The following is a 213094-nucleotide window of genomic DNA, read 5'->3' as shown; positions in this document are numbered from 1 at the left end:
GGTTGTGGAGACGTTTCAAAAACCAGTTTTCAAGCTGTGGTCTTTTCAAACACATCTTCTGCACATAAGTCACACATTTCAATAAAGCATTTTCAAGACTGTTGACCACTTGAATTTCTTTGCTGTTGGTGAATTAGCCTAACCATTACGCAGAGATAGTATTGTATCTCTAATCCAGGAGATTTTTTTTTCCTTTTTATGTGAAACGTGGAGGTCCCGATTTTGGGTGAATGCATTGCTTTGGATGTGAGAAACAGGAATTGCCAATAATGTGCTTTCCCTTTTCTGCACAAGTTCTGGGAAAATGTAAGATCCTTCCTTTTTTCACATGGTTTGAGGGAACAACTGTAAGTCCATTCAGGGCAGTTTAATTTAGATGATCAGTTGAACACTTAAGCAGAACTAAAGGTTCATAAGATTCCATCTCATGTAGAATACTGTATATTAATTATTTTTTACCAGATATTTTACAAATACCTCACCTCGTCCTGTATGTAATCAATAATAATGTATTTTAGGCTAGAAAGACACAGACTATCAATATAAAAAATATATTTAAGCCCTTCAAATTCTTGTGTCCTTTTTCTTTAGTTTCTGAATTAACATCATGCTGTTGGATTTATTGAATGAAAATAATTACGAAGATTTTGAGATACAGAGGGAACAAAATTCAGTATACCATTGTTTGTTACTACTACACCCTCAAATTTCTAAGGACCAGATCCTGATTTTTGCAGGGGTTTTGTTGAGTTTTGAGTATTTAGGGCGTAAATTGGAAGTATCCTTTCTGTAGTGCTTGTCTCTACTTCCTGGTTGGATATAATTTAAGTCTTTCTGCTCAGCGTGTTCCAGGAGTTTAATGTCAAGACTCAGAAAACCCCAAAAAATTGATAGTGAAGAAGAAGACCTACGGAGAATGTTGGAAACTGTACTTCTATTTCTGTGTGAATTACGGAGTAGAAGATACAGTGTGTTTAAGAATCCCAAACTAATTCCTGCTAAACCATCATTGTGTGCAGGATAGCGATAGACATTACACTCCTGGATATTTCATCATGGAGAACAATGGAATTTGGAATTTGAGATGTAGAATCTACCTCATTACTTCCCCAGATTGTTTTTCATTCATATTTCAGCTATTTTGAACAAGTAGAAATACCTATGCTTTCATAGCTGCAGTCGTAAGATTCCATTTCTGTGGTTGGCTACAGTGAGATACGTGGATGTGTATTTAGTTTGTATTGTTATTTATTTAATAGAATTGGAGCCTAGGTTTGTTACTAAGGAATAGTCAATTCTTCCATTTACTGGACTCAGGTTATATAATAGCCCTTCTCCCTATGCCCCCCCCCCCCCCAAAGAAATGTAGCTTAGGATAGCAGATACCTTGTTACCGTAAGAGAAGTAACACAACATTCATCCCACTATCTACTTAAAGCAAATAAAAGGTGATCGAGAGGAAGGGTAGCAGAAGGAGGTGGTTGGAGGAAAAGGGTCTTCTGAATGGGATCCCTGCCCCTGAAAAAGATTGAGTAAAAGTCTAACCTAAGTGGAGGTTAATCTGGGGAGGACCGTCCTGTGGGGCCTGGACTGCGCGAGAACAGTGTACCAGAGGAGCTGGCACTAAGAACTCTTCAACAAATGCATCCGTCCTGTGGAGGAAAGCCTGCAGCGACATTTGTAGGAAATATCTTGGGTTTTCAAAGTCTATGCTCTCAGAGTTGCGGAGGCACATGCAAGCTTCACTCCATGTGCGGTAATAGGTAAACATTAACTCTTGGTTCTATTTTTCGGCCTATCTCTCTTCTTAAATATTTGCTCTAGAAATAAAATAGACGAGTGTGGGGAGTTCCTTGCGGAAGGATCCCCACAGCACATCTCAGATACAGACGTTCGTTGCCACTCCCTCAACTTCACTAACATTCAAATGTTCAAAGAGGACTGAAAACTCCACGAAGTGGGCCCAGATGAATCCCACATGGCATTTGAGGCCCCTGTTACCAGGTGGGTTGTGCCCTAGTCAGGGCCCTCAAATTACACGGTAGGGTGCTCCCTGCAAGCCCACAGGTTTTACAAAGTCAGCTGAACTATACAGCAACGGGTAAAAGGTCATTCAATCAAAAAGAAGCCCTGCAGTATGATTTTGTGTCCCCAAGGCTGCTCCTTGGCATGCAGCTCATGCACAGACCCTACTGAGTGTGCATGGGGATTTGAAAGGCCCGTGGGCCATGTGCACAAACCCCTCAAAGGGCTGCCTTCCTCAGGCCTAGCCTGACAGTTTCTCTCTTCTAGTCTAAGAGGCCTTTAGTAATCCTTTACAAAGCACCAAGGACCTGGTCTTCACTTTGTTTCTTGTGTAGACAGTTGGATGTGGCCTGTGGTTTGATGGCTGCTCTGTCTCCATAAACCAGGGGCACTGTCCTCCCGATCTACTTTTTGAGTTCTTGGCGGGTACAGAGTTTTGGGCTAAGCCTAACCATCATTGACAACTTGCGATTTTTACAGACATTTCCCCGCAAGAGAATTTTTCAGAAACAATTTCCTAAAAGAGCCCTTCTTCCTCTCCCAGCTGGGGGGTGTCTGAGGGTCACCAAGCCTGTTGGATTTGGTAGGTCAGGTGTCCAATCTGATCTGGTGTGTGAGCTACTGCTTTAAATCTTGCTGCCGGATTTGAGCACGTTCAGAATTCTGCTGCACACAGAAAAACATCAGTCCACATTTAATAGCAAAGCTGGCACAAAACAGATGGGATGTCCTCTTCTGTAAGTTGGATGGAATCCCAGCTCTCCCTTAAGATGTTAAGACTGCACCCCGCATTAAAGGTTTACTTGAGGTGGAAGCAACCATATTCCTAGGATAAGATTTTGTAAGCCTCCTAAATCAGCAAGTGGACCAGGTCATTGGGAAGCAGGCCTCAGCCACTATCTCTATGGACTGAAGACTTCATGGTTATACCCTAGTCCCATAAACTAGTCTGACCAAGACTTGAACGCCTTTAATCTTGCCTATGACAGACTCTCATGACAATTAACAAGACACTAGTTTTACCAATAAAGACCCATTGGGGGGGGGGGCATGTGGGTGGCTCAGTCAGTAGAGCACATGACTCCTGATCTTAGGGTTATAAGTTTGAGCCATGTTGGGTGTAGAGATTACTTAAAAATAAAATCTTCAAAAAAAAAAATTGGATATGCAGTATGCTAATTAAAGTCTGTTGAATTGCAAAAGAGCATGTTGGAGCTGCCATTGGAGTATGGCCCAGTTGGATGGCAGCCACCTTGTTAGCTGACTTCTCTTAGAATTAAAGCTACCTTGGAAAATATCACACTGAGTGTACAGTAGAAATTCAGAATAAATTACTGACATTACAACAGGCTCCCAGACTACACTGAACCCTTACATGGATTATCTTTTATAACGTCATCACTTGGCCACCCAGCTTTTCTGTGTTTTCTGATTTGAATACATTCTTGGGTACATATATAAATAAACGTCGTGCAATACGTATCACTTTCCATTTCATTCATGTGGATAACACAGCTTGACTTCAATGTCTAAATCATATCATCTTAACATATAAGTAGTGCCCAATAACAGACTAGGACATCTGTGTACAAGGGTCTTAGCTGTTCCACAAGGAATTTCTGTAGTTTGAACCACGCTCCCACCCATGAATATCTTATTTCTCCTCTTGTCCCTCCCTGCTTCCTCTCCTGTTTCCTTCTGTCTTCTGTCTGTGTGTGTGTGTGTTTCATTAATGCTGACATTTTTAGCTACATTTGCCCACAGAATTTTCAGGATCTGCCCAGGTTGTTTCCCACCCATTGCTGATGTCATCTGGGATGACCAGGAAGATTAGGCCGGGCCTGAGAGGTGGAGGTGTGGCCTCAGTCCCCAGTCCAGAAAAGGACTTTGAATTACTTATTACACTTACTTACTTACACTTACTTACAACTTCACAGGACAAGTTAGACTAGAAAGAGAAAATCAGGAAGAATCTTTAGAATTTCTTCATCTGCTTGGATAGAGTCCCATTCAGGACCAGAGGGGGTACAAGGCTTTTCTCCTTATTAATCTTTTTTTCCTCTTCAGGGTCCCTATTGGTGTCTTGGTTGTTGTCAGTTTTCCCTTTTTTTATTTTTTTAAAGATTTTATTTATTTACTTGACAGAAAGAGATCACAAATAGGGAGAGAGGCAGGCAGAGGGAGAGGGGCAAGCAGGCTCCCTGTTGAGCAGAGAGCCTGATGCAGGGCTCGATCCCAGGACCCTGAGATCATGACCTGAGCCAAAGGCAGAAGCAACCCACTGAGCCACCCAGGCACCCCAGGTTTTCCCTTTTTGAACACACAACTGCTTCCAAGTAATAACAGCATTAAAAGTGTTAGTGGAGGGACGTCTGGGTGACTCAGTCAGTTGAGCCTCCGACTCTTGATCTCAGCTCAGGTCTTGATCTCAAGGTCATGGGATGGAGCCCCATATCAGGCTCCCTGCTCAGGGGGAGTCTGCTTCTTTCTCACTCTCCCTCTGCTCCTCTTCCCAGTTCATGGTCTCTCTTTCTCTCTCTCAAATAAATAAATAAACCTTAAAAAACATTATGGCACAGGGGTGCTTGGCTGGCTCAGTTGGTAAGACATTTGACTCTTGATCTCATGGTTGTGAGTTTGAGCCCCACACTGGATATACTGATTACTTAAAAATAAAATCTTTAGGGGCACCTGGATCGCTTCATCAGTTGAGCGTCCCACTCTTGGGTTTCAGCTCAGGTAATGACCTCAGGGTCCTGGGATCAAGCCCTGAGTCAGGCTCTGGGCTTAACCAGGAGTCTGCTTGAGATGCTTTCCCCTTTCTCCCTTCCCGCTGCTCCAACCCTTGATCACACACACACACACACACACGCACACGCACTCTCTTTCCCTCTCTCTCTCTCTCATAAATAAAATCTTTAAAGAACAACATAAAATCTTTAAAAAAAAAAAAAAAAGACAGTGGCGGAAATTACAAAAGTTTGGCATCTAGCCTGAACAAGCTCTTTAACCTAGGGCTTATGAAGTGTGTCTGGGAAGGAAGGTGGTGTGTACATTTTAAAAGACTTTAAGCATATTTCAATGAGTCTTTTATTTATTTTTATTTCTTAGAGAGAGAACAGGACGGAGGTATCACCCTGGGTCTGGCGACACAGGTGTCAAAGAATCAACATTGATAAAGGCCTTCCTGAGGATCCCACCACCTTTCCATGTACTTAGTTGACTGAGCCCCATGCGGGGCTCTGCCTTGAACAAAGCAAGGACGCCCCTGCCCCTCTAAGTAACACGGCTGTCTGTCCTTGCAGCTGCTCCGGCCAGAATCTGTTGGGATCATTTTCTACTTTTCTTTTTCCTTGAACTTCACATCCATTTAATCAGCAAATCCAGCTGGCTCTCTTTCCACAACTTGTCCAGGCACTGGTCTCTTTCCACCACCTCCAGGGTTGCCCATGACCCAGGCCACCATCACCTGCCACCAAGCTCATCGTCACAGCTTCCCCGCCGCCCCTCGCCCCTACGTCTCCTCCCGCGCCCTCTCAACACAGCAGCTGGACGATCTCGCGAGAACCCAGGAAGATCCCGTCGCCCTGAGCCTCGGTGCCGCGCAATGGCCGCCGCGTCTCCCAGAGCGAAGCCAGAGTTCTCCCCGTGGCCTGAGGCCCTGCAGGTTGTGGTTTCTGTTACCCTGCTGGACTCGGCCCCTTCTGCTTTTTAATCCCTCCTCGCTGGCCTCGCCGCCGCCATGCTGCTCCTCGGACCCGCCACAGCTTGGGACCTCGGCCTTCGCAGCTGCCTTTTCTTGAAGGGCCACGTTCCCTCACCTCCTTCCCTTTGTCAGCGAGGTCTTTCTGACCCTACAAATCAAAACAGCCATCCCAGGCCCATCCGAGGTTCCCCAGCCCCTTTCCCGTTTACCGGTAATTCCATCAGCGTCACCTCCCCAACATACACACACGCCCACAGCACACACACAGACATGCAGACACGCAACAACACACACCCTTACATACACATAAAATCATACAGTATGCACGTATATATGCACGCACACACCGACGCCTGCTCTGTTTTTACCACTGTATCTACAACAGTGCTTAGCGCATAGGCGGTACCCCACAACTATCTAAGGGATGAAAGAATGAATATTGTGGACCAGGCTCTGTTAAAAGTGGTTTTATTATTTTCGAAGTACAGAAAAATATCAAATACACAGCCACTGTGGAAAAGAGTCTGGCTAGAATCTGGCTGTTCCTCAAAACATTAAGCATGGAGTCATCATTTCTTGACCCAATGATTCCACTGGGTGGAATGGTATGCACCCAAGAAACTTAAAAACATTGGTTCACACAAAAATTCCTACATGAATGTTCACAGGAACATTACTCATAATAGTCAAAGAGTGGAAACAACCCAAACGCCCTTCAAGTGATGGAGGGACAAACCAAACAGGATGTAGCCCCACAATGGAAGATCACGTGGCCACAGAGAGGAGAGGAGCACCCAGCCATGCTACAGCTTGGAAGGGCCTTGAAAACCTCTCACCAAGGGAAAGAAGCCAGACATGAACCATCTTTTACAGGATTCCATTCCTTTTTCTTATTTTTTTAAAAGATTTATTTATTTATTTTAGAAAGCATGAGAGAGAGAGCGCACACCCATGGTAGCATGAGAGAGACAGAGGGAGAGAGAATCCCAAGCCTCCCCACTGAGGGCAGAGCCCATTGCTGGGCTCCATCCCAGGACCTGAGATCATGACCTGAGCCTAAATGGAGAGCCAGACACTTAGTCCACTGAGGCGCCCCTGTCTATGATTCCATTTTAAATAAGTGATCAGAAGAGACAAATTGAGAGAGAACAAAAGTGGACTCGTGGTCCACAGGAGCTGGGGGAAGAAGAGTGCAGAGTGACTGACTGCTCATGGGTAAGGATTTCTTATTTGAATTGATAAAAATGTTCTAGAACAAATAGCAGTGAATATACCAAAACCCACAGAATTGTACACACTTTAAAATGGAGAATTCTATGTGAACTTTTTTTAAGGCTTATTTATTTAAGTAATCTCTACACCCAACATGGGGCTGAAACTCATTCTGACAGAGCCAGCCAGACACCCTTAGGGGAGCTTTATCTTAAAAAAGAAAAAAAGGAAAAAAAAAAGAAAAAGAAAAAGAAAAAAAGGTTGGAGATTCCTTTAAAAAAACAAAACAAAACAAAACAAACTTTTATTTATTTACTTTCTTTATATAAATTTAATTTTTTAAAATTAACACATAATGTATTATTAGCCCCAGGGGTACAGGTCTGTGAATCGCCAGGTTTACACACTTCACAGCACTCACCATAGCACATACCCTCCCCAATGTCCATAACCCCACCACCCTCTCCCTCCCCCCTCCCCCTAGGCCACCCTCAGTTTGTTTTGTGAGATTAAGAGTCTCATGGTTTGCCTCCCTCCTGATCCCATCTTGTTTCATTTTATTTATTTTTTAATAATTTCTACACCCAACATGGGGCTCAAATTCCTGACCCCAGATCAAGAGTCCCACACTCCTCCAGTCACACACCCCAAAATGTGAGATAGTCTGAATCTCTTCATCTTACAGTGGATGAAAGTAAGTTTCAGGAAACAGCTCTGCCCCAGGGGGCAGCAACCTTGCACGTCTTCCCCTGGGGAATGGGACCCAGATCCTGGTAGCCAGCCCTGTAATTCTCCTGGAGCAGCAGGAGGTAAGCAACCTTGGGAGTTGCTGCCCTGGGGCTGATTCACCCACCTCCCTGTTCTTTAAGGATCCTACCATGAGGCCTTCTCTTTCCTCTACCCAAGGGCAGCACTTGCCCCTTCTCCCTGCTTCCAAAGATGTCTGCAGGCCTCTGCCTTGCACATAAAGCCACTGGGCTAGAGGCGACAGCTGGCTTCTCCATACAGCAGGGCGGCTCACTGCCTGGGCCATCTGCTCTCGGGACCCCCAGCTCGGCGTCATCCCGGGGGACTCCGGACACAAGATGCTGACACCATGCTGACTTTGGCCGCCTGTGTGAGGACATCCTGTCTGTCTAAACCCATGGGCTCTCAGTGTGTGGAAGCGTGGACTGTCCTCACAGTCCCGTTGGCCACCACAGAGCTGCCTGGAGAACGTTTAACGCTAAGATATGGAAATAAAAATGGATTTTCCGGGTCTCGTCCCTGTCAAAGCCAAGCCCCTGACCCAGGTGGTCTGACTCAAATCGGACGGAATAAAATCCATCTGGCATGATATGTGATATGACAGTAAATCAAGATGAGGACACTCCTAGAAAACACAAGGTGACTTGTTCTTCGAATGTTCTTCTCAAACCCCGTCAAAATTTCTGCCTTATCTTTCCAGTGGGAAATTCAGAGGAGCCAAGAATTCAGAGAACTCTCTCTGGGAACATTTAGAAAGTCATCCTTGGGAAAATTTTTGGGTAGACACTTAAAGCCACTTAATAACTTTTACAAACTGGTCCAGCCATACACATAAACTTCTTTCTCAAGATTAGGAATTAAACTGGTGGCCTTTATGCTGTATTTGAACATTGTCTCCAGAATTGGAGCATTCCACAGGCTGGAGGTCATCACCCATCAAGAACATTTAAGTCATGGCACCTCACCTAGACCTTTGTCAATCACCAGCCCGATTTTCCAGCTGCCTCTTATGTCCTTCAGATGGACAAGCCTGGCTAATTGCTGGGAAGGAGAGGCCGTGGTTCCTGAACCATTTCTGCTTGTTTTTGTGGTTGAAAGGGATCCCTTCAGCAAGGATGGGTGCAGGGCTCCCTTTCTTGGTATGTGAGGCTGGCGATCAGTCTTCATGAATGGGCTCTATGTTGACTCAGAGGCCGGGAAGCGTTGCTCTAGTGACCCAGGGCCAAGCATGGGAAGAGCCAGATCTGGGACTCAATCCCAGCTCGGGCCCAGGCTGGCTCTGTGGGGCTGGAGCAGTTTCTCACCCCTGAGCCTGCCTCTCCTGCTCCGTGAGACAGAGGAGACAAGCAGCTTTCCCCCCAGGCTGCCTGTTTAAGGGCAGAAATCCTGTCCAGGAAGGCACCTGGCAGTCTGACCCCTGGGAAGCTCCAACGACTGGGGCAGGAAGGAGAGGCTTGAGGAAAACACATACTTCCCTAACCCCAGCCATGGGGATGAACGTCCTTTCCGCATTAAGAGCAGTAGACCGTTGGCTTGTGACGGACTTCTCTTCCTGAATCTCAGAATCAGGGGTCTAAGCCAGGCCTCCCATGATCTCAGCAACTTCTGTGCCTTTTATTCAACGGTGGTTTGGGTAAGCCAGCAACAACCAAACTAGTCTAGCGGAACGTTTCTCAAGGAACCTTGGAAAGGGGGTGGCGGGGCGCCTAGGTGGGTCAGTGGGTTAAAGCCTCTGCCTTTGGCTCAGGTCATGATCCCAGGGTCCGGGGATGGAGCCCCTCATCAGGCTCTCTGCTAAGCAGGGAGCCTGCTTCCTTCTCTCTCTCTGCCTACTTGTGATCTCTGTTAAATAAGTAAAAAATTTTTAAAAATCTAAAAAACAAAAAAGAAACAAACAAACCCCGAAAACGAGGTGGCCTCACATTGAACGCCACTTCCCAGCTTTGGCAGCTGACTTCGCAGCTCCCCCACTGCAGCACGGGTGTGAGGGTGACAGCTACCACCCCTGATTGATTGATGGATCGATCTATTATTCTTAAACTTTTGTTAGTAATCACTCTACCCAGCATGGGGCTCAAACTCGAGACCAGGTGATCAAGAGTCACATGGTCCACCGACGCAGCCGCCAGGTGCCCCCAACTGTGCCTGAGTTAGAAAAGAACAGCCTTACAGCACCAGAGTGATGTTTACTGGGCCTTACGGATCCAGGAATTTAGCTGTGTTATTTTATCTCATCATTCCATTCACTTTGCTATCATCACCCCATTTTATTTTTATTTTTTTTTAAGATCTTATTGATTTGAGAGAGAGCACGTGAGGGGGAGGGGCAGAGGGAGAAACAGACTCCCCAACCAGCTGGAGCCGGTTGCGGGGCTCAATCCCAGGACCCCAGGATCATGGCCCGAGTGGAAGGCAGACCCTGAGCCAATTGGGTCATTTAGGCGACCCTCATCACCCCATTTTAGAAAGGAGAGAACTGAGGTCCAGGAGGGTTAGTAACCAGTCCGAAGTCACACGGTGCTTTCTGAGGCCCGCGGGCGTGTGTTTCCCAGCAGGGTGAGGTTGGAGGGTCTTTACAGCAAGAACGGGGAACCTGGAGGGCAGGGTGTTGGGGGACAAATGAGGGTGAAGTTCGGGATGTGGCCACATGGGGGCAGTGCATCAACACGAAACGGAAAGGCAGCCCCTTGCCCAGCCCTCAGCCCTTGAAGGTCATTTTAACATTTATTTTTAAAGGTTTGGCAGGGGGTAGTGGGAACTGGGAAAAGTGTGGTGCCAGGCTGCCCGGTATCCAAACTGTCTCCATCGTTTACCTTTGCAGACCTGTTCTCCTCTGCAGTGGCTCACTCAGCAATGGCCAGAGAGGACTCCAAAGCAACAGGGGACAGGTGACGGTGCCTCACTAGTTGAAGCCAGGGGGCTGCAGTGATCACAGTGCGCGGCAGGACTGAAATGGCAGCCAACAGGGTCAGCACGGAGGAGAGTTAGAGAGGTTGTTAATAGAACTTGGCCCAATCACCAGCAAAATAGTTGGTTAGCCAACAAGGGTACTCTTCAAATTAAACCATCAAAAACAAAACAAAACAAACAAAATGAGGATGATGATGATGAAGAAAGAGCAGTTGCTTGAGTGAAAAGTCACACCTCCTTGCCCAGTGTCTACACAAAGTCACTTTTCAAACCCAGAACCCACTGATTGAAGAAGAGGCTGAACTCCACGATTGAAGGACCCTGCAACACATGGTAATTGAACTTGGTAAGGATTTCTTCTGGCCTTCTCCCAGAGGGACTTATGGTTATTTACTTGGGTAATTGGGCATTGGGAAAAGGAAAATACCTAAACATTTTGAGGACAATTGGCCACAGACTCCCAGCTGACTTTGATCACCTGAGACCAAAGTGTAATCAAAGGGTCCCTTGTTAGAATGGGAGCATGTAGGGGGCACCTGGCTGGTGCAGTTGGTGGAGTATCTGACTTAATCTTGAGGTTGTGGATTCAAGCCCCATATTGGGTGTAGAGACTCCTTAAAATTGAATCCTTTTGGGGCTCCTGGGTGGTTCAGTAGTTTAAGAGCCTGCCTTTGGCTCGGGTCATGATCCCAGGGTCCTGGGATTGAGCCCCGCATCAGCCTTCCTGCTTGGCGGAGAGCCTGCTTCTCCCTGTGCCTGCTGCTCCCCCTCTGTCAAATAAATAAATAAAACCGTAAAAAGAAGATGAGGAATAGGAGCATATAGGGGCCAGGTAATAAATGGCAATAAATGGAGCTCTGGCCAAAGCCCAGTTCAGAGTAGATGCGTTGAGGCTTGTGTTAGCCAGGGGTCATTTCCCCAGGCTCCCAGTGTGTATTAGTAATAGACATCCTTGAAAGTTGGCCTAATCCCTGCAGTTCTTTTCATTATAGCCATCTGGATAGGTCTGTAATGGTATCTCAATGTGGTTTTAATTTACTTTTCCAAATTGGCTAATACTATTCAGCATCTTCATATGCTTATTAAATATTGTTTATCTTCTTTGGTGACATGCCTATTTCGCTCATATTTTAATTCAGTTGATTGTTTCTTTTTTTTTTAATTAACGTATAATGTATTATTTGCTTCAGGGATACAGGTCTTTGACGGTTGTTTGTTTCTTGAGTTCAGTTCTTTATATATTCTGGATACAAGCCCTTATCATATATAGAACATGCAAATAATTTTTTCCAGTGGCTTATCTTTTCATTTTCTTAATTGTGTCTTTTACAGAGCAAAGGTTTTTAATCTTGATGAAGTTCAAAGTTTTTTTCCTTTTATGGATCATTCCTTCAGTATCATGCCTAAGAATTCTTTTCCTAACCCCAGGTCACAAAGATTGTCTCCAGCGTTCTCTTCTAAAAGTTTTATAGTTTTACTTTATATATTTATATCTATAATCAAATTTATTTTACCACCAAATTCTATTACATCATCCAAGAACTATACAATTAATTTTTATTGGGTTTAAATTCACATAACATAAAATTAACCATTTTAAAGTATACAGTTCAATGGCATTTAGTACGTTCATAATATTACAGAACCACAATCTCTATGTAGTTCCAAAACATTTCACTTCTCAAAACAAAACAAAACACAACCCTGTACCCATTTTTCCCTTCCTGCAACCCCTGGCAACCACCTACTTGGTTTCTGTTTCTGTTTCTGTGGATTTACCTATTCTGAACATTGCATGAAATGAAAACAAATAGTAAGTATTCTTTTTTTTTTTTTTAAGATTTTATTTATTTATTTGAGAGAGTGAGAGAAAGCACAAGCTGGGAGAGGGACAGATGGGGAGGCAGAAACAGGGAGCCAGATGTGGGGCTCCATCCCAGGAGCCTGAGATTATGACCTGAGTGGAAGACAGACGGTTAACTGACTGAGCCACGCAGGGGCTCAACACGTGTTCTTTTACTTAGCATGTTTTCAAAGTTTGTCCATGTTTTAGCAGTTGTCAATATTTCATTCCTTTCGAGGCGCCTGGCTGGCTCAGTCAATGGAGCGTGAGGCTCTTGATCTCAGAATTGAGAGTTCGAGGGGCACCTGGGTGGCTCAGTGGGTTAAGCCTCTGCCTTCAGCTCAGGTCATGATCTCAGGGTCCTGGGATCAAGCCCCGCATCGGGCTCTCTGCTCAGCAGGGAGTCCGCTTCCTCCTCTCTCTCTCTCTCTCTGCCTGCCTCTCTGCCTACCTGTGATCTCTGTCTGTCAAATAAATAAAATCTTAAAAAAAGAAAAGAAAAAAGACAGGGTCTAGCTAATCACCTGCTCTACAGATCCTCCGCATATCATACTACTTTAAAAAAAAAAAGAATTGAGAGTTCGAGTCTCACACTGGGGGTAGAATTTACTTTAAAAAATTTAAAAACATTTAATTCCTTTTTCTCACTCAATAATATCTTATCACTTATATATGCCGCAAGTTAGGAATCCGTTCATCCACTGAGGGTACTTGGTTTATTTCCATCTTTTTTGACTATTATGAGTAGTGCTGCTATGACTGCAGTATGTATGTACAAATATTTATTTGAGTACTTGTTTTCAATTCTTTTGTGTAAATAGCTAGTAATAGAAGTGCTGGGTCATGTGGTAATTCTGTTTAACTTTCTGAAGAACTGAAAAATTGTTTTTCCACAGTGGTTGCACCATTTTACATTTGTACCAGAAAAGTATAAGAATTCTAATTTCTCTGCATTCTCACCAACATTTGTTACTTTCTGTTTTTTTTTTTTAAGATTTTATTTATTTATTTGACAGAGAGAGAAAAATCACAAGTAGGCAGAGAGGCAGGCAGAGAGAGGGGGTGGAAATAGGCTCCCCGCTAAACGGAGAGCCCGATATGGGGCTCCATCCCAGGACCCTGAGATCATGACCTGAGCAGAAGGCAGAGGCTTAACTCACTGAGCCACCCACGTGCCCCTACTTTCTGTTTTTTAAATTATCTTCATCCTAATGGGTGTGTAGTGCTATCTCATTACGCTTTGGATTTGCATTTTCCTAATGACTAATGACTTTATCTTTTCTCGTCATTATTGGCAATTTGTCTGTCTTCTTGTCTTTTTTGGAGAAATAGCTGTTCACGTCCCTTGATGCACACATGTTTTTAATGTCTCTAGAATCATATTTGACTTAATTTTTTAAAGTAAGGCATAAAGAGGGTGCCTGGCTAGATCAGTCAGTGAAGATGCTACTCCTGATCTCAGGCTTATGAGTTCTAGCCCCAGTCTGGGTGTAGGGGTTACTTGAAAGATAAAATCTTTAAAATGAAGTAAATAAGGCATGCCCGAAGTGTGTGAGGGTGGGTGTTTTTATCATAATCACCTGTGACCAAGAAAGAATAACCAGCCCAGAAGAAGGAAGTAAGCCACTGAAGGTGTTATCAATAGAGATGTTAAAAGGATTTAAGTTCCCTGGTTAGCTTTCTGTAAAAAGACCAACCCTAAAGGCCCTTTTTGGCAACCCTGTCAGGACCCCTCTCACTTGTGACAGCTTTTTTTATATCCTTGCTTAATAAACTTCTATCACTTTACTCAAAAAAATAAAAAATAAAACAAAATCTTTAAAATAAAATAAAATAAGGCGTGAAGTTTAAGCCAAAGTGAGGGTTTTTTTGTATATGGATATAGAATTGTTCCAATATTATTGGTTGAAAAGATTATCCTTCCTCCATTGCACCAATGTCAAAAATCAAATCTCCATATTTCGTTGGTCTGCATATCTAAATAGTCACCAATAGCACATTGTCTCGATTACTTTAGCTTTAAAATGGGTTGTGTAGGGGCGCCTGGGTGGCTCAGTGGGTTAAAACCTTTGCCTTCAGCTCAGGTCATGATCTCAGCATCCTGGGATCGAGCTCTGCGTCTGGCTCTCTGCTCAGCAGGAAGCCTGCTTCCCTTCCTCTCTCTCTGCGTCTGGCTCTCTGCTCAGCAGGAAGCCTGCTTCCCTTCCTCTCTCTCGGCCTGCCTCTCTGCCTGCTTGTGATCTCTCTCTGCCCGTCAAATAAATTAAAAAAAAAAAAGGAAAAATGGGTTGTGTAATTACTTATGTTTCATTCCTCCTTTTCAAGATTGTGTTAGCTATTTGCCTTTTCTTATCAACTTCATTTATTTTACTATTTTTTTAAAGATTGTATTTTTAAGTAATCTCTACATCCAGTGTGGGGCTGAAACTCACAACCCCAAGATCAACAGTCACATGCTCAACCAACTGAGCCAGCCAGGCACCCCTTTTAGAGTCATTTTACCTATGTCTATAAAAAAATCTGGGGCACCTGGGTGGCTCAGTGTGTTAAAGCCTCTGCCTTCAGCTCAGATCATGATCCCGGGGTCCTGGGATTGAGCCCCACATTGAGCCCCACATCGGGCTCTCTGCTCTGCGGGGAGCCTGCTTCCTCCTCTCTCTCTGCCTGCCTCTCTGCCTAGTTGTGATTTCTCTCTGTCAAATAAATAAAATATTTAAAAAAAAATCCTTGCTTTTAAGATTTTATTTTAAATATTTTCAATTAGCAATAATCGCGCCTCGATAAACCTCATTGGCTATGATAGTGCCACTGCACAAAGCTTATTTTAGTTTATTTTTTATTAAGTTATGTTAGTCACAGGACAGTTAAGATTTTATTTTTAAAATGTGTAAACCTGATGAATCACAGACCTGCATCCCTGGGGCAAATAATACATTACATGTTAATAAAAATAATTAAATAAATAATAATAATAATAATAATAAATAACGATTTTATTTTTAAGTATTCTCTACTCCCAATGTGGGGCTCAAACTCACTGCCGCAAATTTAGAGTCAGATGCTCTACTGACTGAGCCAGCCAGCCAGAGGCCCCTATGCCTATAAACAATCTTTTCTTTTCTTTTTTTTTAAGATTTTATTTATTTATTTGACAGCAAGAGATAACAAGCAGGCATAGAGGCAGGCAGAGAGAGAGGGGGAATCAGGATCCCTGCTGAGCAGAGAGCCCAGTAAGGGGCTAGATCCCAGGACTCCGAGATCATGACCTGAGCGGAAGGAAGAGGCTTAACCCACTGAGCCACCCAGGTGCCCCATCTATAAACAATCTTGATGGGATTTTTGTTGTATTGAGTTTAATGAACTTAGGGAGAATTAACATCTTTACTATGTTAAGTGTGCCAATTCATGAACATGGTATGTTTCTCCATTTCTTTTTTAATTTTTTTATTATTTCTTAATTTATTTTTTAAAAAGATTATTTATTTATTTATTTGACAGACAGAGATCACAAGTAGGCAGAGAGGCAGGCAGAGAGAGTGGGGGAAGCAGGCTCCCTGCTGAGCAGAGATCCTGATGTGGGGCTTGATCCCAGGACCCTGGGATCATGACCTGAGCAGAAGGCAGAGGCTTTAACCCACTGAGCCACCCAGGCGCCCCAAAGATTTTATTTTATTTTATTTATTTATTTTTTAAAGATTTTATTTATTTATTTGACAGAGAGATCACAAGTAGGCAGAGAGGCAGGCAGAGAGAGAGAGAGAGAAGCAGGCTCCCTGCTGAGCAGAGAGCCCCATGCGGGACTCGATCCCAGGACCCCGAGATCATGACCTGAGCCGAAGGCAGCGGCTCAACCCACTGAGCCACCCAGGCGCCCCCAAAGATTTTATTTTTAAGTGATCTCTATATCCAGGGTGCCTGGGTGATCTCTATATCCAGGTGCCAGTCCCGCATCAGGCTCTCTGCTCATCAGGGAGCCTGCTTCTCCCCCTCCCCTCTCTGCCTGCCTCTGCCTACTTCTGATCTGTCTGTCAAATAAATAAATAAAAATCTTAAAAAAAAAAGTAATCTCTATATCCAGCATGGGGCTCGAACTCACAATCCCGAGACCAAGAGTCTTGTGCTCTGTCAGTTGAGTCAGTCAAGCACCCCTCTCCATTTATTTAGATCTTCCTTGATGACTTTCATCTGAGTGTCGTAGTTTTCCTGTGTGTATGTTATTAGGTTTATAACTAAGAATTTCATTTTTTGGTATCATAAATATTAATTTTTAAAAAATTTTGGTTTCCACTTGTACATTGTTAGCATATAAAAAGAAATATGTTTTCTTGGGGTGCCTGGGTGGCTCAGTGGGTTAAAGCCTCTGCCTTTGGTTCGGGTCATGATCTCAGGGTCCTGGGATCGAGCCCCACACTGGGCTCTCTGCTCAGCGTGGAGCCTGCTTCCTCCTCTCTCTCTGCCTGCCTCTCTGCCTATTTGTGATCTCTGTCTGTCAAAGAAATAAATAAAATCTTAAAAAAAAAATAAATACGTTTTCTTTTTGTGTGTTGGCCTTGTATCCTGTGACCTTGCTAAATTCACTTATTGGTTTAAGGAGTGTTTTTTGTGGAGACCTTGGGATTTCTATGCAGACAATCATTTTATCTGATAATAGGAACAGTTTTATCTCTTCCTTTCCGATATCTGTGCACTTTATTTCTTTTCCTTGCTACCAAGACTAGATTATGAGCCATTTTCACTCACAACATTTCTCACACCAAATGTGTGAGTTTTTTCCACACCAGCAATTGTTCTGACCAACTGGATATCCTAAAATTTAATTCAATTTTTTAAAAGATTTTATTTATTTATTTATTTATTTAAGAGAGCTAGCACACACAAGGAGGGCAGCAGTTCACAGAGGGAAGGGAGAGGGGGAAGGAGAGGGAGAGAATCCCAAGCACATTCCCCTCTGAGCACTGAACACAGAGCCAGATGGGGGCCTTGATCTCAGTACCCCAAGATCATGACCTGAGCCAAAACCTGGAGCCAGACGGCTGACTAAGCCACCAGGTGCCTCTAATTCCATTCTGACATTAAATACCCAGAGTTAGCACAGATTACACAGATTAAGGGCTCAGTCTCACAAAATTCACCCTCCCCCTGACCCCAGATTCTAGTCCCAAGTCCAAGTTGTCACCTGCCCTTCTGATAAACCAGCTTGTCAGTTTGGATAATTTATGAGAATAGCTCACAAGATTCACGAAAACACTTTACTCACTATTGCCGAATTATTATTAAGGATACAACTCAGGGGTGCCTGGGTGGCTTAGCTCATTGGGCATCTGCCTTTGGCTCAGGTCTTGATCCCAGAGTCCTGAGATCCTCGAGCCCCACGTCAGACTCCCTGCTCAGTGAGGAGTCTGCCTCTCCCTCTGCCCCCAACCTGTTCTCATGCTTGCTTTCACTCTCTGCCTCTCAAATAAATAAATAAAATATTTTAAAAACAACAACAAAAAACAAAACAACAACAACAAAGGATACGACTCAGAAACAGCCAACAGAAGAGATGCCCGAGGCAAGGTGTGGTGGAAGGTTCTCAGAGCTTCCATGCCTTCTCTGGCATGCAACCTTCCTGGCACCTCAATGTTTTCAGCAACCTAGAAGCTCTCTGAACTCTGTCATTTTGGAGGTTAGTGGGTGTTTCATCATGTAGGCATGGTTGATCAGATAATTGGCAGTTGGTGATTGACTTAACCCCTAGTCCCTTTCCCTTACCCAAAGGTTGGGGGGTGGTGACGGGGGTAGGGCCAAAAGTTCCAATCCCCTAATCATTCCTTTGTCTTTCTGGTGAAGAGCACCCATCCTGAAGCTAACTAGGGGCCTGCTAAGATAAGAATCACCTCATTAGAGGGGCTCCTGGGTGGCTTAGTTGGTTAAGCATCTGACTTTGATCTCAGATCTGATCTTGATCTCAGGGTTATGAATTCAAGCCCCACACTGGGTTCCATTTTAGGTGTGGAACTTATTTATTTATTCATTTATTTATTTTTAAAGATTTTATTTGCTTATTTGACAGAGAGAGAGTGTGTATGTGGGCACAAACAGGTGGAGCAGCAGAGGGAGAAGGAGAAGCAGGCTCCCCACTGAGCAGAGAGCCCCATGTGCGGTAGGGCTCGATCCCAGGACCCTGGGATCATGACCTGAGCTGAAGGCAGTTGCCTAATGACTGAGCCACCTAGGCGTCCCTGTGTGAAGCCTATTTAAAAAATAAATAAATAAAAATGCCTCCTTAGAACAAAAGATACTCTCATTTCTCCCACTAGGAAATTTCCTGAGATTTAGGAGCTCTGTGATTTAGGAGCTCTATGTCTGAATGGGGGTCAAAGACCAAATATGTATTTCTTACTGTATCACAGGTTACAGAACAGCTCTGACTTCCATCCTGGGGCTCCCTCTGGTGTTCTCACTTGCTTACTCTAGGGAAAGCCAGTTGCCATACTATGAGCAGCCCTGTGGAAAGGTCCACGTGGCAGAGAGCTATGGTATGTCGCTAGCCAACAGCCAGTGAAGAACTGAGACCCTCAGAACAACAGCCTGAATACAGCCACTTGCAAGAGCTCGGAAGAAGACCCTTCAGCTGCAGTCAAGTCCTGGGTGAGTCATCAAGTCTTTCTGTCCCAAGAGAAGCAGAGGCATGAGCGGGTGGGTGGGGTGGACAGGGCAGAGAGGAGTTGCTGAGAAATGGTGATGTCAGAGGTGGGCCCCCAGGAAGGAGCGGAAGCCTTCACCAGCAGGGAGGGGTGGCCTTCAAACTCAGCAAGGCAAGAAGGCTGGGACTGGGTCCTAGACTGTCGCGCTCCATGGTAAGTGGTCAGCATTGCTGGCTGGGCTTAAGGACTGGCGTGGTGCTGTAGGAGGATCAGGTGGTTCCATTGAGGCTTCAGGAGCAGAAGAGTCCTGTGGCCCTGGAGGGACAAGGAGGGATTCACCGACACTGGGAAATCAGGGAGTCGGGTGTGGCTGGCCAATTCACAGGCCCTGATGGTTATCAGGGCGGAATTCACGGGCAGAGGTGGACAAAGGTACACAGGACCTGCGGGGCCAAGGGACTGGCAGTGTCCTGGGCCAATAGCTTGGAGCAGGACCTATAGAGCTAGCATAAACTCTGACATCTAGACCCTGGGGAGAAGGAGCCAGAAGTGGATAGGGAGAGTCAGGAGCAGTGGCTGAGATGGGAGCCATCAAACCTATGACTAACCTACCTTTCATGGCAGTTGAGCTGAATTTCCTTTCCTTCACTTCCCTTCCTTTCCCTTCCCTTCCCTTTCCCTTTCCTTTCTTTTTCTTCCTTCCTTCCTCTCTCCCTCCTTCCTTCCCTCCTCCCTTATTTCCTTCCTCCCTCCCTCTCTTTCTCTCGTTCCCTTCCTTCCTTCCTTCCTTTCTTTCTTTATTTCTTTCAAGATTTCATTTTAAGTAATTTTTCCACCCAACATGGGGCTTGACCTTACAACCCTGGGATCAAGAACCACATATTGTACTAACTAAGCCAGCCAGGTGCCCCATGAATTTTCCTTTTTTTAAAAAATATTTTTATTTATTTATTTGACAGAGATCACAAGTAGGCAGAGAGGCAGGCAGAGAGAGAGAGGAGGAAGCAGGCTCCCCACAGAGCAGAGGGCCCGATGCGGGGCTGGATCCCAGGACCCTGGGATCATGACCTGAGCCGAAGGCAGAGGCTTTAACCCACTGAGCCATCCAGGCGCCCCTGAATTTTCCATTTTTATTTAACAATTATTTATTTAGGACTTTTTAATGTATCAATAAACACTTTCTACTCATTTCTACTCACGTCTTCACTCATTTGATCTTTCAACAACCCTGAGGGAGGAAAGGTCATTAATCCCATTTTACATGTGAAGATTCTAAAGCTCAGAGAGATTAAGTATCTTGGCCAAGGTTCCCCAAGACAGGGATCCAAATTCTGTCTGTCAGCCTCAGGAGTACTTGCCTTGATCATCAGGAGAGAAAATAATGATCTTCCAAATTGGAAATAGCTATTGTTTTCTGTGATTTTGAAAGTAACTGAAGAGACATAAAAGTATCTGAGCAGCATAAAAGGGTATAAACAGAAATGGAAAATTAACCCATGTTAAGAATAGAGATATAGGGGCATCTGGGTGGCTCAGTCATTAAGTATCTGCCTTTGGCTCAGGTCCTGATACCAGGGTCCTGGGATTGAGCCCCTCATCCAGCTCCTTGCTCAGCAAGAAGCCTGCTTCTCCCTCTCCCACTCCCCCTGCTTTTGTTCCCTCTCTCCATGTGTCTCTCTCTGTCAAATAAATAAATAAAACCTAGGGGCGCCTGGGTGGCTCAGTGGGTTAAAGCCTCTGTCTTCGGCTCAGGTCATGATCTCAGGGTCCTGGGATCGAGCCCCGCACCGGGCTCTCTGCTCTGCGGGGAGCCTGCTTCCTCCTCTCTCTCTGCCTGCTTGTGATTTCTCTCTGTCAAATAAATAAAATATTAAAAAAATAAAAAATAAATAAATAAAACCTTAAAAAAGAGATATAGACATAGAGTCTGTATCTAGTATTTTTTAAAGATTTTATATATTTATTTTATTTTATATTTATTTTAGAGAGAGAGAGTATGAGTCGGGGAAGAGGCAGAGGGAGAAGGAGAAAGAGTATCTCAAGCAGACTCTCTGCTGAATGTAGAGCCTGTTGGAGGGCTCGATCTCATGGCCCTGAGATCCTGGCCTGAGCTGAAACCAAGAGTTGGATGCTTAACCGACTGAGCCACCCAGGTGCCCCTACATCTAGTTTTTAACGCTACAGATCATAACCAGCTCTTTGGAGATTAAATCAACAAATCATAATGCTGAGAGCCAGGCCCACTGTGTCACAAGCCCAGGAAGCAGGGGAAAAAGAGGGTTTGGACCAGGAGGAGAAAGAGTTGACAGGGGTTCTGAGTAGCTTGTGGGGCTCCAGAATGGAAGGCAGTGACGGGCATATGCTGGGCTCTGAGGAGCCCCACAGGAGGAGGCATTGGCACTTCTGAATATTCCAGTCCAGCTGCTGGGCCCTTAGGAGTGGAGCCTCTCCTTTGGTCATGGGCGCAACTGGGCCCTGAGCTGGCAAGAAGCAGAGAACATCCAGCCCAGGGGGATCTGACCGCCTGTCCTCCCTGTTCTCAGCCTACTGCTGAGAGTCTGGGGTTGGCAGGGAACAACTTGCTCACCTGGATCCCCACCCAGCTTCCATTAATGAGCCCCAGAGGAGCTCTAGCTGTCAATCACTGCTCCCAGCAGGACCTTTGTATTAGGACAAGGTTATGGACAAAGATGCCAGGGACAGCAACAGCAGGTCTGGCCAGGAGGGCGGTGACTCTGGGGATGAGGATCCTGGGCTCTAACGAGGGCTAGGGCCCTGGGAAATCAGAATTTTTTTTTTTTTCCCTGGCACTTCCAAGATGGCCGAGACTGTTTTTCTCCTCAGGGTCCCTATGGAGTGTGAGGTTTCTGTGGGGAGAGCACCCAGCTTGCTGCTGAAAGAGGTAGTGTTCTCGCCGGATGAGCAGAGAGAACCTGGCAGGAGGCATGAAGCTGCAGACGGAGAGGCTGGGGGAAAGCCAGAGCAGAGCAGGGTCTCAGGAGCCACCCGTAGACCTCACGGCCCGCCCTCCATCAGCCCTTCTCAAGGAACCTGCTGCCACAGGTCTGGAGGGCCTTGTTTGAGTGCTCTTGGTTTCAGGAAGGGAATTAAGTTCTGCAATCCATTCAGTGAGGTAGACATGAATTCTTGTAGAGACTTTTTAGAAGCTGCGGACCACAGTCATGTTTGAACCCCACAAATTCATGTCCCTATCCCACGCAAAATACATTTGCTCTTTCCTGAGGTCCCCCAAAGTCTCCTTCCATCACAGCTCAAAGTCCAGAATTTCCTCACCCAAGTCAGTGCGGCTCCTCAGTTTGTAGTTCTGGTTCTTAAATGTAGTTCTACTCTGTGATTTTGTGAAATGAAAGAGAAAAGACATTTGCCCCCCATCACCCCCACATGCACAGGTGGACAGACCGGATAACTGCTGTAGACATCCCTGTTCAAAAACCAAAAAAAAAAAAAAAAAAAAAAAAGAAAGAAAAAGAAAGAAAGAAAAAAGAGAGAGAGAGAAAGAGGCAAAGGAAATTACTGTTCCACAGAAATCCTGAAATCCAGCTTGCTTGACATGCAAGTTCCTTGATTAGGTTTCAAGGCCTGGAAATAATTCTGCATGACTTTTGGCTTTGCCTTTTGGGCTCCTGGTTCTGCCTCTGAGCCCATCCTCCCTTAACCAGAAGAGGTAATACATATTTGCACCTGAATGGTTTTCTCAGCCTGCTTCCCCCAGTAAAATTTTAGAGATCTGAGAGCCTTTCTTCATTCTATGCATCTCTCTTTTTCAGTACGAGCTGGCAGTGTTTCTCCTTATATAGTTTAGTCAAGAACTTTGTGGGTCTTCTGAGATTCTCACTCAGATTCACTCCATCCCACCAAGGTCATTCCCACAGATCTCTAAGATAAGGCCTTCTCTACCTTGGGCTCCTGCTGGGGTCTGCGCTCTTAAACGTTCTAGAGCCCATGGTTTGGTTGGAGGAGAGGATGTATGATGGACAGCCTTAATCTACTGAAAGGTCTTTTCATGTGACTGAAAACTACTCTGATTGCTTGATTTTTCTGAGGTCTTAACAAACCATTGTATTATCATACCCTTGCCTTTAATGGCCAGGCTGTGTTTCTTTGTTTGTTTCCATAGTGCTCAGAAATAATTTCTTTTTTTAAAAACCATTATTTATTTATTTATATTTATCATATATATATATATATATATATATATATATTTAAATTTAACATATAATGAATTATTTGTTTCAGGGGTACAAGTCTATGAGTCATCAGCCTTACACAATTCACAGGACTCACCATGGCACATACCCTCCCCAATGTCCATCACCCAGCCACCCCATCTCTCCCACCCCTCCTCCCTTTCAGCAACCCTCAGTTTGTTCCTGACATTTAGAGTCTCCTACAGTTTGTCTCCCTCTCTGCTTTTGTCATTTCATTTTCCCCTCTCTTCCCCTATGATCCTCTCTTTTCTCAAATTCCTCATATCAGTGAAATCATATGATACTTGTCTTTCTCTGATTGACTTATTTCACTTAGTATAATATCCTCTAGTTCCATCCATGTCATTGTAAATGGCAAGATTTGGGGTTTTTTGATGGCTGCATAATATTCCATTGCATATATACACCACATCTTCTTTATCCATTCATCTGTTGATGGACATCTAGGCTGTTTCCATAGTTTGGCTATTGTGGACATTGCTGCTATAAACATTGAGTGTATGTGTCCCTTAGGATCACTACATTTGTATCTTTAGAGTAAATACCCAGTAGTATGATTGCTGGGTCATAGGGTAGCTCTATTTTCAACTTTTTGAGGAACCTCCATACTGTTTTCCAGAGTGGCTACACCAGCTTGCATTCCCACCAACAGTGTAGGAGAGTTCCCCTTCTCCTCATCCTTGCCAACATCTGTCATTTCCTGACTGGTTATTAGCCATTCTGACTGGTGTGAGGTGGTATCTCACTGTGGTTTGACTTGTATTTCTCTGATGCTGAGTGATGTTGAGCACTTTTCATCTGCCTGTTGACCATTTGGATATCTTCTTCACAGAAATGTCTGTTCATGTCTTTTGCCCATTTCTTGATTGGATTATTTGTTCTTTAGGTGTTGAGTTTGGGAAGTTCTTTATAGATTTTGGATACTAGCCCTTTATCTGATATGTCATTTGCAAATATCTTTTCCCATTCTGTTGATTGTCTTTTGGTTTTGTTGACTGTTTCCTTTGCTGTACAGAAGCTTTTGATCTTGATGAAGTCCCAATAGTTCATGTTTGCCCTGGCTTCCCTTGCCTTTGGCGACGTTTCTAGGAAGAAGTTGCTGCAGCTGAGGTCGAAGAGGTTGCTGCCTGTGTTCTCCTCAAGGATTTTGTTGGATTCCTGTCTCACATTGAGATATTTTCATCCATTTTCAGTCTGTTTTTGTGTGTGGTGTAAGGAAATGGTTCAGTTTCATTCTTCTGCATGTGGCTATCCAGTTTTCCCAACACCATTTTTGAAGACACTGTCTTTATTCCATTGGACATTTTTTCCTGCTTTCAGAAGTCATTTCTTAACATGAGCATGGTTTGCCATCTACAGAGACTGAAAACTTTCAAACCATCAACTCCTGACTCCTTTAACAGTCTTTCCTTCAATTGATCTCTCTCCTCTTGGGTTTTACTGTAAGCAGCAAGAAACTAGGAGGCACTGTCAACGCTTTGCTTAGAAATTCTCCTTGTCTAGACCTCCAAGTTCATCAGGTACATGTTTTGCCTTCCCTGTAGTTGCAGATGATAGTGTCATGAAGCTTTCTGTCATTATGTAACAACTCTACCCCACTTCCTCTAGTTTCTTCTTTTTTTTTAAGATTTTATTTATTAAAAAAAAAAAAAGATTTTATTTATTCATCTGAAAGAAAGAGAGAGGGCATGATTGGGGTGAAGGGCAGAGGGAAAGGGACAAGCAGACTTCCTGCTGATCACAGAGCTCAAGTCAGCAGTCGATGTGGGGTTCGATCCCAGGACCCCAAGACTATGACTTAAGCTGAAGTAACACAGTTTTTTTTTTTTTAAGATTTTATTTATTTATTTGACAGAGAGACACAGCAAAAGAGGGAACACAAGTAGGGGGAGTAGAAGGGGAAGAAGCAGGCTTTCCGCCAAGCAGGAAGCCCGATGTGGGGCTTGATCTCAGGAACCTGGGATCATGACCTTAGCATACGGCAGATGTTTAACAACTGAGCCACCCAGGTGTCCCACTTCCTCCAGTTTCTTTTCTTTCTTTCTTTTTGTTTAAAGATTTTATTTCTTTATTTGACACAAGGGAGAGATCACAAGTAGGCAGAGAGGCAGGCAGAGAGAGAGGAGGACCCTGGGATCATGACCCGAGCCGAAGGCAGAGGCTTTAACCCCCTGAGCCACTCAGGCACCCCTTCCTCCAGTTTCTAATAATATTTTCCCCTTTTCCTTTTGAAACTTTACTGACAGTCTCTTCAAAGTCCAGATTTCTCCTAACAGCCTGCTCAAAGCAAGTTAGGCTTTTTCTAATGTGCTCCTCAAAACCTTTCCAGACTTTGCTCACCACTATGATTCCAAAGCCTCTCTCATACCTTTAAATTATGCCCCTCCCCATTTCCAGGTACCCAAAATCTGTATTAGTTATTTATTTCTGCATAACAAATTACCTCAAAACATAGTGGCTTAAAACAAAATTTATTACTTTCTCTTTTGGTGGGGCAGGAACTCAGACATAGTTTTGTTGATCCCCTGGCTCAGGGCCTATTGCATGAGGCTATGTTCTCATCTGAAGGCTTGACAAAGGAAAGATCCACATCCAAGTTTATTCAAGTAGCTGTCGATGGGATTCAGTTCCTCATTGGTTGTTGGACTGAGGACCTCGGTTCATCTCCAGCTGTTGGCTGGCAGTCACCCCCAGTTCCTTGTCACGTGGGTCTCTGCATAGGACAACTCACAACATAACACCTCACATCATCAGAGCAGGCCAAGAGAGCAGGGCAAGAGAGAGAGTGAATTCGAGCAAGACAGAAGTTACATTCTTTTGTAACCTAAGCTGGGAAGTGACATTCTATCACTTTTGCTGTATTCTATTTGTTTTTTGTTTTGGTTTTTTTAGTAGGGGAGGGGAGAGAGAGAGAGAATCCCAAGCAGGCTCCATGCTGGGCACGGAGCCTAAGGCCAGGCTAGATCTCTCAACCCTGAGATTATGACCTGAGCCAAAATCAAGAGTCAGATGCTTAACCAACTGAGCCACCCAGGTGCCCCACTGTAGTCTAATTGTTAGAATCAAGTGATGGGTTTAGCCCATGGTCAGTGGGAGGTTAACACACAGGACATGAATACCAGGAGATGGGGATTGGGAGCCATGTCAGAAACTGCCAACTACACATTCTTGAAATTCTCTTCTGTGGATTTATAAGCACCATACCTGCTAAGTCCTCCATGTTTCAGCCTTCAGAGATGTTGCTGGATCTCAGCAAAACTTCTCTCTGACTGGGCTTAATCTTATTTCTACTGGTGACTCTGGGATTCACTCCATTAGAAGTATTTAAGGGGTAGCAATCTGGCTAGATGATGAGGCAAGATTTATGAAAGATACAAGAATAATATAGTGAAGGGACGCCTGGGTGGCTCAGTTGGTTGGACGACTGCCTTCGGCTCAGGTCATGATCCCGGAGTCTCGGTATCAAGTCCCGCATCGGGCTCCCAGTTCCACAGGGAGTCTGCTTCTCCCTCTGGCCTTCTCCTCGCTCATGCTCTCTGTCACTCTCTCTCAAATAAATAAATAAATAAAATCTTTTTAAAAAAAGAATAATATAGTGAATAACCATATAATCATTGCCCAGCTTAAGAAATAAAACAATATTAAAAAAAAAAAAAGAATGGGCCACTTGGGTGGCTCAGTCATTAAGCGTCTGCCTTCGGCTCAGGTCATGATCCCATGGTCCTGGGTTTGAGCCCCACATCAGGATTCCTGTTCAGCGGGGAGTCTGCTTCTCCCTCTCCCACTGCCCCTGCTTGTGTTCCCTCTCTTGCTGTCTCTCTCTCTCTCTGTGTCAAATAAATAAATAAAATATTAAAAAAAGAGAGAAAACAATGCTAATTGAGCTGAAGCCCCTGGGTCCACCTTAGGCCCACTTATATCCCTATTCTACTCTTTAGAGGCAACTGCTGCTCTGGGTTTGGTGTTGATTGCTATTATGCATTATATATATATATATCTTCCTAAGTCATATTTACTATTATTTTGCATGTTCAATCGCTATGCAAACATAATCATGTTATATGTATTTTTCTGCAACTTGCTTTTTTTTTAATATTTTATTTATTTGACAGAGAGAAATCACAACTCGGCAGAGAGGCAGGCAGAGAGAGAGGAGGAAGCAGGCTCCCCGCGGAGCAGAGAGCCCAATGTGGGGCTGGATCCCAGGACCCTGGGATCATGACCTGAGCCGAAGGCAGAGGCTTTAACCCACTGAGCCACCCAGGCGCCCCTGCAATTTGCTTTTTTGACTCACAATATGTTTGAGAGATTTATCTATATTAACACACAAGGCTCTGGTTGATTCCTTTCCACTGCTGCATGGTATTCCATTGTGTAAGTGTACCACAATGTATGCTCTGAAAGAACAGTTAGTCTGTTTCCAGTGAGTCCTCTCATAAACAATGCATGACGGATATTCTTGTATGTGCCTATCAGGACATGTGTGGCAGAGTTTCTCTAGAATATGTACCAGGAATAGAATGAAGAAGATGCACATCTTCAATTTTCCTGGATAATAACAACTAGCTCCTCAAAGTGGTTTATCCCAGTGTATGTTCCAGCCAACCATGCCTAAGGGTTTAATCTGCTCATGCCCTCAATGTTTGAGGTGTCGGGCATTGAACGGTTTGCTATTCTGAGAGATGTGAAATGAAATCTCATTCTGTTGCCAGAATGCATCATAGACTAGAGAGTCTTAAAGGACCTCCCACAAAAACCATTATATGTGTTGTTTTGCTGAGTTTGCCAGAAATAAGAGCAACCTTCAAAGGGGAAGAGTCCTATGAGGTAGAGTTGCTTGGACAGTAAATGCTTACAGAAGCCCGGAAGTTGGGAGATTGAGTCTTGGGCCCTCAGCGAAAAGGGTGGGGATAGGGAGCTAAGCCTGAAACTCTGGTGGGGAGGGGTGCAAAGGGGGCTGAGGTGGTCCCAGGCGACTGGCTCTGCAGAAAGATATGCAAATCTGTTTGGAGGAAACCATACCCAATGTAAAGTCTTGGGATTTCCCCAGATTAAGATAACCCGAACATAAGCTAATGATCTGTTATCACCATAGAAACACAAAAATGAGAAAGTGACAAGGGTTGGTCAATAACAAGGCAGTTTTTCAAGTAAACTAAGTAGAATGTTTAGAAATTAAAAATACAATTGTTGAAACAAAACATCAACAGACCAAGCTCTCTCATGAATAGAGACATAAAAATCCTTAGCAAATATTAGAATTTAGCAATATATAAAATTATATCCCATGAGCAAGTGGAGTTGCAGGGATGCAAGGCTGGTTCAATATTCAAAAATCAAACACTGGTATCCACCATATCCACAGACTAAAGAAGAAACATCATGTGGGCATATCAATTGATGCAGGAGATGTATTTAACAAAATTCAACACCTGTTCAGAAAACTAGAATAAGGCGGAGATGAATCTTTAGAGAACTATGATAGTGAAAAAACATTGATTCAAAAAGATTACACACTGTGTGATATCATTTATATAATCTTAAAATGACACAATTTTAGACATGGGGGATAGTGATTAGGAATTAGAGATTGTCAGGGGCTAAGGAGGGGGTAGAGGTGAGAGGGGAGTAGGTAGGGGTTTAATAGAGCCACCAAGGGGGGCGCCTGGGTGGCTCAGTGGGTTAAAGCCTCTGCCTTCGGCTCAGGTCATGATCCCAGGGTTCTGGGATCGAGCCCTGCGTCGGGCTCTCTGCTCTGCGGACAGCCTGCTTCCTCCTCTCTCTCTCTGCCTGCCTCTCTGCCTGCTTGTGATCTCTGTCTGTCAAATAAATAAATAAAATCTTAAAAAAGAAAAATTTTTTTTAAATAAAAAAAAAATAGAGCCACCAAGGGATCCTTGTGTCATGGAAATGTTCTATATCTTGACTGTATGGATGCCCATATCCTGGTTACGATACTGAACTCCAGGTTTTTTTGTGTTTTTTGTTTTTAAGATTTATTTATTTATTGGACAGTCAGAGATCACAAGTAGGCAGAGAGGCAGGCAGAGAGAGAGGGGGAAGCAGGCTCCCCACTGAGCAGAGAGCCCAATGCAGGGTTCCATCCCAGGACCCTGAGATCACAACCTGAGCTGAAGGCAGAGGCATAACCCACTGAGCCACCCAGGCGCCCCAAGGTTTGTTTTTTTTTTAATTGAAGTATAATTGATGCACAGTGTTACACTAGTTTCAAGTATACAACATAATAACAGAACAACTCCAGAGAAGTTTATACCTTATGCAACGCTCACCATGCGTGTGGCTACAGTCTGACACCATGCAATGCTGTTACATCAATGACTACATTCTCTGTGCTCCACCTTTCATCCTCACGACTTAATTCATTCCATAACTGGAAGCCTGTACCCTCGACACCCCTTCACCCATTTTACCCATCCCCCATCCCTTTCCCCTCTGGCAACCAGCAGTTTGTTCTCTTATTAATGGTCATGTTTAAGGGGGCGCCTGGGTGGCTCAGTGGGTTAAAGCCCCTGTCTTCAGCTCAGGTCATGACCCCAGGGTCCTGGGATCGAGCCCCGCATCGGGCTCTCCACTCAGCGGGGAGCCTGCTCCCTGCACCCCACCGCCTGCCTCTCTGCCTACTTGTGATCTCTGTCTGTCAAATAAATAAATAAAGTCTTTTTTTTAAAAAACGGTCATGTTTCTGGGGGCCCTAGGGTGGATCAGTTAGTTAGGCGTCCTACTCTTGATTTTGGTTCAGGTCATGATCTCAGGGTTGTGAGATGAAGCCTCATATAGGTGCTGTAGTGGGAGTGGAACCTGCTTAAGATTCTCTCTCTCCCTCTCCCTCTGCCCTGCCCCCTTAAAAAAATGGTGTTTCTGGATTTGTTTGTTCAGATTGCTCATTTGGTTGTTTCAGATTCCACATGTAAGTGAAATCATGGTATTTTTCTTTGACTTATTTCACTTAGCATAATTACCCTCTAGGTACATTCATGTTGTTGATACTATACTGTAGTTTTGCAAGATATTATCATTGGGGGAACTGGGTAAAGAGGACATGGGACCATTTCTTAAAACTACATGGGAATCGGGGCACCTGGGTGGCTCAGTGGGTTAAGGCCTCTGCCTTTGGCTCAGGTCATGATCTCAGGGTCCTGGGATCGAGTCCCACATCGGGCTCTCTGCTCAGCGGAGAGCCTGCTTCCCTTCCTCTCTCTCTGCCTGCCTCTCTTGTGATTTCTATCTGTCAAATAAATAAAATCTTTAAAAAAAAAAAAAAACTACATGGGAAGCTGCAATTGTCTCAAAATAAAAAGTGAAAAGAAAAAAAAAAAAACCCTAAGCTTTAACAAAAGGGCTAAACAGGTTACACAAAAATGAAGAGAAAAATGATCCAGAACGGAAAGAGAGAGGCAAGGAGGTGGAAAATACAAAGAGACAGTTACAAAACAAGAAGGATGGAATGGGAAGGTCCAGCATACGCCTGTCAGAACTCCAGGAGGAGAGACTGGAGAGTTAGGAAGGGAGGCATCTTTGAAGAATGGTTGAGAAGGTGCTAGCACTGACGACAGACCAGAGTCACAGCTGCGGGAAGTAAGACAAATGAAAAGAAGGCAACACCTAGACACAGTGCGGGGAAACCGCAGAAATCCTAAGACTGAGCTTATCTAAGATGATCTTTTTAAAGACCACAGAAAATAGGTTGCCTACAAAGAAACTACAATTAAACAGGCAGCAGATTTCTCAAAGCAATTTTGGAACCCAGAAGATGATCTAATATCTTTTCCTTAACAATGTAAGTGATTGCCACTTTCTTTTCTTTTCTTTTTTTATTTTTTTTAAAGATTTTATTTATTTATTTGACAGAGAGAGACGATGAGAGAGGGAACACAAGCAGGGCAAGTGGGAAAGGGAGAAGCAGGCTTCCCACAGAGCAGAGAGCCCGACATGGGGCTGGATCCCAGGACTCTGGGATCATGATCTGAGCCGAAGGCAGATGCTTAAGGACTGAGCCACCCAGGCGTCCCAGGGTTCACTCTTGATGGTGAATATTCTATTCGTTTTGACAAGTGCAATGACATGTATCCGCCATTGTCGTGTACAGAGTAGTTTCACTGCCCTAAAAATCCTCTGCTCCGCTGTTCATCTCTCTCTCCCCCAACCCCTAGCAACCACTGATTTCTTTATTGTCTTCATAGCTTTGCCTTTTTCAGAATGTCAGATAGCCGGAATCACACAGTATATGGCCTTTTCAGATTGGCTTCTTTCACTTAGGAATAAATGTTTCAGTTTCCCCTATGTCTTTTCATGGGTTGATAACTCATTTCTTTTTGGCACTGAATAATATTCTACTGTCTGGATGCACCACGGTTTGTTTGTCCATTCACTTACTAAAGGGCATCATCTTTGTTTCCCAGTTTGGACAATTATGAATAAAGCTGTTATATACATCCTTGTCCAGGTTCTTGTGGGGACACAAGTTTTGAATTCATTTGGGTAAATACGAAGGAATTCAATTGCTGGATTGATATCTTTTTGTAAGCAGCTTTATTGAAATATAATTCACATGCCATATGAGTCACCCATTTAAAGTACACAGTTTAATGTTGCTAAATAGTTATGGAGTTGTGCAACTATCAGCACGATTTTAGAACATTTTTGTCCCCCCAAAAAGGAACCCCATATCCAGTAGCTGTCACTCCCCATTCTTCCCTCTCCTCCCCCAGCCCTGAGTAATCACAAATCTGCTTCCTGTCTCTGTGGATTTTCCTCTTCTGATTATTTCATATAAATGGAATCATACTAGAATGTGGTCCTCAAGTCTGACTTCTTTCAGTTAGCCTGTTTTCGGGGTTTATCCGTGTTGCAGTAGGGATCAATACTTCACCCCTCACTTTCTTTGCTTCTGCTTTCTTTTCTGCTGAATGACATTCCATTGTATGGATATACCACATTTTGTTTATCCATTCAAAGGTTGATGAACACTTACCTTGTTTCCACTTTTTGGCTGTTTCTAATAATGGTACTATGAACATTCACATACAAGTTTTCATATGGACATGTTTTATTTTCTCCTGAATATATATCTAGGAGTGGAATTGCTGGCCTGTATAACTCTATGTTGAAATTTTTAAAATTTATTTTTTATTTTATTTATTTATTTGATAGAGTGAGAGCTCAGCAGGAGGGAGAGGGAGAAACAGGCTCCTCATTGAGCAGGGAGCCTGTTGCAGGACTTGATCTCGGGACCTTGGGATCATGACCTGAGCCAAAGGCAGGTGCTTAACTGACTGAGTCACCCAGGTGTCCTGGTATTTCGTTTTTATTAATGGTATTTTATTTTGTTTAATTTGTGTTTCTGATTTCTAGTGAGAAACTTTTCATAGATTTGTGAGTTATTCAGGATTCCTATTTATATATTTTGCCCATTCAGCATCCCCTTCCCCTTATTGATGGTTAAGAAAGAGTTCCTTACATGGTCTCCCTATAATCTTTTATTAGCATATGTGCTGTAAATATATCCTTCCTTTCTGATATTCAACCAAAGATGCTATTGGGTCAAATGTTTTTTAAAAAAAATTTTTTTTTTTTTTTATTTGACAGAGAGAGCGAGACAGCGAGAGAGGGAACACAAGCAGGGGGAGTGGGAGAGGGAGAAGGAGGCTTCCCACAGAGCAGAGAGCCTGATCCAAGACCCTGGGATCACGACCTGAGCCAAAGGCAGATGCTCAACAGCTGAGCCACCCAGGCACCCAAACATTTTTCTTTTTTAAGTCATCTCTGCACCCAACATGGGGCTCGAACTCACAACACGAAGATCAAGAGTCACATATTCATTCTACTGACTGAGCCAGCCGGGTGACCCAGGTCAGACATTTTTGGAATTACCTTTGGAGGTTATGGATTTTTTTTTTTAAGTTTTTATTTATTTATTTGAGAGAGAGAGCGAGTACCAGCACAAGCAGGGGAAGCAGCAGACAGAGGGAGAAGCAGTGTCCCTGCTGAGCAAGGAACCAAAGGTGGGACTCAATCCCAGGACCTTGAGATCATGACCTGAGCTGAAGGCGGTTGCTTTCCCAGCTGAACCGCCCAGGCGTCCCTAATATGCATTACCCTGCTATCTAACATTACTTTTTGTATTCGTCTCATTCTTTCTCTCTTTTTAAATTTATTTTTTAAGTTTTTTTTGTTTTTTGTTTTTTTTTTTAAAGATTTATTTATTTGACAGAGAGAGATCACGAGTAAGCAGAGAGGCAGGCAGAGAGAGAGAGGGGGAAACAGGCTCCCCGCTGAGCAGAGAGCCCGATGCGGGGCTTGATCCCAGGACCCTAGGACCATGACCTGAGCCGAAGGCAGAGGCTTTAACCCACAGAGCCACCCAGGTGCCCCAAGTTTTTTGTTGTTGTTGTTGTTTTTAAGTGATCTTTACACCCGACGTGGGGCTCGAACGCAGGACCCTAATGTCAAGAGTCACATGCTTCTTCAGCTGAGCCAGCCAGGAAACCCTGCTCATTCCTCCTCATTTGTTTTATTTTCTCTGACTCTCTGGCCAAGGTTTCCCCTACAGCTCCATACAATGCCTCTTATTAAGATTTTCCATAGGTTCACAAGCATCCTGTCCATTGTTTTCCTGGAGACCTCCATCCTACATTCCTCTGGCCTTTGTCCCCTTGCTCCGGTCTGAACTGGTTGGTTTCTAGGTGTGATGCACAGTACCTTTCTGAGAAAGGACACATTCCTTTGTGTGTTTATTTGCGGGTCAATTATTTTTTACTTTGAAAGTCTGAAAATGTCTTTATGTATATTTAATTGCCAGTGTGGCTAGGTCAAGATTTTGGGTTAAAAAGCACGGTCACTGAGAATTTTATTTTTCAATGTTCTCATTTCTTTAAAATTAAATACCATCGTATTCTAGTTTAATAAACATAGTATCCTATCTCTCTGAGAGTATTACAATTTTTTTGAGGTTTTCTCTTGTTCAGCCATCTTGAATGGAAAAGTCTGTGCCTCCCCATTAAGATTAAATTTTAAATAGGCATATTCTCTTGCTATTTAGCCTCAAGTCACCACAGTAGACACACTTGATATGATGCTCAGACTTTAGTCCCCTGAGGAGTTTCTGGAAACTGCACATAGTCTCTCTCACTCCCAGATGTGCTGATACCATGGGTCTGGAATGCAGCCCCCCAAGGCGTTCTCACCTGAGTGTCTCCCTCTGGAAGGAGTCCTGCCTCGGGGTGTCTCGGGCATTAAGTCAGACTATAGTTCTGACACCATCTCGGACTTGGAATCCACGCATCTGGGCCTCGGTTTCCTGGTCTTCAAAGCATCGGCCTTCTTTACCCCATGATATGTGCACTCACAGCGATGGTGTCTGAGGAAATCTCTGTGAACCACTCAAGCCTCTCACGACATGGGGAGGCTGGTGATGATGATCTGTCTGCATTACCAGGCTGAGGTGTGTGTGATAGCCCACCGTGGGCCACCTGATGCTACTTGGCTTCCCGGCCTCCGCTTCCCCGACAATGAAATGCAGAGTCTGCCCATCAGAATCACCCAGCCGAGGGCAGTGTCCACCGCTGGGGACTTGAAGAGTGGGGCTCGAGCATCCATTGTTTCAAGACGCTTCCTGAATGAGTCTCCCGTGGAGCCCAGGCAGAGCCACAGGCTAGGTGATCTGGAAGGCCTCTGTCAAGTCTAAAAATAATCCCAGGCCTGCTGGGGATTGCCAGGCCAGAAACACAGATGGTGGTACGGATGGGCTGGGGCTAACCCAGCCGTTTTTGGCTCCCTCTTCCCTGCTCAGCTCCAGCAGGACCCTCTCCCGGGCCAACCAGGCCCTCGATCTGCCGTGGCTGGAGCAGCTCAAGCTGCAAGGGGTCACAGCTGTGCCCCTGGCAGGAGGCCCCGAGACGCTGATCCTCGCAGCCTGCAGAGACTTGGGGCAGGCAGCTGCGGGTGGGGCGGGGGTCCACTGTCTGGCGGGCCTGCTCAGCACTGAAACAGTTTGCAAAACTTGGGGAGTGAGGCCTTGCGGCTGGGAGGAGCTGCATTTTTAAAAAAACAGGTTTTGAAAAAGTTTTTGAATGCATTAAAGGAACATGTGGTCAATATAAAAAAACTTGAAAAATACAAGCAAGGGAAGAAAAAAAAAAAATCACACAAAATACTACCACCCAGAAATAAACTCTGTTAACATTTTGGAATACCTCCAAATGTCCGTACTTGCCGTGACCCTGACAGGGCTGTGCTGAGTGTTTACTCCAGGGCAGGCAAAAGCTGAGCCATGGGTGGGTTGCCTCAGGAGATCTCCACAGGACACTAGGGAGGGAATGCTCCCGTGACTCCATTCCTCCAGATGCAGAAACAGACAAGAAACCTGCCCAGGGTCACTTCTGGAAGGTTCTAGATTTCAAGCCCAAGTCTGTCTGTCCCCAACATTCTACCATTCACTTCTACCAACTGCCAAAGTTGATATGACACACACATTCTTCAAAAGAGAGAGCTCATGTCCTTTTTCCCTTTCTTATCTCCTGAGCTTTCCCCAACATCATTAAAATGCTTCTTTATATTCAGTAATAATCAAAGAAGAACAAATCAAAGGAAGACACCATTTTTCATATAACATATTGACAACATTTAAAAATGTTTCACATGTGCGTATGAGGAGTTTTTAAATGTTCAAATGCTTTGATCCAGTAATCCCATTTCTGGAAACATATCCTAAGGAAATAAAGAGGTAGGGAAGGTTTATTTACAAAATCATCCATTGCAGCATTACTTAGAGCTGTGAAAAATGTTATGGAAGGGACCCCTGAGTGGCTGTTAATTAAGCATCTGCCTTTGGCTCTGGTCATAATCTCAGAGTTGCAGGATCGAGTCCCATATGCAGCTCCTTGCTCAGCGGGGAGCCCACTTCTCCCTCTGCCTGCTGCCCCCTCTGCTTGTGCCCTCTCTTTGTCTGATAAATGAATAAGTAAAACCTTTTTTATAACACACAGGCTTCAGAAAATGATGCCAGCACTAAAAATCATAGTATAAAGTATATTTCATGGCACGTGAACAAAGCAGGGTATGATCCTGATTTGACAAGTTTGCAAAATAAATCCGTATAAATTAAAAAATTTCAGTCTTCTTGTTACCCAGTAATATATAAAGGGGGGACAGAGTGTCTCCAAATGTATAAGATATGTTTAGGATGGACCGAATTTGAATATAGCTTTAGGGGGTGTCTGGCTAGCTTAGTCAGTAGATCTTGGGGTTGTGAGTTCAGGCCCATGTTGGGCATGAGCTTACATTAAGATATATTTATTAGTGTGTGTGTGTGTGTTTATGGCATATTCACAATTCCCTTTGTGGGTATGTGGCCTGAGAGACTGTGCAGATATCAGCAGCTAAGCAAGTTCAAGGAGACGCCTGTGTGAGGGCCAGAGGGACCTGCCCCAGTAAGACCCTGAGTCGGGGCAAAAAAACTGGTTTCAGGCGCGCCTGGGTGGCTCAGTGGCTTAAAGCCTCTGCCTTCCGCTCAGGTCATGATCTCAGGGTCCTAGGATCAAGCCCCACCATCGGGCTGTCTGCTCAGCGGGGAGCCTGCTTCCTCCTCTCTCTGTCTCTGCCTGCCTCTCTGCCTACTTGTGATCTCTGTCTGTCAAATAAATAAACAAAATCTTAAAAATAAATAAATAAATAAAGCTGTTTAAAAATTTTGTGTAGGGACCTCTGGCTGGCTCAGTTGGTAGTGTTTGTGACTCTTGATCTCTTAGTTATAAGTTTGAGCCTCAGACTGGGTGTCTGTAGAGATTGCTTTAAAATATGTGTGTGCTATTGGGCACCTGGATGCCTCAGTTGGTTAAGCATCTGACCATTGATTTTTGGCTCAGGTCACAATCTCAGGGGATCTCAGGGTTGTGGGATAGAGCCCCTTATCCAGCTCCCCACTAGGCAGGGAGTCTCCTTCTCCCTCTGCATGTGTACTCTCTCTCTCAAATAAATAAATACATCTTTTTAAAAAAACCAAATTATGTAAAAAAAAAACTTTTAAAAACTAAAAATAAAAATTTTGTATAAAGAAATCAGGTAAATATTAAGCTAAGTTAACTCCTTTTTTTAAAAAATTTTCAAGGAAGTTTGTCAAAAAATTTTCTTTTTTTTTTTTTTTTTTTTTTTTTTTTAATATTTTATTTATTTGACAGAGAGAAATTACAACTAGGCAGAGAGGCAGGCAGAGAGAGAGGAGGAAGCAGGCTCCCTGAAGAGCAGAGAGCCCGATGTGGGGCTCGATCCCAGGACCCCGGGATCACGACCTGAGCCGAAGGCAGAGGCTTTAACCCACTGAGCCACCCAGGCGCCCCTGTCAAAAAATTTTCAATGGGGAAAAGACACATATACCATTTATCACACTTCACTAACATCTTCTATAGTAGAAATTTGTACTAAGACTTTAGATCTTCTAGGATAATGTATTCAAGTAAGAATCTCTTTTAAAGGAAAGAATAAGTTTTCTTTACTTAGAGTAGTGACTTGCAATGGAATTAACATCCTTTGTGGATTGGAGGAATCACATACAAAAAAGTGTGTTAATCAGTTAAGCAAAATGCATACTTTGCTGGAAAAAAAAATTCTTTACTCAAAAGAGCATCAGTGATTATTATTGGATCATTATGTCTACATTTTCCTAATCATGCTAATGTACATGAATTGTATGTACACTTTTTTATGCGGGGATTCCCTAAGATTTTAAAATCATTCCAAGAGGTGCATGGCTGCCTCAGTCAGTAGAGCAGCTGACTCTCGGTCTCAGGGTTGTGAGTTCAAGCTCCATATTGCACACAGAGCTTCCTTAAAAAAAAAATTCCAGGAGTTCCTCTGGAGCAAAAAGATTGGGAAAGACTGCACTGTAGGTGACCATTTATGCTTTCATATTTTTCCTTATGAAAATATCAGCAAATATATTTGTATATTCATCTTTCTATACTTTCTTACCCAAAAGATAGCATATTAGGCACTATTCTATGTCTTGCTTTTTTTCCATTTAGCAGTATATCTTGGAATCACTCCACAGAGGTAGACAACACCTGAGGCATCTTTTGTTTCCATACAAAATACCACAGATTGGATAGCTTATGCAACAAAACTTAATTTTCTTCCAGTTCTGGGGGCTGGAAGTCCAAGATTAAGATGTCAGCATGGTTAATTTCTGGTGAGAGCTCTCTCTCTAGCAGGTAGGTGATCTCCTGCTCGCTGTGTCCTCACATGGCAGGGAAAGAGAATTAGCTCTCTGGTGTCTCTTCTTATAAGGACACTAGTGCCGGGGCACCTGGGTGGCTCAGTCAGTTAAGCGTCTGCCTTCGACTCACTTAAGGATCCCAGGGTCCTGGGATCAAGCCCCACATCAGGCTCTCTGCTCAGCAGGGAGCATGCTTCTCCCTCTCCCTCTGACAATTCCCCTGCTTGTGCTCTCTCTCTCAAATAAATAAATAAATAAATAAGGACACTAGTACTATTATCAGGGCCCTACCCTCATGACCTCATTTAAACCTACCTCCCAAAGGTCCCATCTCCAAAAATGATTACATTGGGAGTTAAGGCTTCAAGGGGTGGATTTTGAAGGGACACAATTCAGTCCATAGAAATAGAGAATCTCATTGCTTTTTATATCTATACAGTACTTGATTGCACGAATATAACGTTCAACCAGTTCCCTATTGATAGGCTTTTGCATTGTTTCCAGTTATTTTTATTAAATAGGGTTGAAAATGCTCCTTGTCTGCATGTTGGATCATAGTTCTACCTGTGAATCTTCGGTATGGATTCCTAGAAGTAGGATTGCTAAATTGAAGGGTAAATGCATATTTAATTTTGCTAGATTTTGCCAAATTGCCTTCCATAAAGATTGTATCATTTTGCATTCCATGAGAAACATATAAGAGAGCCCAGCTCCCTACATCTCACCATCAGAGTATGTTGTCAAACTTTTGGATTTTTGCCAATCTGATAGGGAAGAAATGTTATCTCAGGGTAATTTTAATATGCACTTCTTTTATTATAAAAAAGATCGAGCATCTTTGCCATTTGCATTTCTTTTTCTATGTTCATATATTTATCTTGTTTTAAAAATCAGGAGCACTTCTTATCATATATTAGAAGTATTAGCCCTTTGTGATATAAATTGTAAATACTATTCCCAGTTTGTCAGTTTCTCTTTTGAAAATTTATGTTCTCTCCCTCTCTCTCCTGCAAAAGCATATTTATATCTATGTAGTAAAGTTTCTCATCTTTTATGTGTTTCTTCTGATTTGTAAAATTATTAATGTTTCCCCACTCCCAGGTTATAAAGGAATGCATTCTGGTTCCTTTCTAGTATTTATACATTTTTGTTTTTCACATTTAGGTCTCCTACTCATGCATCGTTTATTTTTCCAGTACATGAGAAGAATGAATCTCATGTTATCTTTTTCCATATGGGTACACAGTTGTCTCAACACCACTTATTTAAAAGTTTGTCTTTTCCCCCACTGATTTGAGATATATCCTTTCTTGTATGCCAAATTTCCTTTTACACTTAGGTCTATTTCTGGATTTTCTATTCAATTCCATTGGTCTGTCTGTCTGTTCATGTGTCAATTCTATACTGTTTTAATTATAGAGACTTTAATGTTATAATGTCTTGGAGGCTAGCCTCTTCACGTTTCTCTTTCTTAAAGAAGTATACTAGTTTTATAATATAAATATATTATATAATAAACTTGTTCAGCTCTATAAAACAAGCAAAGCCCAATGGTAATTACCACTGAAGTCATGATTAATGTGTTACAGAAGTTAGGAAGAACTGACATCTTTATGATAATACCTCCTTCTATTCAAGAGGATGGTACATCTTTCCATTTGTTTAAGCCCACTTTTGTGGCTTTAATGTGTGTTTTGTAGTTTACACTAATACAGCTTTGCACATTTCCTTTAGGTGTACACCAGATAATTTAGTTTCTTTTTGCCTTTTTTTTTTAAAGATTTTATTTATTTATTTGACAGAGAGAGAGATCACAAGTAGGCAGAGAAGCAGGCAGAAAGAGAGGGGAGGAAGCAGGCTCCCTGCGGAGCAGAGAGCCCAATGTGGGGCTCGATCCCAGGACCCTGGGATCATGACCCGAGCCGAAGGCAGAAGCTTTAACCCACTGAGCCACACAGGCGCCCCTGCCTTTTTTTTTTTTTTTTTTTAAGATTTTTTATTTATTTGTTTGAGAGAGAGAGAAGAGCATTTGAGAACACAAGTTGGAGGGGAGGGGCAGAAGGAGAGGGAGAAGCAGACTCCCAGCTGAGCAGAAGCCGGATGGGATGCTGGCTGGATCCCAGGACCCTGAAAACATGACCTGAACAAAAGGCAGACGCTTAACCGAATGAGCCACCCTATCACCCCTTTCTGCTTTTTTTTTTTTTATTTTTTTTTAAAGATTTTATTTATTTATTTGACAGAGATCACAAGTAGGCAGAGAGGCAGGCAGAGAGAGAGAGGGGAGGAAGCAGGCTCCCTGCTGAGCAGAGAGCCTGATGTGGGACTCGATCCCAAGACCCTGAGATCATGACCTGAGCTGAAGGCAGCAGCTTTAACCCACTGAGCCACCCAGGCGCCCCTCTGCTTTTATTTTTAAAGATTTTTTAAAAAGTGGTACCTGGGTGGCTCAGTGGGCTAAGTGTCTGACTTCAGCTGAGGTGATGAGCTCACAGTCCAAGGATCAAGCCCCACGCTAGACTTGGTACTGGGCAGGGAGGTCTGTCCCTTTCTCTCTCCTTCTGCCCCTCCCCTGGCTTATGCGCTCTCTCTCAAACAGATAAATTAAAAAAATTTAAAAATAAAGATTAAAAAAAATTTTTTAAGTAAACTCTCTGTCCAATGTGGAACTCAAACTTACCACCCAGAGATCAAGAGTCTCATGTTCTACCGACTGAGCCAGCCAGACGCCCCTTTGCTATTTTTAAAAGGATCTTCTCTTTCCTTATATTTTCTAGTTGCTTACTGTTTGTATATATAAAGGTTATTGATTTCTACATGTTAATTTTATATCATGTTACTTTACTAAATTTTCTTATCCTTGTGATTATTTTCCTTTCAACCCTTTTGGATGTTCCAGCTGAATAATTATATTATCTAAAAACAGAGATAAGTTTTTGTTTGTTCTTGGTGTGTATGTGTGCTGGTGTTTTCTGCAAAAGGTGTTATTGTTTCCATTTGGTCCATGGCTTGGGCAGGACTACAGGAGGTTGAAAAGCCATCTTTTCAGGGAGAGGCTCAGGCAGAAGCTGGGACACGAGGGGCTTACCAGAGGGGCCCCTCAAAGGCTGCCGGGCTCTGCAGGTTCTTAGTCTTACTTGAGGGATGAGCCTTTTGAAGAGATTCTCGCCCAGCCTAGCGTCTGGCCAGCCTGTGGAGGTGAGACACGTGGTCGCCATCTTCCTGATGAGTTTCACCTCCTCATCTAGGAAGTGGTTCTCCAGGAAGTGGAGCTCTATGTGGGCAGAAGCCAGGGCTGGCAGATGCCAAAGAGCCTGGTTCAGCTTTCCTTCCCAGGGTCTGTTGTATTCTGTGTGTCCAGGGCTTTGCCTCACTCGTCTTGAGTTGGCTTCTGCATGTCTGAAAGAGGGCCACACCCTCCAGAGACATGTAAAGCTCAAAAGAGGAGCCCAGGAGAGACAGGTGGAGGCCAGCTGGTGTGGATTAACATAGTGGTTGACAGCGGCCTCCATGTTGGTGGAATAATTCTGAATTATGAGAATTATTCTGATTAACGCATATTTGGGAGCTCAGGTGTTGGCAATAAGTGTAGCTACGCACAAAAAAATGGTGTTAGCTGGTCTGGAAGGAAGGGGATGGATGAGGAAATGGTCCTGCCGCTGGGAATGGAAAAGATATTGAAGTGTTCCAAGGTAGGAAGAAGGGGATTCCCGGGATGTGTGCCATCCAAAGAGTGTCAGAGCAAAAGACAGATGTGCTGACTGCCAGGTAAACTGCTAAATAGAGAACCTTTTCTCTCTTCTTTTTCCATTATTATATTTCTTGTCTACAATGCTTTCTCTTATGTATGTGTTGGCTAATACTTCAAAATCCTGTTAAATCATAGGTGAAGTAGTAGCACTATTCCTGACCTCAGTATTTCTGTAGTTTTTTAGTTTTTTGTTGTTGTTGTTGTTGTTGTTGTTGTTTTTGGACACACAGAGAGTGTGAAGCGAGAGAGAGAGCACAAGCAGGGGGTGTGGGAGAGGGAGAAGCAGGCTTCCCACTGGGCAGGGAGCCCGATGCAGGGCTCAATCCCAAGACCCTGGGATCATGACCTGAACGGAAGGCAGGCACTTGACGACTGAGCCACTCAGGCGCCCCAATATTTCTATATTAAGTAAGATAAGGTGCCAACTGTTGGGCAGCTAAATAGGTAAAATTAGGTTTGAATTATGCCAAGTGCCTTTTTTATATTATCTTGTGGGTCTTCCTAAAAGCAGACAAAAGATTGTGTGCAGATAATTTTGGGGGGAAGGCAATCCCAGGGAGCAAGAGTGAGGAATAAGAAAGAGAAACAGGGGAGCGCTCGAGTGGCTCAGTCTTTAAGGATCTGCCTTTGGCTCAGGTCATGATTCCAGCACGGAGGGATGGAGTCCTGAATCTGGCTCCCTGCTCAGTGGGGAGTCTGCTTCTCCCTCTCCTTCTGCTGCTCCCCCTCTTATCTCCTCCCCTCAAATAAAAAAATAAAATCTTAAAAGGAAAGAAAGAAAGAGAAATAGGGAGGGGCACCAGGCTGACTCAGTCAGTAGAGCATGCAACTCTTGATCTCAGAGGTGTAGTTCAAGTCCCACATCGGGTAAAGAGCTTACAGAAAGGAAGGTGGGGAAGAAAGGAAGGAAAAGAAAGAAAAGAAAGAGGGAAAGCCAATACAAGGATGTATTGATGAATTGACCATCAATGATAGGTAACTAGTCCTTCCTTCTGTGGGACCATCAGAGAAGCCTTATGAACTGTACCCCAGAACCATTTGCCACGTAAGGAAAGAGAGAAGCTTTTAGGTAACTAGTGCTTCCTTCTGTGGGACCTTTTGAGAAGCCTTATGAACTGTGCCCCAGAGCTGTTTGCCAGATAAGGAAAGAGAGAAGTTTTTAACCATGGGCTATTAGTCTTCACTGATGAAGATATCTCCCTTCCACTTCAGGGTTGCACGTGTTTAAGTGTTGAGAAGCTGGGGTGCCTGGATGGCTCAGTCAGTTAAGCTTCCCACTACTTTTTTTTTTTTTTTAATTTTACTTATTTGAGAGAGAGAGAGCATGAGTAGGGCAGAGAGGAGCAGAGGGAGAGTAGAAGCAGGCTCCCCACTAAGCACAGAGCCTGATGCAGGGCTGGATCCCAGGTCCCTGGGATGGATGCAGAAGAATGGAGAAGGATCCCAGGTCTCTGGGATCATGACCTGAGCCCAAGCCAGACGCTCAGCCAACTGTGTCACCCAGGTGCCCGAGCCTCTGACTCTTGATTTCAGCTCCAGTCATGGTCTCCAGGTCATGGGATGGAGTCCTGAGTCAGGCTCTGTGCTCAGCTGGGAGCCTGCTTGAGATTTTTTTCTCTCCCTCTGCCCCTCCCCCTGCTCTCCCTCTCTATCTAAAATGAATAAGTCTTTTTTTTTTTTTTAAGATTTTATTTATTTATTTGACAGAGAGAGAGATCACAAGTAGGCAGGGAGGCAGAGCAGATAGAGAGAGGAAAGCAAGCTCCCTGCTGAGCAGAGAGCCCGATTCGGGCTCTATCCCAGGACGCTGAGATCATGACCTGAGCCGAAGGCAGAGGCTTAACCCACTGAGCCACCCAGGCGCCCCTAAATAAGTCTTTTTAAAAAACCAATATAAATATGGAGAAGCATCTCATGGCACCAAGTCACAGAAGCCCTGGAGCAGATAATAATACTTATTATCTCACCATTTCTCTGGGTCAGGAGTGCAGGAGTAAATAGCCAAGTGGTTGTGGCTCAGGATCCCTCCTGAGTGTCAAGGTGTCTACAGATTCTACAGTCATTTGAAGGCTTAATTGGGGCTGGAAGATTCACTTTCAAGATGACTCATTCACAGTGCTGTTGGCTGGAAGCCCCAATTCCTCACCAAATGGGCCTCTCCATCGGTTGTGTTCTCACAACATGGCAGCTAACTTCCCTGAGAACAGGTGACCTACAAGGGGAGACACATGAGGCTCTACCTCCTGAAGCAAGGAATATGAAGGACGAATTTTATTTTATTTATTTATTTTTTAAGATGGCACCTGGGTGGCTCAGTCCATTAAGAGTCTGTTGCCTTTGGCTCAGGTCATGATCCTACAGTCCTGGGATGGAGTCCCACATTGGGCTCCTTATTCAGTAGGGAGCCTGCTTCTTCCTCTCTCTCTGCCTGCTGCTCCCCCTGCTTGTGGACTCACAGTCAAATAAGTAAATAAAATAAAATAAAGAGAAGATTTGATTTTTGAGTAATCTCTACACCTAATGTGGAGCTCAAACTTACAACCTCCAGATCAAGAGTTGCATACTCTGTTGAATTTGTGGACATCTTTTAAATTCAGCACACCATCATAATATAGTCCCAATAGATTTGGATTACCTAAACAGCTGGAAGAACTTCGCCTTGTCCACTGTGACAACATATCAGGTTAATTGGACTGTGAGTGGAAGAAATGGCAAGTCTATTGTCCAGGCTTTCCAAAGAAGGGGGCTTAAATCCTTGGGAGATTCTGGGGCTGCCCACATTAGTATGGTGTTTAGGGATTCCCTGATAAGGAAGCACAAAACTTTGGTGGCCTCTCTGCGTTTTGAAGACGCAATGTGTCATACTGGGGAGAACTGCTCTGAACTGCTTCTTGGCTCCCATGGAAGACTGACATCAAGTAGGGCTCAGGGCAAGAAAAGGTTCTCCACCTGATTTCCATGACATCACAAGCAACCCTGCCCCTTGGATCATATAATCCAGGAGACTGTGTGACAGTAGAGGTTTCTATGGTGAAAAAAGACCTGTGAGGAGTGTATGGCCAGTCCAAGACCATAAACAGCTCCTGGAATGCTCCGGGGCTACGACAGACAGAGAAGGAGCATATGATAATGAGACATCAAGGGACCACGTGGCCAGAAGGAGCTGGTCTCTGTCAGACCTACCAAGTCATAAGGTTGAGTGAGCCCAGCAACAATCCGTTAATAATTGTAAATAGTAGGGGCACCTGGGTGGCTCAATGGGTTAAGCCTCTGCCTTCGGCTCAGGTCATGATCCCAGGGTCCTGGGATCGAGCCCCACATCGGGCTCTCTGCTCAGCGGGGAGCCTGCTTCTCTCTCTCTCTCTGTGCCTGACTCTCTGCCTACTTGTGATCTCTGTCTGTCAAATAAATAAATAAAAATCTTTAAAAAAAAATTGTAAATAGTACATATATCACGTGGGGCCAGAGGCCAAAGTCAGCTACCCCAGCAAGCAGACCACAGTGTCATCCTTCACTGATGACTGACACCTGTTCCTGAGATTATAAGCTGACAGAAGCACAAGATTAAGGCTGATTCTTGGGTGAATTGCCTTGATATGTGGGTATAAGCCAAAGTGGACTGCTGATATGGTGCGGTCTCACTCAGGAGTGACCCTGAAAAATATCTGGGGGAGATCCTTCCCTTGGTGAGAACTAGTCATCGGTTCGTGTGCAAAGAGAAGTGACCGAAGGTAAAAATGTACACAGAGTTGAGGGCAGGGTCAAAGGGCTTGCCTTGATCAGCATCCTGAAAAGAAACTGGGGACAAGGTCTTGGAAAGAAGTGAGTAGCTCGGTAGTCTGCGAACATTTTTTTTTTTTTAAAGATCTTATTTATTTACTTGACAGACAGAGATCACAAGTAGGCAGAAAGACAGGCAGAGAGAGAGGGGAAGCAGGCTCCCCACCGAGCAGAGAGCCGGATGCAGGGCTTGATCCCAGGACTCTGGGATCATGACCTGAGCCAAAGGCAAAGGCTTTAACCCACTGAGCCACCCAGGTGCCCCAGTCTGCAAACTTTTTAGGTCAAGAATCAGAGCAACTGTTTTAGACTTACAGGCCATATCGTTGCTGTTGTGAATACTCAGCTTGGCTGCTGTGCGAAAACAGCCATCAACAACACTACGTAAATAAATGACCATGGTTTTGTTCTCATAAAACTTAATTTGCAAACAGGCACTGGGGGGGATTTGGTCTGTGGGCGTTAAGTTTGCCAGCGCCTCCTATGGATGGACCCAAGGAAGTGGGTAAAAGTGTGAATATTTTTGTATTGTGTTTATTTCGTAGACCACAAAAGAGCATCTACCCACAGAAGAGCCACCAGACAACCAAACAGACAAGTGACTCAGGCAGGTTGATGTCAGCCAACCCGTGTCATCATCCACCGCAGTGCTGACACTGTGGGCTCAGGAACGGAATGGTCATTGTGGCAGGTTTGGAGACTAGGAATGGGCCCCAGGGCAGGAGCGCCCACCCACCAGGTCTGCTCTAGCTGCTGCTGCTGTGCAGTGCCCAGCCTGCCAGCGACAGAGGCCCATGCTGGGTCCCGCATAGAGGGCCATTCCTCAAGGAAGCCAGACAGCCACTTGGTGCCAAGCTGAGTACTGAGCCCCTCTGAAAGGACTCTTGCTTGCTCTTGGCTGGAAGTAATACACGTTGTGGATATAGTCTTGCTGGCTTTTCTGCCTGCAGTGCCCTAGGGAACACCCTGTCTCAGGACTTATGCAATGATCTACCGGTAGGGAATTAATTCTGCATAACAAGAAACCCGATTTACCGCAAGGAAGATACGGCAAGGACCACCTGATCAGGAGATCTACTGATCCTATCACATACCAGTTCGCTCAAAAGCTTCTGGACTAATAAAGTGATGGAAGAGCCTTTTGAAGGTTTAGCTGAGGAACTAATTTAGCGGTGATACTCAGTAAGAATGGGACGCCATCCTCCCGCCATCCTCCCGGATGCAATATACACCTTGAGTCAATGACCATTATATGGTATAGTGTCCAAAGAGATAGACTACATGAGTTAGGAAGCCAAGGAAGAGAAGTAGGAGTGGCTCCACTTCCATCATTTCCACTGACCCACCTGGGAAATTTGAGCGTCCTAGCTCCACAATTTTAAGTTCTGGAGCTCCTGGTTCCCAGAGTAGAATGCTTCCTCTACAGTTCAGAGTGTCCCCTAAAGCTACTGCCGGGCACTTTGGGTTTCTGGTGACAAGACTAGCAAGAAAGGAAAGAAAGAACCCTATTGTCATGGGTAATTAATTGACTGTGATCCTCAGGAGATAGAATTGCTGTTACTCAATCCAGGTAGGAAAGAATGCACTTTGCACCCAAGTGATTCACTGAAAAATCTTTTGCTACATCCTGCTCCATATTTAGGGTAAATGGACAAAGGGAGCAGCTGCAGTGTAAGAAAAGTGTGGTGATTGTGGGCTCAGACTGCTCCAGTGCTGAGGGTGTGGGCCATCCATCAGAGAAGCCACCTAGATGGAAGGTGAGAGAAATCTGGAACTCTCCACCAGAATGTGTGTCGGGGAGGGACATTGCAACGTGAAATGAGCTGAAGTAGTGAGCGCTGAAGTTTACCCTGCTACCCTTTCTCACAAAAGTTTTCCCAGGAAATGAGATCATTCCGAACCCTCGAGCTGTTCCCAGATGAAGTGAACAGACTATAGAAAGGAAGCAGATCCAAATGGTGCAAGGGACAGATGGTCGTGGCCGCTGTGGTGAGCCGCAGAGAATTCCCCTTTAGCACCGAGATCCTCATTTCCTCAGCCACCAGGACTCTTGGTGGCCAATGGCTCACCACTGAATCTTTCCCTAGAAACCGTTTTGGGCAAAGGAGAGTTGGCTTGCCCAAGAGTATGCCCCGACCTCTGGTGGCAGCCCTTATCCAAGGACTAGTCAGTGTATGAGAACAAAGGTCTGGCCCATTGCCTCCATTTGGGGCAAATCGAAAGGACTATTCCAGCTCTAGAGCTCTCTGTGGGATTGACTGAGTCGTCCGTTGCAACTGCTTTGCAGTTCAACTCTTCCATCGAACTTAACCTTGCCTCCCTCCCTTATTTGCAGATGTTGGTCCTGAGATGATTCCCTAATAAACCTGCACACAAATCTCATCAGATTCCGTGTCTTCTCTTCTAGCTCTCATTTTCCCACTCTTCCCTTACAGCTGTGATACAGGGCATGTGACCTAGACTTTGACAAACGGACACAGTCACCTTGGACTTTGAATCAGGGGTTAATAATGCTAAGAAGTGGGCCCCTGGGCAGCTCAGTCGGTTCAATGTCAGCCTTCGGCTCAGGTCATGATCCCAGGGTCCTGGGATCGAGCCCCACATTGGGCTCCCTGCTCAGTGGAGAGCCTGCTTCTCCCTCTCCTTCTGCTGCTCCCCCTGCTTGTGCTCTCTCTCTCTCTGCCGAATAAATAAATAAATAAAATATTAAAGAATAATAATAATAATGCAAAGAAGCAGAGTCATGGCACGTGCTTTTTGGTGCGTTGGTAGCTGCAGCTTGGCGGCGCACCCAGGGGGAACAGGGAAGGAGGGCAGCAGCACCAACCAGTGCGTGAGACCAGCAACGTGCAAGGTGGAAACTGGGGTACAGTGCCAGCCATGGCAAGTGGGTCTTGCCCACATCAATTCTGCAACATGCATTTGCGTCCTTTTATATTTCACTGTGTTATCAGCATTTTATGAATTGTCTGTTTTCTATAACAAGGCACAAATTTTTTCAATATATATATTTTATGAACCTAATACACGTATACACACACGTGCACATACACACATGCAAAACGTAGCAGGTAAAAAGTTCCCTATTAGCTTATCTCCAGAAAATAGCACTGTTTACTGCTTGGTAGGTATTGCTTCAGATTTTTTATGGGACCAATATTCTTTCCATGATTTGGAAAACTGATAATAAATACCATTTAAAAACCCAAAAGATGGGGTACCTGGCTGGCTTAGTCAGTAGAGCATGTGGCCCTTGATCTCAGGATCATGAGTTCAAGCCCCATGTTGGGTGTGGAACCTTCTTTAAAAATATAAATAAGAGCGCCTGGGTGGCTCAGTGGGTTAAAGCCTCTGCCTTCGGCTCGGGTCATGATCCCGGGGTCCTGGGATCGAGCCCCGCATCCGGCTCTCTGCTCCGCAGGGAGCCTGCTTCCTCCTCTCTCTCTGCCTGCCTCTCTGCCTAGTTGTGATTTCTCTCTGTCAAATTAATAAAATATTTAAAAAAAATATATAAATAAAAGAAAAACCCAAAAGATGACAAGAGTTGGAACTGGAAAGTTTATGCCAGAATTTGGCTAATCATAGGGCTCTGGCAGGAAAAATTAACTCTCTTTACCAAAACAAGATATGCCTCACTTCAAGATACTGGAATACTTTTTCCTTTTTTTTTTTTTAAATATTTTGTTTATTAGACAGAGAGAAATCACAACTAGGCAGAGAAGCAGGCAGAGAGGGAGGAGGAAGCAGGCTCTCTGCGGAGCAGAGAGCCCGATGTAGGGCTGGATCCCAGGACCCTGGGATCATGACCCGAGCCGAAGGCAGAGGCTTTAACCCACTGAGCCACCCAGGCGCCTCACTTTTTCCTTTTTTTAAACAATTTTGTTTTGGGGATGCCTGGGTGGCACAGTCGATTAAGCATCTGACTCTTGATTTCAGCTCAGGTTGTGATCTTGGTGTGGTGAGATCAAGACCCACATTGGGCTCCATGCTCAGCACGGAGTCTGCTTGAGACACTCTCTCCTTTCTCTCTGGCCCTCCCTGCTGCTCTTTCTCAAAAATAAATAAATCTTTAAAAAGAGAAAGAAAGAAAGAAAGAGTTCTTAAGTAATCTCTACACCAGGGAGGGACTGAAACTCACAACCCTGAGATCAAGTGTGGCTTGCTCTGCCCACAGCCAGGTGCCCCAATACTGGAATAATTTTGAAGCTATATTAGAGGAAAATACTAGAGTGCTACCTCCTCTTTCAAAATCAGAGAGAAAAAGAGAACAAAGTATATGTAATTTTGCTGGGAACAATAACACAAAATGATCAGAAGTTGGAAAGTCTGTAGTAAATTGAGAAAGGAAAGTGAACTTATTAGAAGAAAACACAGAAACATAAAATTTATGCTGAAAAATTGTCACCCCCCCATACCTCATCTTTCATATTTCCCCAATTGGAAATGAGGCCAAAAGTGTCCTTGATAGCTGATTTGGCTGTATAATCAGGAGCAGATAGAGCAACCCATGGCTCTGTTTCCTTGTTTCATAGATGAGGAAACCAAAGCTTCAGGATGTGAACTTGACCTTTCCAGAGTCCCATTGTAATGATCAGAACCCTAATGCAAACCAAAATACTCATGACTTTGGCTTTTGCATGGTTCTTCATCTTGGGAACAGCAGAAAAGATGGGTTTCTTGCACAACTTTATTTATTACATCCAAAGAATGCTTAATAATCATTTATTGGGATGATTCAGTGGGATTTTTACACATGGGAAAATTCTTAGAACTCATGGAATGAGTAGGCTGTGTCCTCTCGCTCAAATCTTAGCTCTCCCAGAAAATGATTTAATTCCATATTTACAAAAAGACTAAATGACAGAGCTGGGAAAATTCATTATAAACCACAGCAGATCCATCATGAACACCCTATAGCAATATAGCAACGTGAACAGTGCTTCAAACACATACTTCTTTTTTTTTTTTTTAAAGATTTTATTTATTTATTAGAGAGAGAGAGAGAGCACACACAAGCAGGCAGAGTGGGAGAGAGAAGCAGGCTCCCTGCCGAGCAAGGAGCCTGATGCGGGACTCCACCCCAGGACCCTGGGATCATGACCTGAGCAGAAGGCAGTGGCTTAACTGACTGAGCCACACAGGTGTCCCTCAAACACATACTTTTTTTTTTTTAAAGATATTATTTATTTATTTGACAGAGAGAGATCACAAGTAGGCAGAGAGGCAGGCAGAGAGAGAGAAGGAAGCAGGCTCCCCGCCGAGCAGAGAGCTCGATGTGGGGCTTGATCCCAGGACCCTGGGATCATGACCTGAGCGGAAGGCAGAGGCTTAACCCACTGAGCCACCCAGGCGCCCTCAAACACATACTTCTATATTAAGCTGGTGCTACATGCCAGGCAACTTTTGGACCACCTGCAAGGAATAATCATTCCTTCAGAAATAGTAAACCAAAAAATACAATCAGGGGAAAAATGTGTTCAGGTAATGAATGGTTTGTAAAAAGAATCCAAAAACAGAAAGTAAATATTTTTTGCCAAGTACTTGCTGGTCAATAATATAATGAGTACTACAGGCTATAAACACCTCATTCTTTCCACAAGCTTTGTGAATTTGTCTGAGTGATATACATGGCACTTGAAACACTCATCTCTGCTTTGTACGGTAGAGAGTAGTGGTGTGAAGCCATGAGAACACCACATATAATCTTTGCCACAAGTACTAAATTCTGACATTGTAGCTTAAAGCAGCCATAGGCGATACGGTACTTAGCATGACTATGTTCCATTAAAACTTTATTTATCAACACTGAGATTTGAATTTGGTATAATTTTCATGTCACAAACTGTTACCCTTCTTTGATTTATTTGGGGAACCATTTAAAAAAATGTAAGAAATATTCTTAGTTCACAAGCCCTATGGGAACAGGGAAGAGGCTTGAGTTTGTCTGCTCTAGATAGTCGCTTCTTGTTTGCCCTCTTTGCCCAATGTTGCAAATCACCAAATGCTCTGAGGAGATCAAATAGGAGTCAGTATAAATCTCAGTGAACTTCCCTTCTCTTTGGTATCTTGACTTCTTAAGTCCTGGCTGATTTGATGCACTCTGATGCCTTCAAATCAGCTGGGTTTTGTTGTCATTTTATTTTAGTATTTTACCCAACATTTATAGTGGTTCTTGATGGAAAAGTCAACCTGACATTAATATTCCATTAGAATGGGAAGCAGAAGTCTATATGCATTTTATTTATTTATTTACTTATTATTTTTTTAATAGGCTCCATGCTGGGCATGGAGTCCAACTCTGGGCTTGAACTCAGGACCCTGAGATCAAGATTTGGTACACTTAACCCACTGAGCCACCCAAGCCCTCCGGAAGTCTAGATACATTAATTTTAATCTGCTACTTTCACTATCATGGGCCTCTTTTCACACGGACAAACATATTTTCACAACGTCATAGCATTCCATCCAATGAATGCATCATGATTTTATTTAACGATTCCATATCTGGAGACAATGAGATTGTTTCCAGCTTTTCACTGTAATGAACACACTTGTACAGATTTAATTGCGTGCCTGGTTATTTTCTTGGTATAAAATCCTAAAAGTGTATAGGTGAGTCAAAGGTGTATACATTTCAAGGTTTTTCATAGCTATTGCCAAACTTCCTTTCAGAAATGTTACACATAGCCATGCCCAGCAGCTCTATGTTTCCCAGCAGGGGGACTAGTGCTGGGTGTAATTTTTTCTGCCTTTGCCAATCTGATAGGTGAAAAATGGCACCTCTGTGCTGTTTTCAGTTTGCATTTCTTCCAGGGCAGTAGGTGTGGCTGGCAGATAATGGCTTCCTCCCAAAGATATGTCCCTGTACTAATCCCTGGAACCTGTGGATGTTACCTTATAAGGAAAAGGGGTCTTTGCAGATGTGATTAAGTTAAGGAAGTTGAGTGGGGGGAGATTATCCAAGATTATCTTGGTGGGCTCTAAATGACATCACATGTGTCCTTCCTTCTAAGAAAGAAGCAGAGAGAGAGATGGGACAGGCAGAGAAGGAGGCCGTGTGACCACAGAGGCAGATACCAGAGTGACGAGATCTCATAGAAGGCAGGCAGCCGCCAGAAGCTAGAAGAGGCAAGGACTATATTCTCCCTACAGCCTCAGGAGGGAATTTGGCCCTGCCAACACATTGATTTTGATTTAGTGAAACTCATTTTGGACTTCCGGCCTCCCCATCAGTGAGAAAATGCCTTTCCAGTGTTTTAAGCCACCAAGTTTGGGATAATTTGTTACAGTAACCATGGGAAACTAACACAACAGGGTTTTCATATGTCTGTGGGCCACATAAAAAAATTTCTTTCAGAAACTTATAAAAATGAAGTATCACCCAACAATATGAACGGTATAATTCTGTTTATGTGGAGGTAAATCTGAACTTTGTATATGTGTTTACACATGCCTGGGAAAATGTGTGGAAGGATACACCCGACCACTAAGAGTGTCTCACTGGAGTGAGGTGTGACAAGTGGGAAGGACTTTTACCTTTTACTCAAGATGCTATTCCAGGGATGCCTGGGTGGCTCAGTCTGTTAAGTGGCTGCCTTTGGCTCAGGTCATGATCTCAGGGTCCTGGGATGGAGCCTTGCATGGGGCTCCCTGCTCAGCAGAGAGCCTGCTTCTCCCTCTCCCTCCGCCTGCTGCTCTGCCTGCTTGTGCTCTCTCTCTACATCTCTGTCAAATAAATAAATAAAATCTTTATATATATATATATATATATATATATATATATGTAAAAGAAAGATGTTATTCCAGATCCATGGATATTGTTTGAAAAAGGTTTGAGGCTGTATTCATGTATTAATTGTGTGAAAAAGAGATAAGGCATCTTCGGTTGTGATAAACAGTAAAATATGTAGAAAGCAGAACAAAACAGGCTCTCTCCTCTCCCCTTCCTCAGATGTATTTATTGATAACTTGGTGAGTATCTTCACAGACTCTTCTATGCAGAAACAAATATATATATTTAAATTTTTTTTTTGGAGCGCGGGGGGGGGGGGGGGGGCGAAGAGCAGGCTTCCTGCTGAGCAGAGAGCCCAGATGGGAGGCTTGATCCCAGGACCCTGGGATCATGACTCGCTCCAAAGGCAGACGCTAAAGCACCGAGCCACCCAGGCACCCCTATGTATTTAATTTTTAAGAAACAAAATGAAAATGAAAGACTGAGGGCCGTATATACTTTCTTTAATTTAATGTTTCTCTAAAGTCATTCTAGGATCCATATGTGCTGGGGCCTTATTCTGTTGAGCTGGTCGCTGCATTAGACCCTCACTGTGAGACCCAGAACCCCTCTTCCCAACCTCCCTTCAGCTTTGAACTTCCTCGCATCTGTGACTTTGTCCGTGTGTGGGGGAATCGCTGTAGAAAACTCCCTGCCACTTGCGATGAAAATAGTTTTTAGGTATTCCCATACTGCCTTTCAGTCGCTTTTCAGATGGATGCTCTCGCCAACACTTTCCCGGTGTGGATGGCACCAGATCCACTTTTTTAAACTTTCCCGAACTGGCTGGAGAGGGATGCTATCTTAACGTAATACAAAGAGGCATTTCTTTGAGCACGAGGATGTTGGGTTATTTTTTATAGGCTCTTTGGCTTCCGAGGCAGCTCTGTGGACGGCTTCAGGGGTCACAGGCACACAATTTTCCTTCGCAACGAACCCAATCCGAATCCTTTCTGAAACGAGGACTGTGCATTATTCGTTGACTGACCTGGTCTGGAACTCTGCGGCGAAGGTGATCTTTGGGATTTCAGCGGCGGCCGACGTTGGCCACCTGAATGTGGTAAAAAGCCTCGGCTAGGGGCGGGGGGCGTTGGAACCCCGCAGGAAGGAGGAGAGGAAGGGCGCCCGGGATATTCCGGGGTGCCATAAATTTGCGCGATCCTCTGTCCTAGCATCCGGCGAGGGCAAGCCGACCGGCGGGATCCGTGCTCCGAACTCCAGGCTGCGAGTGTCCGCGGCCGGTCTGTGTGTCCGAAGCTTGCCCGCAGGGGGCAGTACCGCCCGCCAGCGCGCGGCTGCGGTGGGAGCGGGTGTGGAAGCGGTGCGGAGTTCTCGGGGTTCTTTGGAAGAAAGTTAGGGGATGCCTGGCGGTGGGGGCGGTGGGCTGGAGGGTGCAGGCGGGCCGCCGGGGGCGCAGGGGAGGGGGCCAAGGTGAGGAGGGGGGACGGAGGGCGAGGACGGTGCGCGCGGCGGGGAGGCGCAGCCCCCGGAAGGTGTGAGTGAGCGGTGTGCGAGTGTGAATGCAAGGGAGTGTGTGCGCGCCGGAGCTCTCCGGGTTCCGCGAGGCGCGCGGGTGTCAGCTTGCAGCCGGGGCTCCTCCCTCCGGCCCCCCTGCCCAGGCCGGCGATCCCTCCTTCCTCCGCCGCTCGCCCCTCCCCGGCGGGCCAGGCGCTGGGACGCCCCGGCGGAGCAGGCGGCGGCGGCGCGAGTTGGGGAGCGCTGGGCTGGGCGCTGCCTGAGGGGCCCGAGCCGAGCCGCCCCCGCCCCGGCCCCGCCGCGCCGGCCCGCTTCCCGCAGGGCCACGCCCTGTCAAACTTTGCTGCTGCGGCCGCCGCGGCGGCGAGCAGACCGGGCCGGCGAGCGGGAGGGAGAGAGGGAGGGGCGGGCGCCGGGCCGGGCCGGGCCGGGCGCGGGCGGCGAGGGGCTCGGAGAGCGGCGGCCCCGGCCCGCGCGGCCCCACCATGCCCCAGCTCGGCGGCGGCGGCGGGGGCGGCGGGGGCGGCGGCGGCGGCTCGGGCGCCGGGGCGGCCGGCGGAGGGGACGACCTCGGGGCGAACGACGAGCTGATCCCCTTCCAAGACGAGGGGGGCGAGGAACAGGAGCCGAGCAGCGACAGTGCCTCTGCGCAGCGGGACTTGGACGAGGTCAAGTCGTCCCTGGTCAACGAGTCGGAGAACCAGAGCAGCAGCTCGGACTCAGAGGTAAGGAGGCTTCCGCGGCCGACCCCCGGGGGACCCCGGCCCCGCGCCCGCTCACCCGCCCTCGCCTTTGTGTCTCCTCCGCAGGCGGAGAGGCGCCCGCAGCCCGCCCGGGACGCCTTCCAGAAGCCGCGGGACTATTTCGCCGAAGGTACGTGTGGGTCGCTGCAGCCCCCAGTCCCGGGCCCAGTTGCGCCCAGCGCCGCAGCTCAGGCCGCCCACGGTTCCCCCGGCCCTGCTGCCGTGCCCCTGCTTTCCACCCCCCGCGGCCACAACCGTCCTGGAGCGCGGTCCCCGCCCCGGGTCCCCTGCCGCCTCACCGTCCCGGGGGCCTGGGCCTCATCCCCGCCTCGGTCTTGTCCGCAGTGAGAAGGCCCCAGGACGGCGCGTTCTTTAAGGGCCCCCCGTACCCTGGGTACCCGTTCCTGATGATCCCGGACTTGAGCAGTCCGTACCTCTCCAATGGACCCTTGTCTCCCGGAGGAGCGCGCACGGTGAGTGCCTGTCCGGCCGCGCCTGGGCGGGTGGGAGGCCGGGACGGCGGGATGCGCCCCCTGGCTCGGCGATGGTGTGGGGGATGGGGCCGGCCCGGGAGGATCCCAGGCAGAACATGTTTCGGAGCTGAACTATTCTGTGGCGGCCGAGCGGTAGGCTGCGCTGGGCAGTGTCTGGATGAAAGTAAAGTTCCATTACATTTTCCCCTTCTGTTGGGGAGAGGCTTTGGGGTCCACCTCTGGGGGTCTTTCCTGGCCTCCAAAATTTCGTTGCTGGCGGTAAAGGAAAACTTGGATTTGTGCCGGCTTTTTTTGGCGCGGGGGGCGGGGGGGGCCTCGCTTTCCTTCCTGGAAATCCGTCAGCTTTCCCTGGCGGTTGGGCAGTGGGCCGGGGGAGCTGGGTTGGCGACGTTGCCCCCGATTTCAGTTTCACTGAGCGGCTGCGAGTTGGTTCCTAAGAAACCCAGGATTCGCGGCGGATTATTCACACCCCAGCCCCCCACCCCCAGCCGTGGAGCGGGGGCCTCAACTGTTCTGTGGAGCTTGGGATTTTAAACTCGCCTAGATGATTTGGAGGGTGACCCGAGGCATTCTTCAAGTTGAGGAACTTGGCTTTTTCCCTCTTTGTTGCCGGCTTTTCTCATTTAAAGCGAGCGCTGCGACACTTTAAACCTGTTAATGGGCGCGCATTGTGTGCTGCGCGCTGGCATTTAGAGCCGTGATTAAGCAAATTGACCGGGCCCCAGACGGCGTGCAAATGAGGGAGGATTCCATCGCCCCCTCCCTGGCCCTACACTCGCGCCCCCCGCGTCGCGAGGGGCGCAGCGCTGGCCTGGCAAAGGCTTTTGTGTCCCCCGAGCCGCCAACTCACCCCACTCCGGGGCCGACTGCCCAGGTGCTAGGTCCGATGGCGGATATTCGGTGAGAGCCTACCTCCTGTGACTGTGTGCCAGGCTCTTGCGCGCTGTCCCTTGGGCGCCACGCGCGCCGTGGTGGTTCTCTTTGCGTACCAGTGCCCGCCAGTTAATTCTTGATTCGGGGGCGGGAGGTGTTGGCGCCTCAGGAGCAGGTCCGACAAATTAACTTTTCGCTTAAGCTGTCCTTAAATAGTGATCGTAACTAAAGGGCCGTCTGAGAAATGCCTGGTGGGGAATGGGCGCTGCTTGCTGGCGTAGTACAGAGTCGGTAGAGAGCGGAGGCACCGTGGGCTTGGTGGAGGAGCTCTCCTGGCCGGAAGGGTTGTGGGAGTGGAGGTGGGGGGACTCTGACCTGGGGAGAGGGGCGTGGGACCACACACCTTCACCTTTCAAGCCGGGAAGCCCCCGCAGCTTTGTCCCCGCTTTGGAGCACCCCAGGAAGTCCTGAATCTAAGATGGATATGGGCATGTGACTGGTGCCTTTTCTCATTCATATTGAAAGTGGGTAAAGTAAAAGTTGAGCAAAACAAGCTGCATTCACTTTGTAGGTTTCCATTGATTCCTTTCTCTGTGCGCAGGTGTAGCTCGTTTCTGCAAGCTTTGAAAGCTCACTTTTGCTGGTGTCCCTGTCACTTTGTGAGAGGGTGATGCTCGCAAAGTTCCATTTTTCCATTTACCTTTAGATGTCTGGGAAGTAGAGTCTGGGAGGCATTAAGGTCCATGAGTCAGCACTGATCCAGGTCCTAGTGCAGATAAAGTCACCAGAAATGTCCCAAATATGACCAATCATTTCCCTGGAGCAGGCTATTCCCTTCCACCCACCTGATTCTCCTTAGGGTGTTTTATTCTTCCTTTTTGAACGGTGGCCCTGACAACTGCCTGTCTTCCTCTGTTGCTCCCCACCCCCACCCCGAGAGCCCCAGGGGGACGGTTTTTCTGATTGTGTCCATTCCCTTCTTTCTGTCAGCATCTTCTACTGTCCTTTCTTCCTTCTTCCACCTTCCATGTTCTTTTGCCTAAGGACTTCCACAGGCTGATTCTCGCTGGTACCGGGGATTCCTGATGACTAAATCCAAGCCTGCTGGGGAATTTTGGAGCCCTCCTTGGAGAAGCCAACCTTTCTCTGCCTGTCGCTGACTGTCCCTGCTCTTTCCTGCAGCTGTTCCCTGCCCAGGCCTGTGTCACTGTCTTCCTTTTAACCCTCCAGGGATGCTCACATCTCTTGCTGTCAATCTTTCCTAAGGAACTTAGGGTGCCCTGTCCCACTCCCAAACATAGGCCTGTCCCCCTGGTGAACTGCCCCGACAGAACTAAGTTCAGTTTCCCCGTAGTTCCTGTGCCCCTTCTGTGCCCGTAATTGTGTTAGGCCCGCCTGGTTACGAAGTTCGTTGGGAATGTTTCCTGACATTAGATGAGCGCCAGAACCTGCTTCTTTTGACCCTCTCCTTGAACATCATGGGCTTTTAGGAAAGCGAGTGAGGAAACACTTAAGCACTTGATTGTCTGGACAGTAAGGTTGAGATGATGCTTTTCCTGTGGGTGATTATATTGTAATTAAAGGGATTCTCGCAATGGGCAAACTGTAGGTGCAGACAAAGTGGCCCTCAGTTGGGGTCCAGGCCTGGTAAAATGAATGCAGGTAGAGAGGGGATAGGGGAGGGGTGGGGCAGGGCAGGGGTGCCTGGAATATATGATCTGTTCTCTCTTGGCATTCCAGGTCTTTTTTTTGTTGTTGTTTTACTACTGCATTTCACGACCTTAGGCGTTGGTCCTCTAAAGTCTATGAGTAGTATAAAATTAGGTGACTTCAGTTCTCTGCTGCTCTCTCGCTTTCTGGAAAAACCAAGCCACAAGGAAAAGTCGGGATTGGCTGGGATGTTCTCAGGGTGTTAATTGACCCTAGGAATTGCAAGCAGCAGGGCTGCAACACCCTCATCCCCTGGCGTAATTCCTGCTGGGCTGACTGGGAGGCGGGGGCGGGGGTGGGGTGGGGAGGCAGCTGGCCCGTCTGTCGGGCAATTTGGGCATCTCTTCCCCATGCCTTACCTTTGCCCTGCATTCTGGCTTGGCTGGGAGGCTGGGAAGTGGCCTCTTCCTGAGGCTCTTTAGAGAAGAGGTCCCCTTAGCCTGGGGTGTGTGCCAAGCTTCCCGCCCATGATTCATTCTCCTCTGGAGCCCTGGGGACCCCGTGGCCTGTGAAGGGATGAATAAGAGCCACAAACCGTCTTTCGCTCCTTCAGAGCGAAAAGGCTTCACGGGTTTACTAAACCACGTTGGTGTCGTTGACCGGTTTTTCGTTAGGAAAACGTAAGCCAGCGCAGGAGAAAGTGGATGTTGAAAATAGTGTTAAGACTAATAAGGGCCCAGACGAAATGGTTCGGTGACTTAGCTAGGAGCTGGTAGAGAGGCGGTGGACCACGCGTGAGTGCTGATTACATTTTGGAAAAGAACAGTTCTAGGTAGAGTTGCCAAGGGAGTCTCTAGTTTTGGGGTCCAGTTTCTACATTTAAGAGCTACTATCATGTAGGTCAAGCGTCATCCGCGGGTACCTTCCTCATACCAGCTCCACTCAGGTTTCTGTAGGAAACAGTTCTGTTCTCCAGATGTGTCCCTGCTTCCAGTCCTTCGTATCCCACCCCTGCCATGGCCAGTCTGGCTAGCATCCTGGATGCACCTGGTTCCTTCTGACACCAAGGAACCCCAGCAGACATCTTTGTGTACAGAGGGAGTAGTGGTCTGTCTTTAGGACTTGTATGTAGGAGTGAATAAGTAAATCCTTTTCTTTTGGAAGATCAGTATATAAACATGCTGCTTTTGGTAAAATTCTTTAAAGCCATCTCATCTAAATATAACTTCTGTCTGCTCCCCCTGCCCTAAATATAACTCAGTGTTTAATGAGAGTTTTTTACATGGAATGAGCTTTTGCAGGGGCCCTACCTGGGGCTGCAGTTTTGGCCTTGGATTTCTAAGGTGGTGGGATGACAACGGGTGAAAGTCTGTGGAGGGAGCTTGAATGCTCTGTCTTTTTCCTTTGAGTAGTTGGGTGGATCTAGTGGGGAATCCCTGACTTGCTTTACTTTTGGAAAGTTACAGGTTGAACTACTACTCATTGGTCTCATTTGGGATTCTGGAGTAGAAAGTAGGCTAGGATACAAACAGAAATCTAACGTTGAACAGAGTGTTCCTGCCTTTTCAGTGATGTGCAGTGTTACCCCAAAAATTGTGACCTGAAAAATAATTTAAATGGGTTAAGTCATTGGAAGCTGCAATGAATCCAGATCTGTACAGTACAGCTTCCTACTTGCATTCCAGTTTAAAGTCAACTTTACGTGCCAAACTGGGGAACTTTAGATCAGCACCCTCAAGATTAATTTGGAGCTCCTCAAGTTCATCTGATATTTACTGAGGACCTGTCATGGACAGCAGGACATAGGATGAAGTAGGCCCAGCTTTGCCCTACAGGGCTTAAAAATGGAAGCAGTATTGGGGTGCCTGGGTGGCTCAGTGGGTTAAGCCGCTGCCTTCGGCTCAGATCATGATCTTGGGGTCCTGGGATCGAGTCCCGCATGGGGCTCTCTGCTCAGCAGGGAGCCTACTTCCCTCTTTCTCTCTGCCTGCCTCTCTGCCTACTTGTGATCTCTCTCTGTCAAATAAATAAATAAAAATCTTAAAAAAAAAATGGAAGCAGTATGAACATAGACCACTCTATGGTGTTGAGTCCACAAGATATGGGGAAGAATTTTCAGAGGAAAGAGAATAGAAAAGTTGTTTTGGGCTAGCATGATCAAGGAACATAGGGAGAGGAAGTTGTTTTGAACTAGTCCCTGAGGTGCCTGGCTGTCTCATTCTGTGGTGCATGTGACTCTTGATCTGGAGGTTGTGAGTTTGAGTCCCACAGTGGGTGTAGAGATTACTTAAAAATAAAATCTAGAAACAACAAACAAACCACCCCTCCCCCACCAAAACGTAGACTAGTCCTTGAAACTCAGTCATTCTTTAAGTCAAAGTGATCCTTGTTAATTAAAAAAAAAAAAAAAATGAAACAAACAGTACACTCTTCTCCCACCCCAATTAGGAGGTAGAAGCCAGCAGCACTGGGAGAGGAAAGGCCAAAAGTTCAGGGCTGTTTGGGGTAATACAAGTTATTCCATTTGCCTGGAAAGGATGAGGGGCAGGGGAAGCCTTGAATGCCAGTGAAAGAATCGGTCTTAGTCAAAAGCAGCAGGGAAGTGATGCGACTGGTTTGTGTGCTTAGATCATAGTGATTGGAGGGAGGGGACCTGGAAGGAGCTACAAGGGTTAGGAAACTCCTGGGAGTCCGGGCAGAGGTGATAAGTGTCCCAGAGTATCTGAATGGAGAGGAAGGATAGGAAGGGAGAGACTGGAATGGTTGCTTGAATTTCTGCAGAAGGGGGTAGGAAGTGGAGGCAGAAGGTGGCTGATGTCACAGTTAACTCTGTCTAAGCCTCTGTGACCTGGGGAAATGCCTTCTCGGTGGGGCCCTGGTACACCATCTTTGCCTGCAACATGCTGGACAGATGCCCACTGGCCATTTTGGCAGTAACAGAGCTCACACAGGCTGTGGGGGGCTTTCGTCTGAAGGAAGTGCTGAGTTTCATCGGACATGCATGGGGTCTGGGGATGATGAGTGGATAGTTGATAGCGCAGCAACTGGGTGACGCAAGAAGGGACAGAATGCGCAGAGCAGAGAATGAAGTCGCTGAGGCAGCATGGAAAGGAGTCTCACCAAGGTAAGAGGCACGTACCTAGATCCTGTGACAGCCTAGAAGCTGGTCCTCCGTGTCAGATGCCATGAAGAAAAGACAAGAAGATGGCGGCGTGAAGAGGAGCTTTGGGAATGTAGCAATTAGGAAGTTATTGGTGCCCAGTGAGACAAGTAATCCAGGCAAGTGGGGGTGATAAAGATAGGGAGAGATATTGGCTCAGCACTTCCCAGCTGCGTGCCCGGGTGCTATGCTGTGGATTGGTCCCAGGGAGTGGCCCATCCCTCCTGCAGCCAGAACCCCAGCCCAGATTGGCAGGCAGCCTCCCCTCGTGCCCACTGTGTACCTTAACATTTCCTGTCGACCGTAACCCAGAAGATGTTGAAAACCAGAGTCCGGACTACCTGTTGAAGTTTGGCTGCGGTAAGAGGAGGGAAAGAGGAGCCAGGGACTGTGGAGAAGAGTCTGTCTGGGATGCTGGAGTGGGAGCTTGTTTGTAGGGCAGTAGTGTGGGATGGAAGATGAATGGGGGAGAAGACGGAGGAAGAGGGGATGGGACTAGAAATGGGAAGAAGTCAGTCTTGTTTCAGTGATGGAGGACGCTCAGTGATAGACACTCTCCTGGTTGTGCAGACTGGCCCTAGAGGTGCAGATGAAGGTGTGGAAGGAAGAGGGGGGCGGGGTTGGCAGAAAGTGAGGGGCAGTCTTTCTGGTGGCTGGATAGTTTTGGTGTTCTCAAACCAAGGGCCAGTTGGCTAGGGTGAGGGTCCTGGATGTTTTGGCAGTACAAGCCCTTCCTCTGCATCCCATGAGAAAACCCAAACCCTTTGGGAACCTTTTAGCTCCATTATTTGTTAATGTTAATATATAATGTTAATGTTGTTAAAGTTGTTAATTGAGAGCTAGGACACACCTGGGACATGTTTCCTCATTTTAATGTCTGCAGCTGGCTGATTTTGAAGGAGGGTAAAGATGGGAATCAAAATACAACTCCTTTGGGGGCGCCTGGGTGGCTCAGTGGGTTAAGCCTCTGCCTTCGGCTCAGGTCATGATCTCAGGGACCTGGGATCGAGCCCAGCGTCGAGCCCTGCATCGGGCTTTCTGCTCAGCAGGGAACCTGCTTCCTCCTCTCTCTCTGCCTGCCTCTCTGCCTACCTGTGATCTCTATCAAATAAATAAATAAAAATCTTAAAAAAAAAAAAAAGAAATACATTTCAGAGTTTAAGAGTAAACCATAAGAATGTTTTCCTAAACACGGCCCTTTTCAGAAGCTTTTGTGGAAGTGGTAAGGGGTGATAACTAGTTACCTGGAGTCCTCAGGACAGGAAATGAATTCACACTCATATTCCCAGACTGTGCTATAGCATTTTAGAAATCTCAGTGGGGAGTTGGCTTCCAGAATCTCTGCCTCTTCCCCTCCCCCCATACACATGCTCTCTCTCGTTCACTTGCTCTCTCTCTCTCTCAAATAAACACTTTTTTTTTGTTTTTTGTTTATTTTTTTAAAAGATTTTATTTATTTGACAGATCACAAGTAGGCAGAGAGGCAGGCATAGAGAGAGAGGGGGAAGCAGACTCCCTGCTGAGCAGAGAGCCCGATGTGGGGCTCCATCCCAGGATCCCGGGATGATGACCTGAGCTGAAGGCAGAGGCTTTAACCCACTGAGCCACCCAGGTGCCCCTCAAATAAACAAATCTTAAAAAAAAGAGGAAAAGAAATCTGTTTCATTCAGGAGGAATAAGGCCCCAAGTTTTCACCATAATTGTAGAAAGTAACCATAAAATAAACAGAAACAAAAAATTCCTCAAAGAAGAAACTACAAGTAACAACCACATATGTGAAACTAATGTCCAGCCTCCTAGGTAGTTGAAATGTGCTAATAAAGAAAAGGATCTCTTTTTTCCCCTACCAAATTACCAGAGATTTTGCCTTAATATGACTTTTAACTGCTGGCGCATGTATGGTAAAGTGGGTGCTCTCGTTTGCTGTTCCTGAAGGGTGTTAGTAACTCCACCCCAGGCACCCCTGGCTCAGTCTTTTGGTGTATGCCTTTGGCTCAGGACATGATCCCAGGGTCCTGGGATCAAGCCCCGCATCCGGCTCCCTGCTAGTGGGAAGCCTGCTTCTCCCACTCCCCCTGCTTGTGTTCTCTCTCTTGTTGTGACTCTCTCTGTCAAATAAATAAATAAGATCTTAAAAAAACAACAACAACAACAACAAAAAACCTCCACCCCATTTGGAAAGCACCTGGCAGTAGCTCTTAAAACCTTAATATTTCTTATAGCTTCTAATCTGCTAGGAAGTAGGTACTTGTTATTCCCATTTTGCTGCTGTGCAGGCAGACTAGTAGGGGTCAAGTATCTTGTTCAAGGTCACACCAGTGGTAATTGATGGTGCAAAGATTTCAACTTGGTTGTGAGTTTAAAGTCTAGGTCTTCCCATTCTACCCTTGTGACTGCTCATGTGCCTGACGTAACTAAGTCCTCCTCCCATGGTGAGGACAGCTGACCTTTGTTTCTCAGTTCAGAAATCCCGATGGGAGTTATCAGTGGTGGTGGGGGATGCGTAGATTTGTCCTGACTTAACAAATTGGACCTGGGAACACACCTTCCCGAATAAACAGCTGTCGAAGTGAGTGGCTGGGGTTTAAGTTGTTCTACGAGGACTGTACTCTGGAGGACTTAAATAACCTCTCATGGGTGGCCCCCAGAAGTTCACCACTGCACGTTACCCTCTTTGGAGAAAAAAGTGGTTGTCTACTAACATTAGAACTTTTTTGAACTTGGGGACAGTTTTTCCTTGTTGAAATCTCTGAGGCCTGGGGGGAATACACAAGTGGGTCTCTGGTGTAGAAGAAGGTGGGAGGAGCCGACTTGCTTGCTACCCCTGCAATTTGTATTACAACATCGTTTGGTTAATAAACCAAGCTCTGGTGAACCAGGCGTGCAAATATTATTCCCTTATTGTTTATTTTATAAAATATCGGGTAAATTCGTTGCCTTTTTAAAGCTCTCTAAGTTAAAAATCAGTCGCGGTCATTTATAACTATTTCAGTAAATTGACTATTAAATAAATACCAAACATTTACACAGAGAATTATTTTAAGGATTGCAGAGAATTGGGTGCCTGGGTGGCTCAGTGGGTTAAAGCCTCTGCCTTTGGCTCGGGTCATGATCCCAGGGTCCTGGGATCGAGCCCCACATCCAGCTCTCTGCTCAGCAGGGAGCCTGCTTCCCTTCCTCTCTTTTTGCCTTCCTCTGTGCCTACTTGTGATCTCTGTCAAATAAATAAATAAAATCTTAAAAAAAAAAAAAAAAGAATTGCAGAGAATGTATCAGTCTCCTCTCTACTCCCCTTTCTGTGTGTGTGTGGGGGGCAGTGTGGGTGTAAGATGACTTGAAATTAGGATTCAGGTCATTTGGTGCTTTTTCTTTCACTTCCCAGATTATCCTTCAGGTGGTCTCTTTCCGAAAACAATGGCATGGTGGAAAGATTAACAGGAGGGCCTTCTGAATATGGTTGATAGAAGTTGGGGAGACGCTTGGGGTCCTAGCTAAGCGCTTCTGGAGATCTGGGTATTACAAGACACTAAATCTTAGTGAGATAAATGTCTTATACCTCATACAGTGAATGGGGCCATTATTTGTAGGAACATCTGTCAAAAAACATGCAGAAAACAAACAAACAAACAAAAATAAATGAGAGATAGTAAAACTATGATTAAAAAGATAGCTGGACCTAGGGACATCTGGCTGGCTCAGTTAGTGGAGCATTTGACTCACGGTCTTGAGTTCAAGTCCCATGTTGGGCTTAGAGCTTTATTTATTTATTTGTTTAAGAGACAGACAGAACACAAGCAGGGGAGGGGCAGAGCGAGAGGGAGAAGCAGCTCTCCACTGAGCAGGGAACCTGTTGTGGGGCTTGATCCCAGGAAGCCAGGATCATGACCTGAACTGAAGGCAGAGGCTTAACCCGCTGAGCCAGCCAGGCATCCCTGGAGCTTACTTTAAAAAAAAAAAAAAAGACGGATCTGACAATGAGGAAGAAAAACAAAAGAAGTAGGAATAAGTGGTATGAAAAGCTGATCAGTTTACAAGTCCAGATTTGTTGGCAGTAGTGATTTCTGGTGTTTGGGACTATATTTTTCTTCATAAATTTCAAAAAGGCTAAATTGGGGTTGCTAAGGTCAGATGGATGTATACCACCTACCTGCTAGGGGTGGTCCTCCCTGAGATTCTTCTGCAAGGACCTTGCCTGGGTACCCTTGGAGCTCTCCGAGCTAGAAGGGAGCTTCCAGCCCACCCCACCCTTGAGCAGCAGAAGCTCAGGGAGATTGTGAGCTTGCCCTGGAGCCAACAGTTAGGAAGGATGGAAACAGGACTAGGGCTCAGTTCCATCATTGGGCTTTATTACTCTCTCCACTACTTGGGGGTCTACAGTGAGCCCCGTAGTGCCACAAAGGAAGTACGCCTCAAAATACTTCTTTATTTTATTAACCGTAACATCTGATGCATGATAAGTGACTTCCAGACATTTGTCAAGTGTTGACAGCATGAATATTTAAACATAGCATTTTAAAAAATAGCCTGTAGGCACCTGCAGTGTTCTTGGGGCACCGTGTGGTACTGTTTACAACTCTTACCACATTGGATGCCTGCACGTCTGGTCTCATAATCTGTCTTATCCCGGAGGAAGCTGAGACAGTGCGTAAGTGAGGGGCCCTCAGTTCCCTTTCTGGAAAGTGTTGGAGCCATCATTCCACACAGTGCTAGCCTGCCCCTCTACTGAGTGTTGACCACCAAATTCATGTGAAAATTGCCCTTTGGAACAAGGGACAAAGAAGTGATGTGTACAAGTTAAAGAGGAGTGAGGAGTAACATGTCTGCATTGATTCATTTTGGTGGCATTTCAAGTCCTTTCCCTCAGGGGCACCTTTAATCCCTGCTTCTTCCTGGGACAGTCATAGCTTCGGTGGCTGGTCTCTTTACGGTTTCAGAGATGGTGTTCTTTGTTGTCTCTTTCTTTGCTTTTCTGTGCTCTGTGGCTCCGTATAATCTGTTCCCTCCGATTTCCCTTGTGTTTTTCTTCCCACATGTTGAGGTGGTGAACTTGTTTCTTTAGATACCACGATGTAAAATACTGTCAGGTGCATCTGTTGACTTGGTCTGTTGTCTGCTTCCTACTCCCGGCCAAGTCCGACTTGCTTGTGCACATGTGAATATTCTTCTCTTTTCTTTGTTTTAAGATTTTATTTTCAAGCCATCTCTACATCCAACCTGGGGCTTGAACCCAGAAAGGAGTCATGTGCTCCACCAACCGAGTCAGCCAGGTGCCCCAGAATATTACTTTCTTTCTTTTTAAAAAAGATTTTATTTATTTATTTATTTATGGGGGAGAGAGCACAAGTGGGTGGAAGGGCAGAGGGAGAAACAGACTCCCCACTGAGCAGGGGGCTGCGGAGGCGGGGCTGGATCCCAGGACCACCTGAGCGGAAGGAAGATGCTTAACGGACTGAGCCACCCAGGAGCTCTGAATATTATTTTCTATGTAAATTGGATATAGTTTTTGCTTATCAATTATATTATCTATTTAACTATTTTCTAGGAGGGTCCCAGAGCAGGGAGGTGTAGAATATTGGAGTAGAAGTGTTAAAGATATGTGACATGAAAACACTTTTACAACATAATCTTTTCTGTGATAAAATGCTTGTTAGGGAGGGAGGCTCTGGTGCTGAATTCTGGAGTGGGAAGTGGATCATGATGGCAAGGCTCTCACAAGGAGAGTTAACACAGGGAGGCGCTAGGATGGTGAGAACAACTGGAGTTTGGGAGAGCCCCCCCCCCCCCATTAAAAATGCTTGTGTTTGCTTGGCATTGAAGGAGGAGAGAGGGGTTGGGTGTGGTGAGCATCCCAAGGCCTGAGGGATAGAGGAGCAGACCCTGCCGAGAGGCCACTCCTTTCCCTTGGGGAGGCAGTATGGCTAACGGGGTCTGGGACTTGAGTTTGGCCACAGTTGACCTCCCCTTGAAGCCCAGTCCAGCCCTGGTCTGGCTCTGTGCTCCTGTATCCTAGGGTGCTCTTTGGCAAAATGGGGATAATGGTGTATTTGAAGGTTATTGAATTAACATTTTGGCTGTGAATAGACTGCATTTCAAAACCAGGATTTGGGACACCTGGGTGGCTCATTTGGTTGGGCAACTGTCTTTGACTCAGGTCATGATCCCAGGGTCCTGGGATGGAGTCCCGCATTGGGCTCTGCTCAGCAGGGAGCCTGCTTCTCCCTCTGCCTCTGCCTGCCACTACCCTGCTTGTGCTCTCTCTCTCTGACAAATAAAGAAATAAAACTTAAAAAAACAAACCAGGATTTGCGCAAGACTAAAACTAAATGCATCATAGAATGAATCTCTGGGATATAAAAAGGAATGAGTAATGTCATCCAGATAATTTGTAGTATTATTACAACTTTATTAAGATGTTTGGTGACCAAAAATTTTAACCAATATCTTTTTTTTTTAAGATTTTATTTATTTATTTGACAGAGATCACAAGTAGGCAGAGAGGAAGGCAGAGAGAGAGGAAGGGAAGCAGGCTCCCTGCTGAGCAGAGAGCCTGATTTGGGGCTTGATCCCAGGACCCTGAGATAATGACCCAAGCCAAGGCAGAGGCTTAACCCACTGAGCCACCCAGCCGCCCCTTAACCAATATCTTATTAAGTGGATGTTTTCCTACAGTATTTTAAAATATCTTTATAAGAAATGATTAAATGGTATAGCACAGGGGGACTAGAAATGCTTCAACAAAAGTAATTAGCATATCACCTCTAAGTTCTTAGTGCAGATTATGAATTTATATGGTTATCAGTTAACCTTTGGAGTTACATATCACTATAACACAATTGCCAGTTTGTGTGAATTCTTAATCAAATAGCTCTCAACAGAATGACATATATACTGTTAGTTCATGTTAGTTTTAACTTTTTAAGATAATTTCAGATATAGAGAAAGTACAAAATAGTGCAAAGAATTCCCACATACTTTCCTCTAGATTTCCCCAAATGTTATTATTTGCTATATTCTTTTTATCTTTCTGTCTTTCTGTAACTTTTTTTCTGAGTCATTTGAAAGTAAGTTGCAAATACAGTGTTCCTTTACTCCTAGATAATTTCACAGGTATGTTCTAACACCAGAGACAATCATCTCACTGTGGTTATCAAATCAGGACATTAACATAGGCCTATTGTCTCATCATTGAAAGACCTTATCAGATGTTGCTACTTCTCTTTAAACTGTTTTTTGTAGCAGAAGAAAACATTTAAAAGAATTTGGGGGGCGCCTGGCTGGCTTAATTGAAGGAACATTTGACTCTTGATCTCAGGGCTGTGAATTCAAGCCCTACATTGGTTGTAGATATTACTTAAAAATAAAATCTTCAAAAAAAAAAAAAAGTGGGGGGAGGTGTCCAGGATGAGCCAAGTCATGTGTTACTCTTGGTTGTGTCTGTTTAGCCTCCTTGGGTCTAGAACAGCTCTTTTGTCTTGTGTCTCTTGAATTCCTCACTTTTGAAGACTCCAAGCCATTTATTTTGTAGACGAACTTTGAATTCTGCTTTTTTCCCCAAATGTTTCTTCATGAATAGATTCAGGTTCTATGTTGCTACTGGGTTCTCTGCTTCTCACCAGGCACCATCTATTTTTCCCCGCTATTTTCCCCCGCTACAGTTGATGTTAATTTTGATCACTTGGTAAAAATGGTGTCTGCCAGGTTCCTCCGAGGAAGTTACTATTTTTCCTCTTTGTAATTAGTAAGTGTCTTGTGGGAAGATACTTTGTGACTACATAAATAACCTGTTTCTCATCAAACTTTCATCCCTTGTTTAGTATCTACTGATGTTTCTTACCAGAAACAGTTATTACTCTGCAGTGGCCAAATTGATGGTCACATTTTGAAGAGTTTGACATTGTAGTGCAAGAATTGTAATTTCACAGCCCTGTAAGTGCCTAGATGGTTCCTGCGGTGCTCGACCACATCTTTGTGAAAACTAAGTAAGATGAAGAACAAGATCTTTTTGGTCCATGGGGGACGAAAAAAATGAGTATTGGGTTGTTGTTGTTGTTTTTTATGGCAGTTTTCCTCTTTTCATGGTTTTCTTCATCTTTATTATGCTTGGATCATAGGTGATTTATCAAGAAAGTGTGGTACATGATTTTGAAATCTTATGAAATATTGAGGTAGCAAATTTGGCATTCTGCTCTGTACTCTTCAGAGAATGTAAAGAACTTCCTACTTAAGTTTTTAGGTTTTTATCTGATGACTCCTGTGGAGTTTCTCAGTCTGGATTTTGTTAAATGCAACCCTATGATGTCCTGTAACATGCTTTTCTGTCCCTTGTAGTTCCTGACAATTGTTAGCTGGATTTAGATTCTTTTCTTTTTTTCTTTCTTTCTTTTTTTAATTTGAACATCTATTTGGCTTTATTTATTTATTTTTAAGATTTTATTTATTTGAGAGAGAACATGAGAGAACATTAGCAGGGGGAACAGCAGGGAGAGAGAGAAGCAGATTCCCTGCTGATCAGGGAGCCTGATGCAGGGCTTGATCCCGGGACTCTGAGATCATGACCTGAGCCCAAGGCAGATGCTTAACTGACTGAACCACCCAGGGATCCCTCTGTTTGGCTCTATTAAGTGACTTATGATTCAGGCAACATCCCATCCAGCAGGTAGGGGGAGTTCCCTGAATTTAGATTCATGATCAAGCTTCAGGGTTCTCTCTCTCTCTCTCTCTCTCTCTTTCTCTCTCCTTTTTAATTTATTTTTCAAAGTCTCTTTCATAGATGGGGTCCTTATTTTATGAAACACTTAAGGTCTGGTTGTCTGTGAAATTCGCAGCCACTGATGGCCATCACCTCATTAGCAGTTTCAAAATGGTGGTAGTCTATCTGTGTCATTCCTTCTTCATCTATCAGCTACATTTTTTTTTTAAGATTTTATTTATTTATTTGACAGAGAGAAATCACAAGAGAGGCAGGCAGAGAGAGAGGAAGGGAAGCAGGCTCTCCACTGAGCAGAGAGCCCGATGTGGGACTCGATCCCAGGACCTTGAGATCATGACCTGAGCTGAAGGCAGCAGCTTAACCCACTGAGCCACCCAGGCGCCCCAATCAGCTACATTTTTTTAAAAGATGCATTGATTTATTTTAGAAAGAGCATGAGTGTGCATGAGTGGGGAGAGGGGCAGAGGGAGAGGGAGACATTCCTCAGGCAGATTCCGCACTGAGTGCAGAGCCCAATGTGGGGCTGAGTCCTAGAGCTTGAGGCCCTGAGATCATGACCTGAGCTGAAATTCAGAGTCAGATGCTTAATTGACTTAACTAACTTAACTGACAGAGCCACCCAGGTGCCCCTCATCTATGCTACTTAAAAAAAAAAAAATGTATATATATATATATATATACATTTTTTTTTTTTTTTTGACAGAGTGAGAGATCACATACAAGCAGTGGGGAGGGGTAGAGGGGGAAGCAGATTCCCCCCAACCCCCTGGTCCCCAGCAGGGAGCCTGATGTGGGACCTGATCTCAGGACCCTGGGATCATGACCTGAGCAGAAGGCAGGCCCAATGGACTGAGCCACCCAGGTGTTCTAGCATTATTCTAATTGATACTCCCAGTTGTTCCATCTTTAGCTAGTGGAAGCCTCTTCCCTTTGGCTCCTTTGGACATGATCCCATTGGTCTTTGATGGTTCCCTGCTTCCTGTTATGGGAGGACATTCCAGGCTCATCTTATGCTTTCCCCCTTCCCAGATCAGCTATTTCTAGAAGGAGCTCTGATTCCTTTTAGTGAAAAATGTTATTTAGAGACCATAGACTGAATGCTGAGGGCTGCATATATAGTTTCTAAGGGTTACTCTATTTAATGTTATGAGCACACCACACATTTCTGTAGAGTTTAGAAGTAGAATATAGTATGCCTATTGTAATTTAAAAACATTGATAAATACTTGCTCAAAATGTACTGTTCTTTTTTTTTAAAGATTTTATTTATTTATTTGACAGAGATCACAATTAGGCAGACTCAGGCAGATAGAGAGGAAGGGAAGCAGGCTCCCTGCTGAGCAGAGAGCCTGACGCGGGGCTCGATCCCAGGACCCTGGGATCATGACCTGAGCAGAAGGCAGAGGCCTTAACCCGCTGAGCCACCCAGGCGTCCCACTGTTCTCCTTTTTAATGTACTCTTTTTTTTTGGTAATGTACTCTTAATATTAGTAACGCAGGTAATTAGTCCTATTTAAGAATTGTGGTTGTACATTGTAATTGTTTTCTGTATGAGATTAATGTTTCATGCTTATATTGTATTCTTCCAATAAAAAATAACATACTTCCGCCAACTGATAACATTTCAAGAAGTAAAGCTCGTAAGGAGATTTCCCCTAAACCTTACATGTAGAATGGTTCCCTGGGGACATCTGGGTGGCTCAGTTGCTTAAGCATCTACCTTTGGCTCAGGTCATGATCCCAGGGTTTTGGGATCGAGTCCCTCATCAGGTTCCTTGCTCAGTGGGGAACTCCCTGTCTGCTGCTCCCCCTGCTTGTGCTCACTCTTGCTTTCACTCTCTGTCTCTGACAAATAAATAAATCTTTTTTTAAAATATTTTATTTATTTATTTGACAGAGAGAAAGAGATCACAAGTAGGCGAGAGGCAGGCAGAGATAGAGGAGGAAGCAGGCTCCCCACGGAGCAGAGAGCCCGATGTGGGGCTCGATCCCAGGACCCTGGGATCATGACCTGAGCTGAAGGCAGAGGCTTAACCCACTGAGCCACCCAGGCGCCCCAATAAATAAATCTTTAAAGAAAAAGAATCCTTCCCTGTTTTTGAAGGGACATGTTCAGATAATGATGATGAATTCAGACAAACTTCATTTCCTTATTTCTTACATTGTTACATTAATTAAATATGTTGGTCATCCCTGTGGCTACATGATCATTAACCAAGCAGAAATCCAGGCCTTCTGAAGGTTGAAGCTGAAGCTGAAGGACGGATTTCCATTGACTCTTGAGACCAAGGCCGTATTTTGTTATATTCCTAGGACCTACCTCATAATTGCAAAGATGAAATAAGGTTGTATGCAAGCATGAAGAACATTGTCGGGGACCTACAGTAAGGGCTTTGTTAAGGCAAACTCATTATCAGCATTAGCAGTCCTGGGTTTTCAGGACCTCCCAGCCCCTGTAAAATTTAGTCTTCATACTGAACCATTCTTTGGGCACTTACTGATAATCAGTTTTGGATTGCAAGGACCCTGGCTGTCATCTGTCCCTTTTGATCACTGTCACCCCTAGCACAGTACTTTATACACAAAATCTGCACATGCGTATTTGTTATTTATTTACATTTCCTTTATGCATCTTATATAATAAACAGCAAAATCTGCCTTCCTTCTGGGCATTGTAGGATAACAAGGGGAGTCATAATTCACTTCTGGTATCTTTCAGGGTTTAATCTTTGATAACTTGATCATTGGTGGTTGATCTTTTTTTTTTCTTTTTTTTAACTTTTTTTTTTTTTTTTACAGGTTTTTTTCTCTCTCTTTTTTTGAAGAATTTGTTTGGGAGAGAGTGCGAGCACACAAGCAGGGGGCAGGGGGAGAGGGAGATGGAGACACCTTGCTGAACAGGGAGCCTGATGTGGGGTTCGATCCCAGGACCCTGATACCATGACTGAGCCAAAGGCAGATATTTAACTGACTAAGCCACTAGGTGCCCCTTTGGATGGTTTTCTCAGTTCATCCCAGTATTGATGCTGTGTGTACATCTTTTGCGCGGGAGGGGCAAAGGGAGAGGGAAGAGAGAAAAGTCTTCAGCAGGTTCCACGCCTAGCTCCAAGGCTAACACCGGCCTCTATTTCACAATCCTGAGATCATGACCTGAGCTGAGATCGAGTCAGACCCTTAACCAACTAAGCCACCCTGGTGCCCCTAGCTAGGCTCTACATACGTCTTTCCCAAAATGAAGCAGATGTCTGTGCTGGAGGTGGACCTTTGATTCTGGCCCACTGGTTTGTCGCTGTGGGTTTTTCCTCATCTGTGATACTGGGAGTTTGTCAGCAGTTGTGGAAGCCATATGTTTTTACAGGTCTGTGCCAAGGAAAATATTTGAGGATTACATTAGCAACCCCAAGGTATTTTGGCTGTTCTGAGAAGACGCATAGTTTTCCAGTAATACGAACAAGAGCTTTTGTTTCATACGGAAGGTTCTTGTAGGCTACAAGAACAATAATGCCTCTCTCAGCATTTCCCAGAGTAACATCCTTGGGATGTTATTGGGTGGGACAGGACTTCGGGGGTGGTTAACACACCAGTGTGTACCAGGAATCTCTTACAGGGGAGGGCACTGTGCAGGATTCCTCCGGCCCTGTGTTTGGAATACTACCCCCACTCTAAAACCTGCCCCCACTCCCCGCCCTCCACCCCCCACGCCCAGCTTACCACTCCCTTCCCACTCTCCGCCTCCCAGCCTCACATGTGGTTCCTTGTTCCCTGTATGTGAACTCCCTTTACTGTTGGGAAAGAGGTGGCCTGGTCTCTGGATACCTGTCCCTGGAGCCTCAACTTACTGAAGTCAGGGAGTGGGGCTCTTTTTTGCTCTGTATTGTCTTTATAGCACCGGCATCCAGAAGGACCTCGATAAGTATTTGTTGGAGGAATGAAGGAACCACAGAATGTTTTCTTTCTAAGTGGCATCTCATATCACTGGTGTTCCCCAAAACTCTTTGGGAACAGTGGTTGGTCTGGGCTACCATTCTGCTACTTGTCAGTGTGAGTGACTAGGACTCTGTAGCTCTTCTAAGTTCTATGTCATTTCCTCCATGCTTCCAGCTAGCAGGGAACTGTCCGTGTAGTTAATAACTTGTCTCCGTGGCACATAAGTAATCGGTCGGGATTAGAGCCTTGGTTTCCTGAGGCCTGTCTTAGGGCCCATTCGCCTAGTGCTAGGGACATACATAGGGACTAGTGTTGCAGATTGTTAGGGGAGGGAGAAATCAGATGCCCCTTTGTACACTAATTCATGCAAGCAGAACAAAGGTCCAGCTTGGTTTTCAAGTTCAAGCTGGCTTATACGTGGTCCTGGGTGAAGATTATGATCTTGGGCAAATTAAAAAACAAATAAATCATAATAAGGTAGAAAGGGAGTTCAGGATTCTTGTTGTTAAGCGCTCGGGGGTAAACAGACCTCTCCTCAAGGCAGACATTCACTCCCTCCTCCACTTAACCTCTGTCTTCCGTCTTTATGACTACTGTTCATTTTTACTTAGATTAGCAAGTGGGTAGGTGTGTACACATGGTCTTGTGTCCATGGATACGCAAGCCTTGGCTACCAAGCCCCTAGCTCTTCTGAATGGGGAAAATAGAAGTTTCCTCAAATCCGCTAACACATTAAGTCCAAGGCAAGCTACCCTCTTCCTTAAGAATAACCCACAGTGGCCCGCTGCCCCGAGGCGGCCTCTGTTTCCTCAGGGATCTCTCGAGGTGAGTGTGCAGGGAGGCAGCACACAGAACCCCCTGTGTTCTTCTCCCCCGGGCCGAGTTGCTGCGAACACTCTTGACTAGGCCTGGGGAGCTTGGCCTGGCAAGTTTTCGCACTAAATGGGACCCTGTATGTGCAGGCCAAAGTAAGTCTGCAGGCGGTTTTTACGAGCACAGTAACTGTTTTACAGATGGAAAGACGCTTCGGAGTACTGTGTGTGTTTGTGGTCTCGGTCCCTGCAGAGTTGCCTCGAGCACATGACAAGGACTGTACCTGGAGTGGTGGTTTTCCTCGGTTCTCACCCTGCTTAGCTCTTCCCTCTCAGAGTGGGCGGCCTGTTATTCCATGTGCATGTGTGTGTGTGTGTGCGCGTGCATGTGTGCGTGTGTGCGTGCATGTGTGTGTGCGTGCATGCGTGCGTGTGGTCTTGTGTGTGTGTAGGTGACTCGTTCTCAGCTGGGGCCATTTTGCCCCCCAGGGGACACCTGGCAGGATCTGGAGACATTTTCCATTGTTCCGACTTGGAGAACTATTACCATCTAGCAGGTAGAGTCTGGAGATGCTGCTAAACACGGCAAAACGTAGAGGATGGATGGTTCCTCACAACAGAAGATTCGGTCGCTCCAATGTCTGTTGTGCGGCAGTGGAGAAACCCCGGTGTGCAGACATGTTGTGTACACCCGTGAAATAAACTGTGTGGGTGTGTCTCGGTGTGCGTGTTTTAAGAAGGGACCTTGGAGAGGTAGTTTGGATTTTTTTTTTTAAGATTATATTTATTTATTTGACAGACAGAGATCAAAAGTAGGCAGAGAGGCAGGCAGAGAGAGAGGGGGAAGCAGGCTCCCTGCTGAGCAGAGAGCCCAATGCCGGACTCGATCTCAAGACACTGAGATCATGACCTGAGCCAAAGGCAGAAGCTTAACCCACTGAGCCACCCAGGCGCCCCGCAGTTTGGATTTTAGTTACGGTCGAAAGACACCGAGCCCAGAGGGGTGGAGAGAGCTGCTCGTTTCATGGAGCTAGCCAGAAACAGCAGGACTGGTCCTGGAGTCCCTCGTCTGTCTGAATAGCGCTTTGTGCAGTGATGACAATCTTATTCTTTGAGTGTTCTCTGTGTCCCAGAGAAGTATCGCATGCATTCACTCATTCAGTCCTCCGAAGGACCCGTGGGTACTGTGGTTTTTTCCGGTTTCGTTCTAGAGGGAGCCAGACTTGTCTGAGACCACGTAGCATTCCAGGGGCAGGGACTGGCAGAGAACCCACATTTGTCCCTCCGCTAGAAGTGGCACCACCTCCCTCCCGCTGGGCCACATGGAGGGCTTGCGTGAGCTTGAGGGACATGGCCTGAGCCGTGAAGACTGGGTGACCCAGGGAGTTCCTTCTAGGAGTTGCATTTTAAAGCTGCTTTTCGGGAAGGGTCAGTGGTGCCAGAGCTTTGTCTCTAAGAAACCCTGAGCTGTAGAACCTGCAGGCTGAGGAGGCCTCTGGCTGGAGAGCAGGAATGCGGGCCCCAGAGGGGGGCGGAGGAGGGCAGGATTGGAGAGACCCTGACCAGTTTTCCCACCTTCCCCTCCTTTCTCCCTGCGTCCCTGTTCAGGGGAGGTCCTGGGGTTAGTGGGCCGTGAGGGGCAGTTAGTGGTATATTCCTCATCATTTGTGTAGACAAGGACCATGGCTTTGGAAGTGTCTCTTGGGATGAGAGAGACTGGGGGACTCTTGTCAGAGTGCTGCATGGAGGACCAACAGGAAAGCAGGCATTTTGTGGGGAGAAAGGAGGGTACGGAGCCGGCCTCCTAGGGAGGTCAGCGTCAGCCACTCCCCAGTATCCGTGAGGCACCGGCTGCGTGGCCAGGTAACATGCTGGGACAGGAGATGGGGCGGGAGATGGGACAGCGGCTGGGAGCAGCCACCCAGGAACTGACCAGTAGACAGACTTCCTTCTCCTTTGTCCCCTCTGCCATGGGTGCTCTAGACCTAGGCCACTGCTCCCTTCTGGGACCCCTCTATTCTCTGGGTTTGGTGTCCGGAAGATCGTCCAAGCAGAAACCTGGTCAGAGTGTCAAGATCCAAACTTTCGCATGGGCTGTTTTCACACTTCCTAGATGTATTTTGTTGTGAGGAGGTGAGAACCTGTTTAAAAATAATTTCTGACCAAACCTTTTGCTGAGAGAGGTTTGGGGGCAGAGAGAAAACCCACCTTGGAGGCCTTAAGAAAAATCACTGTGTTTTAAGTTGCCAAAAGTATTGTTGCTTGGGCCAGAATAGTTCTCGGGGGACCATAGTTTTTCTATCTCCTTTTGGGGGAAAAAAAAATTCCAGGGCTTTGTCTTACCGCTGTATCTTTCCTCTGCATGTGGTGCTTTAATAAAATGTCGCTGTGCCTCTCTCTGTAAGTGGATAATTGAGCAGAATCGCATGCTAATTTATCTCTCAGCCAGCCCCGCGGTGAGGCTCTTTGGAGGTGGTCCAAAACCAGACAGCCGCAGCTCACCTGCTGCAGGGCCCCCGGCACCAAGGTAGGCCCGAACCCCTGGCCCGCTTCTCTGTCAGGAGGGTGTTCTCCATCCTAACAAAGCTCTCTGTTGCTGGAGAACGGCGCCTTTAAACCTGACTGCGTTTCCATCCCTGCTACAGACCGTCTTCCCTCAGGCCAGTTTCTGTCTCGGCCTTGGCTCTGAGGATGTGGGAGCACAATCGGGCTTTGTGGCAGGAGGCTTCGTGGCAGGAGGCTTCGTGGCAGGAGGCTTCGCGGAGCTGGGGAAAGTGGGATTCAGCCTTGTATAAATAAAGAACAGCAAGGAGCTTCAGGAAGAGGGGATTCCTGGAATGAGAGAGACTGGCGCTCGAGACAGGAAACTCTTCCTGGGGTTTCTGCAGCCTCTGCAGCTTCTCTGAGGCTTGTCCTGCCTGTGGCTTCTGGGCAGCCCTGGAGCGTGGTGTCCTCCTCCTGGAGCCGCTGGGACTCCCTAAGTCCCCTGGACCACCCGCTGACCTCCAGGAACCTGGCTTGTGCCCCTTTTGTCGTCCAAAGAGATGTGCTTGGCCCTCTGTGAGGCTCAGCTGTGTGCTTGGTGTTGGTTGGCCATCGGCTGCCCTGTCTTTCTCAGGAACCAGCTGGGCAGACAGATGCCTGCCCTGCTTGGCTTTTCTTCACTCCATGCATTTTGGTCAGTGATGTCCTCTCCAGAAGGAGCCCTGGAGACACATACCTGGCTGCCTGTGCTCAGGGACACCTGGTACCGTAGGAAGGGAGGCTTAAGCATTCCTTCTGTTTGCCATAGCACTGCCTGAATTCTGGCTGGTTTCTTTTTTTCCTTTTAGTTAAAAAGAATTTTTTTTCTTTTTTTTTTAGTAGTTGCTACACCCAATGTGGGGCTAGAACCCACAACCCCAAGATCAAGAGTTTCACATTCTTCTGACTGAGGCAGCCAGGAACCCCTGTCTGGCTGGTTTGAGTGTAGGCGTTTTGACATCAGAGATGGGCAAAGCCCAGAAGAAATTAAAGCTCATATTTAGGCCTTCTTGGCCCAAGGCCTTGGTAAAGGGGATGCTTCAGGAGAAGGGCAACATCTGGTCTCCCCTGTTGTGGCAGGTCTGGTCTTAGAACGTCCTGCTGGCCGTGTGGCCTCAACAGCCTCCTGCCATGCCCCTACCAGTTTCCTTCTGCCCCTCACCAGGTCCTTCCTGGCTCAGTTTCTCCATCTGCTGCTTAGGGGCCCAGTTTCCTCCCAAAGTGTCTCTCCTCCCTGGTGGGCTCAGCTCACTCCTCTTCCCATGTGCTTGGACTGACGGTCACTTGGTTCTTCGAGTATCAGAGCCCGCTGCCCGCAGAGTTCTCTGGAACGTGCACACATGCCCAGCTGGAGCCCTGGGACACTGTCACATGAGGGAGGAAGGGCGCCAGCTGCATGTCCTATCTACTGCCAACTCCTTCCTACCTCTGCCGAAAGTTTGTGTTTTGTTTTATTTTCAAATGGAAAAAAAATAATATAAGGAAGAGTGACTCTGGTATATAGTTGTATGAATTTTGTTGAAAGATTTTATTTATGTGTTTGAGAGGGAGGGAGAGAGTGCGTGTGCGCACACGGGATGTGCAAGCACAGGGAGGAGCAGAGGGAGAGGAAGAGAGAATCCCAAGCAGAGTTCCCACTGAGCATGGGCACGGAGCCCAGCTCGCTTGATCTCCTGACCCTGAGATCATGACCGGAGCCGAGATCGAGAGTCAGACACTTACAGACTGAGCCACCCAAGTGCCCACCGTCTTATGCGCTGTAACATACATAGACTAATGCAGCCGCCGCTACAGCTGCAAACCGCTGAAAACTACTCATCCCTCTGGCCCTGGCAACCCCTGTCTGTCTCTACCACTTTCTCCAAGATGCGTTGGCCATGTTATGGGCATCTTACCAGGAATTTCACTGGTTCCTGCTGGTGTAAGAGAAAAACATGAAAATCAAGTCCGCTCTCTGGAAAGCTTCTCATCTTTCTCTGTCCTTTATTCTGACTGCACTGAACTCTGCCACCTGCCACCGCTCCTTCCGTGGGGACAAGCCAGCGTTAACCCAGCCTTCCTCATTCTCACCTGCCTCAGCCATGTCTACTGCATGACGTTTTTTATCTGTTCCATCCCTGTCTTCTGGCTTATGGTGAAAACACTTCTCTTAGCCCGGGGCTTCAAAACTATGTGTGATAAGAAGACACAGATGAATTGTAAGTGTAAAGGAATGCTGTCAATAATAATAACCCTAAGCTAGAGACTGCCCAAGAAAGAAAGAGGAGTTTGAAAAAACATGCGCAGGAAACTCTAAACAGTGGATTTGAACCCGCCTTTTATTTTTGAATTCTTGGTACATGTTAAGAAAGTTAAGAGTTAATTTTGTTCCGGAAGATCATTTGCAGACATCATCAAGAACCCACAGCTCATTGCTGTTGAATCAGTGTAGGACAGGGGTGGTTGTCGAGGTTTGTCTGGCCTCCCCTTGCTGGTGTGGGAGAATTAGGACGACATGTCCATCAGCACCCAGACAAGAGTGCCCCTGCTGGGCGTGCTTTGGGGAATGTGCCCTTGTCCTTCTAGCAAAGGCTTTACCATCCACTTTGCTCAGAAAAAATCTGCTTCCCCAGCCTGCCTGTCCCCCTGAGCACTGTAACAGCTTCACCCCATGAGAGATTTTTTTTCCCGTTAAATCAAGTGTTGACTTCAGACTGTCCGGAATACGTTGTAGGTGCCCAACATCCTGGTAAATTTTTCTTAGTTGGGAGGCTTCAGTGAACTCTGGGTATTTTTTACCAAACAAAGTCTGTGGAATGGGATTTGGGTGTTTGGTTTCTGGTGCCAGAACTTAAAGTGATTGGCCCTTGTGGGAGGGGCACAGATGTGGGTCTTCTGGTGGGAAGAAGCTGAGCTGTTAGCTAGGGGAGGTGCCCCTCGGTGGGGAGGGGGCGTCCCCTGAGCTCCAGGCCCTTAGGCCTGGGGGCTCGCCCTTCCTGCCTCCTGGCAGCAGATGGTTCCCATCAGAGGAAGGGATTGACTTCTGTGTGCAGCGGATGGCCGCCTGTGGTGGTGGTCTTAGGTCTGGGGAGCCAGGTTAGCATGTGGGCCATAACAGGAAGTCCCTGTTTGTGCTCTTGAGCATATTGTGTCCCTGTGCAAGGGTGAGAACGTGGGCTGAGGGTTGTCGGCTCTTCAGCCAGGTTGGTGTCAAGGCCTTGGCCTGAGACTAGGAGCCGGAGCTGGAAGGGAGCTGGGCCTGGCTGCATCTTTACAGAAACTCAAGCTCCCAATGGCCGGACTGAGCCTGGGTTGGGAGCCAGGGGCCGAGGGTCCTAGGAGGCAGGCCTCACCAGGCAAGCCAGTGGTGGGCCACAGGCCTGGCGGACTGCCCTCAGAAACAGAAATTTGAAGATCACAGCTATGAGATGCCCCTGAAGGTTGAGAATTCCTGGCTCATCAGAATTCCCTGGAGGCTGCCTTCACCCCCCCCAAATTTTTTTTTTTTTTTTGAAATGCCTGACCCCTGTGCCCAGAATCTCTCGGTCATGGGACCCTGGCACTTACCTTTAAATGTTGGTGGGTGGCTGGGTTGAGACCCTTCTGCCTTGGGCAGTGGTGGCATCTGCGGGCTGCTCTGTGGCTGCAGATGGAACCCAGTCCCAAGAGGAGGGTGGGAGAGGTCAGAGGAAAGTCAGGCACTGCCGTACCTCAACCAGGCCACCCCTTGTTATGTACCAGATCCCCAAACCAGTGCTTGTCATGTGTGCTTGGTCTCTGCGGAGGTATGGTCTCCTCTGTTCCTAGCCAGACAAAATCATTTCAGTCCATGGATCAAGCCATCCCATGCTCTTTTGTTCTCACAGAAGACATTTCTGGTTTCTTCTTTAACATGATCTCTGAGGGCACTTTCTGTTGCCATGGGGGTGGCTTGCCCCCCCTCCCCCATCCCTGTTTGTCCCTCAGTTGTGGCACTCTTCACTTTAATAGCTGTCAGCTTGTTTTCTGGATCGTTTTTTTGAGTTCCTGGCACGTAGGAACTTACTAACCAAATCTTATTAAATTGATGTTTTAATGAAAGGCATTTTTAACTCCCTTCCCTCCTGCCACCATCCCCCCTGTTTATCAGGATTTCTCCTCCTCTCAGACCCAATAAAGGCCGCCACAGACCGGACCTGTAAGAAACCAGACCCGAGGCCAGCCCCAGCACGCTCCTGAGAACCACTAAGATAAACACAAAATGCACTCTCGCCGAATTCTGAGAAAGAAAGGCCCTCAAAGGTCACAGGGTCCAGTGGCTCTCAACCCTGGCTGCACATTAGAATCATCTGGGGAGCTTTTTAAAAATGTTCCTGCCCAGTCCCTCCGCCCCTGAGATTTTGATTCATTTGGTCTGGGGTGGGGCTCAAGCTTGCGTGGAATTTTCTTAAAGCTCCCCAGGGGCTTCTAATATGCAGCCAAGTTTGTAAACCACTGCCCTAGGCCAAAACTCCTCACAGAATATTTGAATGAAAGGATTACAAAGATCCCTGCCTGCTGAGGGGATGGCCTCCCAGAAAGTCCAGGGTGGGTGGCAGAGTCCCCAGCGGTGCACTCCTGGGTTCCCTAAGCCCCTTCCGTCTTCCAGTCTTACCCTCTGAAAGCCTTGGCCTTGGACCATCCCTCCTGCCCAGGGACCAGAAACAGACTCTGAAGAGAATCTAATTTTAAACTTTTTTTTTTTAAGATTTTATTTATTTATTTGACAGACAGAGATCACAAGTAGGCAGAGAGGCAGGCAGAGAGAGAGAGGAGGAAGCAGGCTCCCTGCCGAGCAGAGAGCCTGATGTTGGGCTCAGTCCCAGGACCCTGGGATCATGACCTGAGCTGAAGGCAGAGGCTTTAACCCACAGAGCCACCCAGGTGCCCCGAGAGTCTAATTTTAAACCGATGAGTGGCACCAGAAGGAGACAGGCTCCGAATTAAGATCTCTTTTTGGGGGCGCCTGGGTGGCTCAGTGGGTTAAAGCCTCTGCCTTCGGCTCAGGTCATGATCTCAGGGTCCTGGGATCGAGCCCCACATCGGGCTCTCTGCTCGGCAGGGAGCCTGCTTCCTCCTCTCTCTCTGCCTGCCTCTCTGCCTAGTTGTGATTTCTCTCTATCAAATAAATAAAATATTTAAAAAAAAAAAGATCTCTTTTCCCAGTCCATACATTTGACTTCATATATTTCACATGTTGTGTTAATTTGTGAGGGCTGCCATGACAAAGTGCCACACACTGGGTGACTCACCAACAGAAACGTACTCTCTCCCAGTTCTGGAGCCTTGGAGTCTGAAACCAAGGTGTGTGCAGGGTCATTTCCCTCTGGGGGGCGTGAGGGCAGGCTGTGCTGCGGCCTCTCTCCTTGGCTCTCAGAGGGCCGTCTCCTCCCTTCGTCCCTTCACATTGTCTTCCCTGTGGGTGTCTCTGTCCAGATTTCTCCCTTTTATAAGGACCTATTTATATCGGGGCCCACCCTACTGACTTCATTTTAACTTGATTCCCTCAATGAAGACCCATCAAAGGTTACATTCTGAGGTAACCGTGGGGGGTAGATGGGGGAGTGAGGGCTTCGGCATAGCCCTTTGGACACCTGTGCAATTCACCCCTACCTATTATCATCCAAGTTTCCTCCCTTAACTACAGCTTTTAATGGGCAGAGCTGCGCACTTTTCTTTCCACCATCACGCTCAGAGCGCAGAGCCCGGGCCTGGTAGATGGTCAGCATTCAGCACTAACTTGCTGACAGACTGACGTCTGTTTTCCCGGTTCTGGGTACACTTGGAGGGTGATGGCTTACGGTCAGGCTTCCCCGGAGGTGGGTCGGATTCCTCTAATTTCCTCACTGCAGCAGGAGCAGCTGAGGGCCTGAAAGGAGAGGTGACCGTGAGGGGTGGGCCTCACCTGCCCCAGATAAAGGCCGGAGTCAGGTGCTGGTGGTCCCCCACGGCTCGAATGGATGCATTTGGACTCTGGAGGAGAGGCCCCTGTGGGGCGATGGTGGTTCTTCGGAAGGTATAGACGTTATCACTGGTAACCAGGTTAGGGGAGTAGTGACCAGGGTGCTTCCCATGGAAGTTACACATCAGCTGCTCACTCTAGAGGTTGTTCTTCGCACGATTCTACCCCTGACAGAGTTCTGGAGGCTCCAAACGCTTGGCTGGAGGAAAAGCACACTTCTTTCTCACCAACTGAAAACTTGCATTTCCTTCAGTTATAAGTGGAGACAATCAACCATAGTGACATTAGCAGCACCTGTGACTACGGCCAGTAGGAACTGTAGGGATTTTCCCCCCAACCTGTTGGAGTCCTTGTCGTCATCTCTAAGTATCGTTAGCCTTATCACTACTTCAGAATTAAGATGGTTAGGAGACTCAAGGCTAGGTCATATTTAATATGGTAATTAAATATTACCCTACAAAAATTCGAAAATATTTTGATAACTGCAATTTGCTCTAATTGGCTGCCTTTGGAATGCTATGTATTTAATTGGTGCATTTAATGCCGTTCTAGGGAAGGTTTGCAGGCTTCCCCAGGCTGCCAAGGGGGCGGGGGTGGGTTGAGGTGTGTATCTGTGGCGTTAAAGAGGTTAAGAAGCCTTGGTTTGTGTTTGTAATAACCCCTTCCTGTCCCCAGCGGGTGGGTAAATCCTATCAGTGGAGATAATTCTAGATTGCAGTCTTAACAATCACTGGTTTAGTTGATATTTGTATCCTTTATTTTTGGCTCCTTGGGGCTAAGCGTGTGTGTGTGCGTGCGCGCCCGCCTGTGCGCTGACCTGGACTTGGATTTGTCTTCTTTTCAGAGATGACAGCGTTAGGGAAACATTTTAGAACCAGCCCAGCTTTAAATATGGCCTCCAGTTCTGTCTCTGCCAGTCTCCTTGGGGCTGAGCGGGACTTTTGGCAAAATAACCACGTACTCCTTGCAGAGCCCAGTGCACTGGGACATGTTCTTCTTGGTCACTCTGGAACCGTGCAAGCCTCTCACCAGTGCCTGAGCTGCCCATGCTGGACGTGAAAGCTGGGCTCACAGGACTGGTTCCAGGTGGCCTGGGAAAATGTTGAGGGTGCCAGCTCCCAGGTCCTTGTGGGTGTGAAAATGAGCTGATTGTAGATGATTAGATTTAGCGTTTTTTTTTTTTTCTTGTGGGGTTTTGTTTTTTACTTTCCTTTTGAAATAATTAGAATCAGGATAGTTGTAAACATAGTACATAAGAGTTGTGGGATCCCTCCCCCCAAGGTTCCGCCAGTGGAGGCATTGCCTGTAGCTCAAGCTCAAGATCTCAACCAGGTCATGGACAGTGGTATGTTACTGTTACCGCTAACTGGTTCACAGGCTGTAATCAGTTCTGACCGTTTTTCTCACGCCTTCGCTTACGTGTGTGTTTGTACAGTTCCGTGCTGTTTTATCCCATGCGTGGGTTTGTGTAAACACTACCACAATCACATTACAAAACCCATACACAGTATAGCGAGTTATTACCAGTTTTGTTAATCAAAGCACTGCCCACCCGCCTTGAGGCTGGAAATAGTGATTTCATGCGTCCTCAGGCCTGGGTAGCATTTGGACCCTGTGCCAGGTGGGTCTGCCATCTCCAAGGTCCGATCTAGACCTGGACCCCACACAGCAGGAGTCTTGGGTGGCGATGGTGCTCGTGATCCGTAGGCATGGCATTCTGGGCCCAGGTTTGGGATCATGGTGTTTCTCTGAGCCGGAGAGTGGGTGTAAAGCAAGAGAGTGCCAGGGAACGAGGGCAATGCTCAACTCTTGGGGATCCAGAGCCTCACGGGGTGAGAGGACAGTTAGGGAATAAGGAGGTGCCCTGGGCAGACATGGTGGGGAATGTAAGGAAAGGTCATACTCTGGTGGGCCTGGAGATGCCTGGTGGCCCTGCTCGTCCTTCCCCGAGTCACTGAGTGGATTGCATTGCTGGGCTGACTTCCAGATGCAAGATAGGCCTCCCTCATGACTTCTGTGTTTTTGTCTATATGTGACACGTGAACAAGACAAAGCCTGTGGTGGTGTTCTCCGTCGGTCTGTGTGCTGAGGCTCTCTCTCTGACTAGGGGAGGGCAGGGCCCCGTGGGATAGTTTTGGTCCACCCCCGGCCCCCATCATCACATACCAGATGACTCCTGGCTGGGTCCTTATTCCTCGGGCTCTTTGGCAGTGGACTGGGGTCTGTAACTTCAGGCTCTCTGATGGGTAATTGTTAGGGTGGAATGCAGTCAGAATGTTTTAGGGAATTGCTTGGTTTTATTGGAGCCTGATAATTTGAGATAATTGTGCAAGATGAGAATGGAGAAAAAGGAACAATATTTTCTTGTCATTAAAAGTTGAGGTAGGTGCACCTGGGTGGCTCAGTCGGTAAAGCGTCTGCCTTCGGCTCAAGTCGTTATCCCAGGGTCCTGAGATTGCGTCCCGCATTGGGCTCCTTGCTCAGTGGGGAGCCCACTTCTCTGGCTCCCTCTGCCTGCTGCTCCCCGTGCCTGTGCGGTCTCCCCGAGCTCGCTCTCTTTCTCTCTGACAAATAAATAAGTAAAATCTTAACAACAACAACAAGTTGAGGTAGCTGAAACCTTTCTGCACGCTTGAGCTAGAGCATGGCAAGGTCAATTTGAAAGGTAAGCATCTCAGAGGGAGGAAGATGAGATCTCTAACTCTCGCGGAGGGCTCCCATAGCCCGACTTGCGGAGATGCTCCGACCGCCTTCCTGTAGTGTGGAGACAGAGCTGGCTTTCCTCTCTCCCGCATCATCTTAGGGTTGGGGTGGGGACTGTTAGTTTCCTAGGTAGGCCTCATTTTCAGAAGCATCCAGCCTGGTGTTTTCAACAAAGTGAGCATTCTCTGCCTGGAGGGTTAAGCCAGCTTGGGCAGGAGGGGGCATGTCCTATATTTTCATTGAAAGACAGTTGAGCAGTATAGAAAACAGAGATACAGACATTTGAAGGAGCAAATGACCCTGCTCATGATGCAGAGTACTACATCACGGGGCACCCCCCACCGCCATAATAAGCCAGAATTTCCAGTTATATTCCGTAGCGCCTTCGTGGTCAGTTTTTGCCCCTGCCTTCCTGCTGCTATTCAAAGACTTCCCTTATTGTGAAAGGGAGAGTTCTCTCTGATTCTTAACCTCTCTGCTAACTCGAGCAGGTTCTCTCTCCTACAAATCTTGGTACTGAACATCTCAAGACAGAAAAACAGACCCCAGACCCCAGGAAACTCACCCAGAGTAGAGTTCTGATCATTGGTTTTTCCCACCTGCTCAGGAAGGCCGCACCGTAGGAGGTGTGAAAGGACTCTCTTCTCTCCCCTGTAGTCACTCCCAGCCTGGAGGCTCAGTGGAAGGCACAGAAAGCCTGTGGACAGAATGCCCTTGGATTTTCCTGCCTAGGAACATCTTAGGAAGATGCACTCATTGAAATTTTTTATTTGCACCTGCCAAAAAAAAAAATAGCAAGGCAGTGGGTTTTCACACTTTGGGAAAGGATTGTGTCAGAATGATGTGGGGTGGGGTTGGGGGGAATTCTTTTTGAAAATGCAGATTCCTGGACTTCATCCTTGATGTTCTGATCCAGACAGGCCAGGACTGCGGATCTCTAAGGATTCCTAGGGGCGATTCTGACAGCAAGGAGGCTTGCAAATCTTGGGATGTGTGCTCTCAATGCACTGGGCCCAACAGTGGATTTACGTGAAGTTCTGCCCCTGTCAGGAACCTTCAGAGCTTCTGTTGTGGGTAAATGCTGGGAGGGCCAGGCCTCTCCATATGGTCTGAGGAAACAGTCATTCTTGTAATTCAGAAATTGTTGATGAACGGCAGTTGCCCGTGTGCTAGGACTGATAGAAAGTCCTATGTCATGGGATTGATCTGGGCCATGGTGGAGCTCTCCTGTCTGCTGACTTCGCAGCGTTGGCCAAGCCATTTGGCCTTTCCAAGTTTCCATCTTGTCATCTGTAGGATTATCATAAAGCATGGTGAGGACGCATGTCGAGTGTCTCTAGTACTGAGTAGCTACTGTTTTGGTCCTATTTAAATAACCTTCCCCAGCTCCCTCCACCCCTACTTCTGGCTCTAAAACATCCTTTGTTACTGCTTGCGTCCTTGTGGAGACTAGTTTCTCCGTCTTCCTTGCTCTTGCATCTTCTGGACCATCCAGTGAGGTGGGCAGTGCTATCCCTCAAGGCCTGTTTGAAACGTCTCCTTGATATTGCCTCTGGAAGGCAGATTTTAGTCACATGCCCACCGTGAGGCCTGCCTGGTACTTCCACCTCTAGTCGTGTTCTGCTGTCTGTCCAGCTAAGCACCCCCGGCAGGACTCTGACAGGTTCCAGGTGGTGATGTTCTGGTAGTGCAGCGACGTTCAGATAGCAGTGAGACCACCCTCACATACTTCGTTCCACCCACACTCCTCGTTCCTGAACCCGCGTGGCCCTTTCTTGTCTCAGGGCCTCTGTGCTGTGTTCCCTTCACTGAGAACATTGTTCGCCCTAACTGTATGGCTCTGGTTTAATAGTTGCCCCCTCAGTTCCCTGACCACCTCTTCCAGACTGCAGTGCCCCTCCCCCAACCTCCTCCTCTTCCTCCCCTGTCTTATCTTACTCCATAACACCTACCACCGATGGGCCTTGTTCACCCTGAACAGTTCCAGGTACATAGTAGGTGCCCCCAAAACAATTTTTAGTAGGTGGCAGCGGGATTTAAAAAAGATTCAAATGTGCCTACTTTTCTCACACAAACCTTGTTTCCAGAGAAAAATTAAACTCATCACATCAATTGCCCCCCCCTTTTGTTAAGATTTTTTTAATTTATTCGAGAGAGTGCGTGAAAGAGAGAAGAGTGAGTGGGAATGGGGGGCAGGTAGGGTGAAGGCAGTGCGGGGCTCAATCCCAGGACCCTGGGAACATGACCTGAGCCAAAGGCAGACGCTTAACCAACTGAGTCACCCAGGCGCCCTGTCAATCGCCCTTTCAAAAGGAGAATGAAGATAATGAGGGGATCTTCTTGGCACCTTTTCCTGCTCAGTCTCAGCAGAGGGGGCCTCACCCAGGTGCCTGATTGAAATGATCTGTTCTGAGCACTGACATAAGTACCAGCCTGCACTTGCACGGCTGAGGAGCAGGGGGCCGAGGGGTCCCGGCAGCACTCAGGTGTTGGCTGACAGCCTGACAGTGAGCTCCAGAGGCAGGAGGCAGAGACCAAAAAGGGGCATCATACAGGGATACTGAGAAGCACTTTGGGGAGGGCATAGTCTTTTTATTATAGCACGGGGTTCCTGTTGATTGATCATTGAAACAATGACCTTGAATTACTAATAAAGATTAAGTCAGATCAACTATGCCTATAAAGGAAGATAGGGGATTAGCACATGTATTCAGAAAGACTCCCATCCAGCCGGTTTTTAAAATAACAGCTTTATTGAGATTTAAATCCCATACCATAAAATTCATCCCTACAGAGTTGGGCGACCATCACCACTAAGTGTAGGACATTTTCATCACCCTTCCTCTTTCTCCCACTGCCCCAGCCCTTGGCAACCTCTAATCTGCTTGCTTGCTTGCTTGCTTGCTTGCTTTCTTTCTTTCTTTCTTTGATATTTTATTTATTTACTTGACAGAGATCACAAGTAGGCAGACAGCAGAGAGAGAGGAGGAAGCAGGCTCCCTGCAGAGCAAAGAGCCCGACGCGGGGCTCAATCCCAGGACCCTGGGATCATGACCTGAGCCGAAGGCAGAGGCTCTAACCCACTGAGCCACCCAGGCATCCCTCTAATCTGCTTTTTTTCTCTGTGTTCTGACATTTTACGTAAGTGGGATAATTCCACAGGCAGTCATCGTGCCGGCCTGCTTTCACTTAGCATATGCCTTCGAGGTTCATCTGTGTAGTTACAGGTCAGTGTTTCATTCCTTTTTATGGCCGAATAGTACTCCATGGTATGGCTAGGCCTCATCTTGCTTATCCACCCATCCGTTGATGAACATTTGAGTTCTTTCTAGTGTTGGGCTACCATTGAGCCATGGTGAAATGTAATGAAAGGCTTGAAGGGGATAGAGCTTCCTGGCTTCTGACACCAGGTTGTTGTTGCCCAGATGGGTATGAGATCTGCCGTGGTGCACACATCTCATCTAGCTAGTTGTCAACTCCGGAAGTGGACCTTCCCCACTTCCGGTGGCCTTTCAGAGCCAGTGTGCCATGCTTGTGATTACCGCCGGAGTGTTCCTCTCCTCTGGCCCGTCAGCCACATCTGAACTCTGTAGCCTCCCCAATGTCTCTCCATCCTCCCCTCTTGCCCCACTGGTCTCTCTCTCCACAGCCTCCTGTCGGGTGCCCCTGGTTTCCCCCAGCTTCCGTGTGTTCTCCCTTGCTGGGGCACAGGATTCTGCCTCAGTGACTTCAGGTCCCTGTCCTGATCCCAGCTGTCCTCCTCAGGAAACTTAGATCAGACCAGCTCCTCAGGCCTTTTCGACATTACCTTGAACTGTTAGCTATATTTAACTGGGTGTTTTCTCATTTCTAAGTGAGACTGTCTTCTCCTTTGATGTTGTTGTCTTCCCTTTGGGCCTCACCTGAGCCATAACTGCAGCATGGCACAGACATCAGGGGACCCCTTGGGCTCGCCCAGGGCAGCTCACAGCGGGCGCTCTGTGAATGCTGCATGGTGTGGTGTCTGGGAGTCACGAGCCCTTTGCCGTGTAACTGGAGAGGTGGGAGGTATGAATGGAGGCACCTGCCCAGCTGTATAATGGTCTCTGGAGCAGGGATCAGGTTTAAATCACTTCGAATCCTGCTTTAACCTCTCATTGTTAATTCCTGACAGTGCGTGGCTGAACTAGCGGGAAACTAACCTGAATTTTGGTCAAAACTTGAACTATGGTTTTTCTTTCTGATCATGTGTATCTGAAGGGACCTTTGCTGACTCTCTCCCATTCCCGTTCCTGTCAGCTATGGATCCCAGACTGGATTAAGGATTTGCAGTTAGGATTGGCCAGCGGGAGCGGGGGGCGGGGGAGCAGGGGGTGCTCCCTCAAGATAATGAAATCAGGAACAATGAGGTGGGGCCCCATTCTTACTGGACTCGCCATTCTCTGTTTTCCCAGTGGATCAGGTAATCTGACATTAGCAGGTAACTCGGTTGAGTTTTTCCACTGCTTCTCAGTGGTCTGTATTCATTGTCTGCTGAGATAACAGTAAGCAGAGAAAGAAGAAAATTAAAATAGGAAGCTGGGAAGGCCAGGAAGATAATCTGTAAGCCTGGTAAACAAAAGTTGGCTGTAACACAAGCCAGGATGTGACGAGGTACTTCTGACCACCTCTGCGCCGGCCCCCACATTTTCCTACCTGTTGGCCTGTCTCCCTGCCTCAGGGAGGTCAGTCTTCTTTTTCCTTTCTTCTTTGGCTGTTGTTCCTGAAGAAAAAGGACCAGATGGATCTCTTAGAATCAGAGTTAGAGACCGGAAGGGACAGTGTCAACTTCCTTCCGATAAAAAATTCAGTAGCTTTTGTAGGAAGCCATCGCTTCCTCTTGGCTGTGGTAAGAGGTGCTGTCACCTTTCCCTCTTAAAACAAGGGGGTGAAACAGTGTGAAATCTGTCAGGCATTTTAGGGTGAGTGAAAACACTGGCGGCAGCCAGCCTTGGAGGCGCCAGAGGTAGGGTCTCCCTGATTGCCTCAGGTGTATCCTACCTCTGTGGGGCCGAGAAGCACCAAGGGGATGGGAAGCTGTGGGGTAGCAGTCTGGGTTTTGAGATCTGGGTCCGAGGCTCCCATCCTCTCTTGACCATGTGCTTACCTGCCTCGCAGCAGTGCTAAGAAGTGACATCTGGAAGCACCTGAGCCCACCCATTCCTGCAGATGGCTGATGGCTCAGCACCTCCCTCTCCCACATCTGCATGGTCAGGGGACGTGGGGATGGGCAGTGTCTTCCCATGGTGGACAGTTCTACTTGTGGGAGGATTTCTTCCTTCCATTCACCTATTTTCTTCTCCGTTCCCCACCCCGCCGGAGTCCCCCACAGTCGGTCTCACGTCTTCCATATCCTTGGCTGTCAAGCCTTCCTGTCTCGGGATAACTTGTCCTTATGTGGGCTGTGGCCTTTTTAACCTTTATACATGCTGGCAAAAATAGTGGCTTTCTACAAGTTACTTGTTCCAAAGGAAGAACAGTGGGTCCTGGAAACCTGATATGTTTACCATGTATTTTTTTTTTAAATGTGAAATTCCAAAGTCAATATCCACCACGTTTTATAAGAAGGAAAAATGATGATAATCCTGTCACCTAACAAACCTGTCCTCATTTGAGTGTTCCCTTTATCTCCGTTCTGACGAGTCCATATTAATGCTTATACTCAGGGTATCTACCCAAGAATATCGGTGGTTTATCCATTCACTGCAACAGTTTCACCCCTGGTCGTAGGCACAGCACAATGAAGAATGAAGAACACTAACATCTTGTGGTCACAGTCAGCACTGGGACGACGGCACCTCGTTCTATGGAACAGATAGAGAATCGCTTATTAACTGGTGACACGAACTAGTTCTGACTGGACAGATCAATGATGTCGTGGCCCCCTACCCCTGAGAGAAAGCAGGGGACCTTGGGGGGGAAGGGAAGAAATCCGCGGGAGGTGGTGCCCCATTCTGGTGTCCCAGGAACATCTTCATGTGTAGGACAGTGAGCTCTTTAGAGTGGAAAGGAATATGTTTTTAAACTGTTTTAATCTTTCCGAAGAAAAAAGAAAACAGTACTCTTTTTACATACTTTCCAGAATTTCCTGTGTTTCATATTAGCTGGTTACTGTTTTGGCTTCCTTTCGTGGTAGTAAACATAGTTTGTTTTGTTTAGCAATTTCCTTCCCCCTCAAATACCATCACTGATCAATCCTGCCTTTGCCTGAGTCATAAATTCACAGTTCTCTTTCCTTCCACCTCTCACCCCTCCATTTATTCCATTTTTTTTGAGCTCCTGCTATGCACTACAGATTCCAGAAGGGGCTGGGGAGAGGGGGTTGTAGGAAGGCAGTGGGTGCTGGAATCCTAGCATGTAGATGCTTCCACCCACCCTCTCTGAGGGCTCACGCTCTTCAGGCCAGGAATGCTGACATTTAATGAGCACTTACTAGATAGTTACTTGTCTGTTTTATATATAGGGAAATCGAAGTCTCGTTGAGTCTCTAGGATCAGAGAGTGCTGTGGCCTCAAGTAAAGGTCTGGTTTAGCTGTGGTTGTCGCCTCTCCTGTTTGAACTTTGAGAAGCATGGAAACAGTCAGTACTGCGTTTTAAAACATGATTGTCTTAGGTGTCTCAAGTGAGGGGTCACAGTAGAGCCTCAGGCAGCCCTGGTGGGGTGTGGACCTCCTGACTGCAGCCTGTTGTGGGTGAGTGGAGTTCGGGTGGAAGAGACAGTCAAGAAGAGGGTGCAGAGGAGAAGAAAGGAGCTATTAACCCAAGATGGGGAAAAGTGGCCACCAGTGGTGGGGGGCCCTTTCAGAGTCCCCTCCTGGGAAAAGTACGGGTCCTGGAAGGTTGAGCTGATGTCAGACATTTTGGGTCTGCATTCCCCCCAAAGCCGCCCCTGTTCTGCAGACATTGTCTTCTTTTGCTGTATAACAGTAGTTGCCTAGTACCGTTAAAATCAAGAGCCACTTACCTTGAACTCAACCTGATGTTGACCTTTCCAGTGAAATTGGGAACACCTGGAGTTTGTTTCCTCCCAGTTGGGCACGGAACAGTTTCTGGTTTCCCGTGGAATGAAACAGGGTCTAAATGTTGGAGTAATGGTTCTCGAATGCCTCCAAATCACCTGCGGGCCTCGTCACACATGGCCGGGCACTGCCCCCAGAGTGTGTGCTTCTGTAGGTCTGGAGCGGGGCCCTGCGAGGCTGCATTTCTAACAAGTTCTCCCATGATGGTGTTGCTGGTCTGGGACCGCACTTTGAGAACCACTCTACCAGAGCATCTCTCAGATTTGGGTCTTTGTTCCCCTCTTTGCCCCATAAAACCAATACCATGAGTGTGGTAGAGAGCCGTAGTCTAAAAGAGGATTTATTTGGTTTTCGGCACAGAGTAGTCAAGAGACTCAGGCTAAGTCCCAGAGCTAAACTGTCCTCTGGCCCTGTTTCCACCCCCCACCCCCCATCCCGCTGAACCCCTCCCTCACCTGCCCCGCCTTGCAGGGGTTAGGGCAGGGCTGAGTGAGCTGCCTGGTGTGGCGAGGGCCTGGGGGCACTGCTGCTTTCCTCCTTTCAGCATGTGGAATTTGACAAGCTAAGCATTTTCCACGGTAAGTGCTTAAAAAAGATTTCTTACCCTTTTTCCGAAAGAAAGAAATAAAACCTTTCTCTTGAGTCATGACTATTGTTAGAAGTGGAATGAGGAAAAAAAAAAAAGTTAATGTTCTTTTCTTCTAAACAAATTCTCTGACTCTCTTTAGCTGCAGAAGACCCCTGGAGTTAATTTTTAGTGGTTTCAGGGATTGGGGGGAGTCTGATTCTCCTGCTCAGGACCCAGATCAGCGAGGCCCCGGGCACAGCTTCAAACCCAAGTGACTGGCCAGATGGGGCAGAGGGACTACCACTGGAGAGAAGGTCAAGGAGACCGACCCTCTCTGGGGCAGGGGAGGGGAAATGTGGGCTGGGAATCCGATGTTGAGTCTCGAGGCTTTCCATCCTCAAGGTGCTCTTTTTGGTTAACTTTGGACCAGCAAGGGGTTAGCCAAGGAGCCTGTTGCATGTTGTGTCTGCCTGCGGGACCCGTGGCCATCTCAGCCTCCTGTGGCAGTCCTGGCTTGTTACCGTCCCCCCTCAAGTGCACCTTGTAATCCCCATCCTGGCGAATCCTCGGTTCTCCACGCTGCAGTCCCTCTTGGCCCTCATACCAGTGACTCCCCACCCTCTGGAGGTCACTGTTTCTGTTCCTGCCTCTGCCACCACCTTGGGTTGCTCTTTTTTCTCACTGAGTCTATTACAGTGGGTCCCAGCCAGTTTCCAATCTATCCCCTTCCCAGTCCGTCCTTCCTACCATCGCCTTATCGCCATGCTAGCACCTCCTGGGCCCTGGCTGCTCCCCAAAACCCTTGACAGTTTCCCATGGCCCAGGAGAAAAATTTTGTTTTCTTGGCTTCCAAGCTTTCCCATCTGGGCCCATCGTGTCTGGCCGGGGTACCAGCGGGGATGCTGGTGAGGGCCTGGACAATCATGACAGCTTCTGAAAGGAGTGCGTTTGGCAAACTGATGACTTGCCAAAGGACAGGCTGCGGTGAGAGGATTTGCTGTTCTGGCCCCAAGTAGGAAGGGGGAAGAGGATATTGGCGAAGTGGGGGAAAAGGCTGTATCATAGGCAGGGGGAGAAAGCCAGGGAGAAGAACCCAGACATAAGGGGCCTGGCTAAGAAAGGCCCCATTCCGTGCAGTTGGCTCTCCCAGGGGACAGCTAAAGAGGCCTGGGTAGCTTCTAATGTCTGGTTTTGGTGGTGCTTGTTTGGGGCCCCATGGAACATTCTGGGATGCTAACTCTTAGAAGGGCAGGCCCAGACTGCTGATAGCCAGGTCCACAAGAGGAGGGCCAGAAGGAGTCGGTGCTTGAAAAACTTTGTTGAAGACAATAGATGGGCTTTTTAGTTTCATTTTGAGTAAGTAGAAAGTCAGCGTTCCTGATGCTTGGGATCCATTTTTTTTTTTTTTTAAGTTAACTCTGGTTTTTTTATGTTTTATTTTTTAAACTTTTTTAAAGTTTTTTTTTTTTGTTCTGTTTTTTGTTTTGTTTTGTTTTGTTTTGTAATCTCTACACCCAATGTCGGGCTTAAACTCATGACCCTGAGATCAAGAGCCTCAGCTCTTCTGATGAGCCAGCCAGGTGCCCCCATAACGTTATTTTGATAGAGAAAATGGGAGCTTCCCAAAGCCTATCTCACCTCTGTTAAGGAGGGAAATGGAAAACAACAGAGGGGTATATGGTCTGTGTCTAGGAGGACTGTTGGAGGGGCTGCCGAATGTTCTCCTGCCCCATCAGAGCACCAGAGCAAACACTGGGGGAGCCATGACTCAGGTGTTAAGAGGGAGCTGGAGCTATGGGAGCTTGTCCTGGGTGTGGTGAGGGGCAGGTGGTCCTGAGTCTTATCAGAGAAGGCACTTTGCTGAGCTCTGGAGGGAAAGAGGAGGGGGGAGGGGACAGGAGCTGCTTCCAACAGCTGAAGGGTGTCCCGGGCTGCAAATTCAGCTCTCTAGAAGGTCATATCTGTCCAAAGTTGGGATAATAACTGAGCATCAATCATAATAGCTTATTTTTTTATAGGACACTTTACAGTTTGATGACCCTCCTTCTCTGGAGGGAATTCAGGTCCAGGGAGGGGTGTTGTTAAAGGCATGTAGGCCCTCTTGAGAGTTTGGTGGGTCCCGATCGGTGTTCCCCAAATGTGTATCAGAATTAACGCTTTCAGAATCTCTGAAAATGGTTTGTTCTTCACTGGACCCAGAAAACCCTGCAAAAATCATGCAAATCAAGAGGTTCAGATCTTCGTGTTCACTTTAAGAACACATGTGAAGCTGCCCAGGCCGTCCAGGGCATGCATATCCGAGAAGCCACCAAGTATCTGAAAGATGTCACTTTGCGGAAGCAGTGCGTACCATTCCATCAGGGCAATGGTGGAGTTGGGAGGTGTGCCCAGGCCAGAGTGGGGCTGGATCCAGGGTTGACAGCCCAAGAAGTGTGCTGAATTTTTACTGCTTGAAGATGCAGAGACTCATGCAGAACTTAAGGGTTTAAAGGTCTATGCCCTCTCTGGTCATTGCACACAGCCAGGTGAGCAAAGCCCCCAAGATGGGGTGTAGAATTTGCAGGGCTCATGGACGGATTCACACATACCTGAGCTCTTCTCCCTTCCATGTTGAGATGATCTTTACCGAAAAAGAGCACATTGTTCCTGAACCAGAAGAGGAGGTTGGATAGAAGAAAAAGATCTCCCAGAAGAAACTGAAGAAGCAAAAACTTAGGCTTAGGAGCAGTAAGTTCTGCACAAAGAAATGCAAACCAAAGTAAAAACAGGCTAAAAAAAAAAAAATCATTCTCGGGGCGCCTGGGTGGCTCAGTGGGTTAAAGCCTCTGCCTTCGGCTCAGGTCATAATCCCAGGGTTCTGGGCTCAAGCCCTGTCCTGGGATCCTCATGGGATGGAGCCCTGTATCCAGCTCTTTGCTCAGCAGGAAGCCTGTTTCCCTTCCTCTCTCTCTGCCTGCCTCTCTGCCTACTTGTGATCTCTGTTGAATAAATAAATAAAATCTTAAAAAAAAAAATCAGTCTCTTGGGGCTTGCGAAAACCTGCTAAATCAGCATCTTGGGGGTGGGGCCCGGGAATCTGTATGGGGTTCAGGCAGCTGTTCTGCCCAGCATCCCTAGGAGAATGTCCATCCTACATGGCAGAGACCCCTGTCTGTTGTGTTCACTATTGGACCCCTAGTGACTGCCACACAGTAGGGGCTTGACAAATGTTTGCTGAATCGTGTGCTATTTGCCAACATAATTACGTTGATCCATCCTAATGCCGTCCTTATTGTCTGCAGTGTGGCCCTTCCAGACTCCTTCCTGCTCTTTAAACACGCGGCATGTCTTCACTCTGCCCAGCCTTTGCTCATACCACTTCCTCAGCCTGGATCACTCTCAGCCTGGATCACTCTCTTGCCTCTTCCCCTATGAAATCCCATGATGCCGTTGCCTGCCGACAGTGTGGTGGGTGCTGTGCCGGTTGTCGCTAACCCTGCAGCCAGCCCATTACATGCGCTGCGCCCCCCTTCAAGAGTTCCTCCCCAGCCTTTCCCCCTGTGTCTCCACAAAGGAGAGAGGGTCCTGTGAGTTTCTCTCTCTCTCTCTCTCTCTCTCTCTCTCTCTCGAGAGCATGCACACGAGTGCACATGCACCCAAGTAGGGGGATGGGCAGAGGGAGAAGCAGACTCTCTACTGAACAGGGAGACTGATGTGGGGCTCAATCCCAGGATCCTGAGACCATGACCTGAGCCGAAATCACTAGGATGCTTAACCGACTGAACCCCCAGGCACCCCCATAACATTCTTGACAGCATCTAGGTGCCCTCCCTGGTGCTTATCAGGGAAAAATATTTATAAGCTCAAAAATCTATGTATATGAATATATGTGTATACACACATGTACATACTTTTTTCAAAACATAGAAATCTGCAGAATTGAAATGAATGTGTTTTGTTTTTTTTTTTAATTTGTTTGATAGGGACACAGAGAGAGAATGGGAACACAAGCAGGGGGAGTGGGAGAGGGAGAAGCAGGCTTCCCGCTGAGCAGGGACCCCAATGCAGGGCTCGATCCCAGGACCCTGGGATCGTGACCTGAGCTGAAGGCTTAATGACTGAGCCACTGAGGTGCCCCGAGATGAAAGTGTTTAACTGAGTTTGTTTAGTTAAATGGTCTCTGTGTGTAGTCATCATTGCCCCCTTAGTCGTCACTCAGCTCCCAGGTGAGGGATTTGGAAGGCTTGAGCTCCATCTTGCATCATAATCCTGAAGGTTTTTGGATGCTCTTCTTTTTTTTTTTTTTTTTTTTTTTTTTAAATTTTTATTTGAGAGAGAGAGATCGTAAGTAGGCAGAGAGGAAGGCAGAGAGATAGGGGGAAGCAGACTCCCTGCTGAGCAGAGAACCCGATGCGGGGCTCGATCCCAGGACCTGAGATCATGACCTGGGCCGAAGGCAGAGGCTTAACCCACTGAGCCACCCAGGCGCCCCTGGATGCTCTTCTATGGAGGATATGTGTTCTGGAAGGTTCTGTGGTCGTGAGCACCTCTTTGCCTTTACCTTCTGGCTCTCTAGGGTCTCTCCTCCTTGCCTTTCACATTCTTCAGAGATTAGTGACCTCCTGAAGGGAGGCCTCAGGAAATAAGCATAGGAAGCTCTGACCTCTGGAGCATGCCCTCCACACCAGGTGCTGTTCCAAGTGTCTGTTCATTCCCTCACGTCATCTTTATAACAGCCCTGTCCGCCGTGTCACCCGGGTAGGGAGACTGAGGTGCTCTGAGGTTCTGTGATTTCTTTAATGCCACGTGGCCTCCTCCCTTGCGGGTCTGAAGCACATGCCTCCCAGGCCTGGTCCTGAGACCCACCTTGCTCAGGGCTCACTACAGATGTTCGCCTTCTGCTGGCGTGTGGGTTAGCGGCTCCTGGACTGGGGTAGTCAGCTACTTCTCCTGAGAAGAGAGAAAGGGGAACTTGGGAGAGTCATGTTTCTTCAATTTCTGAGGCTGCTCTGGGGTCCTGCCTGGCTTGGGATTCTTCTAGGGGATTGGGGAAGAGACTTCGAAAAGAGGGAAGTGTGAGCAGGGGGCACCTGCGAGAGGACTGGGGCACCTGGTGAGCAGACCTGCCAAACAGGAGTGGCCGGCACGCTTCGGGGGCGGGGAAAGCGTGGAGGGAATGCATTCCTCTTCCAGTTGGGTGTGTGGCCAGAAATGAAATGTAAGTCAGTCAGCCACGTCCTTTACAAGTGCCCAGGGAAAGGGCCTGCTTTGGAAGGCGGAAGGAGATCTAGGAGGCTTTCCCACGACCAAGGTGTGCTTCTGTGCTGAGCCCGGCCCCCACTTGTTGGGCAAGGCAGCCCAGGAAACACACAGCCCATGGCAACAAAGAATATGTGATTAGGGAGAGAATTGAGCACGGCAAGAGAAGTGAGAAAATCCAGAATACAGGGCAGCCCCTGGAGCCAAGGAGAAGCATTCTCTTTTGTGATGGGATAATCACAGAGGAGCCAGAGGCTGGCTGGAGGAGAGGGAAGGGGACACCCCTTGGAGGATTAAGTCTGAGGCCAACATGTGCCCCCAGCAAAGAAAACTGGTCTGCATCCTTTTTTTTTTTTTTTAAATTTAAATTCAACTTAGTTAACATGTAGTGTATTATTAGTTTCAGGGGTCAAATTTAGTGATTCACTGGTTGCATAGAACACCCAGTGCTCATTACATCAAGTGCCCTCCTTAGTGCCGGTCACCCAGTTCCCTTCCCCTCTCACTCACTGGTCTGCCTCTTAAATCTAGGTTTATTGGTCCTGTGGTTACATGTACAGTATCATCAGAGGACGCACCTGGGGGCCGCTGGTCTCCCCAGTACCTCACTCCATGAGCACTAAGCAGTGAGTGTAATGAGTACCCTTTGGTGCCCAGACCGGGGAGTGGGCTAAAGGAAAGGCATGCAATGTAGCCCCTGCCCTCAAGAACTGTCATTTAATGGGGAGACACAGAACTCTGTGTAACACAATTAAACCGCCTTTTTTTTGTTGTTGTTAAAGATTTTATTTATTTATTTGACAGACAGAAATCACAAGTAGGCAGAGAGGCAGGCACAGAGAGAGGGGGAGACAGGCTCCCTGCCGAGCAGAGAGCCCAATGCGGGACTCGATCCCAGGACCCTGGGATCATGACCTGAGCCGAAGGCAGAGACTTTAACCCACTGAGCCACCCAGGCGCCCCCAAAATTAAACCGCTTTGGGTGGGCCCAGGGGATGGCTGAGGCCACACCGAGAGTGTCAGATACAGAATGCCTAAGGACGCAGGAGAACAGAGCTGTCTATGGCCTTGTGGAGGAGGCAGGATGTGAAGCAGACCTTGAGGAGTAGGTGGGATTTCATTTGGAGTGGAGAGGCAACAACGGTCACAAGGAGAGACAGGGCCCTCAGAACTGAACTTGAACGTCGCAGGTGGAAAGGTGGACATTCAAGGCTCTCACGCCAGCCCCGGAGCTGCCAGCACAGTCTCCCTGATCCTGGCTGCCTGTGAATCGGGGCACAGCCTTGGGCTGTGCTGGCCTGGAGTGCCAGGCAGCCTGTGGCAGGCAGGAGGGCTGGAGGGGGGCAGGAATGTGTTAACACCAGCAGCTGGCCGCTATCTGATCCTGGCCCTGCCGTGACTTCCGCTTCCCCCATTGTTAACATACCAACCCGACTGGGAACGACTGAATGAGTGGGTAGAAAGGGTCCCTGTGTGGGCTATCAACAGCCGGGATAAAGTAACCCCAGCTCCATGCTCTCCAGAGAGCTTGTCTGGCCAGCTTTTGACATTGGGAAAACCCAGGTGGGTAATGGCCCTCATGCATAGAATCCCGGTGATCCTTGTTGGGACAGAACACCTCTTGTACAAAATGACCCCTTAGATGGCTTAGCCAGCGCAAGTTAATTTCTGTCTCCAGTGCAAGCCTATAGCACTGCACTTCCTTCTGGAACCTAGACCTTTCCATCCAGAAGTTCTGTCACCTTTCAGAGCTTTGGTTCCCAACTTGGAGTGTGCATCAGTCACCGTAGTAAGATTGCTAGGGCCCGTTCCCTCAGAGCCTGCGTTTCTAACAAGTCCTAGCTGCTGCTGCTGCTGCTGGTCCAGGGACCGCACATGGAAAAGCACCGTTCTAGGGCTCGTCCGCTCTCCACCGACGCCAGTCAGGGCAGGAGGGATGAGAGAGAGCAGAAGTCAGTCACAGTTCTCCCACTTAACTCCAAGGGCATCTGAGAAATGTAGTCTTTTCCTGGGCCCAGGAGGAAAATAAAATGGCATTGTCTTGGCCACAATTCAGAAGCATCCTGGGGGCACCTGGGTGGCTTAGTGGGTTAATAAGCATCTGACCTCAGCTCAGGTCATGATCTCGGGGTCCTGGGATCGAGCCTCAAGTCATACTCCCTGCTCAGTGGGGAGTCTGCTTGTCTCTCTGCCTACTCACCTCACTTGTGCTCTGTCTCACTCTCTCTCTCTCAAATAAATAAATAAATAAAAACATAAAAAAGCGTCCTGATTGCGCCTGATCCCTGCTTGAAATACTAGATTTCAAAAACCATTTCAAGTATGTGGAGAAAATCAAGATTCGCATTTACTCGTGGCACAGGTGCCTTTCAAGAAGGCAGGACGCAGTGGAGGTCATTATTGAATTTCCAACTTGTCCCCCCATGTTAGTGTAAACCTGAGTCACTTGAGCCTTAGGCCCCTTGATGGATGGTCCATGGTATCCCTAGTCCAACTTTTATGTCTTATATATAGGGAAGAATGTTGCAAACAGTAGTCAAGTAATTATTGTGCACGGTGGACTTTGTTTTGGATGTTCCTAGTTCCTTCTTGGTGTCTTTCTTCATGTCTGTCGCCTGCTGACTCAAACCTGTACTTGCCTAGGGCAGGAGGTGTTTTGTAGTCTGAATCTTAGCCATGGTGAATAGGCATGTCATTTGGACCAAACCTGTTGTGGGGTAAAATCAGTGGGTGAATTGATGGGTAGTTGTTACATGTGTTCCTGTGTTCAGCACCCCAGAGGATGCAAGAGGACACCCCTCCGGGCCATTTTCAGTGAACCTACTTAGTTCTCGAGGCCAAAGCAATCCAAATAAAAGACGCAAGGGCTCAGCAGGGATGGCAAGTGTGTTGGCCAATTGTTGAAGGAGAGAGGCCAGCTCAAGGTAGAGAATGGCCCTAATGAGTCTGTGCTGCTCAGGCCAGTTCTGGGGCTTCAGGGTTCGTTGTGGGAACTGCAGTTTTAGCAAGGCTTAGACAAACATGATAGTGAGACAGAAGCCCAGGGCTGGAGAAGGCAAAAGGTGATGGGCCATGCTGGCCACCATGATGTTGTAAAGTTGTGAGAAAGGGTGGCATAGAATGAGTAGTTCCAGGGAAGGACAAGGGGAAGATGAGACCAGAGCAGGAGCTAGACAGAGTGAGGTGGGTCTTTGACTCGGGGTAGAAGTGGAGCTTTTGAACTGCCGTGGCAGTGCAGGAGTATGGAGCCCTGCTGCATGACGCAGCACCGGGACTGTTCACGTGGAGCGTGGCAGGTTCCATCTTAAGGCCAGGTATTTGAGAGAGAAATTCGTTTAAAAGAAAAATGAAGTATCTGTGTAGGCTCGAAATCTGGAGGAATCTTTCTGTGGAGCGGCTCTGACAGCTGTAAATGCCAGGCAGGCCCCGGGTGGATAGAAGGCACCCTGGATTTCACAGCAGATACACAGTCAGATCAGTATGTTGTATACCTTAAACTTACCCAGTGTAATATGTCAGTTATATCTCAATAAATCTGGGGGGGGGGGGGGAAGGAGAAGGCATTCTAGTCAGCAAAGGGGCCCTGAGAGTAGGGCACCAAAAAAGGCCCGAGGAATGGCCTGAGCTACCTTGACAGTCAGGAAGAGGGGCTGGACCAGGCCTGTTAGAGGCAAAGTTATGGAAAGTAGAGTCTGGCTAAGGATTGTGGGATATCTCAGGGGGAAGGTGACCTGAAGGTGATTTTAGGAGTTTAGTGATGAGTGCCTAGATTGGGTGTTAGAGGGGAATGAAGGGACAACAGACACATTTAAGAGCCAGCTTGCAGGAAATGGGTCTTCTAGTCTTTGGTGGTTCTGGCATCTTCATGATGGTGATTGCAGAGACTTCCTCACAACTCCAGCCCTCAGAGTGTGACAGCCGGAGGCTGGCTTCCTTACCTGGAGAGCCCAGTGGAGGATGACATCATCCATCCACCTTTTCCTGGCCCACGCTTGCCAGGTGTAAGCACAAGGCTGCGGCACTGAATCCTCTTCCCATTGATGCCTCTGTGTGTGGACTGAGAGGGTGGTGTGACTGAGAGTGCCGCTGATGTCCCCTCCCTTAGTATGGAGGTAGGCTAGATCATGGCAGGCTCTCAGTGACTGTGTTTCCCTCAATCTGAGTGCCCACTCCTATGCTGCTCTGCCTGGGCCTACTCATGTCAGGAAGTGGGCCTTTGCCGGGTGACTTGGCCCAAGAGCTCCTGTTCTGGCCGGGTGTGAGGTCTCTCACATGAGCCCTGGTGATCCTCACAATGAGGGGAAGACTCTAGCATCTCAGAGAGGTCAAGGGCCTGCCCCAGGATGTCACAGCGAAGTTGAGTGACAGGGTCTGCCTGCCTGTATCTCAGTTCTCTGGCTACACATCTGGAGCTTGTTCCAGCACTCAGAAATGTTCTTAGTCTTGGGTGAAGAATTTCCCTTTCCTCAAGAATGTGATTGCCTAGGCAGGGACTGAGGAACGCCTGGGAAATCAGCTTTGGGTGCATGTGCGCTAGGAACAAGGAGTGAGGTCGTAATAAGCAGCCCGCACTGAGGATCTACTCTGCCAGGCCTGTGGATCAGCTGAGGAATCCACGCACAGTGTTTTACAGATGAGGCCGCTGAGGCACAGGAAGGCCAGGTGCGTTGCCCAGTCCTGGGCAGGAGTCAGACGTTACAGCCCTCACACTTAACCAGTGGCCTTTAGTCCTGAGAGCGTTGTCCAGTCTGTGCTCACGAGTTTTCTCAGGAAGCTGCCTTCAGTGAGAGAATGACTGTGTCCAAGCCTGAGGTGCCACACTGTACTACGACTGTGGCAGCTCATGGCCTGTGGTGGCTTTTTGTGGCTAGCTGGTAGAGAGGAACGTGGTCAGAACTGAGAGGGCCGTCATTGCCTGTTTGGCTCACGTTGAAGGCTCAGCCTCCCATTGTGTTTGTATGCGCTGCTGCCTCATTTTAACTTAAGTGCCATATTCTCTGAGCAGCCTGGCTAGGAGATAAGGATTGACTTCCCAGTCAGGAGAGAATACCCCGGGAATGTTTTCAGGGCCCCTTCAAAGTGACATGGAAGAGCTGAGAGCTTGCTGCAACCTGCTGTGACTCCTCCTTGCCCTAGGGGGCGCTGTGGAGACTTGATGCTGCCTCTCTGAACACTCTTCCTGCGTGGACACGGAAAAACAAGAAATGGTAGCCTGAGACCTCATGGGACTACACTTCCTGGATTTAAAATTTTCATTTCTGTTGTTTCTGTGACTCTTAGACCTCAGATTATATGACACAAATTCATGGTTTGCTAAATATGATTGCATGACCATATGGCATCCATTGTGCCTTCTGAACTAGCATAGGGGGAAATTTTGTTTTTACAGTTGTAGGGTTAAAAGCTCTTTGTTTTTGATTCTTTTGAAGTTGGTGGTATGTCCAATGTATCTGTAACTAGGATACTCTAAGAACAAGTCCCCCAAAAGGCATTTGCCTGAGTGATTCCATAAAACATCCACATAAAAGCAATAATAAACCCAGGAAGGAAGATGCTAGGTAGGTAATAAATATATCTTCCATACTGTTGCCCTGTTTAGAATAGAAATGATTTGTTTTGAGCTAGATCTGTACTCTACTGAGGAAATATCAACAACTCCTTATTCTCTTACCCTGTGTACACACTCTTCTTCGCGTATAAGCTGGTGCACACCTGGTATGAATGTCTGCTCGTGTTGGATGAATTTAGTTTGGTGAAAACTTATCACCAGCCTCACTACCACCAGTGATTGTGAACTAGATAGAGATTTTGGAAGAACTGACCTTGGCGTTATCAAGTAGGTGGAACTTGCCAGAAGGTCATCTTTTTCCTCCGACTCCTTTCTAATCTCCTGTTTTCTCCCAAGTATATAGTGCATGTTTTCATTTTATTTCATTTTAGAGTCCCTTCTTAGCTGTGAGCTGGAAAGTTCTTGAAATTTGATTTACCCCAGGATTTAAAGCTCATATCTTATCTCTCCCCAAGGAATTTTCTGGATGAGCCCCTAAGCCAAAGGTATGACTGTCTAATAGTGGAATTTCAGTCATCTGGGACACACCGGAGAAGTTGTATTAAGAGGCTCTTCCTGGTGTTCTGTGAATTACAGAACTTGTTATCTCCATGTGTCCTGTATTTTTTTTCCCCTAAAAGTTTTACAGTTTCATATTTTACATTTAAGTCTGTGATCCATTTTGAGTTACCCTATATATAAAGTGTGAAATTGAAGTTGAGGTCAATGTTATTTGATGTCTGGTTGCTCCAGCACTGTTTGTTGAAAAGGCTATATGTTCCCCATTGAATTCATTGCACTGTTACCAAAAATCACCCGGGCATATTAGTGTGGAGCTGATTGTGTGTTCTGTGTTTTGTTTCATTGATGTACATATCCCCCTACCACTACCACGGGGTCACAGTTATTGTAGCTATATAGTAATCATTCACTTTGGTGAAAAAGTTTCCTTTGTTCTTTTTCAAAATTACTTAGACTCTTTTTGGGCCTTTCTCTTATGTTCACAAAGAAGCTTATATGCCAGTGTTCATAACGTCATTACTCAAAATCGCCACAAACTGGAAACTACCAAGATGTCCTTCAATGATGAATGGTTCAAGGAACTGTGGTGCATCTACACCAGGGAACCCTACTCAGTAGTAGAAGGGAACGAGTGACTAGTACGTGCAACGGTGTGGATGGACCTTAGTGAAAAGATGCCATGTAAAACAGCCACCCTCCAAACCCTACATGCTACGCTGTCCCACTTACCTAATATTCTTGAAATAATACAGTCAGAGGTGGGAACAGGTTAGTGTTGTCAGGAGTTAGAGATGGAGTAGGTGATTGGCAGCCTCCCCGTGAACGGGTAGCACGAGGGAGTCTTGTAGGCATAGGACAGTTCCATGACTTGATTGTGGTGGTTATACAAAGGTACACATGTGATCAAGTTGCATGCATTCTCCTCCCTCCACTCCCACCCCCACCCCCACCAAAAAGTGCTTGTAAAACTGGTAAAATCTTGGGGCACCTGGGTGGCTTGGTTAAGTGACTTTGGCTCAGGTTATGATCTCGGGGTCCTGGGATTGGGTTTAGCAGGAAGTCTGCTTGTCCCTCTGCCCCTCCCTCTGCTCATGCTCTCTCTTGCTCTCTAATAAATAAATAAAATCTAAAAAAAACCACCAAAAAACCAAAAACCAAAAACAACAACAAAAAAACCCCAACATGGTAAAATCGGAATAAACTCTGTGGATTGGGCCAGTGTCACTGTGCTGGTTGCGGTGGTTGTACTGTAGTTCTGCATGCGGGGTGTTCACTTTGGGGGCGTCTGGATGAAGAGTGCGTGGGACCACCCTATTCCTTTCTTTTTCCGTCAGTGTATAATTATTTCGAACTAAAAAGTTAAAAAGAACTCAGAAAACAATGTTATGGTCTGTTTATGTTGCATCGATAATGGCAAACCTATAAAAATACAGAAGTGTTGCCTCTGTGGAGGGAGGGCAAGTGGCTTCTTCTGGTTCTATAACATTTTATTTCCTAAAAAAAATAAAAATAAAAAAACAAAACCCAGGAAAACAGCGACTGTGACAAAATGTTACCATTTGTGAATTTGGGCTGATGGGTTTATTTATTGGTTTTTATGTTGTTCTCTGTCCTTTTTATATATTTGAAGTATTCCGTTATTTTAAAAAATGTAACAAATGTAAGAAAACCGATAATTGTGCCAGGGTGCATACCTGTCTCCATGTTATCTTGATCTGTTCACAGAATTTATCTGAACATTTACTACTTCCTCAGTAAAACTGCTACTCACTCACAGACTTCTTGCTTCTCTCCATGAATTACTAACTCTGGGTCGGGAGGCCCAAGAATGTAATCCATCTTTTTTACTGTGACAAGCTAATTTAATTTTAATTGCGCTTTATAGTATTGCATTATGAGGAGGAACTATCTTTAATTATCTTTTGGGGGATTGTTTCTAAAATAATATGATCTGGGGAGCTGAGACTCATCCCTTCCAAGAGTGGCCACCTGCTTGTGAGCATATAATATTTGTATGCAACAGTGTAAATAGATTTCTCTGCTCTTCCCTGCCCTCCCCTTGAAGCAATTAAAAGAATTCCAGGTGGGTGGTTCTCCCCTTCCTGGTCCTGTTTAAAAATACAAATGTCAGTTCAGAGATTCCCCCCCAGCCGCCAGAAAACTCCCAAGTGAGTGGCACAAGAATGGGACCAGGTTTTTCCAATCCTCATTGAACTAGTGGCTGCGCCCTTTCGAGATCATTTTTCTTGGTGACGTGTTAAACAATCTCAGGTCAGCCGGAGTCCTTAAAGGTCACCGTGGGTGTCAGGAATGCAGCCCTGACCAGAGTACTTACTAGGCACACGGAGGCACCCTTCAGCTCCTCTGGCCCAGAGCCCCATCTTGCTATTAAAAAAAAAAAAAAAAGTATTCTGTTTATTCGTTGTTTGTTGGCTTCTCATTTCTACCTCTACCCCCTCAGCTCTCTCCATGCATTGCCACCGTGTGCTGCTGTTACCCACTTGGAGGTGGTGGGGGGGTATGTGTGCTTGGCGCCCAGAGATGCCATTGAAAATGTAGAGAAGTCTTCACACTGCTCTTTGTGGAGTGGTGGCCTCCCTTCCCGTGGGCAAACCCCGGGGCTGGAGCCCTCCCGGCTGCCCAGTGGCTTTTGTGTGTGTGCAGCTTTCAGCTCCTGTCCATCAGTCTGAATGGGCCCATTCAAGGGCATTCATGCGCCTCGGAGACCCCGGCCGCCTGGACACAATCAGCTGAGAAGGGCGCTGTGGGCCCTGCACATGAGAATGCGCCTGCTCGGCCTGCCTCCAGAAGCCCTGATTGTTCAGCGGAGCCCGGGGCCCAGGAGTGAGCCCAGAGGGGTGACGCTGGACAGCCATTTGGGGCTCATTCATTCCCTGGGCTTGGGGGCTCAGGAAGGGAGGGGTGGGAATACCTTGCAGCGAGGGAGGAATGTGCAAGCGTGGACCTGCTGGAGCTTATCTTTGGCTCTGACCTTCAGCTTTTATCTTTGTGGATCACCCATCTGATCCCCTGCTTAAGAATGGAGACCTTGCCTTTTTTGTCTCCGTAGTCCTACGTCTCCTAGGCTCTCAGTAAGTGATTGTTGAATGGGTGAACCGGGTTGATGCTCCTTTTATTTGGGTGGAGGGTTCATGGATGTAGATGCCCTTTACTGTTCTTTGAAGAGGCTACAGTGTCCTCTGTCCCTGGGGTACGGGCAACCTTCTGAAAGAACTGGGATTGCCTCATGTTTGAAGGGACAGTAGAATTGAGACCCTGAAGGGACAAAAGAACATTTTCAAGGCAGCAAGTGGCCATAGAGGATCTTGTGGGCTGTCTCTGGAATCTGCAAGATCAACCAGAGGCTAGTTTGCAGGAAGGGGCAGTACCTTGGGCTGGCTTGGAACCAGTTGGTGGTGGATGCGGATTTGGGGGCATGGACTTAATCGGCTCCCTGTGGCTTGTGCCATTTGGCAGCCAGCACCCTGGAAACCTCTGGCTCTCAGCTCTGGCTTGTGTCTTCACTGTGGCTCAGGCACCCTAGGACCACACTGAGAACAGTGGGGAGGGAAAAACACAGACCAGAATGCCAAGGGTGCCTGGTGTTCCCCAGCTTTGCGAAATTGCATTTGGTGATTGCAGTAGTAGTAGTGGTATTAGCTGAAGAAATAGAAACTTCCTTTCACTGGGAACTGACTGGATTAAGTGCTTTCTACATAATACTTCATTTGGCTTATGCTTTAAGCTGTTTTTACACACACACACACACACGTAAAACATATGTATTGTAAGTACTTTGAACACTTGAGGTAGGAAAGATTTACAGATGGAATAGCTGAGGCTCAGAAATAATTAAGTGGCCTCCTAAGACTTGTGGCTGAGATTTGTGGCGATAAGGGCTCAGGCTCTTTTGTGCTAAGGTGAGGGCGACTGCAAGCATTACTCTGGGGCAGAGAACCGAGTGATTGTCATAATTTCCACCTCAGTAGCAACTAAATGTACAAGTGGGGAAGGGGCTGAGGGAGAGGGGAAGCAGACTCCCCACTGAGCATGGAGCCCGATGCAGGGCTGGATCTGCGGACCCTGAGATCATGACCTGAGCAAAACCGAGAGTCGAGAGTCAGACTTTTAGCCGACTGAACCGCTCTAAGCTCCTGGCAGTAGAAACTGTTTTAAGAGAAAAGCAGAAGAGGAAACACACACCTTTATTGGGACCATGGTGTTAAAAAATAGGAACCTTAAGCAGACTTTCAGAGCCTCACAATTCAGCTGGGGAAATGAAACAACATAGATGCTTTGCAACTGCCCTTAGAGGGGTGGCGGCATCTGTGCTGAGGACAGCAGGGGAAGAGGTTTCCCCCACCACCTGGGGAGGCAGTCACCATCCCACTGGGACAGATGCGTGGCCTTCAGAGGTGTTGATTTGCTCCATGGCTCATGGAAGGATGGGGATCCACTTAACGTGTTGTCAGCTTCTGACATCACACCCCACTGCTTCTCTCGAAGGCACTGGCACAACGTAAGGACTTTGAGACGAATGTCCTGTGCTAGCTCAGATCGGGCCAAGTCACGGGACTGGCTGTGAAATGGCGTGGCCCGCGCAGAGGCGTGGCCTGCGTAGAGGCGTACACAACACATGAAGCAGTGTGTGCTTGGTCCCCTTCTGGGGCGAGCATCGGAAGTTGATCTCTGCCCTGGGTATGGCCAACTTCCTACAAAGGGACGCGGCTCCCGATTCAGCTGCAGAGAGCAAAGCTATACCTGGGGAGCAGACAAGAATTCAACTCCAGACCCCAAAGAGAAAGCATGTTGTAGTGTGGAACTTGGCGTAGTTTTGTTTTTACTGTGATTCCAGAATCCCTTTCTCCTCTGCCTTGGGGACCTGGTGCTGCGTGCGTGGACCAGTGTTCTTGCCGCCACAGGGCTATGTGGGTCCTGTGCCTGTGGCTGCTGCAGCCTCGGGGGTCTCTCTTCAGAGACTCTGCCTCCCTCACACCTGGAGGACTGTTTCAGTCTTGGGAAAATGGGTCAGACGGCCAGTGACAAGGTGTGTTTTCTGCCAGCGTCACTTATAATTCTGGGAACATTGGAAAGACCTTGAGCAAATGACTCAATCACTCCAGGCTTGGCTGTTTCAACTACAAAATGGGGATAACCGTAGACATGGCAGGGGAGGGGGGCTTGGCTGAGATGACACAAGTAAGACACGCAGACCTAGTAAGGACTCAGTGAAATGAGTTTCCGTTTTTTCAGTTGAATGGACTGGGTTTAGGGCTGGGAGAAGCTAAGGGTTATTATAGGGACCCTACTGGCTGACCGCTTTCAACATATCAAGCAGTCAGGCTAAGATGCCTTTGGCTTCTCTGCCCTTTTATCCTCATGGGTGATGGGGGGTGGAGCCCGGAGAGGACAGTGACTTGTCCAGTCTGGATGGACATGTCTAGAAACTGGGAAGTTCATTCCTAGCAGTGTTCAGCCTGGACTGAATCCCAGACCATGGGTTTGTTCTTTTTTCCCCTCTCTCTCTCTGTCTCCGAAGGACATCATTTGGACGGTTGGCAACAGTTGAATAAAGTCTGTAGATTGGATGATAGTATTGTGTCAATGTGAACTTCCTGATTAGGCCAATAACCTGGTAATGTAAGAGAATGCCTTTTTTTTAGGAGATGTATACTGAAGTATTTAGAGGTAAAAGGTATCATGTGTGCAACTTAGTCTCAGATGTTCCGAGAATAAACTATATGGAGAGAGAGAGAGATTAAATGTTAACATTTGGGGTGTTTAAGTAGATGGAACCCATTTTACTCTTGCTGCTTTCCAGTAGGACTGAAATTATTTAAAACAAACAACCTCCCCTCCCCCCCAAGAAAACCTCATCTGGGGGCACCTTGCTGGCTCAGTTGGTAGGGCATGTGACTCTTATCCCAGGGTCGTGAGTTCAAGTCCCATGTTGGGCATGGAGTCTGTGTCAAACCAATCAACCAACCAATCAACAGACCTTCATCTGGTTAGGGCCATTTGAAATAATAGCAGGAGGATGTCAGAGTCATTGGAGAGCAGACCTGTGATCAAGGTGGTGTTTCTAGCAACTTTTGCCCACGTGCGGTCATGGGGGGAGGTCCATGTGAAAGAGTGGGGTGCGGGCGGCTCTCAGGAGTGGAGTGAGATAGACCATCTGAGTGAAGAAGGGAGGAGGAGAGGGTGGGTAAACTGAGAAGAGGCCTGAGAAACAGGAAGGAGTACTCTGGCAATGGTGTGGGCAGACAACAGGAGAACCCAGGGGCTGCCTGCAGACTCTACTTGGCTCTAACTTGGGCCTTGGAGAGTGAAACTGTAGGAGAACCAGGCTGGGTTCTGATGGGCAGGGCAGTGGCCGGGTGGGTCAGAAGATCCTAAGAGGATGTATGGGACCCCAGGGTGCCTTAAGACCAGTCAAACTTGAAGAGTGGGGTACAGAATGTGAGCTTCCAGGTGCCCTTGAACCCAGGGCAAAGAGCCTGTGTGATTTACACAGCTAGCATCTGCTGGGGCCACATCACAGTGGATACCTTGGGAGTGCACTGTGTCGGGAGAGCCAGGAGGAAACCCCTGGCACAGGATCTGGGGCTGAATCCTCCTCAGGCCCTTGGGGGGTGGCAGCAGGAGGCTCCTGCTGGCAGTGGTCTCTGTTGCGAGGGCCTTCTGTGTTCAAGCACTCTAGTTCAAGTTTAGTCACTCCACTTTATCTGAAAGTAGCACATGAATGGTTCTTGTTTAAGATTCAAATCAAATAGAAGGAAGGGGCCAGCAGCCTCCTCCAGCCCCACCCCTCAGTCCCATCCCAGAGGTAACAGGTGTGGACAGCTCCCTACCGTCCCTCTTCAGATCTCTGCGGTTTCATGTTTGCAGAAGGGCTGGGCTTGTGGGCTCTGGACCCAGACTTCCTGGGCTCACGAGCCACCTCCATTGCCTACAAACTTTGTAACTTGGGCACTTGATCATCGAAGCCTGCATTCCCTCATCTGTAAAATGAGATTGATGAATCCTACAGACCTAATGGGAGTCTTATGGACACTGAGTTGGCACATGAAAAGTAATTAGAACAGGGACTGGCATGCAGTAACTGCTCAAGAAATGGTAGCTGTCCTTATTTATTGATATATAAGGACGTATTTTTGTTGTTGTTAAAAAACAAGTCCTACTCTGTTTTCATCAATAGGGTTCTCAGTTGCAAACAATAGCTCTCAACTGGCTGAGAGCCGCGGAGAAGGCATTTCTTGGAAGGACATCAGGGTGGTTCCCAGACTTGCTGAGGAAGCCGTAGGCTCAGTCTGTGGAGACCAGGCAGCAGCCCAGACCACAGCCACCACCACCGTTATGCCACAAAACCGGACTGATGCCCTGCTGCTGTTAATGTTGCCAGCATTTGTGGCCCCCAGCAGGAGAGGTGGACCCTGTCTCCCACCAGGACTTAAAAGGGGCAAGGATTCCTAGATATGGGGAGGAGTTCAGATGCCAGGGGCCAGTAGCTCCCTGAATAGTCTGTTATTTGCCTGAGCTGTTGTCTGCCGACACACTAGCCCAGTCTTTTTCATGGTTGCATGATATTCCTAAGAGGATCTTGACTTACACGCACTTAGTGATGAACTTGTCAGTTGTTTATGGTTCTTGCCCTGTTGCTGCTTGCCCCATTGAACACACTTGTACATGTATCTTGACAGCAAAGTGGCTTTTCTGTTGGGTGGATTCTTAGAGATGGAAGAGTATACGTGTATTCTTTTCATTATTGTTCAGGGTGATATTTCTTATATTCTATGGACATTGAAAGACATTTTGAATATAAGTAAGCACCACTTTAAGGAGTTTTTAAGAAATCATGATAAAATACACATAACATACTATTTTACTATCTTAAACTTTCCTGTGTGTATAGTTTGGTTACATACCTTTGCACCATGGGCAGCTATCTGTCTGCACCCTCTGTCTCCAGGACTTTTTTCATCTTCCCACACTGAAATTCTGTCCCCACTGAATAGCTCCCTCTTCCTCCTTCCCCTGGCAACTCCCTTGCTACTTTGTGTCGTTATGAATTTGACCGGCAAGCAGTGGTTAGAGTTTCCTCCCCAAAGTCATCCACACAGGAGTGATTGCGGGAGGGTTGAGGGATGATTTCGATTGGGAACTTGAACATCTCTGAAGCGGGGGGTGGGGGGGCTCGGGGGGAGTGAGGAGTGGAGACACCACTGTAGGTGACCACAGGGTTTTTTTGAGCATCTGCCACGTGCCCGGTGCCCTGCCCTGCTTTGTGCAGTCCTTCCTGCAGCAGCTGGTGCCTCACCGTCACCACGAGAACTCTGACAACTCGGGATGCTGGGGCCAGGCCCGGAGTGGGCCCCACTCATCGGGACTTTATAAGACTCCAGGTCATTGCAGTGTGCCGGCCAGGTGAGGAACCCCTGCTCTGGAGGCCAGATGCCCTTAGTTGCCACCTCCCATGCGGTTTAGGGATTAGGATCATTTCTAATTTCAGGCCTGAGAAAGTGTGACTCAGCCGGTGTCCCACCACCTGGCCCAGACCTCTACTGCAGTGATTTCACGGCTGCCCCCCTGGATGGAGAGGGGAAGCAGCACCCCCCCCCCCCCCGCCCACACACACACATACACCAACGCACACACAAAGGAGGCTTCTCTGTCTTCCTTGGTCCCCTCGAGCCTCCTGGTCTCATCCACCTGCTTTCAGATTACCCAAAGACCACCTCTCTCGTCTCCCTGCGGGCTTTGCTCTCCCTAGAATGTTATTACCTTCACTCCTCAAGATAATTTCCACTCACCTGCCCCCATTCTAAATTAGGCCCTCTGTTCTTTTTCCTTCATACTTCTGGAAACGCTATGCAATGGTAATTTGTCTGTTTTGATTCCCCAGTGACTTGCGTGCAGTAAGTTAGAGATGAATGAATGGGAAGAAGGCAGTAAGGAGCAGGAGCACACACACAGTTGGGAAGTCCGGAGAACTCCTTGCTCCCACAGATGGGCCTTAAGAACAGACATGAAAGTGGCCTGTCTTTCTAGAGGCAGATGAGGGGCTTGGAGCTAGGATTGTGACTCTCAGGCCTCTTCATGTCAGAGTCCCCTGGAGAGCCTGACCCCTAGTGCTGCTGGGCCCCGCCCAGACTTGGATCGAACTGGTGCCAGCCATGGCGGGCAGGTGGGAAGATGAGGCTGTAGCCGACTGACCTGGGCTGGGAGCTCAGAGGGGGATGGAGCTGGGATGCCTTAGCAGGGGCTGGGTTGAATCTGCTGTGGCTTGTGCAGCTGGGCACCCTCAGCCAGACCACAGAGCCCTCCCTGGACAACGAGCAGGTGACGTCAGAGTCTCTGCTATGGGTCAGTGCTTTGGGAGTTTCTCGAATGTTGGACTTGATTTTTTTTTTTTTTAAAAATACTCTTTTCACTATGTAAAAATGTGCAACCAAAATAAAATATGTCTGATTAAATACTCCACCTTTCAACATACTGGAGACCAGTTTTGCATTGTGTGGAGCCACCACACAGCTCACACTGGGACAGCCAAGTCCCCTCCCCGCTTCCATCTAGGCTGGAATTCTTACAATAAGGTCAGTATTGATTAGGAAGCTTGTAGCCACACCCCCGGCTTGTTAAATATTCAGGCATGCTTAGTCTGCTCTCCTGCCACCACACAGACCCATCGTGCAGACCTGCGCCCGTGCTCTCGGCGGGCCTGGCTTGGGGTGTCTTCCTAGCTTGGTGGCCAGTTTAGTAGTGTGTGAATTGTCCCTTTGTGGAAGTGTCTTGCGATGGGTGGTTCCATTGCAGGGTTTGGATGGTTTGGTTTCTGTGTGATAAAGAGACAAGCAGTTGTGTGGTCATGTGGGAAGGGCAGTGTTGCCTAGTGGTGGTTCAGGGTGTGGAGACTGGGCGTGACTCCCAGCTACCACATGCTACCTTTGTGGCCTTGGGTATGTCACCTTACCTCTCTGCGCCTCCTTTTCTTCATTTATTAAATGTAATAGCATTGTGAGTTTACATAAGTACAGATAACATGCTTAGAACAGAGTCTAGCAAGTAACTATTACTAAGAATTTTCCATTGTTGTTTCTAGTGTTGCTGTCATTGTAGTGATTGCAATTTGAAACAAAATTGTGTTTGTGCATTCTCAGAGTATATCGCCTCCAAGGGGACCAAGGGGACCCAAAAAAAAAAAAAATCTAGCTATGACAATGGGGCATGGCCCTCCATAGGGTCACTGTACTTGAAGAGAGACACAGCGTATCTATGGTATTAAGATTTCATCGAGTGGGGAGAGCACAAGTAGGCAGAAAAGTCTATTAAATTGCTCCTTAAGGGGGGCAATAATGAAAGAAAGGCCGAGAAACCCTGATTTAATGAAAGACTATCCTGAGATCAAAAGGCAGGCAGTCTCTTGAGGAGGCACCTGGGTGGCTCAGTGGGTTAAGCCACTGCCTTCGGCTCGGGTCATGATCTCGGGGTCCTGGGGTTGAGACCCGCATCAGGCTTTCTGCTCAGCGGGGCCCTGCCTCTCTGCCTACTTGTGATCTCTCTCTCTCTCTCTCTGTCAAATAAATAAATAAAATCTTTAAATAAAAAACAAACAAAAACAAACAAAAGGCAGTCTCCTGAAAGCCTGTTAGTATTTGCTATCACTTCCTGTGGAAATCAAGATTTTCTCCAGTCCTCTGCAATTAAAAACAAAATTCAATACATCACAATACGAGGTGGCTGTTACAAGACAGCTCTCGGCTACAACCGGGGAATTCAGGGTGCTGCGAAACACCTTTGTTCTTCTCATTGATTTACCTCATTTTTAGGTCAAGGATTTGCATGCTCCTAACAGAAAAAGTGTGGCTAGCCTCCCGGGTGTGCTGGGCGGCCAGCGCTTTGTCTCCTGGCAGGTATGGGCTCTGGAGACGCAGCTGCCTGCGTGAGCACTGGACAGGGTAGCAGAGGTGGAGAGCGGTATGCGGGGGTCCTGCAGGGCTGTGAGGAGGTTGATGGCACTCCTCAGCAAAGGTTCAGGCCTCCCCACGTTCAGCGTGACAAAAGACAAAGACCCTCTTGATGGCCACAAAGGCGGGTGGAGGGACCGAAGCCTCCAGATGGGGTACGAGCTTGAAAACCAAAGCAAGTTGACCAGCAACCTTAGTTATAGTCACGTGGCCTCTCCATTACTCCTGAATTTCCCGTTTGGGGTTTTATTAGCTCGTAGTCAAAGGCGACATTGTGAAGAAACCCAGATTAGAATTCCTCTTATAAAACAGCTGAGAGAGGGAGAGAGGGTTGGAGAAGCCAGGGAACTGCCCTAAAAGTCGTTGAGAGGTTACTCCAGAGAATCAGAACCCAAACGAGCCGTCTCTGTGTGTTCCTGTGTTCTGTGCGAGTGCGAGTGGGGAAGGGGCTGTGAGTGGGACCCCGGGAAGAGGTGGAGGTCGCTCCCTCCTTTCTGGTCTCGAGCCTGGAGAGTCCTCTGATCTGGGAAGAATTTCCCACGGCCAGTGGCTAGGTGGAGGCCCGGACAGCCTCCCACAAACATACTAATGAACAACACGCACTGGCCATGACTTTGCCAATTGGAAACAGCTTTGGGGCCCCAACATGAACGGGGAGCCTAATGCAGACCTGACGGGGGTTTCACCAGCTTATGGGAAAATAATGAATATCAGATCAGCTTGTTCCACATAAGCGAGCGCTTTGGGGTAGCTTACCTGAGACAAGGAGGTGGAATAAACCTCTTCTTCCCAGCCCTGGAAGGAGAACGGGTTAGTTTGGGGGAGGCCGGGTGGGGTGCGGTAGAGGGGTGGTTCCATTTTACCAGATCGGAAAGTAAAGACCTTGTGCCTGAGAGTTTGCAGGGTCCCCTGGCTGAGGCTGCAGCCGGCCTTCCTGTCCCTGACACCCGTGGCGGGTGGCTGTTCCTGCTGGTTCAAGTTGGAGTCCTAGGTTCCCAAGGACGACATCGTAATCTGATCCCCACCCCCACTCACTCTGGTGACCTCAGTGTGCGTCTTAGCCATTTTGTACTCCAGATTCTTGGTCTATAAAATGGCAACCTGCTGATCTTTTTGCTGACCTCCCCCCTTTTTTTTAACGTGGAAGAGACAATAAAATGAAATTCCAGTTCTAACAGCCAGAGACGGCGAGCCATCTAAAATTTTGTCTGTCTCATGTTTATGAGAAAGGATAAAATAACAGATATCTAAACCAACACCAGGGACTCTTTTAAAAGCTCAAATTCTAGGGCAGCGGTTCTCAGTTCTGGCCGCACGTTAGCATCAACTCTGTTTTTTTGAAAGTTCTCCCTGGGTGATTCTGATGGGCAGCCAGGGCTGGGAATTGTCGTTCGGGGTATGCCAGTTGGATGTAAAGATTTCAGGCCTTATTCCCAGAAATACTGGGCCAGAGCGTTTTTCCTTTTCTCGCTTTCTGTCACGGCTTAAAAATACATCCGATGTATTTATTTAATTGAGATCTAATTCATGTCTATAAACTTCACACCTTTATGAAAGCGAACCCGGGGTTTGAGTACACTCGCAGAATGACGCAGCGGTCACCGTCAGTCACCTCACCCCAGAATACTTTTATCACCCCCAGAAGAAACTCATCTCTGCTAGCATGCCCTCTCTCTTACCTTCTTCCTCCAACCCCAGTGACTGCTAATTTACTTTTTGTCTCTGTGGCGTTGCTAGTTCTGGACATTTCATATAAGCGGAGTCACAGAACCGTGCCCTTTTGTGATCGTCTTCTTTCACTTAGCACCATTTTTCCAAGGTTTCTTCGTGTTACAGGGATAATCAGGATTAAATAATTTTCTGTGGCTGAGTACTAGTCCATCGCATGGATGTACATCTTATCTGCTCATCTGTCTATGGACATTGGCGGTGTTCCCACTTTCTTACTGTTACGAATGGTCTTGTTCTGAGCATCTGTGCACAAGTTTTTGTATGAAAATAGACCCATGTTTTCAGTTCTTGTGGGCCTGATAAGTGGAATTGTGGGGTCAGACGGGAAGGCTGTGTTTAAACATTTGAGGAACTGGCCGTCTTTTTTCCGGAGTCGTTCACCATGTTCTGTTGCTGCTAGCAGCGTGTGAAGGGGACATGGCTGTCACTCAGGCCTCCAGGTGGAGGCAGGAGGTAAAGCGTGTATTAAAGTCTTCGTTTTCCTGCCACGGAGGTACCACCACTCTGTTGGACCGACTGCCCACTAAAGGTGGAGTATTTCAGGTCTTGAGATGACAGATTCGTGAGCGGATAGATGTTATGCACATGCCCTCTGGGGGAATCAGTAGGTTCCAGAAGCCTTTGAGGGTGGCAGGTAGGAGAGCCTGTCTGCTCCTGTCCTTTCTTCTGGTTTGTTCATACCAGGTTTTCTAAGTGATTTTCTTCACTCATGTGCATTTTTAAAACTGGGTATTATGTAAAAATTAAATCACTACCTCAGTTGGATCCTGGGGATTGAGAAGCCATTGATACAGACTGTCATCTCGTGGGCTGCTTTCTTCAGAGTCCTGTTGCTAAGAACTGACCTGCAGTTCTTTTCTTGGCGTGATGTCCGTCTGTCATTCACAGCTGACCTTTTATTATTGACAAAGATAGACTGTTCCAAATTGATGGTACAGCTGCTTAGGGACATCACCTCTCAGTTGTTGGGCTCTGTATCCTGCCTGGAATGGCTCTGGGCAATGGCCTCGGGGGAATATGAGGTTATGTGGCCCCAGGACGGTCTCTGGGACTGGTCTGTTGGGATCCCATCCACCTTGCGGGGGAGTTAGTGGCTGTTCCTCTACCCACCCAACACTGATCTTGCCACGTTGGTGGCCCTTTTATCCCCGAGACCTTTTTGTGTTTGTTTTTGCCTAGAGAGGCTCTGCAGTCCTCCATGGCCCTGTGGACTGGGTGCCCTCAGAATGTGTCAGTGGGTTAATGGTTTTGTGCCAAGTTCAGATTCTGATAGAAGATGGTTAAGGTAATAATGCAAAAAGCTCTATGAACAATCTTGGTTTTGCCTGCATTTTAGGGACAAGACAATACTCCCTCTTACTGATTAACCCAGTTATGAACTGCCAAGTCCTGGCTACTGGAGGGGTCACTCTTTATCAGTTATTGCTGTACTTAATTTTCTGGAAAAAGTTAGTTCCAGAGCCTGTAATCCTTCAGCTAGCATCTGGCAGATTCTGGGTCGAGAGCGGGATCTACGCAAAACCAGACTATCAAAATCTTGGCTAACTGAGGCCCTTTCATCTCATTAAACTTGTTTTAAAGGATCTTTTATGGGCTGGGAACTGTTCTTGGTGCTGGGACTCTAGAGATAATGCCTCCCTTCAAGGATCTTACAGTTCAGTAAGGAGGCCCTCATATATTGAACTCAATTTTATGCGTGTATTATAATTTTAGCAGGAAAAAATAAACCCAGGACACAAAGTTCGATAAGCTATTTTGTTCTAGCAGAAAAGAAAACAGGGTTTTTAAAGATTTGCCTTTAAGGGGTGCCTGGGTAGCTCAGTGGGTTAAGCCTCTGCCTTCAGCTCAGGTCATGATCTCAGGGTCCCGGGATTGAGCCCTGCATTGAGCCCTGCATTGGGCTCTCTGTTTGGCAGGGAGCCTGCTTCCCTCTCTTTCTGCCTGCCTCTCTGCCTACTTGTGATCTCTGTGTCTCTGTCAAATAAATAAATATAATCTTTAAAAAAAAAAGAGAGAGATTTGCCTTTAAGACAATGTCCATAAATCCAGTCTCCTGACCGTGAACAATTACTCCACTCTACGGTCAGAAATGCCATTTGGAACGACAACGTGAAGGAGCTCCGTGGTATTCTGTCACCAGAAATGTTTAAGTTACATTGATTCCTCATACTAAGGTTTTCTCAGATATTTAAGAAGCATCCTCATTGATGCAGTACCAAAGGGGGATTTCAACCCATATTTAAAAATTAATTTTAGTGCTCTTTTATAACTGGTATGGGAAGAAACATTTCAGGATTATTTGTTCCCTGCTTCTATAAATCTTGTAAGCAGAGTTGATGCATGATCCTCACTATGATTTGGGTCTAGAATGTACCTCCTGACAGGCTCACAGCACCTTGGTGAAGAGGACAGGTGTGGTCCGACTCCTTGTCTTCAGTGTCATTTTCTTCCTTATTCACAGCCATCAAGCTCTTCCCACCTTGGACCTTCCCCTTGTGCTTCCCATTCACCCCATTCTTCATCTGGATAACCCCCTCTCAGCCTCCACGTCACTTTCTCTGGAAGACTTCCCTGGTCCCCTTATCTTAAAGAGCGCTCACCTCTTCCTGTTCTCATAGCTCCTGCCTTTTCTCCTCAGGCACTTGTCTCATATTCACACACATCTGGCTCTCCAGGAACAAACACCATGTCTAGTCTCTACCCCTGTTCACAGAACATCCGTCATGACATCTCGGTCATGGTTGGCATTTACTAAATGGATAGATACCCAGGTAAACGGGCAGACTGTTGGGCAGGTTGGCAGGTGGGTGGGTTCCTTGCTCGAACAGCTGCTTGAGCACAGTGACATGGCAGACACTTTCAAGGGACTGGGCATGTAGCAATGAATAAAATGTCACTTCTCCAGTTGCTTACCTTCTGGACGGGGGGAGAGACAGTGAACAAACACACAGTGTATCAGGTGGTGATAAAGAAAATAAAGCAGAGTGAGGCCCAGAGAGAGTAAAGGTCAGGATGCCTTACACGAGGGTGTCAGGAAAGGTCTCATGGAGGTGAGGTTGGAGCAGAGACCTGAAGGAAGGGAGGGAGTGAGCCATATCTAATTCATCACGGAAAGCTAAATTCCTACCATTCCTTGTTTTCAGAGTGATTTCTAGGTATGTGTTTATCTTGTCACATAAGCAGTGTTAGTTTTTGCCAGGAGTCTGGAACTGAATACCCCAGTCCGCTGGAGGCGGAGCCTCTGGAATGGTAGGAGCTGCCTTTTTACGGAAGAGACAGTTCCAGAAAGTGGGGGGGGGGGAGGGGGTTGTTTGTGGTCCACATTTTTTATCTTCAGTTCATTTTTTATTATCTTGAGGAAGTAATAGATCACAAAATTCTGATCTCCCCCCCACCTTAGGAGTCAATATGAAATTAATAAGAGCAAGGTGACTTTTCAGAATATTCTGGGCTCTGCAGGTCATTGATATCTTTCTCCTCCACATCTTTTATAGAATTTTACAGCCGTCATTGAGTAACAGGGACAAATATTTCTCTTAATCTAAAAATCGCCCCCATTAAAACACAGTGTCTGGTTATGTGAGTTTTCTCCAGGTGAGACAAATGAATATGTATGCGTCTAGTGGGAGAGCAGGGGAGCCATGCAGGAGGGGCCAGGATTGTGAATAAGGCCGCAAATCCCTGGACAGCAGCCCAAGGAGGAAGGCAGTTTGAGACTCTAATGTTGGGCCCACAGGGGCTTGGAAACCCAGGTGGCATCTTTACCTTCCTTCGCTTGAGGCTGTGGACTGGGTTACACAGGAGGCTACTGGCGCTTGTCCTGCGTGAGTACCTGAATGAGACCGGAGGGCTCAGTTGGATACTCTGTAACCCTTTCCATCTCCCATGGGGGGGGGGGCGGTGGCCATGCCAGGGGTTGCAAAGGCCTGCTTTTCTTCCTTTGATCTGCCCATTGCCTATGCTCCTAGGAGGATCTGCTCGAATATCTGGAGGAGCCTCTTGGGTCAGAGGAGGGAGTGGGGAAGTATGGTAAGGACACTCAGAGGCATCAAACGCTCAGAACCATCAGGACAGTGATTCTCAAAATGTGGTCTCTGGACCTTGGCTTCAGAGTCATTCTGGGTGCTTGCTGAAATCCACATTCCTGGGTCACCCCGGGGCACCCCATTGACACCCAGGGCTGACTTGGGGAGGAGGCCCAGGTAATGGGGAGCAACCCCTTTGCCTAGAAACCTGCTGCTACAGATACTGCAACTTCAGATTATAAGATGACTTCCCCCCACAAAATGGCCTGTATGCACGTTCCCAAGGAGACTAGTTGAGCAGACGGGGAGCTCAGTCAGAATGTTAATGAATGAGGAAACTGTCCACCTTCTTTGCAAGGATCTGTATTTGAGATATGGGTGTCTCTTAGTAAGCCAAGGCAGCATTTAGGTCTCCATAGACTTAAAATCCTGGAGAAGGGGGGATCTGGAAGGGCCTGTCCTACGTTGTGCCCATGGGGACAGGACATGATCTTCACAGGTCATGTTGATGCACCAGTACATTTTGAGCTCCAGCCCTGTATCAGGCCTCCTGGGGGGCACTCCCCAGGATCTGACCACTACTGGCTCATTTTAGTGACCTCAGCTCTGCCTCTTCCTTGCCTCCTGTCTTTCCTGCGCCTTCCCCATACATGCTGTGTGTCCCCATTGCCATTCCAGCTTCTCCTGGGAACTGTCTGCCCTGCTGGGGAGGCCTTGGGCCTAGCACAGCTGTAGTCCCTCTCTGGCACCCTAATATTTCTCCTGACAGCAGGGACCTCTAGCACTGCCTCAGGGTCACTGCCAGGTTGACAAGATAGACTAGAAGTGCAAAGGGCTAGGAAGGGAGAGAGCAGGGTCGCATTGGTACAGTAGCCAAGACAATAAAGATTGGAAAACAACCACCGTTTACCTGGAAAACCCTAGAGGATCAAGTGAAAACCCACCATAAACAATAAGACATAGTCAAGGCAGGAACAGTGTTCAGTAAGCCATTGAAGGAAGCATCAGATGACCGTGTGGAGGGCTGGGTTCATCCGGGCTGTTCCCAACCCCTTGTCCTTGGCGAGTGGGACCTCTCCCTTTCCTGGGGGATGACAAGGGAGCAGCAGGTTGGGGTTTTAAACAATAATCCCACTTCCGGAGTGCTTGCCTTGTGCCAGACCTGGTTCTAAGCATGTATTTCAACTAATACAATCCTCACACCAGCCCTGGGAGGCAGAGATTACTAGTGAGTACCAGGCTCATCTTCCTCATTTTTAAGTAGGGAAACAGAAGTGTGGAGAAGTCAGGAGACTGTCCTGAGGGAGGCATGGCTCAGGAATGGTAGAGTCTAGGATTCTGCACAAGGCTTCACCCGCACAGGACGGTCTCCTGCCACACAGCATGATGGGTTTACTCCCGGACACAGCTCTGCTCCTTCACTTTGAGGACAACCCTCACACATGAGAAGGGATTTGGTAAACATTGTCAGTTAAGCTTGTACTTCAAGCGCAGTGCTCAGGCTTCAAGACAGCCAACAAGAGAGCTCAGAGAATTCAGTTAGCCAAGGATCCAAGTACTTTATTATTTTCTGAGAGCCTTTGAAACATAAACAGTCCCCTCATTAATTACTGAGGAATTGGTTTTCCTGCCTGGAACCACCGAGAGAGCAGATCAACAGTTATTTCCATTCTGATCCACGAGCTGTGACTTTAGGTCAGAGACTAAACCCCTCTGAACGTCCCCATCCTCATTCGTTTAAAAAGAAGAGGCTAGATCACTATACCAGACTCAACGGGTCCTTGTGAGGACTAAACTAGCTTGTGCGTGGAAGGACCTGGCACATAGTAGGGTCTCTGTGAAGCTAAGTCTCTCCCCTGTTCTACCAGGACGACATGAGGCTGTGAAGGGTTTCACAAATCGTGATGACTCATAAGACCCGCTCCCTGCCCTCCATTAGCTTCTCATTTAGGTAGGAAGGGCTGTCTGAAACCACAAATATTTAAACCCTAATTCCAGGTCTGGAAGGAAAGCCCTCACCTAACAGTACCTGCTGAGATGCCTGAGGCTCTGTTGAGAGCGGGTGTGATCTGTGCCCGCTGTCCCAGTCTCCTTTCACATGTGGCTTGGGGCTGGAACAGTGATTTCACAAAGTTAAAAATTATCATGTAAAAATCTAGCACCTCTTAAGAAAAAAAAGAGGTATAGAGGTTCTCCGAGGTGTACCAGTGCTGGGCTTAAGTTCCTGGTGGTAACAGTCTGCAGCGTCCCCTCCGATGGGCTGGGCTGAAACCCTGGCCGTGCCCCTCAGCAGTGGGCAGACCTTGAGCCAGTCACCTGGCCTCTCTGTACCTCTGGGCTGTGCTGGTGCCTCTCGCATAGTTTTGCTGTGAGGATTCAATGGTTAGTCCAAGTGAAAGGCCCAGGCGCAGGGCCCCTTGCTAGGACACACGCGATAATTATTATTGCGGCTGCGGTTGTTATCATGACTGCATTTCTCCTGGCCCTGGGATGCCTTCCCATGTTTGACCTGTGGTTCTGAGGAAGGCTCATCGGAGCCTGGGGTCTTGACGGTGTTTTCTAAGGATCTATATATTGAAGAGCCTGAACTGGAAGAGGGAGAAGAGAAGACGGGGCCGAGGGACCTACAGGAGTAGATGTAGGGAGGTGGGAAAGTGGGGGAACTTCGAGCAGACGCATGCGGTCTTCTTGTTACTGTTGAGCGTTTTCTCACACGTTTCCATGTGAGCTGCAGATAGGCTTAGGCCTGGGTGCAGGTCAGTATCTTCAGCCCCTGAGGAAGGTTATGCTCATTCACAGACTGGGCATGCCCAGTCCTCGGCTGAGCAGGCTGTGGCAGGGTCACTGTGGGGTCCAGACAGAGTCGTGGGAAGGGTCAGAAGACCCTCCTGTGTCAGTTACAGGCTTAGGACGTCGACCAGCCTTTAGAAAACTGCCTCCCCCGCTCCCCCTGTATACTAGAACAAGACAGAACTTGAGCCCCGGCACAAGAGACTGTGTTTGAATGGAGGAGTCTTGGCAGTTGGTGGTAATACAGGGGTACACAGGCTTAGACAGGGGAAATGGAATGACCCAAGGGGAGCCCAGAAGATGGAAGAGGAGGAAGGAGAAATCTCCAGTTGTCCTGTGTGCCAGGGACAAGGGAGGACTTTTAGGGGCTGGATGTGGGGAATGGACTCCAGCTCTCTTTGGGACCCGAGCAGCTGCGATAGGAGACTGCTTTGGGCTTGAGCATGCTGAATTTGGGAGTGGCCTTTGTCTCCCTCAATTTCCAGTTCTGAAGTTGTCAAATAGTCCTCCTCACAGACAGTCAAATCCCCACAGTATTCCTACAAATCAAGAATATGCTGTGATTCCCCTGTTTCTCCACCCAAATGACACCTCCAAAAATATCCTCTGTGAAATCCCACGCCCCGATGTTTTATTTGGAAGGTAGGGTCACTGTATTTATGTGTCAGCCGTACATACTTGGACGAGAGTATGAATTCCTAAGGGTCTGCCACTTCCGGCTGATCATATTAGATCCTTTGGAAGTGTCCTGTGTCGTAATACGCCAGCAGATTTAGAATTTTAAACAGTCATGGAAACAAACAGGTGCTCAGTGCAGCTAAAAATATCTACTCTGGGAAGTGAAATTGGGGCCATGCCAAGAAGTTGAGGTGAGCAGCGCTGTGCTTCAGGAGGTGGTCAAGGCTGTGGGGAGAAAGCCAAGAAAAGAAAAGCCCGTTCCCTCCTAGCCCTCAGGGGTGTCTGCCTTTCTCAGAATCTCTTTCTGTGGCTGTTATATCCTCCAAACGGAAACTTCATGAATCCACCCCCTTGCCCCCCAAATCTAGCTTTTCTGCCTAGATTTCCCAGGGAAGGGCCGTTGCAATAAGGGCTCCTCCTGTGGGGGATGGATGACTGGGTGGATTGCTTCCCGCTCCGAGGGTCTCCTGGGGTGGTGTGGTGGGCAGTGCGCTGGTGACTGGGGAGCGAGCGCTTTGCCTCAGCAGCCCGACCCTGGAGAGCCCTCGGAGCCCAGGCATTCCAGACCATTTAATCCTTCCTCTCCCGGGAAGGGCCTCAGCCACATCCTCATGGCCTACTGCCCTTCCTGAGGAGTGAAAGGTGGTGGCTGTCAGCGCATAAAGGATAGAGGGTGACAAGTGGGGTAAACACAGCTTGTTACTACCAGATTCAGTTACTGACCGTGCTTGAAGCTCAGTGGCCAGGGGCTTGTCCAGCCCTCAAGGACATGGTGTCTTAGGCAGCAACAGGGTTCTGGGAAGAGGAGTTTCCAGTGTCGTGGGAGGGTCTCACAAAGCTGATGGAGCGGACAGAAGTAGTGATGTTATCGTAGGTTTTCATTGTCAGGAATGTTGCCCTGGGAACCTTGCTTTGACCCCCAGAATCACCAAAATGGCACAAAAGACCCGTTTTTACACCAAAGACGCAATGTGTGATTCTACTGGTTCAGAAACAAGCAAAATTCCATATGGTGATAAAGTTTAGGACAGCAGCTACTGTGGGGGCAGAGGAGTGTTGACTGGGAAGCGGACATGTGGGAACCTTGGAAAATGGATCCTGGAAGGTTCCCTCTCTTCATCTGGTGGTGGTTACATGGGTTGGTACATACAGAAACATAAATTGGGCTGTGTATTTAAGATGTGTGCATGTGATCTCAGTAAATAAGGAAATGAAGAACGTGTGCCTCAGAAGAAGGGCTATGAAGAGAAGCACCTTGGCGACATTTGAATAGTCCAGCTTTTATCGCACTTGGAGTTTGCTATTTCATGGCCCCAGGTCCTAAAAAAATCTGCCGTGGATCAGCCACGAAATTGAAAACCCCAGCCACCTATGGAGAAATACAGTAACAACAAGTTTCTTTCCAAGTTTGACGGTCAAAAGAGAGTAACTTGGAAACTGCCAGCCCCACATCCTGAATCGGTCTCTCCGTGGTTCCACAGTTTAATGAGGTTATTTAGGGCACCACGGACAAGCTGACCCAGCCTTAACTTGCTGCTCTGCCACTCAGGAGACCTGGGAAACTTCTAGAAAACTGTTGCCCTCTCGAAGGCTCTGTGTCTTCATCCGTGGACTGCGGTCCCCTTCAGCGAGGGAGTGGCTGTAAAGTGCTCAGTGCAGTACTTAGTATCTCGCAGGTGACTGGTGAGTGTTAATGCTGCCAGCGCCCCCGCTGCGGATTGCCACTATCGGCCCGTGCACCTCGGCAGCCGCTCGGCCATCCTGTCCCGCATGACCCGACTTTAACTGCCAGCGGGCCCGCTCCGGGATGCAGAGGCCCCCTCGGGCTTGGCAAGGAGTGTTGGCTGGAGCGTCTGCCGGTTCTCAGAGCAGGAGCCTGGTCGAGTTGGACGGTAGTGTACCCACGTTGCAGCAGCTGTGGTGAACATCTGGCTCTGATTATCTGCCTGGGAATGGCTGGGGGTGGGAGCTCCGTGATTTATAGATGGCTCCTCTGGCTGTAAATCCCATCTCTAATTGTGACTTCTCTGTCCCTAATTGTTTGCAGAGAAGAGAGGAGCTCAATGGCTTACAATCCCTGGCAGGGCCGGAGGCTGCTGGGGGGTGCGGTTTGTTGCTAGGACACCACCGTCTTTGTTTTGGTCCCTGCTCAGCAGTGTTTTTAAGGCCCTGTATACATTTCTCTGTATTGTTAATGTAATTTGTTCAGGCAGTGAACAGCCAAGTTCAGCCGAAGGAATCTGATACTCATAACAGAAACACCAGAGGCCAGGTTTTTGTGGTCAAATTAGGGTTTTGAGGCCTAGGAAGAGAATGAAATGTTTGAGCTGGGCCAGGGGGACAATCTCCCTTTCTCCTCTGTGTGGACGCTGGCCTGGGTTCAGCTGCCTCGCAGAGCTTGGCTTGGGGCACCCGATCCTCCACATTCAGGGCTGTTAGGTGGAGAGCAGGGCCGCCCTCCTCCGAGAAAAGGAATGCAGATTTTATTCAAAAGGGATGAAAGGAAGCTTACAGAATGTGGGCAAGTTTGGGCCCTCTCTGCCCAGCCTTCTCCTCGTCCTGTTGCAGACACCTTTTATCTACTCCCACTCCCGCCCCTGAATTACTGGACTGGTGCGGAAATAATAGCCGGGATCTGATGAGAAGGTACGTGACTGTGTGAAAGCAATTGCCCATTTCCGTTGCCCGTGAAGACCCGACACCCCTCTTGCCATCCTGGTAACTGCACACCCCACCTTACTCGGCGTTTTCCCAAATGATGGATTCCAAACAACTTTCAGTGAGTGGTTAGCGATGCTAACTCAGTTCATCCTCCCCTCTTCATTTTGCCTAAAAACAAAGCAAAACAAAACAAACATCACCAGTCCACATTTTCCATGCTTTCTTTTGCTTCTAGAATGTGTACATGCTGTGAAATTAATCAGGCCAACATTACCAGCCCCCTTCCTCCCTGCCGGCCTGCCTTGGAAGAATGCCTGGTGTGCACGCATCCGTCCATCCATTTAACAATTACTGAACACCTTCTGTGGTTACCAAGTAGAATATGATAGGGTCCTGGCCCTGGGGAGCTTAACATGCAGGGGAACAAACAGAAAAACCAGTCTTTACAGTCCATGTTACAAGTGGCTGGCAAAACAGAGCGGAACCTTACCTGAAGGACCTGAAAAAGGAGTACTCAAGCCTGGAGGCGTGAGGGGAGGACCTGGTGAGGAGATGTTCCAGCCAGGCCTTGCAAGCACTAGCACTTGGAGTAGCCTGGGGCCCACTAGCCTTCCTTCCGACTGCCCAGTGTCTGGAAGCCCCCTGGGGAGGGGAGAAAGAGATGTCATCATCTTCATGACCCCCCCCCTTTTTTTTAAAGATTTTATTTATTTATTTGACAGACAGAGATCACAAGTAGGCAAAGAGGCAGGCAGAGAGAGAGGAGGAAGCAGGCTCCCCGCTGAGCAGAGAGCCTGATGCGGGGCTGGATTCCAGGACCCTGGGACTGTGACCTGAGCTGAAGGCAGAGGCTTTAACCCACTGAGCCACCAAGGTGCTCCCATGGACCCTTTTGTCCCTAGACTGCTGGTGATTGACCAGGAGTTTTCAGAGGCTAACCATCCTCCATTCAGAAGGTGAATTGCAGGGTCACCTGGATGGCTTAGTCGGTTAAGTGTCTGCATTTGGGTCAGGTCTTTGACCCAGGGTCCTGGGATGGAGTCCCCCACATTGGGCTCTCTTCTCCACGGGAGCCTGCTTCTCCCTCTGCCTCCCTCTCTCTCTCATGAATAAATAAATAACATATAAAAAAAAAGGCAAGTTGCACGTGTGTTGAGCATGACACATGGGTCGGCCCCTCCTGCCTTTACTGTGTCTAGACACTAACTTCTCCAACATAGAACACGCTTCTTTCTGCATTATGGGCCTTTTTACTCATCCTAAGTGTTCATAAATGACTTCACCAAATCAACCGATGAACTAAGTATTCTTGATGATTACGAAGTCAGTGAGATTGAAAGAAACCAGGCAAATTATACTGACGTTCACCTGAAAAACTTAACCTGCTCTGTTAACCAGATATTTAATCTCCATGTAACTAATTGTTCACAGGAGAGGAAAATTAAGGTGTTCTACACTCTTCATCTCCAAGATCCTCCTTTGAAGTGAATGAGTCTGGAGGACGGAAGCCACTTTCTGTTCACCTATGATGTCACGACTGGTGTCAGAGCTTCCTAGCCTCTTGGCCTTGTGTCCCAGCTTGTTCCAGGGAGTGCCATGCTCTGAAGCCATATGGGGACTTGCAGTGTTCCACTCCTTACCTGTCTGTGCCAATGGGCTCACCACGGATTCCGTGGGCATCTTTTCTTCTTAGAAGTTTCTTTTTTTAAAAGATTTATTTATTTGACAGAGAGAGAGGAGGAAGCAGGCTCCCCGCGGAGCAGAGAGCCCAATGTGGGGCTCGATCCCAAGACCCTGAGATCATGACCTGAGCCGAAGGCAGAGGCTTAAACCACTGAGCCACCCAGGCGCCCCTTTTTAGAAGTTTCTTAACACCCCTGCCCACCATTGACTTAGAAATTCCTTGCCCGTGATTGACTTCTGTACCTTTTCCCCCAAATTAAAGTAGCACCAGCCAGTGTATATTAAAGCTGCTGTTTTCTTGTCTCCTCCATTAAATAATGAATTCCTTGGGATCGGAAATAGTGTTCCTCTCTCCCATGCCTATAAGACTATCTGAGAGGTGTTCATTGTGTATTCGTGTGGTACAATTTTCATGTATATGTCTTTTATCTCTTAAGAAGTTTCGCGTTCCAGGGGCACCTGGGTGGCTCAGTCAGTTAAGTGGCTGCCTTCTGCTCAGGTCATGATCTCGGGTCCCGGGATCCAGTCTCGCATCGGTCGCCCTTCTCAGCGGAGGGTAAGCTTCTCCCTGTGATCCTCCTGCTCATGCTCTCTCTCTCTCAAATTAATAAAATCTTAAAAAGAAAGAAAGAAATCTGGTTTTCCAGACAAATGGTCCCTTGTCAAAATGCTAAAATTTAAACTTTAACCATTTTGGTGAAAGTATTCTAAAATGTATCCTACACTTTTCTGACTTCTTGAAGGACGAAGAGAGACTCTTTTCTGGTGCATTTTGTTTTGTTTTCGATGACTCAGGATCTGCTTTATGAACCCCAGTTTTGTGGAGGACTGAAGTGAAATGAATTTTTCATGGGCTTTTTATGGTATTGTAAAACCATTAAATGTTTGAGTTGAAAGAATAGAAACTTGAAGCTGTCTAGTTTCTCTTCTTTTGCAGACAAGGAGAATGAGTGGGAGCCAGCAGCCAGGTCTTACTTCCTAGCGGGGTTTATTTCCCATCACCACACACCTCAGCCTGCCTCGACTTTCTGTCCAAGTCCCTCCCACTCCTGAGTAATTGAAATGAGGCAGATCTGTGTTATCTGCAGCCGACCGCCTCAGGCTGTGAGGCTGCACACCTTTGTGTTGAGGGGAGGCAAAAGATCTCTAACCTCTGCTTTTTGCTAATTCCCAGAGTGGGAGTTTGCGATACTGATCTAAATATTACACTTCTAGCGGATTAAACATATATTGTATAACCAAGAATTGAGAAGTGTTTAGTTTCACTGAAAAACTGGTCATAGTGTCCTTTACCTAGGGTTGACGGACTTGATTTAGGAACAGAGTACTTGGGTCTTAGACAGCTTGATAATTTGCAGCTGGCCATCTAGGCAAAGGGAAAAAACTGGAGTAATAATACAGAAGGGTATGTTGTAATGGAGGGTGTATAAGATGTTCAGAAAAGGTTAAATGTGTTTTTTGCTTTCTGTCTAAAAAAAGAGGCAGGATCAGGGAAAGGCAAATTAAAACCATAATGGGATGGCAAATATTAAAATATGAGAATACAGGTGTCTGTGAGGATATATGTTAATAAGTGATGCTTCAATTAGTATATAAATAGATTGAGGAATGATTTGGCAATATGTACTAAAATTGAAGATGTACATATCTTATGACCCAGTAGATCTCTCCCATGTGGCTTGAGACATGAACAAGAATAGCCATTGTTCATTGTATGTAGTAACATAAACTAGAACATAGTAGTCATCGATACATAAAATAAGTAGAGGAGGAAACACAGCCATATAGTAGAATGAAGAGAATTAACCAGACCTATGTGTACTAGCACGGACAGATTCTAAAAGTCTATTGTTAATTGGAAAAAGGCAAGTTGCTAAAGCATCCCTAAATTGTGGTGCCATTTATATGAATGTTTAAAACTCCCAAGAGAATGGTAATCATATCGTGGTTATGTAGGAGAGTGGCCTGGTGCTTAGGAGATCCATGCTGATGCATATTGGAGGTTAAGGTGTCATGATGTCTACAAATTACTTTCATGTGGCTCAGCAAAATAAAAGTGTGTGTATGTGTGTGTACACATATCTAGGGAAGAGAGGTAAACCTAAGGCAAATTTGGGAACGTGCTGATGATGGTTGAAGAAAGAAAGAAAAGATGGGTTTTCATTGTATTTCTACAACCTCCCTCTAAATGTGGAGTTTTAAAAAATAAATCATTGGAGAAAACATCCAAATTGAGCCTGTAAATTGTAGATAATTCACATGTAATGAAAGTATTAAAACAATGCAGAGGCATGCTAACCGGCATGTTTGGACAGTAGTTGCTTCTGGGAAAATGGATGGCTGAGTTTGGGGATCTAAGCTCTGTTAATATCCTCCCTCCCTCCCTCGCTCCCTCCCTCTCCTTCTTTCTTTCTTTCTTTCTTTCTTTCTTTCTTTCTTTCTAAATCAGGTGAGAATTCTAAGGTCAATATGGGAAAATGTGACACTGTTTAATATGGGTTATGGGTATGTTAATGTTACTTATTTGTTTCTTTGCATTAGATACAGTTTTATTTGTAGATAGATAGTTCCATAACTAAAAATATATTTTAATAGTTCCGTAACTAAAAATAATATTTTTTAGAACTACGGAGTAGTAGGTAAATAAGTTGGCTTCATTTTTTTTTTTAAAAAGGTTTTTATTTATTTATTTGTCAGACAGAGATCACAAGTAGGCAGAGAGGCAGGCAGAGAGAGAGGAGGAAGCAGGCCCCCTGCTGAGCAGAGAGTCCGGAGCGATCCCAGGACCCTGAGATCATGACCAGAGCCGAAGGCAGAGGCTTTAGCCTACCAAGCCACCCAGGCGCCCCTCCTTTTTTTTTTTTTTTTTAAGATTTTATTTATTTCTAGTGGTATTTTAGAAATAGATCAAATAATCCCTAAATTTGCATGGAACCACAATAAACACCAAATAGCCAAAGCAGTATTGAGAAAGAACAAAGAGAAAGATCTGGAGGCATCCTGCTCCCTGATTTCAAACAATATTACAAAACTATAATAATTGGGGCACCTGGGTGGTTCAGTCGTTGAGCATCTGCCTTTTGCTCAGATCATAATCCCAGGGTCCTAGGACTGATCCTTGCATAGGGTTCCCTGCTCAGCAGGAAGCTAGCTTCTCCCTCTCCCACTACCTCTGCTTGTGTTCCCTCTCTTGCTATGTCTGTCAAATAAATAAATAAAATCTTTAAACAGACAAACAAAAAATTGTAATAACTGACAGTATGGTATGGCATAGAAACAGAAACAGATCAGTGGAACAGAGTAAAGAGCCCTCAAATAAACCATTTATATATGGTCACCTTATGAAAAAGGATCCAAGAATTTACAGTGGGGAAAGGGCAGGCTCTTCGATAAATGATATTCAGAAAAGTGGACAGCCATATCCAAAAGAATGAAACTGGACCCCACTATCTTATACCATACCCAGAAATTAACTCAAAGTGGATCAAAGACTTGAATGTAAAACCTGAAACCAGAAAGTTTCTGGAAGAATATGTAGACTGTAAGCTCTTTGACACAGGTCTTGGTGATGACTTTTTGAATCTGACACCAAAAGGAAAAATAATCAATAAATAAAATACTACTAAAAATTTCTATACTGCAGAGGAAACCAACAAAATGAAAAGGCAACTTTCTAAATGGGAGAAAATACTTACAAATTGTCTATCTGATAATTCCTATGACTCAATAGCAAAAAGAAAAATCCAACTTAAAAATGGGCAGATATGAAAAACTTTGAATACATACTTCTCTGAATTAACATTTCTCTCTGATAGACACCTCTCAGGTGCATCCTGGGGGTTACTTGTTCCCAGAGTCAGATGGGAGGGAACAGGACTGCAGAGAGACCAGTTGGCTTTTAGACCTGGCCTGGATGGGGAACAGACTAACACCCAAATCAATGTCAAAAGAGCAGGGCACATTCAGGCTTCTTTGCAGCCTGGATCTAAGCCTGTCTGAGAGCATGGAGTTCCTGGAACAGCAAACACTAAAGTCAGACTTCTGCAGTGGTTTGGGCTTCTCTGGTTTGCACTAAGTCCAGCTTCTGGGGTAGAGTTGGCAAAGAGTAGGCAGGATATCACACCTCAGCTAAAAGCTGGGCAGGCTTAAGTCCCAAGGACAGAGCCAGACTGGAAATCAGCAGACCTAGGCAGAACCCAGTTATACAAATACAATTATTTGTCTTTCCCTAGTGGATGTAAAATAAAGACCAAAAGAAGGGCCAAGAAGCAAAAATCTCACCCTGTTTTCATCAACGGTGTTATTGAGTGTTGGTATTGTTATTCTGAATCTGTTGTGTCCTGTATGTATTGAATAAGGAGTATATATAAGGAGTAACGATGCTGTACTTACTCAGAGTAAGAATTTTCAGTGTGTAGGGAAGGAGGCTAAGGATAGATCTGAGTCCTGAATGCAAATTGGAAGGACCAGTATAAACCCGGATGCTTAGCGGCGCCTGGGTGATTCAGTCCTTAAGCGTCTGCCTTCGGCTTGGGTCATGATCCCAGGGTCCTAGGATTGAGCCCTGCATCAGGCTCCCTGCTCAGCGGGAAGCCTGCTTCTTTCTCTCCCACTCCCCCTTCTTGTGTTCCCTCTCTTGCTGTCTCTGTCAAATAAATCTTTAAAATAAATAAATAAATAATAAATATATTTCCCAACTCTGTCCACTGAAAAGGCCCAGAACAGTCATCTCAGCAGCAGTCGATAACTCTAATGCTCAGATTCTGTTCACTTATTATCATTTCCCCCTTAAAACAGGGCCCCTAGAAGAAAGAGATGATTTGTTGTATAAGGTGAACCCAGAACATAGTGTCAGGTAAGAAAGTAGAAAGCTGTCAAAGACCCAGTATCCTGGTCCACCATTAGGGATTCAGGTACTAGGACTGCTAGGTGAAAAAGACCCAGAAGCCAACCTGAAGAAGTCAAAGATGAAATAATTTGAGCATTAGTAACACATTATTTATTTAAACGTTTAAGTTCACAATGACGCTCAAAAAACCCCAAAAACCAAAAAACAAAACCCGAACCAAATGAACAGCAACATTGGTCTCTTGGAGGGCAACGGGGAGGTAGGTCATTATTTCAAAACTGATAGACACAGGGAAAGGACGAGACATCTGTGTTGCCTGGGTCACGTACTCTGTATCGCTGGACCACCAAATAGCAGCCAGCAAAGTTTCTCTTTACAGAAGTTTCCCAGCTAATAAATCAAGAAGAAATAGTCCCGTTTTCTTCTCCCCTCAATAAACTAAACTAACAGTCCACCTGAGTCTGATCAAGCTTCTCAGTCTGATTATTCGTTGTTAAGAAATACATGGTTCCGGGGGCGCCTGTGTGGCTCAGTGGGTTGAAGCCTCTGCCTTCGGCTCGGGTCATGATCCCAGGGTTCTGGGATCGAGCCCCACATCGGGCTCTCTGCTCAGTGGGGAGCCTGCTTCCTTCTTTCTCTCTGCCTGCCTCTCTGCTTACTTGTGATATCTGTCAAACAAATAAATAAAATCTTTAAAAAAAAATTAAAAAAAAATAAGAAATACATGGTTCCGAGAAACATGTTAAATGATAACATGAGGGTATGAGTAGCAAAGTTCAGACTGTAGAAAATGCTGCAGAACCAAGAACCTGGTTTCTTCTACAGATGATACAGAGAGAAAGAGGGAAAGTGAGACACACACCCCCACCTCCACCAAGGACTAAGGTCTAAAAAAGATTAAAGGCTAAAAAAAGAGCTGTCCTTAAGCTCTCGTGGTGCATGGACCACGTTTGGATTCTGAATGAAATAAACTGTAGGGGAAAAAATAATTTATAGGACAATCAGGAGAGTCTAAAAGCATAAGTAGATACTTCATAATATTAAAGAATTATTTCAAATCTTTAAACTTCATAATATTAAAGAATGATTTCAAATCTTTAAAACATGATAATTATCTTAGAGGAATTAAAATTTTCTGTCTCCTAGAGATACACATGTACCAATGAAATGGTATCCCATAGGTTGGGGCTCGGGGTGGGGTCTGCAGGAAGTGGATGGGGGGTAGATGACCCGAGGTTGGCCATGAGCTAGCCATGGAACACAAGTGATGCTTTAACCAGCTTCACTGAATTCTTCCACTTTTGCATATGTTTGAACATTACCAAAATGAAAAGTTTTAAATATTTCATTTGTATTCACCTGGAAGCATCCAAGATAGGATTGAAGAGCTTGCTGGAGAGTTGAGTGTCTGAGTAGGACCCCTCAGGACTAGCCAATGGGGAGGGAGGGCCGGGTCAGGAGAGCTACAGGAGGGTCTCTAAGAAGCAGATGTGAGGGTGTGGGCTTACTCCCAAGTGGATGTTGTTGTGCTGAGCACAGTAAGGAGGGAGAAGGGAGCCAAGCCCAGGAGATGACCATTGCCATTGAGGTAAGGCAGACTGCATTTTAACCCTGCATGGCCTGTGCTTTCTAATATCTTGCAACTAACATAGCTTTGAGTCCTCAAAGCAACGCCCTGTGAGGTGTGTGCTGGTCTATCTCTGTTTGACACTTGATGTTACCGGAGCACAGATCAATTACTCTCTGAAAGTTGCCTGTTTGTTAAGTGGCAAGGGCAGGATTTGAAGCCAGGCAGACCCGGAGTCAGGGTTTTTAACCTCTGTGCTCCGCTGCCTTTCTTCATGTCAGCGCCACTTCCAGACTTCGGCGGAAATCTAAACTCTAAGAGTTTGTCTTTCCATAAACTACCAGAGCCATTGGTCTCTTGGACCATTCAGATTTCAGAAGACGTGGGGGAAGAAGAGGCTTGGCAGAATGAGACCAGCGTGTATTTTTACTAAGTAAAGATATTAATAGAAATAAACTACCCTCAAAAAAAAAACCAAAAAACTACCCTCTACTATCGCCATAATTTCATTTTGAGAAGAACATCTTAATAACGATAATCAAAGGAGAGAGAAAATGAAGTCACTTAACATTACAGGTCAGTCCTTTACATTGTGTAAACTTAGCTTTAGGGGAAATTCCCCCCTTAGTCTTTACTGCTACCATTTTGATAGGTGCCACTGCTGTTCGCCGCAGCTTTCAGTGCCACTGGGCCTTATTTCCCATCCTCATTATAAGGTTTTGGGTTCTTGGAATTTGTCTTCATTGGGAAGTTTCTGAGCAAATAGATATATTTGATTGGCTTAGAATCAGTCATAAACAATTTGGTGGTGTTTGGGTATTTATTTTTTAATCCATAATCATTGAGCAGCTCCTAGGTGTTGGGGAATGTCGTAGGGACTGAGACATAAAACAAGATCGGGTCCCCAGCCTGGAGGGACTGCATTTCAAGTGAGGGATAGTGTCCAGTTGTGGGTGAGGACCTGGGGAAGGTGCCTAGGCAGGTGTGGAACATAACCTGGCCCCTAGGAAGGGAGGGGAAGAGGGGGTCTGGGCTCCCTTCAAGGTATGGAACTTGATGTGGGGTCTCCAAGGAATTCCTCATGGTTTGAATTAGTTAGAGGAAGCAAGGGGGGGATGTCATAATAAGGTCTGCTGAGGTAACAGTTCTTAGAAATTAGGGCCTTTTGTTTTGGAGGAAACTGAGGAGCTCTTGAAAAAGTGTAATACAATCCCAGTTTGGTAGAAGAAAGAAAGGAACAGAAAGATGTAAACATCTGCATGCATGTATGTTTATGTGGGGCTGTACATTATTGAAAGGAAAGGAAGATTTATCCCAGACCTGGAAGAAGCAGAATCAGAGAGAATATTCCCTTGTGTTCATTGACCTATTGGAAGAGAGAAAGGGAGGGAGAGGCATGTGTATTAAAGAAAACTTGGGGGTAGACGGAAGTTTGTTTTTTTTTTTAAAGATTTATTTATTTTAGAAAGAGAGAGAGTGGGGGGAGATGGGCAGAGGGAAAGAGAGTGAGTCACAAGCAGACTCTACACTGAGCCCAGAGACCCGGCGATCACGACCTCAGCTGAAACCAAGAGTTGGGCATTTAACTGACTCTGCCACCCAGGCACCACCACCCCCTCCTTTTAAAAAGTCACTTCGTGGGGCGCCTGGGTGGCTCAGTGGGTTAAAGCCTCTGCCTTCGGCTCAGGTCATGATCCCAGGGTTCTGGGATCGAGCCCCGCATCGGGCTCTCTGCTCTGCGGACAGCCTGCTTCCTCCTCTCTCTCTCTCTCTGCCTGCCTCTCTGCCTACTTGTGATCTCTGTCTGTCAAATAAATAAATAAAATCTTAAAAATAAATAAATAAATAAAAAGTCACTTTGTAATCCCGTCACCCAAATGTAACCACTCAAATATATTGGTCCGGTTTCTGGCCAACCTTTCCTGTGGTGTGTAAGGTTTATACTTTTCAAACATCAGTGTTTTCATCCGAGGTGTAATTTGGAGTTTTGCTTTTTTCACGTAAATTCTACCCTAAGTGTTACCCTCAATCGACACACTTAACCATTCCCCTATTTTTAGAAATTTTGTTTTTTTTCTGGTATTTCACTCTCACAAACAATAGTGCAGTATCAGTTATGCACAAAGCTTTTTCTGAGTTTAGGATTATTACCCTAGAGTAGGTTCCCAGACATAAGCTCTAAGTAAAAAGCTAGGAACATTTTAAAAACTCTTCGCTGCCAAATTTCTTTACAATGGGCTGAACCAGTTTACATGGAGGGCTACCGTAGAGCCCCCGTTCCTTCCGCACCCCATTTTATGGTACTCTCTTGTTTGTGGTGCAGAGTCGACAGGATTATGAGTCCTTAAAAAAAAAAAGGAATAGCTTCAAGTTTTCACCATTTTTCCTTGGCCCTACACGGTGTGCAGTTGGCCTGACTGTGTTGCCAGAGGAAAAGCCTGAGGGGATGGGTGGATATAGCCTTTTAATTAGCTGTTAGTTTGTGGTAAAGGAACAAATGTTTTAAGCTTTCCAAAACGTAGTCTAAGCTTGGACAGATCCCTTGATTTTTGAAATGTTGGTTCCCTCAGGATTAATGCTCTCTTTAGGGGGGAAGAACATATAAATGTTCCCAGAAACATTATAGGGTACGTTGAAAATACTTTGAAACTCTGCAGGAATCTTGTTGATGGCCGAGGTTGCTAAGCTAACTCTAAGGAACAGCTCTTGCTGATAACTGATGGTCGGTGCCCTGGGGAAGTCAGGTCTGTTAGGATGCCCTGGGCCCCAGGGTTGCGGTCCTGGCCCGGCCACAGAAGAGCATCTCTTCTCCGCTGGCGGATGCTTCCTCCCAGCAGCCTTGTTTGTATTTCTTCTTTGAGTTGGAAGTGGAGACCTGAGAATCCCTTCACATCTGAGAATAATTAATCACTGGCTGAGATCACAGGGCTATCTGGTCCAACAATTTGTTGTCTGGCCTCTCCCTGGACACCTGCAGTGATGGGGGCAGCCAGAGCAAATTGAATTCCTCCTCGTCCACGTGAAGAGTGCCTTTCACTCTTGAGAAGACAGCCTTCCCCTGTTGTCTTCTCGTCACAGTGAATGTCTCTAGACAACGTAGTTTTGAATGTCCTCAGCCTGCTGCTCCAATCTGGACCTCCTGGGAGGAGGTGTATCCAAGAGCAGAACCCCATTCCCTGGGCACCGCTGGAGGATGTCAGCCGTTGAAGGAGCTTCCTGTGTCCATCCCCGGTGGAGCAGAGTTGACCCCCCACCCCCAGTGTTTGGGTCACATGTAGCTGTCAGTTCAGTCCTGTCCCACTTCCACGCCCTCAGTGGTGGGATGTCTGTGGTTGTAGTCCTTCATCTCTCTGAACTCTTGTCTTCATGGGTTTGCCCCATCCTCCCAGAATAGTGCAGGGGTTATGTGTGCAGACCCTCAGGTCAGAAGAGGTTCAGACTAACCCTGAGCCAGTCAGTTAGCTTCGCCGTGCCTGTTCCCTCGTGTGTACAGTGGTACTCCGACAGCACCCCCCGTGGCGGTGCTTGTGAGGGTTAAAGTGAGGTACTATTAGCCTTGTACTTAGAACAGCGCCTGGGCATTGAAAGACAATGAAAAAGTTAGCTAGGTTAACTATCATCTGTTACTGTCGCCTGTTGAGATTCTTAGGTGTCCTCATTGTGTTCTCTCCAGAGCCAGCCAGGGAGCCTCCTAGAGCAGCAGCTGACGTGGCCGAGGCGCCTGGGCTGAGCAGCTCAGAGCTGGAGAATTGAGGCTCCCGCGCCATTCCTTCTGGCCTGCCCTCTTTTGTTTTGAGGCTTATTTTCTTTTTGTTTTTTGTTAGATGGGTTGGTTTTGTGTTATTTTTAAATCTCAGAATGCTTCATAATACTGAACTTGAGCAAATGATATGTATAAATCTTCCATTAATCTAAGCCATTTCTCTTGAACCAGATTTTCTCCTCTGAACTGCCTTCACGTGTTCATTACTCAGTCAGTACTGACCACGTACCTCCTGTGGGCGCCATATTGCTCTGGACACGGGCTGCAGGGGTGATCTGAGCGTCCTGGTGAATCTCTCATTCCAGGGAAGATAGGGGTAGACATCTGTATGTCTCTGCCTCCAGGTTTGGATGGCCTCTGTGGGGTTGCGTTCACCTTTAGCATGAAGACCTTGAATTTGCTGTTCAGTGTGGGGGCATGAACCCACTTGACCATAACTGCTGTCTTTTCAGCTTTCTTTCCACTGTTTCCTCTCCTACTCATTAAGGAACATCTCCACTGTTTTTTCCTCTGTTTTCATACTCAGAAAGAACAACATCTCAGAAAATACAAATATTGATGTTCCCCTCCCAGTCGTGGGTGTCATTAGAATAGTTGTTATCCATGCAGTGCTTCAGTTCTCGAATTTTTCATCTTTATCTCAACCTGGTTAGAGATCATAGCAACAGAGATTTAAAAGAGTGGGCTGCTTAGAGCTTGGCAGGTATAATGTAGGGGAATGAAGCAGATTCAGTATTTTATCCTGGCCTGCAGTGTCAGCTCACTGATTTCTTCCCTGTCATCTAAAGGACTAAATTTAGACACCCCTCCCCCCCGCCTTTTACATACCATAAAATTCATTTTTTGTGGAACACATTTCTGTAGGTTTTAACAAATTGTACCAGCACACTCATGATCTAGAACAAGTCCACCCCACCCCCTGAGTCCCCCTGTGACATCCCCATTCAGTCAATACCTTCCCTACAGTTAGTCTCAAACTCTGGCAACCACTGATTAGGTCTCTGGGTTTGTAGTTTTGCCTTTTCCAGAATGACATGTAAGTGGATTCATGCGTGCGTAGCCTTTTGAAATTGGCTTCATTCACATAGTAAAATGTATTTGAGGGGCACCCGGATGGTTCATTCAGTTAAGCATCCAACTTTTCACTTCATCTCAGGGTCGTGAGATCAAGCCTCACTCTGTGCTCAGCAGGGAGTCTGCTTGAGACACTCTGTCTCCCTCTCCCCGCCCCACCCTCCACCTCCCTTATACACACACACACACACACACACACACACACACACACACACACACTGTCTCAAATAATAGATAAAGAAAGATTTTATCTATTTGACACAGAGAGAGAGACAGGGAGACAGGGAACACAGGGGAAGTAGGAGAGGGAGAAGCAGGCTTCCCACTGAGCAGGGAGCTTGATGGGGGGCTCAATCCCAGGACCCTGGGATCAGGACCTGAGCTGAAGGCAGACGCTTAAGGACTGAACCACCCAGGCGCCTCAGATAAAATCTCTGAAAAATATAATAAAACGTATCTAAGATTCATTCATGTTGCTGCTCACATCAGTAGCTCCTGGTCATTACCCATTAGTAATTCCATCGTACGGATGAGCCAGTATCTGCGGATCCATTCACCTGTTGAAGGACATGGGATTCTTTCCAGTTTGGGCTGGTTATGTATAAACATTCATGTAACGCTTTCCTGTGAGAGAACAAACTTTTAATAGGACTTTTTGTTTCTCTATTGATTTTTACTTTTTACCTCTCATGTTCTGCCCTGATTTTAAAGGCTGCAGGAATTTCGGTAGGATGTCTGATCAATTACAGATGGCAATGCAACTTTGGAAGGAATGTTCCCCGTCTTTCAAAAAGAGATTTCAAGTATTCCCAAACAAATGCCAAAGACTCTCCCATCTCTAAGAAGTTCTGGTTTTAAACCACATTCACCATCCACTGGAATTTATTTTATGCCTGAAATAGATGGTCTGCTTAAATTTTCCTTCTTTGTTTTTGGGTTGATATCTTTTTAAGTCAAAAAGGCACCACAGTGCTCAGCAAATGATACAGATGCCAGAAGTCCAAGAATCTCAGAACAAGGGTTTATCCTCTCGACTTTGGACATGTGGGAAGAAGGGTGAGGTGAGCGACTGTGTGGACAACAGCATTATTCTAGTACGAGGGAGGAGTGTTGGGAATGGGATGAGACCTGGGGATTTAACTTGTTTCTGAGGGGGCATTCCCAAATCCTGCTTTGGAATAATTCCCCAACTGCCATTTAATCAGCTCCATTAAACCCTGCCCTGTCTAGTGCTCTGTGCTCCAGACACCGCTCTCCTGGGCTCTCAGTAATAGCTCAATTGTGTGTAAGTGACTGTGAAGAGGCTCTGTGTGCTGGATGAATAGCCCCCGTCTCCATGGAAACCGGTGCTGGCTGAGGGGCTGACCTTTGACCCACTTGTTGCCACCATACTGTTAACCACTGGTGCCTCTTGGGTGGAAAAAGAAAGCAAGGAAATGGCTGTCAAAGTTATTTTTATTTTCCTTTAGTTTAAGCCTGGATCCACACTAAGTAGGAATAACACACCAATATTAGTCCAAAGTGCTTGGATGTTATGACTTTAATTTGCTTATAGATTCTGCCTGTCCTCCCCAACTCTCCCCCATGCTTTTTCCTTATCCTACAGTGCAGAGCTCAGCCATGAGTGGCGGGATTGGTTTATCTTCACTCTCTGGAGATGCCCGGGAGTATAGTTCCTACGAGGCAGTGTGGAAAATGGGCAGGACCCTATACTGGGAGTCACTGTGGTGTGGGCATGGGCACATTTCTTCAACTGTACCATGGAACTAATGCCTCAAGTGCAACCATGACCCTTGAGTTGCTCAGCTGAGAAGACGTGTTCAAGCCTTACAACCGTAAGGCTCTCCTCTAGCCAAGACACTAGGATCTCAAGGGCAAGGGTAAATCATGCACCTTTTTGGTGATGATAAAAACAGGAACTCAGCTGCACAACAACCTGACAGGTTAGGCCAAAATGACTTTAGCAACCCCGAAGTGATTTGTCAGCTCAGGCCGGTCTGTATCAGCAACTATTTTAGTCCCTGTGACCCTCACTGCGTGTAAGACTTTTCCTGGGCTCCTCACTTTGCTCTGAGCTAACCTGGGTTAGTGTGGTTATCCGGGACCCCATGAAGACCTCACAGACAGAATTGGGTCTGTCATCCCCAGGTTTCCTTGCAGAGGGGCCTCTGACCCAGGTCAGACCCCGAGGGCTCCTCTCCTGGGTGTGTGTGTGTGGTTGGATGCCTCTGGCTGGGATGGAGTAAACATCTTGCTATCCCTGGAGCCCCGAGTCTAAGAGTGAGAGTTTTAATAGGAAGTGTGTCAAGAGACAGGCAAGTGGTAGGCCAGGGCCACCCCATTAGACAAGTCAGGTACTCTCTTGTAAAGGACACTTCTTCATTCTGTAAGTGGAAGAAGAAAGGGACCCTCAGAATTCCTATACTGGGAGCCTATACCGGGTGTGTTGGTGGTATATATCTATCCCTGGGTCGTGATGTCATTGGTGGGGGTCAGTGGGAACATATGAGGCAACAAGATCCCTAGTCTGAGTTCCTTGAAGAAAGCAAAAAGAGCAACAGTTCCTCCGTTAGAGACAGAAGCGCCAAAGGCTCCATGACTTTCCAGGAATCCTAGAGCAAGGGGGTTAGAAGGAGAAGAGGGACTGCAGGGGACAGCTGCAGTGACGTGACTTCCTTGTCCTTTACTCCCTAACTCTGTCTACCACCACGGGGGGCATCAGAGCATCAGCTTCATCCTCTGTGTCATTCTTCAGACCTCAAGTCACTGTCTTGATTCTTTTATAAGAACTCGGCTCTTGTGCAATCCACATTAGCTGGGGAAGCTGCCCTTACCGGCTTAGCCATAGGCTAGTAAGTGGTGTTTTTTGTGTCTGGTAGTTTCTCCCATCTCGCCTGAAGTGTGGTTCTTGCCTGGAGGAGGTAATTATTTGGGGGAAATTCTTAGGATGGAGAGGCCTAGAATACTTTCAGGGTCTTTACTTCTAGTTTCCAGGTATGTATTAACTGGCTAGCTTGTCTGGTGGGGATTTTATTTTTCTTGAAACTTTTGCATAGTTGGTCAAGCTTGGACTCTACCATCCCCAAAATCAAGGAAGCCTGTCCCTGGTTCCTGTTTGAACCTGGTACAATGGAGCTCTGCAGGATGGCCACCTCTCAGTTCCTCACGTCACAGGGTTTACCTGGAGTGGGGCAGCTGCTCTGCCTTGGGCTGCAGCAAGGCTCCAGGAGCCTGTGTCAGCGCCCACGAGATCGTTGGCTGTAAGGAAGCCCTTCCACACACTTTGCCATCCCCAGAAAGTACCATTATCAGCGTATGGACTGTTTACAGGAGGTTGGGTTGGGTTAGCATTCTCATTGCCCCAAGTTGTAGGGAGCCGGAAATACACATACATTAACCCTGAGCTGGGGGGTGGGGGGTGGGGGGAATGAAAGTCCCTTCCTTCTGCAGCTGTGTAAACAGTCCAGGGGGAGACAGCCTGCAGCTAGGGATAATGGGGGAGGAGGAGGGGTGCTGTGTGTGGGGGGCTGCCCAATCAGGGGGCCTCCGTGGGGGCCCTCCAGGACTCTGAGGAGGGTGGGGGAGGGGCGGGCACGAGCCGGAGGCATAGAGGGTGCACAGGCTCCCAGAGATTTCACATGCAGAGGGCACACTGTCACGAAAGTAGGGTTGATGCCAAGTGAGGAGCAGTGGGAATGGCCTGGGCCTACCTGACTGAAGGCAAGCAGAATGAGAAGAAGACGATGCCAGAAGGCTGGGAGGGGAGGTGGCATTCCAGATGAGAGCTGCTTCCCCCTGGATTGGCTGTGCAGCCCCTGGGGTCAGCATGAGGAGAGGCTGTCCTTGACTCAGGGTTAGAGACTCAATTGTCCAAGTGGGGCCCTAGTCACCAAGCCACTGAGCAGGTGGGGAGGAAAGGCCATCGTGCCGAGGACTCTGGCCCCCTGCCCTTTGTGTCCCATGAGGGCTAGTGGAGGAAGGTACACAGAGCACCTGCAGCGGGAGGAGGGCTGGGGAGCTGGGCTGCGCCTTCTAGGTCCTGAGGGAAGGGCCAGAACAAACCAGCTAGAAACGGTGACCCTGGAGGGAGGGGAGCTGCCTCCGAGCCAGACCCCGAGTTGAACCCCAGCCCTCACCAGGCCCTGTGTGCACTGGACTCCATTTCCTCTGAGATGCAGGTAACCTTGCCATCCCTCGTGCAGGGGCTTCTATGCAGCCCTCAGTGAGCTGCGCTGCATGCCCGCTGTTGGTCCCCGGTCACCCCGCACTGCTGGGGCCGTCAGTCGGGTTCTTCTCTCTCTTTGTTTAGCTCTCATCTAGATTGCCTTCTGGGGGCTGGCCACTGTCCTCGGATCTGAGGCCGGGCAGAAACCCAGATGGTCCAGGGGCTCCTGCCATGGATATCACTCTCTACTGGGGGGAGACAGTGAACAAATCAGACAGCCCCAGACAGTAATGACGTGCTAGGCAGATGACTGGGAGGTTGCGTGCTAGTGCCCAGGGCAACTCTAGGTGGGCAGACTCAGTGGCTCTTGAGCGGGAGGTGGGGTGACAGGGAACCAGGCTGGAGGAGATCAGAGTGAGGGTGTTCCTGGCCCAGGGAGCAGCTATAAAGGCTGTGCCATGGGGATGGGGATAGGGGATGGAGTCAGAAAGGAGGGTAGAACCCTTGGAGAGTTTGCATGTTATTCTAAGTGCAGAGGAGTTGATGGGAGGACTTTTTGCAGGGGGTATAACTTCATCTGATAAATTTTAAAATAATTCTCTACTGTGTGGAAAAGGGTTGAAAGGAAGGGATAGGACTTGGGTCCAGAGGGGGTACCTATTGGAGATGGGTGTACCCTGCCTCCATCACGGACCCAGCCACCAGGTGAGGACCCCAACCACTCCTGTGCAGGCTCCCATCCAGGCGCGGCCCTCCCTGGGGTCCTTGAACCCTCTCCTCCCTGCTGCCATGAGAACTGGAGCCCTGCTTGGCCATGTATACAGCTGGACAGGTGGCAGTCTTCCCCTCATTCCTGGGCACAGTGCAGACCATTTCTCATCTGTATGCAATGCTCTCCCCAATTTCTTAAGCCCTGAGAAACTCTGTGCCCCCCAAATGCAGTAGGAGCCCTGGATTTAGCCCAGGTCTGTTCCTGCCCTCTGGATGACTTCGCATCAATCCCTGTAGAGCATCGCCATCCAACAAAAATATAATGCGAGCCATAGAGCTCATTTGAACTTTTCTAGGAGCCACCTTGACAAAGAAATAAAAAGACCCTAGCAAACTGTTTTTAATAATGTATTTTATTTAACCCAGTTTACCTACGATACTATAATTTCAACATATAATCAATATAAAAACGATTACCGAGGCACTTCACTTTCTTTTTCCTCACGTTTTTGATGTATGTTTAACATGTACAACAGGTCGTTTTCTTTTCTTTAATTTATTTTTCAAGGTTTTCTTTATTTGGGAGAGAGAGCACAAGCGAGGTAGAGGCAGAGGGAGAAGCGAACTCCCCACTAAGCAGGGAGACCGACATGGGGCTTGATCCCAGGACCCCGAGAACATGACCTGAGCCAAAGGCAGACACTTAACTGACTGAGCCCCTCAGGTGCCCCAGCACATCATTTTAAAGGTTCAAGCCACATGTGGCTACACAGGACAGCTCTAAGAGCCTGCCCTTCCTCATGGGCAGGACGGAGGGGATAATGTTCCATGACCTCCTTCCTTCTGGAATACAAACAAGAGGGAGTCTGAGACAACAGTGGAGATGGAGGATATTATAAACTTTGGGCTGTCATTCCTAAAGGTGTGGATGGGAAAACCTGAGAAGGAGTCTGAGGACCCACGTGGGAATTTCCCTCCTGATTCCGACCGTTGCCATGTTACGAATGAGAGAGATAACTGAGAAACACAGATCGACAATTAAAACCATAAGTGGCCTAAAATGGTGCGTATGGTTATGGACTAAATTATGCAGGGGCAGGATTTAGTGTCTCGCTGAAATTTGAAAAAGTAATCTTGCAGCAAAAAAAAAAAAAAACAGAGGGAAATGTATTTTTCCCCCTAAACCATGGTAACAGTAAAAATGCATGATGCTTTTTGTTAAGTTGTATTTTAGTAGAAATAATTAAGTCTGTGGCTTTTGTTTTTGTTTTTAAGGAAATGGAGAAAGGAAGGAAGCTGGAGGCTTTAAATTCGTTATGCTAGCTTTGGATTCTGCAAAATCAGGAAATCAGAAAGTACAAGTTCTCAGAGCAGTGACATTTAACTCCATTGGGAAGGGCACGCCCAAGGTCACCCTTTTAAAGGGTTTGTCTTCCTCTTCAACATTTTTATACAACATGTCTTCTGGAGCTCAGCATTTTTCTGTGTGGGAACAGAAGTTGGAACACTATAGGGTTTTCTGGTTGGACTCTGTGAGAGCCGGGTCTTCAGTGCCTTCTCCATGATAGTACACAATAGGAGTTTGTTGACCGACTCGCAGAATGTGACTTGAGGAGCAGGCCCAGAGGACGGGGTGCATTTTTAAGCAGTCCTCGTTCCTATGAGATAATTCAGGCCCCAGGTATAGTTTTAATTTACTGGCTCTCTTTAGAGACTTTAAAATAGAAATTAAAAACAGGCACTGCTTATTTTTAGTATTTAAGTAAAGTCTCTATTAGGCCTTTCTTCGTGCTTTAGGACCTGGACAACTGCAGTGGTCTAGGGGTTGCTCGTTTCTGTTTCTCTGCAAATATTCCTTTCACGTTTCTTTTTGTTTTCATTCTTTTTTATGGCAAGGGATATTTTTGAATAACGCCAAGTCTAAAAACATGGAGCTTTAAGAAGCTGATGAGGACTTACAGTATCTGGATTACTTCAGATCCAACCAAGCATTTACCTACACGACCTGAGCGGGAGGAAGACTCAGATGTCACCCAGCAGGCCTCTCCCATCTCTGATATTTATGCTCCCATAATTCTAATGTGGGTACCATGAGACCGGAATCCTACAGCTGCCGACTTCCCCGGGGCCTTTCTGCTAGCCCTGGGCTGCCCACTGCCCACTGCCCACATGGGACCCATGTCAGATCAAGCCCCAGCCTGGTAAAATGCCAGCATCCAACCAAATCCACACATGTCCCCGGGCGAACACATGGCACTCAAGAATTTCCTCCTCTTCTTTTTCTGTGGGTACCTCAGGTAATGCCGAGAATGGTCCTACCTTGCCTTGCGGTCTTGTCAGCTTCACTTTCTCATCCAAACCAGACCACGGCCATTTTCACAATAAGAGGACAAACTGTCTCTCTAGACCTTAGAAGCTGTCCTGTATCAGCTCCGAGTCCACTCTTACTCTAGGGGGCAGTCACTGAGGTTTGTCGCCACCTTCTTCTTCCTCGAATGGGGCTCACCATGGCCATTTGCGGTAACCATGAAGTCTAGCCCTTGTTCCCACGCACGTACTATTTGGAAGACATTTTCCCTGTGAGCCTCTTGTTTATAGGACCCCTTCTACTCAGCCTTCTCCTTTTCCGTGCAGGACGTGTTGCTTCCTTTCTTCTATTTGCACATCTCTAGTTTTCTGTCTTCTTCAGGAAGCCTCCCCTGATACTCTCTCTCCCTTCTTTCCTGCGCCCCTATTTTGCCTCAGCCTTCCCTGGTATGCTGCTGCATTTTTTTTTTTTAAACTCTTGAATGAAAGGGCATGTTCTTTCCCTCCAGCCTCTCCAGTGGAGCCTCCTCCACGTGTAGTCTTACAGACCTTGTAGACCTTACAGACCTTGTAGTCTTACAAGACCAAGAGGAACTTGAACTGGCTTGTACTTCAACCTGGTGCATCTTGGTTAACATGTGCAGGACTGGTGTGCATTCAGCAGCTGTCTACCCTCAGAGTGTTTTCGTCGTTTATTAATAACCCTCTGGCACGGTGTTTCAAAAGGACTAGTTTGATAATGTGTGATGTGTACTCTTGGCCTCATTAAGGGCTTGAGTTTCCCATGCTGTCTTCCTGTGTTTTCGGGAGAGGGAATACTGGGGTGTCTCTAGCTATCACCCAGAAGGAGCAGCAAAAAATTTGGCTATTTAAGCTTATTACCAGGAATGGTGAAGCTGAAGGAAGATTTTATGTCACTCAGATGGGGCTTCACACTTTGTGTTGAGTCCCTAAAGGGCCATTTTGTACCTTACCTGTGAGGAGGCATGATGAGACGTCATGCCTACCTGGGTACTTTGTTTGAGGAGAAGGGGATTGTGGGAACATGCCCATCACTCTCCAGGGGGAATCTCTCAGGGGCTCCAGTTTCTTGAAACTAAATGGAGAGAGAACCCATTTCTCTTGTGAAACCACTGTCTGCATCTAAACAGCCTAAGAGGCGCTGGAAGGTCAGCAAGGAGAGGGAGGGTGCGAAGTGCCTGCGCTGTGAGGTGGGGAGAGAGGGGCTACCTTGCCAGAGAGGCAGGCCCCATGTCTAGGGGTCTAAGAGGACAACAGTCTTGCTCAGCGTGAAAGGTGAAGCCGGGTTCGGGGCATGCACTCATTAGGTAGGTATGTACTGAGTCATCTCCTCCGTGTGCTCTGTGCTGTCTGAGCAGCCACATATGCGTGTTATGAACCACAAGACACACGGTGCCTGTTCTCAGGGACAGTGCAGGCTAGCAAGGTTGGCCTTCAGAGCCAGAGTCCGCCACATGGTGGACAGCACCCTCCGGAGGCGTGAGAGTACGGAGGGTTCAGGATTCAGCCCCAAGGAGAGAACCAACGAGCAGGGCGAACCGGAGTCCCAGCACTCCGGTGCGCATTCTGGGGGAAGCCCCCTGTTCATTTGTTCATTCATCCATTTAACAAATATTTACAGAAGTCCTCGCTGCGGGGTGACGGTTCAGTAAAGACTGACAAGCGCCACCTGTCTAGAAACCTGGTGGAAGAACGTTCAGGCAGAGGGAACAGCAAGTGTGAAGGGCCTCAGGCAGGATCACCTCTGCCGAGTTTGAGGAAGAGCCGAGGAACCAGTGTGGCCGGGGCAGCGTGGGCGGGGGTCGGGGCAGGGAGCACGGAAGGAGGCAGAGCCAGGAAGGGAACAGAAGGCCAGTCAGGAGGCCAAGTAGAACACGGTGAGGACTTGGATCATTTACTCTGAGTGAGACGTGGAATGTTCAGGGTTTGAGCAGAGAGGTGACAGTATCTCATCTCCGTTTCCACAGAGCTCTCAGGCTGCTGTGATAAAAGTAGACTGAGTTGGGGGGAAGGGGGCAAAGTGTAGAAACCCAGACTAGTCAGGGGTCCGTGTACTTTAAATGGTGGCAGTAGAAGTGGGAGTGGGAAAAGTTGGCTGAATCTGGATCCATTTTGAAGGGGAAGTGGCAGGATTTTCTTGATGGGATGAAAGAGGAAGAAAAAAGTCAAGAATATCTCCTGAGGGGACACCTGGGTGACTCAGTCCATTAAGTGTCTGCCTTCGGCTCAGGTCGTGATCTTGGGGTCCTGGGATTGAGCCCCATATCGGGCTCCCTGCTCAGCAAGGAGTCTTTTTCTCCCTCTGCCCCTCTCCCTGCTTGTGTTCTCTCTCTCTCTCAAATAAAGAAATAAAATCCTAAAAAAAAAAGTATCTCCTGAGCAAGAGGAAGTTTTTGGGTTTTTTTTAAGATTTTATTTATTTGAGGGAGATCAGAGAGGGGGTGGTGAAGCAGCAGTGGGGGTGAGGGCCAGAGGGAGACGAAGAAGCAGAGTCCCTGCCCAGCAAGGAGCCTGATGCAGAGCTCCATCCCAGGACCCCATGATTATGACCTGAGCCGAAGCCGGATGCCCAACAAACAGACTGAGCCACCCAGGTGCCCCTCCTGAGCAAGAGGAAGGATGGAAATGCCATTAACCAAAATGGGGAAGACTGGGACAAGTAGATCTGGGGGTAAAATAACCAGGAGCTCTGCTTAGGACGTGTTGCATTTAAGGTTTTTTTGCGACCCAGTAGCCAAGGTGATGGGTGGTAGGTAATTGAGTCTGGATTTCAGGGAAGAGGTCTGGGTCGGAGTGAGAGACTTTAAGGTCGTTAGCATGTCCACGGCACCTAAAGCTGAGACTGGAGGAGATCCTGGGGGTTGAGGGTGAGAAAAAAAGGATGGAGGGCTGAGTCCTGGGCACTGCAGCTTCACACACTGGAGAACAGAACAGGAACTGGGGAAGGAGATGGAGAAGGAGCAGCCAGAGTGGGGGGAGGAGGACCTGGGGGTTCAGAGACCCTGGAGCCAAGAAAGAGTGTACTTTGGAAAAGGGAGAGATCACCTGAGTCAGGTACTGCTGAAGAGCCAAGTACGGTGAGAGTTCTAACAAATGGAGGTCATTTCTGTCCTCCAGAGCTGTCTGTGGCTGTGGAGTTCCCCAGCTACTCTACAGGGTAGTAGGACAGATTTTGGAGCAGGGAATCAAGGCAGATACTGGACAAAGGAGGCTTCTCTCCAAGATTCCAGGCATGCCAGGCCACTGAGCAGCCTCAGGAGAGTCCTTGGAATCTGCACTGCAGGTTCCCATGGTCATCGGGCCTGGGACTGACTAGGGCCCAGGACTGGCTCAGGAGCATGCCGTCCAGGGGATTCCTCCTTAGAGTGGAAAACAGTAGGCAGGCCTCAGTCACCATTCCCTCTGCCCTCTTAGGTGGGGCAAGAGGGTAAAGAGGCTTGCACTGGCTAGAGGGCAAACACGGAGTCCTGGTTTGGCAACTAGGAGCCATGTGGTGCGTCCTCGAGCTCTGAGATCGCAGGCCCAGGGCCTCTGTTGTCCGCATACTGAAGGTGGCTCGTCAGATGGAGCCTGTTAGCGGATGGCCGTGCCCCACATGGTTATCAAGTGACTGGCCAGCTGTCCTTCCCACCAGACAGTCTGCCTCTAAATGGCAGCCAGGTGTTCCCGGGCTCGTGGCTTAGGGCGGAACCATCCACACCCAGTGCAGGCTCCATGCAGTGGTATTATTTATGGCTGCCACTCGTGGTGGAGGCTGGCTTGGTTCTGGTCTCCAGATGTAACAGAACCATCTAGAGAGCTTAAATCATGCCCTGGAAGAAAATTGATGATGGACATCTCAACCCAAGTGACTGGGGTGGGGTTTCCACCTTCACGTTACTCATAAGCTTCAAGGAACCTTAAGCTGCTCTCAGAGGAAACTCAATTAGATCAGAATGGATTTAATTGCTTAATGAATTCTAAGTATGTTAAAACTTAAAAGGCAAGCTTGTTTGGGAGCCAGAGAGACGAAAGTACGAGGAGGGTTGTCACTTGCTTTTTGGGACCCTGAAGAAGGAAGCTCACCCCCTAACATACCCACCTTCTTGGCTACGGATGTCCCAGATTATATCCTATATGCTTGGGTTATTGGCTGATTGACATAGCTAGGGACTAACATCCATTATCTCATTTGAGCCTCAGAATAGTTCTAAGAATTAAGTGAAGCTGGTATAATCGCTCCTGTTTAATAGGCGATGAGCTGAGGCTTATGGAGGTGACAGAATGGCCCCTGGCAGGACTGGGCTGTCAGCCGAGGTCTTCTAATTCCCACATCTGTCCGATGTCTGGTGGGGGAGGGGATAAGGAAGTGGCCCCCTTGACACGTGTATTCACGGTTATTGCCACTGGCATTTATTCATAACAGATGGGCCAGGGATTCAGCAGAATTGCAGTTCTGAGGACTCCCAAGCATTTAACTCTCAAGACATTCTTTAATATCGTGAAGCCATGCCAGCTAGTCGTTAACCTGATACGCGCACCCCCAGAAAGGGTTTAATATGCATCGGCTTGATTGATGAGAATGACTGACAGCCTCCCTTCCCGTTGGTCACCTGTAGGACCCGAGTGGCTCTTGTCACCATCGGTCCTGGCTCCCCACCATTCTCTGTAAAGCGTGAATGCCAACAGCTTTCAGTCAGTGTCTGTGCCCTGTGAGTGTGGGAGGATTTTACAGCTGTTTCCTTCATCACTGAAACAATCGATTACGCTGTTACCGAGTTCCGTTTGTTCGTCCTTACCAGGTTTGCAGCGCTGTAGGGAGCCCCTTCTGTCTTTACACAGATGTTTGAGTGATGACCCATGCTGTGCCTTTCACCGGACACCATGTTCCTAGACAAAGGGATAAAAGGGAACACAACTTCCCAGGATCTTGTTTCCCCAAAAATGGCCAAATTCCCACAAATCTGTTGTTATAGCACATTACATATATTATGATGTAAGTAATATATTACCACAGTATAGAGATACGGCCACTGTTATTAACACTCTCTCCCTCCTACACACATTCATTCCTATACATCCTATTTCAGAAGATTTATCTTTTTATTTTTTAATTTGTCAGAGAGAGAGAGAGAGAGCACAAGCAGGTAGAGGAGCAGGCAGAGGGAGAAGCAGGCTCCCTGCTAAGCAAGGAGCCTGTTGGGATGTGGGACTTGATCCCAGGATCCTGGGATCATGACCTGAGCCAAAGGCAGACGCTTAACTGACTGAGCCACCCAGGCCACCTAGGCATCGCTATCTTTTTATTCTTTTTTTTAAAGATTTATTTGTTTACTAGAGAGAGCCCATGCAGGGGGAAGGGGCAAAGGGAGAGGGAGAAAGAAACTCAGGCAGACTCTGCTATCAGCAAAGAGCCTGATGCAGGGCTTGATCTTGTGACCCTGAGATCATGACTTGAGCCGCAAGCAAGAGTCAGATGCTCAACCGACTGAGCCACCCAGGGGTCCCCAGAGATATATCTTAAAAGTGGATATACTCTGTGCTTTATTTAAGACTGATAACATGTATGGGAGACCAGAAAGCAACAGCTGAGCTCCAACATAGTCCTTAAATTCCACTGCCTTATTAGAAGAAATCTCTTCCAGTGATGAGACCTTTTATGTTTTCCTGTGCCAACATGGATATTTTGAGAAACTTTGCATCAGGTCTCTCCAGAGACTTTGTATTTAACTTGCACAACTTACAGAAATGGACTTTTTTCAGATTCACCGTTTCGGGATTCACGGGGGGGGGGGGGGGGTAAATAAATAAATAAATAAAATCCAGTCTCCTCTTCAAGCAGCTAAATTTAAGTTTAAGCCAAAATCGCGAGGGTTTGAAAATCGGCTTTAAATTTAGAGCAAGCCCGTGGTGAGGTTGTACATGTGTCCTATGGCTCTGTGGAATTAAGCATTAATGTTGCAGCTGGATTCTGTTCCTTTGTGAACATGCAAATTAACATCTTCAGTGGTTCCCTCCGCCTGCATTCTTCTATACCCGTCTCCAAATGTGTTATTTGTTATTAAAATCACCATATTTATGTGTGGGGGTTTGCGGTGACTTCCCCAGATGCGCTGACCCTAATTGTAACCATACAGGTTATTCAAACGTACTTGGTTATTTAAAACAGAAGAGAATCTAGGCCAGCGTGCTGTTAGTGGAGTGGAGTGGAAGGACGCCTTGTGGCCCGTTGCGTTCAGTTCTGCTGGGCCCTAACCGTGTGTCTTCCTCTGATTAAGCGAATGTGTAACTGACCTGGATCTTTCCAGGTGACTTACTTTTAAACCAGGAATCACGATATAGTTACAGGTCTTTAGGCTTTAGTAATATTTGTGTTTTGTGAACAGAAGATCTTGTGAGCCTCCTAACGGGCACCCGGCGATATGGAGGACAGGTGTTCCCCAAATGTGACTTTGGGGGATTCTGTGGGATCTAATAACAGACAGTCGCCGCCTTATCTGGACTGTGGCTTGTCCAACTTGCAGGTGCATGGGAGGGACCCAAGGAGCTTACTGAAAGGCAGACTGATTCCGTAGGGCAGGACAGGGCCTGAGAGTCCGCATTTCTAACACACTCCCCGTGATGCTGAGGCTCCAGTTCCAGTTTCCAAACTAGAGAGGGTCAGGTCCCCAAAAGACTGTCTCCATTGGTCCCAGGTTTTCCTAGCCTCCCTCTCCAGCTCACACACATTTATGTTTGCAGAAGAGAAAATGGCGAACATCTGACATTTGTTTAACCAATTTTGATTGTTCTAGGGCCCTTTGGGAGTTGAGGGAAGACGAGCATCTCCGCCAACCCCCTATCCCCACCCCCCAAAACCATCAAGATTGTTAGCATTGCGCTTCTGTTTTTCCAAAAATGTGCATGATCTTGGCGGATCCACCCACTTTGGCCTTATGATAACAGAGGCCACTCAGCCGGCAGTGAGTGATTGGCCCAGAATAAACCCACCCAGGGTGTCAGTCCGTTCTTACTGCCCTGTTTAGACCTGGCCTGAGGATTGACATTTCCTTTTACTGTCTCAAGTGAGAACTATCCTGGGCTTCTTCCAGCAACCCGTGTCTCCTCCCAGAGTCTGCAAGCCTGTGGGCGCTCCATAAATATTTGTTGACTGACTTGACTCATTCCCTGGGCAAAAAAAAAGAGGAAGTAGGGAGAAGGGGAGTGGACTTGGTTTTCTGCCTCTCCGAAGAATTCTAAGGAAAGGCCCGGCCTAATGTCTGATTGTTTGCAGGATATGGTTCTTTTCACCCTGTGAAGGAGCATTAAGAAATTAAAATTTTGTTACTCCTTAACTGCAGTTTCTTTCTTGGGATGCTGAAGACAGAATGCTGTTCCCTCCGGAATTTTCAACTGGGAATCCAGTGGGAAAATCAGCTGCTGCGCCAGCATGACTGATAGGAAAATGGGGCCCCTCTCTGTCCCCTGGTGGTGTGGGCCCGGGGTCTTGTGCAGTCACCCTTGCAAGGGTGAACAGAGGCTTTCGGGGTGTTTGCTCTGGTGTCCCCCCAGTTCTTGATGGTGGAAGGGTTGGGTTTTTCCCTGGTGGTTCTGTGGTGAGAATCTAAGCATGCATTTGTTCTCTCATAATTACATTCTGTGCCTCCTTCCTTTTTTCCCCTCCAGAAGTGGAAGGGGTTTCCCTGGCCTGACCAAGTGTGCCAGGGGAAGGGGGTTCGTTACCAGGAGCCTTCGGTAAGCAAAGACCCCTCTTGGCAAGCTGGCCAGAACAGCCACTCAACACGGCATCCCCTGGGGTCTCTCTAAGCTCACGTCATTTTTGTCACTTCCAAGAACCCTTCCTGGAACCGAGCCTGCATGAAAGGATTTGCTCCTGAGTCCGAGCTCTGGTGGAGCATTTTCTGGAGTGTTTTGCACGTGGGCCTCTGGCCAGGCCTTTTCGTGGGACAGTGGGAAACTCACAGAGTGGGGAAGAGCCCGCAGTTTCCTCATCTGTGAAAAGGAGATGATAATTGTTCTTTACCTGTGCTGTTGGTTATGAGGTTACGTGAACTTGCATACATTAAGGCAGGGCAGAGCCAGACAGAGAAAATGTCACTGTTTTCCTGTGGTGATGTGTAGGGTTGGCTGTTCTCCGTGGCATAAATACTCCTACCACAACCAATTTCAAGCTGCGGCGGCAGCGCTGACCCCGCGTCAGGACGACACTCGTGAACCAGTACCAGCTGGCCCCACCACACGCTGTAGGGAGGCATCTGGGAGAGCCGGAAGCATGACAGCTCCCGCCACCCCTGGCCTTCTTCCTCCACCTCACGTAGAGCTGGTAATTTGGCCTTTTCAAAAAAAGAGCTCAGTGATAAGATCTTGAACATAGACTAGTTCAAAAGCGGGATTTTTAATAAGCCTGGATAACGTTGGATTACACCATTTCCTACAGGCCCCCAAGTTGTGCTGTCCACTCCAAGGGAAGTCCCGGAGGCAGGGAATTAGGCACATCTGGGGGACAGATAAAGAACCTTCAAGAGAGTTTTCGGAAAAAGGAAAGGAGAAGCTAGAATCTCTGGAGGATACTTGGTGTTCGGACTGAGTGCTGGAAAAGCGGTAAAGAGAATTAACAGCCTGAGGCCACCGGTAGGGGGAAGAGCTCAAGCTGCCCGCTAGCAGGACTGAAACAGATGTTGGGTAGCATCAAGGTCCTACTTTGTGTTTAGGAGGTTTGTGTGGTTTGTTTGTTTTGGGGTTTAGGTCTAATTTTACAATTTAGGAGTGGAAAGAAAAATTAAGCAATTATCATGCTGCCTGAATAATATTTTGGAATAACCAAGAATAGGTCAGTGTACCAAGTGGGTAGGTCATTGCCCCCCTTAATGACCCATATCCGGGCAGTATTATTGTCTAGAGTGATAACCAGTACCGTTCTCAGTACACACAAAGAGAAGGTTTGTAGGAAAGAAATAAAAAGCCTCTGAGTTTTATTATGCTCGGTGTATAGTGTAAACAGTGGGTGCTTAATACATAATTGTCTCAATAAAGGGTTTTTCCAGCAACTGTACTCTGCGAGGGGCAGAACCTGCCAAGGGTCACACTGCTGGTGGGGCCAGTTGACCAGACCCGTGTCTCTGACTCCAGCCTCAGCAGCCCACCGGGGGTCAGGCAGACGGAAGGCTGAGGAGGAGAGGATCAGATGACAGGTGTGTGTTAGGTCCTCATTCCTCCCTTCTAGGATCACTCTCGTGAGTCTCTGCTTCCTGATCGCTCCCTGTGACTGACACCCGTTTCAGAAAATGTCACAGTAAAGGGCTGTGTGGTGCTTGTGGTTTAAACCAGCTGAATGGTTCTCATTCTGGTTCGGATCGCAGTTGAGAGCCTCAGGCAGCTTCCCTGTTGGAGATGGTGCCTACGTGTTAGGAGGGGAGAAGGGAGGGAAAAACAGGAAGGCTGAAGGAGCCAGGTAGAACAGAAAGGATGGAAGGACTCTATGATCACCCCAGGAGCACAGGAAACCCTGGCTTTGTCCCCCCGCACCTCTGTTTCCCCATGGTTCTCACCCAAGAAACGCTCGTTCCTCTTGTCAAGGCCGTAGCCGTGGACCTGAGTTGGCAGCTGTGGGGACTGGCCCCTGTGCAGGGTCAGAACTTGTAGTAGATAATTCGTGTATGCTGTTTCAGGCAGTTAATACCTTCTTATAAGAAGCAGACGGCTCTCCAGGCAGACAGCACAAAATGAGTGTGTGCTCCCAATCTGTTTCCCACTGCACCCTGATCCGAGCCTCTGTGTGGTCCCTTGGCACAGCCCCTCCAAAAGAGGCCCATGCCAAGCACTGCTGTTTGCTCGGGGTTTGGGGCATCCCTGGTTTCAGGGAGGGACAGGCTGAACAGAACCAAGAGGAAGGAGAAAAAGACCACGAAAGAGTGTTGTGTGTAATGGAGAGGAGTTTGAAAGACGTCTATACACAACCAGTGTCATCGGAGCAGCCCCGCCCAGACCCAGGCCCCTCTAGCACCCAGCTCCATCGGGAGGCTTTCCCCAGAGTGAGTCCCACCCTTCTCGGGGTCCCAAAGTACAGTCCCAACCTTCTAGGGTTGAAGGGATAACAGCTCAAGGGAACAGTGCTTTCTGATTTTAAAACCTCAGAAAAACTTGATCTCCATCACATAACTATAGGAAATGAAGCCTGGGGAAACAACTCAGCACTTTTTCAGGAGGCCTAAAATTAGACCTACGCCGCCCCCAAAAGAGGTCATTACTGTCCAAGCAGAGCATGTCATGGCCTGGAAGAGGTGGCCCCTGACCTCATGACCCATTTCCTTAAAAACAAGGTAGGACGTATGGACGGTGCGACAAGACTGGTGAACAGCACAATCTGAGCTTGCATCACACTGAGTGTGAACGTGAGGGATCATGTTTCTGGAGAAGAATCCAGAGGCCCCCCAAACCACAGAGTTTTGTGATTACTCATTGTGTGGCAGACGTATCATGTAGTGTTTCACTAAAAAAAAAAAAAAATAAGGTATTGGTGGTCATTTTCATGAAGAGCTTGGCACCAGGTCAGAAATGCAATTCCTGTCTTACCATTGTTCCTAAGGACAGAAACCCTCAGTCAGAGAAAGGTCAGTGTCTCAAGAGAAGACATGCTTTTGGAGCCTCAAAAAAGGAGGAGTGTTAGACCATCTCTGCTACCTTAGGAAAGGTCCTCTTTTCATTACCGTTGTAAGATCTTACTTGCTAAGTATTAGCTCAGTTAAACCTAAGTGATACCTTTTTAACAAGTAGGGACCAAGACTCAGAAAGGGTAACTATTGTTTTTTTTTTCAAACTTTTTTTAAGGAGGTTCCACGCCCAACATGGGGCTCGAACTCACCGCCCTGAGATCACACTTGCATGCTCTACTGACTGAGCCAGCCAAGCGCCCCAAAAGAGTAACTTTAGACCAATTAACCCCATGAATAAGGGGTGTGGTCGGGATTCAGTCCTAGCTCTACCAAACCCCTCTATGGTCTATGACCATTCAGAGGTTAAGGGCAAGGAGTGGCAGCAGGAACCCTTGGGTCTTTGGGACCATTAGACTTTGAAATAGACCCAATGAAGGGCTCACGGGCATGCAGCTTGTGGAAGGACAGAAGGCCCTGCTGAGCACAGGGAGGTCAGGTGAGTGTTTGATCTGAGGTTGCCCCTCTATCCTCTCACGGGGTATAATCATTTGTAGACCCACTGCCACTGCAAACCGTAAGCCCTGCTCAGATCTTCCCTGCAGCGATGACCCGAATGTGATTCCCTTAGCAGGGTATGGGGCCCCAGGGCTGCCTGGAAATAGTTAACTTGGCGTGGGCGGCAGTGTAAGTGAGGGAGTCTTCTGGATGGTAAGACCTTTCCAGAGGAGCACAGGTTGGTCACACCTGAACTTCACCAGGAATTCAAGCCAGGTGAGGCACCCTGAGCCAGGGCCCGTGTGTGCTGCATCTGGAGGGCTTGAACATCGAGCACAGCCCTTTAAAGCATCCCTGTTGCGGTTCCTTTTTTTTTTTTTTTAAGATTTATTTACTTGAGAGAGAGAAAGAGCAGGGGGAGGGAGACTCCCTGCTGAGTGTGAAGCCCTGTGCAGGGGTGGGCTCCATCCCACAACCCCAGATCCTGAACCGAGCCGAAACCAAGTGTTAGACAGTTAAAACCAACTGAGCCACCTGGGCGCCCCCGCCCCAGCCTCTACCCCCCACCCTGCTTTGCAGTTCTTGTCGGCAATTAATTTGTACTATCTGTAAGGAAAAGGTTTGCCCCGTAAACCTCAGCACCTCAACCCACACTAATGAGTTTTGCTTGTGTAAACCATAGTAATTGTGGTTGTTGCTTTTTTAATTGTCCTCAAGTTTCTTGGATGTTAATGGCCTCAGGGCTGGTACTCTGGTTTCTGTTTCCACGGGAGGCTCTCCTCCCGCCCCTACCTCCATAGCCTCCGCAGTTTGCCCCCTACACCCCCTGTTTGGTAATAGGACGGTGAACAGAATGAGGGTCGGAGAAATGGTCCAAAGGGGCTTGCTGGCCTAGACCAGGAGGCCGGACTTGTGGGGAAAACAGAAGCAGCAGGAGCAGAAGCCAGAAAGTTTTCTCATGGGCACCCAGAACTTCCAGGTCAGGAAAAGAGGGACTGAGAGGAGAAAGAGGGATTGTTGCAGGCGCTCATGTCAATACAAGGACAGACTCTGACCTTGAGAGAAGGGTTGACGCTGAAGCCAGACCGTTAGGTGCAAGAGTCTTGAGACTCTTCAGCCTCCTGATGAACCTGGTGCCCAAAGGTGGTCCTCGACCAGCCACCCCTGCGTCACCCTGGAGCTTGGTAGAAATGGAGCATCAAAGGCCCCAGCCCAGGCCTTTTGGCCCAGAATCTGCATTTCAGCAAGATCTGGGCTGATGCCTAGGAACTTCAGCTTTGAGAAGCTCTGCTTTAGAACAGAGTTGGCATTGGAATCATCACAGGAGGGTTTTTAAAATACTCCTGCCCGGCCTTTATCCTACAGCCCAGCTGGGGCTGAGAAGCCAGAACTCCAGAACGTTTCCCTGCCTGATCCTCTGGTTGTCTTCCCTTCCTCTCCCTTCTGACTGCTGCTGCCTTTCCTGGCGGCACACCTGCACGTGGGAGGGTAAGAAAATGGCATTGACATGGACTTTGGTCAGATCTTGCAAGACAGAGAACAGGCAGCTTTCCCAGGAAGCCTCAGGGTGCAGGGCCAGTCATCTGTGTCCTGCTGTGTCTCCTGAGAGCTCAGTGTTGCCTGGAGAAAGGAGAAAACCTAACTCCGGGGGTGGGGGCGGGGTCTGCCAGGCCTGCCCAAGGGCTCCCCATCCCAGCACCTTACTTAGCCCCTGGTCCCTGCAGACCTGCAGTCAGTCACCACAGGGCCGGAACATCCAGATTAGACCTGGTGGGGGTCATTTCCCTGTTCCTTAGGCCCTTGTTAGGGAAGCACACCCGGCCCTCAGAGTCTGGGAGCCACTGCCCTTGTGGCCAGTGGTTCCAGCGCAGTGATTGACCTGGCCTGGCGCCTGCAGCCTTTGTCTGAGTCCCTTGCATCCCTCCCTGGAGACCATTGTCTGGGTTGGTGGGTGTTAATCCACAGCCCCTGAGCCGCTGCCTGGCAAATGGGAGGTTAATGTGCAAACAGCAGGGAGCATTGTCAGCGAGTGAAGCTGGACAGCAAGTAGGAGGGAAATAGTTAAAATCCTATTCATAGTCCAGAAGAGGAGGGAGGGGTGGGCTCCAGAGCAGGCCCGGGCCTTTTGCTAGCTAATCTTGCTGGAATGTAACCAGTTTGGGCAGTTCTGGCTTCGGTGTGCCCCCGCCTCCTGGAGCTGGGCGTCCCTACAGCCCCTCCACCTTGTGTAGGCCCAGCAGCCCAGGCATCCGAAGGTCACTCTAGGGGGTCAGAATTAGACCGCTTAGATGCGGAGGATGGGGAGAACTGTCTGTGGCAGGGGAAGCTATAGGCTCTCTGTCCATAGCAGGAATTGTATGGGAGTGGGCAGAAGACAGTGTTTAAGGAGAAAGACCCCAAACCTGTTTGGTCAGGCTGCTTCCCTGCCCGAAGGCCAGGGAATGCTGAGGGAGCAGCCCCCGCTTCCGGACACGCCAAATTATAACAGTGGAGCCTTGTATGTGTGTAGGGGTCGCTAGTAGAGGGGGTCAGAAGGGGGGTCAGCTCACACGTCCTGTGTTAAAGCTTTACAAAGAGAATGTGTTCATGTGTTACTTCTTCAATTTACAATCAGTTTTTAAAACATTCTCTATCTTGGGGTGCCCGGCTGTGAGGCTCAGTGGATAGAGTATGGGACTCCTGATCTCTCCTGGTCATGAGTTCAAGCCTCACATTGGGTGTAGACTTAAAAGGATCCCTATCTTGGTCTGGATGGTAGTTACATAATACGTTCGTGTTACAAATTCACTGAGCTGTATACAAGATTTGTGTACTTCCTTATATAAATTTTATACTTCTGTTTAACGGGTTTGTTGTTGTTTTTTTTTTTAATTGACGTTTTAAAAAGAGAGACAAAGGGGCACCTGGGTGGCTCAGTGGGTTAAAGCCTCTGCCTTCGGCTCGGGTCATGATCCCAGGGTCCTGAGATCGAGCCCCACATCAGGCTCTCTGCTCCGCAGGGAGCCTGCTTCCTCCTCTCTCTCTGCCTGCCTCTCTGCCTAGTTGTGATTTCTCTCTGTCAAATAAATAAAATATTAAAAAAAAAAAAGAGAGAGACAAAAAATTCTTCCAGAGATGCCTATGGGAATCTCAGAGTGCTTGGGGCAGTGTGGGTGTCCAAGCTCCTACCCGATTGTTTGGAAACAGAATGAAGTTGCATTCAGCCAGATTCTGGGGCTTCCCCTCTGTAGCCCCACCACTTTGCTCTTGGGATTTGGAGAAAACACCAAAGGCAGTAGCTTTAGGAAACAAATCCCAGGGCCCTGTTTGGAGTGAGGTCACCTTCCCAGCCACACATGCCCTGGCCACTGCCCAGCCCCAAGTGGCTTCCCTGTCACCGTTGCCCCTGCCCCCGGAGCCTGTGCCCGTGCACAGTGGGGATGGCTGGCAGGAAGGCAGGCAGGCAGGACCCTGGGACTCCTCCTCGGCCGCTGTCCACCAGCACATCCCCCGACACCGTTGGCAGGATTTGAGACAATGAATTGCCTGGTTCTTTCTGCCTCTGAGTCCATGATTGAAGATCAGGAAATGATTTCCCTCTGAGTATTTTTCGGCCTTGAGACTCAGTATAACGTTCAAATCCTGGCTCTGCCCCTCCTCACTGTGTGGTCTTGGTGAAACTAAGGCCTCTCTAATCTCAGTTTCCTCACACGTGAAATGGGAATAATAACAATGCTGAACTCCTAGGCTCAACGTGAGGATTAAGTGAAAATGAATCTAATGTTGTATTCACATCTGGGATAAAGGTTAGCCTCCAACCGCATCGTAATGAAAACCACACGACACTGTGCCTCACGATCCTGGGAACCCGATCCCTCCCTGTCCACAGTGTCACCCGTAGGCCTGAGCCAGAGGGGCCTCTGCAGCGGACCCTCACTTCACTAAGTGGGGGTCCCAATACCCCTGGTCCCGATACCTACCTATCAAACTAGAGCAGCCAAGGGGCCCAGCAGGCAAGAAGTGGGCTTTTGAGACCCCTCAGGGCCATCGTCCTGGGTGTGTGGGCTGAGCCCCTGGTGTGCACACTGAGGGGGGGCTGAGGTGGCCTGGGTGTTCCCACGTGTGGTCCTGAGACCCCATGGTACAAGAGAGAGCTGGGGACTTGGGGGAGAGGAGAGGGTGCCAGGACAGGCTCTCGCACTGGCGCCACATTCTGGTCCACAACTCGGAACTCTAGGACTCCTGAATTTGCGACTAGGGGCTCAGATATACTGGGAAGGCGGATCCAACAAGGAAAGAAGGTAGCGTGTATTCAATGTCTTGTTAGCTTAAGCTGTAACTTTTAAATTTGACAGGAGGTGGGCTTTCATCTGTACTCCTGTCCTGGGCCGCACAGATAGGAAGGGTGGGCCTCCCCATGTACCCCTCCTTCCCCAGAGGCTGACAACCATTGACATCAGAGACTCCCTCTGTAGTTGTCATTAGGAAAACATTGCCCTGGAACCTTCAGTTCAGAACTTTTGCTTATTTATGAATAACATTAGTTCTAGAATAGAGAGCCATGTGCTCTGTAAATTGTCCAGGTGGAAGCTTGGACTCCCTGTTCTTCAAAGGTCTGGGTCAGATCCCACCTCTTAGCCTTCACTCCCCACTCACACCCTCCATGGCATTTGTCACTTGGCACAAGTCCTGTCTTACCTGCTGGGCTACGGCTGCCTCCCAAGCCACATTGGCTTTCTATCCCTCACATCACCTCCCGCAGGGTTGGAGCGGGCTAGATGCACAGCGAGTATTTGTGGAATGAGGGGTGAGCTCACTGCAGGCTAATTAGTGTCCTGGGGGCCTGTGTTGATTTTCCTAAACTGCTGTGTCAGTAAGGGCCACCCCCCCCCCCATGTAAACCTTTTCAGACGCTAAAGAAAATCAGGCAGCCAGCCTTTAACAAGCCCAGTAAACCCCGTGCTCATTTTTATTATCTTTGGGGTGGGTTTGCATGTGTAGAAAATCTTAGTGTTTGCTGCTGCGAGGCGAATTTTTTGCATTCATGTCTTCTTTCAGTGGTTTGGCCCTATGAAGCAGAGGGCCAGCCTGAGGGGAAATTGTGAAAGAATCCGAGTTTGTCTTTGGTGGTAGAAATGAAACAGCTTCTCTAGGCCTTGCCCTCACACTTCAGCCCAGTTTACTACTGAAAATTGGCGTCTCAAGGGGTAAAGAGAGCCGTGGGATAATGGAGACCAAAAATTTTTGAGATTTGACCATTTTGTTTTCTTTTTTCCTCGGAGAATATTCTTTTGGAAAAAAAACTTGGATGGAGACCCTTAGAACCACACAGTTTTTTTTTACGATGAACTCAAGCTTCAAGCCATGGCTCCATTCCCTTTTTTTTTTTTTTTTTTTTTTAAACAATGGACAAGCAATGGCGGGGGAGAGCTGAGAAATAGGGGCATGCTGAACAGGGTTAACAAGGGGAGGGCAGGGCTGTCTGGGAGCAGGAGCGCCGCAGGCAGGGCCACTAGCCGCTGTGGGGCGAGCGCAAGGGAGGGGCTCACAGAGGGACAGTGAGCCCCGGGCAGACCTCTCAGGCCTCCCCAAACCACCCAACTCTCTTATGTCTCACATTTCCTGGACAGCTCATTGCTGCACCTGGGACCGAGATATCCCCGGAGGTCAGACCATGTGGACTCGCCCCCCTTCATTAAGGCAAACCGTGCTGCAAGTGTTCTAATGGCATCTGCAAGAAGAAATGAGGATAATGGCTAATGGCCATCCAGCGCCCACGAGGAACCAGCACCTCAGGTGCATTTCCCCAATTAATCCTCAGTACCGCCGTGGGCTGAAGGCACTGTTCTCACCGCCATCTTACAGGCAGGGAGGCTGGAATTGAAATGGAAGAAGAGAGAGTGTTGTTTCTGATTCATCATTTAAAGAAACCGGGAGTAAGGGGGCTGGCGCCTGGGGCATGCAGTCAGTTAAACATTCTGACTCTTGATCTTGACTCAGGTCATGATCTCGGGGTCGTGAGATTGAGCCCCATGTCGAGCTCCACGCTCAGCCCGGAGTCTGCCTGAGATTCTCTCCCTCTCCCTCTGCCCCTCCTCCAGCTTACACACACTCTATCTAAAATAAATAAATAAAATCTTAAAAAAAAATAAAAAAGATGGGGCATCTGGGTGGCTCAGTTGCTTAAGCATCTGCCTTCGGCTTAGGCCATGATCCTGGAGTCCCAGGATCAAGTCCCGCATCAGGCTCCTGGCTCCTCAGTTAGTTAGCTTCTCTCTCTGAGCTTTTCTCCTTTCATGCTCTCTCTCACTCTCTCTTTCAAATAAATAAACAAAATCTTCTAAAAAAAAAAGGAAGAAAGAAAGAAACCTTGTCTGTGAAGTTCAAACAAGGGCCTGGCCATTTGTTAACACCTGTTTGAGAGATGTTTCAATGGTCATTTATCACACGGGTGTGGGATACTGTGCTGTGGTCTGTTCTATGGATACAGAAGTAAAAATCGTCACCTGTCTTTCTTCTTGCCTTCAGGAAGTCCAGGGTCACCTCAACCCTTACAGGGTAGAACGGCTCCAACCGAACAGCAGATCGTCATCATCTCTGGGGCATAGCAGTAATTCTGCCGGGATTTGGGGGTTTTATTCTCATCGCCACACATTTCCTCACCCTCTGATCACATCTACTGGGACAGGCTGCACACAGGTCTGCTGAGATCCTTCTTGCCAACAACCTTTCTGCTATTTCTGATCAGTATCTTTGTGGTCTTCAGCTACTGTGTAGTAGTTGAATGTATACTCAGGAGTATTATTATGGTTTCCAACTACTTACAGAATTATTTCTGGGGTGTGTGTATGTGTGTGTTCCAAAGCCAAAGCTTATAAAATCTACTTCTGATAATATCAGTAGAATTATTTAAGCCCCTAAAACCCACCGTAAACGTTAACTGTGATACCAGAAGGCCCTCAGGCGAAACCTCTGGCTTCCCCAGGCCTGTGGCCGCTCAGTGCAGGCATTAAAGAAAAGAGCACTTCAGGGGGTTTGCAGTGATGTTGCGCGTGAGCTTGGTCCACAGAAGCCGCCGCTGAAGGGTGTGCCATTGACACTGGGTACGAGAGGACACTGCACATTGGGGATGGCTGATTCTGCCAGGACCCCTGTGTCTGGACAGAGGGCGTAAGAACCGGAAGACAGGCTTTAGCTATAACCAAAAGCCAGCCTAAGTGATCGGGGCGAGTAGAAGTAGCTGTGGTCCAAGCCAAGAAGACTGCACTGTGGGCTCGGGGCTTCCTCTCCTGAGCAACTCTGTCAGTTCCCTCGGGCCTCTGACAGGCCGGAAGGAGCGAGGGACAAAGCAGTCAGCCGGGTCGGGGCCGTGGCTAGGAGGACTCTGTGTGCGTCAGGTATCCAGTAAGGAAGTAGACACTTCCCTCGAGGATTTGTTAAAGGTCTGGGTTCAATGTGTCCCAGAAGGACTTTTCCCCCAAGATGTTGCCAAAAGGGAAAGAGAGCAAAATGCAGAAGGGCGAGCTGTGAATATATGTGGGAGATGTGTGGCCACTGTAGGGTTTCCTAGGACCCTTGAAAGCAGAGAGCAGGAGTGTGGAAGATGGTGCTGAGGCTGCCCCTGAGCAGGCCTGTGGCACGGCCCCTGTGGGTACCACGCGAGGACTGAGGGAGCCTTACTCCTGAGGTGGGGGCTGGGGAGGGACCTAGTCGTCGGATAGTGCTGTGCCCTCTCCTCCCTCTGGATCTCCAGAAGGAACAGGCCACTGGAAGGGTCTCAGCATCTGTCTGTCCGTCTCTCTATGGACACTGTGATGGCTCACATCCTTCAGCTGCACCTGGGGAGAGCAGAGGTCCCTTAGGACCACCTTGTCAGCACTCGGGCCGCTGGCCAAAGGTGCCCAGGACGGTGAGCCAGCCTCTGGCAAACCATGGCAGTTTTTTGCCGAAAGCTCGGGGCATGAACAGGGAGAACCTCAGAGAATCGAGTAATGTGGGACAACTAGAACATGGTGGGAGGAGGGTGTCGTTGGAGCCTGGGGTTGTGTGCTGGAGAGACCAAGAGCAGGCTGGGGCCATCATGGCCAGAGGACATTTGTTCTGCAACATCTGGGGGCCACGAGAGCTTTTGGTGAAACAGTCCATAGCATCAATGATAGGCTGGCCTGAGGAAGGGGTGAGGCAGGGGGGTCAATTAGGAGTCTCTGCAGAGGCCTAGGGCAGCAGTGAGGAGCATAGAGGAGAAGAAGGTTTTGAGAGATGAGTTAGAATGATGGGACTTGGTCCTCCGTCGGATGTGAGGGTGAGGGAAAGAGAGAAGAACCCAAAACTATCCCCAGGTCTGTACCGTAGTCAAGGTGGCCATATTTGTGGCCTACATTGGTTGTCTGGTGTATTAGTCAGTGTTCTCCAGAGAAACAGAACCAATGAGGGGTGTACGTGATGCATGCATTCATGGGCAGTTACAGAGGCTGATAAGTCCCACGATGGGCAGGGTGAGCCGACAGACCAGAGGCCCAGGAATGCCAATGGTTTAAGTCCAGTCTGAGGCCTAAGACCTGGGAAGCAGGTGAGCCAGTGCTTTTTGTTCTGTTCAGGCCTTCAACTGATTAGATAGGACCCACCTAATTGAGGGAATTGACTGCTCTCCTCAGCCTACCAATTCAAATGTTAATCTTATCCCAAGACACCCAGAATAATGTTGAGCAAATAACTGGGAACCCAATGTCCCAGTCAAGTTGACACTTAAAATTAACCTTCCCATCCCACGTAATTGTTAAAAATGTTCCCCTTTACTTCAAAAGAACACTCGTTTGTAAGATATTAGGAAACTGGATCAGTGCTGGGTTTTGATGAGTGTGGGATTGAGCTGCCTGTGGCAAGGTGTAGAGGAGGCAACTGGAAATGAGGGGTGAGGGGCTCAGGAAAAAGGTTGGGGGCAACCACAGAGTTGAAAATCATCACCATGTGGCTGCTGACCAGCCCACAGGGGTGGGGCGAGAGGACACAGTGAGGACTGAGAACACCTGCCTTTGAAGGGTTTAAGCCAAGGTTCTAGAAAGTGGTAGGGGGTGAGTGTAAAAACTGGCAGAAAACTGGAGTTACGGGAGGTAGTCTCAGATCATGGCTTGTTAGGGAAGAGACCTGAGAAATGACCCTGGATTTGGTAGTTAAGAGGCCAGCAGCAGCCTTAACAAGAACAGTATCAGCATTATGGAAGCCGCATTACACTGGGCCAAGGCGTCAGGAGGAGTGGAAGGGGCAAACGTGGGTGTCTTTGGTTTTTATAAAAAGACTGTAAGGGAGAAGCAGCAGCAGCACTGGGGCCCAACCAGCTGTGGGCCCCTGGCCACTTGTACTGGCTTTCCTTATTTGGGAGGACAAATGGAAATTGAGGAGGAAGAAATTAGTGACCCATTCAAACCATGACTCTGAGTTTAATTCAGCATGTGTTTGAGTGACTCTGAGTATGCCTGACCCTAAGAAATGGTTGAGTAGTGTGGGGACATTTAAGAATGCAACAGAGAGGGGCACCTGGGTGGCTCAGTGGGTTAAAGCCTCTGCCTTTCGCTCAGGTCATGATCCCAGGGTCCTGGGATCGAGCCCCGCATCGGGCTCTCTGCTTGGCGGAGAGCCTGCTTCCTCCTCTCTCTCTGCCTGCCTCTCTCCCTACTTGTGATCTCTATCTGTCAAATAAATAAATAAAATCTTAAAAAAAAAAAAAAAAGAATGCAACAGAGAAAATCAAAGTGGATCAAATAGAGAAAAAAGCATTCAGATGAGCCACACTTACCTCGTCTGGCTCAGTATACATCATGGATCTTGGGATAGGGAGGGGTCATTGTCACCCAGTTCAGTGTTTGCTTTTCAGAGCCCGTGTGTAGGAACCAGGGCCTCAGGAAGGAAGGGACAGAGATGTGGACTCTTGGGGCCCTAAGCCATGGGCCCTGAATGATGCCTGACCAGCTCCCAGCCCTGCTCCCCAAACAGCTGCAAGAAAGTCAAATTCTGTAAGCAGCTTTGTACACCGGCTGTACTTCAAGTTGGTGTGCTACTGGGTCATTTGGGAGATGACATGAGATGCGAGAAATGTTTTGAGGGCTTCTGTGTGCTAAAATGTACCCCCTTCCCAACCCCACTAGCCTAGCCTCGGATATTTGAAATTCCATAAAGACCAAGCCCTCGATTTGGTTGGAGAGGTTGGGGAATATGACACGGCCCCTCTCCCAATCCAGAAATGAGGCATGTAATGCGCTGTCGCCCTCCAGAATGTTGAAGGAACACAGCAAATTGCCCAGTAACATCAACAGGAGTCATGGCTGCAAGCACATCCCATCTAACCCCCCGAGCAAGGGCTGCTCTCTGGTTTTAGATTCTCCATACTTACTAGAAACTTCCACGTTGAGCCTTACCCACATAATTGTTCCTCTGTAATAAAGATAGTATTCCAGGCAAGGATGTAGGCAGAGTTGAGACCGGGTGCCCAGCATCCAGTAGCACTAAAAACCACTGAGTGGGTAGGCAGGTAGATGCTTGCTCTGGGGGCTAAGGAGAGTGTACAAGGGGCAGGACACCGATCCACGGAGGCCATCTTTGGAAGAGAAGCCCGAACAGTGTGTAGAACGGCAGAAAGTTATGGGGGGCTGGGGGGGCGAGGGGTTGTTAGCATCTAGAGAAAAGCCCACAGCAGCATCACCTGGAGAGCTTTTAAAAAAAAAAACAACAACAACAAAAAATGGGATGCTTCAGCGCTACCCAAGATCTATCAGACCATAATAGGGACCAGGGGCGGGAATCAGTTTTCTAAAGCTCCTTCAGGCAGCTCTCCAGCACCCTGGACAATCTCCACAGCCCTTCCCTTCTGAGCAGAATGGCACTCACGTCTTCCCTCTTTGGGGCCCCCTTCTGTGTGCAGGGAAGGGAAAGAGCAAGAGGAGAGGCCCAAAGTGCAGGGCCTGCAGACCGGACCCTTCCTCCGCCGCGGGAGGGTGTCTGCAGCTGGCGGTCGCCGCCCCCCAGGCCCGGCGCATCCCGGCCCGGTGCATCTTGCCCAGGGCTTGGCGGAGATTCCTAAGTGGCTGAGATCACCCTTTTTCAGGCCCTAATGGGGATGGCTAGAAAGAATTGTCAGGGGCAGGCTACCATTCAAGGGAAAATAGCACTTAGAAGTTTAGAAATGTGACACTAGTGATTTGAGTATAGCTTCCACAGTTGTTGTTGTTTGTTTTTTTTTTCCTGACTGGTTTTATCTGTCATTAGGATTTCTGTGCGAAAAGTGATTTTTTTGCATGTATTTGTTCTTACAGTTGAGAAGCAGTGCATGCTTCGTCAAAAGAGGGAAATAAAAGGAACCCATAATTTTGTCACCCAGAGATGGGTTCACCTTTTAGTGTACATCCTTCCAGATCTTTCTTCAGCAGGTACATAAAGATACATGGTTTTAAAAGGTGGGATTGTACATGTTTTGTATCCTGCTCTTCCACTTAGCAGTATATAGTAAACAGCTCTCTCTGTCTGTAAATACTGGCCTACTTCATAAATTCAGATAGCATCATTGCAACACAGTGTACTTCATATCTTTCAGCTGTGATAAACAGGCTTCGATGAACTTTCTCACAGCTACATTTTGCTCACATCCTTAATTATTTCCTTAAGATACATTCCTACGGGTGGTAGGCCTTTGGAAGGCTTGATACATGCCTCCAAATTGCACAAGAAAGGTTTACTAATTTACCGTCCCACCAGCGAGGTTTGAAAAGTGCCCGTGGTAATTAAAAAAGAGAAAAGCCTTTGCCAATCTGACAGACTAAAAGTATTTAACTCCTTAGTGAGTTAGTTCATCACTTCTTTATCTCAAACGCTGCACACAACCGGAAGTAGAACCCAGAGATTTTCCTGGACTGCTTGGGTAAGTGCCTGGCCCAGAAGGACTCACTAGGTTTTCCAAGGCCTTTCCCTGATGCCAGGTATCTGTATCCAGAGCCTTTGTTCCCCCTGCTCATTGGTCTAGCCTGCTTCCGGTGTGTGCATGCGAACCACCAGGGGGCAGTGTGGAGCTGCAGCCGCCCTCCACGTAGGGAAATCTTGACTTAGACAGTCGACTTAGACAATTGTTCCTTTGTTGGGTGTTAAACATGACTCCCGCTGCTTGGCATTCATAATGTTGATTTGCTTAGAGTAATAGTTTATCCCCTTCCAATTATTTTTATATGTTCCCCTGTATTTGATAGGTTGGTCGCAAAAAATAACCTGATCAATACAAGCCCCCAAACCTGGGTTATTCTAACCTTAACTCTGCCAGCGGCCCGAGCACCCTTATCTGACAAGTGTCACGATGGGCTAGAAGCGTGGTGTAGTTGTGTTTTTTTCCTCTCTCTCTCTCTTCCGACAGGAGTATGAATGAAGGGGTTACTAAGAATGTGGCTTTGGGGAGGAGACAGGACTTGGGCAGGTTAGGTAAACTCTTGCTACTCCAGTCTCTCCATCTGTTCAATGGGGAAAATAGCATCAACGTATAAGGTTGAGAGGGTCAAATGATATAATACATGGTAATAGCTTGGGATGGTGCCTGGCAGCAGCTAACTCACTGGTAAATATTATCTTTAGAGCAATCTGTTTACTCTTCTCTGCAGACCATTTGCTCTCCTTGGCTCTTGCACCTCCATATCTGCTTACCTGAAATGTTACTGGCATCAGACAACATGATTTCACTAATATCGTATCCCATAGCAGCCCTCAGCAACACAGTCCCACTGTCATGTCCCTTACTACAGAAGACCTAAGAAATACCAGGTTCTGTATTATAATCAACATATACACTATAGGTGAAAATATGAAGACAGTTGGAAGCAGATATGATAACCGCAAGTGTTTGATTTCATCAGTCCTACTGTATTAAGTAAACAGTCTTTATGGGCCAACAGACTAGAAAGAATGGACAGCCACTCACTCTATCCATTGTGTTCCTAAAAGGTTATGATTATCATTGCTCTCACTGCTCTCACCCGAGGCCAGCAAATTAGGGGCTCTGGCAACAACCCCAGGAGAATGGCTAGTGATGGCCTTTGGCTTTTGAATCCCCCCCCCCCCCCCCCAGGAACTGGCCGAGAAGCAACACTTGGAGAGAGAAGCCCTCACATCCCTCATTAAGTCTAAAGCTCAGTGCGCTAGTTACCCAGCGTTTCTCACAAGGGATGTGCTGTGCTTCGGGCTTTGAGGATCCAAGACACAAATAAGTTTTGTTTCCCAGGGGAGGAGGAGGAGGTGACGCAGGGTCCGTGAGTCTGGCCACAGGCCGGGAGGTCAGCGGGGCAGCACAGTGTGTGCGTGACCAGGAGGCGGGACTGAGCCGGGGCAGGGAGTGGATAAAAAGCCACTGCCAAGGTCAGGGGTGTTAGAAATGGGAAAAAATACACTGTGGACAGGACTTAATGACTCCCCTTCCTCCTAGCCAGCGGAGAGTGAGGGAGAAGGTAAAGGGACAGATTTCTTAGGTCTTCACTTGGGAGGGCGCTGGAGGATGGTGGGTCTGGGCGAGAAGCACTTGGGAGAAAGACCGTGGTGTGTCTTGGGACATGTTGACTTCTGGGTTTGGGTACACAACCTCTTCTGGTTCCTGGGGATATCTCCACCCATGGTTTACGGTAGCCTCTGGATGGCCATAAACACGTGATTCTACGACAGTGTTTCCCTACCAGGCCCTATATCCCCACCATCTTGGCCCCATAGCACCTATGCTATTCACCTAAGTTGACTTGACTCACCTTTCCCCCCACTTTTAAAAAAATGGAGCTTCACTAAAAACAACAGTATCCAAGAAATCGGTTTTCCTTTTTTTTACATTTACAATGCGTATCTATTTTGATGCCTGTTAAAATGAAGAGTTGAAATACTAAGAACTGGATGTTGTTCAGCAGACTTGAAATGGGAACTGGGAATGAGGTGCCAACACCCTGTCGGGAAGGGAGAAGGAGGAGGCTTGGGAGTTTGGTGCTGGGACGAGGGAGTCATGGTGTGCCCGCAGTAAATGTTCACTTCCCATAGCCCTTCCACTATCCTATCCTAATTTTGGTGCCCTCACTTCAGTACTAGTGCAGAATCATTTGGTGGTGGCCTGTGGGTGACTGACCCACCTGTGCCCACACACAGCACGCCCACCTGGATGGGAAGCAGGAACCTATCCTTTCGGCTCCCTAATCAGGAGTGACCACCCTGTGTCCAGGATGCTGGTGTGGCCTTATTCTTAGTATCCTCCCTAGCCTGTTGAGGTCAGAGAGCTCCCCCAGAACTGCCCACCGATGGAGGGACCTCCTCAGACATTTCCCACTTCCCGGTGCCCAGGAGTTGACTTTGGCCAGCGCTGGCTGTGGGACTGCTGGAGAAGGGTTCTGGAGGGAGGCCCTTGTCGCTCTGGGCGCTGGGAGGCCGCTCCAGGCCGCCTGGCTGTTCTTTTGTGCTGTGTGTTTTACTGGCCCATGATAAGCACTTCCTGTTCCCCATTGATTATACACAGATCCTGCTTCCTTTCTCCTCAATACCTGGGATGCTTTCCAGCTTCTCCTCCCACAGGGGAAAATCCATGAACTTTAGAATTCCCAGGCCTGCTTTTTGGTCAATGGGCTTCATGCAAGTCATTATTCTTTTTGCTGTCCAGTCACATTCTTTGTGGCTCCTTCACCTCTGTCGGGAGACTTAGTTCCTCACTGTGCCAACCTAGAGACAAATATTGCTGAGGCCTGGTCCTACCCTCCCTTCTTACTAGCCAGAATATCTCTATCTGCCTTCAGGCATAAATCAGACAGAAGAAATAGACTGCACCTCCCGGATCAGTTTTGATCAACTGTTAGTGGCCGCCTGGTGTATGGCAGTGAGGATTCTGAGCTCTTCACCTAAATAGGGAAGAACGCCACAATCTGCTAGCAGTGTCCAGCATGGGCACAAGAGGGGGTATGGCCGCCTTCACGCTCTGTATCTGCTACCCCAAGATTCCAGAGTAAGACTAAAGCTTCTTGAAGACCAAAAGCATGCTCGCCTACCCTTTGAGTCCTACCATAACAGTCCAGAGCTCTGCATCCTGTTGCCAGCTGGACACCAGCTAGTTCGTGGCCATGGGAAACTCTAAATGCAGAAGCTTCCAGCGGGCTTGTTTCCCCCATTTTAATTTTTTTTTTTAACATTTATTTATTTGACAGGGAGAGTTTGAGAGAGGGAGAGAACATGAGACAGGGGAGGAGGCAGAGAACATGAGACGGGGGAGAGGCAGAAGAAGAAGCAGGCTCCCCTCTGAGCAGGGAGCCCAATGCGGGGCTCGAACCAGGAACCCTGAAATCATGACCTGAGTAGAAGGCAGATGCTCAACCAACTGAGCCGGCCAGGTGCCCCTTGTTTTCCCCATTTTTAAAACGAGGTAGATAATACCTGCCTTATCTTTATTTAGGGGTCATTGAGATGAAATGAGCTAATTAATATAAAATGCTTTAAGAAGTAAAATGACCACAGAAGTATCTTGCCTGTTTGACCCAGCTCTGCCGCCACCTCCTGCAAGAAGTTTTCCAGTTTTTCAGTGGGAATCCTGCCCACCATAACCCCTGTCTTCTGGGAGCCTGTCATTTGCTGACTGACCTACATTCTCGTTATTTAAGGGCTTAGAAGAATCTTCTCTGGGGCTTGTCATGCACAGAAACCGTTACCTCGTGTAGAAGGAACCCAGGTCACATTCATGGAGTGCTCTGTGCAGAGCCTTGGTGGCTTCTCGATCCCCTTTGTCACCAGGCAGTTCTGGAAGATTGGGAGGCCACCTGCTACCTTTAAATAGCTTAGTTTTATAGTTTAGAATGATATTTCTAGGGGCAGGTGACGGATGGACTAGTGAAGCTGGGGAAGGAGACAGAAGCAGCTGTGACCCCAGGGAGAAGGATCTGGGACGCCTTAATCTATGTCTAGCACCCTGTTCTTTGATACGGGCGCTGAACGTTCTGTTAGTCGGAGGCAACGGAATGCGCACCACCCTCCCCTTCAGCCTGGCTTGCTACCACCTACCACTCCGAGATACAGTCTGGAGCAGAACTGAACCAGAGCTGGGAGACCAGAAACAGACCCGAGTCTGCTGCCATAGCCCAGCCAGGAAATAAAGAAAGCCTGAATCCCTAAAATCTAGAAAGAGGCCTAGGATCCTTGGACCTTGTTGGCCAGCAGGAGGTGGGGGAAGCCAAGATGTGAAGGCAAATTTTGAGGTTTCCAGTTGGGAAAACTGAAGGCCGGGTTAGAGAAAGGAAATTAAGTGAGGATTAATTTTAATAGCTTTGCTTACTACTCTTGCTATGATTCAGCTCGTGGTCATTGTGAAAATTTCAAAGGAAGAAGAAGAACACAAAGAAGACAGTAAGGAAATTGCCTCAACTGCTCAAGCCCAGTGATGACATTTTCGTGACTGTCCTTCTAGGTTCTGTCGTGGGCTCTTCTCCCTAAGTAGTTTGCCTGAGACATTTACTCAGGTCGATACAGGTAAATCAGCCAGAGGGTACCCGGTGGCAGAAACCACAGGAGACAAGGGAGGGGAGGCCTTCCATGTGGGAGTGTGTTTTCCCAGAGCTGCCAGATAAGCTGGGACCTGAAGGAGTCGAGCCAGGTTCAGTAAGTAGAAAGCCGCCTCCCTTTCTCCCGTCCTCAGTGTCCTTGCAGTGACAGAGACAGTCAAGTGACTGGAACAGAAGCCAGACCACTGAGTGCTGAGGCGTGGATGGGAAGGGGGTGAGGAAGGGGAGCATCAGAAGGACTGGAAGGGAAGGAGGGAGATGAGAGAGTGGGGCTGTGCACCAGCTCTCTGCCTACCCAGCAGCAGTGACTTCCCGGGCTCTCCTCCTCCTCCTTCTCCCTTTCCTCCTTCTCCTGCTTCTCCTCTCTCTCTCCTCATCCTCCTCCTTCTCCTGTTTCTCCTCTTCCCCCTCCTTCTCTTCCCCCTCCCGTTCCACATGCATCCACCCCATAGGCTGTGCCTGCAGCTCCTGTCAGATCTGCCCTTCCTCACCCCGAGTGAAGGTCAGGAGCAGTAGAGGTTGCACGGTGCTTTGTAACTCAATGCGGAGTCATGGAGAACCCTCTACCATGCAGCTCACCAAGGCTGCCATGGCGCCTGCAGATGCCATACCCATTCCCTGCCTTTCCCTCACCCCACCCCATCCCTCCCAGAGGTGGTAAGCCCACTTCCTCCTGGCCACACACATCCTTTGCCTATCCTTCAGATCATTACCTGTATGTGTGACAATTCCCAGCCTCACTTAGTAAGAGAAATGCACGTTGGAAGTAGAAGGAGCTGCCACTTTTCACCTGTCAGTTTAGCAAAGATCGGTATGTTTGATGACATTGTGGGCAAGGCTGGAAGCTCTCTCATATGTTCCTGGTAGCAGCGTAGACTGAGAAATTTGATAATACTTCTCAAAACCTAAATGTACGTACCTTTGACCTAGCAGTTCCGCTCCCAGCTGGGAAAGTATCTTATAGCTGTGTTCCTGCGTGAACATGATGAGCGTTCGGGGACATTCACTGCAGTGGAGATTGGGAAGCACTTACACATCTGTGTGTAGGGGACTGTTCATAGAATATGGCATTTCTGTGTGGTGGATACTATGGAGCCGTTCCCCAGAATGACTCAGCTCTGCTGTGTTGCTGCGCAATCGAGATGGGGGCACAGACATGCAGGCTGGAGGACAGGGCACAAAGCTGCGCAGGGCAGAGGCTCCTCTGGCCAAGTCTGAGCCCACAGTGGGGGCCAGGACTGATGATCTTACCCAAAGGGAGGGCGGTGCTGCCCGCCTGTAAAGGCAGACATGGCCATGACGAGGCCTAAGGCAGAAGGGAGAGGGGGAGGGAGCCAGCAGAGTTCAGCTGCAGGGAAGGAGGGCCAGACGTCTAAGGCCACTTCCTACCACGAAGCTGCTCTGCTCTGTATGGTGTGTTTATCACACCATATGCCAGGTATATGCCAGGTAGTGAGCGCGGAAACCGCCCGGGCCTGGCAGACCCCAAGATCACAGACAATTTGAGAGGCTGCCCAGATGGACAAGACTTGTAGTTCTAGATTTCAGAAATTAGGACCCAAATGCAGTTTGATTTCTTTTGAATGCCCAGTGCTCTGGGGGCAGAGTTTCCCTGTTCCTTTTTTTTTTTTTTTAATTTTATTTATTTATTTGACAGAGAGAGAGGGAAGCAGGCTCCCCGCTGAGCAGAGAGCCCGATGCGGGACTCGATCCCAGGACCCCGAGATCACGACCCGAGCCGAAGGCAGCGGCTTAACCCACTGAGCCACCGAGGCGCCCCTCCCTGTTCCTTTTAAAAGGAGCTGGCAGGGGCATCTGGGTGGCTCAGTGGGTTAAGCCTCTGCCTTCGGCTCAGGTTGTGATCTCAGGGTCCTGGGATCAGGCCCCTCATCGGGCTCCCTGCTCAGTGGGGGAGCCTGCTTCTCCCTCTGCCTGCCTCTCTGTCTACTTGTGATCTCTCTCTCCCTCTGTGTCAAATAAATAAATAAAATAAAAATATAAATAAGTAAATAAGAGGAGCAGGCAGCTGCCAGAGGGATCTGCCCGGCCAGAGCACCTGATGCTGCATCAAGACCTCAGGTCTGCTTCAGCCCAGGACCCCACGTATCAGCCTTCCAGGCATCCGAGGCCAGAACCAGCTGCCACCAGCCTGTCCTTAGCCTCTCATCCCAACCCTGCCAGTGGGGACTCACCCTCGTAGCCTAAAATTAGCCCTGGTGGGAGTGTTTGCTCTGCGGACACCAACAAAGGCTACAAAGCAGGGTCTGGTGTTTGCTCAGAGAGCTGCTCGCCACACAATGACTAGCTTACCCCTGAGCAGGGTCTCTCTGCTCGAGCACCCGGAGACCAGCGAGTGGTCAGACTCTGTGAATTGGCTGTCCTCTGTCCCTGGGTAAAGTGTCGGTGAGAGGCTCGTTGAGCAACAGTGACTTTCAATCTTAACGACCACACACATATTTCCTAAGAGCTCTCCATGTGTTCAGCCCTTTGCTTGGTCCTTTCCCACGTGGCTGCTGCACGCAGTAACAGAATTCTGCTTTGATCCCCACATTACGGGTGGGAAACCAGAGGTTCTGAAAGGGGAGGTAGCCTCCCAGTGTCCACCGCTTGTGAACAGGGACCTGCAAAGCCTCCTGAATCTGTATTGAGTTACCTCCTTGCATCTCCTCTCCCAGGAACCCATCGTGGTTTAGACAGACATTTCACTTTTTTCTTCCATAGGAGGCCACCTGGTCCAGGTTCTTGCCTTCAGCCACTGAAGCAAAATACCCCCGTATTTTAAAAATTTTTTATTAACACATAATGTATGATTTGCTTCAGGGGTACAGGTCTATGAATCATCATTCTTACACAATTCACAGCACTCATCATAGCACATAGCCTCCCCAATGTCTATCACCCAGCAACCCTATCCACCACCCCCCCCCCCCCCCACGCCCCCAGCAACCCTCAGTTTGTTTCCTGAGCTCTAGAGTCTCTTACGGTTTGTCTCCCTCCCTGGTCCCATCTTGTTTCATTTGTTTCCCTCCCCGCCCCCCACAACCTCCCACCCTACCTCTCAAATTCCTCATATCAGAGAGATCATAAGATAATTGTCTTTCTCTGATTGACCTGAAATACCCCCATTTTAAAGGTGAAATGGCCGGGCACCTGGGTGGCTCAGTGGGTTAAAGCCCCTGCCATTGGCTCAGGTCGTGATCTCAGGGTGCTGGGATCAAGCCCCACATCGGGCTCTCTGCTCAGCAGCGAGCCTGCTTCCCCCCCTCCCTCTCTGCCTGCCTCTCTGCCTGCTTGTGATCTCTGTCTGTCAAATAAGTACATAAAATCAAATAAGTACATTAAAAAAAAAAAGGTGAAATGGTCAAGGGGCTCAGTCTTTGGGGGCATCCAACTCTTGGTTTTGGCTCAGGTCATGGGATCGAGCCTTGTGTCGGGTTCCAGGGAGTTGACTGGAGGATTCTCTACTTCTGCCCCCTGTGCTGTCTCTTTCTCTCTCTCTCAAAAAAAAAAAAGTCTTAAATAAAGATGACATGATCGAGTTCCAGAGACATTAGAACGAGCCTGGAATCCTGGTCTCCCACTTCTCACGCTGTATCCTTCTACCACTGGAAACTAGCCTCGGAGGGGTGCGAATTAAAAAAAAAAAACAAACCTTTGGTCAAGTCTGGTATGTGGAATTGCCAGATTCTCCGAGTTGGAAAAGGAAGAGAATAGTTTAAGGCCATCCAGGAAAGAAGGGAGTTATTTGAGGGAATGGGCAGGGAATAGGTGTTTATGGGAACCCATAACCAGCCCACTCTTATTTTTTAGTTTACTCTTCAGTCATGAAATATTTTTAGAGCCCCTTCGCTGCCAGTGCACAGGAGGGGCTCCAGAAATACTTGCTGACCCAAATGCTGTGACAGGTGCTTCAGAGAAAAAAGTTGTTTTGTTGGTTTAAAACACTGCAGAAATGTGGTTCTAAATAACTTTTCCAAGGAAAATTATGTGTCTTACTACATGAAAAAGTAGCTTGTTGGAAGATATTTTGGATTTATTTCTAACAACCTATTAGCAAAACCTTAAGAAGGAACCCCGCCTTCTACACATGAGAGAAACAGAGAGGGCGACTGTGTTGGGGATATCGTGTCAGCCAGAAAACGAAGCAAATGGAGAAGCTACTCCTCTTTAGACGAAAAAAAAGGGGGGGGGGATGAAAGTACACTTTGCTTTTTATCCTTCTGGTCTTGGAACTATGTTTAATCCATCATGTTTGGAAACCGATTCTAAATGCTTTCACTTTATCTTCAGTGATTTCCTGAAATGAAACATTTGTTCTTAGTTGGGAGAGCGTTTCTGTCTCTGCACTAATGAGCCCATTGCTCATCGTTGGTAGACTTTCACCAAATTTAGATCAACTTATGTCCATTTTGACAGAAGATAGAGGATCTTAAACAGGCCTCCAGGCACTCGCAGGGTTGGGTGTCACAGCCTCCAAGCTGCATTTCCAAATTCTTGGCAATAGCAGGCTAATTATTGTGGGAGCTCCGTTATGTGCGTTCCACGTCTCTAAAGGATTCCGAAGGAGACTGGGCAACCCAGTGCACCGACACGGAACCTGGGCTTAGGAGGTTGGTAAGGGCTTAAGCTGAAGATGGGACAAGGTCTGCATGCATCATGAATGCTGGCTTCTGGGCAAGAAACTGGGGATGTGAACGTGACTCTTGAGCTTACGGTCCAAAAGATAGACAGAATTTGCCAACGGATAACAACAACACAGCATGAAGAATGGCATGGGCACACCAAGCACAGCTGAGGCGCAGAGGTGAGAGTGCTTTGCCAGTGCTCTATGTGGGGAGCTGGGAAGGTGACCTTGGGACAGGGTTTTGAAGAAGGGTTTAGAGTTCCCTGCGAGTGAAGGATCTGCTGGGGAGCAGCCAAGCAAATGGCAGAGAATTTAGTAGGAACCCGAGCGTCGTTCATGTTGGGGGGTAGGGGACCCATGAGGGTTGAAGCTGGAAGAGGATAGGTTGGCCCCGGATTGCTGGGGAATCTGGGGGCTCTATCCCTTGACCCCACCAGCCAACCAGGAAAGGATTTTAAGCAAAGAAGAGATCTGATGAGTTAGTTGGGTTTTGTTTTGGTGTTTTGTTCCATGCCCAAAGTGGGACACAGGCTCACGACCCTGCGATGAAGGATCACGGGCTCCACTGACTGAGCCAGCCAGGCGCCCCCTGATGAGTTAGTTTTTAGAAGCTGAACTCTTACAGAATTTGGGGAGCCATTGCAGTAGTCCTGGTGAGGAATGACTATATCCCCAACTGTGGCAGAATGGAGAGTAAAAAGAAACTGATTGTTGATTCGCGTTTTTAAATTTATAATATGATTCTTCGTGTTAAAATAACACACTTTGCACTATGTCCTTGTCACTGTGTGGTGGAAAGCTGTGTGTCTGCCTGTGGGCTTGGCTTTCTAGCCTGTTTTCCTAGGTGGCCACACACACCGTACAGTTTCCTAAGAGGGAGGTCTGCAAAAGTCCTCTTCTCTATTCAGGGGGGCCTGGCTTTGGGGTCCCAGTGGGTCTGTTTATCACCGGGGGCTGGAGAGGCAGGAAAGACTGGTCTTCTAAACTGGGAGGCCTCTGCTGTGGGAGCACAGAAACCGTGAGAGGGGAAAGCTAGAGGGGAGGCCCTTCTTTCTGCCACAGGCCTGTTGCGATCACCAAGAAGTGAACGGAATTCTGTGGGGTGGGATGTTCTCACCTGGGAAGCCTTTGGTGATGACCAGTGTCCTTGCTTCCAACTGTAGCGCACGCCTTCTGGGAGCCTTACTGTTGATTCTGTAACATGAAGCTTTGCTTCCTTTCTTGCCCGGGCCCTGCCTAAAGGGTTTTCTGTGAGAACGTGTGAATGGGGAGAATGTGGGCGTTCCCCAGAGTCCTGTAGAGTCCTGTCTGCAGCACAGCAAGCTTGGGACGGGGCAGATTGGCAGGGGTGGGGGGGATTGCTGCCTTCTGGGAGGTAGAGGGTTAATCTCCATAGCTCATTGGCAGTTTTGCCTCTGTCCAGGGCATGCTGGGATTTCCTCCCAGCTGTTTTACATCATGAAGATTTGTATGTGGGGGAAATTCCAGGGCACAGCTGCAATTAATCTGCTGCACAGTCTTCAAGCTAAGCAGGGATCCTGTAGGACCAATCTCTGCCTCCCTGCAGGAACGGGGGTTCTGGCTGTCCAGGGAGAGCGCCCTCCAGAGGGACCATGCCCTGGGCCCGAGTGAAATGGAAATAGCCCGCCCGGCCAAGGAGCGGCGCTGAGGAGGGGGCAAGAAGCAGAAAGGGACCCAGAGCATAAAGATAAGGAGGTGCAGCCCCCTTTACAAATCATGAAGCCAAAATAACACGGACCGCAACGCTTGATGGAGATAGCACAAAAAAGAAAACTTCTGCTCACTCTTAGGCATGCAGAAGTAAAAATCTTAAGACACCCGTGGTTAGCATTCCTCAACACAGTACAAGAATGAACAAGCCACCGTGACAGAATAGGGTTTACCTGGGGAATGCAAGGGTGCGTTCACGTAGCAAGAATCTGTCCCCATGTATCCGTACCACAACTGAGGCAAAGAAGAGACACCACATGACTGTTTTTGGTAGATCGGAGACAATTTAACAACTGTTGGAGTGAAAACAAAATAAAACCAGGAACAGAACCGTCCTTCCTTCATAAGGTAAAAACAAGTTCTAAGTCATAGCCTCAGTCTGCTTAACTGTGAACCGCAACAGCACTGTTTCCCCAAGTGTGTTCCGTGGAACCCCAGTCCCCAGAAGGAATTTCCCAGATTCGGTAAGAGCGGGCAGCCGCCTCTCTGTCCTGTCTCAGTCACGACATACAATAGTGTATCAAGCAGCATGTGTAACTCGAAGGTGGTACTACTCACCATTTGGGTCTGGGTTTTTTTCTTTCTGTTTCTGAGGATCCCAAGAGAGTACTTATCCCGCTGACAGGCATTGCTGTTGCTTGGCCATGGCTTGCCTCCATGCCACCCAGGTTCTGAGTTTTGAACTCCAGAGAGCATCCGCCGCGGGGAGGGGGCCGGACCAGCTTCATCGTAGTGCGGTCTGAGCAGGATACCCTGGTCAGGAGCCAGTTGGGGTGAGCGGGTGGACCCGAGGCTGGGCTTGGAGAAACCAGCATCTTCGATTTGCCCACATGCCCTGACCATGCAGAGAATCTAGGCTCGGTCACACCTGTCTCAGGCCCTGAGGACATGCTCCCACCAATAGCTGGCCCCGGGGTCATGGAGGGCTGGCTTCCGGTGAGAAGCGCCAGCCAGGGAGAGTTTTATTGCCCCGAAACACCAGGTGAGGCCTGACCAGCCTCACCTCCACATCACAGGGGGGCTGCTGGCCCCTTCCGCCCGGAGCCATGGTTCTGGGAAGCTCAGCTGTCTCTTCTGAGTGCTCCTTTCTTCAGAATTGCAGTCCAGAGGCGTTTGATAGCAAAGCAACTTCTTAGGGAGGCTCTGATGTCTTTTAGTAGGTCTTCCCCCCACCCCCACCTCCCTCTGTCACTTGTTTCAAAATCTTAAAGAAGGGGCACCTGGGTGGCTCAGTGGGTTAAGCCTCTGCCTTCGACTCAGGTCATGATCTCAGGGTCATGGGATCGCCCCGCATTGGGCTCTCTTCTCACAGTGGGGAGCCTGGTTTCCCCTTTCCCTCTGCCTGCCTCCCTGCCTACTTGTGATCTCTCTCTCTGTTAAGTAAATAAATAAGAAATACCTTTAAAAAGATAATTAACCCAACCAGGTCTTTAAAAAAAAAAAAAAAAATCTTAAAAAGACAGAAAAGGTTAGAATCAGGGAAGGGACTCTCCTCCATTTCCCTATCCCCAGACTGAATTCTTGCACACCTGTACACCTACACCCTGGGTTTTACCGACTGGCTAGAGCAGGAAGGGTGCTGGGCCGGATGTCCACTATTCCCAGAACCGCTCTCCCCACCTGTCTGCCCCCTCTCTGTGGGGCCAGGCTCCGGTGGTGGATAAGGCCAAAGATCTTCCCCCACTTTGAAGCCTCCAGGTCTCAGTTAAAGCCATTGAGTGAGAGCCAACCTTGCAGAGCCAAGAGGACCGTGTGGTCTCTTCCACCCACCGGAATTCCAGGCAGTGGGTAGGTAAGACACCAAGCCTGTGATGGACAGCCGAAACCAGGAACTCTTACTAAAAGCCCTTGCTTCTGAACGTGTGTCTCTATGTAAGCTTGTACCTCGAGAGCCCGGTTTGAAGGCAGACCCTCATGCAGCTCATAGTGTATTAGGTCCCAGCTCTTCAGCCACTCGAGCAGGGACTCCCCCTGAGGGACAGTTCTGCCGCCCTAGAGGCCAGAGAAGCTGCTGCACATCCTGCCACGCACAGGACCACTCCCACCGATCCGCCCCCGGTGCTAGTAGCTTCGCAGTTGAGAAACCCTGCACTCGGCTCCCACAGCCTGCTCTGCCTCCCCGCCCAAAAGGTCAACTGACGGTGTTCTCTCCCAAATGAGGATTCAGGCAGATTCCTGTTGGATCGAAGCCAACGAGAAGCGCTTGCAGCCTGTGTCTTTAGGACTCCAGCTAGGAAACCAGATGCTGGTAGAGCCGATGGGTTTCTGGAAGCCTTCTACTACGTTCCGTGTTGGGGTGGGTTTGGGACACTTCTCTTTAGCATGTGGCACTCGTGATTGCCGTTCACCTTCAGAAAATAAACAGAAATGCTCAGGTTGTGACTGCTACGGAAACATCCCCACAGAAGAACACCGATGCATAAACATTCATTCAGCTTTGAGGAGGCCAGCCCTGTGGGAGACAGATAGGGACAGAGAAAAATCCAGGCTGGGGTAGGGGTGGGGTTTCAAGAAGGTGATGTTATGGAAAGTGTTAGGACTTGGGTTGCAGTGAACAGTGTCGGGTTTGAAGTCGGGGAGCTCAGCGGCCACTCCCCTCATAAAGGTGGGCTAGTCACTCACCCTGTGTTTACTTCCATTAGCGCCTCTGAAAATTTGGGACGGTCACCTCTACTTAGAACAGCAGGGTTGTTGTGAAGATGAAACCAGTTTATGTGTGTGAGAATGCTTTGGGGGGCACCTGGGTGACTCAGTCGGTCAAGCATCTGCCTTCGGCTCAGGTCATGATCTCAGGGTCTTGGAATCGAGCCCTGCGTCGGGCTCTCTGCTCAGCAGCAATCCCGCTTCTCCCTCTCCCTGTGCTCCTCAGCAACCCCCCAACCCCTCCCCTGCATGGGTGCATGTGTGCTCTCGCTCTCAAATAAAATCTAAGAAAGAAAGGGAGAGGGATGGAGGGAGGGAGGGAGGAAGGAAGGAAAGAAAGAAAATGCTTTGGAAACTGCCCACATGGCACAGATGTTATTCACTGAGGAAATGAGTTTTAACTAATGATTCTAGTATCTGTCCAATCCTTTTAATTTGCCAGAGGCATTAAAATCCCAGTTAGTTCATCTAGAAAGTGGAGGTTCTGGGTAGGGAAAGAGATGGGTGTGGGTGGGAAGGGTCAGCAGAACACAGGGATAGAATGATATTTAATATGGCAGTGGGGAAGGAGGAAGGGGCAGGTACCAGAGGGCCCGGAGTGGAGACTGGCCTTATTTTTAGAGCCCCTGAACTCCCCCGTTTTGTTCCTACTTCCCAAGCCTCCCACAGCCAGGCCTGCTTGGACCATTCACCTGCTGTCTGTGCTGCCCACTGGCCCTCTGTAGATGTGTACTAGGGTTATTATCCTTACCCATGGATGTTGTTTTGAAAGCCCAGACCCTGCCCTCTCAGTCCATGTTTGTGGGTGATGATGAGCAGGGGGGCATACCCATCCTACTTTCCCAGTCCTGGGCACGTAGCTCAAGGCCACATCACGATCTCTTTTTCCCTGGAATTGAATGACCAGAGCAAGGAATTAAAACTCAGAGACTTATTTCTGTCTCTCTGTGAAACTCTTCCTGGGGCCAGCATTTCTTACTGGAGGTGTAGCTTTCAAAATAACCTCAAGAATTCTGTGAAGAGGCTTTGTAGCTGGTCCACTGCCCAGAAGCACCATATCAGTGTTGACACTGAGACAACATGCGTCCTTTTTTGCCGCCGGCGAAGACTAACGGTTTGCTTATGGAAATGATAGCTGCCGTTCATCAGACATCTCCCACATGGGAAGCATGGTGTTCTATACTTGACATTGTCCCTAAGCCTTCTAACAACCAGTAAAATTCTGCTCCTAGCCTTGCCTTACAGATGAGGAAGTCGAGACTCGGAGTTGTCAAGACGCTTGTCCAGGGTTGCACAACCTACACGGGCAGAGTGAGACCCTCAGCCCGTGAGCATTTGCCTCTGGACCCCAGGGCCCCTCTCCTCCTCCCCGCTCATCCTTTTCCAGGCCCTCCCCAAAAACTGCCAGGCCAGGGTTGAAGAGAGGCTTTTTGTTTAAAGAAAATGTGTGTGTGTGTGTGTGTGTGTGTGTGTGTGTGTGTGTGTGTGTGTATAGAGGGTTTACTGTTGGGTTTGGATTAATACAGGGTAAGGTACTGGGTAATCTTTTCGGTGTCAGGAAACTCTAGAGCTAGATGTTAAATCAGCATCATTGAGTATGGACAGTTGTTACCCATGACCCTTCAAGTGTCCGGCAGATGGTTTTTATTCCTTCACTCCCAGAATCTCCTGGAGGCCGTGTCTTAGGGAGTCTTGTGTGTGATGCTCTAAGTCATGGGGATGAAGGAGGGAGGATCACCATCTGGGAGCCCTTGGTCCCTTGATGAGCCCTGCTTGTCCCATGACTAGAGCAAGCAGAACTTGACCCTCAGCCATCGGATCTTTGGACACTTTGGTTGGTGGTGACTGTAAGCGCGTGCTGTCACTGGAGATGATCGTTTGGACGCAGACCAGCCAGGAGCTCGTGCCAGTGCAGTGAACCAACAGGAGCCTCCCTGCTCACTTGGGGGTGCTCGTGAAACCCCATCTCACCAGCTACCTTGTGTTTTCTGTGCCCTGTGCAGTATCTGCAGATGAAATGGCCTCTCCTCGATGTCCCCTCCAGCGCCACGGTCAAGGACACCAGGTCACCATCCCCAGCACACTTGGTAAGTCTGTTTCCCCTTTGAGCACTGGAGGGATTCTGTCCCTCACCTCAGCTCATGTCATTGCGTCCCTTCTGCTGTCCTGAAGCGGATGGGGTCTGGTAGCTTCAGGTGTGTGTGCCTCGGGGGAAGGGCTGAGCTGTCGGGGGTGGAATGGTGTCACCTGTGTGCCCCTCCACACCTCGCACCTCAGCACACAGGCGCATACCTCCCGGGATGGTGTGTGGTTAGCAATGCTGGCCCGACCCTGCTTGGCCACCCTGGTCCTTCCTGCTGCCCCCTTCCGCCCTGCTGGAGCTCCTGCTGCCCTGCCACTTGTCCTCACAGCTGCAGGCAGCGACAGTCCAAGAGGCTTTTTTGTACAGGAGGTTATAGGAGAGAATTAAGTAAAACACATGCAAACAAAAACCCCAGCGGGGCCACTGAGGCCTTTGTGCCAAGCCCTGTGGCAGCTCGGGCCCCAGAGGAAGAAGCTCGGGATGGACCTGGGAGAGGGGAGCAGTGGGGTCCCAGCAGGTCTCGCCTCCCCGGGGCTGGCAGGGGACTGACTTACAGAAGTGGTGGGCCTGGGACATTGCATTCCAAGACTTCTCTTGGGAGCTTGAGGATCCCTGGCCTTAAGACCCACACAGTCTTGAAAGCTAACTGGTGTTACGCACTATACAGTGAGCCTCAGAGTCTTAAAGGATGTAGCTAGAAGGAAACCCACTAGCATGACCTATGCATTTTACAGACAAGGAGACCTGGGAAAAGATGGTCTTATTTAAAACATTGTTATGGGACACCTGGGTGGCTCAGTTGGTTAAGCATCTGCCTTCGGCTTAGGTCCTGATCTTAGGGTCCTGGGATCCAGTCCTGTGTCAGGCTCCCTGCTCAGTGGGAAGTCGGTTTCTCCCTCTGCCGCTGCCTCTGCTTGCGCTCCCTTGTGCTCTCTCTGGCAAATAAATAAATAACATTTTTTTTAAAAATATAAATAAAATAAAGGAAACATTGTTATGGAAAATTTCACCTGTTTCCTTTACCCATACTCCCCCTTCTACTACACTGGTATGTTTTAAAGTAAATTGCAGGCATATCATTTCATCTCATTTAGGACATTTTAATACCCTGACAGCCCTTTTTCATTAAAAGCTTAAAATCTGGTCGAGGAGAAAGAAGATACATGGAACCCATATGATTTGCAGTAATCACGAGAGCAGCTCACAGAGGCAGAGCCCTTGGACGTTTATAAAGGATGTCTTGTGTGGTTCTCTGGTGATGGTCACTGCTGTCCACTGGGGAGGTGAGTGGGGAGAGGTATTTCCCACCCTCTCCAGGAGAGACCAGTGACTGTAGGGAACAGTGCATTCCAGCCAGCCGTCCAGTGTGGGCTGCCCCTGAGAGGCTCTGTGGCCGCTCACCAAGGCCTGAACAGCCCCAGGAATAGGCCAGGGGGGTGTCTCTGGTCCCTCAGAGTCCCATTTGGGATGGCCAAGCACAAGGTCCCGATGCCCCCTAGCGGTCAGTCATGGTGGAGGACATGGCGTCCTGAGTCCACCCTGCCACAGACCTGGCCTGTTCCCTCCTGGCACAGCTCTCTCTCTCTCTAAAAGTTTCAAGCCTTTGCTCACTCCCCTGCCCATCCTGCAGCCTCCTCCAGCCCACTCCAGTGGACCCTGACATGCAGGACCCTTCCTCCTTTCCTCCCCCCTATACTGTCTCTGGCATATCGTCTAAAATCTCAGTCTACTTTTCAAGGAAGTGAGTTCCCTTTCATATTAGCACAGCTACCCATTGAGCTTCCCATCCTTTCTGTTGCCCAAAGCCCTCCATCTCTGAAAAATAAAATAAAAACCCTGTGTCCCGTCCTCTTCCTGTTGCGAGCATTTTCATACTTCCCTGGCGGTGTTCACTCCCAGCTTCTCCCGCAAGAGCCAGACTCCCACCTCCATCACCGCCCCCTTCGTTCTGCCGGTCCCCTGCAGCCTGGCTCGGCGGCCACTGCCGTCGGTCAGTGTTTACAGCCTTCTGCTTCCTGGACTACTCCTCTCCCCTCTCCAGGAGTCTGGACCCAGAGACTCAGTTCTTTGCCCTCTCTAAGCCTCCATTCTCTTTCTAGACTCTTTTCCTTAAATAAATTAAGGTACCCATTCTCACTTCCAATCTCCCATATGAGTGACATAAAGATACACGAAATCCCTAAACTCTCAACAGGGGTCCGTGCCCGTAGCTCCAGCAACCAAGCAAATACATCCATGGACATAGGGATGGATTATACAATATATACAACCATGGATGGACGGATTTGTGCATCGCAGATACGTGCTCTGCGGACACTAATTCAGTGTGGGGTGCAGCAGGGGCTCCTCACTTTGTCAGAGTGGAGAAGCTTGAACAGTTGACACACTACAGTGTAGATAACAGAATGGCTCATTTTCTAGCAAATTGTATATTATCACACTGTGTATTCTAAAGTAGAAAAACAGAGGGGCGCCTGGCTGGCTTAGTCAATGGAGTATGTGACTGCTGATCTTGGGGTTGTAAGTTCGAGCCCCAAGAGATTCTTTAAAATCTTAAAAATAAAACGAAACAGAGGGGCGCTTGGATGGCTCAGGTAGTGATCCCATTGGCCTCCCTGCTCAGTAGGGAGTCTGCCTCTCCCTCTCCCTCTGCTCCTCCCCCTGCTCATGCGCAGGCTCGCTCTCTCTCAATAAATAAAATCTTTTTTAAAAAGATTTTATTTATTTATTTGAGAGAGAGACACAGCAAGAGAGGGAATGCAAGCAGGGTGGGGGGAGGGGGGAGCAAGCTCCCCTCTGAGCAGAGAGCCCGATGCGGGACTTGATCCCAGGACTCTGGGATCATGACATAAGCCAAAGGCAGACGCTTATTAAAACACCCAGGCGCCCCTCAATAAATAAAATCTTAAAAAGAAAAGAAAAGCAGAAACAGGACTCGAAAGCTTTAAGAAACATTTATGGGGGGAAACCTTAACGTTAACTTGCAATGCTACAGATTGGAAGAAGACCTCCATTCTCAGTTTTGCCGCCAGAGCATCTCATTCCGATTCTGAGATACACGTCTGTGTAGGAGCAAAGCCTGACACACCTGGGGAGCAGCATCTCTGTGTTGGAGGGTGTTAATTCCATGGGTTTGAATCCCAGCCCTGCCTTTTCCTATTGGTGCAGCTCTAGCCAAGTTACTGCTTTTTCCATTGCTTTGGTTTCCTTGTCTGTAAAATGGGAACCAGAAGAGGGCTTGACCTCAAGAGTGGTGTGCAAATGAGCCAAGGTGTTGTGAGGATTTTAGAATTGGGTCTGGCATGAGGTGAGCCCTCCATGACCGTGAGCTCCCTGCTGTTGCCCATCACCACGGCTACTCTTTTGAAGACGAGAGAGCGATTAAAATACTGTTTAATTCGCCAACTGGGAGGTGGTGAGGGCCTGCATTAGGGGCCAGTTCAAGTGGACAGATCGCAAAGGTAATAGATGAGGAGTCCGTAGACTCTCATCACGTCTGCTCTGCCAAGGATATGATTTACTAGGTCTGGGGTGCAGTTGGTGTCTTCGTTTTTTTAAGCTCCCCAGGAGATTCTAAGGGGCAGGCAGAATGGAGAATCATTGTGCTAATTATAAATCAGAGGCAAACGGGGGAAGGAGCACGAGACGATCCCAGTTCACTAGGTGCTCGCTCCTCGAAGCTGGAGCTGGGAGCAGGGCTTGGAGGTGTTCAGAGGTCTGGACACTGGCGTTTTTATTAGAAAACTGAAAACACTCAATTGGGAGGTTCCATTTAGAAGCACAAGCAAAATATTTTAAGATGAGGTTTGCCCTGGGAGAAGGGCAAGCAAAGGAAACAGCCCGCCTACTTGGCAGAGATGGAGTGAGTCATGTCAGAGCTACCTGTCAAGGAAATGTGTATAAACAAGCCGTACCTGGGCCAGGTAGGGATGGAGTTAAGTGTTCTTACGACTTGGATTTTATGCTTTAAAAACAAGCTCTAAAAAACGGAATGGCTCTGATACTTTATATGTAACGACTTGTAATATCTGTTCACTGTAATCTCCTTACATCTAGACTGATAATCCGGATCCCTCACTGGGGCCCTCGTGTGCCTGGCCCCCGTCTTTCCCTCCCTCTCTCCCTGGAGCACTGTGCCCTGTACACGAAACCAGTGTATATGCTTCTAGAACATAACCAACTTGAGGACAGGAATCCCGTCTGCTCTGCTCACGCTCGTTTACCCCGCACCGTTAGAACGCCTAGCACAGAGAAGGTGCTTGGGGTGCTTCTGTGAATCAAGGGAAGAATGACCTCTCAGGGGAAAGGCGTTAGCCCTTGTAAGCCCCTCTCTCCCTCTTGCTCCAGTCCCTCTCCTCCTACAGGGCTTTTTTTTAACTCAGCCTTTTTCAAAACCGTGAAGGTAGGGCTTGTGCTATGGAGAACACTTGGGAAGACGCCAAAGTGCACAGAAAAAGACCTCTAATCCCACAGCCTGCACATGCTTCGTGATACCTGCTCCTGTAAGGTACTCTCTAGGAGGTGAGCAGAACACTTCCTTTAAGGAGTAAACACCCCGTTTTGCCGTTAAACATCGGGCCACTCTCGGAATTAACTTGCCAAGCCTCATGTCCGAGATCCAACTGGCAGGCTGGTGGCTGCAAGCCATCCTCCCAAAGAGCCGCCTTGCTGCTCAGTAACTCGGCTTTGCTGAGCATGCCGCCTCTCAATTTCAAACATTTATTGAGGTTTCCCTTTTAAAATAGTGCCTCACCTCTCCGTCTTCTCCACAGCACAGCTGCTGTGGACCCAAGCGCTTCAAAACTCCTCCCGCAGCCCGCTGCTGCCCTGTCTGCCTCCAGTACTGATTTTGGTTCTTACTGCACAGTGTTAACTTTTTATTTTGACATAATTTTTCAACTTGCAGAAGAATTATAAGAATAATAACAAGGAACCTCCCATATGTTCTTTATCCAGATTCGGAAATTTTGCCCTATGCTTCCCTCCGCCCCCGTATATATATATTTGTGTATAAACACGTACATATACGTATGGGATTTTTAAAAACAATTTGAGAGTTAGTTGGAGACATTATACCCTGTTACCCCCTGAGTACTTTGGCTATATTTCCTAAGAATGAAATTTCCTAACAATGAAGTTTACTAAAAATGACCACAGTACAGTTATCAAAATCAAGAAATGAACATTTCATATTCCTCTCTAATATATATTCAGATTTTTGGCAAATGTCCCTAAGAGTGTCCTTAAGGCCATGTGCTTCTCCCTGGCCAGAGCTCAAGCCAGGATCACATGCGACATTTACTTGCCATGTCCCTTGTCTCCTTTGCTGTAGCAGAGTTCCTCAGCCATTGTCTTTCCCGACCTTGACATTTTTTGAGACGCACAGAGCAGCTGTTTTGTAGACTGTCCTCCGCTTGGGTTTGTTTGTTTCCTCGTGGTTGGACTCCGGTCGTGTGTTTTTGGCAAGAACACTACTGCACTGAGGCCCTGTCCTTCTGAGAGTCTCACACTGGGAGGCAGGTCCACGGTGTCCATTTGTCCCCATTGCGAGGATGTCAGCTTCAGTCATTCAGTTAAGGTGGCGTCCACCATGTGTTTCCACCGTGACGTTGCTTCTTGCTTGTGCCGAATAAGTGCTGCCTGTGGGGACAGGCTTGTGTAGGTGTCCTGGTTTTCATCAAACCTTGATGATGACCTGCCTCCAGCCCCTTGTTAGTTTGTGCTACTGAGAACTTAGCTTTGGGGAATTCTTCCTCCTCTCTTCCCACTCATGAATCTTGCTGTAGAGCAGAATGGACATGGTGGCAGGCCCAGTTCATGGATTAATGACCCTCACGGAAAAGAAGGCAACGGATAGAGGATAGAAACCAAAACGCCAGTCCACAAATAAGTGTTCCTGACAAAGAGACCAAGCCAATGAAAATGATTAAAGGCAATAAATAAAAGAAGTGAAACTCAGCTTTAAAAACAAACACTTGAATTCATGGATTGGAAGAGCTCACCCAAATTCTAGAAAAGAAATGAAAATTGGCGTTCACCTATGCCCATCCCGAAGAAGATTTGAATTGCGAGGGTTTAAGCGTTTTGTTTTGATTTTTCCTACAAGCATTTATGCGGGAAGAAAAGGAAACATTTGTCCCAAGAATTTTATACGCAGCCCTGTTTGCAAGGACCTCAAAAATTCGGCACTGCTTAGAAGGACCTGAAACACATTCCAGTTCCTTAAACATTTCTCTCTCACTGGTTGCCTGGCTTTGTCTTTATGTCTTCTGTGTCTTCCCACTGATGAAGAGCTCAGAAAGCATTTAATACGGTAATAGAGACCCTTCTGTCCTCATTTTCTTCTCTCCGTTCCAGTCCACTGGCCTCCTTGGGGCTCCTCAGACATGCCAAGCACAGCACCCGTCTATCAGTCACACTCCCACAGCCACACTCCGGTGTTCCTTCTGCCAAAACGCTCCTTCCTCACCTGTCTGCAGGTCCCGCCCCCCACTTCCCTCAGGTGTTTATTCAAAAGTCATATTCTCTCAAGACTTTCCCTGTTCAACCCGGGTCCTAACCCCCACTGCACTTGGCCCTGACTTAGTGTTTCTCCTTAGCATTTCTCAATATCTGTGTTTTACTTTTAGTTGTGCTTATTGTCCATCTCTCCAATTAGAACATGGGTACCGTGAGAATAGGAATTTGTGTCTAAATAGTTGGGTCTGGTGCATTCACAAGGCCTGGAGCTGTACCTGGCATAGCGTACCTACAACAGAAATACTTGCTCCCATCTCTTCCCACCACAGGGAAACAAGAAAGGAATTTATTGGGTCGCTCTTACTGTTGGGATTGGTGTTTTCTGTAGGGCCAGTCAGCAATTCATTTCGTGTTATCAGAGATCCAGATTCTTTCCATCTCTGCCAGATAGGCCTCCAGCCCTTGGGCTGCCCAACTCAGTGCCTGCTGTGTAGACAGTCTTGACAAACATTTATCCGATAAATAAAAGCGTGGATTTCCATTTCTCTCAGCAGAGGAAAATTCTGTAGAGGAAACCTACATTCAGACTTCCTTTCCTTAATGGGATAGAGTGGCAAAGAGCGTATGTTTTGCCTTTCAAGTAGTATTTGTTAGAGAGGTGTGTGTGTGTGTGTGTGTGTGTTGTGTTGTGTCCATACAGAGAGAGAAGTGAGGTCCCACCAACTCAAATTAGGTTCCTGTATGGCCCTGGTTCTATTATATGTAAATCTTTCAATCTTATTTTCTGCACTACCAACCGGCCATCTCCCTCTGGAATATTTTACTAATTTTAAGAAAGACATAGGAGTAATTTAGAGACAGGTGTCCAGAAAATTGGAGTCCAGAGACTGTGGCCAATGAGGAAAACAAAGAGAAGATCTCAGAGAACAAGGTATTTCTCTTCCCACACTTGATGAGCTCTCATTTGGTAGAGGAAATACTTATTTACGTGATATGCCAAGGTATAGGGGATAGGAAAGAATCGTGGAAGGAACGTGAGAAAGGATCTCCTAGCACCTGCGGTGGGGCACATGCAAAGAAAGTTGTTCTCTGTCCAGATTTGAGCAGTGAGTCCAATTGGTTATCTCTGAAAAGCTGTGCAGACACAAGATGTTCCATTGAGGGCAAGGGTTGGGGGTAAAAACACGGTCCCTTGTGCTTTAATCTAAAGTCGCCAGGAAGAAGTTCATCTCAGCGGTATGGAGCGGGAGGGGTTCCGTGGCAGGAACTTCCCCTATTTGTTGGTGTTCAGCATAGGGCAGTTCACCTGAGCTCAGCTACTTGGATTTACACAAGACTGACTTTTTTTTTTTTAAAGATTTTATTTATTTATTTGACAGACAGAGGTTTCAAGCAGGCAGAGAGAGAGAGAGAGGAAGCAGCAGGCTCCCTGCTGAGCAGAGATCCCGATGCGGGGCTTGATCCCAGGACCCTGGGATCATGACCTGAGCTGAAGGCAGAGGCTTTAACCCACTGAGCCACCCAGGTGCCCCCACAAGACTGACTTTTAACTAAAATATCCCATAAGGAAATATACAAGTAGCTTCATAGATTCCTGCCATATCCTTAGATTGAAAATACTACTGCTTAAGAGCACAAACCAACCAGCCAGCCAACCAAACAGGGCAGAACCGATACTTTTTATCGATTAAATTCTATGACCAAGAAAGTTTGGAGACCCTCTCCCCCCACCCCGGCCTAAGTCACCATCTGTCACAGACAGAATCAGTGACACTGAACATTGCAGCCAGGGCCAGCCAGTCCTTGGAAATCCTCCTTCTCGGGCTGTGGAGTATTCTCAACAGATAGCCCTGCCTTGGGGGAAACAGATCCCCTTCCTGCTCCCACAGAGAAGATCGCCTCCAGTAGTAAACAGACAAATGGATGTAGAAAGAACAGATTTCTTAAATGTATAAAATCAGATACAGTCAGCACCCAGAGGAGCGCTCAGTGTCTTCCCTGGGCAGTCTGTTGGCGCGTCTGTGGCTGCTTTGTCAGTGGTCCCACAAGCTGAAGGCTCATCTTTGCCTGATCCACAAAACCTTACCCTTCTGCTCTCTGAAATCAGGATCGGGAAGAAAAGAGAATAGTGCTTGACCACTGGAGCCAGGAGGCTCTGTGGAGGCTTCCAGCAAGTTCCTTAGAGGAGCAGCTGGAGGAGAGGGGCCTTGTGGAGAGGCGACTTCTCCGTCCGTGTTGGAATTGTGTGGTGCTAGCTTTACTTTGACCTTGAATATAAGTCCTGGATGGTAGGAGACGAGGCATTGCTTCCTCGAGGACAAGGAATTTAAAGAAGAACTTTCACTTGGACCAACTCTAGAAACAGACTAAGTCATTTGAGAAGCACTTGAACTGGAAAAAGGTTGGGTCTGCATTGACTGCGGAAGGATTCAGGCCTGACATGGCTCTGAGATGCTCTCTGGATAGATCTGAACTCGGCTGCGGTGCCGAGCGAACCCTGTGTGTCACCTGTGCACGTTGTTCTGGGGTTTTCCGCTGAGAGGGGTAGAATAGTTCCCAGCCTTCCTACCCTTGGCCTGCGTGTGCTGTAGACATTTTGCTCCAGAGGGCAGCTGAGGAGAGGAAAGACAGAAACTTACTGGAATGGTAGCCACCAGGGAGGGCCTACCCTGGGTCAGCTCCAAAGACAGCAGTTCTCGATTATCCATCCCAGAGGCTGCCTCTTCCCAGACTGACCTAGGAAGAGTTTACCCTCCTCTCTCTTTCTGTGAACCCACCACCTCCCAGTCCATTTTCTAGACAATGATGCCACCTAATGGGAACCAAGAATAACTCACAGAGCATTTAAGTGAGGATACATACACTTTTTCATATAACTCACACTTCCCCTGCCTTGTACTTTGCTACCTATTCAGTGCTGTGTGTCAGCTTCTGATGAGGCCAGACTCAACAGCACGAGGGCAGTCAGGATCTCATAATAGCATGAAGTATTTTTAGGGGGCTATAGATACATATATTAAAGAATCACATTGTACACTTCAAGTACATTACAATTTTATTTGTCAGTTATACCTCAGTAAAGCTGAAAAATGGGGGCACCTGGGTGGTTCAGTCAGTTAAGCCTCTGCCTTTGGCTCAGGTCATGATCTCAGGGGCCTGGGGTTGAGCCCCATGTCGGGCTCTGCTCAGTAGGGTGTCTGCTTCTCCCTCTCCCTCTGTGCTCTCTCTCTCTTGCTCTCTCTCAAGTAAATAAAAGATAAAAAATCTTCTAAAAAAAGCTGAGGGGCACCTGGGTGGCTCAGCTCAGATCATGATCCCAGGGTCCTGGGATCAAGCCCTGTGTTTGGCTCCCTGCTCAGTGGGAAGCCTGCTTCTCCCTCTCCCACTCCCCCTACTTGTGTGTGTGCTCTCTCTTTCTCTCTGTCAAATAAATAAGATCTTTTTTAAAAAAATTTTTAAATTCAAAAAGCTGGAAAATGTTAATTTAATTAAAGATGGCTGTAAATGATGTTACTCGATGTAAGTAAAAAACCGTATCTATAAGCAGTAGAAATGAATGGAGATATACCAAAATGAGAGTAGGGGCTGGGTTAGGCTAGTGTGATTGTGTTTTCTTTTTTCTCTCTCTCTCTTCAAGATTTTATTTATACATTTTAGAGAGAGCACAAGCAAGGGCAAGAGCAGAAAGAGAAGGAGAGGGAGGGGGAAAGACTTTCAAGCAGACTCACACGGAGCATGGAGCCTGACATGCAGCTTAGTCCCACCACCAGGAGATCATGACCTGAGCTAAAACCAAGAGTCGGTCACTTAACCAACTGAGCCACCAAAGTGCCCCTGATTGTGTTTTCAAAATGCTTTATAATAGTTTGTATTTCTTTTGTATCCATCGTAAATATACTTTTAAATATAGATAATAATGAAAGCTGGGAAATACAGAAATAGAAACAAGAAAAACAAAATCACCCATAGTTCCACCCCTCAAACATACCTACTGTTTACATTTTGGTGTGCTTCTAGTCTTTTTTTTTTTTTTTCTCTCCTTAGCAACTAGTCTTTTTTTTTTAAAACAGAGTTTTATGTATTTTTTAAAAACTGTAATCATTCTGGGGACTTCTAGGTGGCTCAGTCGGTTAAGGACCTGACTCGTGATTTCGACTCAGGTCATGATCTCAGGGTCGTGAGATTGAGCCCCACATTGGGCTCTGCATTCACCAGAGCCTGCTTCTTCCTCTCCTCTGCTCCTCTCCCAACTCACTCTCTCTTTCTCACACAAATACGTAAAATCTTTTAAAAAAAGTTGTGATCATTCTGTGTAATTCTTTTATCATTTATTATCACTTTAGTAATAATTCTGTTGCTTTTATTGTACTAAAAATCATCCTTTAGACAAAGCTGTTTCCAGGAAACAGAAATGCATCATTTTAGATACATAAGGTTCCAAGAAATCTGACCTCAAAATAATTTTTATACTCTTACTTGCGCTATATGTTCATGTACATGGAGGTGCCTTCAAAAGCCAGTAAGAAAAGAGGTGAAAAAATAAGAAGAAAATAATTGAAGAGTTTGTAGGCAATGTCAAAGGAGCCCACTGTGGTTGGGCGGTGATAGGAAGTTCTTCCAAGCCATTCCCGCGTCCCTGGTCATATGCTGGCGCCACCTAGTGGTTATGGTTATGAACAGTCTGAAATCTCTGCCTCCCATCCAGGGGTCTGGGACCTGGACTCCTGGTTGGGGACCTTGTCCAGTACCCTGCCTCTTGTCTGTGCTTAGCCTACTGGAAATAGAGCAAGAATATCATCAGCATGGGTGCGTAGACGTACAGATTGGATTTCGCATTATGAGGACCAAATGGGCACCGTGACAAAAAAGGGCTCCAAGAATCTATGAAACAAAAAATTCAAATGGGAAGACAGCAGTTTAGAATTCTAGCCCTTGGGCTGCCTCCAAGTCATTATCCATCTTGCAGATATCTTTAGAGCAAATCTCTTTTCCACTTGTAACTCACTTACCTTATTATGCAAAGAAAAAATTTGTATGTCAGCTCTTTCTCTGTGACAGATATGTTTTGATTGGGTTCTTGGGCACACATAGATAGTACCCAAGAAAACACTCTGGTTTGTTAGACCGGTAAAGGGCTGATCCGAATCCAGTTCACCATTAACTAGTTCTATGACCTGGGCTAAGCCACTTAATCTTTCTGAGCTCAGTTTTCTCATCCCTCAAATGGGGATAACCATAACTTTTTTTGCTAAGTTATAATGAGATGTATTGCCTAGCGCTATGCTTGTAGTGGGATGTTCAGTAAACTGTAGCTCTTTTGAGGCACCTGGGCAGCTTAGTCAGTTAAATGGCTGCCTTCGGCTCAGGTCATGTTCTCAGGGTTCTGGAATGGGGTCCCTCGCTGGGCTCCCTGCTCAACCAGGAGTCAACTTCTCCCTCTCCCTCTGCCCATCCCTCCTGCCTGTGCATTAACTCTCCCTCTCTCTCATATAGATAAAATCTTTTTTAAAAAAATTGTAGTTCTTTTTATAATAAAACTCCTTATTGTTGGGGTGCCTGAGTGGCTCAGTCGTTAAGTGTCTGCCTTTGGCTCAGGTCATGGTCCCAGGGTCCTGGGATCGAGCCCTGCATCGGGCTCCCTACTCCATGGGGAGCCTGCCTCTCCATCTCCCACTCGCCCAGCTTGTGTTCCCTCTCTTTCTGTGTCTCTGTCTGATAAGTAAATAAAATCTTAAGAAAAAGAACTCCTTATTGTTAAGTCAGACGATACTAAGACAATTTAATCCAGTTCACCAATGCTAGAACACACAGATTTTCCCACTTTAATATCTGAAATCATGAGGTGTCAATGGCATGCCAGTGTTTTTTTCCTTCTTACCAGTTCTATAAAATAATGGTCCTTCTTACGTTTGCTGGTGTTTTAAAGGAAGTGTGGTCATTCGGTTCGCAGTGTTTGAAGAGCTACAGAGAGACCTGTTCTAAGTGCTCTTGGATAGTGTCTGTAAAGCCTGAACATGACAGCTGGTTCCATGAGGTCTGACGAGAACAATTCCCCATTGGTCTGTTCCCAGTCTCAGACCTGAACTTGTGAGCTACTATGTCTGTGAAATCTGTTTGGAAAGGGTGTGTTGGACTTTTTAAACCGCTCAGAGATTGCACAGAGCATAGTTATTAACTCAGTGGCCTGGGGCATTTAGCACCACACAGCACACACCAAGTGTTTGTTGTTTTGAAGAGGGGATGTTGAGGGGTAGGAGTCACTGTCCTCTAACTCTGTTGGTTCTTTTGGTGCTGTGTAGACTGCTCTTTTCTCCGGGGCTATCCGTGGGCTGGATGGTCTGTTGCGTGGAAAATACCCGGCACGTATTGAACACAGTAAATAATAGCAGATTGGCCTCTCTGTCTCCCAGGCAACCGTGCCTAGTCTTTCTCTCTGTCTTTCAGTCTAATAAAGTTCCTGTTGTTCAGCCCCCACATCACATGCACCCGTTGACGCCCCTCATCACCTACAGCAACGACCACTTCTCCCCCGGCTCCCCTCCCACGCACCTCTCCCCAGAGATCGACCCAAAGACAGGTGAGTCACCCAGTGCTCAGGCTGGCCCCCGTGCAGGGCTCCAGTGGGGCAGGCTTGTCTTCACGGCCCTGGAATCAGGCAGCCCTGAGTTCAGGTCACATGTCTAACTCCCGGGAACCCATAACCTTGCCCCCTAACGTTAGCCTTTTCGGATTTTTCATCTGTGTTTCCCGTGTCCCTTTCACACCATAGAGGCATTGTGAGGATAAAAGGGAATTCCATGAGGCCATGCACAGGCCTAGCTCCACAGTGAGAATCTCTTAATACTTTGAGGGTGCCATGAGCTGGAAGTGGGGGTAAATCTTTTGTTTTGACCTTGAAGTCTAGCCCAGCTGTGGGCTGTGCCTCCCTTAACCAAGACCTTTGCCTTATACTGAACATTTTCAAAAGTAACCAGTCTAGCCCGACTTCTGAGTACAGCAAAAAGTGCTGAGGTTGAGCTGGCTTTTATTTATTTATTTTTGAACTTGTTCACCAGAACTGTCCATCCCAGGGAGACGTAGCTTCATCAAATCCCCAGAGTGGTCATGGCTCAAAGCATTTTTGGAACCGCTCTTTAGAGAAATCACAGTTCCTGTAAGTTACAGATAATGAGGACAAATGTGGAGAAGACATCCAAAGTTTACTTCTCTGTGAATGGGGTAGGTTTTCTAGAGGAAGACTAGTTAGCAGATGACTCTGGGGAATATCTTGGGTCTCTCAGTCCAGGATTTCCAGTCCCTTTCTTGGATGACTCTTATGTGAAAACCTGGAAATTATGCCTGATGACAGAGGTGGGACCCATGTAGCCAGAGAGAAACTGTGTTAGTCCTGCCTTCCCTGGATATGTCCTTGACCCCAGCAGAACTGGGAGGTGACAGGGCCAAGATACTGAAAGGCCTTCCAAGCTCCAGCATGCCTGGGGACGTGGGGCAAGGGACTTCCGGTTTGGAGTTATTTCCGGGTGCTTTGGTAGGGCCAGGGAACAGACTGACATGTATCTCTTTGAAGCAGGAATCCCCCGGCCCCCTCACCCATCTGAGCTGTCTCCATATTACCCACTGTCTCCTGGAGCTGTTGGACAAATCCCCCATCCCCTCGGCTGGCTCGTCCCACAGTAAGGAAACTTCGCTGGCTTCCTTACCCTCCTTCCTTCCTTGTGCTGTGCTCTGCCTTCTATACCTGCAGTGTCCTCTGGTGGGGAAGGGTCTGTATGCAGCACCCCCACACCCTCACATTGGGGTTCTCTCCCCAAAGCCCATGGCTCTTACTCTTACTTCCTCCTTCTTGCCCTTTATCATGCTTCCTTCCCAGCCCCTGGCCTTCCCTGTCCACAACAGTCCCACTGTAGCCAATATGCTGACCAGATTTCCTCGCTCCTGGCCCTTACAGGCAAGGACAGCCCATGTACTCCCTGCCTCCTGGTGGTTTCCGGCACCCCTACCCTGCCCTCGCCATGAACGCCTCAATGTCCAGGTGAGTCCTGGGACTGGGGCTGGCAGCGTGGACTGGCCTTGCAGGGAATGGTCCTCTGAGTGTCCTTGCCATTTCTGACCATTAAAACTTGTTCTTGGCCCTTAACTAAGAGGCACGGGCTCACCTTTTCTCCCCACCCCTCTTTGCTAAGGCTCTTCCTCATGCCCTGTGGTCAGAATGGAGACCACAGACTGGCTCACTCTTTCCCCATCTCTCTGAGGGAAGATTTCAAAGCCCTTAGCTTCCCGCCACGTGCCCGCACATGCTAGGCTTTGGCACTGATGCCAGAGACTGGGAGAAGATCCATTATTCCTGAAATGGGAACAGGAAAGGGGGCTTCTGTCTCAGGGGCCAGATCTACGTGACAGGGGCACGTCTGTGACAAGGAAGTGCAACCCACAGGCTACGCCCTTGTTACCCCCGTGCACCCTAGCTTCTGGCCCACTACACCTTCTTTGGAGTTTTTCATGCTACCCGCTTCCAGCATCAGATAAAGGAACCCTGTGCATCTGTAGGGGAGGGGAGGTTTATTGGGTGTTCGCCAAACCTGGTTCTGTCGGGATCCATGAATGGGCTCCCATTGCTCGACGGCCTGCCACAGCAGAGGTATTACCCAGCTCCGCCGTAAGGGCAGGCAGCCGCCATGTCCTCTGCCGGGTGACAAGCATTCACCCTGAGCCCCTCTGTTGTTCCTTGTTTCCCACCTGGTACACAGCCTGGTTTCCAGTCGGTTCTCTCCTCACATGGTTGCTCCGGCCCATCCCGGTCTGCCCACCTCAGGGATTCCCCACCCCGCCATCGTCTCCCCCATCGTTAAGCAGGAGCCGGCGCCCCCCAGCCTCAGCCCGGCAGTGAGCGCGTGAGTATCAGGCGGCCTGGTTGCCGGCGTGGCCAGTCTCTGAGCACTAATGCCCTTTGCTTTTCTCTCCTGGTGGCGTTGAGCGGGCAGCCGGCAGCCTCCCTCTGCCATATTCTCCTCTCTCTTGGCAGTTGCTCCCTTGACTCTGTGTTCCTATCCTCTCAGAGACACATCTTTCTTTGCTCGAAGTCAGGAAAGCTTGACAGGATTTAGAGGCTGAAGGAGAACCTGAGAACGCTTCTGGCGTCCTTCCCCCTCCCCCACACACAGGGAAGTGGGAGCCCTGAAGGGAGGATTTTCTCTGGCCCACACGGCCACCAGTGGCAGGGCTGAGACTGTCACCAAGGCCCGGGCTTTGTCCACAGAGCTGTAAAGCCGGCGGGAAAGCCCACGTCAGCACCCCCTGGTGCAGTAGACCCCCCCTCTTGCTTCTGCCCAAAGTGCCCTGCCCCCGTTCCTCTATCACCTGCGACCGGTGCTCCTCATCACCACCCTCTGCTCCTTCCTCAGGGAACTGGCCCCTCACAGATAGGGCCTGAGGTCATTCCGAGGCTGGGGACCCCTTGTGGAGGGGGCCCACCCCCCCCAACCCCCAGGGCAGGCAGCTCTGAGCCTCTGTGAAAGGCAGGGACGGCGGGCTGGGGGGCCCTGACACATGCTGACCGACAGCTCTGTGGCTTCCCAGGAAATCACCAGTCACGGTGAAAAAGGAGGAAGAAAAGAAACCCCACGTGAAAAAGCCTCTGAACGCCTTCATGTTATATATGAAGGAGATGAGGGCCAAGGTGGTGGCCGAGTGCACCCTGAAAGAAAGTGCGGCCATCAACCAGATCCTGGGAAGAAAGGTAAGGTCCGCTCTCGCCCTGGGCTGCGCCGCGTCCCCTGCACTCGTCCCTCCCGTCACTTGTGACCCCCTCTCCGCAGTGGCACAACCTGTCCCGGGAAGAACAGGCCAAGTACTATGAACTGGCCCGGAAGGAGCGGCAGCTTCACTCCCAGCTCTACCCGACCTGGTCAGCCCGGGACAACTACGTAAGTGCCCCCTTGGCCCGGAGACTGGTGTCCGCGACCGCACGCGGGCAACAGGAAGGGACTCTGTTTACAGAAGCCTCTTAAGGCCATGGAGGGGGCTGTATGTCTCTAGGCATTTTCATTCTCAGGAGATCAGCAAGGACATGGCTTTGGCGTCCTAAGGACCGATGTAAATTTGTAGCGCTCTCATTTGAAGCAGGCTCTGGTGGTGGGGGTGGTGCTGGCCAAGGGCTCTGAACCTCAGCTGGCATTTCTTTTTTTTTTTTTAAGATTTTATTTATTTATTTGACAGAAATCACAAGTAGGCAGAGAGAGGGGGGAAGCAGGCTCCCCACTGAGCAGAGAGCCTGATGCGGGGCTCGATTCCAGGACCCCGGGATCATGACCTGAGCCGAAGGCAGAGGCTTTAACCCACTGAGCCACCCAGGTGCCCCACAGCTGGCATTTCTAATAACTCTTTGAAACTAGACCAAATTTTGTATGTCTGTTCTCATTCGCTTTTTATTTCTGGCGAGAGGCTTCTGAGCTGTCTTAGATTTTCAGTGGGGACTGAGTCTCCTCAGAAAAGATCAAGAACCACACTGTTCCAGGGAGGGAAATGGAAAAATAAACAGGCTCATTCTGCCTCCTCAGAGGTGTCAGTGGCTGTGTGACCTGAGCGGCTCCCCTCTGCCCCCAGCTCCCTCACCCAGGGAGGGCCAAGAGCGTGTGGGCCATGTCCTATCTCCCCCGCTATCTGGGCGTCCCCCTAAAAAGCCAGTTATTCTGCCCCTTGGTTACCCTTTCTTTGGCCGTAACTTTCAGGGTAAGAAAAAGAAGAGGAAGAGAGAAAAGCAGCTGTCACAGACACAGTCCCAGCAGCAAGTCCAAGAGGCAGAGGGTGAGTCGTTGGAAGGCACAGGCTCTTCGAACCGCCGTCACGGTGGCACCGGCCGTGCCTCGTTCCAGGGTCTCTGCAGGGTTCGGCGACAGCGCTGTGTCATCACAGCTGCCATTCTCAGGGGCTCTGCCTCATGGGGGCCTCTTGCATACTCAGGGGGATGTTACTATGACTCCCTTTTTAGAGATGACCCAGTCACTCTGCATGTTAAATCGTGGAGACGGGATTTGATGCCAGCACTTTCCCACTTCAGAACCTCTGCACCTTTCAACTCACTTGGGTTGCATCTTACTCGAGGGTTCTGGGATCAGTGGACCGGGCAAAAATGAATGGTATCTGAAATTATCTTTGGAATTCCCTCAGGAAGGGGCACAGTAGAGACGGACATACCCTCTGTCCATGAACCCAATGGAAGTAGGTATTCCTCCAAGATTTGGTGGTTGAACACCCAAAGAAATACTTTGCTTGGTTTTGGGGTACTTTGTGCCAAAATTACATACCACGTTTTTTCACCCTGGAATCCCACCTAGCATGGTGACCTCTTCTCTCCTGCTCACTCTGGACAAGCATAGAACTTCTGAGACCAGCTGAAGTGCTGCTTGTCTCTTCTCTCTCCCTCCCTCTCTCTCTGCCATCGATGTCGTTTGTACATTTGCTTACACGGGAGTACACTTCAGTATGTAAAGTCCGCTGGATACCTTCACCACTTAGTAGGCACCCTGCCATTCTGATAGCACATAAACCTGAATTTTTTAAGTGAATCGAATGAAAATCCATGTCCAAAAGTGCTGAGATTTAGGCAGGGAAGGGAATGATATGATCGCCTGGGTTATGTCCCCTCCTATCGGATACTGAATAGGCATTTTGGCACTGCCCCATCTGGACGCTCTAGGAGTCCCTCAGCGCAGTTTCCGCATCTTGAAAGCCTGGATTTCGGGTCCCCCCCCCCCCCTCCCAGTAGGCGATCTTGGCGTTCGGCCTCACCTGTGGTACTAGCTGCTCAGTCTTCCTTGTGGTTTGTCCCTGTAGGTGCTCTGGCCTCCAAAAGCAAGAAGCCATGTGTCCAGTACCTGCCCCCTGAGAAGTCCTGTGACAGCCCCGCCTCTTCCCACGGCAGCATGCTGGACTCCCCGGCCACCCCCTCCGCAGCCTTGGCGTCCCCGGCTGCCCCCGCGGCGACCCACTCGGAGCAAGCCCAGCCCCTCTCCCTCACCACCAAGCCTGAGAGCCGGGCCCAGCTGGCTTTACACTCGGCTGCCTTCCTGTCAGCCAAGGCGACAGCCACCTCCTCTGGCCAGATGGGCAGCCAGCCCCCACTCCTCTCCCGGCCCCTCCCCCTCGGGTCCCTGCCCACAGCTCTGCTGACTTCTCCCCCGTCCTTCCCGGCTGCGCTCCATGCCCACCAGGCCCTTCCAGTCCTCCAGGCCCAGCCTCTTTCCTTGGTCACCAAGTCTGCCCACTGAGCTGCCCCCTAACTCATGCAGGCTTTCAAGTGACTCATCGAGTAGTAATGATTCAGAAGAAAGGAGAAAAAAAAAAAAAGGAAACTTTATTGGTCAATATTTGACCACTCTGGACTGTTCTGTAAAGTGACTGGTAACAGCAGCACTTTACGTTTTGTAGATGTAACCAGTAGCTGACCTTAAGGCTTTTTTAAAAAACAAAACAAAACTATAAAAAAAAATCTTTAAAAGAAAGAGAACTGAAAAGTAGTGTGTTATTCTTCCTGTATGTGCAGTGGTGGATGGACCTGGGCAGAAGACCCCTTTCTCTCTACCTCTTTCCCTTTCTGCCCTGCTCCCTCTTCTCGGCGCTTCCACGTGCCCTCCGCCCCTTCCCGGTCCGCATGTCGGCCACGGCCGGACTTACGGCCTGTTACCTCTTCATCTAGATCCCATTCCTGGACATTCCCTTTGACCTCGCCAAGTTTTTCTCCTTTGCTCAACTGCCTTCATCTTCGTCCTCTGCCCAGTGTAAGACTGTCATCACGCGAGAAGCCACCTTTGCCTGATTTTGTCTCCACCAGCGTCCCCTTTCCCTCAGTGGGCCCTAACGCAACAGCCTCCAGCTTTCGGTGGGCAAACAGGTCCTCTGAAATGGTTCTTCCCCACGTTGAAAGAGATTCAAGGTGCCTGCCACTTCCTCGGTGAAGAAGTCTCTGTGCCACCCCCTCACCAGTCAAGACCTCCCCTCACAGTCCCAGAGCGGCAAATGGGACCTGGCCCCAAGGCCTGGCTCTTGTCCCCTGGGTCAGTGCTAGCACAATCTGCCAAAGGTCTAAACGCCCTCCCCCCTCCCCCTATCACCTCACATGCTTCTTCTGTGTGTATTTCTTTTTGTTTTTATGGGGTTTTTTGGAGCAATTTAAACTTCCAGTTGTTTATTTTCACAAAAGAAAATAAAATTGCAGTTGCAAGACCTTTTCTGAGTGTTTCAGTCCTTTTGCTGAATCAAGCCCCCATCTTCATAGCAAGTCCTGTGCTTGCTTTTTGCAGGGGATTGGAGGGGAGAATACGAAAACATGCCTGACCGAAACATCCAACCCAACTTCCAGCCTCAAATGTCCCGAGACCAGTCAGTATCAGTGACTGAGGTCCAAAAAGAGAGCAATCTTTAATTTGTCTTTGTCTTCTTATGATTGCCAAGATGTAAGGGGCATCCTTTGGTTGTTTTGCATGATACCTAGCACTGAAATTCCTTTTATTGAAATTCCTTATTGAGCTATGATTCCCATAACATGCAATTTACCTGTTGAAAGTGTACAGTTCATGGAGTTGTGTATCCATCATCACAGTCAATTTTACTGTTTTCGTCACCTCAAAAAGGAGCCCCAGACCCTTTAAAATTCAACCCCCTTTCTTCCCCTTTTACCCCGTAGTCCCAGGCAACCACTAATCTATTTTCTGTCTCTGGATTTGTCAATCCTGGACGCATCATTTAAATGGGATCATATAGAGGCTGCCTGGCTGGCTCAGTGGGAAGAGCATGTGACTCCTGATCTCTGGTGAGTCCAAGCCCCCTGCTGGGTATAGAGCTCACTTCAATAAAACCCAAATACATAAATAAACAAATAAAACCTTAAAAAATAATAATAAATGGGATGATACAACATATGGTACTTGAGTGTGTGTGTGTGTTTGTGTGTGGGTGTTTTTGCTTTTTAGTAGGTTCCCCGCCCAACGTGGGGCTTGAACTCATTACCCTGAGATCAGTAGTCCTACGCTTTACTGACTGAGCCAGCCAGGTGCCCTACGTATGGTCCTTTCTCCCTGACTTCTTTCAGCCTACTATTTTCAAGGTTCACCCATGGTACAGCATGTATCAGTACTTCATTTATCTTTATTTATTTACTTTTAGAGAGGGACAGGAAGGCAGGGTCATGCAGAGGAAGAGGGAGAGAGAATCTTCAGCAGGTTCCACACCCAGGGCAGAGCCCCATGCGGAGCTCCATCTCATGACCCTGAGATCATGACCTGAGCCAAAACCAAGGGTCAGATGCTCAACCCACTGAGCCACCCAGGCACCCCTCCTTTATTTTTGATGGTAAAATATATGTAACATAAATTTGCCATTGTAACTATTTGTAAATGTACAAGTCAGTGGCACTCATTCCATTCACAATGTATCACACAACCACAACTTCCAAAACTTCATCTCCCTGAACAGAATCTATATAACTACTGGGTCATCGTTCCCCTCAGCCCCACTCCCTCTGCCCCTGGTGGGGCTCATCCACTTGCTCATTCCATGAATTGGCCTATTCCAAATAGTCTGTGTAAGTGGAATCCAAATCATCTGCCCTTTTGTGCCTGCCTTAGCCCACTGTTCTCCAGGGCTGTCCGTTTTCTAGCATGGATTAGCATTTCATGCCTTTTTTTTTTTTTTTTTTTTAAAGACTTGATAAGGAACACTGAGTGGCTCAGTGGGTTAAGCGTCTGCTTTTGGCGCTCAGGTGTGATCCCAGAGTCCTGGGATCCAGTCCCACACCCAGCTCCTTGTTCAGCCAGGAGCCGGCTTCTCCCTCTGCCTGCCGCTCCCCCTGCTTGTATACTCACTCTCTGGCATATATATATATGCCAGAGTGAGTATACACTCTCTGTATATATATATATATATGTATATATACATATATGTATGTATGTATATATGTATACATATATATACATATACATGTATATATATATATATAATAAAAAATAAAATCTTTTTAAAAAGACTTGATATAATACTTCTGTCTTCCCTTGCCTTTTTTTTTTAAAGATTTTATTTATTTATTTGAAAGACAGAAATTACAAGTAGGCGGAGAGGCAGGCAGGCAGAGAGAGAAGGAAGCAGGCTCCCTGCTGAGCAGAGAGCCCGACGCGGGGCTCGATCCCAGGACCCCGGGATCATGACCTGAGCCGAAGGCAGAGGCTTTAACCCACTATGAGTACTTGCCAGATTTTTTTTTTACCCTACTCAGACACAGCTTTTTTTATTGGTAAAATGTATGATATAAAATTCACCATTTTAACTTTTTAAATGGGCAATCTAGTGGTATTAAGTACATTCATATCATGCAACCATAACGACTGTCAATTTCCAGAATGATTTCATTATCCAAACACAAACTACCTGTTAAACATTAACACCCCATACCCCCTTCCCCACAGACCTTAGGAACCTCTGATCACTTTCTATTTATGTGTTTGCCTATTCTGGGTACCTCATATAACTGGAATCGTACAATATTTGTCCTTTTGCATCTGGCTTATTTCACTTAGCATAATGCTTTCAGAGTTCATCTACATTGCAGCATATGTTAGAATTTCATTACCTTTTATAACTGAACGATCCATTGTGTATATAAACCACATTTTGTTTATCCACTCATCTTTCAATGAATACGTGGGTTGTTTCTACCTTTTGGCTATTGTGAATAATACTGCCTTGAGTATCACATGTCAGTATAACGTTTGAGTCTTTGTGCTCAATTCTTTGGGATATACACCTGGGAGTGGAGATGCTGGGTCATATGATAATTCTGTGTTTTAATTTTCTGAGGAATTAGCAAACTGTTTTGCGTAGCAACTGCACCATTTTATATTTCAACCAGCAACGTGTGAGGGTCCAATTTCTCCACATCCTCACCAACACGTGTTTTTGTTTTGTCCGTTGTTTATTATAGCTGAGCTGGTAGGTGTGAAGTAGGTGTGAAGCGGAATCTCAGTGTGATTTTGATTTGTATTTACCTAATATCAGTGAAGTTGAGCATTTCCTCGTATGCTTATTAGACAGCTGTCCCAGAGTATTCTATGTGTTGAAAAGACTATTCTTTCCCCCAGTGAACTGTCTTAGGACCCATGTTGAAAATCAGCTGACCATCAGTGTAGAGGCTTATTTCTGGACTTTGAATTTGATTCAGTTCGTCTATATGTCTTTAAGCCAGTACCACACTGTCCTAATTACTGTAACTTGTCATAAAATTTAAAGTTGGGAGTATTGGGGCACCCAGCCTGCTCAGTCAGTAGAACATGTGACTCTTGATCTCGGGGTTGAGAGTTCAAGACCCACATGGAGGATAGAGCTTACTTTAGAAAAAGAAAAAAAAAGTTAAAAAAAATAAAATTTGACAAGGGTGTGTCCTCCAACTTTGCGCTTTTCCAAGCCTGTTTTGGTTATCCTAGGTCTCTTGCATTTCCATATAAACTTTAGAATAAGCTTGCCAATTTCTATAAAGAAGTCAGCTGAGATCAGCTGAGGGAGTGTGTTGGTAGATCAATTTGGGGAGCATAGCCATCTTAACAAAATTAAGTTTTCCAACCCATGAATATGGGATGTCTTTCCATTTATGTGGGTCTTTAGTTTCTTTCAATAATGCTTTATGGTTTCCAGAAAATAAGTTTTGGACTTCCTTTCTTTTTTTAAAGATCTTACTTGTTTTATTAATTTGACAGAGAAAGCCAGAGAGCACAAGCAGAGGGAATGGCAGAGAGGGATAACTAGGCTCCCCACTGAGCAGGGCCCCTGGGATCATAACCTGAGCCAAAGGCAGACACTCAACCATCTGAGCCACCCAGATGTCCCTGCACTTTTTTTTTAAACATTATTTTACTTTTTTTTCCTTTTTTTATTTAAATGTAAACTCTATGCCCAATATGGGGCTTGAACTCACAACCCCGAGATCAAGAGCTGCATTCCCTACTGACTGAGCCAGCCAGGTGCGACTACCTCTTTTGTTCTTTTTGATAGTAAACGGAATTGTTTCTTAATTTCCATTTTTAGGTTGTGTATTGAAAATGTATAGAAATACAATTGATTTTTATATATTTTATTTTTATATATTGGTCTCACATCTTATAACCTTGCTGAACTCGTGTCTTAAGCAGGCTCGTGTCCAGTGTGGGGCTTGAACTCACGACCCTGAGATCAAGAGTTGCATTCTCTACTAGCTGAGCCAGTCACATGCCCCACTGCTGAATTTGTTTTAATAAAATTTTTAGAAAACCCTCAGGATTTTTATATACAAGATCACACCATTTGTAAATATAGTTTTACTTCTTCCTTTCCAATCTGGATACTTTCTATTTCATTTTCTTGCCAAATTGTCCTGGCTACATTCAGTACAGAGTGGAAGGGGTAAGAGTAGACATCACTGTTCCTTATCTTAGAGGGTGATTTCAAGTCCTTTACCACTAAGTATAATATTAGTTGTGAGATTTTTGTATGATGCCCTCTTTCAGGTTGAGAAAGCTCCCTTCTTTTCCTAGTTTTTTTTATCATGCAGGGGTGCAAGGAAAATTTAAGATTTACTAAAAATCCCTGCTACCACTCCCTTAAATCAAAATGGGTGTGAGTTAGGGGTTAGTGATGCATCTGCCTCCTCTAATCCTATTCCAGTTAGAAGCTGTGCCTAAAGAACCACACAATGAAATAGGTGCCACAATTGATTTGTGATGCCGAACATCAGCCAGACCTTCTGTGCCAGTCATTGGTTATTATGATTGGCCTTTGTCAGCTCCTCTCCAAAGCCCCTCAACTACACATCACCATTCTCAAATCCCTAACTCAATCCCCACCTTCCCACCCTTGAAGACTGCCCTGCCTCTTAGAATATCAAGAAAATTGAGGCCAGCTGAAATGCTCCATTTTGATCCCTCACATCCCCACCTAAATTTCCACTCACCCTCTAATCATTTTTAACTGCCTTTCCACGGGTCTCACAATCAACCTGTGGTTCAATCCAAAGTCAACAGCTCTGCTGCACCCTAGACCCAACCCTTCATCTCTGGCCTTGTTCATCTCTGTACCTTGTAATCTTGGTCATTTTGTCTGATGAGCTCTTCCCCTCAGTCAACAAAAAAGTTCAATCCTCTTATATAACTTGAAACTCTGTTTCACATGCAAACTTCCAGAAAAGGGTAGTTACTATTTACCTTCCATTCACTACTTAACCCATTGCAAACAGGTTTTGCCCTCAACACTCTACTGAAATATCTAACTCCTTACTTCACCTCTGTGCTGTATTCTGTTGATTTCACTTTCCTCATAGAAACACTCAGTTCTATGACAATTGAAAGACCTCAAAGGATGTTAAGTAAAGAAACAGTGGAAAACAAGACCATGGTGTACCAGAAGACAAGTGACATGACTAGTTGTAGCACAAAAACTACAAAGAGGACCTGTAAAGTAAGAATTGTATGCATGGTTCTGTAACTTGCTTTATTTTCAGTTAATAATCTATCATATGCACATAGACACCCATAAAAAGGGGGAAATCAACAAAATAATCATGACAATAGCTCTGGACAAGATATTTTTATTTTCTTACCTTGGCTTATCTTTATTTTAAAAATTTTTATATAATGAACAGATGATAGTAACTTTGGGGAGTCTTAATTATATGCTAGATACTAGGTTAAATACTCCATATGAATTATCTAATTCTCAATACTTTTATTGCCATTTCATAATGACGAAATTAATACTTAACACAGGTGAATTGCCCAAGGTCATGTAAACCACTTCCCTTCAACCTCACCTGGGAAATATCTACACTCTCTGGTCCTCAACTCGAAGGTCCCTGGCTCAATAGAGCTCAGTTTCTGCTCCTTGTTTTCTTGGCATTTCTTAGAATGTGCACTCACACACAAACATACATTCACACACACTACAATTGTATAAATATTTGGTTAATATTTGTGTTCCCCACTAGATTGCATTCTCCATTAAGTGAGGACCTATCATTTTTAAAACCAATCTACAAAGTATCTAACCTGGCCAATGATTACAAAATATCTCAAGCAGCAATTAATGTATAAACTAACAGTACTTTAAACAGTGGAATACAAAACTATTTACCCAATGA

At 47.6% G+C, this 213094-nt stretch overlaps 2 protein-coding genes and 2 pseudogenes across 3 annotated transcripts in view; 3 read left to right on the top strand and 1 right to left on the bottom strand.

The window, feature by feature from the left end:
• The window catches only part of KCMF1 (potassium channel modulatory factor 1), an 81107-nt gene extending 81002 nt beyond the window's left edge, over window positions 1-105 (top strand). Inside the window, exon 7 of the mRNA XM_045979399.1 lies at window positions 1-105. This exon is cut by the window's left edge and continues 2011 nt beyond it. The gene's annotated coding sequence lies outside the window, so the exon portion shown is untranslated.
• A 15041-nt stretch (window positions 106-15146) lies between these two features.
• Window positions 15147-15263, bottom strand: LOC123926229 (annotated as a pseudogene).
• A 40515-nt stretch (window positions 15264-55778) lies between these two features.
• TCF7L1 (transcription factor 7 like 1) lies at window positions 55779-207158 on the top strand. 2 transcript variants are annotated; one of them, XM_045978945.1, is made up of 12 exons: window positions 55779-56033; window positions 56118-56181; window positions 56397-56524; window positions 187406-187489; window positions 200389-200521; window positions 201515-201617; window positions 201893-201976; window positions 202692-202835; window positions 203521-203680; window positions 203760-203867; window positions 204672-204747; window positions 205777-207158. In XM_045978945.1, the coding sequence occupies exons 1-12, from the start codon at window positions 55794-55796 to the stop codon at window positions 206208-206210; spliced, it is 1758 nt and encodes a 585-aa protein (XP_045834901.1). In that variant the 5' UTR covers window positions 55779-55793; the 3' UTR covers window positions 206211-207158. The 2 variants fall into 2 exon arrangements, with proteins under 2 accessions (XP_045834901.1, XP_045834900.1); XM_045978944.1 differs by having other exon boundaries at window positions 201512-201617.
• On the top strand, window positions 96642-97229 carry LOC123926136 (annotated as a pseudogene).
• Window positions 207159-213094: the final 5936 nt, after the last annotated feature.

Source organism: Meles meles, chromosome 15, assembly GCF_922984935.1.
Source record: "Meles meles chromosome 15, mMelMel3.1 paternal haplotype, whole genome shotgun sequence".
Taxonomy (NCBI): domain Eukaryota; kingdom Metazoa; phylum Chordata; class Mammalia; order Carnivora; family Mustelidae; genus Meles; species Meles meles.
The sequence above is the reverse complement of the archived record's forward strand: the minus strand, read 5'-3'. Positions and strand labels throughout refer to the sequence as shown.

Bases quoted from the DNA above. Each gene is read 5' to 3' on its own strand.
- TCF7L1 (XM_045978944.1), top strand. From the start codon at position 55,794: ATGCCCCAGCTCGGCGGCGGCGGCGGGGGCGGCGGGGGCGGCGGCGGC. The intron at 201,977-202,691 runs GTGAGTCCTGGG...CCTGGTACACAG, and splicing joins ATGAACGCCTCAATGTCCAG to CCTGGTTTCCAGTCGGTTCT. The intron at 203,868-204,671 runs GTAAGTGCCCCC...CGTAACTTTCAG, and splicing joins GGTCAGCCCGGGACAACTAC to GGTAAGAAAAAGAAGAGGAA.